The 281,707-nt window shown below is 53.5% G+C and overlaps 7 protein-coding genes and 2 long non-coding RNA genes across 28 annotated transcripts in view; 6 read left to right on the top strand and 3 right to left on the bottom strand.

The window, feature by feature from the left end:
* Positions 1 to 52,883: 52,883 nt before the first annotated feature.
* On the bottom strand, positions 52,884 to 54,371 carry LOC308490224 (uncharacterized protein; the record flags this gene model as incomplete). The annotated part of the gene is made up of 2 exons (XM_081032153.1): positions 53,900 to 54,371; positions 52,884 to 53,577 (listed from the first exon to the last, which is right to left on the bottom strand). The coding sequence occupies exons 1-2, from the start codon at positions 54,343 to 54,345 to the stop codon at positions 52,884 to 52,886; spliced, it is 1,140 nt and encodes a 379-aa protein (XP_080888279.1). The 5' UTR covers positions 54,346 to 54,371.
* On the top strand, positions 53,568 to 72,538 carry VSTM2B (V-set and transmembrane domain containing 2B). Of its 2 annotated transcripts, XM_081032154.1 has the most exons (5): positions 53,568 to 53,945; positions 54,440 to 54,624; positions 55,561 to 55,590; positions 56,787 to 57,267; positions 71,858 to 72,537. In XM_081032154.1, the coding sequence occupies exons 1-5, from the start codon at positions 53,864 to 53,866 to the stop codon at positions 71,944 to 71,946; spliced, it is 867 nt and encodes a 288-aa protein (XP_080888280.1). In that variant the 5' UTR covers positions 53,568 to 53,863; the 3' UTR covers positions 71,947 to 72,537. The 2 variants fall into 2 exon arrangements, with proteins under 2 accessions (XP_080888280.1, XP_080888281.1); XM_081032155.1 differs by lacking the exon at positions 55,561 to 55,590 and having other exon boundaries at positions 71,858 to 72,538.
* Positions 72,042 to 89,414, bottom strand: LOC308490227. 4 transcript variants are annotated; one of them, XR_013992175.1, is made up of 2 exons: positions 88,188 to 89,414; positions 72,042 to 72,267 (listed from the first exon to the last, which is right to left on the bottom strand). It is a non-coding gene; the product is annotated as an uncharacterized lncRNA (long non-coding RNA). The 4 variants fall into 4 exon arrangements; XR_013992176.1 differs by having other exon boundaries at positions 72,042 to 72,263; XR_013992177.1 differs by having other exon boundaries at positions 88,218 to 89,414.
* Positions 89,413 to 102,417, top strand: POP4 (POP4 homolog, ribonuclease P/MRP subunit). The gene is made up of 7 exons (XM_081032156.1): positions 89,413 to 89,647; positions 91,031 to 91,083; positions 92,583 to 92,806; positions 94,137 to 94,214; positions 94,337 to 94,398; positions 95,883 to 95,984; positions 96,799 to 102,417. The coding sequence occupies exons 1-7, from the start codon at positions 89,641 to 89,643 to the stop codon at positions 96,933 to 96,935; spliced, it is 663 nt and encodes a 220-aa protein (XP_080888282.1). The 5' UTR covers positions 89,413 to 89,640; the 3' UTR covers positions 96,936 to 102,417.
* A 12,068-nt stretch (positions 102,418 to 114,485) lies between these two features.
* Positions 114,486 to 123,021, top strand: PLEKHF1 (pleckstrin homology and FYVE domain containing 1). 5 transcript variants are annotated; one of them, XM_081031449.1, is made up of 3 exons: positions 115,247 to 115,368; positions 116,867 to 117,020; positions 121,322 to 123,021. In XM_081031449.1, the coding sequence occupies exon 3, from the start codon at positions 121,434 to 121,436 to the stop codon at positions 122,256 to 122,258; it is 825 nt and encodes a 274-aa protein (XP_080887575.1). In that variant the 5' UTR covers positions 115,247 to 115,368; positions 116,867 to 117,020; positions 121,322 to 121,433; the 3' UTR covers positions 122,259 to 123,021. The 5 variants fall into 5 exon arrangements, with proteins under 5 accessions (XP_080887572.1, XP_080887574.1, XP_080887575.1 ...); XM_081031450.1 differs by having other exon boundaries at positions 115,294 to 115,368; positions 121,417 to 123,021; XM_081031446.1 differs by lacking the exon at positions 116,867 to 117,020 and having other exon boundaries at positions 114,486 to 115,368.
* A 9,293-nt stretch (positions 123,022 to 132,314) lies between these two features.
* On the bottom strand, positions 132,315 to 140,856 carry LOC308490223 (protein C19orf12 homolog). Of its 4 annotated transcripts, none has more exons than XM_081032151.1 (4): positions 140,755 to 140,856; positions 137,672 to 137,841; positions 134,099 to 134,351; positions 132,315 to 133,955 (listed from the first exon to the last, which is right to left on the bottom strand). In XM_081032151.1, exons 2-4 carry the CDS (start codon positions 137,829 to 137,831, stop codon positions 133,952 to 133,954), a joined length of 417 nt encoding a protein of 138 aa, XP_080888277.1. In that variant the 5' UTR covers positions 137,832 to 137,841; positions 140,755 to 140,856; the 3' UTR covers positions 132,315 to 133,951. The 4 variants fall into 4 exon arrangements, with proteins under 4 accessions (XP_080888277.1, XP_080888278.1, XP_080888275.1 ...); XM_081032152.1 differs by lacking the exon at positions 140,755 to 140,856 and adding an exon at positions 137,980 to 138,000; XM_081032149.1 differs by having other exon boundaries at positions 133,936 to 134,351.
* On the top strand, positions 140,409 to 215,542 carry CCNE1 (cyclin E1). 6 transcript variants are annotated; one of them, XM_081032146.1, is made up of 15 exons: positions 140,438 to 140,547; positions 150,867 to 150,948; positions 159,063 to 159,154; positions 204,620 to 204,787; positions 205,234 to 205,285; positions 205,399 to 205,486; positions 205,722 to 205,790; positions 209,660 to 209,805; positions 209,888 to 210,023; positions 212,651 to 212,797; positions 213,713 to 213,808; positions 214,012 to 214,146; positions 214,252 to 214,363; positions 214,456 to 214,613; positions 214,907 to 215,542. In XM_081032146.1, the coding sequence occupies exons 5-15, from the start codon at positions 205,263 to 205,265 to the stop codon at positions 215,027 to 215,029; spliced, it is 1,233 nt and encodes a 410-aa protein (XP_080888272.1). In that variant the 5' UTR covers positions 140,438 to 140,547; positions 150,867 to 150,948; positions 159,063 to 159,154; positions 204,620 to 204,787; positions 205,234 to 205,262; the 3' UTR covers positions 215,030 to 215,542. The 6 variants fall into 6 exon arrangements, with proteins under 6 accessions (XP_080888269.1, XP_080888270.1, XP_080888271.1 ...); XM_081032144.1 differs by lacking the exon at positions 205,234 to 205,285 and having other exon boundaries at positions 140,437 to 140,547; XM_081032148.1 differs by lacking the exon at positions 204,620 to 204,787.
* Positions 215,543 to 225,171: 9,629 nt separating this feature from the next.
* Positions 225,172 to 258,351, top strand: LOC308489620. 4 transcript variants are annotated; one of them, XR_013992113.1, is made up of 4 exons: positions 225,172 to 225,315; positions 232,924 to 233,022; positions 243,234 to 243,368; positions 257,541 to 258,351. It is a non-coding gene; the product is annotated as an uncharacterized lncRNA (long non-coding RNA). The 4 variants fall into 4 exon arrangements; XR_013992116.1 differs by lacking the exon at positions 232,924 to 233,022 and having other exon boundaries at positions 243,250 to 243,368; positions 257,541 to 258,350; XR_013992114.1 differs by lacking the exon at positions 232,924 to 233,022 and having other exon boundaries at positions 225,184 to 225,315.
* Positions 258,352 to 261,686: 3,335 nt separating this feature from the next.
* The window catches only part of URI1 (URI1 prefoldin like chaperone), a 61,519-nt gene continuing 41,498 nt past the window's right edge, over positions 261,687 to 281,707 (top strand). The window contains exon 1 of the mRNA XM_081032373.1: positions 261,687 to 262,078. Within this exon, the coding sequence (XP_080888499.1) occupies positions 261,998 to 262,078 (81 nt within the window). The 5' untranslated portion in view covers positions 261,687 to 261,997. The remainder of the gene's footprint in view (positions 262,079 to 281,707) is intronic.

The raw sequence follows: 281,707 nt of genomic DNA, 5'->3' as shown, positions 1-281,707 counted from the left end.
GCCCTGGCAATGGGACTCCGGGGACACACGCGGAGCAGCCTGGTCGGCTTCCTGTGGAAATGCCGTCTGACCGAGGATCCCATTCCGCCTCTCCCCATCCATCCTGCAGTGCTGTCTGTCCCTGGACCCTGCTCCTCTCCCCCGAGCCTTGCAATGGTCCACAGCTCACAATGCATCACTCTTTCCAGCGCTTATGGTCCCATGTCTGTACCAGTGGGGACGCAGGTGGCCTTGCGGGAAGTCCACGAGCTCCAGAGCCAGGCTGCCTGGCTTGTCCCAGCATTGCCACTTACTGGGTGCGGGTGGAACACACCGCCTTCACTGGCTGTCCACACAAGGGATACCAGTGACGCCACCTGTGAGGGCTGCCACACAGACCGGCCAATTAGGCCTGCACATGTGGCTGTGTCACACCTGCGCAGGTCCTGGTCTGTGTACTCCCTGGGGACCACAGCCCTGTCCTTGGTCCCCAGCAATGAATTGTGTCTCCCTAGCGCCCAGCACAAAGCCTGGCACATGGGGGTGCTCACTTTAGAGTGAAGCATGGCCGATGTTTATTCCAACCCTTCTCCCCACACACTTCTCCCCTGGGCCAACTTCTCCTCATCCTACAAGTCCCAACTCAATGTCACCTCCTCCAAGAGGCCTTCCCAGGCTATCCACCTAACACAGCCATCCCCACGCGCTCTCTCAGTCCCATCGCTTAGTTTTATTGTTTTAATAACAGTACTTTCCACAAATGGCCACTTGTGTTTTCCTGTTTTCCACTGGCAAGGAACTCCGGGGGGAATAGTTGGCCCCTGGTGCTTGGTGCCACAGGAAACGTCACCCCTATGACGCCTACACAAGTCTGCCAGCCCTGGAACTGCTGTTTGCTTCACCACAGGATCACTCACGGGGGTACAGGTAGCACGCCAAACCTCGTCCCCAGCTCTGCTCAGTGTCAAAGAGCGCCACGCTCAGAGCCAGGGCCTCCAGCTTCCCATCTGGCCACTGCAGGAGCCCTGAGGGTCCAAGGAAGCAGGCGCTTCTCAGACCTGAGAAGAGTGGAGAAGGCCCAGCTCAGCCTAAAGTAACTCCTACGTGCACAGGCCAGGTCACCCATGGCCTTATTCACGGCGTCAGGGCCCGCTGGGATAAGCTGTAGTAACAAACGTCCCGCACATCCTCAGCACTGCACTCAACAAAGCTCATTCCTCCTTCACTGCACACCCCACGTGGTTCAGCCAGGAGGATTCTGGTCCCTGTCACACTCAGGGCTCAGGCTGGTGGAGGCCCCTCTGGACACGCGGCTCCATCACAGCAGAGGCAGGACGTGGCAAAGCAGGCGCTGGCTGTGAAGCTCCACCCAGAGGTGACTGCATAGAGCATTAATTATGAACACAAAATGGACTCTAATCATTCCCATGGCTCTGTCAGTCACAAAGCGACAGCCATGCCAGAGCATCCAGTGAAAGGCGGGCTCAGTGAACGCCCGACCCAGGTAACGCCAGACGCAGGGTGGAGTGCGACCATCCAGATGCTTTATGGGACTGGAGAGGAGCTTTATCAGACTACAGGTGGGTCCGCTGAACCCAGTCTCCAGCATAAAACAGAGCCCTCTGATGGCTCATCCCTCGCTCAGGCCTCCGCCGACGAGCTAACAGCCACACCTGCACTCATCCCAGACGGAGCCATTGAAGCCTCGCCTCCTGACCATCTCACCGGCCTGGGCTGACGCCCGACGCCATGCACCCAGTGTGAAAGGGACTTTCGCTGGACACCAGACTCTCTCGCATCCTTCTTTTGTAAGACTGTCCGCCTTGCCTAACCCTATCGCTTGCAAACCTGTGAGACCCTCTTGTGTGAAACCGCTCTCCCTCGACTATTGGAGGCTATGCTCTGGCCAGAGCCTTGGTTAATGCCCCTGGGAAACTGAGTCCATAGGATCCATGGCTTTATTCTAATACAGTCAGACATTGCAGGAAGACACACACGTGTGTGAGACTGCTCCTTGGACAGCCACGTCCTGCTCACAACAGGTGACACACGTCACCTCCACGACTCACTGTCAGCACCAATCCCATGCCCCCCCACTAGGGCTGGGAATGCATCCACCCTGTGCCCAAGGGACAGGAAACTGGGCCTGTCTGGTGACAGCTCAGATGACCAGCACCCTTCCTGTGTCACTACCTACACTCGGGGACCCGCAAAGGAGGGTGGCAGCAAGAACTACTGTTACTAAGAGTTGTGCTGTCCCAAGTACTCGGCATGCACGATGCCATCATCATCTCATGTGACAGGACCCAGTCCAGAGAGGAAGGAAGGACCTCGGCTGGCATCAAGCTGGCAATGGGCAGAAGCAGAAGCTCCCACGGTGTTCGCCCCAGGAACTTTGCTCGGCCCCTGGGTGCTGCACGCCTGAGACACTGGGGCTCTCACCCACCATCTGCCTCCAGCCACCGAGGGCCTCTGGGCACGCGGCTTACCCTCTCCGAGGGTTTCTTCCCTCATTTGTAGACTGGCTTTCATCCCTGCCTTGTCACTACCCAGCATCACCACTGCGTGTTGCAAGCTTGCACCAGGGGGTAACGGCCCCCTCAGCTCAGAGGGCTCCAGGAAAACGTCCCACCAAACACCTGTCCTCGGGGTCTGGGGAGACAGCCCTGCATGAGGACCCCAGGGAGATCCAAGCAGAAATGTGTCCCACCAACAGTGTGCACGTCAGGACTTCAGAGGGTTGGGTGGGTGGACATAAGGTTGATAGCCTTTTGTTTTGCCAAATAAACAGCGCTTTAGAATCACCATCATTTCAGTATAGGAAGGGCCATGTAAGACCAAAAGATTGGAAAAGGTATATTCTCAGAATAAGAAGAAACCTTTTAAATTGAGTGAGGACAGCTCTCGGGAGGATCACTCCAGTCTGCTCTCCTCATTTGCTGCAGGCCCGTGAGAGCCCAAGGGCCGTCTTTACACTAGATTTCTGAGGCAGGAGGCCTTGCGGCTGTGACCAAGGCGCTCCTCTCTGGCAAGTGGCCCTGTGCCACCGTGTACGACGACTGGAAGTCATGCTCTCCAGAGCCCAGTTCCACCCGCATCACTGTCCCACCAGGCACTGGGCTGGCTGTGGAATGAAAAGCACAGGTGTCTTCCCTCCCCCACACTCGTTCTCAACCCCCCTGAGAGCCCAGCCCTTGCCCCTGTGGTGGGCTCCCAGCATCTTTGAGCTTCCGGCATGAACCGTGCTCAGAGTTTTCTCCGAGGCATTTCCACAGGCTCCTGGTTTATTGGCTCTTGATTAAAAGGCCATAAAGAATTGATTTGCCAAAGACTTAATAACCAGGCGCAGTGGACACGTGTATAATTTAATGGCAGCTCCAGCCCCATCTTTCATGGCAGCAGTGGTGACAGGGCCGCTGCGTCACTGACAGAGGGGAGACAATTGAGCCTTTAAGCACGACGCTGATAGCCTCCGAGTCCGGCCTCGGGGTCCTCTCGGGCCAGGCCTGGGCCAGCGCTGCAGGGGGAGTAGCCAGGACCCTGTGGTCACACAGCAACCAGGGGAGGTCGGAGCTGGTTGCCGGGACTGGAAGGGGAGGCAGGGCTGGCCTCTAGGATTTGCGCGAGTTCCCATTCAACCAAAGCCCTTCCTGAAGGCCCCTGAACCAGTCAGCATATTTTAGTGGCGAATGACAAAGCCAAACTTGATTGGTTCCAACAAAAAGGGGGCCTTAATGAAAATAAACAGAGGCTCCTCTCAACTTCAGGGAGCCAGACACGTGCCTGCTGACTCCACTGGGGGCTTCCTTTCTCCATTTACATTAACCATTTCCCTTCGCTGACCTCATTCTCGGACGGCTGGCCCCGCACTGTGGCAAGATGCCCACCAGCGGTCCCAGCCTCTAGACGAGTGAGTCTGGCTATAAAGGAAGCTTTCCCTTTTCACCAGAAAAAGTGGGCTAGGCTTGGATTGGGGGCCCGTGGTGGTGTCCTTGTCACATGTTCTGAGGACATGGACATCCATAGGACATGCCCCCTTCTCTGGAGGAGCTCATAGCCCTGCAGGCTCGGCGAGTAGCCCGGCTCAACGACCTCCCCTGGGAGAAGCTGGGGGGTTCTCTGGGGGACAGAGGCTGTACAATGATATCCCAGTTTTCGTTCATCTACAGCACCCTCCACACCCAGACGTCCTAATGCAGCAGAGAGCTGTCCCTGCAGTCACACAGATCTGCATTTAAACCCCGGTTCTGCCAGCGCAGCTAAAGTGACTTCACCTGTCTGCCTCTGTGCGACGGGATAACAGTGGTACCCACCTAATCTGTTGTTCAAAGGATTAAATGAGACGATGCCATGGGCAGTGAGGTCCGTGCCGACACGCAATAAGCGCTGAAGAGAGGCATTTGCTTCCGTTTCTCGTCCCTGGTGGCAGTCGCCCTGGAGTGATGGGGTGTCAAGTCCTGTCTTGGGGGTGGGGGTGCTCGGAATGGACTAACCCAGCACACAAGTGGGAAAGGGCTTCACCAACCAGCACGAGGGCACAAATGGTCACCCAAGGCAAAAGGGCAGCAGAGGCTTCTCAGTGACCCATCCAGAGGTCCCAGTGATGGGGTGGGAGTCCAGGCAAACACAGGACCTGGAGGGGCCTAAAAGGGACTGAAACCCAGAGTCCCGGACTGCGGAAAGGAGGAGGGGCGACGGGAGGAGGGGGTGGGGGGAGAGTGCAAGGTGTAGGTGAGGCTACGGGAAGAAGGGGGCACACAGACCACGGTCACACTGCCAAGAGTGGCTCCCTCATGGCCTGTCCCTGAGGACTGCAGCCCACGGGAGAGGGGAAAGGACCACGGACGTCACCAAGGGCTCGAGGACACTGCAGACGCCCCGTTTACATACCCCCAGAAGCCACCCACTCCATGTCTTGAAAATTAAACCAGAACCTTGAAGAAACATGTCAGAATTCTAGTTCTGTGTGGGTAACTCACTCTCACAGTACTGTTTTCAACATAACCACTGCCAACAGGATAGTACAACTTTCTCAGTCTTCCAGCAAGGAGAGAGCCATCCTGCACGCCGGGCCTGGGGTGATTTCCTTTCCTGCCTCCAGCCTGCACCCCGGCTTCTCCATCGATCGCAGCCTGTCCCATTTCCTTATCAAAACCGTATCTGAAAGGCAGCCTCGTCCCCTGTCAGGCATTATGTGACCTTGAGCACAGCGCTCCAGGTGCCCAGAGGTCTGGCTGGCCGTGCGGCTCTCTCCCGGACCCTCCACAGGGATGGGCTCAGCCGGGCGGGCGCTCTTCCTGCCAACCCACCTCCCGCCCGCCCACAGACACACGGTGCCCCGCGTCTCCGCCCCGCGTCTCCGCCCCGGCAGGGCAGCCTTCCAGGAGCCCTCGCTCCTCCTGCTCCCAGGTGTGCGTCTTTGTCACTTTCCTGCCTTGGAGGTCCCAGTAGGTGGGCTGCTTTGCTGCCCAAGTTTCCCGCCAGCCTCAGGGCCTCCTTGCTCCAGTTTGGAGTCAGAAAAGGCGGAGGTGTGATTGGTTAACATGGCACACACAGACGCTAACGGCTCTCTTTTCTTCTCTCCATCTCTATGATGGATTTTAAACATGTCCACAGATACTTTGGCCTCCTGCCTTTGAAAGTGAAGTACAACCCGTCCGCCCAAATGTGGGCCGCACCTCACGCCTCACTTCTAACGACTAGATGGCTGGAAATGCTGCCCCACGATTTCCATGGCCTGCTCATGGAAAGGGTAGCTTCTCTCTTGGATAGCTTGCTCTGAGGGAAAGAAGCCCACCCCCAGGCCGGGAGGACACTCCGGCAGACTGTGGGGCTGGAACCATGCGGGGGAAACTGCGGCCTCCCAGCGACTCCCAGCAGAACCCAGCCCTGCCGGTGAGCCTCCCTGGAAGTATCCCGGTGACGGCAGGTCCTGAGGCCCGAGCCAGTCACACCCAGTGTCCCGGTGACGGCGGGTCCCGAGGCCCAAGCCAGTCACACCCAGTGTCCAGGTGATGGCGGCGTCCTGAGGCTCGCGCCAGTCACACTGCACAAGATGCTTCACTCCCAGAAACTCTGAGCACCGTCAGTGTGTTAAGCCGCTACCTTGGGGTAACTTGTCACGCAGCAACAGGTACCTAACACACCTGAACCCCCGTTGCAGCAAGTGTGTGCCACTCATCTCCTTCTCTGCACAGAGCGCCCTTCTGTTATGGTAAACTTGACTTTATTAGGATTCTGAACAGACAAGTCTTAACTGCACTCACAGGCCACCCTGGGACCTCATGTCTGGCCAGTACAGTGACCAGCTTTAGCCCACATGACCCAGGTACATTCACACACCGACAGCCTTTAGCTCACAGGGTCTGGTGGGGCCGGGCGGCCACCATCGTCCAGGACGTGCCCAGGATTCAGGGTCAGCACCCCATTTGGGAGGAGCACGACTGAGCCCAGAGATGCCCATGTCACCAGGTGCACAAATGCCAACGCTGAAGCGTCCCCAAGCACCTTGGTGCAAACACATCTCCCTCCAGCGCAGGGCAGAAGCCCAAGCTGTGCCCGTGCCGAGAACCACAGCAGGGTTTCGCTGGCAGCCAGGGGCCATGGCCAGTGCCCCCCACTGGCTTCCCCAGGGCGTCTGCGCCAAGCTGCGAGGCTGCCTCGCTCCCGCCTGACACAGGCTCTGGGCGCCAAGAGCCCAGGGAGAGAGAGGGCTCACACTTGTGCTGAGCCAGGTCGCTAGCCAAGAGCGCCAGTGGCAGCCGAGCCGCTTGTCCTGGACAATGACAGATCCATCACCCAGGCACTAAGCATGGCCGGGGACGCCCGCCAGCACTCGATGTGCCCTTCTGGGTCTCTCATCATAAGGGACACACATTCAGATCAATCCAGTTTAGCAAACATTGTCTGGCCACCTACTGCATGTGGGGCACGGGGCAGTGGCTGGCGGAAGGAGGATGTGGATGTGGCTCGTGCCGCCATCAGCCCCACCAGCCAGGGAGTGCAGAGAGGACGACCCCGGAGCGCTTCCTCACCAGGAATGCCCACATCAGTGTTTCAGGAGCCACGAGCACACTTGTGTTAAGCCACGGAGATCTGGGTTGTTTGCTAGGCAATCTATCTACCCATCAGCCCATGTCACAGGGCCCTGGACATGTGGCTGGAAGGGACACAGGACTGGAGTCAGGAGGGCCTGGACTGAAATAGCAACCACAGCACTTTTCAGTGGGACGACCTTGAGCAAATGGCTTTCCCTCTCTAGGCCTCCTTTTCCCCCTTTAAATGGGGATTCATAGTTCCTACCTCAAAAGAAATGCCAGCGACAAACTGTTACTGAATGAGGTGAGGTGTCTTGCTGAGCCCTGAGGGGGTGGCCCCCTTGGCCCAGAAGCTGGCAAGAGGCTTTCAGGAAGCCACAAGGTGGTCACTTGGCATGTCGAGGGTTAAGTCTTCCTGGGGGCTCAGTCTGCTGGGGTGCAGAGCAGGACGCTGTCCAGGGGGCCCGGGCCTGGGAGGGCCCACACTAAAGGAAGGGCAGGATCCTCTGTTTGGGTAGAGGGTTACCCTGTGCACATTTACTAGAGAGCTGGCAGGAACTGGGGAGGTGGCTTCTCTCCTCTCAGCTGCCACCGTCCTTGACCCCCAGGCACCCCCAAACCTGCTCAGGCCACTTGGAACGCAGCGGGGAACAGTGACTCCCAGAGCCAGAGGTGCAGATGGGCTGGGAGCTCCCAGAAGCCCAGAGATAAATGCCAGTGCAAAGAAGGGCCAGCAGCCGGGGTCTAGACGGCCAGGTGTTACTATGATGTTATTTATAATTGTTCTTTTTTTCTAAAAGACACAGAGGAAGAGACGAGATTTTCAAATCCGAGCTCTGCCACTTCCTTGCTTTGTAACATTCAGCAAGTCACTTACCTTTCTGTGCCTCAGTTTCCTCAACTATAAAATGAATACAATTGCAGTACTCTCCTCACTGGGCTTTTTGTGAGGATGAAATGAATTAATATTTGTAATGTACATAGAATTATGCCTGGATACAGTTAGGGCAAGGGTTTGTTAAATGAATAAAACAAATAGAAGGAAGTGAGGCAGAGGGACAAGACAGAAAAGGAGAGAAAAGTGGGGAGAGATTCAAGACAGAGACAGGGAGAGAAAGAGAGAGCAGTCAGATGGAGACAGATAGTCAGGCCACCAGGTGGACAGATAGACAAGTAGATAGGAAGTGACAAGCAGGAAAAAGAACCAAGCTCCTGAAAGAAAACTAGAGAAAGAGACCCAGTGAGGAAGAGGGAGGGAGACCAACACCATAACACCCAATTAAACTAGGGACACAGATGCAGCATTCCTGGCCTACGGACCAGCTCCCTAGGTGCACTTCCAACAGGCTCTCAGGTCAAAAGTGACGACCTCCGTGGAGGGGACAGCACTGCCCACATCCCTGAGCAGAGTGGGCAGTGGCCAGCATCCAGAAATGGCCCCAGCTGTGAGAGCCCAGACGCCCAGGGCAACCTACCTGGCCTGTGTGCACAGAACAATGAGCAGGTCCCAACAGGTGCCCCCCACACACACACGCACAGGCCATCCTGGTTCCACCCATGGCCTGGCCCCTAATCTCATCAAAAAGCCCAGAAAGGCTTGGGGAAAATCAGAAATTGTATTCAAATCTGTATTTCCAAATGTAGCAAATCTCTCTCTCTCAAGTTTCAGCCTGAGACTTCAAATGGCAACTTTACACACTCTCTGAAACTGCTCATTGTAATCAAGGTACCAGCAGCTCTACAGTCTAGGGGCACCGCTGGGCTGAGCAGTAATGGCCTCAGCACGTTTAGGCCGTCAGACGTAATGTCACCGGGCTGTGTCGAGGAGGGAAGAGGCAGTGATGAATGAATGTCATCTCCCACTGGTCCAGGAGCCCGCCTGCCTGGCAAGAGCTGACGGATAGATGATCAGTGCCCCCGAGTGGCGTGCCAGGCCCTCTCCCTGGGGTCTGGGTCTGCCTGGTGGGTGAGGTGGTCACGGAACCTGAGTAGAGCAGGACATGCAAAGGTACCAAGTGATGCGAAAAACACCTGTTAGTAAAATTTAGCTGAGTGAATGAATTCAACGATCTTACTCACCAGGCAAGCAGAGAGACACGCCCTGGTGTTCTACAAGATGGAAGGCTTTTATAGAAAGGACGGCGGGACAAGGAAGTCATCAGCAAAGGAAAAACGAAAGCTCACTGGAGGAAAGTAAGAGTTCAGGTGACGAGGGCTTCTCATTGGCTGAGCTGTGGCGTTTTTATTAGCTGGGCTTGTTGCTGGGCAAGAGGAAAATCTTCCTTCCGCTGGAGTTTTAAAGTATTTGCACTTACTCTTGGGGTGTGAGGGGTACCTTTCTTCCTGTTGGGGTCTGTAACTGAATTAACTGATGCTGGAATTGATGGCGACTTCCCGTTTAGTGTAACTGATGTCTTCCTGTTTGGGGTAATTGATGGCGTGTGGTGGAGCTCCAACGCTCCCTCTACAGGCCTTCCCAACTCCTACTTCAGTTGCAGTTTCCTTTCTTAATTTTCACACACCTTAGCTAAGACACGCAACAGCACTCGGCGAGCATCCAAGAAAGCCACCTGCCTGCGTTCCTAGGAAGCACTGAGGGCCCAAATGAGCCCAAAGCCCCACGCTTCTGACTGCCAATCCTGTGCTTTCCCACCGCCACACACACTCTTGATCTCATACATGATGTAGTCAGGTACACATATGGAGAGAGACGGCACCATTGTGTCCCATGCAAAGTGGGATGTTAGGAGGATGATAGGAAATAGTGGATTACAGGGACACAAGGCTCCGTGACTGACACACAGTAAGCACTCGGCAAATGTTAGCCGTTATAGCTGTTCCTCATAATTGCTGTTATTACGTACTATTACTAACAATAATAATGGCACTAATAATAGTGACACGCTCTTCCATACAGGCTGGATTCCCCAGAACCTGGGTCTGCTCCCACTTTTGTGTCTGACTCCTGACGCAACTAAAAAATGCACTCAGGGCTTGCTCCTCCCCGGCACGCCCACCAGGACAGACTCCAGACGCTCGGTGCCCTGTCGCTGAGGGGACCGAAATGGGCACGTCCAGCGACTGCCCTGCACCCGATGCTGGGCCTAACATTTGTCATGTTCAGTGTGATGAGGCATCATCAGAATCCCCATTCCACAGATGAGAAAACGGAGGCACAGAGGGCTGTGCAGGACACAGGACGCTTCTCACCTCCACTCCCCCCTCTGGCCTTTCACACGCTCCCCACTGGCAGCGTCAGGCCTCCTGCAGGTCACACGCTCCCATGGAGGTTAGGGACAGAGTTGGCTGGCAGGTGAGGGGAGATGAGCAAGGGTGAGGGGAGACAGCACACACACTGCATACACACAGGCTGGGGCACAGATACAGAGACGCAGAAGCGCACACACGTGTGTGAGTAACCCTGAATAACCCCCCAAGGATAAAAGTCCTGGAGGGGCAGCCCCGGACTCAGCCAGAGCCGCTGGCCTGTCTCCACCTCCCTCCCCACACGGCCCTGCCGCAGACCTGGGCGGGGAGCTCCCTGAGTGTCCACACACCTCCCTGCTTCCTGCAGTGCAGCTCACGTGCTCCTTGGGGCAGGGCAAGCACAGCTCCTGCGCCAGACCACAGGGATTTCTGGAACCACCTGCCGGTAGGCGCTCCCTTCAGGACATGGAACGCGTCCCTGCCTCTCTCGGAATTTCTGCAGGATGTCGCCGACAAACTCACTCACCTCCAGCCACTTAGATGCAGGAAACAGGTGGGAGCCACACTCCAGAGCCTGGACACACTAGGCACCAACCTGGGGGTGTGCTGCACTGACCTGAAGCAGGTGAGGGAGAGAAGGAAATGCCCCCCCCGGGGGTATCCTCTGCTGAGAGGCCCGGGGTCTCCCTGAGTGTTCAGACCACCGCCCAGTCAGGCAGCCGTGGCTGATGGAAGAACCGAAGGGCCCACAGGACCTCAAGCCCGCTGCCCAGACAGAATCCCCTTGTGCAACACCAGAGTTCAGTCCCTCTCGAGACTCAGTGCTGTGGTCCTTTTCTCCCTTGCTCCCTTTGGTCTAAGGACAAAGCACCCTGAGAGAGGAAAGAAGGAAGGTGGGCAGGGAAGAAGCCAGCAAGGGGAAAGAGAAGGAAAGGGAAAGACAGGGCGGGGTAAGGGGGTGCTGGCAGAATCTGTGCGGGCTCTGCCATTCTGTGAGAGGCACAGGGATCCCCTCAGTTTTTAGGAAACTACGAGCTTTGCCCTCCTCTGGGTCCCCAGGGCATGTGGCTGTTTTCCAAGCCTGCCCCAGGGGCTGAGGCCAGGACACGCATTCCGAGGAAGGGCTCCTGCTGGACGACACCGGCCACACGATTCTGTCCCCACAGCACAAGTACTGACAGCTGCTCAATCCATCTACTGGCAAATCATCCGCAGTTACTGTTCTGTTTTGAAGAATTGCTTTCCTCCTATTGATCTGCAGGCCTGAGGTCCCGCGTCCGTAATTGCGTGGGAACCCATCAGGCAGCCGGTGAGACGCCTGGCCTGTCTGAGCTCCTGGAACTTTCCCCGTGAGGCAGTCCAACAAGGCCTGCTGGAATGGGCGATTCCTTAAATTCTGTTTGAGGACAATTAGTCCAACATATGGTCTAATCACATTTCATCTTCTGATGAAGAAATACACAGAAAAGTTGGAAAGTGATGACTGACAAGGCTTTATCCGGTTTCTTTCTCTTTTTTAATAGTGTTTTTTACGAACATCAGCACATCACAGATGAAAAGGCTCTTAGCAACCATCTGGCCCACCCCCTCATCGTACTCAGGAAGAAACTGAGGCCCAACGAGGGAGAGAGACCAGCCCAAGATCCGCTGGATCTGAATCCAGACCTCAGGCATCTGCCTCTTCCTTCTCAATAACCTCAAGAGGGTTGGCTTTATGTCCCTGGGGCCCTTTGAGGACCAACATCCTAGAATTCTAATGTCTTCAGATTCTGTGCTACAAGGCCCCCATCCCAGGGGACAGAATAGGGGACAGGCGAGGGCCCCCCATTCCAGGGGACAGAGAGGGGGACAGGTGAGGGCCCCCCCATCCCAGGGACAGATAGACCACAGGTGAGGGTCCCTATGCAGGGGCCACATCAAGACGTCTGAGCCCACATTAGGAAGGTCTGGCTATGTGAGGCCAAGGAGAAGGCTCCAGACAGAGCACACAAGGTCCGAGGCCATGACCAGAGGGGAGGATCCGGCAGGGAGAGCCCGAAGGCCTGGCCCACCCTGAGGCAGGCCCTGCTCTTTCTCAGGCTGCAGACGCCCCGCTGGATGGGCAGGCAGCTGGCAGGCCCGTCACCCCCAGAAGCCCTGCCACAGACAGCCACAGGCTGAGCCTCCAGCAGACAGGACATGGCCCCAACATCACTGACCAGCTGGGGACCATGGCTCGTTAGTTTCTAATTAAGAGAAATACATGTCTTGACCTTCCTCCCTGAGTCGTCCACCCCTACAGGGCCTGACCGGTGGCGGGTTAGAACATCCAGATGCTCACGGGCTCACTGCCACAGGAGAGGACCCCCCTGGAAGGAGGTGGGTGTCTGTGCTGAGGGCAGGCGGAACACTGCAGTGGGGGAGTGGGTGGGAGTCGGGTGGTCCCTGCTGTGACAAGATGATGATCAGTGCATCTGTCCCAGGTTAGATGCTGCCAACCCTCTGAGCCTTCAGAAAGCCAAGACACAGCCTCTGACCGTGGGAGCACATACGGACGAGAAGCACAGTCCGTGCATGGGCTGTAATGCCTGGAGAAATCTGGAAGGCTTCCAAGAAGAGGTGATGCCTGACATCTGGGTCTTGAAGGATGAGTAGGAGTTTTCCTCCAAGGGCAGGATGGGAGAGAAATATTCCAGACAGAAGGAACAGCCTTTTCTGGAGTCACAGAGCTCGGAACCCTTCAAACCCAGGTCTCTCCGATTTCCAAGTCAGTTCCCTGCTCTGTAGGATGTCACGAGTAGCAGAGGGATCTCGGGCTGACTGCCTGGCCTGGGGTCTCTGAGTGCCAAAGTCTCAGGTCTGTCATGCAGAAGACAAGGCAGCCTCCTGAAGTGTAAGAACAGGAGGAGATGATCCACGTGGCTCCCTCAGCAGGAGTCTGGCAGAGCGTGAACTCCCTGAGTGTCAGCTGTCCCTCGAGGGCCCAGCTCGTAAAGTGGCGTATGTACCAGGAACAGCCACGCAGCTGCGAGAAGGTGGGAAGGAGTGCCCAAACAGCAGAGCGGCTGTGTTAGGAAAGAGGGTTTAGAGAAGTAGACAGTTTCTGTATTTCTAAGGTACTTTATAATACTGAGTGATTTGCAACCCTTTCTAGGAGTTCTGGCCACATAATCCAATGGTATTACTATCACAGCAAAGTTCTGACCTTGAATCGCTGGGTGTGGAGCTCGCACACACCAGGAACCATGTGGGAACCTCAGGGTTCCTGCCCTCCCACGGGGCAGCTCTGGGGGTTCTCTCGGCTGACAGCTTCAGGTCACACACAGTGAAAAGCCCCCGTCCGTCTCGCCACTTTGTGTCTGTTCTACCTGTCAGTCCCCAATTCAGAAAACACAGAATTCACGGGCTGTGGACTCCCCACGTGCCAGACCCCGGGTGAGCATGTGCAGTGGGCGGTGGTGCTTCATCTGCCCACACCCTCCGAGGGAGGGGTCTTGTGGCCCCACTTCCCTCCCACAGTCTGAGCACAGTGGCAGCTCCCCTGTGTGTAACCCCCACCTGCCTGGAGAGGTGAGCACACCAAGCACACACACACTGTCCCCGTTCCCTCAGAAACCCAAGCATCGGCCACCTGGGCTGTTGGGCACGAGAGGAAAGGGCAGGGGTCACCCAGAACTGGCTCTCGGGGACAGGAGACAGTGGGCAGGCTGCCTTCTGGACACGGATGTGCAGAGTTTGGGAAGATGGGGGCTAGTGGGGAGCACACAGGCAGAGGTTGGGACATGCAAAAGCATCAAGAGGAACTGGCAATTCATGCTCAGTGACTGGAGGGGACCAGCCGCAAATGTCACGCCAATGCAGGACATTATCCAGGGATGGCTGGGGACAGGATGTGACAAGAAAAGAGCTTTAAAAATGAGGAAAATTAACCTGGCCATGGTATAGTCGGAGAAATATTAGGCAGCCCAGGAAAGGTTTCTACATTCAAGTCTTGGACTCTAAGATAAAACCGATTTTCTGGGGCCGCTGAGTTAGTGGCAGCTAAGGTTCCACTCCCGGCTTCTCGGGGCTCTGGGAAAACTCTGGAAGCTGCAGAGCCCATGGAGCCACTGTTTCTTCCATCCTTCAGGCCAGGGTGTCTCTCCCCAAGTCCCAAGTTGTGTAAGTGTGGCCACAAGCTTGCAAAGACGTGAACCGGGGGCACCTGTGTGTGCGCCTACACACGCAGACACGCTCGTGTAGGAGCTTAGCAATGGTGTACCTCGTCTGCTATCAGTTGGGACAACAAAGAGACGGGTGCCATGCAGCCAGCAGATGGAAACCCACTGAAATGTCAGCCAGAAGAAATAGCCACCTCAGAGAAACGACATTCTACTTTAGCAAACTCTTTTCCTTCTGCCTCGCTCCTTGGAGAAAAATTCCCTCGGAGGTCCCTGCAACGTTGGCACTGCAAGACGAGTTATTCATGCAAGACCACCACAGCCTTGTGCATGTTAAGTACAAAGAGGAAAAATGCCTTGGATTTGGAAATGGGGTTGCAGTCACAGATGGCGCCTGAACGCGCATACATTCGGGTGCTGTGTGAGCAGATGGAAACCGGAAGGAAAAAAATAAAAACTTCAGCGTTCATCTGCCAGACCACTGCCGGGCTGGGAGGGCGAGTTTGTCATTTGACTCAGAGGGTCTTGGTCTTCCCGTCTGTGGGGTGGGGGTAAGAAATGGTCAGTCCAAGCTGGGGGAGCTCAGGTGCGTGCCTTCCTCTCTGAGCCCCCATTCCTCCTTTGAAGGGGGGATAATGAGGACGGGCTCCCAGGACTGCCATGAGAACTGAACCAAGTGACACATACAGAGCACGCATCCGTGCCTGGCACAGGGTGAAGCCCCCAGAAACGGAAGCACCACCCAGCAGGTGTGGGGGGCCCTCTTTGCCAGGTGAAACCCGAGGTAGCCTGGATGGGAAACTGAAGCACCAAAACAGGGTCCATAGTTGACCCACAGGAGAGGCTGGGAACAGGGAGAGGAAAGGTGACTCTGGCAACATCTTTCCAGAAGACTCCTGGGGTCTGGGCAAGATCTCTGAGTGAGCTAGGTCTGCAAAGCCACAAAGGTCTGTGGGCAGGTTTGCTAAGACCCTGGGAAGAAGGAGGACGTCCCCATGGAAGGTTCTGCCCCTGGTGCCCGAAGCTTCTCATCCAGGAGACAGGTCAGCCCCCAGTTCCCACCCTGCAGCGTGACTCCACCTGTGGCACACGGCTGCACAAACGGCCACAAGCCTCACCCTCCCTGCCCCCGACCCCTGGCCATGTGACCCACCAGGAGGTGAGTTCTCCTTGTCCAGCCCGCCCTTGTGACTCGCTTTGGCCAGGGGAATGCAGTGGAAGTGACAGAGTGGCCATCTAGGCCAGGCTCCCGCTCTTTGGCCCCTCTGCCTTTGCCAAGTCCAGGCTAGCCAGCTGGGGGACATGGGAGCAGAGCCAGGTGGCCCCTGGTCTCAGCTGAGGGCCCACACGTGGAAGCAGATCAAAGGTGAAGATAAGCAAAGCCATCTAGCCAACCCAAAATGACAACAGGTGACAGAGGGACCCCTGCCGAGCCCAGCTCAGGCCAGCAGAAGCACTTGGCCGGCCACTGCTGGTTGGACAAGGATATGTATGTGCAGAGGGTTGGGGGGTTTTATGCAGCAGTTTTGTGGCCGTAAACACTGACCTCCCCCCGTTCACCAGCCTCACTCCAACCCACTTCTTTGCTCTGCAGTCGGGAGAGGGGAGGATCTCGGTCCAGGTCCAGAAATGCGATTCAAAATGCAGAAACTTTCCGTTCACAGGCAAGGAGCTCCCGTCCTACTGCCCAGGTGCCAGCCCTGCAGCCAGGGACCACGTCGCCAGCCCCTGGAAGCCCCTTTGCCAGCCCAGCCACTTTCCCCGTTGATGGTGAGATGCTGCCCAGCCTCGGCATCGCTCAGGGCAGGGCTCCTGGTCCTCAGCTGCAGAGCTGGCACCGCACAGGGGGCAGCCGCAGCCCTCCAGGGACCACCTGTGAAGGGAAGCCTCAGCCTGGAGACCCTGGAGCTGGACAGGGCCCCTCCCAGCCCACCATGCTGACACTCTCCAGGGAAACCCTCCCACCGGCCTCCCCACGTGTCTCCCTGGTGGCACATGCACTGGGTGATTCTAGCTCCAAGGGCCCCGCAGGGCCCTTTCTGACAAGACAGTCTCCCCCGTGAGGCAGTGAGACACCAGCCCACAGGCACTGAAACCTCCATGTGGGGGAGGAGTTGCAGGGGGGAGAACTTTCAGTCAACCACTTCCGGAGGAGCACGTGACCTAACCTGCACCCCGGCCAGTGGACAGTCCCCTCGTCTGGCCCACCCAGACCCTGGGCTGCCCTTGCAGCCTCTCCTGACATCTCTGGTGTCCAGAGAGATGAGTCCCCAGGACACGCCAAGGTGCAGAGGGAAAAGCTGGGAGCCCCAAAACCCCCAGGGAATGGGCGCGCTCTGCACGTTTCCTGAGGCGTTAGTGTGGCCAAGGGGCAGATGCCCCAATTACTGAGACCAGCACAGGGTCACGCATACAGCAGGAGCTTAGTGTGGACGTGCTCTGTCCTCAGAGCGTGGCCTGCTGGGGCTTTTCTGGGCTCTGCCTCAGGAAGCAGCCTGGAGCCGGAGCCGCTGGCCACCCCTCTGGGAAGAGACTCAGAGGAGACAAGGCATTTTTGTTTCATTGGATTTGTACTCCTGCCTCAGCCCAAAACCAGTAAACATTTAATTCCTCATCTCACAATTACGTTAAAAGGTAGCTAAACCCCTGTAAGCCTTTGTTTGGCATTTTGGTTTCCAATCGCCCGTTATCCTCTTTCCCTTGCACATGCTCGGTTTCTGGGGAGGTCAGAAGGCCGGCGGGGAGCCTGGCCCACCTGCTGTCCCGCAGGGCCACCTCCTGCGCCTCCTGGGCCTGAGTTCTTACTGTGCCCTGCTTGCCAGGCCTCCCAGGACGCTCTGTGCTCCGCAGCTCTCCAAAGGGACACATGTAGAGCAGCTTGTCCTGGACTTCTTTGAACAAGGCCCAGCCCCCGGGGGCCAAACAAGTTGGCGGCAGGAAGCACCGTCCTGTCTGCAGCTGCAAGGGCCAATGGTATTCTGCTGTGACATCTCTGTCCTGCCCCATGAGCTGCAGAGGGGCGGTGCTGAGCCCAGCCTGAGGCCTCTGAGCAGGACAGCGTCCTTGCTGAGAACAGCCAGACCTGGGAGAAACTCAAGTCACCACGAAGGCAGGGCCACGGGCTGTGGAGTGAGGACCTCTGCTCTCTGGACCCCACTGGGGGCCTCACCAGCTGCGTGGCCATGTCCTATGGGAGCCTCAGAAGTGACGGAGCACGGAGGAAGGGGCTGTGCACATACGGAGCACAGGGCCTCCTGTCTCCCACTTTACAGATGAGGAAACCGAGGCTCAGGCTGGCTGAGAAACCTCTCCAGTCACAGAGCGATGCCAGGAGGCTAGGTCAGGGCGCTCACCTGTGCTCGCAGGGGCAGCCTCTGGCCAGACCTGCACAGGAGCCATTCACAGCCTTAGCAGCCCGGCCTGCACAAAGGGAGCGACCTGGTGGCACGTGCATCACTTTCCAGGCGCTTACAAAAGAGCCATAACTAATTTCCCAGGTGCACACAGGGCTGGGGGGAGGGGCAGACTGGGCGCTCTTCACAGACTGCGTCCGGTGCGGTTTGAAGCAGATGTGAAGCGAGTATTCTTTACTTTTCTAACTACTGCCGGTGCATTTTGGTCTTGATGATGGCATTTCCAAAGCAATTTCAGAAGCAGATTAGAGAAGTAACGTTTTTAATCTTTAGCAAAAACCCAGGATGTGAGGGATATTGTAATGGTATTTATTGGGGCGGCGGGGGGCAGTGAGCACTAGGTTTTCTAGAGTTAGGGTAAAAGCACAAAATAAAACAGCATCACACACTGTAAACAGCTACATTATCTCCAATTACTCTTCCTCAGGCTATGCCCTCCCACCCCCACCTCTAGAGAGTAATACCGGGGCACAATCCTCAGTGCAGCTGTGCTGAAGACCTCCACCTTCCCCCCCACTGGAGGACTGGGGCCTGGGAGCCCACTTCTCACGTCATGCACACACTCCCGGGGCAGCGGGCACCTTAGTGACAAACAGGCTGGGACGTGGCTTGGCAGAGGAGGAGGGTGGAGACCAGTGAGAAGCAGATCCCAGGTCTGTGTGGGAGGCACACAGCTCCTAAGTCTCCACTCCCCTGAGTGATGAGCTAATAAGAGGAGTGAGGGCTGGGGCCCCGAGGGCGCTTCAGGATGTGGAGGGGGGGGGGGCGGGCTGGTCAAGAAACACCAAGCCTTGGTTAGAGAGCTGGAAACTGAGCCTCTACCCCCCTTCCCGGTAGAGGAGACAGGTGCTGAAGATTGAGAATCACCAGTCGTGCTCGCATAATGGAGCCTCCATAGAAAGCCCTAGAGGAAGGGGTTTGGCGAGCTTCGGGGCTGGGGACACATCCGGGTGCTGGGAGGGCAGGGAAGCTGTGAGCACCCACGCCATTTCCTGGTATCTCTCCCTTCTGTCTGTTTCTGAGTTGTACCCTTTGTGATAAGTAAAGCACCTTCCTGACTTCCGTGAGCAATGCCAGCAAATTTTCAAACCCCGGTTGGGGGTGGTGGGAACTCCCAGTTTATAGCCAGTCGGCCCAAAGTGCGATGGCCCAGGACACATGATTGGCATGTGCAGTGGGGCGGCCCCTAGGGTGTGGGGGCAACACTGAGTCCAGGCACTTAGCATCAGACTTGAAAGGGATTGTGGGACACCCAGCTGGCGTCCAGAGAGTTGGGGACATTTGCCGTGAGGAGTGCTGGCTGTAAACACAGGTCACAGACACCCAGACACACCCTAAAAAGATAAAAAGGGGGCAGGGTCACAGCATCGCGGGAGGAAGGGCAGGCAGGGTGGCACAGGCTGCACAGGCGCTGGGAAGACGGGGGTGCCAGGGGAGCACGGGCAGTGGGAGACGGGAATGGAAGTGGCCAGGGACACTGTGCCATGCCCCTCATGGCGTCCACCCCGTGATGACCGATGACCACCCCTGGTCACAGGAATGTGCTAGTAGTGTCAGCAGGACAGAGCGCAAGGGTCCTGGCCTGACGTCATCCCAGGCTGCCCAGACGGGGGGGGGGGGGTAAATACCCAGCTTCCTGCCCTTCAAGCAGGGCCACTCTGAGGCGTGTCCCACGGTGGTTCCCAGAGCTGCCCACAGGAGTGACTCCACATCAGCAAGCTGCTGACGGCCCCTCCTTCACTGGCTCAGCTCTCCTCTTCCCTACCTGCACGTCCAGAGTCGAAGCCACTGTGGGGACAGAGCCAGGAGTGCAGTTTCCAGGCTCTCGGCCTCACGTGGAAAGGTGCTGGCTCAGGTAGTAAATGGCCGTCAGCTGTGATCGGATGGCCATCAGCTGTGGCTAGTTGGCCGTCAGCTGTAACCAGTGAGCCATTGGCCACTAATATAACTGCCGTGGCTACGATAGCAGAAAATGGGGGCTAGCAAGAAGATGGTGGCTGAGCTGGCAAGAGCGGATTGCAGTTAGCAGGGCAGACTGCAGCTAGCAAGTGGGGTTGGTTGGCAGAGACAGAAGTGGACGGCAGGTTGCAGGTCATATGGCTCCTGCTTCCTGCATCTCCAACCCAGCCGCCAGTGACAATATAGTGGTGCGACTCCCCTACCTATGGCTCCGTGGGTGTTCCTTTTTGGCCTCACCATGTCCTGCGTTCTTACATGGGGAGCGGGAGCAAAGACCCCTCAGGCCGCCCCGCATGACAGCCACAGCCACCTATTGCACTGAGATGCTCATGCCCAGGACCGCTCCTGGGGGGCCCGGCAGGAGACAGGCTCCCCCCTGGCCCACCTCAGGCCACACACTGCCCCTGAGCCAATCTCTGTGGCCAGGGAGGGACTGGCCACATACCCACCACCAGCCAACCCTGATGGTAGGGTCAGACCCACCCGCAACACATGGGCTGAGAGTAGAAGAGGGGGTTCCTGAGGAAAATCAGGGTCTGTTACCAGGAGGGAGAACTCGATGGTGAGCAGGCAACACAGATGTGTACGCCGGCCTTACATGAGAGGTAAGGTTCGTGTGGTAAGCACAGCAGGTACAGAAGGCATCAGGGGACCGCACAGCCTACAGGGGTCAGATGGTGAGGCACACGGGAAGGGTCAGCAGACAGTGAGCCTCCCCCCTGCCCACAAAGCTCTCGGCCCTGGGATGGAAGAGCCGCCATGGGACCCCACCCACTAGTCTACCCAGCAATGCATGAGACCCTACCCACCAAACTCCCATCCTGCCACTTCCATCCTGCTGCACCCCATCCCCTGGCTCACATGTTGTTATGTCCCAGGCTAGAATGAGGGAGCCAGAATGAGCGCCAGGGGCCGGGGCGCGAGGCCTGCCCAGGCTCAGGGCTGCGCTGCTCACCTCACCGGCCCTGCCTGACTCCAGGAACCTAAGGAAGCCTTTCCCAAAGTCTGCCTCAGAGCTCCCAGCTTGCAGGAGGTCCCACCCTGCCTGGGTGGATGGGGGGGGAGCCATTTGACTCTGCCATCAAGAACACTTGGGGAAGAGCCGCCTCAATGACTTTGGCATCAACAGCAGGACTTCTCGGGGGCTGCTGCAGGATGTATGCACGCCTCTCCAGGGAGAGCCAACACGTGGTGTTCCCCAAACGCGACGACTTGGGCTACTTCTCAGCGCGTCAGGATCCGGGTTCGGGGAAACCCACTTGGGAAGCGCTGAGCCAGCCAGGCCAGCCTCCATCCCGAGGGCCCTGGGACCCCTCCAGAGCCCACGCCACCAGCCCCACTCTGCTTGTTCCCCACACTCACCCTCCCAAATCTGACATTAAGTCAAAACTCAGCCACGCTGCAGAGGTCAGTGCAGATTTCTAAGCCACCCCAGTTGCCTAGACAGCCGAGCCTGTGTGCTGGGTCCTCGGACTTCCCAAAACACCATGTGCCAGTCATTAAGAGACTTCTGCGGCTGAGAATTCGGTCCGTCTGACCCTGCATGCATGGTAAGTCAGCAGTAAACTCCTCTTAACATTAATCGAACTGGACATCTTACTACCAGAAGCACAGTAGTCTTGTTTCCTCTCTATTCCACTATTATAAAATTGTTTTTAGCGTTTCTCTTTCTTTTTGCTCTGTGGTGGGCAGCTCAGTGTTCAATGCCTCGTCTCACCTCCCGTAGGAGTTTACACTCAGGTACTCCTTCTTCCAGGAGTGGGCTGGCTTTACACCCTTTACAGCAGGTACTGGTGACACGTGCCTACCTGTCCAGCGGTGTCGCCATAAACAGCCCGTACCTGTCGCCCCCAGGGGCACTGCTAACACTGACTGTACGTTACCGAGGTGCTGCGCTCCATACACTCCTGCAGGCACACGTCCTCACGAGAAGAGGACCGTACAAGGAGACCCCACACAGCACACTCCGCACACATCTGCCTGGCATGTCCGAATGTCACTCAGGTCCCCAAATTGGCATTCAGGACTCGTGGCCGCTTTGCCTCTTGTGAGTCAGACAAAAAAGCCTGAGTTCCGTCCCTTCAGAACCCACACGTAGGCAATCACGCAGCTTTGCAAACAAGCAGGGGGGCTCACAGTCCGTGTCTGCCAGCCCGCTCCCACCACTCATGCTTACAAGCGCGTCACCATTGGAAAAATTCTACTCGTCTCATCTTTAGCTTCATCCCCATCACGGTCTGTGGTGGGACAAGGAAGTCTATGATTCTGGGACACAGAGGAGAAACTGTGGGCCCAGGGATGGGTGGGGCGTCACTTGGGGCCTCGAGGTGGGGAGGGGGCCAGTCAGCTCTCTTCCACTTCCTCCAATGTCTGCATTACAGGCTTGCTCAGTGCCGCTGCCCAGAAGCACCTGTCATAGCCCTACAGACGCAGCAGGCATCTCCGCCCACAGCCATCCTGCCTCTGTCAATCCACATGCCACCCACCTGCCCACCACTCCCTCTGACCTGGGAGCTCTGTGGGGACAGGCTCTGTGTCTCTCTGTGGTCAGCACCTTTGCTGAGCGAGGACGCCAGGCTGGACGGCACGAAGACCTGGCCTCATGCCACGCCCATGCCCGGGCACTGCGTTGAGGACCAGAGGGCACAGAGGCAGACAGCCCTACAACCAGGCCAGGCACAGACCCAGAAGCCGGCCCACTGACGGCAGCTCCCTGCCAGAGGCTCGTGCCCTTCCTGTCACCCCAGGCTGTGGGGGGGGAGTGCGTGGCTCTGAGCTCTTGTGGCAAGGATAGGGCTTCTGTGGGGCTCTGCAAACCAGTCAGTGGTTTGCCACTCCCCCATCCCAGCAAGGGCAGCTCGGTCCCCGGGGGCCACTTGGCAGGGGGTCGGGTGCTCCGCAGCTCCTCCAGCGCCTGGACACGAGCACTGGACTGAGCGCGGGTGTGTGGAGAAGAGGGGACGTGCAATAACACACCCCCGGGGCAGAAGACACGTCGGGATGGGAGAACTGCTGGCTGGGGAGGGCGTCCTGGACCAGGCGGCTTTTAAGCTCGGCCTGGATGTCCGGCTCACGGTCAAGCGGAAGTAGAGGAACACGACACAACCAGAGAGGGCACCACACATGCAAGAGTGGAGGCGGGAAGTGACAAACGCGTGGAAACAGAGTTCGTGACACAGGCTGGTCCCAGGAAACATGCTGTTTGCCCAACCGCTGAGACTGCCGAGAAACCGGCCATGCCTCCAGGGAAGACCCTCCTCTTCGACCCAGGATGGCCCAAGACTGGCCCGCACTGTCCACGACAGTGCCAACGGCTTGTCGGTCCGAGCAGACAACCCCCAACGTGTAGATGAGAGATGTCTAATGAATAAACATTATTTAAAGGGACTGTGTAATGCCATGAATTTTTCAGTGGCAAAAACAGCCGAGGACTTATTAAAAAATGCATGAATTTCATATTTGATTGTAAGTCAAGAGCAGCCAAAAAGAGAGGGGGGTGGGAGGCAAAAGACACCAGCAGTCTTGCGGACTAGAATTAACGAGCTTGCTCCTAACCGGAAGGAGTGACACGGGGATTAGTTAATTACCATTCAGCCACCTGTAATTCAGGCACAACTGAAACTGTGTACAATGAATTCAACCAGCACATAAAACTGCTCCACAGACAGAGCTGAGGCCCTTGATGACCCATTGAGGAGTTACCACCAGGCCTACACCACTTCCCCAGGTTTCAGGGGCGTCTCCCTCCTTCTGGCAACTAGCTTGGGGAGTTGAGCTGAAGAAACAAACCCACTGCCTGGAGCAGTGTGTGCCCTGCTGCTGACTGGGGGGGTCTCTCCACGGTGGAGCCTGGCTCCGAGGAGGTTCTCAGTGAATACCGTGCAGAGAAGGGGTGCGGAGGACTGGGGAGCAGTGGCAGCAGGAAGGAGGGAGCGATGCTGGAAACGGGACAAGAGTCTGCTCGTCTCCGGGAGCCCCACCATCAGCCAGGCTCCAGGTCACCCGGCCCCCTTCTGAGACCACCACAAGCCGGGTGGGGGCTCCTGCTCTAGTCCACGCAGCAGCCAGCACGCTTTCACAAAGGCAAGTCAAACTCCGTCTCTCCGCTGCTTAAAGCCCCTGGGCATTTCTATCAGGATGGGACTGAACGGACCCTGCATGTCCTACAGGGTGCAGGGGGACCTGATCCCCACTCCGCCCCCTCCTCCTCCCCCTCTCGCGCTCAGTTACGTGCCCAGCCACACTGGTATTTCTGTGCCACGGAATGTGCAAGCTCAGTTGCAGCCGAGTCTTTGCATGTGCCTTTCTCTCTGCTTGGAACTCTCTTCCCAAGCTTTGCCCGTCAGGAGGTCTCGGCTGAAATGTCACCTGCGCAGAAAGGTGTGTCCTAACTTCCTCCCCGACCTGGCTCCCCCCACCACTGCTCTCTGCACACGAGCCCCAATTACTCCTTCACGGTAGACCCAGATATGAATCCTGTTCGTTAGGTGTGTTATCACTTGTTCGTGCCCTGGTGCCCCGGTAAGAACACAGCCTCCATGAGGGCAGGAGGTGCCTGTCCTCGCCCACGGGTAGTCAGGGCCCCAGGACTAGCGTCCAGTGAGGCACGGCCACAGGGACATGCCCGAGTTGACCAGCCCGATACACTGCAGGAATTCTGAGTGCAGCCCAGAGCCCGTCCTGCTGTCACTGGGAACGGGGCTTCCTCATGGCTCTCGGCGGCCGCCAGAGGGTGACCCCACCTGCTCCTGGGCAGTGCCTTTCGTCTCCAACCCTCTCAACACCCAGCTTCCCCAAGGAGAAGCCTGCCCATGTGATGGCTGAGGCCAGGTGGCACACGGGGACACCCCCTCCCATCGGTCCAGCAGCCCCCACTTCTATAAGATCTCTGCCACAACGGCCGCATGGCAGAGTGTACTGTGGCCCACGGTGGGACCAGGACACACACAGCTGCTTGAGTGAGTCTTTGTCTAAGAAACCAGACCTGTACTAGTACCTTCCACTTGGTCCAAGGACGGCTGTTATCCGACAGCACCGGAGTCCACGCTGCAATGTATCGTCTCTTGGGGCCGCAGTCAAGTCCCAGGTGAGCTGGCTTGTTCGATACGGTCAGAGCTCCCTGCACAGAGTGCTGACCGGCAGCTGGCACTTTCCTCTGTCACCCTGTCTCGCCAACTTCAGAAGCCCCTTGTTGGTCGTGTTCACCCACAGCTGACCCGGTGTAAATATGCTTGACCCAAGAACCTCAGCAGCCCTGCTTCAAACACACGCTGTGATGCAGGGAAAATGTAATTCAAAAAACTGTCAAATGCACAGCTGTCTTCACAAACAAAGCACATGCTGCAATGATGAAACGTGGATTAGAAGCACCAAGTGGCAGGACTCTGGTGGCTGAAGCCTTCGCGTTCCCTGAGGGCTGTGGGGACCACGGGCACCCCACATGCAGTGGGGACATGCCTGAGAGAGCCGCCGACTACAGCTGAGCCCCTCATGTAGGCGGGGTGGCCAGGCAAACGTGGGACCGACTGCTCTCAGGTCGAAGGGCGTGCAGCAGATGACCGTCTGCCTGGAGCCGGAGCACATGGAGGAAACAGCAGTGGAGAGATCGGTACAACAGGTTCGCGGCTGCGAATCGCTGTCGATGCCTCGAAGACAGATGACGGTCTCAGGTCAGCCAGGTGACTTCAATAACATTCAAATGCCAAGATGAGATTATAGAAGTACAGAATAAGATGGAAAAAGAAACTGGAAAGCTTGGGGGAAAATGAGAACCAAAAAGCATCATTAGAGGAACACCGTGGTACCATGATAAGCTAATTACTAACACAGAGAAAGGGCTTAGGGTAATAAAAGTGGGTGCGTGTACAAAAGAAATCTAAACCATTAGAGAAACACTGGCTATAAAAAAAGACCGTCTATCATAGGAATACTCCGTGCTGCTGAAGAAAAAAACCCAACAAGAAGAACAAAATATATATTTAAAGATATAATACAAGAAATTTTCCCCATATTGAAAAAAACTTACTGAGCATGTCCAAACCAAAACAAAACCAAAAAAAAGAACACAGTGTATTTCAGGAACATTTGATACAGAAATCTCAACACAAAGACAAATCTCATCCTAATTAAGTTATTAAACTTCAAAGTTAAGAGAGAAAGCTCCACACATCCAAACAGCAAGAGCAAGATCGCACACAATGGGGAAATTGGGCCAGACTCTGCAGTCACACTCAGAGCAGAAAACAGGTTCCTGTCTCAGAGCTCGGAGAGAAAGCAAAAGAATACAACACACAGCGAGTCATTCTCGTGTGAAAGCAAGCAGCAACCATCCTGAACCATTAAGGACAGCAGGAAATTTAAAGCACATGGCCCTTTTTAGGGGGGAAAAATCATTCACAATTATATCCAGCCCATTAACAGATTCATAATAATAATAGTAATAAATATAAACTCAGGAGTTAGACATCGGGTAAAAGAACAAGGGATGAGGAGAGAATCTGTCCAAATATAGAACACATCCGAAGCAACTCAGGGAATTAGATTACAGAACAAAGGGTGACATCAATCAACCTGGATAAAGTAAAAGTCACACTGTAACTGACACATCTCAGGAGACGGAGGGACACCCATCAAACTCAAAACTTTGGAAAATCTTTGAATCCTGAAACATACTTTTTAAAAATAATGACTATAAACTCCTGAAGCTTTTCAGAATCTCTTTTTATTTCTAAGGGATCTTCTAGGAAATAATTTTGTTTACGTTTCCTAAAAATATTTGAAGTTCCCAATTTCCTGTTGTACTTCTCTTACATTTTCTTCTCAGTTCTAAGTAAAACGATATGTAAAAAGATACGTAATACTTTATATTTTAAAAGAACTCCTAGAGGTAGTCATACTTTTTTATAAAGCTAAGTGACTGTTTATCCATATGTCTGCACAGATAACGGTCTAGAATTATATTTGCCTGAGGTAAGGGGGTTCAGGTGTTTTCTTTTCTTTTTTTTTTTTAATTTTCTTTATTGCACATTCCTGTCTTGTTTGAAGTCTTTATAAGAAGCATGTTTCATTTTCATAAAAATAATAGAATCATTTCCTGGAAGATAATAGGCCAAGATATTAAGTGATTAATTTCTGGTGGTGAGAATGCTGATGATTGTTTTGTCCCGTGTTTTGTAACTTTAAGCAATTTCAACTTCAACAATATGTTGAAGAAAAAATAAAGATAGTCATTTAAGAAGCAGAAATAAAATCTATGAATTCCCAACCAAGAGAGGAAAATAATAAAGGCTTTAGTAATCAAATGTAAACAGAAAGGGAGTTGGAGAGTAGAAAAGTAACACCATGGCAAAGAAAACATACAAAATAAGCTAGTAAAAATAAGTCCAAATAGATCTTTCAATATTCATACTAAATAGACTTAAGTCACTAATCAGAGGACAAAGTCTAGCCGACCACACCTTCCTTGACCCGGTGATGCGGGGCTTGCTGCAAGACACACTTATACGAACAACCCAGAAAAGCCAAAAACACAATACTGCAAAGGATAGTCCTGGCACAACAACAAAACAGGAATAGGGTATCATTCACAGATAAAATCGAACTTAAAACAAAGGCATTATCATAGATAAAGAACACTCTGTAATTATAAAAGGAAAAGACTCACCAAGCAGCTATAACAGTCGTGAACTAACTGTAGTTAGTTCACGTAGTCCCCAAAATAAATAAAGCAAAAATGACAGAATTATAAGAAGCTGACAAATCTACAGTAAGAGCGGAAGATGAGTCCTCACTGTATTGGAAGCTGGTCCTGCAGACCAAAGTGACTTAGGATGCAGAAAATGTGCACAACACTGTACCGAGCTTGAGCTAGAGGTACAGAAAGAGTCATGCCGTGAACAAATAGAAAGTATGCAGTATTTTCCAGAAAATGAGGAGCATTTACAAGGAACCAATTTTGCAGTACAACACAACAGAAGTTTCAACCAATTTCAGGGGATCAAATATCAACAAAGATCACTCCCAGATCCCAGTGGAATTAAATTAGAAATTGAACATTAGGGGCTGGCGTGATAGCTCAGGTGGTTGGAGCACCGTGCTCCTAACGCTGAGGTCGCCAGTTCGATTCCCACATGGGCCAGTTCTAGACTGAGAAACAACGTCACCCAGGATCCTAACTGTGGAATGTCAGACACCAGTCACGGGCTAAGGGGAGAAATCACTCTGGAGAGGACGCCTCAAGGCCAACGTCCTAAACCCACAGGAAGACAGCGGCCCCAAGTGCAGTGGCTGCTAGATAGAGGTCGGACTTCAGTCCTCTGATCCTGGGGGGGTGGGGGAGGCTCCCTGTAAGAGCCCGCCCCCTCCTCCCACCTCCCACGCTTAATTATCAGGCATTTAACATTAATATTCAGACGATTAAGTACCTTGGAAAGGGCTAAGTAAATGGGAATGAGAGAAACCCCAGCGTTTTCTCCCATCAGTCTTTCTAATGGCTCTTAAGTCTATTTTCAGGACAGGATCTGTCGCAGCCAAGCTCCAGACTAGTCATTTTGTACCCCGTCAGGACAAACACAGTACCTAGAGTCCAGCAGGGGCCCTCATTCGATCCAGGCAGGCAGCTATTCCCAAAAATCGGAAATGGCTCTGGGAAGTCCTGTAGGTCTCTGCATACTGGCCGGCGTCACTGCTGAGCTCCACAGAGGGAGGGGAGGACTGGAGCCTTCTGGCCCGTCTCTGATTTCCTTCCCTGGGCTCCTTGACCTGCCAGCCCCAAGCCTTGGCTCAGCTCCCATGCTGGTGACTTCATGCCCTCCCCCCATGGAGCAAGCTCCCTCTGCACGCCAAGCTATCCTGGGGTGGGAAACATGCCCACCAGACAGGAGATCATCTCAAAGCAGCAGAGACCATGGCTCATCTGCATGGGACTGGGAGCCAGCAAGGGCAGCAGGCGCCGTGGAGGGGCCAGAGGTTGCTCTCCTGTGCTCTGAGGACCCCCGGGCACAAGCGCACTGGTCTCAGCAGGGGCTGCTGCTGTGAGGGTGAAATCTGATAGATCAGCAATGTGACTAAACGTAGCCAGTTTGCAGTGTGGTCCATCCTGATATTCAGCTGTTTCCTCTGTTTCCCTTCCCACTGATTAAATGAAGACCTCTCTTCCCTTTGTCAAGGCTACCCATACCTTGTCAATTAACAAACATCCTAGCCTGAAAAGAGCATCTTCTTTGGTCCTCTGACGCCCGGACGTCGGTACCCTAGGTCAAAACTCCCTAGTAGTTTTCCCACGACAGTGAGGTGAGGCGACACTGAGGCCCCCGAACACCCCAGAAGATGACCTCACAGCAATTAGCCGCGAGGCCTGCTTTCCTTTGTCCTTTGCCATCTGCTTCACTACGAAATCTCTTCTGCATTTTGGCTCGTGAAGGTGGTTTTTCAGACATGAGTCAGCCATTTTCCCAGCTCTCAGCATCTGGAATAAAGGATGCTGTTCTCCTCACCAACCCTTGTCCCTCCGCAGTGTTGGCCTCTTCGGGAGGCTTACCGAGCTTGAGCTCAGCGACAACACCCTCAGGGCTGTCACATCACCTCGACCTAAATCCAGCTTCCCCTCCACTCCTCACTGTCTCGCGTGGACCGGGCAGTTATATACACGCATGTAACCGTGTGACTGCAGCTGGGGGTCGCAGGGTAATGGGCGCAGTCTGGAGAACACTGGCTCCTCTGACAGGATCGCCCCCCTCAGGAAATAGCAGGGTGCAGGCAACACCCAGACACCACCTGCTCCCCTAATGGTGGCATCCAGGCACCAGAAACAGGCCACGGGGAACAACAATTGGGGGCGGGGGGTCTGAGTTTGGACACGAGGATGAGGGCCTCATGTCAGAGCTTCCAATTTTTTGAGAAGCACAAACTCCCAACTTTATGTGAAAGAGCTCAAATTTTTAATAGTGGCAACTAATTTAAAATGGCCCTAAATCTCTGTGGACCAAATTAAACAAGAGTGCAGGTTGGATTTGGCCTTTGGGCTACCATTCGTCCACGTGCTGGCTGATTACAGGTCCCGGTAAGTAACAGCAGGCCTCCCTCCTGCCTCACGGTCTTACTGCCATTGATGCCAGCTGACGCCAGACCCCACCGCGGGGGCGCTGGGCATCCCTGCACCTGGCCCAGCCCAGATGTCGGGGGCGCTGCACAGCTCGTGGGCCAGCCTCCTGGCACAGCTCCAGCTCTGAACCTGCCCAGGCAGTCCTGAATTCTACCCCCAGGTCACAGAGACAAAGCCAAGGAGCACTGCAGCTCCTCAGTGTAAGCAGGAGAAACCCTGATGTCCTTCCTGGGGGAGGAATCCTGAAAGCGCAGACAGGATTTCACATCGCGGTGTTTCATCGACAGGGCTGCAGCACACAGATTTACTGTTCCAGGAAGGGCTGGAACAAGGGCCTTGAGGCACCACGGGCCGGGGCTGACCAGCAGATGTGAGTGGAGAGAGCTTTGTCATCAGGAGAGATTCGTGGAAAAGGCTCAAAAACGGGAAAAAGCCCGAGTTAGAAACATACTAGAATAATTGCTTTCTCACGGTGCTCCCTGGGGCACTCCACACGTCCTCACCAAGTCTGGAGGATGCACTCCTTTCCTGGCCCCTCAGCGTGGGGGCAGGTGGGCAGGGCCACCCGTTGGCACAGTCTTCCACGCACCTCGTCCAGCCAGGCGTAGCCCGCCGGCGCCTCCCTCCGTGAGCTCTTATTTACTACCTGCATGGACCCCGAGGGAAGCATTGCTATTCCCATTTGCCAGGTGAGAAAACTGAGGCAGAGTGGCCGATTCCCTCCCACCTGTGACCTTGGGGTCATGACTGAAGACTGCCAGTGTCCTCTTGGGGCACCCATGTTTGTGATGATGGCTCCTCTTCCAGCCGTCTAGGAACACCAGGGGACCGAGGCCAGAAGTCAGGGCTCCTGGAACCCTCCAGGAAGCCTACTATTGTGTCGAGCCTAACGTAAGGAAGTGCACAGCAAAGAATAAACTATAAAACTTCAGCAGGGCTGGAAAGACTCCACCCCACCAATAAACAAGCCCCAAAAATAAGAAGTGATGAAGGAGGGAGGAGGAGGGTAGAGGGAGGAGGGAGAGAAGGGGAGGAGGGAGAAAACAACTCAGCTCCTTACAGACCAATGGCCACCGGCGTTTCCTTTGTCAGTGTCCACCTCCAGACTTCCCAGGTCATCCCACATGATCCCCGGGGGCCCACAGCAATGATTATGATGTACGATCCTTACGGCTCCATATCTGACTATAATTAACTTTAGTTTTTAGCAGCCTTACTTAACTGTAATTTACCTATCATAAAATTCACCCGAAACTACTTTTGAAGAATGTATAATGAGCGATTAGAAGCTAAGCAAAGTTACTGGGAGAAAAGGCGCTCTGGGAAGTAGACTGGGGACCTGCACTGATGGGACCGTCCCTGAGGAGTGGCTTCCAGGGACCGGCCCCTCCACACGCTTCCTGGAAAAGAGTGAGGCCGTGTGGATTCCAGGAGGCGGACGTGAAGGTGGGTGCCCAGGAATCCCACCCGGACTTTCTTGCAGCCTGAAGAGCCCATGTCATTGCAAAAAATGAGTCCTCTGAGAGCTGCTGAAAGGGGCTGTGGGCTGCAGTTAAAGGAATGCCCCACAGGACTGCATCACCAGTGTAATTACATGCTCGTTTAGAGCCTGATGGCTCTGTGCAAGGACACAGATTCCTGAAGCCTGCGGTGCGGGGTGCAGGGAGGGCCTCCTGAGGAGCAGGGGCTTAGGAGCCCCTTTCTGATGCCAGCTGAGCCCAGAAACAGCGGATGAAGCTGAAGATCCCCACTTCCCCTCGCTCGTCCTGGACACCAGTCCACCACGGAATTGGTGGGTCATGTGAGACATCCAAGTATGACCAGGCAGGAGTTCTCGGCCAGCTCCCCTCAAACGCACCTGGAAAGGATGCTGGGTGTGGAATCTCCCGCTGCTCCGGGTGGCCCCGGAAACCCTGTGTGCCGCACACACGGCTGCCAGCACTCAACCGTTTGGAGTTTCTGAAGCATCATCCAGCTGAACATCCCGGATCATTCCTCTTTCACAGCTGAGACCGACCGCGGAACCACAGCCGGGCTCCCCGAGGAATCCTGACCTCCCATCACTTCACTCTGCCCGACAGCCTGATTTGCTCCATGTGCTGTGCTGTCCGTAACCTTGTCAGCTACCCCACACGTTTCAATGCACACTGAGAGCAGTGCCTCTTGTTGGTCCAAGTGTCCTAAATTTTGGCAGCTGTCTGTGTAAGTAGACCACAGGACCTGGAAGCCATGACGATAAATCGCATTAATTTGGGCCCGTTAATATGGGGGTGTGCTAATCCCACGGGCCAAGTGGGAGCTCAGCCTTGAAGAAAGAATTTGCTTCCTAAGCAAAGAAGGATTCAGACAAGCCACGGAGGCATTGCCCCCTTAAAAGCAGGTGTTGTTCTTAAAGAAAGCAGCGCGTGCCAAGCTATGTGGTGAGTCCCAATGGCAGGCGACGGGATGCGGGAGCCCACGGCCCTCACCCATCCTGCAAGCTGATGCTCCCTCTAATCCTGGTGAGCGAGTGGAAGTGCCCCTGGAGAGTCACTGGTCCCACAGCTTCCTTGGGGAAACTGAGGCCCGGGGGGTCGGAACCGGCCAGAGGCATGAATCCAGCACTCCCACTCGGGTAAGCCTCCAGCTCTGCCTCACACAGACCGGGGTCCTAATCTCCGCTGTGTGTACGGTGACACTTTGGACAAGCTACTTGGCCCTTGGGTCTCCCTCCGCGACGCAGATGAAGGCCCGAGCCTCCCCAGCCTCTGACTTCCCCAAGGAAGGCGGTCCTGCGGGGCAGCTGTGTGGGCTCACCCCAAAGGCACTATTGGTGAGGATAGAAAGCCCAAGGCTTCCAAGGGTCCCAGACAACGAGGGAGGGGTGCAGGGAGAGGCCCCGGCCTGCACGTCCGCCTGCGAACCTGCAGAGCCCAGCCTCCCCGAGCCGGACGTGAGGGTCTACCTCTCCCCAGGCCACCGTGACTCGGAGCGAGGAGCTGAGCATGGCTCATCTCTCAACACCCTCAGCACAGATCCCGGCCTGGCCAGAGTTCAGAACCAAATGAGCTAATGAATGAGTGAATGAATGAAGCATGGCCCGTGTGCCTGGCACTGATCTTGGCCTTGGGGGTTCCAGGAGGTAAGGGAGACAGGCCCCGGCTCAATGGCACCCACATTCTTTCAGGTCACACCTCTAAATGGGGAAAGGGGTCTTCTGGGAAGGGGTTGGGCTTTGGGGACCTCAGACCTCCTTGGGAAGTCTCTGCCCATGAGAACTGCCTGATCTTCTAACTGGCACTCAATGTCTCCTGTCCGAGCCAATTTCTTCACTGCCCTGGGTGTGGCATTTTCCGGGTTCCCTGAGCAGAAGGAAGCGGGGTAAGGAGTCTTGAGGACAGGAGCCCAGGGAAGCAAGCAGCCCTCTCCTGTCTGAGTTCCTGTGTGACAATTCAGCCTGGTCCCTAACCACCCATTTCTGAATGGGCTTTCCCATAGAGATGAGTGTCACGACCCATTTTATTGGAACCCAGAACCCATGGCTAGGGCCAAGAGTTGGTGTGACACTCCAGGTGGTGGGGGCTCCTCAGCAGGCCCTCCTCCCAGCAAGCAGTCCTGGGGCTCTGTGAGGCCTGAACAGGAGGCCCTGGGGACCCCTTCTGCGAAGCCATGGGATCCCCTCCTTCTCTATTTGCAATGATAAGGGGGCCACGTGGGCGTTCAGGGTCTAAGGAGTCCAGGGACTTTCCACATCCCCCCATAGACAGACACACAGCTGGTCAACTCTCCCCTTAAGAAATGGCAAGCTGTGCATGCGGGCGCCTGACAGGTGGCAAGGAAAGGGACCGCGCGCCCCGTTTCAGCCGTGGAGACGCGGAGGCCCAGAGAGGGAAGTGACTTGCCCGAGGTCAAGGGAGCCACTCCTGTGGGCTCTGGGCCCAGCGTTCCTCCCCGTGCTGCTGCGGGAGGTGGTCCATCTTCCCTCTCTCACCGGAGCTACCGAAACACAACTATGTTGTCAACAGCGCCAGGTGCACGAAGAAGCAAGAAGATTCTGTGCAAAAAGGAGCAACAACTTGATGATGCTCCAAAATTCTCCAGATGCTTGAAAAATACTCCCTTCTCTGAAACTTCCCCCATGCCTACCATGTCACCAAAGTCGCAGATCAAATTGTTTCTGATATTTTCAGAAGCTTCATGTCAAAGTCGGATGTTAATATTTTCTGAGAGGTAGGCACGGTGGGACAAATGCAAAATCAATGCCATCTGTCTCCAGGAACTGGCTTGAGCTTCCAGACATCAGAGAGGCCTGACACACGCCGAACTGGGAGTGACAGCCTCCACAGGAGCAGAGAAATGAACAGATCCATTTCTGGTCAAGGGAAATCCTCTTTGGATTGTGAAAACACAGAATTAGTGAGATTATGCCGTTCCTGAATGATTCTTCCTCCTTCAGTATCCCCGACCCACGTGTGCGTTTATAACACAACCATCACACTCTGCTGGAGGGTGGCACATGGTTAGATAACAAGAGAGACTTCCTTAGTAAGAGATGAGGAGCTCAGGAACAAGTCAACCGGTGAGGCTGGCCACGTGAATGTCCACTTGCCCAGACGCATTCGCCTGTCCAATGGCGGGGGACTGCGTCAGACGGCGTCCCAAGGCCCTCCGAAGCCAGGACAGCGGGTAAAGGAGCAGACGATGGCTCTGGGAACTCAGGCAAAGCGCTTCATGGACTCACCAGGCAGAGCCACGCAGGCTAGGCCATGGGCCCCAGTGGCTGCACAAGTCCAGGCCGCAGGACACATCATGACCAGCGAGTGGGCCGTCAGCAGGCCTGGGAGCGGCAGGAAAGCCTCGGGTGGCCCGTGTGGGCGGGCAGCTGTGCTTCTGGATGTGGCCGCTCCAGCTCTGAAGTCCCCGAAGACTCGAGAGCCCCCTGCACAGCACCTCTCCCTGCCTTGCACTACGGCTGCTTGAGTACATCTTGTCTCCATGGTGACCTAATCAGGACCTAAGGTCTGACGACAAGACGTGTGTGCATGGGGCACATTTGGGATCTGGAGGGTGCCGTCCCGTTGTCCTGTCGCAGCCGTGGACCCTCCCTGCAGGCAAGCCCAGCAGCTCTGGGTGCTGCAGCTCCCCTGAGCATGCGTGATGCCTGCTCGCCCAGCACACACAACATCCCCACCTGCCCTCCCCCTCCTCCCTCTGCCCAGACCAGGGTCTCTTCTCCCAGACGGTGTGAGCGGGCACCATGGAAGGTTAGCCAACAGCCCATCACACCAGCCCCTCTCACCAACCTGTGTATCCCAAGACGCTGAACCAGCGGCATCTCTCGTACCTTTTGTCTTTTCAGCCTGGTTTCCCTGAGAACCACAGTGGTCTGTTGATTGGATTGGGGGCTGCCTCAGTCAGACCCCTTGGTGACAAATGACATTCACTGAATGGCTGAATCGGAGCAGACCTCACAGGTTGTAAGGCTGCTGCAGTCAGTCGTGAGGGCTGTAATGAGTGAGGGGCCTCCATGGCTGGACAAACATGTCTTAATGTGGCCATGAGGGTGATAAGTGACAAAAACACCACCCAAGCCAGACCAGACAAAGAGGGAGCATTTGTGAGCTCATCGGCTGAACCCAGGAAGGATGGGCGTCCAGTGGGGCCTCGAGGATGCCAGGGACCCTCCAGATTCTCTCCATGTATCATGTCCGGTTCTCCCCAGGGGAGCAGACAGCTGCCAGACACGCCCGCTCTGAAGCAGCCACGGCCCCAGGCTCACAGGTTCCAGCTTCCCTCCGGGCCCTGCAGGCTCCTGCAGTGACACTTACATGCCCACCCTGCCTGTGTCTTGCTCAGCTCAGGCTGCCATGACAAATGCCTAGGACTGATGGTGCCTAATGTCCAGGATCGGGGTGCCGGTGGGGGCGGCTCCAGGCCAAGGCCTCTTCTCCTGGCCGGCAGGTGCCCGCCTTCTCTCTATGGGCTCACGTGGCCTCTATTCTGGGCCTGGGGGCGAGGGAGGAGGTCTCTCTTCCCCCTCTCTTAAGCACCCCATCTTAGCGGGTTAGAGCCCCACCATTATGACCTCACTTAAGCAGTCGGCCCGCCCCGCCCTCCAAGTTGTCCTCTGTCCTCTGGCACTCTGACCCTCCCAGGAGCAGACGTGGGGCGGGCTGAAGCTCCCAAGGTCCGACTGGGGGAGGAAGTGGGAAGGACAGTGCAGGAGGTGGCAGGGAGGCCACCGCTGTGCGCAGTCCACAGGCGCCGTGGGGGACTGTGCAGACCCACCTTAGCATTGCCCGCCCCAAAGGGGAGAAAGCTGGGGAGTGCATCAGCTCCCATCCGTCACTGCTGGGGGATCTCCAGGCACATGCACGTGGCTAGAGGGACATCCAGGCAGGGTGGCAGGTCCCCATAGGTGCCTGGCAACCGTGAGTGACACCCGGACATGGACCGCTCACCACACTCTCCAAGCAAGGACTTCTGTGGAGCTGAGAGCAGCCCCACGTGACCAGGAGGGGGCAGGCACCCCAGGAGGGCTTCTTCCCCAAGGCCAGGCCTCATTCCAAAAGGACCAAAAGCCACCAAGCGGAGCTGGTGCCTCCCTTGGGCCCTGACCGCCCACTGAGTGTGGGAAGCTGCCTGGCCAAGGTGGGTGCTCGAAGGAACATTCGCTCCGAAGAGAATTCCCCTCCCGCAGGACAGGGACAGACTCCGTCTGCCCGTTACATCGAGTCAGACACCTCCCTGTCCGCATAATTAACTTACGTTCTCCAGAGGAACACATCACCACAGAATGTTGGGGATTTTTTTTAAAGAAAAGCCATTTTCCTCACGAGTATTTTTAATGAACTAAATGGCATTAATTTCTAAATTGAAATCATAAGCAAAGCGCACGCACACACACACACACACACACACACACACAGAGCAGTGGACAACTTCCATTTTCAACAAGTGGGACTGTGAATAACATTACAGATAGCTTCCCCGGGTGGTGTGTCCTTCTGCCTACGAGCCCAAGGCCTTCAGGACTTCCAGCCTGAAGAATCAGAGCTGGCTTGCACCAGTTCATGCACCCTCGTGCCTCCCATGGCCCCTCTCTGGAAAGTACCCTGTGTTGTACCCATTTCTCAGAGTCCTGACACGTTCTGGGGCCCTCGCGGGCAAGTGGAACAGTCTGGGGGAAGAGGTTAAATTTAGACCCACTGGCTCATGACCTGAATGGAGCATCAGAGGGGCTGAGCCAGTCGCTGCCAAGAACATGAAAACATTCAAATGAGCAGCAGCAACTGGCAGGCTGCGCGCTCCTTTAAAAATAAGGCCCATTGTTCCCCCAACCGCCTATTAATAGCTTGAAAGGACATGTGTTCCTAATTTGGTCTTCTCAAATCAAGAAATCTTCCCTTCACTTTCCTCCAGGGCCAGGATGAAAGCAATCAAGCAACAAAATTTATCAAGCAGCCGGCAGATTCCAGGCCAGATCTCAGAAGCAGCTCTGCAAGCCGAGCCACTCCAGCCAAAGGCCAGTGTCTGCAGGGACCACGGACCTTTCTCCCGTACAGATGTCCTTCCACACTCAGGCCGCAGAGACCACTAAGGGAGACCCTGGGGTCAGCTAGTCCCACCCCCTTCGTACCCAGGACCCCTCTGCTCCATCCCCAGGGCTCAGCTGTGCCACCACATTTCAGACTCCAAGCACAGCTCCCCTTGGACTCTGCCAGTGATGGGCAACTCACCACCTCTCAGTGACTCTTCTCATCCCTGGGGATCTACGACGTTAAACACACGTAAAACCCTTCTGCCACAACAGGTCCGATTCTGCTCTCAGGGGCCACATTCTCTTCCTGTGAGTCCTTCAGCTGTTTGAAAAGCTTTGATGCCTGTTGTGGACCCAAGGCCCAGATAGGACAACTGAGTGTTCTGACATAAAGCCACATGGTGGCTCTCCCTCACCCCGGGAAAACTGCCAAGTGTCCACGTGTCCCCCCTCCACGCCCTCTCCCGCAGCTCACCATTCCACCATGCTCAGTCCCCCCAGGGCCTTTCCCAGCCTCCTCTGGTCCAGCATGATTTTCTCTGACTTCCAGGATTCCTGTGTAGTTTGCAGGGCACCTGGTATAAGGGTGGTTCAGAACAAACCCTCCACCTGCGGGCTACGATTAGCAGGAGAAAGTGGTGTCAGAGCAGGGCCTGCCCAGGGAACTTGCGCAGCAGAGGGGAGGTGGGGGATGTGGAGGCTTTTGCCCCCGAGACAGCACAGTGGGAGGGACTGACTGCCCAGCCTGTGGAGCCGAAGGTGGGAGAGCCCGAAAAGACGCCATGCTGAGGCCCCGACTGGCCCCGACTGCGACCCTGGCCCGGACACAGCTGTTCCCCACCCTTCTCCTTCCTGCCCTGCAAGAGCTTCAGTGGAGCCTCTGGAGCCCACTGGGGGTCCAAGCTCTGGGGAGGTGGCTAAGGAGGGAGGGACTCCACAGCTGTTTACATCTGCTGCTCACGTCCCCTGGGGGTGAGGACGCCAGAGAGAAAGGACAGCAGGGCAGGCCGGGCACTGCCCTCTGTGCAGCCTTTCAGGAGGCGCAGGGGACCCCCCTCCCTTGGCAGTGCCCGTCCCAATCTGCCAAGCTGTGAGAGAAAACCGGCTCTGGAGCCATGGGCTCTCTGGAGGCCCCACCTCCAGCCTCACAGGCCCAATGCCCCCCACAGCTCCTGGGCCGGAGCCAAGGTGCTTCCGTTGGCTCCCAATTCCCAGGACACAGCTAGGATTGTCCAGCCTGTGGCAGGCGGAGCCACAGCTGAGGGGACAAGACCCAGCTGCTCCTGGAGACAAGCGGTCAGCTTTCTTCCCACATGAAAAGGGAACCTGTGTCCCTGCGAGAGGGAAGGAGGCAGGGGAGGCCCCGGTGGGGCTGTAAGGTCCCCTCCTGGGCTCCCCACGGTGCCCTGGAGGGCGCCAGGCGGGGCTGCAAGGCGAACACTGCACAGGCGCTGCCGTGACTGCAGCCCACACCTGGCCCCTGCCGCTGACCCCTGTGCGACCCTGGGCCAGCCCCACTTCACCACTGTGGCCTCAGGTTTCCCCACTGAAAAGGAGGCAGCTGGAGAGTTCTCCCCCGTGAGCGCTGCGAGGACAGACATGGCCATGGCCTGATAAGGCGGGGCTCCCTGCTGAAGAGGAAGCAGGACATGGGACACAGCCAGGAGGCTGGGGGCCCACCCAGTGCCCGCTTGGCAGGCAGGCCAGCACAATCCAGGGAACCATGTGGGCACCACCCCCCGGTGAGGCCCCAAGAGGAGGCCCTGATGGTGGGGTAAAGGTCAGCTCTGCCCCAGAGCCGCCTCTGAAAACCACTGAAAACACCCAAGGCGGGTGTGTCGCCTCCTCCGACCTATTGGTCATCGTGCACCGTGCTCTTGGGAAGTAAGAGCCACAGGTTTCCATACCAGCCTCTGCCCCACCGCTCCCCAGGGCGCCTTGGACGTCGGCAGGTTCCAGGACTAGGTGAAAACGGATGGTTTCCAGGGGTGCCACAGGGCACCCACCCACCCGCCCAGGAAGGCCCCGTCTACCTCACAAAAGAGGGACCCACAAGATCCAACAGGGTTGGAAGACAACACCGTGAGCACATCAGCGGGGGCTTCTAGAAGGAGGGCTCATTTAAGCAGAGCCTTATTAAAAACTGCAGTGGCTCCTACCTAACGAGTGATTTTTAATCGGGGCCAAAGACCTGGACAGATACAGCTGGGCCTCTGCCAGTTGCCACTGATAGAAAACCGAGCTCCAACTGGAATGTAAAAACGAAAAAGGATACTGGCCATACAAGTGGCGAGGCTGGAGTGCACCTCCCTGCAGGCATGGCTGCGCGGGGGCCACTTATCAGGGCGCCTGTCTCTCTGTCTCAGCGCTGCCTTCTCCCCAGCAGTGCAATGAGGGCTCTGGCCGTCCTCACAGGCCGTCATTCTGGGGACCCAGGACTGCTACCTTCCTGATGCCTCTGGTCAGACGCCCCTATGACAGGGACACTGCGTCCAGCCAGGACCTTGTGCAGCCCTGGACCCAGGACTGTACAGGAGCCACTGTTCTGACGGCAAGGTGTGGGTCACCTTTCCATCTCCGAAGCTGGGGCATGGGGTCAGCCCGTCACTCAACAAGGACGTGGTGTCAGAGGAGGGGTTATCTCTATATGAGAAGAGCTACAGGCTTTTCCTTTTAAAACGTCAGCCATTCACTATAAATGTGCTCAGTATGCCAGTATCAGCCTGCCCACAGTGGGCAGGGTGGGGGAGGGTGGGGATACCACCTGCAGGAGTAGAGAGAATGAAAGAGGCTTGGGAAGCAGAACAAGATTGCCGAGTCACTTGCTGGGGTGCCTGGATGGAGCCCTGCCTGAAACCTACCCCAGCTGTGAATCAGAGATTGCTTTTCTCTGTCTTTCTTGTTTTAGACAGTGTGAATTGTTTCTCTGTCACGTGCAACCAAAATGAAGGCACGTTTAAATGCCTGTCCCTCCCAGCTAGATGCTGAGGTCCAGGAGATCAGAAAGCACATCCTCTCCAGCTCTGGACACCGCCCCCGGCACGAGATCCTGCTTGGAGGTGCCTGGGAGTGAAGGACTGCGTGCTGACAAGGACTGACAGTGAATAAGTGCCCTTTCTCTCGACCGTCTGCACACTCAGTATTTACTGGGCACGTCCAGCCCTCCACTGCACCTGCACCCACGGCATCTGCCCTCAGCATCCCAGGGACTCGGGTGGGCGGTGGGCTGGCCCCCGCTCTACAGGAAGCACGAGGGCTGAGGAAAGTGTCCCCCAGGCGCCTTTCCTTGGGGACTGTCATTTGTTGCATGTTGATTAAGACGGCTTTCAGTGGCCCTTCCGTGTAACGAGAGAGCCCCCTTTTGGACAGGTGGCGTCCATGCCTCCTCAGAGGGCGTCCCCTCTCCAGGGTCTCCTGACAGAGCTGCTGTCGCCCCCAGGCACCCACTGCAGAGCCAGGCAGCCAGAGCCTCGGACATGGCGTCCTTAGCTCCCGTTTGAATTTAACGAGCCCAATTTCATAAATAAGAGTGAATTTTCCCGGGCTATTATTTCTAATTACGCATTTGCATCACTTCACATTATGCAGTTGATGAAATGTTAACACCAAAGGCAATTTTCTGCTGACGGGCGGCACCGAGAAGAGCTTTCTCCACATTACAAGTCAATATTTTTGGAACTAATTACCCGGTTCCTCACCAGAGTGCACCGACTAACCCACGAGCAGTGTCTCCACAGCCTCCAACTTGAGACTCTAAGAGGGGAAATCCCCGGAGGGGAAAGATGATGGAGGAGACCCGGGCGCGGGGACCCTGGACAGCTCCCGCGGCGCCTCGGCTGGCGGGTGGCACAGGCGGCGCGGGCTTCACCTCAGCTCCACCTGGTAACAGAACCTCTCCTTTGATTATGTTACTAGGTTGCTCCGGTACTCAGACTTTTCATCTACAAGATGGGAATATTAGTCAGTCTGTCATGCATGCCTTCATTCATTCGTCAAGAAATATTTACTGCAGGTATCCTGTGTGTTGGGCACACAGTAGGCATTCAATAAACTGTAGTGATGATTCTAAGGGGAGGGGAAGCACTGGAGATATGACATGCCAGGCCGGTGGGTGTTTCGGGCTCTGGGTGACCACGCATCTCAGGACTCATGGAGGCCTGAGGGGAAAGAGCCAGAAGGACCAACCTTTGGCACAAGGACCCAACCACTTCTCCCGGAGCTTCTTTCATGTGGGAGTCGAGTACCCATGACAGGGCTGCAGGACACCTCCACCTGGGGACCTCAGCATGGTCCAGGAAGGGGTGACGGAGGACGGTGGGCGGTGGCTGGCCAGGGCAAGAGAAATGCATGGATCTGAGAGACATTCCAAAGGGCTAATCCCAGGTCACTGTAATGGGCTATGGCGGGCGTGGGGGTAGGAGGAGCAGGGAGAGGAAAGTGCTGTGGGTCCCTCCTGTGACGGGGGGAGGTGCTTAGCAGTGACCGAGACACAGAAGACCACCAGGTTCACGGCAAACCGGGCTGTGCAGAGGGGCCAGGCTTGTGAGGAAGCTCACAGCCTCACATGGGCATCGTGAGGTTCCTCTGTGACGTCTGCGTGGAAGCCCACGAAGACAGAGCTAGAGAAGAGGGCCTGGGACCCAGCTGCGAGGACCCCGACCCTCAGCAGTTTAGCAGGGACGAGAAGGCATGGCAGGAGCTCTCGGAGGGAAGCCAGGGAGACGGCATCTCAAAAGCCAAGGGCGCTAGTGCGTTAAGAGGAAGAGCATGCTTAAGGTCAAGGTGAGGATTAAAATGTGCCCCTTAGACCGGAGAACATCACGGCATCGAGGCAGCTCACTGGAAGCAATCGCAGTAGAAAAACGAGGTGTCCGCCAGGCTGCAAACACAGACTTGCCCCAGCGGAAGGGAAACAGGTGATGGCCCCAGTGTGCCCTACAGGGAGGCCTGGAAGTGAGACCAGCCCTCACCCACCCCAGCCTGGGACCCCCAAGCCCAGGAACAGGGACAAAGCAGCAGTGCAGGACCCACGACCAACCGAGCCTTCTTCCTCTGTGCGAGCCCGGCCTCCTGGCCTGTAAAGGGGAGAGGAGTTCTAGACGCAGGGTTGCCGTGAAGGTGAGACGGGGCATGGAACCTGCCAGGCCCCAGCCGCACGTCCCCCCCCCCCAACTGTACTGCACTGATGCCCCCTGTGGCTGGCCGCAGCCGACCTTGTCTGTGGGCTCACACACTCCATGCCAGCGCAGGAGAGACAGCAAAAACACGCCAGGTTCAGGATTAACACCTCACCTCACTTGAAATGAACTACTCAGGTGAGTCTGAAACATCCCTGGGGGCCGAAACTTGTAGGTGTCTCCAGTCTCACAGGTGTCCCCACAGCTGGCACAGGCTGCTCGCCGATCCTTTGTCAATGTCTCCACAGCTTTCAGATAAGGCTGGGAGGGGTGCCGGGGAGGGCCACACCCAGAGTGCCCTGTCCGGGCCGAAGCTGGGGCTGCTGACGTGGCAAACTGGACCACATGGGCCGAATCCAGCCTACAGACCCCACGGGCTTTACTTTTGTGTGGACCCGATATTTACAAATTAGCTTTTTCTTAAAAACCTGGATTTCTGGCTTCATCTAGAACCCTGGACCGCCATGCCACACAGGGCCTCCCTCTCCACTCTCCCCCCACCCCCAAGGGCAGCCAGGCAGAAGGACTGGTGGCTCAGAAGGAGAGGAAAGTGGGGAGGGGAGGGGGCAGGGGAGGGGGGAGGGCAGGGGGGAGGGGAGGAGGAGGGGGGAGGGGAGCCTCCTGCTTCCTGTTTGCCCATAACAGGCTCAGGGCGGCGTCTTGCCTCCTCACCTTTGGGGTACCACACGAGCCTGCACACTTGCACTCCACAGGCATGCACACCATTCGTGCACATGCTATCTCGGGTATGCACACCATTGACACACACTTATGCTGTCTGCTCACACCAGCTCTCACTGTTCCTGCGAACACGCTGCCTGCACACGCACACAGGGAGCGTGCTGTCTGTGCACACACATCATCCCTGCATACGTGCTGTCTGTGCATGAACACACTCCACACACATCCAGAACCCATGTCCTGAGGGCACCGTCCTGGGACCCTAGGAGGATGGGGCTGGCTGGCGCGTGTGCCCGCACCAAGCATCTCTGAGCAGAGAGGCAGCAGAGTGTGTGAGAGAATGCACATGAGCGAGCAACAGGGGTTGGCACAACAGGGCGGCACCTGGGGCAACCCCAGGCCCAAGACGGGAGACAGATGTGGGGAGACCTGCTTCCCTCTGTCAACCCTCCAGGTGTACTCCAGGTGCACTCTGCCACTCTCTGACTGTAAAGCACGCCTCAGCTCTGTCACCCTGAGCCGTCACCCTATGAATGTGCCATCCTCACCTGGCCACCCTGGTCTCCTCTGCCCACCCTCAGCTGGGTAGGCTCTGGAAGCCTTGGCTGCACGCCAGACCCCTCCTGCCTTGCAGTCTTCCCACACCCCCTATCCCCCACAGGGAGCTCCACAGATGGCGCCCCCAGAGCCTGCCCCCCAGAACCAAGCACTCTAGTCTAGAGGCTTGCCAAGCTGGGCTGAGTCTCTGAACATCACCTCTGTAAAGTGCCAGGGGGCAAGACCCAAACTGGACAAAATCCATGTACCCCTTCCTCACGCTTGCCAGCCTCGGGGCCTGGAATTAGCAGGATGGGGTGTTCTGCTCTCTGGAGAGAGAGGCAGCCCAACCACAGAGACGAGCAGAGGGGCACAGCCCAGGGTGGCTGCTGCCTGGGCTCTCCCCAACTCAGGCTTCTTCCCAAACACAGAATCTCATTCTACAGCTTTTCTTTTTTTTTTTTTTGGAAAGGGAAAAATGACATTTTGAAACCATTTTGAAGCATTACTGTGAACAATTAGCTTAGGTCTGAAGCATCAAAGACGTCTTGCAAACAAAACCAGGGCATTTTGCGGCTGGTGACTGCCCAGTTCAAACCCCCAGACACCTCCTCCCAGCCACAGGCCCCCCGGGGGCAGCACCACACCAACCTGAAAGTGCTGTCCTGGCAAAGGGTGCCTGGATCCAGAGCCCAGGGGAAGGGGAGAGTACCCACAGGCGTGAGAGACATGGCAGCCCTGCTCCCCAGGCGTGGTGACCTGTCGTCCACTTCGGACGGGAACACGACTCTGCCGTCACTCTGGATCAGCCTTGATTGGACCAAAATCCCATTGGAGGCGGGGGCAATAAAACTTCCAGAACTGGTATTAAAGCACTGACATTTCCCAAACGGAGCGGCACTGGCAGCTGCCAGTCTATCAGCAGGAGGGACTCTGAAGGGCGCGTCAGACGTGAAGGTCACAGAAATGCCAAGGAGCCTCTCCCAGGCGTGGGCATTAGCGCCAAAGGGGCACGGCAGAGCCCGTCCCTCTGGACCCTGTCTGTGCCCCCCGCGGGGGGAGGAGCTGACCTCCAGGGCCTCCCAGATGCTCTGTGGCTCTGAAGCCGAAGAGGATGTTAAACCCGGAGCTTGTGCCTGTCCCCGCCCCCTCAATGCCATAGCCAGGATGAAACCAGGAAAGACAGAGGTCCTTGGAGAACAACCTGGGCCTGAAGCTCCCTCGGTCTCCCGACAGCAGCACCCACTGAGCACCTGTCACACGTCAGATAGGGTATCCGGGCAGGTACACAGCACGCTTCTTTTCCTGCAGGTAAGCCCACGTGGACAGGAGCAGGGAGGCAGGTGCTGCCAGGACCCGGCCCCTCCTCCCCCCAGGCACATGTCCCTGCCAGTGACAGTGAGGGGGAACGGGGAGCCCTCCCCTGCACTCCCGGACTCAGCCAACCCCAGGCGCAGACCTACGGGTGTGCGCTGGCCTCGAGGGGGTAGCTCTGCCCAGAGCCCGGGGAGCCCAGGCTGCCACTCCAGAGGTGGCAAATCCTGCTGCTTCCCTTTCAGCCTCATGCCAATGGCACACGTCACTAATCCACGACAACCTCAGAGACTTGTCCACACTCCCGTCACCAGCACTGCACGGAGTCGGCCTGTGAGATGAAGGCAGATTGGGGCCTTCCTAAAATCAGAGCTTCACCCAGGAACAAGGGCTACTCCGGGCGTGGGGACAAAACACAAAAGCAACCCAAAGGGAAGGGAGGAAGAAACCATGAGGAAGGCTCCCTGGAGGAAGGGTCCAGCTGGCTAGAATCAGCCAGAAAAGTGAGATGGACACTCGGGTGAACAAACTCAGGGCGGGCGCAGGGCTGGTGTGACAGCACCACTGGGAGCTGTGAAATGGGGCTGCAGTCAGCGCCCCGAGCCCAGCACTGGGGCTCCTAGGTGGGGCCAGTGGTGAGCCTTCCCAGGCCTGCAGGGGCCACTCCAGCCCAGCACTGTCAGAGGTAGCAGAACCAGTGCGGCTTCTCTCGCCCCTCAGAGCCCATCCTAAGTCCTGCACCCAGTGGGGGCAGCCGAATGCCAGGGAGCCTCCCGCTGGCCCCGCCCCCATGGGGATGCTCTGGTCAGAAACCGCCAGGTGGGGGCCCAGAAAGATGTGGAAGGAGGCCAGACTTTGAGGTCCTGGAAATGGAGCCATCTGTCAAGCTGACCGCATTTCCTGAGTCGCTCCTGGGACCCAGAAATGCAGGGGACACAAGACCATAATCATGGGTATGAGTTCACCCCATGACAACCCACAAAGCTACCTCCTGGACATCAGCTCATCCGACCCCGTAGCAGCCCTGAGAAGTAGGGGTCCCGTGCCCTCTGACGTGGCTGCTGAGGCTCAGCTCGGCCCAGTGGACTCGCCAAGAGCCCCAGGCTTGGACCCCGATCGTTGCCGGCACAGCACAGAGCTCGGAGCCCAGCCGGCGCTCCGCGCTTCCTGAACAACAGGGCTGACTCCGGCAGGCTGGAGGGTCAGCCACTGGGAGGCCACCGCAGACCTCTGGCCCCTGAAGCATCTCCACTGGGACCATCAAACGGCATCTCGCCACGGGGGAGACCTCTCCGTGGGCCTGGAGGAACCATTGGAGCGAGAGCCCTGATTCCCTGGCTGACCCTGGTCGTTATTAGCCAGCACCCCCCTCCAGCCAGCCCCCCCACCCCCGTGCTTTCTAATCACCATCCTCACCATTAAGGTGCAGAAAGCACATGGGGAAATAACAGAGTTTTGTCTCAAACAGATCGATCTACTCCGATCCGTCTGGCCCCAGTCTCTTAATTCTCCATAATGTCAAAGCAATTTTTGGTTAAGTATACACAGTCTGTCCTCTACTAAATTAAACTAATAGATCTAGTGGGAAATAAAACCCCAAGTGTATTGAGGATATTAAAAATTAAAAAATAAACTCTCCATGGGTCTGTAAGATTTACTGTGGCAAATGATTAAATAAATAACACACACACACACACAGTAATAAAATCCATTAGTGGACACTCAGCTCCACTGGTCACCTCCCCCTAATAACACCACCCCTCCCAAGCCGTCAGGCTCAAGGACAGCTGGCCAGTCAACCCCCTGAAATTCTGCCTTGTACATCCTCACGACAGCAAAGCCAGCCAGGCACGCGGCTGACACGTGGCCTGCTGCTCTCAGAGCTCTACCCCAGGGGCTACCAATGTGCCATAGACACCTGATCTCAGAACCAGTCCTCCGTGCACCCTCTGCATTGGCACAGCTGGTATACCCTGCTTACAGATGCAAAAACTGAGGCGACAGAAGCTGAGGCAAGACGAAGGTCTGAACCAGAGGCCATCCGACTCCACAGCGTGACATTGCCTTGCTCTGCTTTGCTGAGTTCCCACGTAGCCCTGGCCGGAGGCAGATCTCACTCTGACGATGCCCCTCAGAGGTGGCGCCACGTCTGGAGCCCCAGAGCCTGCCCATGAGAGGTGGCGGAGACAGCGGGTATGGCAGGAACTAAAATCCCATATTGCAGTTGGGGAAACTGAAGTTCACTGCTTTCAACCAAAGCCACAGGTCCAAGGCACCTGAGGCAGGAGCGGAACCAGGAAGGGTGGGGCGAGGCACTTTGCCCCTGGGACTCAGGCACCCTGGGGCTGGTGCTGCAACCCCCCCCTTCCTAGTGCAGAGTGCGCTGCGGAGTGTCCGAGCCAGCAGAGCCAGCAGTGCGGGCAAAGGGCATGGAGAGGAGAGAAAGGCCCGAGGGGAGGACTCCCACAAGGCCCGGCCTCTGCGCTGGGTCGTGGCAACCGCCGGGCGCCTGCTCCCAGCTCCTGGCCTGGCCCACTGCGGACTGCCAGCTTGCCTGCTCCCACCCCGCCCGGCTCGTGCCGCCAGCAGGGGCAGACCGCCTCCTGGTCGCCTGCAAGACCAAAGCCTCAGCCTTTCCTGTCCCTTAACTCACCCAGTGATCCTGTCACTCGGGACTTTTCTCTTTGTCCCAGCCGCGTCCCCAGCTCTCCTGCCCCCACAGCCTCGCACAGACAGCTGCTCACTTGGGGTGCTGGTGTACCCTCACCCCGTCCCAACAAAGTCAGTCAACATTCTGCTTTTCCCTCGGGGCTGAGCCAGGAGGCCTGGCGTTCAGGAAGTCTTCCCACCTCCCCGAAGGTCCCCGCCAGGGCTGGGGTCACTGTGTGCGTTCTTGGCTTCCCACGAGGCTCTGAGCCCCGTCTCTGACGCACAGAAACCCTGACCGGGCTGCAGGCCTGGCTGGAAGCCCCTCTCACGACGCTGTGCTGCCTCCCACCCTCCGAAACCCCACCTCACCCACTCCGGGCCGTGACCTTCTGCCTGAAGCGCACTCCCTCTTCCAGGTCCTTGTCTGGCCGGACACTTCAGACCTTCTCCTGACCCCCGGACTCTCACTAGGGGCGTCGGTGTGCCTGTGCGTGCGTGTATGTACGTGATGTGCATTGCATGTATGAGCATGGCGTGTGTGTACGTGGCGTGTGCATGTGTGTGCATACGTGATACACGTGCGCATGTACGTGCATGGCGTGTGCGTGCGTTTAACTACATGGTGTGTGTGCACGTATGTGACATGCATGTGTGTGGTGTGTGCGTGGCATGTGCGTATGTGTGGCGTGTGCGGGCTGTGAGCTGCATGGCACCTCACTGGCTGAGATGAGCGGGCTTAGTCTGTTTCCTGCTTGCAGGCATGTCCCTGCCCCTTTCTGGGCAGAATGCTGCAGGTTTCCTGTGGGCAGAATGCTGCAGGGTGCCCCGCCCCAGGCACACCGTGAAGTCAGTGCCCACAGATGTCTGCCGGACAAATGTGTGGTCAGGTTCTCAGGACACGTTGGCTGAATAAATATCTGAGAGGAAACGGGCTCTGCTTGGAGGTTTCCCCTTGTTCCATTTCTGCAGACAGTCTCCAGGCCCCAGCAGTCCTGTGCCTGACAAGCAAGCTAACGGCCCCGGGATCGGGGGACCCAGCGTGGTGACACCAACACAGCAATGACAGGCCTGACAACTATGAGTCCCTAACTGCTGCCGGCCTAGCACAGCCTGACTGCAAGCCAGGTCTGCTTTGCAGGTGTACAAGGGCATGGACGGCCCCCCTCCTTGATGGCCCTGAGACAGAGGGCCCTCTCTTGTGCGATGAGGGAGGCAGGAGCCCCTCTGGCCTCCTGGCAGGCAGGGCAGAGGAGGGCAACAGGAACTCAAACTGAGGTTTTCCACTTGCTCTCCCTCAGGTCTTAGGGGCACTCAGCCATCATCCAGGGCACAGAGAGGACTATGCCTCTGCCACCCCCACCCCGACCTGGAGCCCCTGACCTATCAAGTACCCTTGGAGGGGAACCTTCCTGGGGCCAGACGTCAGGCCTTTATCCCCTGACACTGATGGCAAGTGAATGACTAAATTGGCCAAAAATAAAAGACCTCATAAATCTGGTATTTTCATTTAAGCTGTCAGGTACACAGAGTGTGCCAGGATTATTGATAGAAAAGTTTATGGATGGGTTGCGTCTTAAAATCAAAATACATTACCCAAAATCAATGTTGCTGTACGTGGTATGGGAGGACAGGAAAGGTCAGTCGAGAAAAAAATGTCGAAAGCAAAACTCCAAAAGGACCTGAGCATTACAATAAATAAATTTTGAAAGTGAGTTCCAGGAAAAACATTCACTTAGGGCTGTAATTTAAGGGTGCTTTCACGAAAGACTGGGCAGTCTTTTTAAACAGCACTTTTGGATGTGCCTTTGAGAGTTCAGTGAACCCATCCACAAAATGGTATTGACAAGCCCCGCAGACCCCGGCTTGCAGCCCCATCATGCAGCGGGCAGGAGGGAGAGGGCTGAGGATGGGCACCGCCGAATGGGTGGGTCCAGTAGATGGAGTCCGGGGGTCACAATCCAGGGGGCGTCCCCTCCAGGCCCTGTACACTGTGATCCTACAGGCATTTCAGAGCCTGGGGATGGAGAGACGGAAGGAAAAACCGTACAACCCAAGGGCGTCTGATCCACCTCCTGATGAGCGCTCAGGACTGGAGACACACAGTCTGAAGTGCTCCCACAGGCCCATCAGCAGGAAACTGGCTCCACATCATAGGACAGACATTCCCTGTAAACAGGCCATCTTTGTGGGAGCTCAAGGGACACCGGCAGCTGGTGGGGCCGAGTGGCTGTGTCCCCAGAGAGACGTCTCCCCGTGGAGAAGCAACACATATGCTCTATCACAGATGCCTGCTTCAGGGCCTCCAACTCAGCCCATGACACAGCGAGGAGGACGCCACCCTGCGGGATGGGGCCAGCCAGGCCTTGGGAGGACTGCAGCCCAGTATCAGCTCACTGGTCCTCCAACTGGCCGAAAGGCTAAGTCAAAGACGCAGAAACCCCTGCCTGCGCACCAGGAAACCCCAGCAAAGGAGAGGCAAAGTGTCCCCTCCCAACCCTCCTAGCGGTGCTCCCAGCTCCCACATTGACGGAGCCCTGAGCATGGGTCAGGCCCAGCTGGTAGGTACAGACACCGAGAAGGAAGGTGCAGCCACTGCCCTCACGTCCACCCGAGGGACAGAAGAGCGAGCAGACCCATCCCATACAGAGTTCCCGGGCACCAGCTGAACACGCAGGGAAGAAGCCACAAAGCGAGCTGAGGTCGCACAAGGCTGCCATCAGTTAAGGGCAGAGGGGACTTCCTCCCCACAGCACCTCCACATACAGGGACCAGAGTCTCTCCTGGAATAAGGAAAAATTGGGTGCTTTGGTTTAGAATTAGGACCCCAGAGTAAAACAGACCTGAGCTGAAGCCTTTACTCAGCCACTTACTCGCTGGGTCACCTTGGGCCAGTTCCTTAAGCTCTCTGAGCTTTAGCCACCTCATCTCTAAAATGGGGTAAAATCAAAGCATCTACCCCACAGCATTGCTATAGCGGATAAATGAGCTCATTCATTCCCTCCACACGCGTTTATTGAGCTCCTGTTCTATGCCAGACCCTGCCCTAGGTGCCAGAGACACATCAGGGAACAGTGCAAACAGCCCATCCACAGACAGGCTACAGAGCACAGACAAGAAGCACAACCTAAGGCTATTCTAGCCCGTGTTAAAAGACCATAGTGCTGAGGAAAGAAGGGAAAGGAGAGCAGGTGAGGGGTTGGGGTGCGGGGTGGGGGCAGAGAACAGTGTTAGAATGGTGGTCCCAGAGAGCCTTGCTGAGAAGGCGACTTCTCAACAACAATCAGAAGAGCAGGATGGAGTTGGGGAAGTGGGCATCTGGGGAGGGGCAGGCAGCCCAGGCAGGCGCTGCAGCTGGTGCACAGGCCCTGGGCTGGGGGCACACCGGGTGCCCTGCCCTGTAGGGAGGAGGCCGCTGTGGCTAGAGGAGTGTGGGCAGGGAAAGTACAGAAAACGCTAGATGAGGACAGAGTGGGTGCAGGGGAGAGCAGACGGTGACCTTGGCAGCCGTTGCAAGGCCACCAGGGTTTGTCCTGAGTGGAAGGGAGCCAGGGCAGGGTTGTGAGTAGAGGACGAATGATCTGATTTCTGTAGGAGACCGGCCGCTGGGTGGTCGTGTTGAGAACTAACACATGAAGGCTGTGGAGCCAGGTGTCCAGTATGGAAAACATGTGAAAAAGTATAGCTATCATCCATATTAATAACAACACCAACGCATGCAGTGGGCGAGGAACACCTTACCCCACAAGGTTTAGAAGAGTCACAGACCTTAAAGGGAAGTGAGGTGTGACTCCCTCTAGTGCAGGAATCCCCCTCGGTGCACCCCTGATCACTGGCCATGGGCCTTGGCTCGCATCTGCTCTCAGGCCGGCTCTTGGCATCAGAACCCTGCTTGGAACCAGTTCCCACATGAATCTGCTTTCCTTGAATCCCCCTGAGGGCCAGAATCTGGGAAGCACAGCACAAGTCCACCCCCTCCCTTCAAAAGCAGAGGACAGCAGGAGGCCAGCAGGGTCTAACATTCACAGCCCACTTCACAGCCCATGGGGGTGTCTAAAGGAAGGTGGGGTTTTTCAGGGAGAGTTCCTGGTCTAAGGGAATGAAATGACAGAAGGTAACTGGCAACTGCCTTCTTGGGGCCCCTGGAAAGAAACCACCAGAAGAGGAAGCCCTAGACATTCCTCCCTTCCAGGCCAGACAGCTGGACAAACAAGAGCTCCATAGATGGGCAACAGTGGTCTGCGGGGATGGGCCGGACTCCTTGGTCACAGATGAAAAGACTGAGAGCCAGGCCTGGGGCAGGCGGAGGGCGCTGTCCAGGGGCTCTCGCCAGTGAGGACAAAGCTTGGAAAGGGCCCGCTGCTTTTGCCCCTCCGTGGCTGCGGTGGCAGCCTGGACCAGGTGGGCTGCCTGGAAGTATCTGCCCTCCAGGCTTCCTTCTCTGCCAGCTCTCCGGGAACCCTCCGGTGGTACCTCCCGAGGCTGATGCCCAGACCTGTGAATCCGCGGGGTCTCCTCACCCCAGCCTCAGGTCAGAGCTGAGAGGTTAGGGGCAGGGAGATGAGGGGCAGAGATAGTGCAATCCACTGACTGGCGACTCTCCTGGGGAAGGGAAGCAAGAGGGACCCAAGCTGAGCTGTGGGACTTGCCCCTACTTGCCCACCAGAACCCCGAGCCCGCCCAGCACTCGTTTCCCTTTGGCCATCAGCCCGTGCTCCTGCAGACGGCTGGGGAGGGGGCAGGCTCTGGGCGAGGGCTGGGAAAGGTGCCGGTAAGCGGGGGTGAGGGGGCGGGGGGCAGGGGCTATGGACCCGACCTTGGCCTGCCGCCGCCTCGGGAATCCCCCTTACACCGGGTAACGCGGGGCCGCTGGCAGCGAAGACCGAGTGGGGAGGCAGGGGCCACCGACTGAGGTGCAGGAACCCCACCCCCGCCCGGAAACCTCCGGGCCTGAGTCGTGCCGGGCGCTCCCGACCCACCCCACCCGCGCCGCCTCTGCCGTCACTCACGGCCTCTGCTCGCTGGCTCGCTCGCGCGCTCTCCGCGCCACGGACACCTGCTTGCCCGGCGCTCTGCGCTCACTTGTCGCTCGCACACTGCGGACTCCCGGCGTCGCCGCCGTCACCCGGCCTCGCCCCCGGCCCGGCACAGCGCTCCGCCCTTCTCCCGGGCCCTAGGCGCCCACCCACCCGCCATGGCCCGGGCCTGGGACAAAGAGCAGGGCATCTCGTTGCCCAAATTCAAGTAAGGAGTTAAGGGCTGGGGTCTGCGGAGAGGGCGGCGGGACAGGAGGGGTGCGGGGATAAGCGGCCGGCTCCGGCGACGGAGCTCGGGAAGAAGCCGGGAGAGTTTGGGTGGGAGGACCCCCGCCAAAGCGGGGGCGGGGCGGGGCTGCGCTCCAGCCCGAGAGACTGTGGTTCCTGCAAGCGACCCCGCGGGGGTGTGGGGGCGCTCTGGGGCGGGGGCGGTGCGGGCTGCGCCTGGGGAGGGGAGGGCGGGGGCGGTGCGGCGGTGCGGGCGGCTCGGTACCCAGCCCCTGACCGCCCCCTCCCTTCCCTTTCCCCTCCCCCTCTCCCCGCCTCGCTCCGGCTCCGGGTCGGCCACGCCGGACCCTGTCTCCCGACGCTGCGCTGGGTCCGACGCCAGGTCTGCGCGCCGCGGCTGAGCGCCCACTCGCCTTGCGGAAAGAGCTGCGGAGAGACCGGCTGCAGACGGAGGTGGTGGCAGTCGGCAGCCAAACCAGGAGACCGGGAGGCAGACGCTCGCGGCTCCTAGGAGCGCGCTCCCTTAGCCAGGGATGGGACCTGGCGCGGCCCAGCCCCTGCCCGGCCCGCGTGGCAGACACTGAACTGCGGTTCTCCATCGTCCTGTGGACCGCGGGACAGAGGGAGGCAGGAGCGGTCGCCAGCAGCCTCCAGGCGGGACCTCGCGTTCTGCGCACCCGGCGCAGCGCCCCCCCGCCGGAGCCACGCCGGGCAAGCCGGCGAGGGAGTGGGGCTGATTGGCGGCCGCCGGCGGCCGGGGGAGGGCGCGCCGCGCGGGGCCATGGCCGGCTCGGAGGCGTCCTAGCCCGAGCGCGAGCGGGATCCGAGCCCACGCTGCCGCCGCCTCTCCGCGCCAGGGCCCCCGCCGCCGCCGCGCCCCCCGCGGGAGATGGAACAGCGGAACCGGCTCGGCGCCCTCGGATACCTGCCGCCGCTGCTGCTGCACGCCCTGCTACTCCTCGTGGCCGACGGTGAGCGCGGGGACTTTGCTGCTGCGGGGGCTCGGGGGTCCTTTCCAGGGCCGCCAGAGGAGGAGGAGAAGGGGAAGGCTTCACGGTCTCCAGCATCCGGTGCACAGCCGGGTCCCGGAGGGATGGGGGAAGAGAGCACCGGCGGCTCCCGGTCCCTCGGAGGCTGACCGGGGCTCCGGCCGCGGAGAGGCGGCTTGCGGGGCGCGGGCGTTGACGCGCCCCAGGCCAGCTCTCGTAGCGCGGCGGGCGCGGGGAAGAAGCGTAAGCGTCTCCTGCGGCCCCGCCGGACCTGGAGGGAAGCAGCCTGCTGCGGTAGCGGGTCTCTGCGGCGGCCCGGCAGCTGCCGGAGGGAACTTTGCTGGCGCCTGGGCCACGCGTGTAGCTGCAGGGTGGGAGGCATACGGCCGGCGAGCTAGGGCCGGAGCGTCTCGCCTCGGGTTGCCCCAGGCCCCCGCCCCACAGCTGGTCACGCCTCTCTCCTCCCCCGCCCCCAGCTACATTTACTGAAGTCCCTAAAGATGTGACGGTACGGGAGGGAGAGGACATCGAAATGCCCTGCGCGTTCCGGGCGAGCGGGGCCACCTCGTACTCGCTGGAGATTCAGTGGTGGTACCTCAAGGAGCCGCCCCGGGAACTGCTGCAGGAGCTGGCGCTCAGCGTGCCTGGCGCCCGGAGCAAGGTAACCGGCCGCGCGCTGCGCCAGCGCTCCCCGACTCAGGCCCAGGCGGCTGGGGTCACCCTGGCGAGGAAAGGAGGGCGCCGTCCTGCGCCGCAGCCCGTTTTGCACCCTCCCCAGCCCCATAGCATCTCCAACAACAGCAGTTGTTACCTCCAAACCCCGGTTCTTTCATTCCCTTCTCCAGAAAGCTCCCCAACTCGACTCCCAGCCCCTAAAAAGCCACACCTCTGCCAGCTCACCTGCCCTTGCTTACTGGCTGCGGGCCCAGAGTCTGATGGGTGTGGGGTGGTGAAAGAAGCCCCACTCCTTCGTCTGGGCTTTCCCTGCCCTCGGCCGCTCTGAGGTCTCCGGGGCACGAAGCCAAAGACAAACTCCTCTGGGCTGCATTCCAGAGGCTGGCAGAGCACTGTGTACAGGGAAGCCTGCAGGTCACCTCCAGCCTCTGCAGGGTCAGAGGGATGGCCTCATCGTCCCTCTGTCCCTTGGCTCCCAGTTTCTTACACACACACACACACACACACACACACACACCCCTCCCTCTACCCAGGGTCCCAGCAGGAGTTACTGCTCATGTCTCCCACTGAGTCCTGTCCAATACATGGGCCCTTGCATCCAGTTTTTCACGGGGTTTAGAACGTTCCACAGGATGGAGATGGACCCGCTTCCCACGCGTGGGCACTCCGGCCTTCCCTCTGGCCAGCGCGTGCGCTAGGGCAGCCCCTGGGTGGCCAGGCCAGGCCCCGTGCTAGCTGCAGGCCCGCTTCCTTCCGGGTCACACTCCTGCAAGTCCTGACGTCCTCCGCGCACTCAGCCGCGACCACATCCGAGTCCCAGCCCGCCTGCGAGGGTCCCCTTGCGGGAGGCGCGTCTGACTTCCCCGAGCTTGACTGGAGGCCAACAGCCTAATGTCTCCCTCTCTCCCTCTTTGCATTTTAGGTAACAAATAAGGATGCAACTAAAATCAGCGTAAGTGTGGAGCCCAGCACGGGCCGCGGGAGACCCCTTCTGGCCGCTTCGCGCCCCGCAACTTCCTCCCTTTTAGAAAGGCTCAGCGGCCGCGAGGTGTAGGGATTCCTCGCAGCCTTAAAGTGGCAGCGGCTGGGCGTCTCCGGGCGCCATCTACCGCCCATAGCGGCATCGGGCTCTCCTTTGTGTAAACCGAGGGTCCGAGCTTGAGTGTCCCTCCTCCGCTCCACGCTCACCTGTAAAAGTCTCTGTCGTCCACCGCGCGCTCCCGCGTTCCTGCTGGCATTTCTCCCGGCAATCCGGGCGCTCTGCTCACGGCCCTGGCCGCGCCCGGGGCTCCAGCGGGTGGGCCCCACCCGGTGGGCCCCACCCCCACCGCACACAGCCGGCGCCCGGGCGGCACCTTCCGCCGCAGCACTCGCCTGGGCCTGGGTTTCAGGCGGTGGGCTGGGGGGCGGAGGGCGAAGGGGGGCGGTCTTGGGCAGGCTGAGCAGGGCTGGGGTCGTGGGGGTTGTAACTCAGAGAGGAGACGCGCCCAAGCTTTCCCAGCTGTAGCAGGGGAGTACCAGGGCCTGGGAACTAGCAGGGCCTCCTCCTGCCCTTGGTTCAGAGGCCCCCGGATCCAGTGAGAGTTCGCTGGCTGCGTGATGAGGGCCCCAAAGTGGGGGGGGGGGCTTCCGGTATCTCCCCCACGCCACGGGGGTGGGGGTGCTTTGTTGGGAGTTTCAGGCTGAGCCTCCAAAGGGCAGGTTCATGAGTAGCAGGGGTCCAGCAGCAGCCTCAGAGTCCCTTGCTTCCTGGGGAGGCTGGACCTTCGTGAAGGGCTGGGGCCGGGGTGGGAAGCAGGTACAGTGCGTACTCTGAGGGCAGAGGGCCACCACCCAGGGCCTCCGGATTCTAGAATACAGGCTAGTAGGAGTACATGTGGAGGGCCGTGATTCAGATCCCACGCTGTCAGTCCACTGCGGGGACAACACGGCGACGCGAGGCGGGAACCGGAGACACGATGCGACGGGCAGGGCCACCCAGGGTCCAATCAGGGTTGGGAGCCCCATGCGGCTGGGGCGACAAGGGGTGAAAGGAAGGCAAATGGGAGTCGGACAAGTGTTGGCATGGGGACGCCTGCACCCCAGCTGCGACGGCGCGGGGAGGGCCTGCCCGGCCGGCGTCTGACCCCGGTCCCCGCTCTCTTGCAGACTGTGCGTGTCCAGGGGAACGACATCTCCCACCGGCTGCGGCTGTCAGCCGTGCGGCGGCAGGACGAGGGAGTGTACGAGTGCCGCGTGTCAGACTACAGCGACGACGACACGCAGGAGCACACAGCCCAGGCGCTGCTGCGCGTGCTCTCGCGCTTCGCGCCGCCGCACATGCAGGCAGCCGAGGCCGTGTCCCACATTCAGAGCAGCGGCCCGCGGCGTCAGGGCCCTGCCGGCGCCTCCAACGCCAACCACGTGGGCGCGCCCGGCGCCGCAGGCCGCGCCACCTCCGAGCCCGGCCGCAGCGACAAGAGCCCGCCTCCCGGGAGCCCTCCCGCCGCCCCGGGTTCCGGAGTCCCCGAGGCCGCCGCCGCCTCTGCGGTCCCCACAGCCGCCACCACCGTCGCGGCTGCAGCCGCGGCTTCCGCAGCGTCTCCGCCACCCCGCCAAGCGGTTCTTCTGCGCCAGAGGCACGGCTCCGGTAAGGGCGGGCGCCAGGAGGGGGCGCGCTGGCGCGGGGCCGGGGAGGGCCGCCCCGCTCGGGTCGCGTGTGTGGTCCGAGGTCTTGGGGACTCGGTGCCCCAGGGCGCACGGCCGACGGCCTCACTTGGCCCTCTTCCCGCTGTCTTCCCGGTGGCCGCGGGAAGCATTGGCCACGTGTATTTGTGAATGTGGGGGCTGAGCTGGGGGGGTTCTCTACACCTCAGGCTGCGTACGTGTGTCTGGATGCTGCCTGACCAGACTGAGCAAACAGACCGTCCAGGCTGGAGTGGGGGGCCGCGCTGTGCAGCCTCTGCTCCCTTGGGCGAGGTTCAGGAGGGTCCTAGCCACAGGCTGTGCTAGAAATCATCCCTGCAGCCGCTCTGGGCCCTCGGGGTGGGGGTGAGCAGTGAGGAGGGCCCTACCCTTGTTAGCGGTTGAGGTCTGCTCTCCTGTGGAGCTCAGAGGGCTGGGGAGGGGCAGGCTAGAGGGGAGGCGGAGAGCAGAAGGTCTGCAAAATCGGGGAGGGCTGGCTGCTGGGGAGAAGGGACTGCTTAGCAGTAGTGGGGATCATAGGGGTGGACACAGTACTGCCCAGTGTGTCCCTCCTCCCAGGGCGCCCCCCACGCCCTCCGCCCACTCAAAGATGGGCCTCAGAGATGTGCTCAGCTCTGTGCTCACTCCCTTGTCTGATTTCAGGCAAGCCACTCCCTCTGAACCACCCCTCACTCTTGTCTGAGGAAGGCCCCCAGGGGGCACCTTGCAGCCCTGGGAGGCTGGGCTCTGGGCAGCACTACACCTTCCTGGTGGGTGGAGCCTTGTGCCCTCTGCTCAGGGTCCTGCAAGCACAGCCCACCCTCTGCCAGCCTCAGCGGGCTCCAGGGCTCTCCTGCTGGATGGCAGGTGCTGGGCACCCTAGCCTACCTCCCGGTTGATTCTTCAGATTCAAACTGTCTGTCTTCCATTAGAGCTCAGGCGTTTCTCACTCAGGTTACACCCCGGTGGGGCCTATCCATGCAGCTCTGGCCACCGGCTGGACCTGTAGGGCTTGTCCCTCTCGGGCACCACAGCACTGCACAAGGCTTCCCCCAGGCTCCCCAGGGGGAAATGAGTCATCTGGGACTTGTGGGGGGCCTCTCCCCAACAGCACCAGGCTCCCAGCTGACTTGGAACTCTCCTCTGTATTCGTTTAAGATCACACCAGCTACTGTGACAAATAAGCCCCCACATACCAGTGGCTTAACCCAGTCCAAGTGTGTTATTCCTGGTTCACATGAAGTCCCGCTGTGCAGTTGGGGGTGGGTCTTTTCCATGCAGGCATTCAGGGACCCAGGCTCACAGACTCTGCCATCTTCACAAGTGGCTTCCACGATCACGCCCAGCATCAACATATAACCAACAGACAAGGGAAGAGAGAATGAGAAGCAGGCTTCTCAATCCAGCTCTCAGAGAGAACCACAACCCCTCTGTCAGAGGCTACATGGTATACAATGAACGGACTTCTTATGGATTCAGAAGGACACTAAGTGTCATTCTTGGAAAATTGAGATGATAGTCTGTCGAATCATTTTGGTAGGGCTTCATTCTCTCAGAGTAAAGCAGGTGTAGAGAGTGGCAAGGGAAGTTTTTAAGGGCCATGCGGAGAAGTGGTAAATATCACTTCTACCCACATTCATCGGCCAGAACTCAGTCACCTTGGCCAACATAGCTGCAAGGCAGGCTGGGAAATGCGGTTCTCAGCTTGGTGGCTGCTCCATCCTCATCTCTTCACAGTAGAGGGGGAGTGTGTGTCTTGGGGAAACTTAGTCATTCTGTCTAGGACACAGTAGGTATACCGGAAAAGTGCTTATTGACTTGTAGAGTGATTCGCTTAGTTGATGTGCTTGGTGAAGACCCTTCTGCGCCATCCCTTGGACCCCGGCAAGGAACCATGTATGTCTCAGTCTGGAACATTCCTCTGGGCAAAGCAGAGGCTTTGGAAGGCAGAAGCCCCGATGGGAGTGGTGCCTCCACCATTTACAGGCGGTGTGACTTTGGGCAACTGGATTACCATCTCTGAATGTATGTCTTCCTCTGTAAAATAGACGTGGTAATCCCTGACCTGAGAGGGAGCTCAGTATGGAAATCTCTGTATAAATGGTCATTGTTATCACCGTGGCCATTACCTGCTCTGGCTGGAAAGGAGGGAGATAAAGCTGGGTCGTTGGCTGTTGGAGGCACCAGGGACCGTGTTAAAAGCTTTAGTAGGGAAGCGCCACGGGAAAGAGATCTCTGAGCGTGAACGTGGTGGCACTCACCCAGATGCCAATGAGGCCACGGTCAGGGGCTCCTTCCTGCTGAGGCTCCCCCTCCCCAACCAAGGCTGATCTCGCTATCCCGGCATGGCTGGTCAAATCTCCACTCTCTGGGCCGGCCACAGGGCACAGCTCAGCCCCCCAGCAGGGAACCCATTTGTGGAAGGTGCCCTTCTCTCTGGAAGGTCTGTTCTGATGGCACCGTGCCCAGGGTGTCCCAGCAGGACATTGGACGTCTGCCAGCCACAGGCAGCGTATCCAGGCCCATGTAGTTCAGGGCAGCAGCCAGGCCCGGGGCTCTTCTGCCATCCCTGGAGTGGCAGGTCATGTTCATTTCCCTCCAAAAAGCATCGCCAGCGGGGCTCCCACCAGAGTGACAGGGTAGTGCTATAGGGGTGTGGTGGCCCCTAATGTCTCTGTCACCCCAAAACCCTAGCCAGCTCCCAAACATGCCAAAACCATGCAGACCCGTCTCAGAAAGAAGTTTGTCTCCAGCCCCCTCAGGAGGCCAGGAAGATGGGCCTTCAGGCAGGGGCCAGAAAGCCTGTGCCCCTTACCCTCTGGGGGGAAGCTCTTGGAAGAGTCACTGTGCTGTGGGCATCTCTGTGCCCCACTCTGGGCATGGAGAAGTGTGTTAGATGTCTTCTCATCCACAAACATACCCGAATGGCCGTGACCCCAAGGAGGGACCCATGCTGTCTTAAGTGTCCCATTTGGCCCCACCCCTGAAGGCAGCCAAGGTGGTGGGCTGTTGAAGGGTGGAGCCTGCAGGTCGTGTCCAGGTGACAAGCCCTGATAACCTTCTGTGGGGCCGTGTGGCTGAACAGTGCTCGGTCCTGCTAAGCGTCGCCTGGAGGCAGCAGGTGAGCTGATCGCCAGGAGCTGCCAGCAGCATGAGCAGAATGGGGAGCGCACAGTTCTCAGGCACTGAGGGGGGAGGGACCAGGAAGGCCCGGTGCAGTCAACAGGCAAGAGCGTTTGCAGAGTGTGGCAGTCAGGGTGCTGGCAACGCAGAGGGCACATTCAGACAGGGTCACGGAGGAGAGGCTGTAAGAGTATGTTTAAAGGTGCTGGCAAGGGCAGGGCCGCCAAGGAAGGATGTGTGCCGGTACCCAGGACTGGCAGCTGTGGGAGCCATTGGCACCCCTGGCCTAAAGGGGCAAGGGGAGGAAGCAGTCCGCAGGACCCAGACACGCTAGTGGATGGAGAGCCTGCCTGACCGGAGCTGTGGCCGTGGTCGAGGGACACAGCCGACCCGCAGGGGCCCAGCAAGGGCCTCATTTCCTCCTGCTCTCCAGTCTCCTGTCAGGGCCTCCCGTTGGCCGAGGCCTCCTGGGAGCTGAGGGCACGGGGGCCCTGGTGATACAGCCAATGGGCCCAGCGTCCAGGGGCTCCGAGCAGACTGGAGAAAAGTGGGTGGTGCGTTTGGGGGCCACAAAGGGAATAACGCAGCTCTCAGAGGGAGGAAGACGGATTCCGCCCAGGGCAAACCCAGAGCTGAGCTTTTAATTAACAAGGTCATCCCAGGCCTGGGTCACGTGGATCTCTGGCCGTTTCAGATTGGCAACTTCAGGGTGGCCCTAGCCCACATCCCCATACAGTCACCTGTTAAGCAATTGCTCCTGGAAGAAAGTCAGAAGTCCTGACAATGCTGTATTCTGTTTTTTAAGCCAGATGCTCTGGCAATGCCAGGTAGGGGGCAGGGGGTTTACACGAGTCCTCACCCTTCAGCTGCTGCACAGCCGGGCCAGGAAACCCTGTGCCCAATGCAGCCAAATACGTATTTTGCACTAAAAGTTTATGTGGAAAAACTCATTCATGTCTCATTTGTCAAGAGACATTTTGATATTTGTGCTTAAAAATAACGTGGTTGGATTAGCACCACAGAACCCGCATGGGGGACTGGGCCCCTTCTTAGCCACGTCCGTAAATCCAGCTCCTAATTAATCTGAATGCTGACCTATTTTTCATGAACACTTTGTTGCTGGTTGCTGTTTCTAGAAAGAGAGAGACAGAGAGAGAAAGACAGAGAGAGAAAACAAAACAGAATGTCTTCCAGACAAACCCTTCTAACTGGGAAAGGTGAAGCCCAGATCGGCCTCAAAAGAATACCGTTTGCCACTGAACGGCTTGTATGTTGGGAAGAGGTTCCCCTCTGCAGGGACTCAGGGATCAGATCTGTGGCGTGTGAACCTCTAATTAGCCTTGGGGCCCCGGCTCCAAGGAGAGGTGCCCTGGCCCCTACAGAGAGCCAGCTGGATGTGGCAAACAGATGCCTGGTGCCCACAGAGAACTGGCTCTCAATATTTCAATTAATAATGAGAGAAAGACAGCCAAAGCCATGGGTGTGACGGCTTTCGAGAGGCTGTTTCTGCTGGGAACCATCAAGAGGAGCATGCTCGGGTGTCACCATGGCAACCATAACCCGTGAACAAAGGGGGCTGTGGACAAGGTGAAGGCACCCTCAGTCACCCATGCTCCCGGTGATGACAGAGCTGGTGGAAATGACGCGGGTGTGACCGGGGTGACCAGGAGAATGCCCGCAGTGCGGAGGTCTCCAGCTAGGCCAGCAGGGCCAGGCGCAGTCTGTCAGAGGCTCTTCCCGTTTCCCCGGCTCCACGAGGACCCGAAAACCATTGCCTCAAATACACCGTCCACTCTTCCCTCAAGCTCTGGTGTGACATGGAGATCATAAATAAAGAGAAAATAAAATTGGCAGAAGTTGTCCCAGGGAAGAGAGATGAGGCTCTCTGAGCACCTGAAAGAGGAAAGTAAAGGATTTCCTACAGGAAATGGCCTCACAGCTGCCAAGAGATGCTGCATCCTCCCTGACAGCGGCCCACGTGGGGGATGATCAGCCACATGCCCCCCTCTCATCAGCCAGTCACGTGATTGCCACCAACGGGAACCAGGATGGCAGCCATGGAGCCAGCTCAGGGCCGTCCGGCCCCCCTGCAACTCCAGGACAAAGCCATCTGTACCAATGGGAGTCCCGAGAAGGGAAAACCCGATCCAGCTGGGGCAATCGGGAGAGGCTGCCTGGAGGTGGTGTGTGGTTTCAGGCTTGAAAATGGCACCTGGGGCTTAGTCTTGCTGCTTAAGTCAGTCCCAGGAAAGCATCTGGAGGCCCGCCTTCCCCCTCACCCTGTGCCCCATGGATTGCTCACACCAAATGGAGTGGTCAGTTGGCTACCTGCACAGCCATTCTGTCAGCAACAAGGAGACCCTAAATTAGGGATAAAACAGGCGCACTATGGATTATGAGCATGAGAAATAATAATACAGAGCTTGCCTTTTACGGAGCACTGAGTGCCGTATGCCTCACGGGTTTCCCTCCTCTCTGCTGCTCTCCGTAACTCCTCCTGCCTCACTTCATCAAACAGGCCCCTCCTGGAGCCCAGACCCCTCCCCAGCAGGGATGGAGAGCCAGCCTTTCTAAATGTCCCGGGAGCCACACCCACCAGGAGCTTCTCATCACTTCCTCCGGGTACACAGTTCAAAGCTCTGAATATTAAGCTTCCACGGCATCCGTGGGGATAAGTGAAGTCCAGCGCCTTGGCAGTGCAGTGCTGATTAGCAGGCAGGGCTTGGCTGTGGCCTGAGCCCTTGAGCTTTATGGGAGATGCTGGCTAAGTGTTAACACGCCTTTGCAGCACAGAGGGCAAAAAGTCTCATCTTTCCTGGTCCCCGGGCTTTGTTGATTACTCCCAGGCACCTGCTGGAAACTCAGACCCAAAGCAGTGACAGGCTTCCCTGTGTTATGTAGGGGCTGCTGGAAAGTTTAAGGTGACAGGCCCAGTCCTGTAATTGCCGGTCCCTACCTGTTCCTGCTCATCCATAGCTTTGGTACTCCCAGAAAGGTGTGCTGTCCACACCGAGGAAATGCCCAGGAAGTACCCAGCCACCGGACGGAGCATGAGGCCGCACTGTGCTTGGGTGCCTTCCATGAGATGGCCCTGGAAGCTTGTCCATAAGTTGCTGGTTCCGGATGAGGCAGTTTCTGGAAAGTATTGGTTGTTCTGTTGCATTATTACTGCTCTTCAGACTGAAACAACAAAGCTCTCTGGACTGGCTTCTGGTTTTCATGGTTGAAGGGGAGTGTTTAGGGGCCTGGTATCTGTACAAAATAGAGCAACAGTGGACGTTTCAAAAGCTTTCCCCTCACCCACTCACCCAGGCCCGTGGGCTCTGCTCCATGAAGCTCAGAAGCGACCATGTTGCCAGGACGCAGACCACTCAGGTCCGCGAAGGCCGACTGTAAACTGGGCACGTCCTGAGGGCACCCAGTGGGACACCGAGTGCCCCTCAGTCATCCAGGAAATGCCCACTGCAGTGGAAGAGACAAAGCCTGAACCCGAGAGGCTGAGCACAGTTGAGAAGGAAGTTTGACTCCCCGCCGTTCCTAAGCATTTCATCCTTCCTCCTGACATTTCCCACCTTCCTCACTGTTCAGCTAGCTGGCTGGGAGGCAAGCCCGGGTTTGGATACCAACAAATTCTCCGTTGCTGGCCTTAGAGCCACCCGGAATCACAGCCTGTAGCTGGTGCTCTAAAGGACAGGCCCGTGGGCTATGGGAGCTAAGAATAGGGGGGGCTTGACCAGTCAGAGAAGGGTCCCTGAGGGAGTGATGCTTGAGTCATAATCTGAAAGATGGTTAAGGTAAGGAGAGACGCTCAGTAAGGAGAGAGTTTAGGGCCTTTCAGGAGGAGGAAACAGCATGTGCAAAGATCCTATGGCAGGAGGGAGCCAGCGAGCACAAAGGCCTAACCAAAAGTAACTGGCTGGGGCGCAGGGGCATGAGTGGTAGCTCAGGAGTCGAACCCCATAAGGCCTGATGACAGGGGCAACAGGCTGGGGAACAAGTGGGTGGCAGGGCATGATGCTTTTGGCACTGGCACTGGCTGCAGTGTGGAGATTGGAGGGGTGGGGGCAGAGTGGATGAGAGGCAGCGATCCAGCCAGGAGATGAGAGAGTGCTTGGATGGATGGGTGGGTGGGACATGGGGGGTGAGCAAAGGGAAGGATGTGGGACTGGACGGCTGAGAGCACGGGGGAGGGCGGGAGGGTGGAAGGGAGGTGGGGGAGGGGCGAGCGGGGGGGATGAAGGTAGGTGGGGGAGGGGTGAGCGGGGGATGAAGGGAGGTGGTGGAGGGCGAGCGGGGATGGCACGGTGAGTGGATACGTGGCTGAAACATGAATGGGAAGGTGTGTGCATGGGGGGTGCAGGACGAGTGGCTGGGGCTGCAGACATGGGGGGCTGGCATTCCCTGTGCCTGGACACTGCATGCTCGGCCTGTAGGTTCCAAGAAGGAGGCTTCGGGGAGAAGAGTCCCAGGCAGTGGCATAGCGCAGACTGGCTTGGTGAGAATTCCAAGCCAGTCGTTTCCGCCTGCAGCCCCTGTGCCACAGGAGGGGTGGGTGGCACAGGTGGACACAGCCAGTCCCCAGCTCCCCCAGCCCCTCAGCCTTCAGATGGCACCACCCTCAGGGGACCCCTCCATCTGCACGACACTGGGCACCCTGGTGGATGCAGCCCAGCCAAGATTTGATGATTATTGTGCAAGTAAAATTAATGTAGATTTAATTTTTCAAGCATTTAAAAAATTAAATCTCCAGGTGGGCAGATGAGTAACTATTCACATTGAAAGACGAATGTAACAAAAAACACACATGGCAGTAATTCATAATGCCTTCTGGTCTGCAGGGTCATGTTTTAATGCGTGGCATATCCTGGGCAGCTCCTCTGTGCTCATTTTATTTAATGAGCACATGTTCTAGAATTTTCAGAGCACATCCCTAGGCAATTAAAATGTGTTAACCTTTCTAGTTAAATTGTGTTTCTAAAGAAAAGTCCTCAGTGTGAAACAGAAAGATGCAGGTGTCCTCAAGGCGAAAGCTAGAGGAGAGGCCGCTGTGTGTTGCATGTGGCCGCTGGCCGCGCTAGCCTCAGGGCCCACCGCCCTTCCTCCCCCGCCCTCAGGCCTCTGGTCTGCCATCCCCGCCTGTCCTCAGCTGAGCAGGGCAAGGAGGCCCAGGCCTGGCCCCACACCCTGAGCTGCCTTCCTAGAGCACTGAGTGCCCACGTTTGCTGGGCTGAGATAAACAGCAGGTCTGGGATGTGAACCCACAGTGTGACTTCTATGCACAGACAGCACCTCTCAGTGCCTCGGCCGGGCCCGAGCCCCACGCTGCTTCCTGCGATGAGACTTTATCCGTGTTTAACATGCATGACGGCTTTTTAATCTGGCCAACTTTGTTGCTAGCTCCTTCCCAGCTTTCTGTTTCTTTTGAAATGAGGTCTTGCCCCAAATGATCCTTCAATGGCATCACTTAATAAAAATGGTACACAGGCCTTTCCCTGCGGTCAGGCGGCTGGTGTGGGCAGGGCTGATGCAGCGAGCCCGGTCCCTGCGAATCTAGTCCAGGCTCCTTTGCTTGCCGGCAGCTCTTCCTGACCCCACCCTAGGAGACAGCTCTGGGAGGGCTTCTGGAAGGCAGCACTTGCTCCAGGCTTGAGGCACCGGTCAGACCTGTACGAAGGAAAAGGAGGGGTTACTGGTGTCTCCTCAAGGTGCTTGCAAGGTGCTTGAGAAAGGTGGACCAGAGCCCTGGGCTGGTGGCAGGGGGACAGCGAGGGTGCCATTGTTGGGGAAGATTCCAGAGAAGTCCAGCTGTGGCATGGCACTGAGGTGGTGGCTCTTTCTCCTGTGGGCAGAAGGAACCCATAAAGTTTTTGCACCTTAGGTGAGTTTTCCAGGTGTGTGTGAAGGAGAGAGGTGGGCGCAGGATGACAATGGGGCAGGAAAATGCGTTGGAGAGAGGCCACTGCTGAACTCAGGCCATGGCAAGGGGAGAGAGAGAGAGAGAGAGAGAATGCACAGCGAGGAATGGCTAAGAGGGACACGTGACACCCGCCCCAGCCCCCTGCTCCCCAGGGAGCATTCAGACTCCTCCCACTGGCCACTGAGGCTGCCGTGGGCATCATCACGGTGGACATACTGTCACCCGCTCGGAGGCTTGTCTTCAGACCCAGGAGCCAGCTGCCTAAGGCAGGGGCAGGCCAGGCCAGCAGGGTGGGGTCAGAACAGGACCGAGGGATCCACATCTCGTCCGTAGATTGCACTCCGTCTCCCACACTCAACTTTTCTTCCAAATATCTCTGTTTCCTTTAAAACCCAATGGCATTTGCTACTCTGAGTTTTTGTCCTAGTTACCAGCACACATTAATTCTATGGCACAAGTGAATTCTATCCAATTCTGTTAGTATTCGATGATTCCTCGCTGACTCCTTTTGAATAAATACCCACGAAGCAGCTTTAATTAAAATGCTGGCAAGGGAAGCAGCCTCCTTGCGAGGCAGCATCTTCCCAGCAGCTGCGGCTGGGCCACCTGGCCTGCCCCGCGCGGGGTCCAGAGGAGGGCAGAGAGCCAGGGCGGGGCAGGCCTGGGTGGCATCAGGAATGTGGGAGTAAGGAGACCAGCCCCCACTGTCACACAGCAGCGTCACACAGCAGTGTAGGGACAAAGGACTGGCCTCGTGGATCCCTCCCCAGGGGTGGCTCTGAAACTGCAAACTCAGCCAGCCACCGAGGGCCAGGCTGGGGAGGGTGATGAGTGGGCCGGGCAAAGGGAGGCGCCACTGCACAAGGGGCCAGGGGGTGAGTGGCAGCCACGCTGGCCAGGGTCGGGGGGAGCAGCAAGTGGGGATCTGCGCTGAGAAGAGCAGCAGACCCGGGGTGAGGGTCTTCCCTGGACGCCAATTCCGTGCTTGGATGTACAAGTCTCCCAAGTTTTATATGTCTGATTCTAATTTACGATTTGTCAGACCCTTGTGTAGACCAGACGGTCCGCTGTGTTGCCCTGGGCTCTGTAGGAGACGGTGCTGTGTCCCATGAGGCAAGGATGGGGACAGTGGGAGACGGTGAGGAAGAGCAAGGGGCCAGCCACCAGGAGTGCCCCCAGCAGTGTGCTTGGCCTGGCAGGGTGCTTCTGGACCATACCCATGCCCCCCAGATAAAAGGGTGCTGCCTGACCAAGGCTAGGGTGTTCGTAAGTGCCCTCTCTGCTTGACTCCACAAGCCCCTGCCCCCCGCCGCCCCCGAAAAGGGCCTCCTTGCACCCTGGCCCCAGGAAGCTCCAGGAGGGGGGTTTCTATGGCGCAGGCATGGCGAGGGCCAGGATGAGTGCCCGGGAGGGCCAGGGACGGGAACAGGTGGAGAGCCCGTGTTCCCAGCCGCTGCAGGCAGACAGCCCGCCGTCCCTGTGGCCAAGTGGATGTCTAAGCCCCGCCCGTGAAGGCTAGCCAAGCTCAGATTGTTGCCACCTGGGGCCGGCCCTCTCCCGTCAGGCGACCAAAGGGGAAAGAGGAACTGACCAGCGTGGTGAACTGGCTGAGCCAGGGCACTCCATCCAGACATGTCAGGGCAGCTCGAAATGCAGAACAGAGGCCAGTGGCCTTGCTGCGCTTGTCACAGAGGCGCCTGTCATCGAGCCCCTGGTCAGCGTCCTCGTGTGAGGGTAAGGATGCTTCCTGGCCCCGTGGCTTCATCCAGCCCTCTGCTACCTGCATTCACCGTGTGAATATTCTGGCACAGGGCTGGATGGGGCCAGGCCAGCTGTCCCTGTGTCAGCCTGCAGCCTGACCCTCTGACTCCCCAAGTGCCAGGTCAGCCTATACTCATGTTTGTGGCAGGGGCGGGCCTCTAGTGCATTTGAATTCTGCTTTCCTCAAACCTGAAATAAGTTTTACTTGTTACGCTATAGGGGAAAACAGTGCAGCCTCAGACTCAGGGCACTGTCGCTGGCTGCAGCTCCTAGGCCACCAGTGAGCCTGCAATGGCGAAGGAGCCAGCCAGGCCTGGGGCCCCACGCCCCCGACAGGGAGGGGCTGCGGCTGTCTCCTGTCCATGGCGCAGAGGACACAGAGTGGGGGTGGTCCCAAGTGCCACCATGCCTGTGGGAGGCCAGGCCAGAGTAGGGGTGACCAGCGGCCACCCTGCATCCCCCCAGGAACCAGACTCACAGGCTTGGCCTGCGGACGGTGTGTTCAGCGCGAGGGTCCCAGAGGATGGCCTGAAAGTGTAAGCATAGCATCCTCCTTCACTTGCGTCACCAGGCGCTGTGGCCTCAGGGCTTCTGTGCTGCTTTGTGACAGGCCATTAGAATTCTGCTCCTGCTGGATGAATGGAAAGGCAGGATTTCCCAGCAGGAAGCCACTCGGGTTGGCGCCTTTGCTGCGTGCCGTGGGACTGGGTGCACCCATAGAGTTCTTTGGGGGCCTCTCGAAAGGCCTCAGAGGGCTGCTTGTCCTGCCACCATCTTAATGGCAGCAGTTGCTCCTCGCAGAGCCAAAGCAGCCTTGATTTCTTTTAGAATGATTGGGAAAACGGGGATTCTTGTTTCATACGAGGAACGAGTGGGCAGTGCTGCCTGAGACACTTCCTTCAGCGCCCGGCAGCCACTTCTCCACTCCCTAAGGACAGATAACCATGCTCCGGGCTATTCCCGGCACCCCTCTGCAAAGAGGAAACAGAGACAGGTCATGAGCACAGCAGCCCCCCGTCCGCTGGAACACAGGTGGGAGTGAGAGGCCAGGCCAGGACGTCCGAGCTCAGCTGCGCCCAGGCAGCAGTGGGCAGTCCTGGCTTGCTCCAGGAAACAGTGGGGACTAGGACGGGGGGCCCAGCAGCCAAGTGCTAAGCCCTTGTCACTGTCCCTCCAAGGAGACAGCACAGGTGGGAGGGTGTCGAGACCACTCTCCAGGGCCAGCCTGGAAGCCAGTCTTCCTTGGTCTGTCCTGATTCACTGGGGAAAGAGAGTGTTTGGATATCTGGGAGCGATGCAACAGGAGAGTCCGAGCCCTGGGATCTTTCACCGAAGGTCCGCGGATGTCTGTGTGTTGAAAGAAATGGTTGGGGAGACAGTTTGTTCTCATTCTGTCAGGAATGTGTTCTGGGGAAGTCACCACGCTGTCCTTTTCGGTGAGACCTGTCCGCCGCGCAGATGACTCTGGGGCACTTTTGCTTACGTGCTTGGATCAGTTGGCTTTTGCTGTGAAACCCACAGCCCCAAATACAGTGGCTTTGGGTAACAGGACGGTCAGTGAGGCGGCTTTTCTGCCGGTCTCTGCCAGACTACTTCATACATCTGTGGTCAGTGGCCTTTCCCGGGGGCTGGTTGGTGTAGTGGGGCCTCAGCTAGGACACCCCCTGGCTCTTATCCTACAGCAGGCTGGCCCAGTCTCGGTCCCATGGCAGTGGGTTCCAAGAGTCTCAGAGAACGGGCAAGCCTTGACACACAAGCACTTTTCTAGCCTTTGCTCACTTCACACGTGATAACATTTGTGGGTCAAAGCAAGTCAGATGGTCAAGCCCAGCCAGGATGGGAGGGCACTGTTACACAGGGCGTGAGGCTGGGGGCACAGAGATGAGTGAGGAGGGGAGGGGGGGCCATGTTTGCAACCTCCCACCACGATCTGGCTTAATCTGGATCACAACCCGGTGACGCCACACAAATGTACATCCTCATTTTATGCAGTGTGACACAAGACCCAGAGAGGTAAATGGTGTGGTCACAGGTCACACAGCAAGCTGGCCTGGAAGCCTGTCTCTCGGGTCCCGGCCCCACACCATGGTGATGCCATACCAGGGAGCGGGTGTGGTGCCCCCCAGGAGCCAAACCCTGGCTGCCCCCACAGACACCCAGCAGCAGACACTGCAGACCCAGGCACTGGCCCGGAGGCCACCACTCCTGCCCGCCAGCCCCGGCTGCTTCTGCGCTGGCCCAGCACAGAGTGGCAAGATGGTTGTTTCCACCTACTGCCAGCCACACCCGTTTTCTGAGCTCCTGAGCCCAGGTGAGTTCTGCCCAGGCACCTGGCCATCCATCTCCTCGTCCGTCACCACATCCAGCCTCGTCCTTCCCAGTGATGAGTGACAGCGAGGAGTGGCAAAGGAGCACCCAAGTTATGGGAGCAACCACTGCACCCTGGCCCTTCATGCTCATGGTTGGCACGAGGCAGAATGTCAACTTGGGTCACACTGCAAGGAGGGCCAGCAGTGACGACTGTCTGAAAAATGAATCTCCGACGGGGAAGGTTGGCACATTCATCCTGCCCTTTGCTCCTCAGCGGCACTCAGAACCGTGTTTGGAAACCATTAACTGGGGCTGAGGCGTGCACAGAGGACGGCCTGCACCCCTTTTCACTGAGATGTCTGAGCACAGCCTTGTTTCCCAAAATGGACATCAGGAGTCCTGGAGTCCCAACGCGGAAGGGTCCCCAGGTCCAACCCCTCCTTTTACAGGGGAGATGGGCCTGGGACGTGAACCGCGTGACGAGGACAGTTACAACCAGAACAAGAATGGTTAGGGGTTGGGGAAAACGCCTTGGGTAGAAAAGACTGATCCCTCTTCCACCTGGAGACGAGGAGGTGGTGGGAGCAGGTCTGTCCGCCCGGTCAGGAGAGCCACCCCGGCCACCCCGGTACCACAGCTGCTGGACAGGAAGGGCCTCGGAGCCTCCTGTGGGCTCGAGCTCCAGCCCAGCTGGCAGGGTCAGGGGAGGGCGGAGGGGCCTCCAACAGATGAAGACCCTGGGGACAGACAGATGGAGAGATGGGCGCGCAGGCATCCCAGTGTCACACCAGGGGCCCTGCCTTAGACCCCTGCTCTGGAGGAGCAAGTGGCAGTTACCTCCCACCAGAATAGTGCGAGAGTCTCTCCTCAGGGACCCTAACCCACCCCCCCACCCCCACCAGCCAGCAGTTTCTGAGCTCCCCACTTCCGCCCAAGGGCTGGACTGGCAGTGCATGGAAAGAAGGAAAGGAGACTCGTGGAAACGTGAGGACGCCTGAGATGGTGTCTGAGTGCCAAGCTATGCAGGTCAGGCCAGAAGTAGAGGGGCTGGAGTCGTGTGCAATCTTGGAGTCTTCCTGGAGGAGGGTGGTGGTTAGGCCTTAAATGCTGAGGGCACTTTGCAGCATAGTACTGGGGGCCGGGGGTGGAGAGAGAGCATATTGTCTTTTTATTCAACTAAAATCATGACTTGGACTTGAGATCTACAGTGTAGCACAACCCTGCTTCAGTCCAGGCGCCGGCGTCTGATCACAGCCGGTTCCTGAAACCCACGGTCTGTACACAAACAGCATCAGCAAAACGCTTTATTGTTGCCCAGAAGCAGCCACCGGCACCAGCCGGTCCAGCGCCCCGGCCTGGGGAAGGCTCATGGGCCTGTCTGCGCATGGGCAGCTCCCTTGTCCTGAAGCAGGCATTAACCGCGCCCGTTTTCTCGCCCCTGCAGGCACCGGCCCCACCTACACCACAGACCCTCTGCTGTCCCTGCTCCTGTTAGCTGCACACAAGCTCCTTCGCCTGCTGGAGGGACACTGACAGAGGCCGTCCTGCGTCCTGCGCGCCTCCGGCCCAGACCGCGGGTGAGGATCCGACCGCAGACGGACACAGAGACTGAGAGAAGCATGACAAAGTCCACGTGGAAAATCAATCAATCATATTTTGGGGGAACTTACACAAGTGTAGAACACCAGAAACAATGCATCCGGTTTCCAAATCAGGTGGAGTTTGGCCCACGCAGAGCGCACGGGATGAATGATTCTCGACTTCTATGTGCTTTTCTGTTCTAAACTCGGCCTCCAGGTCTTCATTTTGCACGGTCTTTAGGGTACGATGTAAAAATGCTGGGTCACAGCCTTTCTGACAAAGCAAAATATTTTTAGTAGATTATTGTGTTAGGAATTTTTTTATTTACTTTTTCTTTGGGGGCTTACCTTTTTTAATTAAATTATTTCTTTTGAGACATTTTGATTTTAAAAAGATACATCTTATCATAATTAAACTTCACTGTCAATAATATTTATTTTTAAATAAACATTGGAAACAAGGTCCGACACTTGTTTATAAACTGTATTGTATACCGCTGAATAACAGTTGAATAAAAAACGACTTTGAAATAAGCTTTCTACAGCCCTGTGTGAATGTTAAGCCTCAGGGCCTAGTGCAGCCTGGATGCCGTGACCTCCTGCCCCCTGTGCCAGCTGCACCCTCGCCTGGGTGCCGCCCAGGACACAGCCCAGCCCAGGACACCTGGCCGAGGCCACACTCAGCAGACCGGAGGAGAGCGCTTGCCCAGCGTCCCCTGGGGACAGGGGACCCCAGGCAGCCAGGAGTGAGAGGAGCCCCCAGCCTGGGTCCTGAAGGAAAGCGGGTAGCTGGGAAGAGGTGTGATAGAAACCAATAGGCAGCCTTTTCGCTCTGGGTTTAAACTAAGTAACCAACCATTCGCCCACTTGGAGATTACACATCCAGATGTATTTGCTGTTACTGGATTCACTGCCAGTTTGAGGGGGATTTGGGGCCCAGGTGGGGCCTTCCACTCTTCCTCCATGCATTGAGCCTCTCCGTTGTTTTGAGCCTCTGAATTACATGCATTTGGGGCCGGTTAGATACATCTTAAAGAAGGGATAACACACCTTGGGGGCCGTTATGCCTCCTTCCGTGACAGGGCCGCATTAAGTAGCCAAATCCGGCCAGTTTTAAATAAGTGTGCTGGTCATTCATATTGCTCACAAATACCTCCACCTCCTCCGGGCCGCCTGTGGTCAGACTGCGCTTCCTGGCGTCGTGTGGCAGGGGCGCCGCGCAGTCAGTCCTGACAGTGAGCTGTGGGCAGAAGCAGCGTGCACGGCTTCCAGTCCCAGGCATTGCAGTGCGAGTGCAAGAGCCTCCCAAACACGTTTCCTCTGACAATGACGACTAGCAACGTTCCGGACGGTAAATAGGCGGCCAGCTCGGTCCCGCGTTTCTCCGGGGCGCGGCGCGTCCCGTGCTGGCCAGCACTGGAATTGCAGCACGACGAGGCATCAGCCTTGGAGCTGCAGGCCGCTGAGCCTGGGGTTGCTCATTATTTCCACAGAATCCAGCCCATCCCGACTTCTTGGCAAAGGCTGCGGTATTTATTGGAGGGGAAAGAGAAAAGAGAAGTGCATTTGGACGATCCCACGTGCAGAGATCCCCAGTGTAGAGCTGACGGGCTGGGCTGCCCGTGAGAAGGCCGTCTCTAGCCTGCTGTTTCTGGTGGGTGCCTTACGTTGTCTCACATTTCATTTCTATTGATCAGCGCCAATCGAGCTGTAAATTGAATCGTTTTGTCTGGTGGATAGTGCTTCTGTTCAGAAGGATCATTTCTTTTCATAGTTAACTCAATACTGCAGCAGGCTAATGTCATGTTAAATATGGGCCCTCTGTGCTTGAAAAGAACAAGGCACTTCCCAGATGCCAGGTTGAATGGAAAGGACGTGTCAATGATGGGCTGACGTTGTGCCAGATCACTCCAGGGCCCTGGAGCTGGGGAGCCATTTCCCATCACCCAAACCAGCCCCTGCAGACACGCAGTCAGCCAGGCTCCTGCCCGGAAGCCACTGGTCCGGGTGTGACGCACCCGGGAGAGGAGGCAGGTGTGCTGTGGGGAGCTGCTCCTGGGCTGCCCTGTGTTCTGCACAGAGAGCCCTACATCTCCTCCTGGGGACCAAGGATTTCCGAGAAGGCAGTAGTGGGGAGGCAGGGCCAGTTCCCTAAAGTGGGAGTTTAACCTCCAACAGAAGCAAATGGCAGTCAGACTGAGACCGAGGAGAAATCCGGGTCCAGAGGAGGCCAGAGCAAATCCGTCTGAGCCCGGGCCCTGTGGACCAGCACCCCTGGGAGAGGCGGAGGATCCATATAGCGCATCAATGGGCACCTGGGCAGGTGCTCCCTGAGGTCGCGCATGCAGCACTCCAAGGTCGGAAGACGGAGAACAGGCAGCCTGCGCTGAATTTTCTGGGATACACACAGACCAGAAGGGACAAGTACCCATCAAAAACAGAGGCTGTGGGACTGGACTCAGCACCCAAAACACCCTTTCCTTTGGATTTTGTTTCCAGCCCAAGGCAGACGGGTCGGAGGACAAGACGATTGATTTCACCTTGGACAAATGCACTGGGGGTGGCTCAGAAGCTGCGGTCCCAGCCTGTGAGGATGCCTGGTCGGCCAGAAGGGACTGTGGGTCAGCACTGCTGCCAAAATGAGGGCCAGGAGGCAGGGGTGGAGGAGGGCAAGCTCCACCCCAGCGGGGGCCTGGCAGGGGGGCGGAGGGGACAGCCCTACACTGTACCACTGTGATAGGTGCCCCCTGGTTGACAGCAACTCCTCTTGGTGACCCACGCGGGTCCTTCAGGCAGCACACGGCAGCTGTGCCCACACTTGCCTACAACCCCTACCACCTCTCCACCCGCTGTCCTGCCTCCTGCAGGTACAGTCTGTGAGCACCTGTGGGCAAATCCACGGGCATTCAGACCGCCCTCTGCGCCCGCATCCTGCCTCTGTCGCCAGCAGCCTCTCACCGCTGTGGCCGGACTGGACTTATAGGGCCACAGGCACTGAGGCCATTCAGAATGGTCCCCAAAGACGCCTAGCAAAGGAAGTTTTAGAGTTAACCAGAATCCCATTCCCAAAGCAAGTCATTGATGTTTTGAATAACATGTACCCAGTTTTCGACTGAAGAACACAGCGAAGAAGCTAAATTGCAGAAAACCTGAGTTTTCTTTTTTCTTGCAATTGTTGATTTTTCTGTGTCTTTTTTTAGTAAAGCGCAGTATACAAAATGTTCCTTCCATTTTGCTTTGGAAGGTCTGCAGCGTGCCTACAGCCCAATCTCCCAACATACTGCTACTTTAACTACATAACCCACACTGCCTGGTCAGCTGTTGGCAGCTGAAATACTCCTGCTCCCTAAATACCAAGAGGCGTGCCGTTGTTGAGCTCCCCTCCACTGACCCACTCTAAGCCCCTCAAGGGCAAAAGTCTGATCCCGCCACCACCACCTCCCACAGCTTCACCAACCTGGGTCCTAATGAACGAGTACTTTGCACTAGGGCATACCACTGTCACTTCTCAGAATGTTAATGCCCATAAAATGGAACGTCAGTGTTACAAGAAAGGATCTCCTTTATCAGCAAAATCGGAGTCCACTTGAGTGATTGTCTCTAGAACTGTGAAAGCCTTCCCGGCTGGGGGTGATGGCTGGGGAGGAGGGGCACTCCTGGGCAGGGGAAGTCAGGAGATTACAAATGCACAAATAATTAATTCAAATCAATACAGTGAGGGGCTCAGTGAGAGACATTCAATTATGTTGTTCAAAGAGAAGATGCTGATCTTCAGCTGGTCTGCTCCATGCTGCAAATAATAGAGCATTTTTAATTTGTGCAGCAGGCTTCTTCCTGTTCTGCCATGTAATCCAGTCCTTGGGGAACACCAGTAATAGGTGGCACTGACCGCAAGACTCCCTGCGAGGGCGCTCAATCAAGCCAGCCCTGGCTTCCCTGCCTGTCTCTTCATGTCAGCCTCTCAACACTCAATAGGAAATACATAGAGGCAAATGGATGATGGATGCATCATGGATGGATGGATGGATGGATGGATGGATGGATGGATGGATGGATGATGGATGGATGATGGATGAATGGATGGATGGAGGATGAATGGATGGATGGATGGATGGATGGATGGATGGATGGATGGATGGATGATGGATGGATGGATGGATGGATGATGGATGATGGATGACAGATGATAGATGGATGGATGGATGGATGGATGATGGATGGATGGATGATGGATGGATGGATGGATGGATGGATGGATGGATGGATGATGGATGGATGATGGATGGATGATGGATGATGGATGGATGATGCATGGATGGATGGATGGATGGATGGATGATGGATGGGTGGATGGATGGATGGATGATGGATGGATGGATGGATGGATGGATGGATGGATGGATGATGGATGGATGGATGGAAGGACGGATGATGGATGGATGATGGATGGATGATGGATGGATGGATGGATGGATGATGGATGGATGGATGGATGGATGGATGATGGATGATGGATGGATGGATGGATGATGGATGGATGATGGGTGGATGGTGGAAGGACGGATGATGGATGGATGATGGATGATGGATGGATGGATGGATGGATGATGGATGGATGATGGATGATGGATGATGGATGGATGGATGGATGGATGGATGGATGGATGATGGATGGATGGATGGATGATGGATGGATGGATGGATGGATGATGGATGATGGATGACGGATGATGGATGGATGGATGGATGGATGGATGGATGGATGATGGATGGATGGATGATGGATGATGGATGGATGATGGATGGATGGATGGATGGATGGATGGATGATGGATGGATGGATGGATGATGGATGGATGATGGATGGATGATGGATGGATGATGGATGATGGATGGATGATGGATGGATGGATGGATGGATGGATGGATGATGGATGGGTGGATGGATGGATGGATGATGGATGGATGGATGATGGATGGATGGATGGATGATGGATGGATGGATGGAAGGACGGATGATGGATGGATGATGGATGGATGATGGATGGATGGATGGATGGATGGATGGATGATGGATGGATGGATGGATGGATGATGGATGGATGGATGGATGATGGATGATGGATGGATGGATGGATGATGGATGGATGATGGGTGGATGGTGGAAGGACGGATGATGGGTGGATGATGGATGATGGATGGATGGATGGATGGATGATGGATGGATGATGGATGATGGATGATGGATGGATGGATGGATGGATGGATGGATGATGGATGGATGATGGCTGGCTGGATGGATGGATGGATGGATGGATGATAGATGGATGATGGATGGATGGATGGCAGATGGATGGATGGATGGATGGATGGATGGATGGATGGATGGATGGATGATGGATGGATGATGGATGGATGATGGATGGATGGTGGATGGATGATGGATGGATGGTGGAAGGACGGATGATGGATGGATGGTGGATGGATGAGTGATAAATGGATGGATGGATGGTGGATGGATGGATGATGGATGGGTGCTGGATGGATGGATGGATGGATGGATGGTGGATGGATGGGTGATGGATGATGGATGGATGGATGGATGGACGAATGAATAGATGGATGGATGCACAGATGGACGGTGGGTGGATGGATGATGCATGGATGGATGGTGGGTGGATGGATGACGGATGGGTGATGGATGAATGGATGATGGATGGATGGATGAATATGAGGCAGAGACAGAGATAGAAATTTTCAGAGATTATGAGACACATACACACCCAACCATAAGCACTTTATGACTTCCAGATTTTGCCTGAGTCGGCAGCACAAATAAATCCCAGGGGGATTACTCATATCCCAACAGGAACCACTTTGGAATTTCTGTAAGTAGCAAGCTCCTGTGGCGTGTTTACAATAGGGTTTGAATCCCAATTTTATTATACAAAGAAAGAGAAGCAGACACACACACAAATAAAGGTTTGGAAGGCTGCACCCCGAGGTGTGGGAAGCTTATGTCTCCGTGACAGGTGGAACTGTGTGTACGTTAGTGCCTGACTGTGAGGTCTGACTCGTCTGTGATGAACGTCTATTACTTCTGTAATGAGATAAAAGCAATAAAATTAAAGAATTTCATCAAAGAAAAAGGTTTCCATTCATAAACACAGAACTTCCCAAGTTTTCAGAACATTTACTCTATGAAAAGCTGCTCTCCAGGCAGCTGATGTTTTCAGACCTGTCTCCAGGGCGGCTGAGGGTGGAGGCACGGAGCAGATGACAGGCAGGGACCTTGCCCATCCGGCGTGGGTGATGTGCCATGCCCCACCACCCCAAAGTTGGATCTGTTTGGCCCAAGCACTGAATGAGTGGCAACCAGGACTCGGAAGAGGGAGGCTGTGGATGTGGGGTGTCATGGGGGCCATGGACCCCCAAGGTCTGTATAAACCTGGTCCGTAGCTACTTTTATTCATTAAACAAACACACATTGATTATTACTCTGTAAACAGCCCTCTGTAGAGGAGAGAGATGACAATGGAAGGGGCCCCTCCCCATAAAAGAGCTGGTGGTCCAGCAGGAGGGGTGGACACGCCCACAGTTGGCTGGAACTCAGATTTGACCGTGACGAGCACAGTAATGGAGGGAGAGGGACCTGGAGAACGAGTAATTGTGGCAGCGTGCAGTGGAGGGACAACAGAGGCTCATCAAATGTGTGTGGGAAAAAGTGGACGTGGCATTTGAGCTGGGCCTAGAGAGACCTCCCTCCCTCACCCTGACGCTTGTAGTCCTATTAGGCAAGACACAGGTGGATTTCCCCCCCCACAGGAGCTGCTGGTGTTTGGGCAAAACTCCATGCTTTTTCACGAGCAGCTGTCACCAGACGAAGCAGCCCCACTGCCTCTTTTTCTGAGCTGCATTGATCTGTGGAAACAAGACCCAGTGGGTCTCAAGGTGTCTGAGCAAAAGGCAGCCTGTGTGGGCATCTGAGTCCACTCGAGACGGATACATCTCGTGGGCAGCACCGTGACACCCAGCGTCAGCCCCAGGGGGTGGCGCCTGGGAGACTGTGCCGCATGAATCAGAGGGCACCTGCCAGGTGGAGATGGCGGGGGAGGGGGGAGGTAAACCCAGGCACACCACAAATCAAAAATAACAAGGAGAACTCCACTCCGATAAAACTGAGGAAACGTCAGAGCCAGGCTTCTGCACACGGACTCACGGGGACACAGAAACGGCCACAGAAACGGTCGCGCGAAGGCTTTGCAAACGACAGGCAGACCCCGGTCGAAGGAGGCGTTTGTTGACAGCATAGGAAAGTAAAATCCGTCAGGTAGATGAGAAATTTGCCATCCCCCCCACCCTAAATTTTATGAGGCAGGAACTAAGAAAACGATCTGTCAGGCAGGAAATATGTCAGCAATTGGTTTTTATTTATCAAAGAGATGTATGGCGTTTGGCCTGCTACCATGTGCTTTTTCCACACAAAAAATCATTAAAGCGGAGAGAAAATTCAGAGGCTTTGTCCTTGCTGGTTACTATACCTGAAGTTCCCACTTTGTGCCATTGGTAAAGACTGAAATGGGAATTCTTCCAGAAGCCCATTTGCAATGCCCAGGGAGCTTATTATTCAGACATTCCAATGGGGGGGGGGGGGACAGCTACATCCGGGTTACTCAGGTACGGAGATGAAGATGTCACTTGTCACGTGTCGTGACTGGAGCAGACACTGTTTGTGCCACACAGGACGTTCCCTCTGCCCTGTCTGGCTTCACAGCTGTGGATGCTGACGACACTGTACCAGGCCCTTCTCCCTCCATTTCCCAGCCTGCTTTCCTCGGAGCTGATGTGGGCTATGGGTCGTGGGCAGACCCCTCTCCTGTGGCTCCCAGCTTACACCCCACTCATCACCAACCGGGCAAAGAGACCACCTCTTTCCCTAAAGCTCCGCAAAAGTCCTGGGGTTGCCTCTCCTTGGTCTGGCTTGGGTCAGTGGCACTCTGAGAACCAGCCACAGTGGCCAGAGAGCTATGGCACTCCTGTCGGCTGGGCATGAGTCACAAGCCTGTCACTACCCTAGACTGAGGATGGGAGAAGAGTGCGCCCCAGAGGGAGTCTGAGGGACGCTGCACAGGTCCTCATAATTATTAGATACACTATGACACTAAGCAGCTGCCTGCCATGCCCAAGGAATAGCATGGCCTCTGACGTTTCTAGTGACTGGCGGGACCACACACGTGCCGTGCCCACAGTACTGAATGTCCTAGCCTGGGTGGCCCCAGGTGCAGCGCCTGTCATGAAGGTTTGAGCAAAAGCAGTTTGTTTGGGAGACTGTGAAATATCTGTAGGGGAGAGGGAAGATGGGACAGAGTGGGGAAGGCAGGCAAGACAGTGTTATCAGGCTCCTTGTCACCGGCAGGGGAGAGTGAAACCGATTCCACTGGGGAAGTCTCGGAGACTGCAAGTCACATGTCACCATTGTCCCAGCAAGGGAAGAGGGAGCTGGGGTCTTAATACATCGACCGCTGTCTGTCCTTGAGAACTGCTCCTGGAGCTGCCGATCCCCTGGGACTCTGGGTCGGGGTGCCCAGTGACAAAAGAGTCCTCAGGCAGAGATGGGGTGCTGGCTACTGAAAGTGGGGCTGCCATGTCCCACGTGGGACGGGGCCAGGATCCTGGCAGCGTCTGCCGTCACCGAAGACTAACAGCGGAACTGCACTTCAGGAGGTGCTGAAGTCACACAAGACCTTCCAGTTCCTCCCGCTCCACTAGGAACACCACCGCCGCCACCTGGAGCCCTGTGCGACAGTCACAGAGGCTTCTGACAGGCAAGGCTGAGTGAAACCACTGAAGGAGGTTTAAAGTTTGGAGAATGGTCTTCTTTTCCTCTTTGATATTATTATCCTAAGAATTGCAAAACATTTTATAAGTAACATGGTCTCTAAGCCTCTCTGAGAAGGGAAAACTGAATTTCAAGGTTTTCTTACAAAGTCAATTTCTTAAAAAAAAAAAGATCCAAACTGGTTGCATAACCTCCTAGAGACAAAGTAACTGACACATTGAGTTTTGCACTTTTAAGCCAATTGTTCTGCCTTTTGACGAGACGCCCCCAGAGCAGATATAAGATTTAGCCTCCTGAAGTGACCTCGGCCAGTTCCTGGAGCTCAGCCAGTACCCAGAGCTCGTCCCCAAATGTCGTTATCCCACAGAGATGAAAACGTGGGGTTAAAGAAGGAACGCAGAGAGCCGAGGCGGAGGAGTTGTGCATTACACATAGGAGTCAGACAAAAGGAGGCCGAGAAGCCCCCATGCGCGGGTGCCTGGTTATTTGAGGCCGTTTCACACCCGTCATCTCAGTGACCCTGTGGGATGGGAGGACATGGAGCATGAGTTCCATCCCCACAGACTAAGGCTGCGGGGAGCTAAAGACTCTAAACCCGAATAAAGGGCTTTACATGAGCCACTGGGCCCCAGATATTTGGTTTCATATGAATTAGTGAAATTATTAGGTTGAACCACCTGAAGTCGCCATTTTTATTGGTGACATAACAGCAAATTTGCCATTTTTATAGATCAAAATGGTTAAATGTCACCAATTTCACATGGTTCAACATAACACAAAGCAATTTGGGAAACTGATTTTCGTGAGCAAGACCACTGGAAAAAACCCAGCATTTCCCATAGGAAAGGCCATTTTAACCAAAAGGTAGAAGGGCTCCAGCTCGGGACGCAGGACACTGCGATTTACGCAGTACGTGCTGTGTTGTCTGTAGTTCACGCTGGAACCACGGGAGCAAGTCACGTGGGAGTGTCCAGGGCCGGCTTTCCCACACTTGACCCATCCTGGGGCCACGGTAACCCCTTGCTCCGGAGAGGGGCTTGGCCCCTGGGTCCCTCCAGCTCACAGCCTCAGCAGCAGCCTCCTGGTCCCAGAGGGGGAACAGGGTGGGACGAGGGATGAGGCAGTTGTCTTCATGTCCCCAGAATCGCATGGCTACACGTCAGAGGAGCTGCACAAGCGGCTGCGGACGTGACCTGCCTGCGGAACCAGCCCAATGCACGGCAGAGACCAGCAACGTGGAAACCACGTGGGAGACACTCCTCAGAGGCGTCTCACAGCAGAAAGCTGCAGGCAGGCTGAACAGGCGTGAGGACATAAAGTCCCCGAGTGTTCAGAGACCGATTCTTTTTCATGTAAAAAAAAAAAAAAAAAAAAAGTAGAAAATATGTATGTTTATTCTTTGTCTGCATCTTGCTCAATATTTAAATGAAGCCCTGTCTCCAGCGGCTCCACACATCATCCTCGCTGCATTAGTTCTAATTGCATTATTGCTTAATTGCTGAGCAATAGAGTGTGTAATTTCGGAGGTGTAATGCCTGGGGGGCTGGGGATGATTGAACTGCTCGTGCAAAATGGCCTGAGGACGGCAGCGTGAGTCCAGCCTCCCTCTCCAGATGCGCTCTTGGGACACCTCAGCTCTGCACATCAGTCAGGGAGGTGGTGGGAACAGTCTGCAGATCACACCTCGTGCTTCCTCGAAGCAGAACCTTGTGAAGACACGTGCTGTTCAGGAACGGCGTGTGTGCCTGTCCCGGGGCTGTGGAACATCTCCTGGCTGCAGGACAGCCATCCCAGATAGGAGAAACAGATGTGTGCACAGAGCCAGCCAGCAATGGAGACAAGCTAAGGAGGTTTCTTCCTGAAGGAAAGCTTAGAGCCGTCTCTAACAGAAAAGGTCAGATAAATAAGGAGCTAGGAGGCTGCCAAGGAGCTCGCCAGACCTTGCTTCTCTGGGGTGCAATAATTTCTTGAACAAGTGGGCTCTGAAGAAGCCAGAGTCAGAAAGGAGAGCAGGACAGAGAAGGGAAGAGGCAAATGAGGGTGTAGTTCCAGGTGACCGTTTCAGGTGGTGTCCTGGACTCAGCCAGACCCTGCGGGAAGCTTCGGAGCATAAACTATACCTCGGAGTCTGACCTGCCTCGAGGTGAAGGTGCTGGGCTTTTCTTCTCCCACAGCAGTTGGTCCTGTCTGTGGGCGGCTCGCTTGGGGGTGAACATATTCTCTTCATGTCGGGGAGGCTATGGGGCCTCCGAGCAGCCCCCCAAAGGCTGCAAGTGCGGTCTGTTAGCAGAAAGCACACGGATGCTTGTGGAGGGGCGTGTGGTGGTGATGAACATGACCCAAGACGAGCAGGGTGGGCACAGCCCTCAGTCTGTATCGTGAGGTGACCCAACTGGCAACAGCACGTGGTCGGAAGGAGGTCTGGCCATAAAATGCCAGGCACAGTTAGTCACTTACCTGCTCCCTTTCCACTGTGCACGTCCTCCAACTTTGTTCTTCCTTTTCAAAATCATTGTACCTATCTGAGGACTTGTGCACTTCTATATAAATTTTAAGATTAGCATGTCAGTTTTTACAAAAAAAAATCTTTTGGGGTTTTGATTGAGATTGTGTTCAATCTACAGATCAAGTTAAAGAAAACTGACATCTTAACAATGCTGAGTCTTCTGAGCCATGAACATGGTATATCTTATCCCATTTACTCAGGTCTCTAATTTCTCTCAGCAGTGTTTCGTAGCTTTCGGTCTATACAATTTGCACATCTTTTGCCAAATGTATCTCTAGGTATTTCACATTTTTGATGCTAGCATAAATTGCATTATTTAACATTTAACTTTGATTGTTGCAAGTATATACAAACACAATGTACTTGTACATATTAATCTTTTTCTTACAACCTTTTAAATGCATTTATAAGTTCTGTCGCTTTTATGTAGACTCCTGAGGATACTGTTAGCAAACAAAGATGGTTTTGCTATTCCTTTACCAACTGTAGGCTGTCTTATTTTTCTCGTCATGTCTTATTGCACTAACTAGCACCTCCAGCACAGACGTGACTAGAAGTGGTAACAGCAGACACCCCTGTCTTGTGACTGATCTTACGGCAAAAGCACTTCAGCTTTCACCAGTACATATGATGTCAGCAGAATAAAAACTCTTCAGCAAGATGAGAAAAGTTCTTTCTATTCTTAGTTTACTGAGGATTTTTAATCATGATTGGATGTTGGGTCTTATCAAATTATTGTTCTGCACCTATTGAGATAATTATATTAGTTTCCTTTTTAGCCTGTTAGAAATGAATTACGTTAGTTTATTTCCCAATGTTATGCTGCCTCTGCGTATCTGGAATCAACTCCACTTGGTCATGTTTTGTCGGCTCCAATCTGCTAAAATTTTGGTAAGAATATCTGAATCCATGTTCATGAGAAATCTTAACTTGCAGTCTTCTTTTCTTATAATGTCATTTTCTGGTTTTGATTAAAGGTAATGCTGGCCTCATAGAATGAATTCACAAATGTTTCCTTATTTTCAATTTTTTAGAAGAGTTTGGATAGAATTGGCTTTATTTCTTCCTTAAATGATTGGTAGAATTCCCCCCACTAAATCCACCATAGCCTGGAGTTTTCTTTGTAGAAAGGTTTTAAACTATAAATTTAATTTCTTTAGTAGATATAGGGCTATTTAGGTTATCGACTTTTTTTTCCTGAGTAAGCCTTGGTAGTTCATGTCTTTCAAGAGCTAAAGCTTAGGCACCACCTCTCCTGCCTCAGCATGAGGTGGCCCTCTCTGTGCCTTCCAGTTGCTTTCAGACATGGAGTCATTTGTGCCTTCTTTCACCAGCGCTCTCTGCGAGTCTCGTTCAAGCTCTGTGGACGCCCGCGATTCTGACAGGCAGCGCTGTAACAGCAGCGGACAGCTCACCATTCCTGCTGTCCTCCCTGCCCGCAACCTCTCTGCCACAATCACTTGCTGTCCCTTGATAAGGAGGAGGGACAACTGCAATCAAGTGGGTCTTAACCCAGATGTCAGGAATAAATGTCACCAGATAGTTTCCAACATCAAAAAATAAATAAGGCTTAATTGGTAGCAATTTGCTAAGTAACTTCAGCTCCCTTTGTCTCAATTCCTACCTCTACAAACACAGAAAAGGACATTTGTCACATGAAATTCATGAGCTCATGCCACTACATCGCTGCCGGATGTTGCATTCTTTACTCTGAAGGTATGATTGTCTCTTTCCCTGGTAATAACAAGGTCACTGAGCAGAAAATCATTTCATAGTAAAAGAAAAAACAAAGGGACCTCAAAAAACAAGCAAAGCGGACAGGAGTGGAAATCCATTCCGCACCTTCCCAGAAGCAGCCCCGCCTGTAAGAGGCCACATGTACCCACAAGTCCTGGCTCCTCTCCTTCCACCTCGTTGACAGGCCATCAATTTCTGAATGTCATCCACATCACACCTCTTCCCCAGGCTCTCATAATTTCTCTCTCCTTTTAACCTCTATCTTATTAGACCACTTGACTCTGTTAACTGTTCTTTCTGGCAGGGAAGGTGTTTATCAAAATAGAGTTACACTGTTTATAGAGAAATAACCCAGCTCCTGGATGGCCATGGTTTTCAGTACCAAGGCCTGAGAGTCTTTGAAGTGGCTGGTAAACCAGATTTTTGACAGGCTTGGATGGCAATTACTCCAGACTCTGGAAGAAGCCGCCAGCCACTGATTCAGTCCTTGTGTTAGGCTGCCACCTCGTGACAGACTCAGATATCCTACTTGACTGCGTACAGCTTTTATGGCTAACACTCCAAGACCTCCCCGGAAAAAAAAAAATAAACCAATAAATAACAAATCCCAGTGTAAGCTGACACAGTCCAAATGGCGAAATTAATATTAAAGCCAGCTCTTTTGGGGGAATCAAGGAACCTCATTACGTAGGAAAATAGGTTTCAGAGCAGACACGACCCTTGTCAAAAATCCGAAGTGTACCCTTTCATTGGCACCCCAGCCACCTCTGCCCTTACGTTCTTCCACCACTCGCCCAACCCACCCCTACCCTGTGTCAGATGGACGGCGGCCCCCCTCCTGGCTTCTATGGAGAAAGTGTGGGGGCATCCTTTCCAAAAGCAAAAGTCAACAGGCCTCCAGGTGTGTGTTAGAGATGCATGTTCCTTCCATACTCCATGGGTCCTCGGAGTCCCCCTTGAACCCAAAGACCTGAGAGAAACACAGGAGCCACTCCAAGCTCACAAGGAGCACTGCGGCCCACCCCAGGGCCTGACCGCTTTGCAGACCAGCGCTGGGTAAACGGGCCAGTCCTCCTGTTACCACACGGACAGGCAAGGGGAACCTCATAAATGAGGATGGACATGGGTCCTGAGAAGATGGAAAACGAATCGGGAACCAACCCGGCCGTGGAGCTATTCCCCGGCTGGCAACCTCCACAGCCCAGTTCTTCAGGTGCCTGAAGCCCCTGTGAGGGCTCCCAGCCACAGGAAGTGACCATCAGGACCCAAGCACACAAAGCACTCTTGCCAGGACTTGCCCCCAAGCAGTGGGCAGTGCAGGGGCCACAAGGGGGCCGGACACAGTCCCCATGCTCCCTTCATTTAACAAGCAAGACACAGGGGCCCAGAGAGGCCTCGGGGCTCGAGGGAAATAGCAGTTATCACATGATTAAAAACGAAGGGTGTGTGTGGTCTGGGCACATATTCTCAGTAGGTATGACAATGTTAAGTCTGAACATGGAGGCATCTGCCGTCACGGGAAACAGTAAGTCTTTTCCAGCTCTAGAATTCCCATGTGTCTACTGAAATTGCTCATCTTTTTACCCATTTTGTCCATCTTTTCCTCTAAGTTATTTGATGTATTTATAATAGTATTTTAAAGGCCTTGTCTTCCAGTTAAAACATGGGTCATCAATGGTCCTGTTCTAGTGACCATTTCTGGTCTGGGTTATGGGTCACAGTTCCTGCTTCTTTGTGTGTCATACATACTGGTTTTAAAATTTACCTGGATATTGCAGGTGACAGAACAGAAGAGACTGGGGAGACTGAGAGGTATCTCCATCTCCCAGCCGGGCACACCTTTTCCTGTCGGGCAGCGATGCCGAGGGCCTGACCTTTTCCCTGAATTATATTTTTCAATATGCTCAAGTCCCCATCTGGCTTCAAATATCTTGAAGGGGAGGTCTGTCCCCTGCCTCCAGAGGGGCTTTGGGAGACAAACATCACAAAACCAGGTCTCTGCTTTCCAGGCCTGTCCTAATGGCCGTGTGGGGTGATTTTCTGTCAGCTCGGTTCTCCCTCCCACTTTCCCATATCTGGGGCCATCATGCACTCAGACCTATGCAAACACACAGCAGCATGCAACCCTGCCCCATGCAGCCTGCACTGACTTCCCTGCAAAACCCTCCAGGGCCTCAGGAACTACCCCACACACCCAGGGAAGATCTCTTACGACCCCAAAAAGCCTCCATCCGGTTCATTCAGACACCCGGTCATGAAACTCAGACCAAGCTTTCCTCAGTGAGTTCAGCTCAGAGTAAAACTTTGTCAGGAAACTGGAAGCATCTATGACAGTTGAGTTTTAGACACTTGAGATCAAGACAGCCTTGAAGAGTGACTTTTGGGGGTTGAAAGACTGAGAAACCTGGATTTCAGAAACTGGCATTTGGTCACACATGCCAAGTGTCCTAGCCCCTGCTGTTCAAAATTCCAAATGGTTCTTAAACTAATGTAGAACACAGTGCTGTCTCGTGATCAGAAGGGATTGCTACGTTGTCCTCCTGTAAACATCTGTCCTTTGATTCTTGTAGCCAGAGCACCCAGTGACCCAGCAGGACAGGGCTGGCCTGGCAGGAACGTCCCATGTTAGCACTGGCACCTTACAGCCTGGTGCCTCCACTCGCTGTCAGAATGGGCAGCCTCCTGTGGCACTATTGAGCTTGAGGAATGACTGCTGGGGCCCCCGTGTGCAGTCCCCCCCCACCACCACTCCCAGTTCCCCTTCTCAATACACCACGTCGGACAATCATACAGATCAAAGGCAAAGCAGGGCCAGGGAACTTCGTAATACTGAGCCTCAGGGACTGTTTCAGCTTTGTGAGAATGCAGACAATGATGGCTAGCATCTCTCAAACCATACTGTCTGTGCCAGCCCTGTTTTAACATGGGCGTCATATCACTGGGGGCTCCACACCACCCTAGGAAGCAGGTACTAGTGTCAATCCCATGGCACAAACAAGGCCTTCCTGTCTAAAACAGCAGAACAGGGCTATCCCTCTCAAACACACCAGGTTTAACCACTTCACAAAAACACAAAAGAAAGAAAAAATTCTGTATGTATATACATACGTACACATATATACAAGATGTGATCAAAACAGACCGTGAATGCTGCTGCCGAGTGCCATCCATGGAAAGGCAGGGATCTTCAATACGGGAAGCGGCGCGTGGAACCTTAGTCACGGTGGGTGACAAGTTTCACCTTGTTTGGTGCCGTCAGTCGGGTGTGAGCTACGGTCGAGAGAAGGTGTGTTTTACAGTGTGCCGTCAATCATGGATCACGAACGACACATTAACATGAAATGGGCAAACAGTTTCATCCCCCATCATGACAACGTTCCGTGTCACACAGTGCTTCGGATGTGGTGATTTCTGTCCAATGAAAACATTACGGTGCGTCCTCCTCCGCCTTATTCACTGGATCTGGCACCGTGCGACTTCTGGCTCTTCCCCAACGTCACAGTGACCATGAGAGGTAAACGTTATGAATCGATTCAGAACATGGAAGCAGCCATGACCGTGCAACTCAAGACACAAAAGAGGACGTCCAGGACCGCGTCAGAAAGTGGCAAGAACACAAGTGTGTCCGAAAGGCGGGGAGTACTTTGCGGGGGCGAAGAGCAATGTGTCTTTTACCGTAATAAACTTTTTAAGACACTCACTGTACTTTGTGATCGCCCCTCGTACATACACACGTGTGTGCGTGTGCATGCATATGTACGTGTATATACATCTATTTTATCAAATTACATTTTACGTCATATATAAAATAACGCACCGACTGTTTTAACTTGGAGGATCACAACTTTCCCCGAAAACAGCCTCCCCTGTTCCCGTGACACAGTTGCTGGCACTGCTTCGGGATCATCTTCCATGGAGGCCGCCGGGAGGGTCCTGGTTGTCACAGACACGCGCGTGTTGCTTAGCCTCGTGGGCTGCGCACGACGGCGTCTGGGAGCGCAACCTCACAGCGCGGACGGCGTCGAGCGGCCGCCCGGGACGCCCAGCAGCGGCGGCGGGAGCTGACGGCGCACAGCCGCCCCCCGGGGCATTCCCGTCCTTCCCGTGTGCTCGAAGGTTTCCGGAGTAAACTGCTGGAGGGGGCGACTCCTCTGCCAAGACGCCAGCAAACCTCGACTTCCCCGGGGAAGTTCACGAGGAAATCACGAGCGGGAAAACATCTGTACCCGCGTTTGAAAGCTCATCACTCAGAGCCATAAAACAAGGAGAGACCAAGCACTGCGCACGCCCCGCCGCCTGCACCGCACGGGCCCCGCCGCGGAGGCCCCGCCCAGGTCGGCGCGCGTCGGTGACGTCACGGGCGGCGCCACGTCGAGGCCCGCGCGCCCGCGCCCCCAGCCCCGCGTCCGCACGGTCAGCCTGTGGGCTTGGCGCGGGGACGAGGCACGTCGCCAGCCCGGCTTGGACGAGCGAGGCTGCGGGGCCGAGCGCCGCGGACGGAGCCGGAGGGGCCGGAGGGCGCCGGGCGGGCGTCGTCATCAGGGCGCGCCGGAAGCGGCCCGGCCATGCGGAGTGAGTGGGGTCGGGGGCCGCGGCCTGGGGCAGGGGCGGAGACGGTCGGGGACTGCAGTGGCGGGGACAGGGTCGCCGCGGAGCCCCGGAGCCCCACGTCAGTGGCACGGGCCGGGCCCGGGCAGCCTGAGCGCGTCTCCGGCCGGGGCTGGTGGCCGCGGGCCCCTCTGCAAAGCACACGTGGCGGTGATGGTGCCTTGGCGCCCGCCGCTCCGGGAACGACCCTCCTGGGTGTGAAGCCCGGCAGCTGCTGCGCGGTGACACCAGTGCCGCGAGCTCGCAGCGGGGGGGACGTGGGGTGGAGGGGCGAGGGCCGCGCGCCGCGACCTGGGGTCACGCCTCCGCGCTTCCCGCCCGTCAAGTTAATAACAACTGGGTTACGGGCGGGTCAGGAGGGCCAGTGGGACGAGGCCGTGTGGCTTTCAGGGAGTCACGCGGCGCGCCCGGCCGTCACGTGTGCGTCACAGGCTTCCACGGCTAAAGCGGGCACCTGCCACGCGTGGGCGAAGCCGTCCCCGCGGCCCCAGGCCCTGCAAGTGGCTGCCCCGTCACAAGGGACAGCCAACCGCGGACACGAGCCTCGTAGCCGCCGGCTTTGCTCCGTCCCGTTCTCGGCGCTGAAAGCTGTAGTGTCGCGTGAGCCGAGTCTCCGCTCCTCCTGCCCCGCGCACCAGGCCTTCGTCCCACTCGCACCCTGTTCGCACCCGTGCTTTGTCCCCTGCCCTAGTTTTCTTCTTCAGGCAAATGACGTAGGAGAGGCGTGTGCAAGTTGTTAGAAGTTGAAACCACATGGATGAATATACACTTTGATCTTGAAGGAAGACGTGTATTTTATGAGTTTGGGACACCAATTGTAGGATACGTTCCAAATTCATAGATGGTGAAATGTGAAAAATTCTTTTAAACACCTTACACCTAACAAAAATGTAATATTCCCAACCACCTGCATCCTGGAAAGCTCTCTCACGTAACTTTTAGACGAGGTACTTTGTTAGACTAATTGAGCAACTTCCCAGGCTCCTAAACTATGGTATTTTAAATCACGGCGGCTCCAGATGGGGCCCATGACCCACAGCGACACGGAGAACTTGCTGGGAAAGCAGGGTTGGCAGTGGGGCCAGGAATCCACACTTTCCTAAGAACTCAGAGATTCTTACACACCTTGCTCGTTGAGAAGCCCTGTTTTAAAGCACCCCCTTGGGATTTCCACGATGGATATGGCCAGAGTAGGATGGACGCATCCAAGAAAGTTTTGAAACTGCTCTTTGCACCATCCCATCTTGTAGCTCTGAAGCATAATTATTTTCATAGTTAAAAGCATCTTGGCTCTTACAGCCACACCCAACAGGAGTCATTCCGTGTTTGTGTTTTTCACCCCCCCAGGTGTGATCTACCATACCTTGTCTCAGAAAGAGGCAGAAGAGTTGGATGTCCAGGTAAGGTGCGTGGCAGGAAGTCCACCTCGGTGGCTTCTAAGCCTTTAGTGCTGCTTTGGGTGTCATTTTCCAGGTCTTACTCCCCACCTTTCCAGTAGCCGTGTTAGGTTCCCTCGAGGTCTGTTATTCTGTTGGCCTGTTTCTGTATGCTGGCCTCCTTTCCCATCATGCCAAAGTCAAGCTTGGTTAACTGGGCCTTCCTGACCTTGTGTCATCACCCAGTATGTAGGGGACGCCCGGCTATGCCCACCTGAAACCTGCGCCTGTGAGCACTGTCATTTGACCTGGTCACTGTGTCCCCTTCACCCTTGAAGAGGCCAGGCCAATCACATTTCGTAAGTGGAATTTTTGCAGTATGCCTGGATGCTGCAAACATGGTGGTCAGTTTGGCACACGCTCCGCTGGTGACTCGTGATGAGGGAGGTATCGCGAAATCAAGATTGGGAAAGATGGACATACTTTTACTTGGCTTCTCCATGAAGGAGGGGCCACAGTCAAATACTTGTTTCCTTACAGAGATGATAGTGATTCTTTTCAGTTAGCACCAAAGGCACAGAGCTGCAGCCACCGCCCTCCCCCTGCGAGCTACTTTGGGGCTATATGCATCACACCTCCTTTCCCCACCCGCCACGAGGGAGCTTCATTCCTACAGACACATGAGCCTCAGGGTGTTTGCAGCCTGCTTAGTGCAGTGGGGGCCTTAGTGCAGTGGGGGTCCAGCCAAGAGGCAGGACCTCGGTGGGCGGTGCTCCCTGGGCTGTGGCAGAGCCCGGGCAGACGCTCCTGAATGACGGACAGATTGGAGGTCTCCAGCCAGAGAGGCGCCGGTGCTTGCAGTTCCTTCAAGAATTACACACGATTATGACGGCTTGCCCAGAAGTCCTCTCTGAGAGCCACGGCCACATGATGCTGTGCTGTATGTACAGTAGCGTGAGCACGGGGGTGGCAGCAGGGCCTGAGGGGTGCTGACAGTTCCTTTCCCCAAGTGATGTGGGAACAGGCTTGGAGAGTGGCCACAATTCATCCACAGAACTGGGAACCCAAGTAAAGGGGATTGCAACATGGGCACAGGGACAAAACCCCCACCCCTGGGGCTGGGCCCACCCCAGAGAACGTGGTATGCCGTTTTCCCGAGTGTAAGGATCATTTCCTTCAAGGCCATGGCTCGGTTCCACTCAGCTGGCCTCCATCTGGTCCTTACTGGGGACATATTGTTGTCACACATTTCTCAGTCTTTCCCCCCAGCCAGAGATCAGGTCAGTCCTTTCTTCCAAATACAGAGGTTTTCTTAATCCTCATCAGACTACCCTCAGAGGAGCAGGGAGGAAGTTAGAGTTGACGTGGCTGTCCTGTGACAGCCGCAGATGGGCATCCGAATGGACAGCTGTAGGTGGGGGACACTCGGCAGATGAGAGGCCGAGGGCGGCATGTCTGCCACGGAGAGCCGTGTGGGAGCGCATGGCCCGCCCTGAGCCCCCGGCCGCCTTGTCCCCACGCAGCATCCCGGCGCCCAGCGGGCCCAGGCCTTCGTGAGGGCCTTCCTCACACGCAGCATGCCCCGCGTGAGCCCGCAGGCTCTCGAGGACCAGCTGCAGCGCAAGGCTGTGGTTCTGGAGTACTTCACTCGCCGGAGGCAAAAGGAGAAGAAGAAGCGGTCCAGAGGCCTCTCTGCCCGGCAGAGGAGGGGCCTGCGGCTCTTCGACATTAGACCCGAGCAGCAGAGGTAGGTCCCGCCGTCCTGCCCTCCCTTGGCCTCCCAGGGCAGCCCCGCCCCCCCATCCCCCCCCCGCCCCCCCGCAGGAGCTAAGGGAGCCTCCCCGCGTCTGCCACCAGGGGGCAGCCTTCCTTTACCAACTGGGACTCGGCTTGGCTGTGGCTGTTAACAGCAAGGCTGAGACCCCTGGGCTTCTGGTGCGGCCATAACTACTGAGACTACCGCCATAGCGAGTCTGTTGCCCATGGCAACAGCTGTTTGCCTTCCAGCTTTCTTAGGAAAAGAGGAACTGGTATTTCCTACGTGTATCTCTTTATAGCTTTTCATAGCACTAGACAGAGTCACCCACTGGGGTTTTATTGCCAAAGAATGTGCTGCCCACATGTTTCGGAAGCTTCTGAAAGGGACACATCAGCCTGTGGGGGAGGACTCGTTCTTCCCTTGGACTTGACACTCCACCCCCTTGGCCTTGGCTCTGCGTTTGCATGTCTTAGGACTGTTTGTAGACTTTTGCTTCAAGATCTGTAGCCAGGTAACCTCCCATATCCCACTAGACAAATCAAGTCTGTCGCTTGGTCCGTGGCCCCTCTGCCAAGTAAGCTGGGCTTCGGGTGGAGGAGGGGCTGCTGCCTGCGGGGGGGGTGTGCCTTGCTGGTGTCGTCCCCCCCCCCCAGGCCCACGTTGGGTTTGAACTTGAGGTTCTCATTGCTCTAACCCACAGTGCCGTGTAACTGGATTCCCCACAAGGCGTGAGGACAAGGGACAGTGACCCCAGAGGGAAGCCTTTGGGGTCCTCTCACCTGCTCCCTCCCTTTCGTCCCACCACTTGCTCACTCTCCTTCCAGATAGACCTGTTACCTTACACGGGGTCTTGCACAGCAACTAGCTTTTCCTGTTTAATGAGGGCTTAACCTAGTTCAGCTTCCTGTAACAGAGAACCTCAGAATAGCAGAGGCTTAACCAAGATTGAAGTTGCTTATGTAATTTAGTCCGGGCTGTCCCACAGCCGCCAGACCAGGCCATGTGAGTGCGTCCTCGCTGCTCCACCATCTTCTGTGGTCTCAGGTGTCGGCTTGAGCGCCAGCTGTCCCAGGTGCATGTAGCCGGCAGGAAGGACGAGGCGCAAAGGGAGGCGTACGTCCTTCTGCTCGTGGAAACGTAGCCTCCAGGTGGTTCCACCAGGAGAAAACTGAGCTATGAGAGGTGAAAGACGTAGGGTGTGCACCCAGTCCCCAGAGACCCCAGGTCGCCCTTGGCATCGAGCCAGGCTCTGTACTGTGGACATTTTAACCCCAAGCTTTGCTGCCTAACTTTTCCCCCCTGTCTGACTTTGCCACAGATACAAGCTGTTCCTTCCTCTGCATGAGCTCTGGAAGCAGTACATACGGGACCTGTGCACTAGTCTCAAGCCAGACACGTGAGTGGCATTTCTGAAGCCTTGCCCTTTGGGGCAGAACCCAAGCCTTATGACTGCTGTCCACCCACGTCTGTAAAACTTTGTGTCATGGCATTCAGTAAGGGCTTCCGTTTGCCTCACAGGCAGCCACAGATGATCCAGGCCAAGCTGTTAAAGGCAGATCTTCACGGCGCTATTATCTCAGGTAATTTGTCTAAGAGCGCGCAGTCATTGGATGGCCAAGCCATCACTTGGGCCACCAGCCCTGTGTCAGGATGTTGGGCTTGCTCCTTGCCACGCCGATACCCCAGCTTACCAGCAGTGGGTGGAGATGACGAGCTTCTTAGCCAGGTCTGGCCACTCCTCTCTAGAAGGTCTCGGTGTGCCTTCTCCACATGGGGACCCCTGCTGGTCCCCTACAGAGCATGGCAGCTGCTAGCCCTCGCCCACAGCCCGAATGTTGCACAGAAAGCCTCTTTCATCCAGTCCCCTGGTTTTAAATGTCGGCTGTGCACTGCCAGCTCTCTGCTTGTCATCTCCAGCACAGAACTTTCCCCAGAACTCTCATGCATTCAGCTGTGCACTGAATTTAGCCACCTGGACATCCGATGAGCATTGCACACTCGACGTGTCCGAGCAGAGCTCTGGGCTCCTCTGGTCAGCCCCTCCCCTGGTGTCACAGTCCAGATATACTATTTTCCTGGTCCTTTGGGCCAAGAGCCGAGGAGGGATCCACATTTCTTTCCTAAGCTCCACCCCCAGTCCTCCAGCACGTCCCAGCATGCAAATCTAAGCCCCACCATCTCCCTGGGATTACGTAAGCTGCCTGTCCTCCCAGCTGACACACTGCTCCTCCTGACTGTGCTCGAAAGGCCCCTCCCAGTTTCCTTGGCCCCAGGTCCACCCACACACCAGGCTTGGCCTACCCCAGGGCCTTTGCATTTGCTCCTTCCCTCTGGCCAGAGAAGTTTGCGTGTTCACAGACTGACCCGTCATTGTTCAGGTCCTGCCCAGGTATCACTTCCCCTGACGGACCATCACCCAAGGTGACTACCCACCATTACCCCGTCCTTATTCCTTATTTTTATCACACCACTTCTCTCTATCAGAAAATACATCGTCTGGTTGGTACACGTTTCCCCGGCACCCCCTTAGAACATCAGCTGCCTGAGAGCAGCACCCAGGACGGTCTTGTTCACTGCCATGCCCACACCTACCTAGGAGTGCCAGGCACACAGCAGGTGCCCAGGATGCACTGGGGCCAGATCAGGGGAGGAGCCTGCTGCTTGTGGTGGCAGCTCATCTCGCTCTCTCCTGGGAAGCCTGTAACGGGATCCCACTCGGGCCAGAGTTTGGGGGGCCGTGGGAAGACATGATGGATGGCTATTCACTCAGATCTTGTGAGGAGACTTTGCCCCATCCAGGCTAGCCTGGCTGTGGGCCTCTGTGGTGCTGGACACACATGTGACCTCTTGGCTCCAGAATCCTGCCCAAACCCCATGGCTGTGGGCCCCCCAAAGGACGCCTGTCACACCGTCCCAGGGGCTCCATGGATGGGGAAGCCTGGCTTCTTAGGCAGCTAGGTCCCTGCCCTCTGGACACACCTCCTGCCCTCCGGCTCAGCCTGGTTGGCGCTGCCCACCCCCTCACCACAGACAGCCAAGTCCGAGCCGCCTTTTTCCTTTGCAGTCACCAAATCCAAATGCCCCTCCTATGTGGGTGTCACAGGAATCCTTCTACAGGAAACAAAGCACGTTTTCAAAATCATCACCAAGGAAGACCGCCTGAAAGGTACGAAGCTGTGTCCGAGGGTGATGTGGGTTCTGGTCGCCTGGCCACGTCGCCAGCCCTTTCCTTGTTCCTGCGAGGGTTTGATTTGGCCTCAAGTCAGCATACATTCCAGATACCTGCTGACCCCATGTTGACGCCTGCAGAGATTGTACCTGTCCCCTGGCCCAGCGGCAGCCTTGGCCAGTGGAGCCCAGGGCAGGAGGGCTGCACGGCCATGACTCTCGGGACCGTAGCCAGACATGCGACGGGAAGGGAGAGGCCAAGGCAGTACCTGTCCCTGGAGCTCCGAGAGTGGCCCCTCCATGGTGACCCTTGGTCCCCAGAAGCAGTGCAGGCTCATCCCCTCAGCGCGCTGGAGGTTGTGGCTGCAGCGGCCAAGCGTGAGCAGCTGCGAGTCCAGACGCGCCACAGCCATGGCTGCGTGTTCTTACTCCCCGAGTCTCTGAGCTGCGTCCCCTCCGTCCCCCTTGGAGCCTCTCCTTTGAACCCTCAGGAAGTGCTTTACATGTTGCCCCACCGAGCAGAACGCCATGAGGCCACCTGAAAGGGGGGTGGGAAGACCAATTTCTGGCAGTTTTTCTGGAGTCTGGTTCATAGCCTTTGACCCGGAAAGTCTGATGTCGGGTTATATTGACAATGGGAATAAGTTGGCCTTACGGCAGAATAACTCCCATAAGCCTGGTGCTATAGCTCAGTGCCCCCCCCATTCTCTATTAGCTTATTTCTGTACACACATCTAGGAATAATAATTCTGCATGAAAGGAAACTTCCTGCCAGGCGGTTTTCCTCATCCTTTTTCTCCTGCTTTTCTTAGTCATCCCCAAGCTAAACTGTGTGTTCACCGTGGAAACCGACGGGTTTATTTCCTACATTTATGGGAGCAAATTCCAGCTTCGGTCAAGTGAGAGGTCTGCAAAGAAGTTCAAAGCGAAGGGGACCACTGACCTGTGAGCTCCTGCTGCCTCAACAGTCACTTAGGAGAGCAGGTGTGGAGACAGCCCACATACCCGCCTCTCGGGGAAGAGAAGGCCCAGGCCATTTAACCACCTGCAGCCGGTGAAAGCCAGAGTTAAAACATGTAATCACCTGGGAAGAGACACTCCGTGCTGAGCGGGGCGGTCAGGGAGCGGTGGGGGCGGAGAAGTGGCTCGTTATGGGGGGTCTTAGTTTTTATCACTCGCATGGAGAGGAGAGGCTGGCAGAAAACACCAGATTGACACTGCTCGACTTGAACGCGGGGGCGTGGGTGGTTGTTTCCGTTTTCTGAGTGTTCTGTGGTGAGTCAGTTGTTTATGGGATAATAAAACACGTGTGCAGACTTGGGCTCCACACAGATGCCTTCCTGCAGGACAGCCAGGTGGAGGGAAGGGCCCAGGCTGCACGGCTCAGTCTCCCCCTTGGCTCTGTGGATGCTGCCATCACGTGTCGCGTGTGACAAGTTCAGCGGCACCATGTGTCTCTGACACGGTCCTCTAAGTCGCCCTTGCTCCCAAGCTGGGACCTATAAGCTTTAGTGGGGACAGAGCCAGGCATGCAGTTTCCAGGCTCTCGGCCTCACGTGGAAAGGTGCTGGCTCGGGTAGTAAATGGCCATCAACTGTGATTGGATGGCCACCAGCTGTGGCTAGTTGGCCGTCAGCTGTAACCAGGGAGCCATTGGCCACTAATATAACTGCCATGGCTAGGCTAGCAGCGGATGGTGGCTGAGCTAGCAAGCGCGGATTGCAGTTAGCACGGCGGATTACAGCTAGCAAGTGGGGTTGGTTGGTTGGCAGAGAGAGGTGGACGGAAGGTTGTAGACAGTGTGGCTCCTGCTCCCTCTGTCTCCAGCCCAGCCGCCAGCAAGACTATAGTGGTATGACTCCCCTATCTATGGCTCCGAGGGTGTTCCTTTTTGGCCTCACCATGTCCTGCATTCTTATGTGGGGAGCGGGAGCTGAGACCCCACCTGATACCCCGCACGACACATGGCGCAGCGAGCAGGGTATGGTGCCGGCCAAAGCTCCCCGAAGGGCGGTGGAGCAGTTTGTGCGTATGAACACTCAGTCTCAGGAAGACCAGGAGGAGCAGCTGCTGGAGAGCTGGACCCCGTGGAGGGGTGGGAAGATGTGGACAGTTCCCCAACCAGGACAGGCCGGAGAAAGCGAAGGTCGTTGCAGCCCTGTGGGCTGGGAAGTGCTAGCTGAGGCCCTCACCCCCAGGTTGGGGAGGACTTGGAGCCCTCGCCCTGCGGAGAGGGCACAGGTTGTGAGGCTCACAGCCCTGGTAATGACTATGCACTATGGGGAATTGCCTTCCATCCCTGATTTGATGGACCGCTTGACTGTTTGCTTGGGAACATACCACCGTGCAGTGGAACCAGTGGATGTTTGCTTCCTGTGTGTCGACCGGCCGCCATCAAGAATATGTAAGCACCTTGACTGTGAGCCGCTGTTGTTCCAGCACGGTGCCCTGAGAGGCCCAGAGAGAGTGCCCTGAGAACCCTGGCTGTGCCCAGGATATTATATTCCCCTCCAGGCTCCTCGCACAGGGCCCTTCGCGGAAGACATTTGTCGCGTAGATTGTGAGGCGAGATCCTGGAAGGGTGAAGAGTGGGGAGAGAGCCAGGAGTGCAGTTTCCAGGCTCTCGGCCTCACGTGGAAAGGTGCTGGCTCAGGTAGTAAATGGCCATCAACTGTGATTGGATGGCCATCAGCTGTGGCTAGTTGGCCGTCAGCTGTAACCAGTGAGCCATTGGTCACTAATATAACTGCTGTGGCTACGCTAACAGGAAATGGGGCCTAGCAAGAAGATGGTGGCTGAGCTGGCAAGAGCAGATTGCTGTTAGCAAGTGGGGTTGGTTGGGTTGACAGAGAAGCGGACGGCAGGTTGCAGATCGTGTGGCTCCTGCTTCCTGTGTCCCCAACCCACCCACCAGCGAGACCATAGTGGTATGACACCCCTACTTAATGGCTCCGTGGGTGTTCCTTTTTGGCCTCACCATGTCCTGCGTTCTTACGTGGGGAGCGGGACCAGAGACCCCGCATGACAGCTTTGCTTTACTGTCAGGAGGGATGGAGGTTTCTCTGTGACAGGGCTCAGTCACGCCAGGAGCTAGAAGTATGTTGGGCACGCTGGGGACAAAGGGACACGCTGGGCAGCTGTGCTTGGCAGTGGTTGTTGGCAGGGCAGGGCGCATAAGCCTGCAGCAGCTTTCCCATTCCTGGGTCAGGGGCTGCAGCTCTTGCCGAGGCCTATCCCACGAATAAGGCCAAGGTCCCCGGCAGTGTACTTGGTGGATTTCTAGTTCCATTTACAGCCGGAAGTCCTGGCTCTTCATCTGCCCCAGCTCAGTGGGGCAGTGTGTCTGTGGCCCGGTCAGACAGGCCGGGCGGGAGGATGAGGCAGGCACTGGCCTCCGGGTGTCTGGTGTCAGGGCTCCGTGGCTCCGAAGGACCTGTGGCCCTTTTCCTCTGAGAAGCGAGTGTCTGCTCACTGCTGAGGTGAGGGCAGACGCATTCCTGGCAACAAAAAGGGAGCAAGTGTCATGTGCTTTTTCTTTCACAGCAAGAGGCAGCGATGCCAAGCCTTGCTTTCCTGGTCTCCCCACTCAGACTCCACCCACGGGGGAGACGGGGAGAAGCAACACTGATTTAGAGTAGGAGAATGGCCGCCGCGCCGCCCAGAGGTACACAGCCAGGGTCACTGACCAGCCACGGCTGCTGTGCCAGCTGCCCTTGCTGACCAGGCCGGTTCTGAGCGGCTCGGGTGCACTCCCCAGTCTCGCCAGCACTGCCTGGAGTGGAGCTCATGTGCCCGCACCGCCCTGGGCTGTGGCAGCCTTGTGCCACGAGGAGACTCCACTCAGAACACTCGCTTGCCCATGGGGAGCTGGGGTGTGAACCCCACAGCCTGGCTCCAGAGCTGTGCTGTTGACAAGAAGACACTTGTAGAGCGATGTGCTCCCTTGGTGACCTGGGCCCCTGAGGAAGCCTGTCCGCCCTCCGTGTCCGGCGGCCTGCTCCTCGGCTACTCAGAAGTGCCACGTGGGTGGAGCACGCGACTGGGCAGTCCTCAGTGACACTGCCCTCGCCCGCTCTGTGATGGAAAGGCAGCCAGTGCTGGGCAAATGCACAGGTGCTTTCCAGAAAAGTTGTTGGTACCATTTGCCACGTGAAATCTGTTTCTCATTCAGTGCAGACTCAAGTTTCCGTGGGTGGCTGTTTGGGTTGCAGACTTCTGCTCCCCTCTCCCGAAGGAGACTTGGGGAGAATGTTCACCTGCCAGAAGCCGCTGCTGTGCCTGCCCGTGTGTAGGACGCCCTTGTCCCCAGGCTGTGGACCCTGTACCCAAGGAGCGCAGCACCCCTCTGGGCGGGGCAGAGGCTCTAGGAGAGCATTGCTGCTGGGGTGGCACTAACTGCTGCCTGAACCAGGCCTGAGGCCTGGGACCCGGATCAGAGCCTGGTGGGAGCGCGGTGTCCGGCAGTCCAGCCTCCCGCCTCCACTTGGACATGAAGGCCTGTGGGGGGTGCAGCGAGACCTGCCTCATGTGTGAATCTTCACGTCCCAGAGAGACCGCGAGCGGCGGGGTGCTTAACACCTCAGGCTGGGATCTGGGGGCTGAGGGGCCAGGAACCATCAGCCCAGTGACCCTTTGTTGCCCAGAATGAGGGCCTGGGGCCCTTTTCCTTCCCCAGGGCCAGCAGTGTGGAGGACATGGCCGCAGTGCGGGGCCCGCAGAGGAGAGCGATGGGGCACCTGGAGGGGCAGCTGGGGCACACGGGGTGCGGCCATGGCATCGGTGTCGGCTGCCCGTGCTGCCCGTGCGTGGCTCACACATCAGAAATTTCTTTCTTACCAGTCTGGGTCGGTGTCTGCTGCGAGTTTCTCCTCGGCCACCTTCTGCCTGGTCATTACACAGCCTCCATCTGCGCTCAGGGAAAGATCGGCTGTGTCTTCTCTTCAAGGATCCAGTCCTGTGCGATCAGGGTCCCTCCTTATGGCCTCGTCACTTTAGTTAGCTCCTTAAAGGCCCCATCTCCAAATAGAGGCTTCAGCACAGGAGTTTGGGGGGACATAGTTCAGTCCCTAACAGCATGGAGTCCCGACCCCCCGGAAAGGCTCCCATACCAGCCTGGTCCCCATTCTCAGACACTGGCTTGGCCTTCCCACATCCCCATAGGGGGTGCTCGGGCCCTTAGCCCCCTCACCCGGCCAGCCCAGATGCTGGGCTCTGAGTTCCCGTCACCACTGGCTGCCATGACCTGCTTAGACAGGAACTTAAGTCCAGCTGCTCCCTCCAGTACCAGGAACCCTGGGCTTGCCAGGTTCCCTTTCATTTCTGCAAACAACTGAACTCCCTTGCCCTCCCTTTGGGGCCAGGGACAGTCTGGTTGGGGGAGGAAATGCTCACACAGGTGGGCAGGGTGGACAGGGGAGGCTTCCTGGAGGAGGGGGCTCTGGATGCAGGCAGCTGTGAGAGGTGAAGAGTGTGGTTACAGCTGGGCTCAGGGCAGGAGCCTGCAGGGCCATTGAGGACCCAGGAAGTCAGCTGCCCACTGGGCTCAGGGCCAGCAGGAGGAGAGGTCGGAAGGGGTGGTGGGACTAGGGCTGCCAGTCCCAGACCTACAGGAGGCAGGAGGCACCTGTGGTCCTGCCCAACACAGGGAGGGGAGAGAGATCGGCAGCTGCTAAGAGTCCTAAGCCAGGGACCAGGGTGTGGAATTCTGTTGCCCGGTTCGCCCTGTACTGCAGTCTGGGGGCCTCCGTGTTACCATCCATCAAGGGGGGCCAGGAGACCAGATCGGGGTTTCCTGGAGCGGGATTCTGCACCTTCCTGCGCCACAACCAGCAGGACGCATGTGACAAGCAGCCAGGTCCTCAGTCGCCATCGGACTCCAGGGTTGCGGCACAGATGGCTTCGTGTCCCCTGAAGCCCCAGCTGGTTCCTCGGGTCACTGATGTCTGGGGATCCTGGGCTCCAGCTGGTGACAGAAGTCTTCCAGCTCTGATGTCAGGACTGTGACTTAAGATTGGGGACTCTCGGGATGGTGTGTTCTGGACACTGGAAAAGATTGTCACATGGCTCAGGTTCTGAAGAGTAAACATGAACAACCCCCCGCCATGCCATAAATTATGGCAAAAAGCTTTCTTTCTGGACAGTGGCTTCAGTTCTAATTTGGTTTGCATTTCTTAGCCTAATTAAGACATCTGGTAAATGTCTATAATATTAATTTAATAGAGGGGGTGCTGATGGAACTGTATTGGAATTGTCCATTTAATTAGCCCTATGGGCCTTTAATGGGTGTCTTAAATCGACATCATTAACAAGAGTGCTCGACAAATTCAAATTACAGTACCATTGTTGGTAATTCTCCTGAGCTGCGAAGGACGAGCTCTGCGAAGTGGACAGATGCGGATTGGCTGGAATATCGGAGCTGGCATCCCCAGCGGGCTTCCCCCACTGCGTCCTGGTTGGCTTTGCCCAGAGACGACACACGCTCCAGCCCAGGAGTGCACACCTGCCCCTCACGCACCCTCACAGCAAGTTAGACTGAGCTCCTGGGTGAGGGGTGGCGAGGAGGAGGACGGATGAGGGAACAGGCCGCGCCCACTCAGTGCCAATGGCCGTGGAGCAGGTGCGCGGGACAGACGAGGGCAGGGTGGGCACATCTGTCGCTTTTGGCCCCACCACTCTCCTCCACTGAACGGCCGTCGCTCCATCCTCCCAAGGCCAGTGGTGACTTCTCTGTCCTTACCTAAGCTGGTGTCTCATCGGCATGTGACACAGTTACTCATCCTCCCTCTGTGACCTCCCCAGCCGCCGTGCCTGACCTTCCACCCCCGGACCGGACACTCGTGGTCCTTCCACGACGCCCCCTTCCCTGAACGCCGCCCACCCCCGCTCTGCAGTGGGCTCAGGCACAAGTTCAAGTGCACTTCAGACTCCAAGTCAGGCCAGCGGCGTCACTTCCCCCCAAGCCCCGCCCCCCATACCTTGGTGCCTGCCGTCCCCACCTGGAAGGCATGCCCCTGGAGCACAGGACTTTGTCACAATGGCGGCTGTGTCCCCATTGCGCTAGGAGCACACCTGACCCTGACAAGTGCTCAGTAGGTACTGTTGAGGGAACGAGCCACTACCTGTCACCTGGACGCCTAGCGGCATCCCACGCAGAACTAGCAACTGCCCCACAAACCCACTCCCTCCTGTGTGTCCAGCTACTGCAGCCAGAAACCCAGGAGCCACCCTGTCTGCCGTCTGCGCCCCCAACCAACCTCTCATCGAGCCCGTGGTTCCCTTTCAGCTCTCGCCGTGTCCTTGGCTCCAGCTCTGATCGCCCGCCCGTCATCGCAGCCACAACCACACCCCTCGCTGCCCCCCTGCCTCCACGAGTGGCCGCCCACCACCAGGGGCTCTTCGTGAAGCGTGACTCAGGTCGTGTTGCTCTTCTGCTCGGACCCCCAGGTCGCTTCCCAGTGCACTTAGAATGACAGCCGGTCCTGACCGGGCTCATCCAGCGCGGCCTCCACCTGACGCAGACTGCGTCTGACACCGCGGCCGCCTCCCCGGGTCCGGCCTGCCCTGCTCCCCGCTGTTCCTCTCAGACCATTGGCACCTGCCACTCCTGCGTGGGCCTCTCTTCCCTTGGACTTCCAACCACGAGGCCGCCCCCTCCTCTGCATTCAGTCCCCAGAGACTGGCCCCCGTCTCGGAGGGGCCGCCCCCATCCTAGCTCAGCAGCCCCCAGCCTGGTCCCTCCATCAGACCCCGTCCTGCATTTTCTGCACCACTTCCAGTACCTAACAGCTGCGCATTTATTGTCATTTCCTTCCACTAGGACAGAAGCTCCGTGGACGCTGGGACTCGTCTGTCTCATTCACCGTTGTAGCTGTAACCTCGGTTCAGTCTAGAAAACGGCCTTGCGCATGGCAAGTGTTCAGTTAAATATTTGTTGTCTGACCAGAAAAACAGTGAGCCCAGGGTGGCCTTCATGATGGCTAAGGGTTGGCACATGGCAGCCATGACACGGGCCGTGCCCCCATTCAGCCGACCGCACCCCACGCCCACCCCCACCCCCGGGCCGCCCACGGCAGAGCAGCACTGCAGCCTCAGCCCCACGGCCAGCCGCCCTTCAGGCTGGCAGGCACCCAGGTGGCAGTCCTCAGGTGCCATTGCGGCCCGTGTCATCAGGTCCTGCCCTTCCCGGCTACTCAGCAGGATGAGCTCACACCCCACCAACAGCTGGGACCTGCGGTGTGTGGCTGGTGCTTCTCTGCCCTTTCAGTTTCATTCATTGGACGCAGGGTACAGGTGGGGGCAGTGTGGCTGGTGCCCGGTGACCCGGCCTGGATGGAGAGGCTGTGCTTCAGGAGCCCAGCATTCAGTCAGAAAACCCAAGTTCAGGGCCCGACATACTTGACCTTCAGGTTTAGCCACAAAGAATGTGAATGAAGGGAGTGTGGCACTTATGGTAGGTTCACTTACTCTACATAAGTTCAACCATGCCCCCTGCCAGAAGAGTGAGTGGGGATCACGTTGCCCGGTGCCCTGCCCCCCTTCCAGTGCCAGCCTGCCTGCAGCGCGGCGAAGGGAAGCGTCCTTAGGCCCCTTCTGCCCCCCCAGATACGTGACTAGTGTCAGGGCTGTGCTGAGGGGCTCGGCCTGCTCAGGGGAGCCCGTGTGTCTGCCGCCTGACGCACCACTCACCTTGGCAGCTTGGCCTAAGCACTCCGCGGTGGGAACGCCTAACACCACAGAAATTTCCACCGTGCTACAGAGCAAGGCTTACTCAAGGTCGTCCCGCAGCCGCCCCTGAACACAGGCAGAGGTGAGCGCCAGCCCCGTGAGCAGGACCCACCGAGGGAGGAGGTTTGTCTCGGGGGAGCCCTCCCCGGAGGAGATCGGACAGCACAAGACAGCCCAAGCATCGGCTTTGGCACGTAGGGTGTAGGTGAAGTCACAAGAAGCTGTGGCTCGGGGCCTGGGGACACAGCTACACTTGCTGGCTGACGGCTCCTAGGACTACAGGCGTGGGGGAGTGTGCTTTGTGCGCCTCAGCCTGTTGTGTGGGGCCTGACCAGCTTCTGACAGGAGAGTTAAGCGTGTTCCCCGCAGTCTTGTTTTTTAACGCTGGTGTTGGTTTACCTAACGTCTTTCCCAGGAATCATGGATTTAAAGGAAGAAAACCCAAAGTCCGAAGAAATGGGTGTGTCACCAAATTCACCATGTTACCATCTCCTCCATCTCTCAGCATCTTGGCTCTTCCTCTGCCCTGGGCCTTCGGGGACCAAGAGGTCAGCAATACTGTCACTAGGGTGTGGTTGCCACAGACCTCCTGGGCCCCGCCCACTGAGGCTCCCAATCTAGTGGGTGAGACGGAAAGTGAGCCCTGGGCCCAGGGCACCTGGGAGGTCTGAGCAGGGCGTGGGGAGCAGGCTTCCCTTGGGACCCCACCTTAAGCTGAGGCCAGAGGGCTGCGCTGAATTCCCACAGGCAGAGGGACCTCCCGCGTAAGCGCTGGAGGCCTAGAAAGGAGAGCACTGGAGGCTTCCAGCACTGGGCAGGGCAGCGAGGAGCCAGGGCGGGCAGGGCGTGAGCCAGAGGGACCAGAGCATGGCCGGTACCAGCGAGGAGGCCATGCCCTGGCTGGGGTGTCAGCATCAGGGACGCCCAGAAATAGGTTTGAGGGGTACACATAGCACCCCACAAGCTAGGCCTGGGTTCACAAGACGCTCTCACCCCCAAATCTCCACCTGAGCCTTCTCCCACAGATAGTGGCCTGTGAACACAGAGCCCGCTGGGTGAGCAGAGGTCGGCCCCAGCCAGCCAGGCTGGTAGATGGAGAGACTGGGAACAAGGCCACCGTGGGGGTCTTCTCAGAGAAGACAGGAGTGGGCAGGCGGGCGGGAAGAAGGGGCTCTTGGGCAGCCAGAAATGAGGAGGAAGAAGGCAGAGCTGGGCCAGGCGTGGAGCAGAGTGGACACACCTCATGGTGCTTTAGTGTCCTCGTCTGTAAAACAAGCGTCGTGAATGCTGTGTCACCAAACACCTGGGGAGTTCCGACAGTGTGTGGTCTCAGCTTCCAAACACGGGAGACCTGTCTCGCTCCTCAGTGCTCCCGCTTTACAGCCAGCTGTGGATGGAACCGGGGAATATCCCCCAAGAACTCGCACTGAGTGGCGGGTTCGCTGGCCGAGGACACAGGTTGATTCACCCAGGATCCCAGCAGGGGAGAATCGCAGAGCGAGCTCCCTGTGCCCCTCGGCCCAAATCAGCTGCCCTTCCAGAGCCCGAGGAAGCCTCCCTGACCCCATTACCTGCCAGGATGAGGGCAGGCCTGTTTTTGCTAGGCAGGAACCCCTGCCAGCTCCTGGCTCCTGGCAGCCTTTGCCGCAGAATTTCAAAACTGCAATAACGATTGCACATTCTATTATCCAGCTGCTAATTAATGTAAATGATAGTTAGTGTCCGCTCATTCTCGGAGGAGACCCTGCCAGCCTGGGGCCCCATTCCGGAGGTGTTTATGGGAGCAACCCCATCCTGGCTTTGTCGAATAAAAAGTAAGTCGTGGCCTTAAATAATGAAGACAGAAGGCTAATGGGCCCCTAGAAGTCAGCAGCTCGGCCGCCATCCCAAAATCAGACATGAGAGCTACCCCACTGCTGGTTCTTTCCTCAGACCCACAGGCTCAGTGGCTCCCTGGAACCCAAAGCCTTCCTGCAGGGAGACTGCTGCCTTTCTCCCCACGCAGGCCTGCATGGCCTGGCCCCGCCTCCGTCCTGCCCCATGCTCTGGGCCAGGTTTGCCACCACCCTGGTCCAAGCACCGTCCCAGGCAAACGGGGCAGTTGCTCATCGGACCCCTGCCCTACTGGGCTGGTATTTCCTGTTCACGTTCTGGCTCCTTTATGCTCCTGGGGGAAGGGGCAGACTAAATGCCACCCCAGAGAGGCCTCCCTCTCTCGAGTGCTGGGACAAAGCTGCCTTTCCATGGCCCGTCTGTCCCCATCCAGCCCTGGCAAGCAACTGCCCAGTGCCCTGCCCCCATCACAGGGTGCCCATAGGCAGGTGTGGGGCTGGCCTTTCTTAGGGAGAGCCTGTGTCCAGCTCAGCCCTGCCCAATCCAGGCCCCACAGCAGGCAGTTTTCCAGCAATACCACAGCCCAGACCTCACCCCCAAATTAAACCAGAACCCCTGGACTGGAGCCTGATCTGCATGTCTTTAATCAGTGCTAGGAAAGCTGGGCTCCGATGGGCTTCCAAGCCTGATGGCCTTGGGCAAGTCAGTCAGTGGTTGGGAGGTGGGGCTTTGCCTCTGTAAAGTAGGAGCACACACCCCATGCGTAGGAAGTGATGGGACCAGGCACAGCCTCAGCGCCTTGCGCTCGTGTGTGCGCTGCAGGAACCATTCAAGAGCCTGGCTGAAGGGCTGCGGAGATGCTGCTGCACGGCCATTTGCAGGATGCAGGCCAGGCACCAACCGCGTCTGCTGCAGAGCCAGCTCACCCTGACTCAGCCCCGCTGCACATTCTGCAACAACCAGGTGGAATCCCACACCCTGCAAGGCAACTTTCAATGTCCGGATTAATTCAGGGAGGAGTCTCAGGAAGTGGCCTCAGCTGGCGAAAGGGAAAGTCAGGGATTTGAACCCCGGATGTCTGACTGAGGCCACTGCTTCCTGCGCAAACCCCTACAAATTCAGCATGGCTATTCTAGGCCACTGCCAGGCCCTGCCAACTTCCCGGAGAAGGGAACCTGAGCAGCGGCCACTTCAGAGACCCTTGAGCAGTCTGCTTTCGCTGATGGTCACTCTCGGTTCTGTGCCCTTGGGTGGCCACTGTGATTAGAGTCAAGGTCTCCCCTGCGTGACAGCAGCTCTTTGGGGTCTCTTCTCAGGGGTGTTTTTCTGCAATGCTAACGAATGACCCTTACATTTCCCAGGAAAGGCTGCCTCTTCTTGAAGTGGCTGAGACCTCTTTTCTTGATTGCAATCTTCCCAGAGCTGATTTTGGCCACTTCGCTCTTATTTCTGAAGTGATGAAGGGGTAGGAGGAGAGGAAAGCGAGGGGAAGAAGAGCATTTGGGCCTCAGCTCTCCTATAGAAATTGCAGTCTCAGGAGGTGATTTTTAGGTAATCAGAATTATAAGGTAGAGGAAAGAACTCTGTTTTCCAGTTTGTACCCCCAGGTAGGCCACTCTCATTCTTGCATAAATCATAACTTGTCATGGAAAGAGCTGCCACTCTTTCTTGATGATTTTATTTTATCATAGGAACAAAGTTATTTCTAGAAGTCTCATCCCTAATTAAAAGAAATAAAGTCTATGGGGAAATGTGAATCAAATTGGAGAAGTCTATATACATGTAAATTTTAAGAGGACCCATACACATGCTTATCGATGTACAGACACGAAGCACTTCCAGCCACTGCCCTGAGCACGATGCATGAACTAACTGCTGCATCTCCCAGCAATCCTGATGAGGTCAATGCCGGCATTGTTCCCATCTTGCAGATGAGAAAACTGAGGTGCAGAGAGGCTAAATCAGTGACTCAAAGCAGAGCTGAGATTTGAACCCTGGCAGCTTGGCCCCAGGATATGTGCCCTTCAACGCTGCTTTCTACCCACAGATAAGCGCACTGGCAGATGCATGCCACCAGCACTCCTGCACGCATGCACACTCCTTTCTGCTGGCTCTCTCCACCTCCCCCGGTACAAAGGAGCAAGAGAATGTCTCCACACTCACAGCCTCGGCAGGGAAGCTGGGACTCTGGTGTCCTTGTTCCAAACTGTCTTTCTCGCCCCCTCCAAGAGAGGGAACCCCAGCTTCTCCAGGATCACTGTCCACTCTGATCCCCCCATTACCTTGCAAGGCAGGTGAGACCTGTCCTCTTTGTTTAGTTGGGGAAACTGAGGCCCAAAGAGAAAAAACCAAGGGGCCCAGAGTCATCCTGGGAGGAGTGGGTGGGGTGGGGCTGTGGGTGCCCAAGCCCCCATCCCCAGCCCGGCTCCCCTAGGGCACAGTCTGTCCCTTTGCAGGACCCTAGTGGGGTGCCTCCCTAGCAGCCCTCAGCAGGCAGGCAGGTTAAGGCCCCAGTTAGGGTGGTGGCGTTTTGGAGGATCTGTCGCGGCCCAGAACAGTCATCCTAACACCAGGTTCAGGGACAACGTCACATGGTGAAGCCCAGCACGCCACCCCTGTGCCTGCCTGCTGCCTCCAGGAGCCAGTAACCAGCCCCACAGGACAGTTTTCCGTTCACCATCAACCCTGAGCAGCAAGGGGCCAGCACAGCAGCCACAGCTGTAAATCTCAGCTTCCTCTCCCAGATCCTGGGCTTCTCCCTCACACTTTGTGCGGCTGGAGGTTTTATGGGAAGACAAAAAATGTAAAAAACTTAAAAACAACAACAAAAAATAAATTACTCAGGAATTTGTTTTTAATTAAGCAATAAGGCTCGATGGGGCCTGGCGGCCGCCTCATAAAGCCACTCCTGGAGTGTGGGGAGACATTTGGTCCAGATGAGTGCCTCAAATCAGCCTGGAATATGATTAGATGATTACTCCCCGGAGTTACTACGAGACGATCCTCCCCAGAGCTGTCTTATTGCTATTATAAAAGGTCTGCAGGCAGGAGGGGAGAGGAGCTGCTTTGCGGCTTGGAGAAGATGAAAGTGCCAATTCTAGCTGTCAGGGCAGGTCAGGGCCTGAGCTGCCCCCAAGCCCCCAGGAGCCGCCCACCCCGCTGAATGCATGCTAACAGCTCTAAGGGAATGGGTCGCACACACAGGGAGCAGTATGTTTTAGGGAGGGGGATGCAAGGAAATCTCACTGTGATATGTTTTCTCCTCTTGTGCCAGGAGTGACAAGCCATGGTCACTCCCAGGGCAGCTCTGGGCAGCTCGGGGATGCCACAGAGACGGAAAGCATCCACGTCTGGGAATTGTCAGCCTCCTCTCTCTCTGTCTCCAGGATTCTTGCTTTCTGGGTGGCATGCTGTCCTACCCCTTGGCTGTGCTGGGCCTGGATGATAGGAAAGGAAAAAGAAAACTCAAGACCCCAGAGGGGTACAGTTGGTCTACGTACTAAAAAGCTGAGCCGGGGAAAGAGGGAAGCAAAGAAACAGGCAGGCGGCCTTGGCTGAGTGTCAAGGAGAATTTGGAGGACAGGAGCCAGTGGGGGAGAAAGGGGGCCGGGCTGCCGTCATGTCTGCTGGGAGGATGAAATCCGCAGTGATGGAGAAGGAGGGCTTCAGACAGTTCTGAGCCTGCAGACTGCAGACCGCGTTTTCTCTCGTGGCGCTTCCTCCAGAGCTCGAGTGTGGAGTCAGGGCTCCTTTCCATCACTCTGTGGCTCTGGTTTGTTCTCTGACCACCCCAGGCCACAGACTGCGGTACTTGGGAGCCCACTGACATCTGGGTTACACGAACAAGGAGGGAGGCAGAATTGGGGAGACCTGGGAAGGGAGGAGCGTCAGGCATAGGAGTCCCAGGAGCAAGGATTTGCACTGGCTTCCATACCAAATAGACACGGATGACCATCTAGAAGGTCGCCAGACACAAGCAGAGGTCAACCCTGGGACGGCAAGGCCACACACATACACAGGGACAGCAAGTGCTCTGGGGCCCAACGGCCCTGCCTCTGGGAGCAGGTTCTGCCCCGTGCTCGCTGGGTGGCATGGGAAGTCCTTTAAACTCCCTGAGCCCCACGTTCCTCATGTGTAAAACACAGTCACACTGGGACCATCGTGGGGCTAACTGGATTGGGGTGCCGTGGGGCTGAGCATGCTGCCTAGGACACAACAAGTGCCCGACAGAGATCACTAGTGTCACCAGTGTTAACGTGAAGCTGCAGATGCCCTGAGATGATCCGGCTCAAGCACCATGTTTAAAGGGGTCAGTGTCTCCACTTGGTGCACCTATTGCCCCACAGTCCCAATGGGGGCCCAGCTGTAGGCTCCAGGCAGAGCTCCTGGGCACGCTCCCCACTCACCAAATAAGTCATGCCTACTCTGGATGGCAAAGCAGCTGGGATAATAAGGGATTATCCCACCACCAGGCGGGCAGGAGAGCAGCTCGTAAGTCCTGGGCACAGCTTGGTACCAACTTTAACAGGAAGTGGGAGCAGGCTTTACCTCTGGGGTCTAGAAAATTTTTTCACTGAAATCAAAGTAGGGCTCCTCAAGGTGGGGAGACACCCCGACATATTTTCAGACCCGACAGCAGCTATCTTTTTGCTGAATCCCTAATTAGAGCAAGGGTGGCATGACTGTTCTGTCCCCTCTCTGCCTGTGCTCCCCAGCTAGGAAAAATCAAAGCAAGGAGTCCAGGTGGTTGGTCCCCTCCCTGCCCCCCAGCAAACCCCTGGATGTGGAGGGCTGAAGAAGACTGATAAGGCCTCTGTCTCTTCCCTAGGTGGCTGAGAACCATAGTCTATTTTTATCCAATTGGAAGGTATTACCACGTCATCCCAGCAGGCGTCTGCCACTCCTCCAGTAAGCTTTACAGGTTGGAGGTGAGGGGTGAGGGCAGCCATAAGAACTAGGCTCATTTCTGAAATCTTTTTCTCTTAATTCTAGCTGCCCCTTTAGAAAGATTTTTGGTGTGCTAGTTCTCCCTGGCTTGGTAAGGCCGTTTCTAAGCCTCGATTTTGTTGTGTTCGTGTGTTTTTTTCTGGTTGTGTTTCATTTGGTATGGGAAGTTTTTATATCCTGTTCTTGTTGATGTATATCCTCGATTTGCTGATGTATTTTTACACTTCAGAGTTCCTCTTGTTAAGGTCTGGGGGATGATGGAAACTCTGACTTTTTATCTGTGTGGCTTTGGAAAAGGGTGGGGGAGTTCTGATCCCTGGCCTTCTGGTCAGGAAATAGCTAAAGAATCCCTTGGCACTGAGAACTGGACCTTTCCCTAAAGCTTAGAGGGAGCAAGTTCTGGACAATGGACGATTGTGTGGGCTTTTTCCTTCTCATTTCCTAACAATAGGCAAGTTGGAATTTTCCCAGCATGATTTCCTTTAATGCCTAGATGCCACCACACGCCAACTCCCAGCCAGTGTCAGACGCTGGGGAGAAGTGGGGACTGTGGGAAGCCCTCTGAGACACTCAAGCTCAGCTTTTTTTCCAGTGACTTTCATTGTAGTTTATTGAGATATAACGTACATGCCACACAGTGCACACATCCTAAGTGGACCGTGTCACAAATGTTTACAGACACACAGCTGCAGAATCACCAATGTGAAGATAAATAAGGTGATATAACACGTTTTTGGCACCTAATGGGCTCCTGCCTGCCCTTCCCATCCATACCAGTCCTCTCCCGAGGTGACCATGTTCTGGTTTCTGTCACTGTAGGTTAGTTTGGTTTTTTTTTGAACTTCAAATAATACAGTATGTACCCTCTGTGTCGGCTCTTTTGACTCAGCGTTAGGTGTGTGTTTCATCCCCACGACACCCACGTTCTTTTGTGCAGCAGCATTTTTCTTATCGCCAAGGAGTATTCAGTCATGTGAATATGTCACTATCACCCGTGTTCTACGGTTGAGGGACATTCGGGTTGTGCTTATTTGGGAGCTGTCATGAATCATGTTTTAATATCATTGTGCACATTTTTTTGGTGGACATGAGCCCTCGTTTCTCTTAGATGTGTACCTAGGAGTACAACTGGGGTACAGGATAGCGTTTGCTGAGCTCCGGAGGACACTGCTCAGTGGTTTTCCAAAGGAGAGGTACCCATGTCTACCCGCCAGCAGCACAGGAGAGTACGGTGGCTGTCAGGGGCCTCTGGGCTCTGCCCTGTTTGAGAGAGGAGGTGTGTCTACCTCACTGTGAAGGTCGTGTTAACATGTAACTCTTCGTTCACCCATCTGAAGCACTGTTCAAAGCCCATTGTTTCTGTTGTCACTTTTCTCGTTTTCCCCTTTGGCCCGGTCAGAGCCCCATGGGAAAACCCATGATGGGACGCAAGCAGACATGAAAAGCATGTGCAGACTTTGTTTTCTCTGTCTTGCTGGAACATTTGGTCTTGAGACTTTACCCCTCAATGCTGTGGCATCGGTCTGGGGAGGGATAAAACAACAACTGTTTAGTGCACGCTGCTTGGCATTTAGAATATAATAAACGATCCGACAAAAACTGCTGGCTTCTTCCAGCAGTGGTCGCTGGAACCCCTAACTTGAAAATCCAAAGGCTTGGAGCTGTCCTGAATCCCAATTCCCACAGGCTGGAAGCCAGCTTTTCCTCAGACAGGGCTTCTCCCCCGAGGAGCAGAAACAGCCTCAGGGAGACTTCATTTTTTCCATAACTTGTGGCTTGGCTGACTCGACTTCTGCCTTTCCCTGAGTCACGAGTTGTTCCTCTGACTTGGAGGAACATGGCCCTCCGCCCAGGTCTTCTCAGACCACGACTGGTCCCTGTGGGGAAGGGGGGTGGACCGCTGGATGACCAGAGCTTGTGCTGCCTCCAGGGATTCCCACAGCTCCACCCAGAGTGTCAGAGCTGGAAGGAAGGAGCAATGGGAAGATTGAGGCCTGAGTGGGCCCTGGACCAGCAGTGAGACAAGCGGTCTCCTGAATCCAGGAGTAACAGATGTTCATCCTCCCTCTGCTTTTCCAGAGTCATGGAAAGGTCTCCCTTTCCTAGACACCTGCTCTGTGCCAGGCACAGCATTCCATGCCAGGCCACTGCTGTGGACCAGACAGCCCTGCCTCCACAGAGCTTTCCAGCTCCCTTCCCACGGCCACCTCCCCAGAGGCAGGGCCTACCTTCCCTGAGAAAACCCCTCTTACGAGGGAGGTGGGGGATCTGGCAATGAGGCAGACGTGGAATGGGGTGTTGGAGGCTCAGCTTCTGGTCTGCCCCCACCCCCATCCCATCCCCACCCCCAGGGAACAAGTAGTATGGACACTTGGAATGGCATTTCCCAGAGTATCAATGTCCCAACCGGTTATAATTCAGCCTCTGGGATCATGGACCTTGTCCCCTCCTCTGTATGGTGCCTGGCTATCCCATCAGGACTCATAAATTCACGTGCTTCACCAACTGCAGGATGTTGTAAGTGGGTAAAGCAGGTGAGGGACACCACGGGGGAGGGTGTGCGGGGGGGGGGCACTGCAATGAATGGGAGAGCAGGTACCCCATCCAAAGGGGACGGCTCCTGTTCCTGCTGCTGTCTCTTGCCTTGCTCCGGGCCCAGCAGGCTCTGAACTGGCCTGAGCCAGCCCCTCTGCGATGTGCCAGGGTCTGCCCGACTTGGCACCAACAAATGCACCTGTGCAGCAGACATTTACTGCTGGACTCAGTTCTCAGCACTGGAGATAAAGGAGTGAACAAGATGGATACAGTCCAGCCTCCGGGCTCACAGCCTAGGTGGGGGACACAAGCCCTGAGCACATAAACAAGTGAGTCATAAGATGACTTCGGGTTGGGAGAAATGCTTTACAAAATAACAAAACAGGGTGCTGCGGCTGAGGGTGATGAGTGGGGGCGGGGAACTGCTTTGGGTGGTCAGGGACGCCTCTGAGAAGCTGACAGTTTGAGCTGAGTCTCAAATGCCAAAATGCAGACATGGGAGGATCTGGAGACAAGGGAAGTGCAAAGTCCCAGAGATGGGGACAACCTTGGGCATTTGAGGAACAGGAAGGAGTCAGTGTGGGATGAAGTGTCCGGGAGAGGCCAGGGGGAGGCCGAGACAGACCTCCTGGAGTGGTGAGGCCTGGAGTTCATTCCAGTGTCATAGGAGTCACGGGTGGGCGGGGGCAAACCTGCGGGTCATGTGGGAGCTGGGGGTGATGGGTACACGGAGTCCCTTAAACTGGGCTCTCCTTCAGCGTCTGTTTGAAAGTTTCCGTGATAAAAAGTTAAAAATATAAAATAGATAAAATGCCGCTGATTTTTAATATTCTGTTTCTCTGTGGGTTGCTGAGAGATGACTACGGCTGCTGGCAACAGGGCGGCCCCCAGAGGCAGCCACGCACAGCGATCGCACGGCCTCCCTCCATTCCCGGCCCGCAGCCCCGGCCGCGCGGCAGAGGTCGGAGGGCGCGTCTCCACCGGCCCGAGAGCAGCCGGCGCGGGAGTGCGGCGGCCAGAAAGGGACAGCGGCCGAGGGTGTGGCGCGGGACGCACCCGCCGACCAGCTGGAGGGACGCGCCGCCCACGACCGCCCGCAGCGGGCGCCCCGCCCTCCACGCAAACTCCCTCCGCTCCGCCCCCGCACATTTCTGCGGGACTCAGGCTCCGCCCCCGCCCGCGCGCCAGGGCCCCGATTGGCGGAGCGTCCGCGAGGGGCGTGTCCGACGAGAGTTGGAACGCGGCGTGGGCGGCGCGGGGCTGGGCCGCCCCCGGCGAACGAGACGTGGCGTCCTGTGTGCTGTGCGCCGGCTGCCAGGCGGGCGCGGGGCCCTGGCCAAGAGGTGAGGGTCCCCTCCGGGCGGGGGCGCGCGGAGCAGGGGAGCCCCCCGCCCTCAGCCCGCACGCTCCCCGCGCCGCCCAGTCCAGGTGGCCGCCGGCTGGGGAGAGCGGGCGCGCAGCCGGGGCCGAACTCGAGCTCGGACTCTGGCCGGGGCGGAGGCGCGCAGAAGGCGCTTAGTGCTGGCTGGCGGGGCGGGAGCCGCGGTGGAGGCTGCAGGGGCTCCGGGGAGAGCGGGGTGAGGACAGGTGAGGGCGCTCCAGGGTCGAAGCGGGGTATCCAGGGAAGCGCGAGCCGAGCGGGGACCGGAGGCGCCCGTGGGCTGGACGGATTTCAGCGCGCCCGTTGTCCCGGGATGGTTTGGAGAGTCCTGGCCTCACGCAGCCGTCGGGGCCTCACTCCTTGTTCCCAGCCCTGGAGGTCTGGAGAAGTGCGCTGGGACAACTGCCTGAACCGAGGGGCAGAAGAGGGAAGGTGGCCTTGGTCCGTGCCGGCCCCTCATTTAGGAACCGCCTGGCCCTTAAAGTGGTTGAGTTGGTGAGTTTTGGTGGGAGTTGTGAAAGGAAACAGGGCTGGCTGCCCATTTCACAGAAGAAGTCACTAAGGCAGGCCCAGAGTGGCAGTTCCTTCCCAGCCACGGAATCGCCTTGGAATCTTGACCTTTCCACTGACACCAGAAGTACTCTGCAGGGGAGAGCGGTCATCAGCCCCCTCTGCAGGTGGGAAGATGGAGGCCCCCAGTCGCTAAACCTTTATCTGCACACCCCAAGGGAAACTTGGAAATTGAACAAAGCTGTTATCTCACCTTGGGAAAGGTCAGAAGCCAGGGAGGAGGGGAGGAGCATTGCTAAGGTTTTTCTGGCACATACTCTCCAGTTAGTTTTGGGGTGTTCCTGAGCACAGAATTTCCACTGGGGTCTGTGTAGGCCAAGAGATGACTGACTTCAGCCTGTGTCACCGCACACGTCAGTGCTCGGGGTTGCCAAGAGGTGGAGATGAGGCAGCCGGGCTGAGCTAAGGGACCTGCATGCCACCCCAAGGGTCCCAGGGCCTGGGGTTGGGGGTAAAGAGCAGGCATTTGGGGAGGGACCCTGCCCTTTGCACTGGAGGGTTTCTTTTTCTGTCTTTGGTCAAGAGCAGCCTGCAGCAGCAGCTCATGGTTAGTTTGGAATTGGGCTTCCTGGTCACTCAGCCCGGAGCTTGGGCAGTGACTTTGGTGATGGGAGTGGTACCTTCCCCACTGGGGCTTTTGTGAGGATTCAGTGAGCTAATTCTTGTAACCTGCCTGGTGAGCTGTAAGCTTTGTTCTTGGCACTTCAGGTTTATTTTCCTTGTTAGGTTCTTTCCGTGGAGGAGGGCTTCCAGAAAACACAGGGCTGGACAAGCTGGCAGGGGAGCATGGCACTCCCCTCTGTGCATTTGGAGAAACACTCAAACCCTCATCTGGCCAAGGGTCCCCACCAGCCCCTTTCACCTAACCTCTTACCCTCCTCCCTCTGCAGCCTCCTGGGGTCTGCCTGAGCTGTTCACTGGGCCCAGAACATTCTTCACTCCGTCCTCGGCGTTACTGGCTCCTTCACAGTATACAGATTGGTGCCAGGTCACTTTCTCACCAGGTCTTGCCTGACCACCAGCCCATCCCAGCCCTGTCCGCAGGTCAGCCTTTTCCTTCATGGCTTTTAGAATTCAGTCAGAAATGACCTTGCTTTACTTTCGATTAAACCCCTCCCCCCAGGAAGTCTGTTACCAAAGGGCCAGGTCCCTGGCTCCTTGCTATCAATCCATTGCCTCGCCCAGGAGAACTGTGCCTGATGCATGGTGGGGTGCCAGCAGGTACTTACCTTGTTTCCCCGAAAATAAGACCTCGCTGGACATTCAGCTCTAATGCATTTTTTGGAGCAAAAATTAATATAAGACCCATTCTTGTATTACATTACATAAGACTCAGTCTTATATAATATAGTAAAATAAGATCGGGTCTTAAATTAATTTTTACTCCAAAAGACGCATTAGAGCTGATTGTCCAACTAGGTCTTATTTTCGGGGAAACATGATAGCAGGTGAAATCAGGCCGGCACGGAAGCAGGGTGGGCCTGGTTGGGGCCAGAGAGACAGACAGAAGGGCAGGTGATAACTCAGCCCCGCTCCAATCAGGGATGGGCCTGACTCCCTCCTTATGTGACGTTGTGCCGGTACCTCCCTCTCTGATAAGCAATGTCCCCAACTATAACTCTGACAGATGATGGACCTGGGGCTCCTGCCAGCTCCTACTTTCCAGGTTACCAGTGGGGTCCCAGACATATCTCTGGGATCTCAAAGGCTGTGTCTGAGTGCAGGAGAGGAGCAGGGGTTCCCTCAGGACACAGCCCTGGCAGGTGCGTTCCTGGAGGAGGGCATCATGCATCTGACAGCGCCTGGTGGTGTAGACTAGGCTCTGCAAACTTCCCTGTAAAGGGCCAGATAGTAAACATCTGCGACTTTGCAAGGCGTTCTCTGTCTCGTGTGGCTGTGTTCCAGGGAGCTGTGTTTAGGAAAGCCAGCAGTGGGTCAGACTTGGTGTAGGTCACGTGTAACCACTGTCATGCACAGAACCTGCCTACCCAGTGACACTCGGGACGTGGCTCCCAGACCCAGCTTTCACCCAGAGCGCCTTCAGTCCGGCTCAGGCAGTGGCATCACGTGTGTTCAGGGGGGCCACTCCCAGAGTTATGTTTCCACTTCCCAGAATCAACTGGTAGGAGAATTTTATCACATCTGCTGCTGCCGTTTTGAACTAAAATATTGTAGACGAAATCCTTCTTGATCCCGTTCCTGGTTACGTCCAGGCCCCGCCCCCAGGCCACTTTCTCCTGACTTTGGTTTGGAACATCTTTTCTTTTTTTTTACGCCCATCTTAACCATTTTTAAGTGTACAGCTCAGTAGTGTTAAGTGTATTCCCATTCTTGTGAAACAGATCTCCAGAAAGAGATCTTTTCCTCTTGCAAAACTGAAAGTCCGATCCTGTTAAATAACAGCTCTCCTTTATACCTTCCCAGCCCCCACCCCAGCCCTGGCAACCACCATTCTGCGCTGTTTCTAGGAATCGATCTACTTTTGACACCTCGTGAACGTGGCATCAAAAAGACCGCGATTGTCTTTTTGTGACAGCTCGTTTCACTCAGCATCATGTCCTCTGGGTCCCCCATGTGTGGCATGTTTCAGATTCCATTCCTTTTTAAGGCTGAGTAATATTCCGTGTGTGTGTTTGGCACATTTTGCGTATTCGTGGGTGCACTGATTGACACCTGGGTTTGTTCTACCTTTTGGCGTTGTGAATAACGCTGCTGTGAACATGCGGGTGCAGGTACCTCTTTGAGACCCTGTTGTCAGTTCTTTGGAAATGGGATTCCCAGATCATTGCTATTTGTAATTTTTTGAGGAACATCCACACTGTTTTCCATAGTGGCTGCACCAAATTACATTCCCACCAACAGTGCAGGAGAGTTCCAACCTCCCCACATTCCACCAACATGTGTGATTTCATGCTTTTTAAAGTAGCCATCCTTATGGGGTGAGGTCCCGTCCTACCCATTTCTATCCGTAGATAAGAGCTCTCAAACGCTTTGGAACACTGTGTCATTCCTACATATGGTGCCCACATTCCGTGCTGCAGGTTGCGTTTTCCCCTCAGCATTTGATATCTGATGTCACTCCATGTGGGCCCAGGTGGGTAGGATGCAGTCATAAGAGCAGACAGACACTGCTCCACTGTGTGAGTGGACCCGGCTATCTTACCGTCTCCTCTGCTGCTAGCATTACATGGTCTCCACTGCAGGTACTGAACCCGCGGCCCTCGCTGTGCCCCCTGGTGCGGAGTCCTCATCCAGCCCATCCCAGGGCCCAGCACTCAGCCAGGGGTCCTGGGGTGGCCTCAGGAATGCTGCCAGGTTGTCCACAGCAGGGACCCAGTGATAGTCCTACAGGACAGCCCAGGGCTGTCACCGAGAATCAGCTAGGTTTACAACACGCAGCAGAGACCAGCAACCTAAAAATAGCAGTTCATGCATGAGGTGGTGTGAACAGCCCTTCTCAGGAGGCCTGTGGTCTGAGAGAGGCAAGCGGTGCATGACTCGGGGCCGCACTCCCCTCTTGTGAAATGCATCCAGCCCCCACAATGGGCCCCCTCCGGCTTCCCACCGGAGGCCTGACAGACAGAACTGCAGAGTGGTGACCCAGAAACAGTGTGAGACCAGATCGGCCGGGGCGTGCCGTGTATGTCTGTACGTGTGTGCACATGATGGTGGTGGCAGTGGGGCCAGCTCTCGCCTGCTTCCTCTGACAGCAGAGGTGGGAGCTGAGTCATGCATGGTTGGCCCCCGGGAGTTGTGGAAAGGTCATTACTAGCCATCTATGAAGCACCTACTGTGTGCTCAGCAATGTCCAAATACTGGGGATACAGAAGTGAATAACAAAAGGCCCTGCCATCTGGGAGCTGAGATCTGAGTGAGGGAATGAAATCACGTGAGCAAATGCTGGACAGACAAGGAAACACCAGGTCCTGATATGTCCTGTGAAGAAAAAAGGAACTGGGCTGACATGCTAGAGGAGGGGCAGCAAACTTCTCTTGTAAAAGGCCAGCTAGTAAATGCCTTAGGCTTTGTGGCCATGTGGTCTGTGCCACCACTACTCGGCTCTGCCTTTGCAGCATGAAAGCAGCCACAGGCTATGATAAATGGATGAGCATCGCTGTGTGCCAATAAAACTTTATTTACAAAAGCAGGCTGTTGGCCGGGCCATGGTTTGCTGATCCTGTCCCAGGTGGGGGGAGAGGCAGCCTGAGTGGGGGTTGTCAGACCCTCTCTGAAAGGGAGTTGAGAACTGAGCCGGGTCGCAGGAAGGAGCCGCATGGATAGCCCGTTTCACGCAGGAGGTGGTGGTGCCTTCCTGTTGATTCCACGTGGAGTGCCGTGGTGTGAAGTGGACAGATGGTCCAGATGTGAGCGAGGAAAATGATGGTGTTGGTCATGGGTTGAATGTTGGGGTCACAGGAAAGAGGAGATGTAAGGATGAGTCCTAGATTTGGGGCTTGAAAGCGGGTGAATGATGGTTCCATTTACAGAAAAGAACTGGAGGGGAGAGCTGGGTTTGTGCCAGGGGTGTTGTGTTTGAGGACCTTCTGAGACCCAACGTGGGGGAGCCAGGAGGCAGGTGAATGTCCACGCCTACAGCTCAGTAGAGAAGTGAGGACTGGCGGCTTGGCCTGGGGAGCTGGCAGGAGCTGGGTGGTCTTCAGTGCCTGGTCAGAGGAGGGTGTGGGGCCGAGCAGAGGCCCGGGGTGAGCTCTGTGGCCACCCACATCTATTGCTTCGCACAGGAGGGCCGCGTGGGCCTCACCATCCATGGGGAAAGGCAGTGTAGCAGCATGGTGTACAGGGGTGCGAGCTCTGGGCCCCTGACTTGCTAGTAGAGCCTGAGTTTCCCTGCAGCCCAGAGGGGCTTCTGCCTGCAAGGCTTGTGGTAAGGGCGACATAGGGTGGCATGCTTGCCAGCAACGAAGCACTCAGAACACAGTCCCTGTACCGATGGTGGTGGTGACCGCGGGCTCCTAGGCTGAGAGAGCGGGTGCAGGGTCTTGATGGTTTGGCTGGGTGGGTGGGGGCCCAGTGATGCATTGGGCTGCAGACAGCCTGTGGCCCGGCACGCACTGTTCAGTGTATCCGCCTGGGGCAGGCCCAAGGAGCTGGGGAGCCGCTGCCCTGCCGCCATTTGGGGCTCACTGTCCTTTCCCTTTGGGTGGACAGCTTTGAGGCGTGGTCTGCCCTGTGTTCCAAGGCCCCCCAGGAGGTTTGGCCCTGCCACCCGCAGTGCCACCCTGCTGTGTCACACATCTTGACTGCTGCCTTCCCATCCCTGGCCGGCTCCACACACGCCCCTTCCTGGGGACCCCCCTTCACCTCCCATAACTCCTCGTCCACAGGTCGGCTTCTGGGGACCGGCGGGGCCCCCGGCTTGGTGGCCCGGGGGGTGGGCAGTGCCGGCCGCTGACGCCTGTGCGCCCCCCCCCCCCCACAGCGAGCCGCGGCGGCAGGATGGTGGACTATCTGGCCAACACGGAGATCAACAGCCAGCGCATCGCCGCGGTGGAGAGCTGCTTCGGGGCCTCGGGGCAGCCGCTGGCCCTGCCGGGCCGCGTGCTGCTGGGCGAGGGCGTGCTGACCAAGGAGTGCCGCAAGAGGGCGCAGCCGCGCGTCTTCTTCCTCTTCAACGACATCCTCGTGTACGGCAGCATCGTGCTGCGCAGGCGCAAGTACCGCGCGCAGCGCATCATCCCGCTGGAGGAGGTGACGCTGGAGCCGCTGCCCGAGACGCTGCAGGCCAAGAACCGCTGGATGATCAGGACCGCCAAGAAGTCCTTCGTGGTGTCGGCCGCCTCCGCCACGGAGCGCCAGGAGTGGGTCAGCCACATCGAGGAGTGCGTGCGGCGGCAGCTGCTGGCCACGGGCCGCCCGCCCAGCACGGAGCACGCGGCGCCCTGGATCCCCGACAAGGCCACGGACATCTGCATGCGCTGCACGCAGACGCGCTTCTCGGCGCTCACGCGGCGCCACCACTGCCGCAAGTGCGGCTTCGTCGTGTGCGCCGAGTGCTCCCGCGCGCGCTTCCTGCTGCCGCGCCTGTCGCCCAAGCCCCTGCGCGTGTGCAGCCTCTGCTACCGCGAGCTGGCCGCGCAGAAGCGCAAGGAGGACGGCGAGGAGGGGGGGCAGGGCGCGGGGTCCCCGGCCCTCTGCGGAGCGTCCAGCGGGGACGAGGAGGAGGACTCCGACGACGACAGGGAGGGCGGCGGGGAGGGCGACTGGCCCGGCCGCGTGCGGTTCTACGCCTCCGGGGTCTCCTGGTCGTCCTTCCACAGCTGACCCCCGGCGGCACGTGTCGGGCCAGGCGCCCCAATCATTCTGCAGACTCCGCTGGTCAGGCTCCTGAGAGCAGAGTCCCCGAAGCTGCCCAGCACCCCCCAGGACTGTACCCCACGGGTGGCGGGGGCAGTGGGAGTGGCTCTCGCTCTCTGGACCCCCAGTGCTTACACTTCAGGTAATTAATTGTCTTTCCATTTAGAAAACCAGCACGCTTAGGCCTCTCGGGAGCAAATGCCATCTGTCCGCCCTGTGAGCTCCAGGGGACCCCCTGAGTTACACGACTCCCAGGACCTTTAGGGACCAGAGGGCAGTAGGACTGGAGCGAGGTCACTTGTCCCGGAGGCCTTGAACCACAGCACCAGATCCCCGACACGCACACCCCACGGAAGACTGTCGGTCCTGGGAGGTCCAGGAAACCAAGGCTGCCCGCCCAGCCACCGTGCGGACGCCCACCTGCCTGGTCAGCTGGGCCTTGGCAAGCCCAGCGTGGGGGCTCTCCCAGCGCCAGGCGGGAGACTGCCACGCTGTGGGTGCCCACCAGGCCTGGGACGGCGGCCTGCGCTCCACATGGACCAGTGCGGTCTGCTACGGCCTCGGCCCGTCTCTCCGCTTCCCAGGCGTCTAGATGTCTGACCCTCTGTCAGTGCTCAGCTCTCCGTGTGGCTGGGGAAAGCAGTGTGCTCTGTTAGGACTCTAATTTCAAGTAACAGAAACCCTGTCCAGACTGACTTCATAATAAAAAGTGTATTGACTGGTGTGGCTGAAAAGCCCAGGTCTTCTCCTTCAGATGCTGCTCCATCAGGGGCAGATGTCCACGACTGGCCACCAAGCTGGGCGTTCCTGGGGTTCGGGCAGCACAGTGGGGCCAGACGTTCGCACCGCCTGGTGGCTGGTTCCCGAGAACATAGCCCCGTTGGTCTGGAGCTATGACCATGCCCAGTGTCTGTCCACTGGCTGTGGGTCCTCTCCGAGGACAGAGTGAGTAAAGGAGGCAAGGAGCCGCTTGTCTAGCTCTGCCTAGTCCCCCCAGGCCCAGCGCTCTGCCGTATGCACGGCCTCCTGCCGGGGCCCGCCCCTGGGCTTAATGCAGTTGGGTGGGAAAGCCCTACATGCAGCCACTGGCTTTGCTCAGAGCAAGTGTGTGTTTGGGCTGGAGCTTGAATGGCTGGCCCACAGCCTGGCCGGCCTTGGCCAAAGCCTGTGGTAGAGTGGGGTCACTACCAGCTAGAAGGGGTGACTTTGGGTCCAGGAACACTTACCCCAGCCCAGTGGGACAGTGCCTGAAACCCCAGCATTGGGGCTACAGTCCCAGGGCAATGACTTGTCCTCTCTGGCCAGTTCTCACACGTCTCGTTAGACTCTGACTCTGATTGAGCGGGTTGGGCCTGGCTCCCAGGGGTGGCTGGGCTCCCGCCTGCTGTTGACAGGTAGCCACCCCCGTGAGGGAGAGCGGGAGGGGCAATGGAGGAGGCACCCAGGGTCTGCCTGAGGCCTTCCTCACTCGGCAGAGGGGCAGGTGAGAGGGTCACAGGTGTGTCCAAGAATGGCTTGTTGGTTTACACGTCCTTGGCCTGCCAGAGCCACTCAAACTGGTTCAGGCTAGTTCTGCCTGGGCAGAGAGCGCAGGGCAGGAAAGGTCACAGGGTGAGCGGTAACTTCCTGGAGACAGATCAGGTGCCCTCTCAGAAACCCAGGCCAGGCAGTCCATCCGCTCACCCCAGGGTGGTAAGGGGCAGGATGTGCCCAGCTCCAGCCACTAGACTCTTGGTTAGAGCCCCAGTCCCTGGAGCCATCCTTGCTTGGCCAAGGGGAGTAGAAGCACCCGGGCAGCAGTGTCCCTTTGGGCAAAGATAGGGGCTGTCCGCAGCTGATCCCGGGCACAGGTGCTGGCAAAGGACCCCAGTGGGCAGGGCAGCTTGGCTGAGGGCCATGCCCTTCTCGCCTGGCTGGGCACATGCTGGCTCAGCCCTCAGCTGGGACCCTTAAACCTGCTCCCCTTGTGCCCCGCTGTACCCCAACGCTGAGACAGGGCTGCTGCATCTCTGAGCCCCAAAGTGTTAGGGCCTGCAAGGACCTAAGAGTACAAGTGCCTGACAACCTTTGGAGGGCCACCATGCCTGCAGACCACCGTATGCCAGGCTGGTGCTGGAGACACAGCCAGGAGTGAGGCGCACGAGGTCCCAACTCTAAGGAGAAACAGGCAGGCACGGGACAGGGGGTGTTGGTCCTGCTGTGTGCTGGGATGGGGTACAGACTGAGGCGTGATGGGGTGGGGGCAGGTGGAGGGCAGCACCCCACAGCGGGGAGCTCACCCCGATGGTGAGGAGGATGGCCCTCCACACACACGGCGCAGCAGGTGCAAAGGTCCTGGGGAGGAGAGTTCTGTGCTGGGGAGCAGCTCGGCAGCACTGAGGTGCCGGCAGCAGAGCAGCATGTCTGTGCTGGTTGTCAGAGCGCGTCCTGACCCTGTGTGCAGAGACCCAGGCGGGAACCTGTGCCTGGGATCCCCAAGGGACACCTGGCTCCATTAAGACCCCATCTGCCTGTGGAAGGCAAGCCCTGGCTGTCCTCAGCTCCTCCTGAAGGACTGGCTGTCCCTGTTCGGCAGATATCCCCATGACATCAGAGTGCGCTAGGAACCATAACAAATGCCCTGGGGCTATATGTGTGTGTGGGGGGGGCATAGGAGTGACAATCCCTGCCCCCACAGGAATCAGGACCTCAGTGAACTGATGTGAGCGGGCAAAGAAGTCACCTGGAGGCCCCATCTGACTCGTTACAGGTCAGTTTTCCCGCAGGGACCTCGTCAGCCTGGCTTGGGTCCTGCCTCCCCCCCCACCAGGCTTTTCTCGGAGGGGCTGGCTTCATTGGTCCCCCCAGCAGGTGCTGTCATCCAGGCTCTGGAGTGGGCCTGACTCAAGGCCACCATGCCGCCCCTGTGTCTGGAGGAGGCCCGGCGTTCTCACCTGCATCTCTGTGGGTCCCCTTGTTTCACAGGAAGCTGAGGGCTGGCCGCAGGGCTCGGTCCTCCGGGTCCGAGTCCAGACCCTCACACTCCCGCCTGGGACTTTGCTTGCAAGCCCTGGCGAGGACACAGGAGTCAACTGTCCTGCCAGCCAAGTGCTGCCGTCCCCGCCCAGGACTCTTTCCTCCCAGCTGCTCATAGAGCCCATGTCCCTGCAGAGGCTGGTCCTTCTACTGGCTCTGGGTCACTGGGAGGGGCCTGCTTTGGCCCTCGGGGGGGCGATGCCCGGGCAAGGGGAGGGTCTGAGGACCTGCGGGCCCCTGCATCTGAGGGGCGCTGGAGCCCCCATCTCCTCAGCATTGCCAGAAGCGCCCTTGCTGGAATCAGCCCAGTCGGAAGTCCCTCCAGCATTTTGGGACTGACTGACAGGCAGGCCTCCCCTGGGAAAGGGTGCAGTGTTCCCGCAGGACTTGGGTGCTAAGGGACGTCTTCAGGCGGGCGGAGTTTGCCAGCCAGTGCCCCACCTGTGAGTTTTGGCTGTTGGGATCATTAGATGGTGAGTTTTTGTAAGTAGGAGTTACCTGTATGGGTGCCGGTACCATTCGGGTGCTGTATGCCAGAGCTAGGGAGCCAGGCAAGGGGTTCATAGGATCTGAGGAATCTTATCCCTTCTTGATGATGATGGAGGGGAGGGGTCTGGACTGATGCTGATGGTGGCAGTGGCTGCCACTTACTGAGACCCGTCTGTGCGCTGGTCCTGGGGAGGCAGAGCCAGGTCACACGAGGCCATCCTAAGACTGAAGGAACTGAGTGAGGCCAGAACCCTCAGTGAGGAATAGACAAAGCCAGTGGATGAAGCACCCAGAACAGCTGTGTGATCAGGGAGGGCTTCCTGGAGGAGATGTTTGGTTGAGCCCGTCTACTACCAGAGAGGATGGTAGTCTCCATGAGGACTGGGACTCTGGGTCTTTTTCTTAACTGTCCCCTCCTGTCCCTGGCACTAAATGTTTGTAGATTGTATAAGTGAACCAAGTAAGAAATGGGGCTGGGGGCATCGGGGCCATGATAATGAAGGGGGATGATAATGAAGTGGCATTTGAGCCTCATTCCTGGAGCTTCTAGTTGATGATGGATGAGAGCCTGTGGCCCTGAACTCTTTCTGGAGGGTTGGGGGCCAGCCACTCCCCGCAGGCACTGGCTGTTACCCCTCAGACAGGGAAAGGCAGTGCCCACCCACCCCCACCCAGGCAGAGCTGTCTGGAGACAGGACGTCAGACCCGTGTGCAGGGCCCAGGGCTTCCTTGGGCACGTCACCCAAGTTGGCGTCAGTTGATTTCTGCCGTCCTGGCCTGTCCCCTGCCCCAGCCTGTTCTTTGGGACTCAGTCAGAAAGAGGCTGCAGGGAAGTCCAGGCCACTCCTGCTCAGCCACCAGGCAGGGAGGGCGTGACTACACAGCTGACCCCATTCTCAGCCGGGACCCGGCTGTCTCAGGCTACACTCCCGAGCCATGGCTGCCCCTGTGCTGGCCTGTCTCTGACCCCACCTGCAGGAAGTGACCCTCCTGGGGCTTTGGGCAGGGAGAGGCCGCCTCTGAGTCTGGAACTTTCTACCTGGCGCCAGCAGGCACTGGGCTGCCGAAAGCTTCCTGCCTGGTTCCCTGCCTCTCTCTGCGCCAGGCTCTTACCTGTGAGGGGGCGATGCCCTCCACACCTGTGCTCGGCCTCAGCCCTGAGCCGACTCCATGGGACCTGTGCCCAGAGGCCAGAACATGGTGGGGGAGGGGCAGGGGCCAGAGGAGAGGGGTCTGCCTCTCTAAGCCCAGCAGAGCTGGACTCTGGGCATCTGGGTTGTTTGCTGGCTGCCATGGACTTTGGCTCCCCCTATGGACCCCAGTGCAGCTGTCACCTCCACTCTGCAGCCCTCCTGGTTTGCCCCAGGCAGCACGGCTGTCCCATCTGTGCTCCCAGAGCACCTTAGCCCCTGCTCCAACTCCTCCACCCTCCATCTCCCATGAGGTGCCTGAGTGGGCCAGTGCCCATCGAAGCTGGCCTTCACGTCTGAGCTGCTCAAGGGCTCCCACAGCTCGAGCCTAGGGCCCTGCACCACTGACCGTCCCATAGATGCGTGTCTTCGCAGGTGGCCTTCTGACATCCCCCTAGCTCCTGTGGGACGTTGGCAAGATGCTGAGGTCACAGGCACCTCAAAGCTACCGTGTCCAAACCCGACCCCATTGGTCCTTCTGAACCTGCTTGTCAGACCTCCATTGGCGCCGGCACCCAGGCCTTCCAACCAGACGCTGGGGTGTCTCCTGACCCTCCCCTTGCCTGTCCCCCCCCACCCCAACACTTCCTGGCAACTCAGACCCGAACCGAGGGAGTGGGCCGTGCTCTGAGGCCCTGGAGGAGCGTCCACAGAGGAAGCAGTCCCAGCAAGGCCTCAGCGGGGTGTGGGCCAGACTGTGCCCACCCTGCCAGGGGGATCCTTATCCCTGCGGGGAGCGAGCCCGTGTATGCGCGTGCGCACACACACAGGCACACACACACACACACCCCTTAAGCCTCTCTCAGCCTGCCTCCTTTCCCCTCCTGGTCCCCCCATGTCAAAGCCCCAGACTGGCCAATGGATCAGTCTAGAAGGGATGACTACAGACAGAACAGGGAGGTCACACCCAGGAGAGGAGAGTGTAAACCCAAGGAGCTCCCTGGGGCCCCTCCCCATCCCTCACTGAGTTGGGAGCCTGGCCCAGGAGCAGGCACAGCCCTGACACTCCTGGGTCGGGGTCAGTATGACATGAGAAGGGGGCAAGGGCACTGTCCTCAGTCCCTCCCAGGGTCCCGTCTCCTGCTGGCTCCCTCACCACCCCCAGGAGCCAGCTCTGAACACTGGAATGTTCCAGTGCTGACAACAGAAAGCCAGGCAGGCAGGGAGGGAGAAGACAGGGGTTTGGCAGACTGAGGCAGACATTTCTGGGCAAAAACAAGGGGAAATTTCAAGCCCTGGAGTGTCACTTAGGGGCCCGGCCAGATGTCCTGATCTAAAGAGCAGGCTTTCGGGAGAACGGGTCCTGCCGCCAGCCGGTTCCCAAGCTGGAGGGAGGGGAATGGGGCTGGGCCAGTTGCCTGTCCTGCCCACACTTGGTCAGCACAGACCTGCTTCACATGGCCCTAGCTGCCCACAGCAATTCCCCGTATGCAGTTTATAAATTACCAACATTCTTAAAATGCCAACATGCTTTCCTTTCTCTCTCAACTCAGCCTCCTGGGGTCCCCACCCCTGACCCAGGAAGTACAGGGACCTTTTCAGCCCTGGACCAAGCCAGCCACTTGCTGAGAATTCTTTCCCCAAGGCCTGAGCTGGAGCTGGTCCCAGAGAGCAGGAGTGAAGCAGAGACGCTTGGTGACAGAGATGGGTGGGAGGTGCCACAGGGAGCAGGTTTGCACAGGTGGCCCAGCCCTAGGCGGGGGCCAGGCCAGGTCATCTCCCCACACAGGCCCAGGCTCCCCATCCTTTCTGTTCTGCACTCACACTGCGTCCTCACCTTGAAACGCCAGTTTGCACAAGTCCCTGCCCCTGCTGTTGGAATGAGTTTGGGGGTGCTGGGCATACCCTGGTGTTCCGGGTGGGAAATAGTACAAATACTACCTGTTGGTCTGTGCCCCCATTCCTGGCACAGAGCTCCTAAACCCTTGGAATTTCCTGGGTGACAGGAGTACCTTTCGTTCTAATGAGCCAGCAGGACACTCAGTGGGCTCCAGGAAGACCAAGCCATGGTTAGAAACTGGATCTTTCAGCCCCATCCCCATCGTCCAGAAAGGGAGTGTGGCTGGGGTGGAGTTAATGATCAGTCAGAAGGAAGGCTCTGTTAACCAAACACACACACACACACAAAAGTTTACGCTGGACTAAAGAATAAGAAAAGCATCAATCTGAGCAGAGAGATGCAATCTGGGCAGAGCTTCAAGTAACAACCCGAACTGTGCTCCGAAGGGAACTGAGAAAGACAGGGTCTGTAGGGCAAAGCCGCAGAGCTGTTCTCACTGCGGTCCTCCATGTAGATGAAGGGTGTTGGCCGGGTCGGCTGGGATCCGTCGGGCCCATTACGGAAACGGAGGTGCCAAGTGTCCAGTGCACCGGTTCCTTTCACGGTGAAGTTTGCAGAGAGGCCGGTCACTGAGAGGAGGAGGAAGTAAGCCCACGTGTGTCCAAGCAGGGTCCTGGACCTGGGATGTTGGTGGTTCGGCCTTGGGCTGAGCTCAGCCACAGGTCAGCACCTCACCGTCGTTCCCAGAGCGGAGCCGGGAGCCGTGCGCAGGTCCTAGGTCCTCCAGCCTGACTCTTTTACAAGTGGCTCTCTGAGCGATGCTTATTATCCCATTTCATTTTCTCTGTGATCAGCTCCGTAAAAGCCCCACTGGTACTGGGCTCAGAGAACAGGGGTGGCACATCTGGAGAGGCCGTGGAGACCCCACCTCTTTCCCACACGCCTTGCCCTGTGCGTGTCTTCACGTGGCTGTCCATCTGTTTCCTTTGTCATATTCTAGAATGAACCAGTGAAAGTAAGTGCCTACGTTCTGTGAGCTGACCTAGCAAATTGTCAAACCCGAGGAGGGGGTCATGGACAACCTGAGTCGTGGCTGGCCAGTCAGAAGTACAGCTGACATCCGGGACTTGCCATTGGCATCTGAAATGGGGGCAGTCTTGTGGGACCGAGCCCTTAACCTGGGAGTCTGCACAAACTCCAGTTAGTGTCAGAATGGAAGTGAATCGTAGGACATCCAGCTGGCATCGCAGAGGTTTGCCTGGTGTGGGAAAAACTCCACAGACCTGGTGTCAGGACGTGAGTGTGTTAGAGGCGTGAGAGGGAAGGAAAGCGCAGGAGTGTTTCTCACAGCCCCTTGGGGAGCCCTCTTCCTTATCTTCAGCCCCCTGCTTTGGTACTGCTGGCTCATCACATCCTGGCTCTGGAAATAGGCACTGATACGGGACCTAGTGAGGGCTGCAGGGTCCACAGCCATTTCACCCACCTGCGCGGGGCAGGGAGTGGTCCTGAGTCACGTGACAGGGTAGCCCACCTCTCAGGAGAGTCCAGGGAAAGGGACCAGGTGAAGGACTTGGGGCCCAGATTCACCCATATGTGGAGTTTCCACTGAATTCCGTACACCCACCCGTTTGCTACTTACGGACACTGGTTACGCGTAGCCCGTGACACGGCCACATACCCACTTTGTCTCCCTGCGTCCAACCTCGGAATTGCTCCCCTTTTCCTGCCATCATGCACAGCTGTGCTGCGGATGTCTATCTTTTTTCCATTTGAATTATTTTATTGTAATGTTTTCCCTGAAGTGAAGTTTGTTGACTGGAAAGTATATACAATTTTATGGTTCCTGTGACGTTTTTCCTTCAAATCACTCTCCCAAAGAACTCTATTTCCAGTGGTGTGTGTGTGTGTGTGTGTGTCACGTGTGTGTATGTGTGTGTATGTCGTTTTCCCACAACCCTGCTACTTCTGGGTTTGATCATTTGTACTTATTTTTACTAATTTAATTATTTTCACTAATTACCTGGTGTGTAGCATGTATCTCCTAGGTAGTATCCTTGCATTTGCTTAATTGCAAATGAGAATGATTGAAGTCCTTCCCTCAAACCCACAAAAATGAAACAGATAGCTGTAACCCCAGTTTAGAAAAGCTCTGCCAGCTCCCTGCCGTTCCCAGCATCTGGGGTCCCCCGACTGCCCGAGGCTGCGATCAGCCGCCAGGGGCCAGGCCCGAGCCTCACCTCCTGACCAGGTGTCGCTATGTCTGACGGACACTCCAGCCAGTACAGCCATTTATCTTCTCCCCACAAAGCCGGTCCCTGTTCCTGGTCGGCCTCCATGAGGCCTAGCATTTCGTAGCTGCCGTGTGTTCATCATTCAGGATGAACAGACATTCTGGTTTGGAGGCGAAAGGGTTACAGAGACACGGCTAAGGTTTTGCCCAATGCCCAAGAAAACCTCAGGGAGGCCCAGGCAGGTATGGGGGAACTCATCAAACAACCTCCTTGGGGAGCCCCCTCCTGGCCTGGCTGGTGACTCGGGAAAGCACTGTGGGCTGGGAGGGACGAGGAGAAAGGGTGCCGCCACAGTGCCCACTAGATGGCACCTCCCGGTAAGGAATGGGAGAGGCCTGCTTCCTGCCCATCCTGGGCCTGTCCTCCAGCCTGCCGCATGGCAGCACACCCCAGTCATGTTTACTTCCAAGCCAGACAGCTCAAAAACAGAAAAATAAAGTTCACTCTGGCTAGAAATACACCATCTGCCCGTGAAAAATCTCACTCGCGCGCCTTCATGCCACACCGAAGGAGGTTCATAACCTGCCCGGAGGAGATGGTCCCTCTACTTGCTGGGACCCCCACGAAGCCTTCCTCCCCAGCTGCCTCCTCACCCGCTGGCAGCCTGCCACCCCCACCACCCCGCCACAGGTGGGGTCAGCCCTCTGCTCAGGCCACAGGGACCTGGGGACCCTCAGCACTGTCTGGGCAGGTGGCTGCCAGGGGGTCACCCTAACCTGGTCAACCCCACTCATAATGCAAAGAAGAACAAATAAAACCAAGATGTCAGTAATCACCCTCAAGTATAAAAAGGTTTAAGACATTATCATTCTATTTCTCGCTGACGATACAGTGAGATGCCCCCAGACACTGTTGTTGGGAGAGCAAATTACTGACAGTACCACCTCTCTGGAGAGAATTTGACCAAATTGAACAAAACAGCCTTAAAAAGGATTGCATGCTTTTTAACCCAGCAATTGCACTTTGTGGAACCTGTCCTAAAGACCATTTATCATAACCCCAAATATGAACAGAGTATTAACACAAAAATGTTCACCCAGCATTATAATAAAAACCTACAAAGGAAATCACACCAGGGTACAAGTCGTGCAATGGATATTATACAACCATCACACGTGCACGAGAATTTTAAGTTACGTCACTAATGTTCATTGCTAAGTGTTCCAGGAGGTCTAAACAGCACAATCCAAATACGTTAGAAACAGACACACATAGCATTAAAAGATTTCCACAGAATACACCAAATTTGGTAACTGTATTCTGAATGGTAGAATTTGTAGTGCTTTTTATTTCATTATGCTTTTTTGGATTTTTCTAAGTTTTCAGCAATAAACATTGACAAATAAAAGGAAATGAATCATTTTCAACGACTATTTAAAACAGTTAATGCACAAGAAGTTGATTCCTGGCTGTGTCTGGGGAGGGGGTTGGGGGAGGTGTCAGTGTGAGAGAAAGCCTTCCTTTTACGTTTGTCCCTTTTCAGTTTTATACCAGGCTGGTATGGCCTATTCAAAAATAAATTAGTAAAGATTTTTACAAATAAATACTAAGTACAATTACTAAAACCACAGGAGCTGAGGGAGAGCCTGAGAGGAAACCAGGAATGTGCCTTCAGCTCCTGAAGGAGGGGGGACCTGAGGTCTGGGTGGCCCTCTTGTGCCCAAAGCTGACCACAAGTCACCCTAGGACTGGCTAGGCAAGGGTGACTTTGCTCAGCAAGGCATGTGCATCTGACCCCCACCTGGTCAGGAGTGGGACCATCCCTTCCCAGGGGTGCTTTCCCAGGGGTAAAGGCAGGTGGCTGGGGACGGGCTTCAGTGGACATTGGTGTGGGACCTCTGAGCTGGGACCACCTGTGTCCCCTGGGCTTCGCAGGAGACGGCCCAACACCTGAGTAATGAATGGGGACCTCCCCAAACCCCTGGTCAACTTCTCTGAGTTAGGAGAATCATCTAAAGGACCCCACCTGCCCCCATCACTCACACAGCACACAAATGATCCAGGCAGCGACCTAGCTCCAGGAGCGTGGCTGGAGAGCAATTTCTCTGAAACAAACACAAAAGCTCACTCATTCCTTAAGCGCCATGCGTTCTAATTCATCCCGAAGTTTTCTTTACGCACATGAGCTCTGACTCTCCTGGGCAGGAGTGCCTACCCCCCCACCACACCTCCAGGGAGGCAGCACTGCTGCTGCCCCAAGTCCGCGCCCTGGCGCTGTGGTTGCTAGAGGAGGCTGGGGACAGTGCACCCTGGCAGCACCGGGCAGCCGGGTCAAAGCAGCCTGGAAACGCAGGTCTGGGCACTGGAGTGGGCGCTGGGGGTGGCACTGGGATCGGTGCTGTCTTTCATTGTTTAAAGTCACACAGCAGGTACCTTCCCTTCCCTTTGTCCCTAACATTGGGAGGGAACGACTACCAATTTCTGAAATGCTTCAAGGAAATACGTGGGAGAAGGACCGTTCAGAAAACTGTATTGCACTTTGATGACAGGCCCACTGTGGCTGAGAAAGCAGCGGCTGCAGTGTTCGGGAAGCTTTGGGGTGGGAACCGGCCACTTCAGAAGCAGCACTGCCCGTTACTGAAAGTGGTGCATTTGAAAAGCAGAACTCAGATGGGGAGGGAAAAGACTGGGTGCCCCGACCTTGTCCCTCGTGAGGCCACTGGGAAGGGACTGAGAGGCAAACATGATTCCAGGCGGCTCGGCTCCCTGGTCCTGAGACCCTGGGCCCAGAGGGGGGCCGGTCACCAGGGGTCAGGACAGAAGGCATGTTCACGGATGAGAAGCTGACACCGGGACCTTCCTCCACGTTCCATGCAGGAGGGCAGACTCGGAAAACTGGTACCACATGGGCAACGGGCCGCCTTTGCTCCTCACCAGCTTCCCACTCCCAGGTCTTCACCTACAATTTCCAGAACGTGACACAGGGCAGCGGCAGCCTGTCCCGCAGGAGCTCTCACTCCAGCCTACGGGAGTTCACGGTGCTTGGCAGCCCCGGCTCCCGGCGCCTCCCAGAGCCCTTCCCGGGCGGCCTAGTCATCGTACCGCACTTCGGCCCGCAGCTCCTTGGTGACGTAACCCACCAGCATGGCCAATAGCTGCTGCTGGAGGACCTCATTGGCCATGACCAGCGCGGTCAGCTGCACGGCGTCCGTCCACTCCACGTGCCTGAGGATGTTGGTGACCTCGTCAAACAGCTTCTGCTTCTCACAGGGTGGCAGCTCCACGAGGATCTGCGGGATGGGCTTGAACTGCCCACTTGTCATCCAGGCACCTAGCAGACCCCCAACGGCGCCCCCTGGGGGACAAGGAAGGCTTCAATTAGTGTGACCGCGTCATAAACGACCCCTGGGTGCCCGCCCACAGCACGTCCCCATGGTGACAAGTGGGTATTCAGAGCATGTCACAGCAGGCGCAGCTTCGAGCCCACTCGGCCAGACAGCACAGGGGACAAAGGTGGATGTGGCCTTCCGACCATTGTGTTCAGATAACTGACCCCCCGACATGCCTGGCCTGGAGCCCACACTCACGGAGGCAGCATGAAGCATGTCCCCGCCCTGAGCCACGCTAACGAAAACCCCCTGCATGGGCTGCAGATGTTTCCCACCAACATCTCTCTGCTCACAAAGGACAAGGCTGAGAAGCCAGTGCACGGCCGGTACCCTCTCAGGGGGGGACCGAGTTTCCTCCACCGGTTGCCTAATATGCTGTTTGTCCCTGAATTGTGGAAATTTCCAGTGAACTCACGTGGTTAAAGGACCCTGGGGACAGGCAAGGAGACCTCTTCTCGTGCAGCAAGGTTTTTCATACAACCCATCCAAAGTCGTATGAGGATAACGAAGCAATTTAATGTGTTCACCTATGTCTCTTTCTGCTACCCTCAAAGGGCACAAACGTTATTGCAAATGTAAATTTGTCACCACAGTTAAGCCACAGCTGTGGGACTGGAAGACCTCGAGTCAGCGGAAAGTGCCTCATGCCCAGGTCAGAGGCAGGTCTGCACCAGGAAGTGCCCAGGGCCGGGGCTCCAACTCAAGTGCCTTCTGAGGCCAGGAGGTAACTGAAAGGGGTGACACGAGCTGAGCAGGCCTGTGGGGACCTGGAGAGCGCGGTCACTGTCTAAAAGGGCAGCAGCTACCCCATGCCAGCCAATTGCTGCCACACAGAATACGAGTTTGTCTCTTTTATGCGTCTCATGATTTTCAAATATTGACGATCACATATTTAAAAGACGCAGCCTGGCTGGACTTCCTGACTCTCTTGGAAAGAAAGAACGTATACAAAGTTGTCACAGTAACTCTATGGTGCAGAACCCGGCAAACACGACCTTACCCAGGTGGTCAAGGTCAGCATCACCAGGGAGGGCCTGTGGGTGTCATGTGTCCCTGAAACGCTGCGAGGGGAGGGGCACTTCACCTCCGCGGTGTTCTTCCCAAACCCATAACCCCGTCTATGAGGAGAAAGGGTCAGGCGAACCCAGACCGAGAGGCATTCCACAGAACACCCTCCCGCACTCTGCAAATCTATCACGGCCATGAAAAACCTGCAAGGTCCCAGACTGTCACAGACCAGGGACTAAGGAGACGACGATTAAATGCGACGAGGTAGCTTGAGCTGGACCCTGAAGCACAAAACGATCAGTAATGCAAAGGCTGGTACAACCCAAGTAAAGTCTGCAGAAGGGGGACAGTATTACAGTGTGTCAGCCTTGGATTCTTAGTGTCCACAAAGGTACCTGGAATGTAAGATGTTAATGTCAGAGGAACTGAAACTGGTGAGGGCTAGACGGGAATTCTGTGCATTGTCTGCAACTCTCTGTAAATCGCATACTGTTCAACAATAACTTTAACTAAAAGAACAGCACCCAGCCAGAGAGAAGCCGTGAGCAGGCAGGACTCTGAGCAGTCACCCTGTAGCCCCTCGGGAAGCTGAGGTGAGGCTCCTGGACACACACCCCTCCTCTGCGGGGAACGCCTGCATCTCACATCCTGGAGGCTGTCACTGCCCCAGGACAGGCTCCCGTCTGCCCTAAAGAAACGAGCATCCCGGGGAGGAAAACCAGGGATTTACAAGTTTCCGACCCTTTTCCCCACGACTCTAGAGCCGACAGGAGTTGCATTGCTCTGCGCTGACCCTTCATGACACATCCGTATTTGATTTAGAGAAGCACCTGTATCCTAACGTCACCAGGAAGCCTGACCAGCAAATTATTAGCTGTCTGGAGAAGAGAAAATTCCTTTGTCTTCTGGGTAAGATGAGCTCCTGCCCACGAAGGGGGCGGGGTGGGGGGGCAGCGGCCAGTCCCTGGGTCCCTTGCAGATACCCTGTGCCATCCAGCTTCCCCTGAGTCTGAGTAAAATATGTGCTCCCCAAATGGCATCCAGGCCTGGCGACGTGACCAGTGATGCCAGCGAGCTGTCCTCTGAGCACAAGGGAGCGCGGGACAGAGACCATCTCTGGGGAAGGAGGCCCAGCCTGTCTCCTCCCTCACTGGCTGCTTCCTGGATGGCAAGAACTGCAGTCACTAGTTCAGGGGCTGGAAAGGGAATGCAGAGATGGGACGTCTGAATCCGCCCACATGCAGCCTCTGCTTTCTTCCCGATGTGGCCTCAGCTAATTGCAATGTCCTTGAACTTCCATCAGTCCTGCTCCTGAAGGAAGAACAGAGCAGGAAGCCTTGCCAGTCAGCTGCAAACAGAGGCCGGCCACAGCAGAAAACGGTCGTTTCTCCAGCAGGCACAGGGGCTTTCTACCAGACTGAGTGCCCCGCGGCCCCTGCCCCTGGAACAGGCTGCCCGGCATCACGGAGGCCTTCCTGGAGGCCGCTGACCGGATGTGGCAGGCCACGCCTTCAGCAGAGGCCACGCCTTCAGCAGGCGCCCTGGGGTTGTAGGGTCCATTGCAGGGACCTCGAGGGAGGCCTCATCGACCCTCCCCAAGTCAGGCCTGACTGGCCAGCTCTCCAACGCCATCCTACCCCCTAGTCTGGGCCATAGTTCGTGGTATGGGCCACACCGCAATTCTCCCTGCTCTTAGTCCAAAGGAAGCAACTGCATCCTAGCTGCAAAGAACCATGGGAAAATCAGCCAAACTTCATTCTTTGCCAGAAGTCAGTTCCCGCACAGAAACAAGTGGTCAAACAAGGGGGTCGGGTGACCAATCTACGAGTTAGTTTTTCCCATTTCCTGCATTGGACAGTTTGCTTCCGGAATGGGGACACACTCAGAATGAGCTGATGTAAAATTACCAGACAGCATCTCTAGTTGGTGCCCAGCTTCCTCACCTCCCAGGTTGTCTCTTTCGGTGACCTGTAATGACCACAGACAAGGGGGACTACCCAAGGGTCACTCTGAGGTCTGTAGACTCTAGGACACATCCCGGGGGCACAGGTGTCCAGAGCTGCATGACACGGTACCATTTCAAGACGCCCTGTATCTGAGATATTCACACAGGAGCTTGTGTTGTTAATGAGACAAGTTATGGACACAAAGATCATGTCACAGGAGCAAACTTAACAACTCCTCACACAGGACAGAGACTTCTGTGTGGTCTCTGTGGGCGGGAGTCCTTCATCTGACACCCAGGAGGCTGGCTGCCCCACGAGGCACTGGCACTTACCCACAGCTAGTCCGGGTGGCCCACCGACCAAGCCACCAACGAAGGCCACAGCCCCTGTAACCAGGGCGCCCTTCCCTGAGTGCTTGACAGCTGCCTTCATTTTCCTCTGCTCAGAAATGGAGCAGAGCAGCTTCATGACGTCTTCCACCACAACGGGCATCCTGGCACGCCTGGAAGGAAGAATTTCGAAGGGTGAGTTTTAATGAGTCAGAGTGTTTCCACCCAAAGGTTACTCTTCCGAGAGTTTTGAGGACAGGTCCCCCTTTGCAGGAGAGAAGTGTAGCTCTGCTATGTACACAAGACAGTACCCAATCACGTGGCAAGTTTTGTGTCACAGAGAAAGCAGGGCTGCGTTTCGTTAATAAGCAAACAGAATCCACCGAGTGGATGAAAGGTCTTCCTTGCCCTCTGATTAACTTCCTATCTGTGACAGAGTAAAGTGACCACGTGCTGCAGTAGCTCACCACAGCTATGGCAAGTCTGACCTCTGGCATCAGTGGCCAGCCTCTTGGCCCTGGCTCCGCCAACCCCATGTGCGAAGCCTGGCAGAGTGCATAAGCCCCAGCCTCGTGACAGGGCATCTGCGCTCAGGCCAAGCCAGACAGGGGAGGGCACAGGGCTGTCACTGCACTGGCCTCCTTGCCCCTCCTGTGACCCTGAGCAGAGTGTCGGCTTCCTCACCTGTATGGTGGAGACAAACCACCTCCAGGCTGGATTCTGGAGAGGGGTGAGTGGAACGGGTACAAAGTGCCTGGCGAGTCTGGAACCCTGCAGACTCTCAGACATGATGGCTCTAGGTGACCATCCTGTTACCAACACACACACTGGCTTCTAAAAGCAACCACTCCAAAAATCAACCCAGTACTCCTGGAACCGGATGAAGCAGTAACGTGAAACCATCAGAGAATAGAAGAAATGGGAGAATTCCGGGAAGTCATGTACATGTGGATAGACTGACAGGAGAGCACTCGACCTTTGGAACAATGATGTCAGAACAACCTCTGGAGTCAGGACGCTGTTTGCCACGCTGGCAGATAATGGCAGGCAGTGGGGTGGGGCAGCCCTGCCCAGGGTGGGCATGGAGTGCCCCCACCTGGCAGGGTTGAGAAGTAAACTCAAAGTGGCAGCAAGGAAGGAAGGCTAGGCTGGTACTTCTTGTTCCAGTACTCCCTGTACATTCAAGGGTGACACATGCAAACAGTTGCTAAAGGAACATGACTGAGACAGTTTGGGGCAGACTCTATTGCTCCATATCTTTTGGTTACATGAGGTTGTTTTGACCCAACTGTAACCTAATGTACATCTGCCCTCCAGTCCTGGGAGAAAAGTCTGAGTTCTGAGAACAAATCTGTTATCCTCCGTCTCCCCGCAGTCAGACTTCTGGGCAGTCCCAGGAGAGTGAAGAGGAGGCTGTGCCCCAGCACCTGACACTCCCCCTCTTTTCCTTTCGACATCTTGGGATCGGTGATTCCCCACAGGGCACAGGAGTCACTGAAGGTCTTGGTCGCATGGGCTGGGGAGACTCGGATATCACCACCAGCCCCCAGGAGGTCGGACCTCACTCTGGATACCAAGACTCTGAAAGAGCATGACCCAGGACATTTGACATCTGTTCCTCGAGCTCAGAAATGGCCAAAAGAAGTCCCTCAGATGTGTCTGTTTGCCAAGTGGGGTATGAAAAGCAATGGGCTGCCCAAGGGCCTGGAGGAGAAGTCAGATGTGCCAGTCCTGGCTTCTTCTCCGCGGTGTCCTGGATCTGCAAACCTCTCCTGGCTTTCCGGCCCCTCTGCTCACCAGTGGTGACCACGTACAGACAGAGCACATGCCCCTCCCCCTTCCCAGAAGAGAGCCGCTTCCACTCTTCCAGAGGTCAAGGCTGATCCACACACAAATGTCATTATAACAGCGAAGGGACTGCCCATGGCAGAAGCCACTCAGAAATGGAGAAAGGAGGGCAGAACCTGATTTTCCCAGAAGCCATGGTCCTGTGAGGCTAAGCAAAGAAAATGAGTGCAACCTGGTTTCCCAAAGAGCTGTTTGCCAAGTAACAAGAAAGCAGTTATGATGGCTACCGGACTGAAGATTTAAAACCTTGTTTAGAAGTAATAGTCACCATGTTACGTTATCTGACCCATAGAAATGCCTCCCTGCTCATAAACACCCACTACCTTTGTCTCCTAATTGGAACACACTATATGGATTTCTGCCTGAATCAGTGTGTCCCAAAAAGCTCTTCTTAGTGATGGTAAATAAATGCTTGTTGCCACTCACTTTGAACGGCCTTTATTTTTAGGTTAACAGTTGCTGGTACTTAAAAATCAGGAGATCTCACATATACCTCAGATTCTACTCTTGGAAAATCGGAAGAGCAAGGCCCACTGGACCTGCCTTCTGGCCGCGACGGAGACCAGAGCTGAGCAGGGCCGCCGTCTCTGCCACTGGCCCCAGCAGAGTCCTCCCTACCTACTACCTACCTGGCAGGTCACTCCGCACCTGTCAAAGTATCCCTGTTTCTTTTTTAAAGGCTAAAGGAGCTACCAGCCCCCACCAGGGCTACTGTCCCTTCCTAAATTGTTCCCATCCCTTCCCCATCATGTCTGCACTAGCACCCACGCCGTCCTTTCGCCGCGCGAAGCCAGGTGTGCGGACTGGAGCAGGTACCCGCTAGGACTCCACCTGGCGCAGAAACCCCCGCCACGCATGCGCGCACGCGGGTTCCCGCGGGAGGTCACACGGTACCGGCGTTACTGAGGGAGGGGACACCCCCACACAGCCGGTTACTGTAAGAAGTGACACACAGGCAGGGCACGTTAGTGCGGGAGGTCACACACACACCCCCCCAGGTTACGGCTGGAGGTGACAGACCCAGACACCAGGTGAGTACGGGAGCCCGCTGGGCGCGGGGCCCTGGATCCGGCGCCCCCCCCCGGCTCTGCGCGTCCGCCGGTGTCCTTCCGGCCGCGTTCCACTCGGGGGCCCGCGTCCTCACCCGGAGCCCACGCGCAGCCGCAGCCCGGCCCCCCCGCGCCCGCCGGCAGCCCCCCCGCGGCGCGCGCCCCCCCTGCCGCCGGCGCGCCCCCCACCTGCTGCAGCTCCGCCGGGGACACTGAGGCCTCCCCGCCCAGCCGAGGGGCTTCCGGACCCGGGGGCCGCCCCGCGCGCAGGCCCCGCCCTCCCGTCTTCCGGCTCGTGGCGCGGGGACCTTCCGGGTCGCCACCCCCCGGGCTCGGTGGGACCCAGCCCTGAGGGCACTGCCACCGCCGCGTTTGGGCCTGGCTGCCCAGCCGGCGAGAGGACCCTGGGCGGGGCGCTGCGCGAGGCCCCCTGACGGACCGCAGCTCCCGGGAGGCGTGGAGGGGCGGCCCCGAGGCCCCGAGGCCGCTCACCCCACCCCCACCCCCGTGGGAAACCCTCTCTCGCCTTGGCCCTGAATTTGGGATCTCGGACTTCCCCAGTCCCCCGCGGGGGCCAGCACAGGGCCTTGGGCAGCGGAGGGGCTGAATTACTGTTTGGTGACTGCTGAAGCCACAAACAGCAACCAGGGACCTTTGGGGCTGGGAGGGTGGAGGGTTGCAAGGGACAGGCGCAGGCTTTACTCCTAGGTTTCCAGGACAAAGCTGAGGTTGGGGAGACTCTTGGGAGGGCGCAAAGGACGTGAGGGGGTGAGGTCACACGTCACCACCCCATACCTAGGTCCCCAAATGGCTGATGCTCAAGTCCCTTATGTCAGATGGGTAGTATTTGCATATAACCTACCGCACATCGGTAAACTTTCAATCAATCTCTAGATTGCTTATAATACTGGATACAATGTAAATGCTGTGTAAATAGTTGTTACACTGTATATATTGTTACACTGATCACTCATTTCAAGAATGTTTAGGGAATAATGACAAGAAAAATGGTCTGTACCTGTTCACTTTAGAGGCCAGTTTAGACCTACCTACACAGCAGACGTCAGCAGCAACATTTTTGAAACAATATTTCCGGTTTCTGGTTGGTTGACTGTGTGGATAGGACCCTGCAGAGGAGGGTCCCCTGTAGTTAGAGGGGCATATGGAGAAGTCCTGCCCCCATCTCCCCCCCCATCAGACTCACACAAAGGCTGGTCTTGAACCGTCTCAGATCTGAAAAAGGCTTCTGGGGGCTTTCCATGGACTATCCCCCTTAACCCTAACAGCAATCCTGCAAGGTTAGCGTGGTAGTCACTGCCATGTTACAGGAGAGCGGAGGCACCAAGGTCTGCCCGAGACCACCCAGGTAGGCAGGGTTAGGGGCCAGACTCCAGCCCAGGGCCACCTGGCTCCAAAGCCCGAGCTCCGGCCCGCACTCTGCGCTGCTTTCCTGGGTGCTGAGAGCACCCTGCGAACGGGCCTTTTTCACATTGCCGCAGTCACTTTGCTTCTTTTTCCTTTTCTGCTGTTTGAATGGAAAAGCACTTTGGAGATATACGCACAGTCAGGTGCATATTTGACTGTGGTCCCACAAGAGTGTAATGGAGTAGAAATACTCCTGTCACCCAGTGCCGTCGCAGTCATTGTAAATCTGTACCTGTTGCGAGTGTCTGTAAGGGCAATCGCCACATTTCAGTCTCTTCCTGAAAGTCAAGGGGACATTAACCCCTCCACAGGGCCCTACGTCCCTGCGTGGTACTCGTGACGTGAGTCGGGAACAAAGTCCCGGCACACAGGTTCAGTTAGAGTAACAGCTTTATTTGGGAGCCAATGTCCCTCCAGAGACCAAAGCTCTGATAAGCACAGAAGGTTACACATAATAGAATTTAATAATGAACCAAGTCCCAGAGTCAATCGAGGTGGTGAAGGTCCTGGTCCGGGAGAGATGACTGGGCCCACGACGGGTCTGAGAGCTGGTCTTGCAAGTAAGAGCTTTGGAGATCCCAGAGTATCGCGGCTTGCCCCTCGCAGAGGGGCTTAGCCGGAGCGCCCAGTCAGACCACTCACAGCATTGCTCTGGAGTTCTGCTTTTATCCTCTTTTCTTGGACTTGTTTACCTCTAGGTGATAACCTCTAGTGGTTTGCCAGGAGTTGTTTACCTCTTAGGTGATAACCAGAAGTTGTTTGGTGAATGTGTTTATCATTCAATTTTGTTATGCTCAGTTTCACACAAAAACATGTTTTTACTTCACTCTTATCAGTCTCACACATATGCGGCCATATTCCTGTCGCTAGTAAACAACTTGTTTTGCAAACCTCAATCCAACATATATAATACATTTTATATTTTCTATACATGCCATCCCCTGATTTCTCAAATGTTACAAAGAAAACATTGAGGAAATTTCAATTATTGTGTTTTAGCAAAAAGTTTACCTGTGCAACAGGTGCATATTATATATTTCAGCGAATAGCATCCAAAGATAACACATATCATAAAAAGCAAAATTTATTTAAGTCCACCCCAAACATGTCCAATGATAGAATTCCAGGTATTGCAAAAAAAAAAAATACACAGGGTTATATGTGCTCCACAAGCCAGAACAAGTGTGTAGGTGCAGGGATCTCTTAATGAGTCCCCAAAAGGGACAAGGTGTACTTAATTCAATGGTCATGCCTTCCTCAGATGACCCTGCTTTTGTGGTATAAACCAATGCCTCTATTTTGGTTGTATGTGCCTCCAATGCATGGAGGTGTTTAGTGGTGTCATCATGAGTGGTCTTTAGCACGTCCCGATTTTGATGAATAGCTTCCTTGACTGTAGTGGAATTAATCCAAGGAATTGGTTTGCTAGTATCTGCCATCGTGGTGGAAGGAAACGGCATGAGAAATGTGTATTAGTAGAGGTCGTGTAACTATGACCATTAAAAGTAAAGTTCAAAACATGAATGCAAGCTGTAAAGGTTAACTTGTTATTTGACATGGCTATACGATTAAAATAGAATAACTGAGATATGTTTTGTGTACACAAAATCCAGGCGCCATCAGCCAAGCTCTTTACAAGTGTGGGGGTTTCCATTTGTACCATAGGAATATAGAAAAGGTAACTTCCACAGGTTGCACAGTGAAGTAAGTAGATGAAGTGAATGGATGAACAAGATCTCTAGAAAGGTAATAGCTTTGCAGATAAAAGGGGCTTTCAAGGGGAACAGAGGTCAGTCCCTGAATTGTGACAGGTGTAGCATAAGTGTCATAGAAAAGTACTGAAGCTGTATCTGTTAGTTCTATTAGATTCACCTGACATTCACCATTGGCCGTACAGCCAGATGGCCTGGAGTAATCCATTCCTAACAGAGAAGAAGTGCTCCAAGAATTAGCAGATGCAATTCAATAATTAAGGGGTCTCTGGATGTCAGCATAAGCAAGCTGCAACAAGGTGTACATTTTATCACAGCGTGCTCTTAGCTGGTTTTCTAAGTATTGGGATCTAAGAAAGAAGAAATTTTGTTCTAACTGCTCATGTGGTTCTTGTTGTAGTTGTTGAGTTTTCATAAGTACATGGATAAGTGTGCCATGTGTATGTAGTAAAGAATTAATTCGCCTGTAGAAGCAGAAAGTTCGTGTACAATGTCCTGAGTCTGCTTGAAAAAAGTCGTCTGCTTACTTTTTCCTCCAATAGTTTCCCTCTTATCTCCTGTATCTCAGCTGCTTGTACTCCAGCAATGATGAAATTAGTAATGAGTCCAGCTGCTAACGGTACCTGTAACGGTTTCCGAACCTTAAAGTCACCCAATGGTTTCATCGTGCCTAAATTAATTGTTGCACGATATCTAGGATCGGTGTATCCCTTACATTCAGGGAGTAGACACCTTGAAATCATCTAAATTAAAAGTAATGTGTACCCTTCTAGGTATAGGTCTGGGTAGCAGGCGTTTAGGCTGCAACATAATAGGTAATGGTGTGAATGTGGTGCTGATTACTGGAGGTGGTTTCACCAGTCCTGATGTCCATTCTGGTTTATCATGTTCAGCTCCCAGGCACTGTGTCACGCAGGGGACCCTGCTCGCTGCGCCATTTGTTGTGCAGGGTCTCAGCTCCACTCCCCACCCAAGAACGCAAGACACAGTAAGGCCAAAAAGGAACACCCACGGAGCCATAGATAGGGGAGTCAAACCAATATATTCTCGCTGGCGGCTGGGCTGGAGACACAGGAAGCAGGATCTACATAATCTGCCTAACAGCAGTCCGCGCCTGCCAGCCACCATCTTCTTGCTAGCCCCCATTCCTTTCTGCTAGCATAGCCACAGCCGTTATATTAGTGGCCAATGGCCTACGGGTTACAGCTGACGGCCAACTAGCCACAGCTGCTGGCCATCTGATCACAGTTGATGGCCATTTGCTACCCGAGCCAGCACCTTTCTATGTGAGGCCGAGAGCCTGGAAACTGTTTTTGGGGGGCTTTGTCCCCACACACTGTGTTGCCCTGAAGTTACCTCTCTCTATGGTACATGGTCCTGGCACATACTCAGGAACATGGCATTTCTTCCATGTCATTATTGCTAGAAAAAGGTTCTGTTCAGTGTTGATGAAGGTGGTGTTTCTAATTCCTTCAGCTGGTACGTGAGAAACGAAGGTGGCATACTTCCAGCTGCCTTGCGTTGGAAGCAACATCGGAAAAGAACAAGGATCTAGTAGCGTACTTTCTCTTGGCAAGTCTGGTAAAGAACCTCCCAAGGTTTCCCACCACTCAGGTGAGCGTCCTTGGAGGAGTGCAGAACATTGGGTGGAAAAAAAAAAAGAAGATCTGAAAAGGCGTGCGGTTGACAGAAAGCGAAAGTTGGAGACCGTCTCTGTAGAATATCTGCTCGCGCAGATGCAGTAATAGACATTACCCTGACATTCGTGTCATTATAATGTTTGGTAATGCTATGGGAAAAGGAAGTGTTGTGGAATAAATGTGTCCAAATGTCAGCAATATTGCTTTTAGTCCCTAAAGGAAAATTGGGCCTGCAGCTATGGGTGAATAGTGCTGCATAGCGGTTACCATCTCCGGCTTGTGTGAGCAGGAAAGAAAAATAGAGTAGCCAACAGTTTTTTTGAATAGCTGGCCAATGACCATCCCACCACGTGTCTGCAAAAACTGGTATTTGAACTTTTTCTTTGTAAGGTTGTTGTAAAGGGTAGCCATAATCTGTGAGGTTAAAAGGCAGCTTCCGTACTGGGGCGGTAGCAGGGAGGAAAGGGATCCAAAGAACATACTTCTCCCAGCCAGTGGCTTTGTGTGTTTTCAATGTTACATTAAACCATGTAACGTTAGCTTTTTCTCTAAAGATGTATCCCCCCATGTCTGATGTATCATTAATATATGTAAAGTTCCTAAGTGGATGTACCCGGGTGGTCTTTAGAATCTTGTGCTATAAAGCAGGTTAGAGTGAGTAAGCATAGGATTAGGCGTGTTCTGACAAGGGTTGGTTCCATTTTTACATATGACATAAGAAGATATGCTGGTCCTTAAGCTTCTACCTGTATTGGGTATGAACGGTATAGCACGAGATTGTTTCTATACCTACATGGTTCCAAGTTCTCTGTGTGGTAGTTGCATTTACAAGGAAGCAAAGAAAAAGTTTTTGAGTTTTTAACCAAGTACTGTTCTTTAGAGGTATTGTAGTATAATTAGCTCTGTATCCAATTACACAGATGTGTTCCAATTTGGGGCATGCCTCTATTGTTTCCTGGTCCAAACCTCTCTGAGGGTCTTCCAATGGTCTATTAAGATTGACTGATGTGGATGTAAGAATTGTAACCGGTGGATGAGTGATCCAATCCACTTGTGCTGGTGAAAGGGTAGTTTTGGTTTTGTTAAAAAAAAATTTGAAGGAGATAAAAAATTGTCCAAAGGGTTATACCAAATATCAAATAATCGGTTTCCCACACATTTATGGATACAAAAATTTCCAAAGACTGGGAAATTCAGAAAATCTGTCCATTTATATGTATAGCAGATTCTACCACCTTTTTCTGTGGAAGTCATATCCCAATCTTCCTGTTACAGGTGTTTTGCTAGGCGAGCAGCGGAAAGGACGATAGAATTAGGGTGAGGGTAGACGGCTGAGCTGTAGTTCCCGCTGTAGTTCCAGTGCTGTAGGGGCCGTGTGTGCAGCTCTGCGGTCGGGTGAAGTGCTGTTCTTAGGTGTCAGTTATTGCTCTCCTCCTCGTAACCCTCGTCACCCTCATCATCCCCATCATCAAACATCCTCCTCCTCTTCTCCATGTACCCACCAAAAGTTATAGACTGAATTGCTGTGGCCCTTGTAAGAGTCTAGTATTCATCAGAAGCTAGTATCAACGTCCAGGCCAAAGGTGTGTCATTACACGGTATGGAGCCTTTATGAAGGTTTAAAGTTTCTGCACCCTCTAGGTCTCGTAAGGATACTGAAAAGGGTGGTGTCATGTTATTAAAATCCTGAGTTAATGTGTAGTAAGCTGACTGTGTGCATTCTATCTGCGTATTCCTGCATGTTTGGACATCTTGTTTTGTGGTTTTGGTGTGTAAATCCCCTCCATCCCCTGGCTGTCTGCAGTCTTTGCAATGTAACCTGCGGGCATGTGTTCTGTGTCTGGTACAGAGAGCAATAGGGTTGCACCTTGAGCCATGACAGAGTTCATGCTCCCCTGGTAAAAAAGGTACTCAAAAGCCTAGGAGTGTTGTATAGAACGTATTCAGGAATATGTTCCTCTAATCCTGGTGCCGGAAGGAGAGTGGCACCTGTGTGTATCTTACATGTTGCTCTAGCAGGTGGTGATAAAGTAATAGGAGACGGAGCTTCAGTGGGATTTGTAGCAGAGTTTGTGTTATTAATAGGGTCTCTACCTGCCAGTACAAGGAGGGCGGATAGGAGAAGTTTCTGGAAGCATGGATCCAATAATGGGACTGCGTAATGACTGGGGGTAGGTAATTCAGGTCTAGCAAGCAAGATTTCAGTTCTGTTCTCTCTGACACTTGTGAAGCAACGGACAAATACAGTGTACCATGGATACGAAAAGCCGAGCAAATCCTGTATTTCCTATATTCAGTGTGCTGTCTAGCCAAAAGCCGTGTGCTTGAACAAACGTGTATCAGTAAGTCCTTCTGCTCTTGCATTAAGGTCCCATTCCTCACAGGCGTGAGAAGATCAAATCTATGTATCCAGAAAGCATCTTCTTGCGGTTCCCATCTAGAGCCACAATGTTTCCAGAAGACACAGGTATAATTGGTAAACTTGACAGCCAGACCCTGCAGTGGTGTTATCCCGAGAGCAATTTCTAGTCCCACAAATGGTATGGTGTCCGGGCAAAAATATGTTCATGTAGATTAAGATGAAATAAACAAGAAAGCTGATAACCGTGCAAGTGAAGCTGGAAGGCGACATCCTCTGTGACAGGGGGAAAGTTACTGCGGGTCTCATTTGGGAATCTTGTAAAATCCCCTTCTGATTGCCCTATGATTTGGTCTTCTACCCCAAATGCAGATTCTCAGATTCCTAGCTATAATGTCATCTTCTGTCCAGTGTTTTGGTTCTAACAGTCCAATGCATGGTCTCGTTTGGGCATTCCTATGCATGTTAAAAAATTGAATCCTCCTACTTAAATATTTCTTTGTCTCTGTAAAGGTGTATAATAGTTGTCTAATGACAATAGTTTGCGGTGAGATTGGGTTACGTGATTTTCTAAAGTTTAAAGCAGTTTGTAGATCATATTTGTACCACGTTATCTGTTCTTCAGGTTTTCCATACGTGTAATCCAAGTATCCAGGCATTCTACAGCAGAGAATATGCTTCACTTAGCATAACAAAGACCAAAAAGCTGGTTGTTGGACTTTCTCAAATTCCATTGGCCTCATGTGTCTGTTAGGTAGACTTCCTGCTATGTAAGTGCATGTGAAGCACTCTCTATTGCGTAGCCTGTGTCCTAAGTTATACAGGCGGGATATCCGCTCCTGAGGCCCCATGACCTGGTGATGGTTTGGAGCTTGGCCAGAGGGTGTTGTGAAGGCACATGCCATCCCCTCCGGTAGGCATATTCACAAAGGAAAAAGGTGATAAATAAAATAGAGAAAGTAAGGGCTGGTCATACTGCCAAGTGAAGGTATGTTGGAGAACAGAGATAAATAAGAATAATATACACAGGTTCAAGAAGTGAAAGCACTAATAAAATACCTACCGTGTTTCCCCAAAAAAAGACCTGGTCTTATTTTACTATAATATAAGACCAGGTCTATAATGTAATTTATAATATAATATAATTATAATATAATATAATACAATACCGGGTCTTATATTAATTTTTGCTCCAAAAGATGCATTAGCACTGATTGTCCGTCTAGGTCTTACTTTCGGGGAAACAGGGTAGTAAAAAATAGCAAGAATACTTAAAAGTTTGGGGGATTTGGTTGGCTCTGTAACTGTCCACTTCCTCCTGAAGCCCAATAAATACTCCCTCCTCCACCAGCAACTACGTCCTGTGGGGAGAGTTTATTTTTATGATCCGTAATGGAGACATTATAAGGAAATTGACCTGGTTTGTTGTCATGGCAAATCGACAATGTCTGGTGAGGGATTTACACACTAGGAGTGAGGTGGCTCACGACCAAGCCTTTCCCTTTGATTTAAGGGAAACATGCGACATCCACTGCCGATTGAAAAGAAGAATGTTGCTCTGGTAATTTTAGTTCCGTTTTTAAAAGTCCAATGAATCTTTCAATATTGCCTGAAGCAGTGGGATTATGAGGCAAATGATATAGCCACTGGATTTCCAAAAGTTGTGCCAGTTTTTAGTTGCTGTGGAGGTAAAATGCGGTCCTTGATCACTTTCAACAACCTTAGGTGGCCCATAGAAACAGCTCCATGGAAGAATCGCTCGGGCTGCCCTCGATGAGGGTTTGTGACAGGCTAATGCAACTCCGACGCCAGAGTATTTCTCCACCAAGGTGCACGTAGATTTTTGGGTGTATGAGTGTGTTAAGGGTCCAACAAAATCAATTTGACAAAGAAAATAAATGTGTGTATAGATGTAGTATCTGGTGGTTCTTTGTATCTATATCTGTCACTAAACGTTTTGCAGTCAACGCATGTAGAAATAATATGCTTAATGCATTGCCATGGAATTTGTAAACCTCTTTCAGTCAGCCAATTATAAAGGGAATGTGCTCCTAAGTTACTATGGATCTGTTTAATAGTATCATCAACTATAATAGGTTTTTGTTCTGTAACTTGTGTTGCGTGAATGACATTGTCCTTTAGATGAGCTGGAGGCTGACACTCCCTCTGTGGTCTATGTGGATGTGTTTTGGGGTCTAAGGGTTGTGTTTTGTCCGGTTCATTAGGAACCTTAAATGCTCCAGTTGTATCACAGTCTTGATATTTAATAGAAAATTTGATTTGTCTCTTTGGCCTAGATAGTGAGACCTTAGAGTCTAGCCTTACCCCTGATTCTTTGGTGAGAGAGCCTACAGTGTTATTATAGTATTCGTCTGGTGTTTCTCCCTTTCTATGCGCTGATACGAGTGTAACTAAGATCTTAATCTGTTCAGCCAATAGGCTTAATTCTTTCCAGTAACCCGTGGACCACACCTCACTGCCATTAATTTTGAAACTGTCTTTTTCCATCTTTGTGACCAAATTGTAATTCCATTAGCAACTGCCCAGGACTCAGTAAAAATTCTGACCATAGGTTGCTTTTCCTGTACTGAGCGTCTCACTGCCAACACCACAGCTATGAGCTCTGCATGTTGAGCAGACCGCTCTCACCTTGTTCTCTGATAACCACCGCGTCCTCTGGCCTGAAAGCTGCTGCTGTCAACGTAGTCACGCCCTTAGTTACCACTGCTGAGCCGTCTGTGAACCAGACGTCCCGTGAGACAGGAGACCACCAGAATGAGCCCCATTTTCCTACTGGGATGTGGATTTGCTCAGCCCTCGGACAAAAGTCCGGCAAGTCTATCTGTCCCTTGTGAATGTCCTCCGTGAGAAGACTAGGTTGCCCCTTCATGGCAATATCCCCGCCTTGGATGTACCATTTCCATGTTAGCAACCACTGGTCACATTGGACGCCCACTGGTGTCAGCTTAGTCCAGTGTAGGACAGGGACTGTGGTTCCAACAGTGAGCTTGGTGTTGCCTGTGAGAGGCTCCGTTGATTTTAAAGCCTCATACAAGAGCCAGACTGATTGCTCAAATGTAGCATGTGTATTAGGAGAGCATGGAAATCGCTTGGTCCAGAAACCACATGGTCTGACCAGTTTATCCCCTTCTTTCTGGTCCACAGACACCATGTGCCATGATCGCCTGTCTGTCCTAGTTCCAAGCCCAAGTCATCACCTTGTGCTGGATATACGAGGGTTTGAAAGGTAAGAATATAGTCTTTCAACTGCTGAAAAGATTTTTCCTGTTCTGAGTCCCAAGCAAAATGTTCCTCCTTCCTAGTTATTTTGTGCAATGGTGCCAGCAATGCTCCCATGTAAGGAACGCGTTGTCTCCAATGGCCAGATAACCCTATCAGCCTCTGAGCCTGTACCTTATCCTTGTGCTCTTAGAGCTTTCATTTCGTCAATTGCTGATTGTGATATTGTCTGCTTGTGAATTCCATGTTATACCTAAAAATTTAACAGTTGTGGGACCCGAGGTCTTTTCCTCGTTTATGGTCCATCCTTTTGATCTTAAGTCCTGTATCAATTTTTGTTTTTCCTGTTCCAATATGTGTTCCTCATCATGTATCATAATGATATCATCACTGTAGGAGATAAGAGTATTTGGAGTTGTCAATTTGTGATGCCAAAATGGAATGTGCAATGACTGGGCTATTCAAGTCTCCCCGTGTAACCTATTGAATCGATATCATGCACCTTCCCATGGAAAGGGGGTATAATATTCTTTGCTGCCCTACGTAATCAGAATGGCAACGAACATATTTGACATGTCAATTGTCACATAAAATTTGCTGTTTCTCTGGGTAGTTTTATTAATTACCTCTTCAGGGTCAGGCAATGCTCCTGGCATTTTGGAACTATTTTTATTAATATTCCCATAGTCAATAGTCAATCTGTATTGCCCATTTGGTTTTAAAACTGGCCACACTGGGCTATTAAATCTGTGAGAGCGACCTTTAGAGATTATGCCCTCAGTCACCATTTCCTGAATTTTAGCAGTGATTTTCCTGTGTCCCGCCTTAAGGGGGTACCAGCTAGTAAAGCATTGTCCAATAGGTTTTGGTAATTTTACTGGATCCATCTGGATGGTGCTTAATTACATGTGAAGCCCACTACATTATTTTTTTAAGGTCCTGAGTGGAATAAAGAAAGAAAATAAAGTATATCCCCGGGATGTTTTCTAAATTTGGTCCCATATAGTCATAGGAGTTAATTGGATTTCTATCATAATTATGTATAATGATAGGAATTTTATATGCTTTGGACAGTGTACCCCCAAGCCCTTCAATATTGCAGGATGGGAATGTTCCCAAATTTCTATCTGTTTGATTCAACAGAGTAACCTGTGAGCCTGTATCAATTAAGAATTCTACCACCTGAAGACGTGAAAACATTTCTCTCTATAACTTTATATAAGGTCTATTATCCCCGGGTCGATCATGGATGTTAGCTGTGTCCACCCGGGGATTTACCTGTTTTTTAAAAAGAATTTTTGAGTATATTGTACCTGTGATTGTTGGTCATCTCCAGGATTCCATCTAGGATTCCTGTTAAGAGGTCGTCTTAGGAGTTGTGTATTTCCCCTGACTTATTTTGAAAATTAGGGCTCCTGTAGGAATTACCCTGAAAATTGGAATTCCACTGTGGGTTTTCTGAGAAGTTATTCACCTGTTGATTTCTTGGAGTCCAGTTTCTTGGAGACCATCCCCTGAGCATATTAATAAAGGGTCCTAGTTTTTGGAAAAATCTGCAATTCCAGGGCCTGTTAAATGTCTGCCTAGGGTTTTCCTATTTCCTGGTTCGTTGCTGCGGCATAAAGCCTCTGCTGGGATTCCTGATTTGTGCATTGAATGTAAATTTTGGAATGCCATGGGGTTCCTCGGCCAGTCTGAAGATCTTAATTATGTCTTCTATTATCCCTGCCTGTGCTATTGAATTCAGATCTGACATTTTTAGGTGTGGCGGGGCTCCTCTGAGTATGGCTTTCTTTATTGAATTTGAAGCAGTCACCTGCATGGGAGTGTTAATATTTTTGTCACATATCATCGCCAGAATTGCCAGTTTTCTAGTGACTTTGATGGCTTGGGCTGTGTCCTTCCAGTGTAAACCATCCCCCAGGGAAGGTAGGTCCTCTGTAGGGTATGTGGCTCGCCAGGCCTCTGCGACCCAATCCCACAGTGTCAGGATCCATCGGGGACGCCTGAGTTATAGCCAATAGCTGTGCATTCAACTGAGATGGCTCAGTCACGGCTGCTATTTGCCTCGTCTCCGTTCCTGTAAGCATGATAGTCTTTGCTCCTTTATCCCAAATACGGAGAAGCCATTCTGTTTCTGCCAGATCTCTTTGTGAGAAATCAGTCCTCACGGTCTGGAGTTCTGCTCTAGTGAATCCTCTTCCTTCCCTAGGTATTGTGGTGTTCCCTGCCCGTGGTTATAATCTGTAACCTGTTTCTAGTTATTACCGGCCTAGCCTGGGAGACTTCCTCTGGGGCCCACAGGTTAGTATAATCTCCTGGATCGTCCAGGTGCAAATCCCTTGGTTTCCATCTTCGTCAGTTTTAAACCTAACTTTTAGGTTTTCTGCAGATCTGCTCAAACCGTTCCTGGCCAGTGTCTTTCCTTTATTTCTGTCCTTCTCGACCTGCGAGAGGCTTGTAAGCAAACTCGCAGGAATTTCCTGCGTGGGCGCCCTTGAAATGAAAGGATTCACATTTTTAGGATTTTTGAGGTCCATCCTCACATCCTCGGGGTTTGTACGGGAAGCTGTTTCCTGACGTCTACCTCTGTCTCATACCATGGGTCCTCCTTATTAAGCACAGTATTTGGACGTCTCCTAACACTAAGCTGCTTTTCTAGGGATTTAGCTAGTGTCCACATCCTATGGAGAGAGAGAGAGAGAGAGAGAGAGAGAGAGAGAGAGAGAGAGAGAGAGAGAGAGAGAGAATTTAGGAGAAACGGAAAATAAGCTATAGAAGTTTGGATGCAAGAGAATATAAGCAATTGTTTTCCAAACCAAAACTTTCCATTTCACAGTTCCAGCTGTTAACAAATTCTGTCTAAATTTTTCCTCACACAGTTCAGCTCTTTCATAAATTATTTTGGCTATGCAATGTGCCATACATTGTTACCCACTGTCATCGAGCACCACATAGATTTTAAGAAAAAATTCTCAAAGTCATTCATTGCTGACTACACCAATTTAAAGCCAATTACACCAGTTTAAACCCCGACTACGCCTGTTTATGTTGCGAGCGCCTGTAAGAGCAGTCACCACATTTCAGTCTCTTCCTGAAAGTCAAGGGGACATTAATCCCTCCACCTGGCCCTACGTCCCTGCGTGGTACTTGTGATGTGAGTAGGGAACAAAGTTCCAACACACAGGTTCAGATAGAGCGACTAATACAGCTTTATTTGGGAGCCAATGTCCCTCCAGAGGCCAATGCCCTGGTGAGCACAGAAGGTTATACAGAATAGAATAGAATTTAATAAGGAACCAAGTCCCAGAGTCAGTCGAGGTGGTGAAGGTCCTGGTCCGGGAGAGGTGACTGGGCCCACGACGGGTCTGAGGTGAGCTGGTCTTGCAGGGAAGAGCTTCGTTCGGGGAGTCCCGGTATCGCGGCTTGCCCTTCATGGCCCAGTCAGACCACTCACAGCATTGCTCGGGAGTTCTGCTTTTATCCTCTTTTCCTTGGACTTGTTTACTTCTTAGGTGATAACCAGAGGTTGTTTGGTAAATGTGTTTATCACTCAAGTTTGTTATGCTCAGTTTCACACAAAAACATGTTTTTACTTCACTCTTTTCAGTCTCACACGTGTGTGGCCATAGTCCTGTCCCTAGTAAACAACTTGTTTGCAAACATCAGTCCACATGTATAATACATTTTGTACGTTCTGTACAGTACCCCAATGCATTACTCACCCTTTGTGGCAATTGGGCGTCCAGTGTCTATCAAGCCTGCGGTGGTGTGCGGTCACCCCTGGGCCTTCACCTCCACTCACACTCACTTGCTGACTCCCCCGAGCCACTTCCAGTCCTGCAGGCTCCACTCACCAGAAGTTCCCTCTGAAGTGGACCATGGTTTACCTTTGCCACCGTGTTTTTACTGCACCTTTTCTGTGTTTATATGTTTAGATGCACACGTACTTCCCACTGTATTACACTTGCCTACAGGACTCAGTACTGTGACATGCTGCACAGGCTTTTAGCCCAGGTGTGCAGTGGGCCGGACCGTGTGGCCCAGGTGTGCAGTGGGCCGGACCGTGTGGCCCAGGTGTGCAGTGGGCCGGACCGTGTGGCCCAGGTGTGCAGTGGGCCGGCCCAGGTGGCCCAGGTGTGCAGTGGGCCGGCCCAGGTGGCCCAGGGGTGCAGTGGGCCGGCCCAGGTGGCCCAGGGGTGCAGTGGGCCGGCCCAGGTGGCCCAGGGGTGCAGTGGGCCGGCCCAGGTGGCCCAGGGGTGCAGTGGGCCGGCCCAGGTGGCCCAGGGGTGCAGTGGGCCGGCCCAGGTGGCCCAGGGGTGCAGTGGGCCGGCCCAGGTGGCCCAGGGGTGCAGTGGGCCGGCCCAGGTGGCCCAGGGGTGCAGTGGGCCGGCCCAGGTGGCCCAGGTGTGCAGTGGGCCGGACCGTGTGGCCCAGGTGTGCAGTGGGCCGGCCCAGGGGTGCAGTGGGCCGGCCCAGGTGGCCCAGGTGTGCAGTGGGCCGGACCAGGTGGCCCAGGGGTGCAGTGGGCCGGACCGTGTGGCCCAGGTGTGCAGTGGGCCGGCCCAGGTGTGCAGTGGGCCGGCCCAGGTGGCCCAGGTGTGCAGTGGGCCGGCCCAGGTGGCCCAGGTGTGCAGTGGGCCGGCCCAGGTGGCCCAGGGGTGCAGTGGGCCGGCCCAGGTGGCCCAGGTGTGCAGTGGGCCGGCCCAGGTGGCCCAGGTGTGCAGTGGGCCGGCCCAGGTGGCCCAGGTGTGTAGTGGGCCGGACCATCCAGGTGTGTGTGACTGTGCTCTGTGATGTTCACACAACCACAAAGTTGCCTAACAACGCGTTTCTCAGATCGTGTCTCTATCATTAAGTGACACATGACTGTGCATATGTAGATTTCTAAACCACTTTATTGAGGTCTGATTGACACAAAAAGCTGTGCATGTTTGATGTATACAACTTGATGAAATGGAGGTATGCTCACACCTGTGAAGCCATCACCATCGTCAGGGCCGTACATCTATCACCTCTGGGTAGCTCCTCCTGCCTCTTTTATTATATGATTGTGAGAATGATTGTGTATGTGAGAGTGCGGGTGTGTGCGTGAGTGTTTGTGTAAGAACGTGAAACATAAGATCTACCCGCTTAGTAAACTTTCGTGTAAAATGCAGTGTCAGCTGCAGGCACTTTGTGTGTGGATCTCTAGAACTTACTCATCTCTCATCACTGAAACTTTGTCTCCTTGTCATCACTCTGATGCTTCTGTCCCCTCTGTCCCCCTGTGAGAAAGGGCCCAAAGCATTAACCAGGGCTCCCCTGCCACAGTGAAGGCCCCATTCTTTCCTGAGCAGGAGTTTTGCTTGAGCCTGGAGGACTCTCAGGAGTGCCAGTTCACCGAGGTGAAGAAGAGCCCCGCTCCCGGGGGTGTCCCCAGGCCTGGACCCCAGAGAGGAGCCAGTTCCTCTGCAGACAGCTCCCCCTGGCGACATATTAAGTAAGGGCCTGCTCACTCCTTCCCCAGAGACAGAGGAGAGCATCGTGAGGACAGAAAGATGCTGGAAGGGAAAGAAACGTGACAGTCAAGCCCCCCCAGAGAAGGTTAGCTGTAAGAAGTCCACAGACTTGCAACCGGTCAGCAACCTGGGCGCTTCATTCTGATCTGAGGGAAGTTGTGAAACGCACGCACAGAAGCCCGTCCATGTAGGACCCGTTACCACCTCCTTATGGTGGCACCTGGCCTCCTGCAAAGGGGTTCCTGTGAACGAGGTGCCTGGGGGGCCCCCACCGTGGTGTGGTGACCGCACGGGCCCAGCATGCAGTGCGTTCATGACGCTCAGAGCCAGGTCTGGCTTGTGACCTTGGACAGTCACTCAGTGGCCCTGTGCCTCAGTTTCCTCATTCGGGGAACAACAATAATAATAGTGGGTGTCTCAGGATTGTTCTGCAGGTTAAAGGAGATAATGTGTAGGACTCAAAGTTAATCTTGTGTACGTGGTTGGGTATTAAAATGAAGAGCACCCGTAAGTCTCACATGTGAGCCTCACGTCCCCAGAGGGGCAGGACACCCTACCTCCATCCTTCACCATGCACCTCGCTCCCTACGGACCCAAGGATCCCCTGAGTGCTAGGCTGTGTTCACGGAGCCAGCTGGAGCCAGAACTTCGATGGGGTTCCCTGAGGCCAGCAACCCTACCCCCCTTTTCCAGAGGCCGAGTAAGCCACTCCTGCCCACCCACACCGCAGGCTGGACAGTCCAGGCGCAGGCCACACACATATAAACCCCTGCAACCTCTCAGCAAGAGCACACAAGTAAACTTGATGTCATTTTGAAACTGACATGTTATGCTCAGTGTTCTCTTCATTTTAAATTACCTCTGAGGGGGCACTAAAGTCACTTTGGTGCTGAGAGATACCCAGGAAACATGACCTGGTCTCGCAGCCAGTCACTTGCCCCGAGGCACCCAAGAGCCAGGGTCTGGGGTTGGGAGAGGACCCCAGTTCACGAGCTGGGCCCAGGACACACTTCCTGAGGGTCTCTGAGTCCTGAGCCCTGAGGTGGAGGAGGTCCCCCCCCCAGCCTCCCCCCAGGACGCACACCATTCATTTAGTCTGTCAAGTGTACACTTTGGGGTATTAGTTGGCTGGGGTCCTGTATCAAAGCACCATAGATGGGTGGCTTAAGACGGAAATGTGCTGTCTCCCAGTGGTGAACTAGAAGTCCAAGGTGTCAGAGGGCTGTGCCCCTCTGCACATGTAAGGAAGAATCCTTCTTGCCTCTTTCAGCTTCTGGTGGCGGCAGCATGCCTGCCTGGTCATCACGTGCTGCCCTCCCCGTGTGTCTGTCTTTGCCCGAAGTGCCCTCTTCTTATAAAGACACAGTCACCCTGGGTCAGGGCCCACCCCAGTGAACTCATCTTAACTCGCTGCATCTGCAGAGACCTATTTCCAAGTAAGGTCGTGTTTACAAGTACCGGGGGATAGGACATGAAGACATCGTTTTGGGCAAAACAGTCCAATCCGTAGCACCAGGTTCCACAAATGCCGCTGTGGTGACTGGTACCCGCTCAGGCACGGGGTACGAGCAGACACCATGAACAGAGCGGCCATGCCTGTGGCTTGGGTCAAAGTGTGTCCAGGGACCATCCCGCCGCCCGCCATCAGTCCTGGAGAGCTTGCTTCTGAAAAGGGACAAGGTGGCTTTCGGACGGGTAATGAGCTCATCCTGAACTTCATCCCTGTTCTCCTAAATTATTAATTCATCTTCTTCCTGTGCTATTTGCATGCTTCAAATATTGGTAGCAGGTTATCCTGTCCCTTAGTCGTCACTTAGCCCACTGTACATGTTTGTGGTGGCGCTGGAGTGTGTCCTCCTCATCCCCATAATAATAATTATTGTTACTATTATTATTACTGTTTCTTCTCAGTGTACTCCCTTAGCCCCTCAGCCGCCATCATAGCTGTGTGAATTTTCTCTATGTTCCCGGCCTTTCAAGTGCCAAGGTCCCCAGGATGGAGCCTTAGAAGTCAGTGGTGACAGGGATGGCTCACAGACCCCCTGCTCCCCCTACTCTGTCATTTTCATCAGTTTCTCCAAAGCCACGTCAAATGACTAGAAAAGTAGTGCACTTACAGTGTACATGCAGGTTCCTGACCCTCTCCCCCCCCACAATCCTGTCTCCCCCCCACACAATCCTGTCTCCTCAGCTACAAAATGAGGACGAGCGCCCTCCCTCCCCTCTATCCACCCGTGACCTCGAGATCCACGAGGAGGACTGGCTGGGGAAATGCTGGGGGGCTACGGGGGGCGGGGGGCGTCAGCACCAGCAATGCTGACATGAGATTGGACCGCTGCAGAATGTTCTGGGGTCAGCTGTTTGAAAACGCTAGAAATTCTAACTTAGAATTTACAAAAAGAACTCGATAGAACTGAGATTCACCCTAAAATCTGTTGGTTGAAAGAATGTAGAGATGCCCTCCTCCAAAATCTGTTGGATTTTAGAATTCCCAAGAAAGTGTGCAACTCAGAGCCAGTGGGGCCCCGGAGACAAGTTGCAAGAGGCCCCGAGGGGGCTTTGCAGGGCTGCGCTACGACAAATGACTCTTTTTTGAAATCTACCTCGTTTTCCATTTAAGATCTCGCTGAAGATTTCTTCTGTACCCGGAAAACGTATTTTCAGTCTGAGAAGAATGATTTTCAATGGTTCTGTTGAACATGCAATTCTCACGCAAGTATTTCTATAATTATGCCTTTTCAGTTATAACACAGTTTCTGGAACAATAGGACTTTTATTGTATTGCCATATCTGTTATAATAGATGTTTTATTACGGAAAATTATGGGAGAGTCACTATTATGATTCTGAAGTTTTTATTTCAAATCGTTCATAGGATGGAAATTCTTTCTCCCAAGTCATTTTTACTTTCTGCTGCTTTGGTTTTTGTTTTTTTTCGGGGGTGGGGGTTGAACTTTGTTCTGTTTGGGGTTTGTTTGATGATGGAATGTTTCCTTTTGCTGCAGTACAGAGCTGCCCCTGGTGTGTGTGTGTTTGTTGTTAGCAGGTGGTGCACACAATTTTTTAAAAATGTCATCTAGATTGTTCTATCTGTATCTGCATGCGTCAGTCTGCTCGGGTGCCATTACAGACACCACTGATTGGAGGTCCAACAACAGAAATTTGTTTCTCGCGGTTCTGGAGGCTGGAAGCTCAGCATCAAGGTGCCAGCAAGGTTGGCTTCATGCTGAGGCCTCTTTTCTTGGCCTGCAGGCGGCCCCCACCTTGCTGTGGGCTCACGTGGCCTCTCTGCACGTGCGGGGAGAAGTTGAAGTCGGGGCTTCAGCATATGAAGTCCATAGCACCGCGTAACTTTGATTGTTTTTGCTGAAGGAGTCTCCAGAGCACTTGTATTAAATGAAGTTGATAACCTTTATTTTAAGAAGGAATAAATAATATTAGTGAGTCACAATAGAGAACTTGAAACTTCAAGCACAGTAGACTGGGTAATATCCTATTTCAGATGTAGCCCCACTGGGGGGAGAAAAGTAGAGAGGGCTTGGGGTTGGGCTGGAGCTTCGCTTGGTTAATTCGCTGGTCTCGGGCCCCAGCTGGTGGGGTCTAGAAGAATGTTTGACTCTAATACAATGGTTTAGGAAGGTTCTACCTCTGGAGAAAGGATGATCCTCAAATCTCGGACATCAGGTCTAGCTTTATTAGGCCCGTTGACCTTTCCACACTGGAAGGATTTAAGGGCTAGGAAAAGTCCCCAAATGACTGCCCACAGCAGCCCAGGGCCATCAGAGCCCACCTCTGAGGTTAGCCCTCGTTTCCACGTGTCCCTGGTGAAACACCCCCGTGGCTTAGAGTCCTCAGCCACTGATGGAGGGCAAAGTCCTGTGCCCCGGGAAGAAGTGAGTCTCCCAGTCACAGCCTCTACGGAGACAGAGCTCAAATCATCCGGGCCCCCGGTTTCCAGAGGATTTCTTAGGCTCCCCAAGACATAGAGGGAGGAAGGGACTTCCCCCGTCATACTGTCAGTGACAGAATCAGAGCAGAACTCCAAGCCTCCTGGTCTCTGTTCTGCCCAGAGCAGACTCTTGGCAGGGAGGGGACGGGGCCTGGAGGGTACTGTGGTGGGGTGCTGCCTGCCTTTGGAGGGCGGTAAACACACACTCACACTCACTCACACTCACACACTCTCACACACACACATACACACACTCACTCATACACACACTCACACACTCAGTTACACACTCACACTCACAAACGCACTCACACACTCACACACACACTCACACTCATACACTCACACCCACACTCACACTCACACACTCACACATACACACACTCACTCATACACACACTCACACACACTCACACTGACACACACATAGTAAATCCAGAAAACCAGAGAGGAGAATGTTCAGGGAATCTTCCAAATGGAGAACAGTGAGACAGTTGGAAGCTCCCAGAACAGAGGCACACTGGAAATCCCAGTGCACAGGGAGCTGGGGTGTCTGGGGTGCCACCTTCCCCACCCTCATGCCCACCCCACAGCACAGCTGTCCACTGGAAACTTCTCCTGCTTTGGGGAGCACACTCTTGATGGGAACCAGTAGGGACAGGGTCCAAAGTGGACCCATAATCCTTTTTCAGGCCCCTTTGCTGGGCCACCTTTCCGTTAGTGAAGCAGAGACTTGCCTCCTGTCCCCATCAGTTCTTCCCCCCTGGGGACCTCAGGTAAATAATGCTCCATTCACCTCAGTGTTCAGGCCTGGATAAGGGAAGCTTTGGGGTGATGCTCTGGGAGATAAGCACCCAAAGCACGCAAGACAAAGGCACAGCCCCGCCTGCTACACGTGGGGAAATAACTGAGCATGAAGGGAATCGTGTGTGTGGATTTGACCCGACTATGAAGCATTCCTCTCAGCGCCCCTTGCTTTCACTGGCTGCTTTCTGCTAAGTTTCGTCAAGTAATTTGCAGGCCATTCAACAATTAGATGAATTACAGTCAAGTGTTTTTTTTATGAACATAGAATAAAGTCTTCCTTTCCTTTGTTATGGAGAGTATGGCCTCTGGGCAGGGTGCAGGGGGTGGTGGGTGAGCACACTCTTTGTCTCTCCTGATGGGGACCCTGGAGCCTGACTCCTCCTTCCTCTCCCAGCTGCCCCCCTCAGCTCCTGCATCAGCCTTCCTCTCTCTGCTCCGCTGGCCTGGCCCCAATGAACGAGGAAGTGCAGATCACCTGGGGACTTCCCCAAAGCGTCTCTAACCCAGGTGCTTGGTGCCACAGACTTTGACTGAACGGTTTGCAGAGGCCAGAGAGGGTTCCATTAACAGCATGACCCATCGAGTGCCTGAGAGGGAATACCGAGACATCCTGGTTCTCGAAACTTACTGGGCCCCGGTTGGGCTCACCCCACTTTATTGGGTCTCTCCCTCCTGTCTTCCCGATGGGCCAGCCTCAGCTCCGCCCTCGCTCTCGCACGCCTGCCCTTCCCACAGCCGGTGTCAGTAGGTGCTCGTCTACTCCAGGTGTCAGCAGATGGGGTCCAGAGCACTGATGTAGTGGCCACATTCAGCCGTGTGCCCAGCCTCCTACCTGGAGGAAAGCAGTGTGTGTAAGGGTTTGCTCTAGTTACTCTGTTTCCCTAGTGAATTACACAACACCCGCTTTCGTTTGACTAGGGTGCTCGTACATTTTCTGCTTTTTTAAAAATAGCAAGTTTTATTCCTGCCACATATATAGATATACAGACATGCCCACAAGACTGCAGGTTAAAGAAAAGAAAATACCATCTTGAGGAGACAAATCTTGAGTAAGTCTCTTCCCAGTTCTGTTGGTGTGATACACTATTACTTTCCAGAACACTTTACTGCCTCAGCAGGGACGCTGGGGCTTTCTGAGATTGTCTGTTCTCAAAAGACTACTTCTCAGAGGGCAATGGCATGTGTCCCAGCCATGTGGTGACAGGTGGACAGAGGGAGACATTCAGAGAGTGTTCTGGAGTGATTTGCAGAGTCTCAGACAGAAATACATCTTTCATCCTCTGCAGAGTCTAGAGCTAAATTCGCACCCTTTTCCCTCTCTTCCCATCACTTAAAATCAAATTCTCGCCCTTAATACTTCCTTTCCGAACTGCACCAAAAAGTGAAGCCTTCTCATGCATATGAAGTACCGGACATGTATGAGCATTACCCCACCAGGGTGTGCTAAAGCCTTAACTTAGCTAAAGGTAAAGCTGCTGGGCCCTGATCGAGGCCCAGAATGTTTTCATTTGAGGAGACGCTCGGGACAGTGCACTCCACACTCGGGACAGTGCACTCCACGCTGCACAGACGCCCTGAAATTGACCACGGGGCAATCTGTAAGAGAGCATGTGCTCACGTGTCTGTTCTGAGCTGGGCGGGACGATGAACTCTGCTGGGGGCCTGAGGCAAACGGGGCCCCTGTCTCCCTGCACACACCTGTTTGGAGACTGGTCTGACATCGTTCTTCCCTGTTCATCTGTGCAGATCAGTGTATGTTCGCTGGAAACCTCATGCTGAAACATGGTGTGTTCGACAGGCCATACGACACTCAACAATTATTTACTGGAGGAACAAATGAGCATAAAAATAATACTTTATTCCAAACACAGAGGTGGCACAGATTTAGCCTCCAAACACTCAAACTCCTGATGACTTCTCCTTGGAGAAAAAGCAATCGAAGGAACCTCTCCTGTAACAAATTTCCACTAACCATGGATTTTGCCAAAGAGGAACTTGAGGTTTTACTGCTGAGCTCAGGACATGAATTGACGATACCACTAGGGGGTGCTAGAGGTCAGGAAATGCGGGAACCATTGAAGGGGGAGCTCAGGATGTTAGTCCATGCATTTCACTTTGTGAGATGTGTGCACTGAAATTTCCCTACGTCTTCACTGTTTCTGGTATGATAACATTGCTCTACAGATGCGCAGTTTGAAACTTTTATGTCCCCTGTGACGACATGCAATTTCAAGACTGGCTACAGGTGACAGAACCCAGGTCTGTCTGCCTAAAACCAAGTAGCTTCAGTACTTTGTGTTCTTATCGTTTGTAGGCTGACACAGGCAGAAATCCCGCTCGTGTACTCGTCCTTCTCCCGGGGAAGTCGGAGTTTGGAGACACTGTCTTAACCTGGGTCCTTCCCAAATGCAGAGCCTGAGAAAAGGGCTTGGGCAAAGGCGCTATTTGAGAGGTGGTCCCAGGAACAGGGGTGAGGACGCAGAGAAAGTGACACGGGAGGAGGAAAGGCCAATACAAGGCTGTCGCATGAAGGCTGGTGGGTTGTTATCAAGGCCCCAGGCTCAGTCCCTGGGTGGCTTCTGAGCAGGATATGGACGGCCCCTCAGAATTCCCCGCCTACCCCCTGGCTGAGGTTCCCACATGTGGGGGGCATGTTGAATGGGCTCTATCTGCCATCCCAAGCCAAGGCATCAGGGAAACCCTGGGGCCAATGGCAGAAAATACACTGAAGGCATGGTGCCGACGATGGCCCATAGCCTGGCCTTTGTCACCACAGCCACACCATTCGTGGTGTCACCCAAGCCATGGGGTGGCTGATGCTGGCTTCCATCCATGGGGTGACTCGTCTTGTCCACTGAGCTGCTGGGGGAGCCCCTCCAGCACCCCCCTGAAGGGGTTGGCTGTTGGGGTCTGAGGGGGGATGAGGAGGAAGGACTGGGGCCTCCTTTATTCATTTCTTCAACAAACATGTATTATTACCGCTGTGTGACATGTATGGTTATCACTACGTGACAGTAGCAAGTCCCTCAAACACTTTGTGCCTCCGTCTCCTGAGGGGTAGGGGGAGACAGGAGCAGCTGGGCTGGAGCGCAGGCCCAGGCCTGCAGGACCTTCTGGGCCCACGAGGCCTAGGGGTTTGTCCTAAATGCTATGGGAAGCCACTTGGGGGTAGGGTTGGTGGGGGACAGGGTAAGGCCTATAGGAAAACTAATCCAAATGACTTTTAAAATACAGCCCAGCTGTGAGGACCAGGGATGGGGGAGGAAAGCACACTGCAGCAGGTCGTGTGGCCTGAACGAATGTGAGTGTTTCCCAAAATTCATGTGTGAAGCCCTAATGCTCAGCGTGATGGTATTGGGGTGGTTGAGAGGTCAGATGAGGTCACGAGGGCAGAGCCACAGGACGGGGTTAGTACCCTTATAAGGAAAGGAAGGGACACCAGAGGCCCCAGCACGCATTGCTGTAGCCGCCGAGCGGACTGGCCTGTGGTCCAGGCCCGGGAGGAATGAGGGCCAATGGAGCACAGTGTGGAGGGTGGACGGGGCATGGGGTGAGTCACACTCTGTAGGCTGGACCCGCCTGCTGAGGGTTGGGATGTGGGGTGAAGGAAAGGGGCGTCAGGAGCGCTCCCAGGTCTGAGCTCCACCGCAAGGGGGATGGAGAAGCCAGTTCTGGGAGGGCAGTGAGTGGGGTGCAGTTTTATCGCGTGGGGTCCAGCTCTGGAGCGCTCTTGCCATTAGTCTGTTTAAGGAGGCGTCCAAGAGGTGGGGCGGGGGGTGGGCTGCCAGGAGGGTGGGGTGTCGCTGAGGCGGAGCAGGGGGATCTCCAGATGAAGGCAGCGGTCAGGTGCGTGATAAGGTGGTGCCTTCACAGCCTCTTTGTTCAAAACATTTACGCCCAACCTCGCCTCCCCATGACCCACGCTGCCTCTTAGCACTGTGAACCCGGGAGCAAGGACCCTCCAGGTGTCCAAGACTGTGAGGAGGACCCCTCCGCAACCCCCCACCACCCGACTTGGCAGATTCATGCTGAGTCCACCCCCTCAGTTCCCCAGTTGTTTTCTCCAAAGCCCCCCCCTCCGCCTGTCCCCCTCTGCTGCCAGGCACAAGAGCCGAGTGTATTTTGCCTGTTTCCCCAGGAGGGGAGCTCATCACTCGCACAGCTCATGCCCTCTCCTCCTGTGAATCGTGGGCTCTGAGCAAAGGGTCAGGCTCCTGGTAAACAAGCGAGGGAGGGTTGGTGAATGGCGACCTGAATGCATGGCATCAGCACAGGATTTGGCAGGTTGGGTTCCGTCACTCGGAGCCTCCCGACAGTCAGAGCAGCCCAGCCATGCAGTGCATTCATTCTGCCTTAGGAGGCCGTGGGCAGCCTGTCCCTAGAAGAGCCCAGGAAGCCATGCACCACCCTTTTCAGGGAAATGGGTAAGGCGTTTCCTGCAACGGGGAAGGTCAGGTGTCCCAGCCCCTCAGGACAGTGCCGCTCGGGGGCCTAACCACGTAAGAACAAGGCAAGAAGAAGGAGCATGGAAAGCGGAAGGATTCACTGTTGTCATTCCAAGCTTTGGCACTTAGCTTCATCTGAAAATATTTGCCAGCCTCTTGTGAAGAACCATATTTGCAGCTTACAGTGCTGCCCTCGCACTACGGCGTATGAAAAGAAGCTTGCTCCCAGACCAAGGGTCCTCACTGCTCTCAGGGCAGGTTCCACAGGGAGCCCCCCAGCCTCACTGTCGGCATCTCCGTCACACCTGCCTCCCCTGGGGCCCCTGTGTGAACGTGCTGGCAAATCCAGTGGGTGCGGGCGGGTGAGGGAGTTCACAGGCCCGAGGGCTCTGGGCCCGGGTGATGTGGCGTTTCTAGCCTCCCCAACTTCCCCTCACCCCATTTCCATTGTCACGGGGTGTCTAGACTGTTTCCGTCGGCACATCTGTGGTTCTCAGGGACATAGTCACAGCCATGCCCAGAGTCTGGCAGGGCCCTGTGGGAACGTGATCAAGGCCATTGGCTCAAACGGGTGACCGAGGCCCCCAGAGTTCTCCAGCACTGAGAGTCACCACACACCATGGAATGGCCCCACGGCCACGCTGAGCTGTGTCCACAGGGGAGGATCTGCACAGAGCACAGAGTGGGGACAGCGCGTATGCAGGACTTTCCGGTCACTGTGGCGCAACTCGCATCGCACGCTGGTTAGTTAAGCACAGAAGGAAGCTGGTTGTCAGGACAGAAAAGCTCACGGCTGGGCCTGCTTCAGGCTGGCTCAGTTCAAGGCCTCCCTTCGTCAGTGTGGGCACCGTGGCTCCCACTCATGCCCCCAACACCCGGGATGGCTCATCCTTCCTCCCACACCCCTCCCCGGCCCAAATCGTGCCTCCTCTGACACTTCACTGTGGCCAGGCGTGTAGAATGACACGTGGACCCACTGTAAGGGCAAGGTTCAAGAAGGAGACAGATGACTTTCAAAAGGAAAGGGGGGGTGCTCTTACAGGAGACAGAGGAGTGGACACTGGCAGGAGATGGGTTCCACTGGGGGGAGGAGAAGGAAAGAGAAGAGACAGGTGTGGGCGCCACCACAGACAAAGCAGGAAAGAGACCCGAACAGCTCTGGTCTGTCCTCAGAGGTCCAGAAAATGGGAGAATTAAGGCAACCACAATGAAAATAAGTTCTGAAAACCACCCCCCACCGATCGCTTAGACCTCAGTTAACTAGCTGTTTTCAGGGAGGAGTCAGAATAATTCAGGACAAGCATCTCTGCAGTCAGGACGGGGTGTGTGTGGATGGTCCTGTGTCCAGTCCCAGGTCCCACGTCTCGGCCACGTGCTCAGCAAGACCGAGCTCGGCAGGGAGTCTTTCCTTCATTGTCCTTCATCCACAGGCGTCCACAGGGTTCCTGGCATGGGCGCAGGGCTGAGTTCTCACGGCTCATCTGAGCAGTAACTACAGAGAAAGGTCCCCGCACTCACGGAGCCCACGTTCTGCTTGACAGAGGCGGCTGACGAGATCAAGAAGGTAATGAGATAACGACAGAAGAACAGAAGCAAAGAAAAGAAGGTGATATGACAGTGAGAAGCCAGGAAAGCAGGGCACTTTGGAGCAGGCAGTCTGGGAAGGCCTCCCTGAGGAGATGACAGCTGTACCAAGCACCAAAGGATGGGAAGGAGCCGTGACAGGATCTGGGGAAGAGGGTCCTGCAGGGAATAGCCAGAGCAAAGGCGCAGAGGATGGAGGCGCTTGCCCAGGAGGTGGGCCATTCTGGCCGGCCTGGCCCCCTGCAGACGCTCTCTTGAGGGGCTCTCTGGCCCTCCATTGGCCACCCCTGACGGGGGCTTCCTGAGCAGATGGGGCACCCTGACCCCCCACACTGGGAACCAGAGGCAGAGACAGGGACCAAAATGATGTCTTCTTTCTTATTATCAGTATGTATAGCCTGCCTGGTGTTTGGGTGCACACGTTTACAGAACAAAACCTGTCGAAAAGCTTTGAAGCACAACATGACTCCTGAGGTGGGGTGGGGAGAGAAATGATAAATGTTAGAGAGATGACAGAGATAGAGATTTAGAAATGGGACTTTGTCTTCTGAAAACGTAGAGGCTTCCACCACTCTGGTCCCATGATGGTGGCGCAGCCCCAGAGCGTGAAACTTGAAGACATGAGCGGGCAGGCGGGGAAGGGCCAGGAGTCACAGAGCCTTGTCCAGGGCCCTGGCGTCCACAGCCAGGCCCCCTCGCTTTCCTCTCAACACTGGCGGTCGCGCCCACTTACCTGCCTCAGACTCCTGCTGCGCAGAGGGCGTGGGCTGTGTTCCCAGGGCACTCAGCGTGTGCCACTCAGCGTGTGAACAGGAAGCCAGCCGTTCTGTAGCCTAACAAGTCATCAAGGAAGAGAGAAGATGCAGGGGACACCGCAGGCCACCGAGCCTCGTCCCAGGAGGAGATGTGGAGCCTGGCCCCGGCCAGCAGCACCTGCGGTCCCCAGGGCAGGGCCTGCAGCTGGCTGGGGCACCATGCAGGCGGTGCTACCCATCCCTTACCTGCCCCATTGGCACATCTGTGGAGGGGTCGCCCCTCTGCACCCCTCCTGCCTTTCTGGGTCTGTCACTACCATTCAACAAAGACCTTTGGAATACCGGCCATGGGCCCAACCTCGCTGTCGTAGGAGAAAAGGGTGGCTGAACTCTTCTATGTGCTCTGGCCTCACAGAGCTGGCTGTCACACAGATGTCCCCGCCCTGTCACGGTCAGTCTGTTCGTGTCCCCCAGGACGTGGAGCCCACGTTGAGGGCAGGGACTGAGCACCTTTGAAAAAGGTGTGTCACCCTCAAAGCCAGCACATGCTTCAATAGTTCTGTCTTTTATGAATGATGGGCCAGTATCACGGGAACATGAAGGTGTTGGGCGCCGACCTGCTTTGTTTTCCCTGGGGAGACCCCACGGGGGGCTCTGGACTAAATGGAAGCTCTGATGCTTCCCAGTTCTGCCTAAACTGATGGGCTCACCTCCGATCACCAGCCTCAGGGCCTCACAGGTCTTTTCAGAGTCCAGAGATTCTCTGGGACTCACCCCTCCTTGCCTCTGGAGAAAGGCCCAGCCCTGACCATTCCCTCCGGGACAAGCTCCAAGGCCATGGCCCACTTCACGCTCTCAGCCCATCCCCCATAGACCAGGCCAAGCTCCCAGTTCCTCGAAGGTTACTGCTCTCCGGCCTCCAGACCAGGGTCACTGCCCCTCAGCAAGGACGGAGTGGGTCAGGCTGCCCCTGCGCCCACCTCCAGGAGGCTGTGGGGGCCTGGCTGGGGGGCAGTGAGCTCACCTGGCCCACCTGTGCCAGGTGGGATGGTCCTGCATGGCACAGTTTGGTCAGGGGGCTTCAGACTCGTGTATTTTCACATTCTGATTGTTTCAGCATGTACGGCCTTCTGACGGACTCATTTACTGGGAAGCTAAAGATACCCTTAAATGCCTAAAAATAAACCTGAACTGCTAAAAATTCAGCATTTCTCTCCCTCGCCTCCACCAGCTGGGCCTGTCTGCTTTCGCTCCGACACCATCAGGAGTTACAAACAAGATTTACAAAAGCAAACAGGTTTACACCGGCCTGATTAACTGATTCTCTTTTATCTGCAATTTGCCAAAACATTTTGGGGATGTTATTATTGAGACACTCCTTTCTTACTTTCCTTCCTCCCTCCTTCCTTCTCTTTCTCCCTCCCTCCCTCCCACTCTCCCTCCCTCCCTCCTTTCCTCCTTTCCTTCCTTCCTTCCTCCTTCCTTCCTTCCTCCCTCCCTTCCTTCCTTTTCTAATCCCTTCAGTTTTGTGACATATGCCCCTTTATTTTAGGATTTAGAAAAAGTTTTGTCCAAATGCAGGCTTCCAAAATGTCCTCCCTCTGGCCAGCTGCCGCTCCTTTGATTATTTGAAGAGACTCTCCTGGTTCCTGTGAATACCAGGCAGACTGCCTGAAGGACAGTTTAGAGGAAACCTGCTAAACCAATAAATCACATTCACCCTCAGTTCCAGAGGAACCTTTTACATAAATATCTGCCATAGAAATAAATCAGATAAATTAGTAAGAACTCCCTCCTCCCCCAAACGAAACTGAACAGTAATGGTTATCAGACCAGTTAAAAGAATAAACCTATTAAATAAATAAATTTGCTCTACACCAATTTATGTCACCACTGTACTTAAGGGGAAACCTTTTAAAAGAGTAGATTTACACACACACAGACCTCCACTGGGTGTGTGTAATTATGCATAAGGAAAGGCATTACTTTTAAAGTGGATGAATGGGCGATACTTTTTTGATTTACTGTTAGAAACAGAAAAATGGTAATGGCATGAAATAAGCGTTTGCAAACCCATTTCAGAAGACAGGAAATGCTTGATTTACCTAGGGCACCCATCATGTTCTGTATTTCAGATCGAAAGAGATAAATGGCAAGGCAAATGGATATTTGGGGGGAAATCTATAGCCTTTCTGTCAACTCTGCAAGTTAAATGTTTGGAATAAAAACGCAGAGAGTGTCTGTGTATGAGGAAGAAGCCGTGATTTATCAGCAATCTGGCAAATGGAAGTGGGCAGTGCTTACCTGGGAAGGTGAGGACCTCACACACATGAGGGGCCCAGGCCCTTTCTTTCCAGGACTCCCAATGTCCTTAGCTGTGAAATCTGGTGTTCACCCAGCCCAGCCCCGCACCCCCAGCCACCTAGATGCTGTCCTAATACCATTCTTCTTCTGACCTCGTTCTTGCCCTTAAAAACCCTGCTGCCCACCAGCCCAATGGGAGAAGAGATGGACGCCCTATCAGGCGGTTGGGCCTTGTTGTCACGGAGGCCACTTGTAGCTCTGGGCCTTGCTGTCACTCACTAAGCCATCCCAGTACAAGTCTTTATTGAATGCCAGCTGTATATGAGGTGTAATTAAAACATACAGTGAAGGCTGCTGCTGAGTGCCGTCCAGCGGAAAGGCAGGCATCTTCATTACAGGAAGCGGTACAACGAACCTTAGTCACAGTGGGTGACAAGTTTCAATTTGTTCGGTGCAGTCAGTCGGGTGTGAGCTACGGTTGAGAGAAGGTGTGCTTTACAGTGTGCTGTAATTAATCACACTCCATCGTGACAACCCTCAGTGTCACACCTCGCTTCTGGTATATGGCAGTTTCTGTCAAATGAAAACATTACGCTGTGTCCTCATCCACATTATTTACTGGACCTGGCACCGTGTGACTTCTGGCTCTTCCCCAAAGTCAAAATGATTCAGGAGATCAAGGCAGCCATGACAGCTCAACTAAAGACACTCACAGAAGAGGGCTTCCAGAACTGCTTCTGAAAGTGGAAAGAACAATGGGACAAGTGTGCTGAAGTATTTTGAGGGGGATAAATGGCAATGTGCCTTTGACTGTAATAATTTTTTTAAATTTAGACTTTCACCGTATTTTTGTGATCACACCTCGTACATGCACTATGTCAGCTGCTGCTCACAGCCACCCACCAAGTTTCTGCATTTCACACAACTCAGTGTTTCCCAAGGCAGAAATCTATTATCTAGAAATTGGCCGTAATCTCAGGAGCCATGTCTACACTCAAATAGAGGATTGAAACTGGAGCCCAAACCCTGTTTTCCAAATAGCAGTGCTGCCTTCCTGAATCGCCTGAGTCATTTCAGGAGCTAGTCCCTCGGCTTCGCCCTTGCACAGAGCCGGAGTGAACTGTTGGGTGGACAGGGCTGGGGCCCAGACGTCAGTCCTCGCTCTGCTCCTCACGGGCTGGGTCACTCAGTCTCTCTGAGCCTCTGTCCCTGCACCTCCAGAATGAGTATACCCGTCCCGCGGCCCTGATGGTTAAATGAGATCGTGATGAAAGGAGCTTGCCGTGCTGGATAGTCAGCAAACAGTGACAAGTACTGCTTCGCTGGTTTTCATCATCAGGGAAACAAGAAAAAAAATTGACCAGGTGACAGGCTGTATGCCCAGCTCCATCCGAGGTGCTCTGAGGACCGAGAGATCTGTGTCGAGATGTTGTGTGTTCTCGTACGCGACAAAGGGAACATTTGGTGGTGTCAGTACTGCTGTGGCAGCTCAGGGAGGGGGCTGTGAGCTGAGTGACTTGGAAATGGAGTCAAGACAGACGGAGACAGGAGGCATTTGAGGCCGTGGGCCTAGCCCAGCAGGGTCGGGAGACGCAGGCATGTGTCTGGAGGTGAAGCCCGTGGGGGACTGTCAGCGGGGCCCTCTCGGCCACCATGCAGCCTGGTTTCTGCCACCGTGCTGCAGGCCCCTGGAGTCCTCGGCCCCACGGGCCCAGGGCCGCTGTGTGAAGGTTGTCCCTGGGCCACCCACTCAGCCCCCGGCAACTGCCCCACTGTGGCTCAGGGCGGCCAGCCTGGCCACAGCGTCCTGCTTGCTGGTGCCCAGGCGGCAATTCAGGAGCTGGCAGATTTACATAGTGAGACGCACTAATATCTTTTGACTGGCCCCACAAATTGTCATTTTTATGGGTATTTACAACCAAGGCACTTTGTAAACCTAAGAACTGATATTTCCCTGAGGAAACCTGCTTCTCAATTCTTGATAAATTCTTGGAAATTCAAAGCAGCCCCAGCCCAGGGGTTTCTCTCTCTATTTTGGGGCCTGGAGTTAGGCTTACCTGGGGCAGAATCACAGGACGGCCTGAGCGGCCTCAAGGTGCTTCAATCAAATGGTAATCCCAGCAGCGATCATCAGAAGAGCAACTGCCCTTCCCGAGTGTAACTCATCTAATCATCACAGCCCCTCAGGTACAAGCACTGTGGGGTCCCACGTCACAGATGAGGAAACTGAGGCAGAGGATCGCCGTGAGAGGCGGGTAAAACACATCTGGAGGGTAAATGGGAAGGTGGCCCCAGTTTTCTGGGACAAGTTAGAAAGCCCAAATGAAACCAACATTGAAGCAAAAGAAGAAACTATTAGCTCATGTAAACATAAAGTGCAGAGGAAGTGATGGCTTCAGGCAAATGCTGTGCAGGGCTCCATCCGTGTCACCCGGTTTCCTGACAATGCCGGACTTCCCTCTGCTTGCCTGTCCATTGTCACACTGGCTCGCCCGTCTTGCTGCCGGGGCCCCAGACTAAAATCCCCTCCTTCTCAGATCAAACAGAACAGAGACGTGAGGGCCCCATCGTGTGAGGGTGGCACACACCCTGGGGCTGTCCACACCAGTGAATGTCCCATTTATGAAGACAAAGACAAAGGAGCCAGAGTGGAGTCACCCTCTCAGGAGGCCTGCCACCGTCCCAGCAGTTGTGTCGCCTTCTAGCAAAGGGACAGGACCTGGATGTGTGACCCCCGCAGGTCTGGCCCTTTCCCCAGTTCAGGGGCCCTCAGCCAGCCCAGCCTCGGCTCCCCATCTCTTAAGAGCAAGGAGGACCATGCCCCACCCGGCTTCTGGGGCGTCAGGGATGACACTCCTGAGGCCATGACACTCCCAGCACCCAGCATGCCCCATACCACTCACGGAAGGAGTTGGTAGACGGCTGGCCAGGCAGGAAGCAGTGGCTCCTCAGCTCTGCAGCTGCCCTGGCCCTGTGACCTTGAGCATAAATTATCAGCAGATTCCTCTTGTTCTCAACTCTCTTCCACCCCTCACCATGTTGACATCAGATGCATTTTATGATCAATGGGTGCGTGGTTTTATTTCTTTTATTCTCCCAGACCTAGTGCTGTCGATGACCTGCTTTAGAGCTGATGACACAGTGTCACATAAGTCCAGGTACCACTCAGAGCCCCCAGAAGGGTGAGGGGACATCCCTGGATCGGCCTGCGCCTGCAGGAGATGGGGGAGTCTGAAGGGAAACAGTGCCCAGCTCAGCTCAGCCCCACACAGGGCAGCCTAGTCACGAGGCCCAGATGGAAAGGCCAGTTCAGGGCTGGAGGGTGGGGGCCATGCTTCAGGCACCAGGTTCCTCAAGCTGGCTGTTTGCCACCCCGGGGAGCCCTGGCCGGCCGCTGCTCACTGCCCACCATTCCTGCTGCACAGAACAGTCATTTCTGCCCCCTTCCACATTGTTCCAGAGAGCAACAATCCAAAACAAGCATCGCAACTCAGCAAATGTTCTTTTTTGACAGCTTGAACATTAAAAAAAGAAAAAACATTGCATGGAAGTAACGCCCTCTCCCCATGGTGCTCAGTGTGGGGCTCCCTCGGTCACCGGTGGGGGCTGTGGGAGGACGGAGGCCCCGCCTGCCCGCCCTGGGGCAGCCCCAGCCTGGATCCCGGGGGCATCTGACGCCCGGGTCCCAGCCATCCAGGTGGGTCTGCAGCCCTGACAAGCGCCCCTGGTTCCCAGGGGCCTGCGACAGGTCCAGATGTGACTTAGAAGGCGACCCCCATGGACCCAGGGGCCGAGTGGGTGTGGGGGATGCTGCCCAGGGCTCCGGGGACAGAAACATGACAGGAGCAAATGCAGGGGAGGAGGGACTGGTCCCTCCTAGTGATGGCGACACACTGAGGGGCCAGCCCACGTTCAGGGTGACACGGCTGGGGGAGGGGGGCTGAGGCAGCATGACAACACTTAGTGGGACCTGAGCAGGCCTCGGGCCCTTGGACCCCTAGGCCAGTGCTTCTCAAGGGAGTGGGAGCATGATTTCACCCCCTGGGGGACATTTGGCAATGTCTGGAGCCGTGCTCAGTTTTCACAAGGGGGGACAGGGTTCTGTTGGCATCCAGCGGGTAGGCTGACGGTTGGGGGTGCTCACATCCTACCCGCCACAGGATGGCCCTGCAGCGAAGAAGTACTATAGTGTCCAGGTGGGGAAGCTCTGCCAGGTCCTGGGAACGGCTGTTTGTGGGACTGAGGGTCAGCATGCGGACAGGCAGCCTGGGGTGTCCTCGCAGATAACTGGGACAACGCAGGGTGGAGGGTGGGTGGGTGACAGCCTGGGGCAATCCGGCTCCCAGGCACCACGTGGAACTGCAGAGCCTGAGATTCTAGAATGGAGCCGAGCCTTCGAGGTCTGTCGGGCCTTATATCCACCATGGTGGGGAGAACAAGTTTTATTGCAGCGTTTTCAGCGCCGTTTATAGAGTAAACATTTAGGCACGCGCCCTGCGGCCTCTGCCTATACTCTTATCCAGGGGAGGGCCACTCAGTCAACCAGGCCTGGGATGGATGAGGTGTGGGCCCTGCAGGGGGCCCGTGGGCCGTGTGGGCAGGGCTCAGCTGGGTGACTTTTGAGGTTCATTGTTCACTCAGCCACTATTTGCTGAAGCCCTACTGTGTGCGGGCAACTTGCTTGGTGCAGCGATGCTTACAATTGTGGATGATAAAAGGGGTTATAAGGCAGGTGGCCTCACGGGGTGATTGATCATAAATTCCCACCTGGGCAGCTCAGGGTGGGCGGTCACACCCCAGGCCTGGAACTTCTTCAGTGAAAGGCTTAAGCCAGGCCTGTGCGTGTAGGCTCACACACCTTTGAAATGCCAGAAGTAACCCCTCCTAACGGGGGACTGACCCTCAGGAGCGCACATAATCTTGTCAGCTGCCCTGTGACCCACCCCTGCCTTGCTCTCTCCAATCTTCCTTAGTTCTCTCCTTCATCTCAAATGCATAAAAGAAGCTGCAAAACTCTCATTCTCTGGAGCATCTGAGATCTTCCCCCCAGGTATTGCTGTCAGTTTGGCTCAAATAAACTCATAAAAATTCTCTACAGGTTTGACGGTTCTTAACAAACACAGTCTAGGACAAGAGGCCAGTTGGACAAAACCCACCAACGCTGACTGTCATGGGGCATGCAAGGGAGACGGCGGGTGCTGTGAGATCCCAGGGCTGGGGCGCAGGGCCCGGGGAGGCTCTGGGGAGCCGCAGGCTGCCACCTGTGAGTCCTTACCCTGTGGCACAGGGGCCCCCGTGGGCCCCCTCTGCCCTCCTGTGCCCACAGGTGAAGTCTCTCCCTCAGGCCAGCCTGGCCCTCTTCCAGGTCCACTCCAAGGAGAAGTGTCCACTGGAATGTCAGTCCCGGCACACAAAGCAGAGACCTCTGAGATCACCAGTGTGCCCAATACACAGATAAGAAAACCGATGCTCAAATTTGCATAGGCTGTGCCTGGAGGGGGTGGCAGAAACCTGGCTTAGCCAGATTAGCCAGTTCCCTTAACACTCTGCCGCCTGCCAGGCGCCCTTCCCACCCTGGCTGCCCCCGGGGAGTGGGTGGGGAGGGCTTTCACAATTACCAGTTCTGTAATCTCCAAGCTGTGGTCCTGATTCCACTTCACTAAACTAGAAAGCCACCCTTAGGGTACCCCCTGTCCTAACCTGGCCTGTTATGAGCCACCACTGGTCATGACCCACAGAGGGCATGGGGGATGAGCTCATCAGGGGCCTGACTCTTCAGTGGGCAGCCCAGGGTAACCACGAGTAAGGGGAAGTGCCCACCTCTCCGCCTGGCCCTCCTCTCCCCACTGGAAGGTCCTTCTTGACCTGGCGCGTGCCCCAGTTCCCCCTTTCGCGGAGCCTTCTGCCCCACATTGGCTGCGCTGCCGCCACGGATCTTGAGAGGGTGCCTGGTCCAGAGTCTTCTATGCACAGCACTGGCCAGGAGATGACTCAGGGAGGTCCATATCCCAGGGAGCCTGCCCAAAGCATCTTTAAGAAGAAAACAGCCAGGACTGGACCCCAGACCTCTGGGCAGCCCCCTCCCACACACCCACTCAATGGTCTGATGGGGAGCGGTCAGTTCTGTTCGTCAGCCTTTCTGTAATCACTGTTATATGTTAAACCTCTCTGACTAGGTCTTCGCCTTGTGCCCCATTTTGCAAAAATTATAATTAGATCCCTCACAGAGTCCCATTTCAACCCATGAAGTCTCACAGAAGCCCGATTCTGTCCCTAGACTGAGGCTGGGAGTAATGGAAGAGATCAGAGAGGCACTCCCTGCGCAGTATAAGAACATGAGCTAATACAGCATGTCTGGGGGAGCCCAGAGAAGGGGGTGTCTTGTTGGCTGGGGTGTGAGAGGTTGGGGTGGGGGGAGTGGCCAAGCTTTGCGGTAAGAGTTAGAGACTGACTCTGGACCCCCTCTGCCAGGACTCAAACCCCACTTCCCAGCTGTGTGGGCTGAGCAGGTTATTTAACCTCTCCATGCCTCAGTTTCCCCTTCTGTAAAATGGGGGTAATTGAAGTGGCTCTCGTTGGATTCAGCAGGACCGAAGAGGGAAGTGCTGAGCGTCATATGACGTCAGTGTGTAATAAATCTTAGCTCTCATCGTCTCTATACTTGGGTGTATATATATTCATATATCCTTGTATTTGGACTGAGTCTTAATAAAAGGGGACAGAATCTGCCAGCCAGAAGGAAGGAGGCTTGGAGGGAGGCTGAGGATCTCATAGCTAAAGGGCAAAGGCGTTGGAGCTGCAGAAGGGGCTGCGTTTCAGAACTCTGGACTCTCTCAGGCCTCTGGGGCCAGAGGAGACGGTAGGGGGCTGCCCAGCACCCCCACCCCCAGTACTGGCCCTAAACAGGCTGCTTCTCTTTCTTCTTTTTTAGAACGAACTCATCTTGCCACAGTATGCGGCAGCCAGTAAAACACGTTCCTCTTTAACGTGTTAGCAAAACAGCCTCCAATTTGAATATTGGCTCTTTCTCCCATCTGTGGCAGTTTGCACAGATTTTTTTAGAGTGGCAGAATGCCTCATCTACACGCCAGCCGGCTGCAGGCACCCCGTGCTGCTACAGAGTCGTTGTCCCCACCCCCCCACCCCCGCCGTTGGTGAGGACCCCCCATCCCAGATCTCACCCCAGCCCCAGCCCCGCCCCTACAGAGTGTGGAATCTGGCAGGGGGCTCAGCTTCCCCCCACCAGCTTTGCACAAGTGGGCCCCAGATTTGTGGATTTTGCAAACCAGTAAAACTACCCCCTCAAAAACCAACTGGAGAACTTATGATTTTGCCAAGGAAAGCTAATCTAGAGGGAAAAATCCTATCACCCACGGGTCTCCTTCAATTCGCTACAGAAAGGAGATTTTGACATCAAAAAGTGAAGAAGGACAGAATTAAAGGTCTTCAAGCTGGGCAAATTTAGCTTTAGGGGACCCATCATATTGTCTTTGTTTTCCTCCTTTGGGGTTTTTCCTCCGTCAGGGGTTAAACATAACCCTGAGGAATCTGCAGATCTACACCAAGGGGCTCATGAATTGTGTGCCCTCGGAGTGCCCAGCTGGACCCTGTCCTGAGCTACTCTGGGCTCACCTGTCCCCAGGCAACACACTTAGTCCTCGGGAGACATGCGCCACCACTGTGGAGCGTGTCAAGTGGCAAAGAACCAAGGAAGGAATAAATAGCAATATTTTAAAGTTTTGAAGTGCTATTTTAACACAAATACCAGAGCAACTATAGCATAAATCAACAGAGACACCCCAAAGTGTGTTTGTACAAGAAATGTAATAAGCTGGTATGAAAAACAGTGTCAACTGGTGCAGATGGCAGAAAAAGTCAGCATTCAAATGTGTGCTGTTTTACTAACACGTTAAAGATCAACATTTTGCTATCCGCTGTTCATGATAGCGGGATTAAAAAACACACAACACACACTTATCCTCGCGCGCCATAGTCTAACCCAGAGAATGAAAGATTCTTAAGGAAATTGTCACGCACTTTCTATCCTTCATCTGGTGGCTTTAAAGCTTCCGTGCTTCAGAGGAAAATGTGCTTTCCGCCCTGTGCCTGATGTCTGAGCAAATTAGGAAAGGAGGAGGAGGAGGTGCCATTGTTTCTGCCCTACCAGGCCTCCTGGGTTTGTAACTGGCAGGGGGTTGGGGGCACAGAACCGCACTAAGTGCACACTGCGGGCACCTCCCTCTCTGTGCACAGCACAGGGCTATTTCCAGGGCGCTTTCTCTGGCACCGCAGCTCCAGGGCCCCCGAAGAGCACTGTTAGGTAGGCAGGATGGGAGCAGTGGCCCACTCCACTGATGGGCAAACTGAGGCTCGGAGGTGGTCAGCGCCAGCCAGGGTGGCAGAGCCTAAAGGAGGTGGATTTGGGATGCAGATTAAGCACGTAAGCCAGCCAGGAAGTTGCCAAGGAATTGTCAGCAGCCTCGCGCCTTTCGCTCTTAAACCCACCAGCTTGTAGTCAACCCCCGGCCCCGCCAGACCTGACCTTGGATAGGTGGTGACCTGACCTCTGAGAACCACAGCTTAGGCTGAGGGATGAGAAGGACACGAGCCTCCTGCAGGGTTGGCATGACGTCCGCATGAGATGTGGAGGAAAGTGCTCAGTGAGGGCTGAGCCTGACCCGTGAGCAGGAGCAGTGAAGGCTCCGTCCAGAACGAACAGGGCAACCCGTGGGCCTGGGAGACAGAGCTGGCCCATGCGTGGTTTATTTGGTGTGTTCAAAAAGTTCCGAGGCCATGTATGAAAAACTAGAGATTTCACTTAAAGATCTAGAGTGCTCCTTGCCCTGAGAGCCCCATTCAGAAGCTCTGGAAACGAACAGCCAAATGCCCACCTGGAAGCAAGCAGCAGGTCCGGCTGCCTGGCCCACGGTCCCTGTGGACTGTGGCCGCTGGGCCAGCTAGGAAGCGCGCTGAGGGTGGGGCTGGGCCCCCCGGGCCCCACTGTGCCCGAGCACATGGCAGGGCAGGCTTCCCTGCCCTCGAAGGTGCCGCATGGATTGAATCATGGCATCCCCAAAAGAGAGGGCCACATCCCAGAACCGGTGACCTTGTTTGTTTAACGGGTCTTGGCAGGTGTAATAAGTGAAGGCTCTTGAGATGAGGCTGGATTACTCTGCCGAGCCCTAAATCCAATGGCAGTTGTCTGTATGAGTGACAGAAGATGGAATGACAGCACGACCTGGAGAGAAGGCCACGTGAAGACAGAGGCAGACACTAGGCAGTGCAGCCACAAGGCAGGAGCCACTGGGAGCTGGAAGAGGCAAAAAAGAAGCCTCTCCTGGGCCTGCAGAGCGAGCACAGCCCTGCTGACACTTGGATGGCTGGCTTCCAGCCTCCAGAACTGAGATGATACATTTCTGCTGTTTTAGGCCACCCAGCTCGTGGTCGTTTGTTAGGCAGCCTCAGGAAACCCATGGGGGCATGGCCAGCTGGGCTCTGGGCGGTGAGTGGCCCTGACAACCCCCGTCTGGCTTTGTGGGCACCTCACCCTCTGGGTTCAGACTTCTCAGAGGCTCCCTTGTTCCCCAGCACAGCCTGCAAGGCACGTCGGGACCTCGGTTTCCCTGCACTCATGCTCCCAAGCTCCCAAAGCTTCAGCTGGTTGTAACACCCCACCCCCTGCCAGCCCTGGCACGCCTGCTCCCTCTGCCCACCCCCACCTCCTGGGGGAGTGAGCCTGTATGCTGAACCCTTCTGGTAGAAACTGCATTTGCCCTCTTGATGTCAGCCCAGAACCCAGGAGAGAGCCTGAAATATGTAGGAGGTGCTCAACTAGTGTAGATGACACATGCAAACAGGTCAACGTGCGCATTCCCGGGAAGCAGAAGAGGGAGGGACAATGTGATACCATGCTTTACCCGTTACCCATGACAACAATGTAAAAGTACGATAACATCAAGTGTTGGAGAGGATGTGGGAAAATACTCTCATAAGTCAATCAATGGTGGGAGTAGAAATTGTTACCTCTTTGATGTGATTTGTGGTATATTTAAACATTTTTAAGCACAAGTACTCCAGAACCCAGCAGTTCCATTCTTCTGTTTAACCTGGAGAAATCTTGAACGGAGACCTAGGCAGTAAGTTTCACTGCAGCCTTGCAATAACAGTGAACAATTGGAAATAACCTCAATGACAACAGAGGGCTGGTTGAACGCCCAGCGAGGGATCTGTGCCGGGAAATCGCACTTAAGGAGGCACAGCTGCCAGTAAGACACACACACAGGGTGGAAAACAGTTAAGGACAGACGGGCACGTTACAGAGTGTATTTTTGTTTTGCTTTAAGAAACCACCCCACAAAGTAACGCTACCAGTCACCTGGGCAGTTGTTCTGTGTTACTGTGACTTATAATAAGAAATGTATGTTTGGTGTGTGCCCCATTCTGGCAAAGAGCTCCTAAAACCCCTGGAATTTCCTCAGTGATGAAAGCGATAAAGGTGTCAGTTTTTCTGTTAATGAATGACTTTTGGAAAGCTCCCAGGTAACCTAGGGATGTGGGCTGGTCACCAGAAGAACCAACCCTGTGATTGGAGACTTGGAGCTTCCAGCCCATCCCCTGACCTCTGGCGAGGGCACAGGGGCTGGAGGTTGAAGGGATCACCAATGGCAGATGATTTAATCAGCCGTGCCTATGTAATGAAGCTGCTATAAAAACCCAACAGGACTGGGTTTGGAGAGCTTCCGGGTTGGTGAATATGGGGAGGTTTGAGGAGAGTGGCACATTCTGAGAGAGCAGCGAGCTCCACACCTTTTCCCCATACTCCGCCCTGTGCAAGCCTTCCATCTGTTCCTGAGTGATATCCCTTTATAATAAACCCATCGTCTAGTGAGTAAAATGTTTCCCTGAGTTCTGTGAGCCGCTCTGGCAGACTAATCGAACCCAAGGACGGGGTCCTGGGAATCTCTGATTTATAGGCAGTTGTCAGAAGCATACCTGACAACCCCGACTTTCAATTGGCGTCTGAATTGGCAGGAGGGGTGGGGGGCGGTCTTGTAGGTCCGAGTCCTTAACCTGTGGGGTTGGTGCTTTCTCCAGGTAGAGAGGGTCAGACTGGAGTTGAATGGTGTTGGAGGACTGCTTGGGTCCTCCACCCCCACACGCCAGAACTTGGGTGCAGCAGAACCTTTCAGGGTCTCAACAGGGAGTGATTGTACCCTCCAAGGGACATGTGACAATGTCTGGAGATAGTTTTGGTTGTCACAACTAGGCCGGAGGTACTCCTGGCACCTAGCAGTAGAGGCTGGGGGTGAGGAGAAGTGCCCTGCAAAGTACAGCATGGCCCCCGCGACAGTCACCCAGCCCCAAATCCCAGGGGTTCCAAGGATGAGAGACCCTGCTCTGAGCACAGGAAAATACCTGGAAGAACGCAAGTCACATTGATAACACCCTCGAGGGAGTTTGGGTGCTGGCAAAAAGAACTTGAATCCCATGGGTAATGCTTCCGCTTTGTTTTCTATAATAACATTGAATGCTGTTGTGTAACTAGACAGAGACGGAAGGACAGGAGACAGTCAGGCTGGACCAGGAGACCTGGGCCTGTCCTGTGTCCCCACCTCCACGCTGTGTCCAGGGCAGTGGAGGGGGAGGGGGCAGGGGGACCGGAGGCTCATTTGGATCACTGCTGTCCTCACACTGCAGTCTCAAGGGCCTTGCTTGGGGCAGGCTGGAAGCCGCCTCCTCGTCCCCTGCCGTGACACTTCCAGAAGTGCCAGTACTGCAACAACACTCGTAACACATTAGGTTCCCACTTTCCCGTAATGGATGTGACTTTTAGCAACTTTGCGGCATGTTTTTAAAAACAGCCTCTTTCACCAAAGCATCAGTACCAGCAAGTTTGTTACAGTCTCCGAAGCCACTCCATCCCGTCCCCTGCAGCTCACGGTGACAAAGCGTCTCCATCCTCACCGACGTCTCCAGAACCCTCCAGACAATTAACCCAGAAGGAGCGACATTGGTGTGCCTTTCAAGCAGAGCTCGGTGCTAGCTTCCAGCAGGAACCAAGACCTGGTGAAAAAGACGGGGCCTTCCCCCCAGGACAGGTTTGTATGCGCACCAACCCCCTCACCAGACCTCTCTGCCATGCATCTGGGGCCCAGGAGTTCACAGTGGGTGACCTGGACCTCAGGACTGTTTCTGGACCCTCAGGATGAGACAAAAGAAGGGAGCAACTTAAGCTGAAGTCGCCCGTAGCAGGTGGAGGCTATGCTTTTTCTTTTAAGTTACTTGTAAACATAGTCTCCAGGTAGACACGTAAACACATCACAGGTGAGGCTGAAGGCCCTCGTCCTGATGCTGGTACCTGTGGGTGTCTGTCCCAGCCCTGTGGGCCTCCATACACATGCGTGTGCCCACAGGAAACGTCCACGGACACACGCGTCCACTCACTCCTACATCCTGCTGTCCTCACGCGCTCCAGGCCAGGAGGCGTGGGCCTGGGGCTTCCCACCCCGCAGTGAGGGGCCCGGAGCCTGTGCCTGCCCGGCATTACCCAAGGGCATGAACCTGCTAGTTCTCCTCCCCGGGTGCCCAGAGGGCAACGCTGCCTCCCAGCTACAGGCGTCTTCAGTGTCAGTGGATTCAGCTCAGTCAGGTTTCAGCGGCAGTAAAGGCTTCTCTCAGTAAACTGTGGGGGCTCCACTCCCTCCCCAGACCTCAGGGAAGGTTTCTGGATGGGGAATGTTGTGGCTTGAACCGTATCCCCCAAAAGACGTGCTGCAGCCCTCACTACCAACACCTGTGGATGTGGGTTGCTTGGAAAAAGGGTCTTTGCAGGGGTCATCATATGAAGCCGGATTATACTGGATTAGGACGGGCCCCCAATCCAGTGCCTGGTGTCCTTAAAACGAGAGACACAGATGCACAGGGAAGACGCCGCGTGAAGACACAGGCAGAGACTGGAGTGCTGCTGCCACCAGCCCAGGACTGTGGGGACCCAGAGAAGCAGGAGGAGGAGGAGGAAGGAGCCTCCCCCAGAGCCTGCAGAGAGAGCATGGCCCTGCCCACACCGCGTTTTGAACAGATCAGCTCCAGAAGTGTGAGGGAACAGAGTTCTGTTGTTTTAAGGCCACCGAGTTTGTGGTCATTTGTCACTGCCGGCCTCGGGAACTCACACAGGGGACGTATGGCAGCCGTCTCACCCCACTGCTGTAAGCACGGCCTAATCCGCTCTCCTCGTAGCCCAGATGAAACACCCTTGCACCCCGGGCTCTGAGCAGTTCTCAGCTCAAGGATTCTGGCAAGCGACTGAAAGCCACCCAGGGGCGAGGTCCATGTGAGCCTGGTTAAGTACCCAGGGGTGGCCTCTCTGCTCAGGCTCCCACAGGGCGTGCCATCTGCCCCTGGCAGCCTTTCCCGCCTGGCAGGCCCTCCCACGGGCAGCCCCGCCTTCCCCCAGGTCAGTACAATCTCAGCACCACGGTTCCCTTCCATGGCTCTTCCTATCCTCCTCTCCCATTTTAGGAAAAATTTAATTCACCTAGACCTACATTTCAGCCCCGGGCTGTTCGGGCCTGAGTAAGGATGGCCTGGGAGGTGGGATCACTTCCTCCTTTGATGGGTGTGGGAGCCACCCTGAGGCGTGTGGGGTGTGGAATGGTGGAGCATGTCTGCAGTGGGAGGACGAACTCGTGTCCGCACTCCGCCAGGGGCCCTGCTCCCAGAACCGCCCTGGAGAGCCCAGCTGGCTGGCACCTTTCACTCCGGTGTCTGTAAGAGGGGAGGTGGCTGAGATCCGAAAGGGTTGAGAGGCTCAGGAAGGCAGGAGGGGCCTTTTGGTCAGTGGTCATGGAGGGTGGTCAGGGCTCCTAGAAAAACCTTGAGAAAGCATTTCAGCTCTTGCTCCCTGGCACATGTCATCAGTTTGGCTTAAATGAACTGTTATAAAAAATTTTTTTTTAAAAACCCTCAGGGCCAGACGGTCTTGGCCCACCTCCTAGTCTAAGAGATGGACCAGGAGATGGTCCATACTGCTCTTTAGTTTCTAGAATGTGCACACATCTGCCACTGGGCCTTTGCGTGGGCTGAATCACTGTTGTCTGAATCCTCTCTACTTCTCTTCCCTTCTCCTAAGTAATTCCTGTGCGTCTTCCATTCTCAGCTCAAAGCTCACTTCAAAGGGAGCCCTCCCCTGACACATCCCCTTTACCCCCGAGCAGCTCAGATCTCGCTTTAGGAGCTGTCACCACACCCACCCTTCTCCACAGCAACACTATTACTAGGGCAGTTACATGCTGATGGTGCCAATAAGAGCTCTGTCACCTTACCTTGCATCAGAGTGCATCCTCACAGCTGGGGAAGGGAACCTCTGATTGGCTGGGCCTACACCGCAGTATCAACTTGAAACTGGGGAGGGCCATGGGCACAGCCCCATTTGAACCACTTGGATTAAAAGTGGGAAGGGTGTTCCGCAAATGGAAATTACCTGAGGACAGGCAATAGCTATGGGAAGGGCAAAAGCAACTCCCCGCAGTGAGGGGCAAGTGTCCTGCAGGGCTGCTCAGGCCCGAGCTGGACACCACATGGGCTCCACCGGTAGGAGCCAGCCAGCCGTACAGGAAGCAATAGAGGCTATGGGCTGCCTGTGACCTCTCAGAGGGACCAGCGTGTCCCTGGCTGGGGCTGGGGCAGCTGAGGCTTGGTCCCACACCATTCAGTGCACAGCTACTGAGCTGGGGGGAGAGGGGGTCTGAGGGAGCACCAGCCCTGCTGTCATGGAGGCTGCGTCCGCTGCAAGGGTGCAGACCGCACAGAAATAAAGCAGGGAGGCAGGTTAACAGAGTAGCCTGATGAAAACAGAGCAGGGTGGGTCACGGGGGCGGGGGGGGGGGGGGCAGGTATCAGGAAGGGCTCTTAGGGCTAGAGATGTAGGGACCAGCCCCCCTGACAGGAACGGCAAGTGCAAAGGCCCTTGGTAGAGATGAGTGAGTTGTGTTCTGGAAGGCAGAAGAAGGTTTGTGTGGCTGCAGCAGGAGGGAAAGGCGGCAGGAGCCCTGGGGAGGAGCAGTGAGAAGCCCTTGGGAGACATCCGGTGGGGAGAAAGGACTGAGCGCTGGGAGGGGCGTGTCTGCTGGGAAGGCGCACAGTTGCAAGGGGCTGGGCTCCTCCTGGCTCCCACTGCCACAGAGCAGAGTCCTGGCACCCCCACCCCGACCCCCACCCCACTTGTGAGGCAATGGAGACATCTGCTACATTGCAGATACAATTGGACACTTTTCAACATATTGCTCAGCCTATAATTTCCTAAGGCTCCATCCAATTCAGCCTGCACAGGGCCGGCGGGGCCCGGGGTGCTGGGGCGGCTTCGGCAGCAGAAGCAGGAGGAGGAGCCATGTCTCCAGATCCTCCAACAACGGCTCCTAGGTACAGGCAGGTGCCCCGATGGCTCCTAGGTACAGGCAGGTGCCCAGTTTCAGAGCAGCTGACACTCCTCCGGGGCTGCCTGACCAGTAACTCAAGCCCCCAGCTCTGTGCCTTGGGGCCTTTCCTTGGTTAAGAGGAGGGGTCCATGGGTGTGAACAGACAAAGCTGCAAGGACAGCGCCTGTCTTCTGAAGGAGGGACAGGTGTCCCTCCTGAGGGGCTGCCACTCTCCCACGTCAGCTCCTTTCATCCTGATGGAACCTCACCCCTACCCTGTTGTCCGGGGACCTGGAGGCTTGGAGAGGGAAGAGACTTGCATGAGTTCTAAGTGGCGGAGCCATCACTGACCCCGCCATGGCACCCGCCGCCGCCCGGCTCTTGAGGGCCTGAGCCTGCCCCCCTCAGCTTCTCGGTCATTCCCTGGGCACCTACAGGGCGGGCGTCACCATGTCCGTGGCCCAGAGTGCTGCTCCTGTCACACCTTCCCCAGAAAGAGAGCAGAGAGGCTGAGGGCCCACTGGCCCCACGGGTCCCTGTGTCAGAAGCATGGGGACCAGCCCCCATGTCCCCAGTGGGCAAACCTGACAGGCTCACAGCCACAGCCCCGCCGGCCCTGCCCACATGGCTTGCTGCGGCCGGCCCCTTGGATGGATGGTTGAGCGAAGAGCTGACGACTGGTCCTGGAAAGTCTCAGGAAGACTCTGTGGGCTTTCCCCGGTGGTTTGTTGTCTCTCCTGTGCCCATCTGAAGGGGCAGGAGAGAAAGCTGGGGCCTACAGTGAGCTGTGTGGGTGGGAGAGGAGGGGCTGTGCCTCTGCGCCCCCCCTGCTACATCTCTGTACCCCGGCCAGGACCCGGCTGCCCACAGTTCTCAGAGAAGCATACCTCTCAGCCACATTCTCGACCGCAGCCTGGGTCAGCAACAGGACCTCGCTGAGGAGGGATTTGCAGGCTGGGGACCAGCACTGCCTGGCCAATTGTCTGTGCCTTTCCCTCCTCAGGCCCTCACTTCTCCTTCCAGCTGCCACCTCAGAATAGCCCAGAGCCCAGTCTCCGTGCCCCATCCAGGACGAGTCAACTCCTGCTGGGGTGGCGTCTGCCAGACTCATGGGGCCATAGTGAGGAGAAGCAATGCCCCCAAAGAGCATGTGTGTGTGGTGGGGTACTGTCTCCAGACGAAGACGGTGCAACGGGCAAAGCTTAGCAGGAAGAGCTTGGGGTGGCAGGGAGAGGCCTCTGCATGGGCTTTAAGGGTGAGCCCTGCTCAGACACAGAGAGGAGAGGGGCCGCGCTCAGGATGGCATGTTTGTGGCAGGGGTCCGCAGGGTGTGGCTGCTGTGTGGCCAGGGGTCAGATCCCCAGGACCAGGTCTCTGCTAGTCTCTGCTGCACTTCGGAAAAGGTGTCCTGCTGGGGGAGCACAGCCCCGGAGGCGCATGGCCTGGGGAATGGCAGGCGCAGAGGTTTTGCCAGACTGCACAACACGCACAGCTGGGCAGCACGCCGAACCAGACGTCAGGACGGGACTGGGAGACCTGGCAGCCCACAGATGGGCCTCTTCTCCGCAGTAAACAGTGTGTGTCCCACAGTGCCTGCCCGGGACCCAGCCTCCTGCAGCAACAAGATGCAAAGCGGATCCCGGGCGGCGGCCCCCAGCTGCCAGGCAGAGGCCGAGAGCGAGGCAGGCCGCCCTGCGAGTCCCCTGGACACCCCGCCTGCTCGGCTGCTGGGAGTGAGCACTGCTCCACAACGTCAGGAAGCAACCCGTCAGCCGCGTGGGCCTGCGTGGAGCCCCCGCCGCCCAGTGGACGGGCCTCTGATCCCCCAGCACACCCAGAGGCCAGAGGTAGCACCATGCGCCAATTAGAGGAGCCAATCAAGTCGCGCTGCACAGGGCTATTTCCTCTTACTGCACAGAACCGAGGGGCATAAATCCCGGTTCCCCTTCTGTGGCCTGAGCCTGTTGTCCGTGAGCTCATATCATTTAATAACTCCTGCCACGGCCCAAGGGCCAGATCTGCGGGGGATCCAGGGGCCTGCGGGGAGATTCCCGTCAACAATCTGGCTGCTTACACTTCCGTTTCCCTTCTGAGCCTCCCAGAAGTTTCCATAAAAACAGATGTAGGTAATCAAAGACTTCCCAGTCCTGAATAGCTCTGCTCCTGGAGACTTCGGCAAGCCTGTTTCCTCTGCGGGGTTTGTGGCTCCAAAAGTCTCTTAAACCTGCCATCGACTCTTCCTTCCCAGGAAGGAAGGCCCCCCGGAATCATTTACCGACTATTTTATGGTCAGTAATAATGCTAATAACACCTTAGCTGCCCCGTTCCTCTTCCAATTATGCTCAGAGCACATGGCACGGGAGCACCTGGGTCTCAGGTGGCTGAGCAGTGAGCTATCTCATTCCCATTTTGCAGATAGAAAGGAGGAGGCACTATGATGAAGGGACCAGCCTAAGTGCCATCTGCCCCAGATTCCAAACATTCCAGGAGAAAGGTGGGAGTGGCCTGTCCCCTTCCTTGTCACAGGCCTGCTGCTGGCCTTGTCCCACATTCCTTCTGCAGTACACCTTTGTCAACTGACCAGGAGGTACCCCTCAGCTGGCCCAGAGCTTAGCGGTGGGGTGGGATGGGGCCAGGACCTCAGCTTCCACAAGCACGCTCCCTGCAGCTCACCACGTTAGTGCCAGCGTGAGCCGGGCGGTGGGTGAGAAAATGACTTCTGAACCACACAGCCCACACTGCACGTGTGTGGGGCTGGATTCCAGTCTCTCCTGTTCCTCGTGCCTCTTGCTGCCCCTTCACGCTGTGGAGACCACGTGGGCTCAGACCGGATCCCACACACACCTGGTCTCCCTAGATGGCAGGGGTGACAGCTGGGCTCAGCTGATCACAAGCCTGCTCCCAGGGCTGCGAGTCTTGAGCGAGAGAGCCAATGAGGAAAGGAGCGCTTGTCTGGGAAGTCAGATTTCCCCAGGGATGCTCTTGTCGTTTGAGATGGCTGGAGTCGGTTCCCGTCACCTGTAACCAAACCCTGCTGACCAGCGTGGCCCCATGACCAGAGTACATGATGCGACCACAGCTCACATGTGTGGAGCCCCTGCTATGTGCCACACACCCTCAGTGTGACCTCACTTACTCTTCACAATAGCCCTAGTGTTATTATGCCCACTTCACTGATGGGGCTACTGAGGCACAGAGAGGTGAAGGAACCTGTCCAAGGTCACACAGCCAACAACTCGGGCCACCTGTCACCAGAGCCTGCCTCCTTGATGAGCATGCTGGTTGGACTCAACACAGCACAATGGCTTCTTGGTATCTGAGAGGAAGAAGTAGGATGGGGTGTATGCTGTAATGGGGAGGTGGGGAAGTGAAACCCTGCGTGTGAAGCCCCCTCTGCTATGGGAGTGTGAGGGCCTTGGCTGGATATTGGCCCCAGATGGAGCAGGAGCATGTCCTGTTTCCAGGGCTCGCCACCCCAGGCAGGGTGTGTATGCTGTGCCCAGGGGCTGCTCCGGCCAAGGGCCACAGCACGCTGAGGGGGCTGGGGAAGGTCTGTAGCATCACCAGCGGAAGGAGCCAGAATAGACAAGTGGACCATTGGCTGAGGCAGGGGCTGCAGGTGTGGTCTCCAGGTTTCCCGAGGAACGCTGTCAGGGGCTACCTGCCAAGTCCGAGGGGAGCAGGCCAGTGAGCAGAAGGGGCACCCACAACTCCAGCCAAAGCAGCCCTTGGTCATTTACCTCTTGGACTTCTACAAGGAATGTCATTTGAGCAAAGGCCTCCCCTCACTTGGGGACCATCTGCCTGAGAATGGGGCCAACATAGAGGAAAGCAGAGACAAAGAAAGATTCCTGTCAATATCGGCTCACCCCAGATCCAGCCATGCCTGAAGCCATGGGCCTTTTAATAGGAAGAGCCAATACTTTGTTGATATTCTTTCAGGTTTGACTTGAGCCTACGACTCCAGTTTCTGTCACTTTCATCTGAATGAATCTTGACAAATGGGGATCCGTACTGGAATAAGCTCCAGCTTCCTCCCGCCGCTGCAATAGAGAGCAGCTTTAACACCTCTGGAGGAGTGGCCTCCTGGAGTTCCATCAGGAGAAGTTGGAACGGGCACAAAGCCACCCACACCCCTGAGGGTGCCCTGGAGGCGAGGGTCACAGAACCGACATCCAGGGAGCTTTGAACAGAAGCCAGTTGCGTCTCGCCCATGCTCAGAACTGTCCAGTGCCTTCTCACGCCTCAGACCGTGCCAAGCCCGCCACTGTGGCCCCAGCCCGTCCCCCTCCTCCCTGGGAGGCAGGCTCTCTGGCCGTCTTATCTAGACCGGGTAGGGCTGGCTTCCCCTGCAGGCCCCACACGAGCACAATGGGAATGCGCCCCCCATGGCTGGCCCTTCCCAGCTGTCTCCTCTTCATGTTGCTCCTGCACCAAAGTCACCTCCACTCAGGCCCTCCTGGTGGCCCCTTCCAGTCACAGTGATTTCCCTCCTTTGCAGTAAGGACTGAGGATGGCTGCTCCCCTTGGTTGTTGCTTCGTTCTCCCCACTGGGACAGAAGACCTTATATGCCTATTGGACACTCACTAAACCCTGGTGAATGAATGAATGAATGAATGAATGAATGAATGAATGAATGGTGAACACAGCCTCCAAGGCCTTGCCAACCACCTCCCACCTCTCCTGACTCCCTGCATCTCCTTTTTCACACACACACACACACACACACACACACACACAAGCACCCTCATTTTCCACCTTTCTTCTAAGGAACGCCCAGCACCCATGACCAGGGGTCTTTCCTCACCCAAAGCCCTCTGGCCCACCCATGGCAGGCTGGCTCCCTGGTCCCTGCTGTTGTGCCTCTGGCCTCAGCCCCCCTGGTGTCCCCGAGGGAAGGAGGCCCCAGCAGCCTGTGTTCCAGGGAGCAGTGGCTCAGGATAGGGGTGGGTTGCTTTTGTTTTTTCCATATGAGGAAAAAATTAGCCTTCCTTACCAGACAAGAATGACAATTTACAGAAAATTATACTCTGAATTCATCGTCTGGAATGAGCGGAAGTGGAATTCTATGGAAACCCGTCCCAACTGACTGGCTATTGTACATGCACCTGCTAACATTTGTTAAGCTGGGACTTTATGGGAAGGACATTTTGATCGCTTCCAAAGTTTGCTGAGCGATTCCCCTCTCTCTCAGGCACACGGTCTTTGTGCTGGAAATTTCCCTCGTGGCTCCTGTGAGCGCTGGCAGACGGGCACGTGGGCTCGCGGGCGGCGGCACACAGCAGCGGTCCCTCTCGTCCGCGTGACTCTAATATGGAGCTTTGCAGGTGCCAAGCGTGGAAATGGAAGCTGGGAGACTGAAATAATAGTTGGCACCTGTGCCGAGCTTGCCCGAGGAGCTGCAAACCATGGTGCTGGGTGAAGGGAGGAGCAGAGGACAGCAGGGGTGCAGGGCTTGGGCTGGGCGGCCCCTGGGTCGTGCAGGGGTCCAGTATCAGGATGCAGAGGAGCTGGGCGGGATGGGCAGATGGTCATTCACCGCCTCACATGCCTGGTCTCTGAGGTTCTACAGAGGTCTCATTCCAGGCCACCATTCTGGGGGCTGGCAGCCACCGCTCCCCTCCCCACTCCAGTCCTTAACCTTGGGACTGCAGCCCAGCACCTACACAAACTTGTAGTGGCCTGGGAGCCCCAGGAGCAGGGACGAGGTGGCCATCGTGTCTCGGAGCCATGTGCTGGGCCTGTGCATGCTGGGTACTCGGGAAGTACTTCCAGGCTGAGGACCCCTCCCCTGACACTTCACACTGACACTCGGCCTGTCCGGCCTCCTGGATCTCCAAGGCTTGTTCTTCTGGGACCTCACTGACACTGAGGATCAGAGGGCAGGCAGGCTGTAGGCAGGGGCCTCTTCCATTGGCACCGTCATGCCAGTCCAAGAACCGGCGATGACCTGCGGACTCGTGGAAGTGGACATAAGAATGTTTGCTGAAGCTTTCTCTGTGGGAACAAATGTTTAGGAACGTCATACATTGACAGCAGGAGGGGCGTGCTAACAGAAGCGGTGGCATCTTGGGCTCCAACAGCAGCAGGGGAAAAGCATGAGATGTGCTCTCGTGTGGAGAGAGTGCCAGGAAATGTGGTTATTCCTGAAAAAGAAAGTAAGTTTAACAGAAAGTTTATAAAAACAATGCCAAATATTGTGATCAGACACATATACACAGAGACACACACACAAATATGTCAAATATGCAGAGAAGCCTCCACACCATCAACTATGTCCACCTCTGGAATGACGCGGGGTCTGGAGCTGGAGACAGTGGGCCGGTGGCCTTATCTGTACTGTTTGCATTCTTCCCCTTCCCCTGAGGTTGTATTCATGCACGCTTCTGTAACTCAAAATTAATAATTCTTCTAAAAGAAAGGAAAAGCAAAGCAGGCTGGTTTCTGCTCTCAGCCTTTCTGATCGCAGTCTGAGATGGGGCAGTCCACACAAGCCAACCATTACAAAGCCCAGCTTGTCCCATTCATTCATTCATTCATTCATGCATTCATTCAATATGACCCGTTCTCTTCTCATGTTCATTCAAATGATGGGAAAGGTTGGGAGGGAGCATCTCTATCTCTTTCCCAATAAGAGGAAAATGTTATAAATCCAATCAGCCAATGATAGCTGCTGTGCACCTACTGTGTGCCATTTGCTGTGCAGTGGCTGGGGAAGATGATGGCAGAAAGGGGAGAAGCCAGGAAGGAGGGCAGAGCAGGGAAAGGGGAGGAAAAAAAGAAGGGGAGGCCCAAGGCTATCCAGACAGGATGGTGAGGCCAGGGGGGCCTGTGGGCAGCCTGGAAAGTCAGCTAAGGGAGGGCAGGGTCCGGATGCCCCGTTCCTTCCACTGCCCCCTGCAGGTTCTTCTGCTCTGGCATTACTACTGGGTTTGCTGAGAACCGGGTCCTGAAATGCCCAACCTGGAATGAGTCATTTCTTCTCTCTCTGGAACAGCCTTTGCCACCCAAAGTCCTGGGCTCTGGAATAGAAAGGGCCCCCGGGGGAGAGGATTACCAACCCTATAGAACTTTCCCCAGTTTGGTACCAACCACCAGAACCTGGGACCATGAAAATTCTTCCCAAAGTGGGTCAAAGGGGGAGAGTCCTGGAGTTCACTCATTTAATGAATGTTTACTGGGCCCCTTTGGTGTGGGCAATGTGCCAACCTGGGAAGGCAGGTCATGAGAGATGCCCACATGGAACTCATGGTCATGGGTGCGGGGAGGTGGGAGAGAGACAACAAGTGAACAAGCAGAGGAAATGATTAAACATCGAATTCCCATAGGACCCAGCAATTCCACTCCTAGGTATATACCCAACAGAAATGAAAATGTATGTCCCCATCAAAACTCGTTCCCAAATGCTTATAGGAGCATTATTCGTACTAACAAACTGTGGAAACCTCCCAAATGTCCACCGATGGACAAATGATGAACAGAATGTGGTGTGTCCAGACAATGAACTATTATTCAACCAGAGAAAGGAATGCTACCTGGACTCTCCATGGGGCAGTCAGTCACAGAAGACTGCAAATACGTGATTCCATTCATATGACAACCCAGGCTAGGAAAGTCTGAAGAGACAGGGAAGGGAATGAGCTTAGGGCTGGAAAGGGCAGCTCAGTGGGTAAGAGGTAACAGGTTTCTTTCTTAGGTGATGCAAATGTTTTAAAGGGACCGTGGTGATGAATGCACATATCTGTGAATATACTAAAAGCTGTTGAACGGCTCACTTTAAGTGGGTGAACTGTCGGTATGTGAATTATGTCTCAATAAAGCTGTTACCAAAACAAAGAGCAAAAGAATTGCCACTATCAGACAAATCCAGAGTGGACGATGTCCTACCAGTCAACTGGCCTGGACTTGTCCAAAAACCAAAGTCATGGGAAAGAGGAGCGGGGGGTGGCACTGCTCTGGATTGAAACAGACCAAAGAACAGACCCGACAACCAACACCAAGGTCTTTGGTTTGCTCCTGTTGAAAAAAATCTAGGGACAACTGGGGGCATTTGACACGGCTTAGATGTCAGTGATACTATGGGATTGTTGTTCATATGCTTAGATGCAAAACTGCCTTTGTGTTTATTGAAGAGAATGTCCTTATTCTTAGGGGACACATATTTAGGGGTGAAATGCTGTGATGTGTGCACTTGGACAGGAAAAAATGTGTGTGTGTGTGTGTGTGTGTGTGTGTGTAAAGGGTGAGAGATAGCAAACACAGCAAACTAGGAACAACTGGTGATTCTCAGTGAACACCTGTTAACAGGTGTTCATGATACTATTCTTTCAATATCTTGATATATAAAAGGCAGAGAAAAAAATGTCACTTTGCCTTTGTGCCACTTCTCAAGACCTTGTAAAACCCTGGGTTTTCTGCCCCATGAAAGGTGTTATCAGAGCGCAGTTGCCGGCCAGAAAGTCGGGTCTCCGACCCCGCCCAGGGCCTCGTTGCCCACTGCTGAGTTAGCCTTACTCAAAGCAGCACCGAGGCCAGCCCCTGCCTGCCAGGCCCTGCCGTGCCGGGCCCTGGCTGCCACCCTCTCCCTATGATGCTGGAAGCCTCCAGCACCTGGCTCCCCTGAAGCCCGTTCTCCACGTGGCACATAGACACGACAGACAGACCTCTGATCACCTCCTGTGGCGCTATGCAGGACGGCAGCGTTCACAGCATGCTGCTGGGTGTGGTCACGTGACTGGTGTCTCCCCACCCCACGGGCCTGTGCACTCCACGAGGGCAGGACAGCAGAGTTCCCTGCTCACTGGGCACTGGGCATTCTGCACAAACAGATGTGCAGTGTGTGTTTGCACAGAATATAAGAGACACCGAGTTAGGTCAACACAGGGCTGTTGAAATGGAGGAGAAGGGGTCCTTTTTTTTGCCCCTTCAGCTGTTAGCATGTAAATGGGACTCCCACCAAGTCTCAGACCTGCCCACTGGTGGCCTCGGACCTCAGGCCATGCCCGTTTTAGGAAAGGGAAGTTATGACTTCAGCACAACCCCAACTGCTGCTTTACAGCCGGTCATGTTTGCGTTAGTGAAATGGGATGGACATGGAGGAACCCCCAGGCCCCCCTGAAGAAGACCCCATCGCCTCAGTCCCTCCGGGATTGTCTCAGCTGCAAAACTGGCCTGCTGGTGGCCGTCTGCCATGCCCGAGGGCGGCGGCGACACGCAAGCTTGCCACTCGGCCCTGGATGCGGCTGCCCTGTGGGCATCTCAGTGCCAGAGCCCTCTGCCCACTCCTGCTTCTATGGCCTCTGGTCCCCAGGTGTTCATCGCAGGGCACCCCCCAACACACGTTCCGCACAGCAAACTGCTTCCGGAGAACCCAAACTGCCACAGGCCTGTGGCCTCTGTTCCAGGGGAAGGCAGAGGAGCAGGCCGAGCAAACACTGCTGTCCTAGCTGCCGCGATAGGGCCCCTCCCCCCTTGCTAGCTGGGGAGCAGAACAACCATGCAGGCCCGGGGCGGTGTCCTGCAGTCTCTGGAAAAGGGTCCTCTCCTCTGGAGGTGCCCTTATCACTGTGTGCACTTAGGTGGTGACTCCCTCTCCGCAGACTTCCACCTGGCAGAAGAAAGGCATGTCACTATGACGTCCTCACGCTCATGACCACGGAAGTGAGGGAACAGGAAAGAACCTAGGCTTCCCTGAGAAGTGCCCCAGGCGGGGCACCTGGCTGCAGGGAGCTGGGGACGTGTGTTTGCACATTATGCTCAGCCCAGCCGCCCCTGCCTGGGCTCTCTCAGCCCCCAAGGGTCCCAGTCCTGTGGGGGCAGCCAGACCTCACCTGGTTGCAAACGTATCTGAGCACTGGGTCTACTCCGCGTTGCCCCAACTTTGGCCAAGCTGCCATGCTGCAGGCGTGGGCCACTGGTCTCTCTGCCTGCGGGCTATGCCCAGTCCCCGCCTCCGCAGCCTGCGAGACCCTCAGGAGCTGAGTGATTCGTAAGCAAGGAAATCGCATCAGTCACTCTCCTACTTAAAACCCTTCAACTCAAGGGCTTCTAATAGCATTAGAGGAAGATTCAAACTCCCTGCCACAGCCTGCGAGACCCCAGGCGGGCACCTCTGCCTCTGCCCACCCTATCTCAAGCCCGTCCTCCCCGACGGCACTGCAGCCTCCCTGCAGGGTCTGCGGACACACTCATTTGCTTGCCTCTCTGGGCCTGGGCATATCCTGTTCCCTGGGCCTGGGACACTTTTGTGCTGGATTTTTGTCATGCTTCAGGTCTTTCAGGCTCAGACGTCTGCTGAGAAAGGCCTTCGCGAGCCAGCTTATCTGAAGTGATAAGACTGTGCTCTGCTCATTCTTGTCACATCACCCAGATACTTTCTCAAGAGTTCTTACAAGTACCGAGAACCATCGTATCTTTGTCCTATGCTAGGTCACTCGCTTACACCCTGACCCCTCTCCCACCCCGGGGGCAGGTCTCCTCCCACCCTGGTTCCCTGTGTCCCGGTGAGGGAACGGTCCTGGGCATGTGCCAGCTCAGTGAAAACCGCACGACCAATGACCAGACGAAGGCAGGCAAGCTGGCTGTCCTCGGCAGGGCGGGAGGAGCGGTGGTCCTCGCTGGCTGGCCGAGGGATCCCTGATGAAGGCAGACGGGGCGTCTCTGCCTTCTTCCATCACATGTTTACACCATATGGCTGCTCGTACCAGGCTGATCTGCAGACGCTCTAACTTGGAGCTTTCTTGCTTTTGTGTGTTACTAACATAAAGATGGATGGAACATAGCTTTCCCCACATTCTGTGTTTGCTAACTATCTATGTGTATATAAAACAGACGTCGGTGGTACTAGCCAACCCACTTGTGAAGTGGGAGGAAAACACCAATTAGAGAGAGGGAGGGAGGTACTGGCTGAGAAGGAGGCCAAGTCTCCGGACTGCCTGAGCTTTCTGGGGAGCAGGCTACATTCAGGAGGTCATAGGGTGGTACACAGGTCTTGCGGCCCCCATGCCCCCAGCGTGGAGTCCAGCTCCCCCAGGAAGCAGGCACATAGGGTACTTCTCTGGGCTCCTGCCCCTGGGGCCTCAGCACTGCCCTGCCCACCTCACGCGCATCAGCCCCAGACACACTGACAGCTGTTGCCTCCTGTGCCAGCCTCCGAGTCTGGTCCCAAACTCTCCTCTGCCCACCCCCACCTCTGACACGGCCTGCTGGACACCCCCACCCCGCCTTAATTCCTGAATCTCCCCCTCCAGTGTCTGAACACTGAGCACCTCCCATGTGCCTTTGTGCAGATTCCTTCTGAAGGAAGAAGGGCCCCAAACAAGTAAACAAACAGGCAATTACAAAATGTCTCCAGCGTTAGGCAGAATAAAAATATGGGGCTTAATTAAAAGGGGAGAACTAAGCATTTATTCCACCATATGAGCTGTATTTCAGGGCAACCAAATAGCTCTAATTGACATGGAAAATTTCTTTACAGAAGACTCCAGTGAATAAATTCGGAACAGTGGAGTACCCCGGTGGGGGCGGGGGGCAGGGGCTGTCTGCCCAGCGAGAGCCGTGTTCCATCACTGACACAGTTTGGAATGGCAAGGGCATGGTAAGGAGAAAAGCTGAGGACTTCTACTTTTTTTTTTATTATTTTTAAGTTATTTTCAGACAGTGCCCCCACCGTCCCCCTCCGCCCATTGCCTGCATCAGGCAATCCCACACACCGTCCGTCCCCCTGGCATGCCTCTAATTGGGAAGAAATGAAGGAAACAGAAAAATCACCATTTTGCAAACCCCAATCAAAAACTGATTCAGTAAACAATTATCAATGGATGAAGCTATTAGGTGAGGAGTGGCTAGGGAAGTTACGTTGGAAGGACGGGCTGTCACCACCTGAGCCTGCCGGCCCATCTTAGCATCATGAGAGGGGACAGCCAGGCCCCGTGGGTCTCTGGAGGTAATGACACGTGAAGCACACCTGCGGATATGAACTAATCACTTATGAGAACTGGTTTCTGTCTACCAGGAACACGGGGAGACAGGAACGGGTTAAATGACTCCGTGGAGAAGCAAACAGACAATTCCAGAATGTGCAATGATGGCAGGACCCTGGCTTCTGCAGCAAGTGTGGGAAAGACAGGGCTGCCTGAGAGTGAAAAGAGCAAATGACACAGCAACCAGCCCAGCCTATGGGTCCTATTTAGACCATGATCCTATTTAAAAAGCATATTTGGGGTGGGTGATGAGGGTAAAGGGGATCAAATATATGGTGATGGAAGGAGAACTGACTCTGGGTGGTGATCACACAATGGGATTTATAGACGATGTAATACAGAATTGTACACCTGAAATCTATGTAAATTTACTAACAATTGTCACCCCAATAAAATTAATTAAAAAAAAAAAAAGCATATTCAAGGCAACTAGGAAACTTGATTTTAGACTGATGTTAAATGATACCAAGGACGGTCTGTTTTGTCAGGCGTGTTACTGGCATTGTGGGTAAGAAAATGCCATACTTTTTAGAGATGCCTACTTAAGTATGTAAAAGTGAAATGAGATTATGTTTGGAATTCGCCTTAAAATACCTCAGCAAAGGGGAAAAAAAAGCCATGGGCTCGAGGAAGCGAATGTGACAAAAATCTGAATTGTTAAATCTGTAGGCTAACTACATGAGGCTTCATTGTAGTATCCTCTTTCTACTGGTGTGCATGTTGGAAATTTTGTAATGAAAAATACAAAAACAAAACAGAGAAAATTGGTGAGAGGTGAAAGAGAATAGTCCTGAGATGCAGACAACGTAATTCAGATTGTGTGGCACGTCAGAGAAATGGATGGAGTCCGCAGGCTGGAGCAGAGGGAGAAGTGGGAGAGGAGTCGGGTGCTGTGTGACATCAGGTTCCCCTGCAATCCTGGGAAGCTGTCAATGGTCTTAAAGAGGGGCAGGCTTGATTGGATTTACAGAAGGAATCTAGCCGTCAGGGGACAAAGGTATTTCAGTGGGGAAGAGGCAGTGTAGCCGTCCAGGCAGCAGAGAGTGGCTCCCTCCAGGACCTGGCAGAGAAGGGCAGAGGTAGACAGGTTGGAGATACCTGGGGGGCAGAAAGCCACTGTGGCTTGCTGATGCCTGCAATGCAGAGGGTGAGAGAAGGGAACAGTACGGAGGAATAGCAGGTTTGGGGCCTGAGGGATAGAGTGAGTGGTGGAACCAGGTGGAACCAGGTGGGATGGGTGGGGGGGAACCCTGAGGTCACATTCAGGCATCTTACACTGAGGCCTGGGAGCCGGCAAATGGGCAGGGCAGAGGTGTGGGCCGGCGATGTAAGACCCCCTGGGGAGGGAGCATTTGGAGAATCACTCCTTGCTCACCTGGAGGAGGAGGGGGAGGAAGAGAGCGCACTTCTCAGGAAGACGGGATGGGCTGCCATGCCCAGCACTCCTGAGAGGGCTGTGCCAGGAAGCCTGGACGATGCCCTTTGCAGTGGGTGAGATGGCGGGCATTGGTGGCCTTGACAAAGACAGTTTCAGTGACCCCCCTTCCTGCCCCTCCCCGCCCCCCGTTGGATCTGGTCCCTTCCCCCCAGGCATTCCTCTTGCTGTTTTGTGATGACCCACAGGTGGGCTGCTGTTCTCCTCCAAAGGGCAGAGCGTCGGGGTGCAGGGTGCTTGGTTCAGCCTTCACGCCCCAGAACTCATCCCTGTGGCCCGCCAGCCCGTTCCTCTGCACATCCCTTTCCTGACTCTGACCAGTTTCATCGATTCATTTAAATAATAGCAGGTCACACAGTGAGTCGTTCCCTTTCAATTCTCTTTCACAGACTCTGCTTTGTCAAGGAGGAAGTCTCTGCCGCTGAGATGGCTTTGACACCCCCTCTAATGTTTGCTCCCCTCCTTTTCCAAAAAACTGTGGTAAAATAGTACACATGACCTAACATTTGCCGCCTTAACCATAGTAAGTACCCAGTTCAGTGGCATTTTGTACGTTAACATTGTTGCGCAACCATCACCACCATCCATGTACTGAACTCTTTCATTTGGCACAAGTGAAGCCCTGTCCCCTGAAACCCTGACCCCCACCCACCGCCCCAACCCCGGCCCCGGGGACCACACCTCCACTTTCTGTCTCCATGAATCTGACGACCCAGGCGGCTCCCAAAGTGGAATCGCAGGGTCACCCCCTGCTTTGAACAGAGCTGGGCCTGGGCGGGACCGCCCCACATTGTCGCCGGCCGGGTGGTTCAGAGCACGTTGCCGCCTCCCTTCTCCTTGTGGCTGTGACGCCGGCTTTCCATGGGGGGGGGTAGTACGTTTTCCTTTTCAAACAGACTGAAGTGGGAAATGTTATTCCTGGTGAAAGGCTGAAGGTACAGAGGCTGTCGGGTGGGGAGGAGCGAGGGTGGGACGCCCCGGCCTCGCCCTTCGAGGCTCCTCGCTGAGCCCCGGAGCCCCGAGGCCAGCGCCCTGCGCGCCTCGGCAGAAGAGTGCGCCGCGCTCCGTGCCCCCGCCTCCCAGCTTCCTGCGCCCGTCACCTTCGCCCGGGCATCCACGCGCCCACCTCGCCCTGCAAAGCGCGGCCCAGACCCTGCGCCGGGCGCCGGGCAACCCGGGCCTGCAGGCCTGGGGTCCTCCCTCCGTCCTTCCCGCGGGGCTAACGCCGCGCTGCGGACTCCGAGCCGCTTCTGAATGCCGGGCAGGCCGCTCCCCGCGTGGGGCCCACGGCGGCCACGAGCCCGCAGCGCGAACCGGCCACCGCGCGGCTGCCCCGCCGAGCCCTCCGGCCGCCGGCCTGTGTGCGCCCCCGGCCCCAGGCCACCGGCCGCCAGCACGTGACTGCGGCCTCGAGGCCGCCACGCCGAGGGCGGGAGGAGCGCGGCGGCCACGGCGGGCGGAGGAGCGCGGCCGCGGGCCTGGGTCCTGGGTCCTGGGCAGCCGAGCCGGCCGGGGCGATGCCTGACTCCACACCAGAGACTCGGGGGCGCAGACGCACAGCCTCACGGCTCCTCACCCTGCCCCTCACCCACGCCACCCACGACGCTCGGGTCCCACGTGATGAGAAAGCCAACCCCAACAGGCCACATGAACATGGGAAAAGATATAATTGGCTCCAGCGTCCAGAAAGTTCCCAGTAATCTGGTCCTGAGCTTGATTGGATCCAGGAACTCAGCGAATCAGAAGCCTGCTTCCCCTCACCTTTGGCTCTGCTCCCCCAAGGACTTCCCTCCAAGGAAGGTCACCCCGAGTGGCAAGATGGCCTCCTGGGCCGAGGCCCACTTCCTGGCAGCTTAGCAACACCAAAGGATTTTCATTGGCCCAGCTTGGGTCATGTGCCTACCCCTGAACCAATCACGTGGTCAGGAATGTGGTACTCTGATTGGCCAGGACCCCCACTCCATCAAAGTGCAGAGGGTGGTGCTTCAAGGAAAATGTGAGTCCCTGACCAGAAGGAGCATACCGAGGCCTTCTCTCTCCAAGCCATCCCCGCACCCCACCCTCTAAGTCTTGCAGCTGTGCCTGTCTTCAGAAAACCCAAAATGAGATTTAAGTGAAAGCTGGGGATGTGGTGGTCAGACATAGATCAATGCCCTCCTGTGTCTTAGCCCACGCTGTGGGGGTAGCTTATTGCTCCACAACTGCCCCCCCAACCTGGTCACACACCCCCACTCCTTGAAGTGCCTTCAAATTAGTCTCTGTTTCTGGCAACCCTGGCCTTAGCATAGAATCCATAAATGTCAGCTCATGGCTCTATCAGACACTAAGTTCAAAGGTCAAGTTTAATTTTCACTGGAGTGTTTTAACCGATCACAGTCTCTGTCTAAAGAAGTATTCACTGGACTTACTCTCCAGTGTAAAAGGGGTTAGGTCAGGGAGGGAGCACCCATTGGTTAGCCAGTCTCTCCACCTTGGAGTCCACAGCAGTAAGCTTGATCTGAATGGCGCTAAAGACTTGGGGAGCATAGATTGGGGTCCTTGACTCCCGCTGCCCTGGCGGGCCTGTGCACACAGATTCCCAGGGCTGAGGGAGGACAGGAGCCCTGCCTCGGGGGCCTTCCCACACTCAGGGCTCACCTCGCCTGGCCCCCACCAACAGCTCTCACTGGTGCAGCCAGTCTGGCCCCTCTTCTTCTGGTATTGCAGTCGGTAGCCGCACAAGGGCCCCTCCTTTGGCCCAGCCAGGCAGGTACGGTTGTCTAGCTCTGCCTGACAGCACGGCCCCTGCCAGTTCCACAGCCTACGCCTTCCCTAACCAACCTTCTCCAGCAGCAGTGCTCCTTACCTTGCTGTTAGGTGTCTTTAAGGAGCTGGTAAAAGTTATGCATCAGCTGCCCAGGAAAGGGCACACAATGGGCTGGCACTCTCTGCGAGCAGTTTCCTGGGCCCCTGAAAACTGTCTGGGGGCCCCAGGTTAAGGGATCCTACCTGGGAACCCCCCATGTGCTCACTTCTCCTTAACCCTGGTATCCTGGCTCCTGTCCTAACCGTCCCACCATCATTGGTGCTAAACCTAAATTTCTTTATGGATAATAATTAAAAATCCTAGTGAGCACTTACTACTGGCTAGATACTGTTGCAAATGCATTATGGGCATTAATACAGGAATCCTGGAGGTTGGGATAATTTGAATCACCCCATTTTACAGATGAGGAAATTGAGGCACCAAGAAGCGGTTAAGGCTCTTTCCCAAAGCTGCTGCCTTCCCCACACAGCAGCTGGTTTACCACCTCTAGTCCCATCCACAGTCTCCCTCAAGGCTGAGCCCATGCATGGACACTCTGAACCTGGTGCAGGTGCATCATGAAATGAACCCAAACAGCCAAAGGTGAGCTGCCCCAGACGAGTGGCCATCCGTAACTTCGAAAGTCTCCAAGCCTTTGTGCAGGCTGTTTCCTCTGCTTCAGACATTTCTTTTCTATTGCCAAACTCATTCATCCTTCCCGCTTACATGCTGCTTCCTCCATGCAGCCTTCTCGGAAACCAAGAGGAGGTTGGATGCTCCCGCCCCCCTTCTCCACGTGAAGTCTTATCCCCCAGGATTTTCCTTATCAGTCTGTACTGCCGCTGACTTCCTCCCTTCCAGACTGTAAGCTCCCAAGTAAGCAGGGATTATTCAAGTCTTGCTTTGTTTTAATTCTTTTTTGAAAAAAATTGAATTGTTTATTAAAGTATAACAGTAAAGTACACAGATCGTAAGGGTATAGCTCGAGCCCACCTGAGCCAACTTGAGCAAGTCACCTCAGCAGCCTTGACCTCAGAGCCCCTGAAAGGTCAACAATCTGCTAGGAGTGTCTTTGTGGAGGTGACACAGCTTACACTCTTCAATAAGACCCAGGCTCTAACATGAAGAAGACAATCATGAGGGAGTGGGGGTCAGAGAGCAAAACTGAGACTGTACAGCAGGGAAGACCTGGGAGTGCTTCGAGCCGTCTGCTACAGGCTTCTAGAGGTTGAGAACAGAAGGCGCTTTTAAGTTACTTTATTCTATACCTGCCTGTCTCACGAGCCCGCAAGCTCTACAAGTTTGGGTCCATGTATGGTTTTCAGTCATTCATTCACAAATAGGATTGAAGTGTCTCCTTTCCTCCAGCCACTATGCGATACCTGGGGCATACAGCTGGGAATGAGACAGACAAGGTAGGGAGAGGGACACCGAACCGGGCAAAAACCAAGGAGCAAGAGACACGTGGTGGCAAGTGCTGAGAAGGACCCGCAGCAGGGCGATGGGATGGAGAGAAGCTCCTGGGGAGAGCCGAGCGCGGGGTTAAATGGTCACTGCAGACCTCGAAGTCCTCAGCAAGGAGGAGCAGCCCAGGGGGGCCAGAGCAGGGGACAACAGGCTCCAAGTCCCCGAGGTGAGAAAGGACAGAGGGTGGCCTGAGCTGTGAGGGGCGGGGGTGAAGGGGAGGGGTGAGGGGCTGAGGGCCAGTTCATGTGGTGCCCTGGAGGTCAAGGCAGGGGCTGTGGATTTGAGCCTCAGGCTGATGGCGAACACTCAGAAGGCTTGAAGCTCGAGAGGGCCCGTGGAGTCCCGGAGTCACAGAGGTCGTCTGAGGCTCACATAGGTTTGCGGGGCAGGGGCACGCGTGGAAGGGGCTTGACTGTTAGTCGAATGGAGGAATGAATGCATGCGTGCAGGCAGGCATACGCGCACGGAGAGGTGGAGGGACGTGCGCCCAAGAATAACAGCTGTTCCACAGGGCGCCCCAGGCCCGGCGCCCGCTGGAGGCCCTGGTTCTAGGCCCAGCGAGCGGCCGGCGCTGTGACCTTGGGCACATCCGGGCCCGACTCAGGGCCCAGAGCCCTGCGTCTCAGGGCGGAGAGACGTGCAAGGAGGGACAGTGCGCGCGCACGGCAGGAGGACGAACGGTGGGACCGCGGCCCCAACCCTGGTCCGACCAGGCCGGACCGCGGCCGGGCCCGAACCCTCGCCGCCAGCCGTGTTTACATCCGCCCGGCGCGCGCCACGCGGCTTTTTGCCGCCCCAGCGCGGCCGGGCCCCGCCCCCGGGCCCGCCCTCCGCCCTGCTCGCGCCAGACCTCCTCCGCGTCCGCCCTGCGCGGCCCCGCCCCCGCCGCGCGCGCCGGCCGGCTCCCCGCGCCCCGCCCCGCCCCCCCGCGCAGGTCCTGTCACCAGGCCCCGCCCCGGCCACGCCCCGCCCCGCGCAGGCCCTGTCACCGGGCCCCGCCCCGCCCGGCCCCGCCCCGCGCAGGCCCTGTCACCCGGCCCCGCCCCGGCCCCGCCCCGCCCCGCGGCCACGCCCCGCCCCGCGGCCCGGCGCCTCTGCCGGCCTGCGCGGGGCGGGCGGTCCTGAGGGCGGCGGCGGGGCGGGCCCGGAGCCGGCGGGGCGGGGCGGAGGGTGGCGGGAGGGCGCGAGGGCGGGCCGGGGGCCGGTTCCGCGCGCAGAGATTTTTAAATGTCCCGCTCTTCGCCGGGCGCAGGAGCAGCCGGCTCGACCGCCAGCGCTGTGTAGGGGGCAGGCGCGGATCCCGCCACCGCCGCGCGCTCGCCCGCCGCCGCCTCCCGCCGCCCGGCTTCCCGCTCGCCCCTGCCGCCCGCCTGCCTCCGCCTCGGCGCGTGCCGCTCGCCTGTCGCGGACACGGCTTCGGGTAAGGGCCGCCACGGCCGCGGACGGCGCGGCGCGCGAGGACTCCCGGGGCGCCCGGGCCGCGCCGGGTGAGGTGGGGGTGGGGCGAGGCGGGGTCGCCGGGTGCCCCGAGGCGTCGCGCGGGTGCCCGGGCGGGGCGGCTCCGAGACGGGCGAGGAGGGCTGTGGAGGGGAGACCGAGGCAGCGCGGGCGCCGGGGGCGGCGATGGGCCGGCCGGGGTGTGCGGGCCGTCCGGGCCCCCCCGCCCCGGGTTCGGGCCCGGTATCGCGGGCTGCTGGCGGCGCCGCGGGTGACAAGCCACCCGGGCCCATCGGCCATTTTCCCGACCGGCCCGGGAGGCTCCCGCCGCCGCCCGCGCGGGAGGGGGAGGGGTGCCCGGGGCGCGCCGGCGGGCTCGGGCCCCTCCGCCGGCCGTCCTCACCCCGGCGCCTGCTCCGTGCCCCCCAGGCCCGAGGTGGGATTCCGCGCCCCGCGCCATGCCGAGGGAGCGGAGGGAGAGGTGAGTGGCCCGGCCACTGCGGGCAAGGGAAGGAAGGCTGTGCGGCGGGGGGAAGGGCGGGCCCTTCTCTGGGGACACCGCACCCTGAACCTCGGGGCCACCTGGCTTTGCAGGGATGCCAAGGAGCCGGGCACCATGAAGGAGGAAAGCTGCCCCGATGTCTCTGTGCGCTCCAGGAAGAGGAAGGCGAACGTGGCCGTTGTGAGTACAAAGGAGACAGGTGGGGGAGGATTGCCCCCCACCTTCCCTAGGTACCAGGCTGGGCTCTGCCCACATTTACTGATGGAGGGACACGTGGAGGGGTGGTCCGGTTTGCAGAAATAGCCCTCCCCTCACCAATTTGCCCATTCCCTGACCAACTTTCTTTTTCTTCTCTCTTTTGTGTTTTTGTCTTTGGGTTGTTTGGTGTGTTTCCTTGGGGATGGTTTTATGTTAGTTTTTGCAAGATCCTGATGAAGAAATTGCCAAAATTGACAGGACTGTGAGAAGCCAGTGTGGCAGCCAGGTAGGTTCACTTGCTGACTGGGACTCAGGAGAGGGCCTCCTGCCTCTCCCGGGCCAGTTGGGTCTCATATTGCCTTGCCTCTTGGGGAAGGGGTTTTCCCTATGGCTGAGCACCGTGCCTGTCACTGGGCACTGACCTCTGCCAGTCTTGGGATTCCAGGAAGGTCCTGTGTTCCAAATGTGTGCTGTCTGGAAGAACCAGAATGCACATCTAATAACTCAGTTCTCCCCTTTTGCCCTTGAGGAAACTGAGACTCAGGAAGAAGTTAACCCAGAGCCCTGTGCAAAGCAGGGGTGCGTCTATCCTGCAGCCTCATCTCTATTCTGGCAAAGGGGGGATGGGATGGGGGAGGGCTCCTGACACAGCTCTGTGGGTAACTGTGATAATGGGGGTTGGTGTGTGTTCATAAGAACGGCTTCTCCCCCACCCACACTCGTGTTTTTTCCTACTGGTGCTCAAGGATCTCCCTGACCCCTCCTACTGCCTTTAGGTCAGGTTTAAACCCGCCCCGCTCCCCCCCCACCCTTCTGGAAGTTTTTCCAGCCCCTCCAGCAATTACCTACAGTGTGGTCACTGCTGTCTGGGGCTCAACCTGGCCTCCGTCAGAGTATTAGTGGAACATTCTGTATAATGATATGTGTGTTTCAACACTTTTTTGTTGACTATCTCATTTCTCCTGCCCCTCCTTCACGGACTTCCCGCCAAATTTCCTGCATGCTCATGATATCATTATAATATCAGAAGTTCCTGGCAGAAAAAGCTTGTATTATCTGTCTACCTCCAGAAATGGCTGGAGACTGTAGTTACGGCTCCAGCAGGGAAAGCAGCCTCTCCAAACCAGCCGATTAGGCCTTCTGACCCGAGCACAGATAAAAGCTGAGCAGGAACAGAGCCTGGCCTGAACGCAGTGGTCCTGACCAGGGGGGCAGTGGATGTGCACAGCCATGGCAGCTGAGCGGGGAGAGGGAAGGGCTTCGAAGTACTGGGCCACACTGTGTGCAGTAAGTGCCACTGCATGGAAGACCCTAGTAATTAGCATTTCTGGGGCGGTTCCATTGCATGATTTCCTTCTCTCTTAGAAGAAAAAATACGTCACTTTCAAACCAAGCAAGTTGATTTTTGTGGGTATGATAAAATGGACCTCTACTTTGTGAAATGCAAGATTGGTTATTTGCCCAGCTGTGTTTTGAATTGAAATTTCCAACTGAGGCGAAGCAAAACTGTCCATATTGAGTTCTTGGCGCTTTAGGTAGTTTCTGTTCTGACAGATCTCCCGAATGGCACCTGGGCTGCTAAGACGGAGCTGTGGCCCTGTCCCTGGCCTGTGGAAAGGTGACAGTCGTGATATGTGAATAGCCAGATTATTTTCCACTGGAAGGCGTCTTCATGGTTGTCCAGAGATTAATGACAACAGGTTTCTGCACGTTTTGTAGAGTAGATAGCTTAAAAATTATCCACCCATTTATGGAGCAGTCATCTTGATGCAGACTCATGAAGCCAGAAGTTTGGGGTAACACAGAGCCTTTCTGCCTGTTAACTACACAGAATGGCACCATTACCATAGGTCAGCCCAGTACAGCAGGCTTCAGTGACTCGTAGCCATCATGCCAAGCTCCATGTAACTGCTTCGTCAAGACCACAGGGAACCTTTGAGTCTTACCCTGGACCTGACTTAATGAAAAGAATACCCTTTTGTCTCAAGTCCACTTCATATATCCATTTTTTGCATGAGACGCAACTTTTTGTATTGAAGTGGAATCCTGAACTTTCTGTTAGTTACTTCTCAGAACATAATTTCGCATAAGGCACTTGTATTAATTAAAAGTGGCATCAGGAGTCGGGGCAGTTAGGAATCGTTGTGATTGGTCCCTTGCTATTATCTCACTCCTCCCTAAAGTCTGATCTTGCTTCCTTTGAAACATGTTCACACTCCAAGTTACAGGACACAGACTTAGTCACTGGCTCCTGAACAGGCCAACTTTGGGAACCATGTGTCTGCTTGTGGGTCCCTCAGTTTGTGAGCTGCAGGCTGGAAACTGCTACCAGTTCATCTCCAAAGGCCTGCTCTCAGCTATCCAGCCGTCCAGCTGTAGAGGGTGGCACCCAGCTTCTGCCTTCAGAGCTAGAATTCATTCTTGAATGAAGAGCAACTAAAGCAGTTGTAACGTGACCCTTTTGGAGTCGAGGAAATGCTCCCAGCGCACTGTGCTGGGACTGGAAGAGGAGGCTGCCCTCCAGCAGCTGTTGGCAAAGCTGTCGTGGTTAATTTGCATGCCCAGTTCTGTGCAGGACGCTGGAGAAGGGCTCGGTCCTGCTTTGCTCTTCTCAGGACCCTGAAAGTGCTGTGGCTTCCTCTGAAAGGGCCAGTGTGCTGTGACAGCCATCCTGTACCATGTTTTTCAGATAGATTCAGAGCCAAGTTTCCGTGATCATTTATAGTCATCTCACTTGTCTCTTCTCTAGTGAACATTAATGATTTCTCTGCTTTCAGAAAAAAAAAAACTGCCACGAGTGTCAGACTTTCAAAGTGCTTCCACGCTGGCAGGATTATTATCAGCCATATCTTCAACAAAAACAGTATTTTATAATTTAAAAAATCGATCATATACAGACAACAGAAAAGTGGTCACTAGGGGGGCGAGGGGGATAAAGGAAAAGGGGGTCAGATCCACGGAGACGGAAGGAGACTGGACTTTGGGTGGGGAGCACACAATGGCGTATTCAGATGTATTATAAAACTGTACACCTGAAATTTATATGAAGTTATTAACAAATGTCACCCCGATACATTTAGTAAAAATAAATCAATCATAGGCTTCTTTTTACACTAGGACAATAAACAGAGTAGTTTTAAAAAGAAAATTTCCTAAATGGCAAAATGACCTTGGTATTTTCAGATACTGAAAGTTGAATAAAAGTAAATACCTGGAATTTTTAAAAGAAAAGCCTTTTGGTTTATAAAGATGGTGTATTCACTTAAAGTTGAGTCTTATTCAGGTGTAGGTCTTCAGGGGTATCTAAGCTCTGTCTCCAAAGCCGTCTTAGTATTCGGTTGGTGCAAAAGTAATTGCGGTTTTTGCAATTTTTTTTTTTTTTTTAAACTTTTTAAACTGCAATTACTTTTGTACCAACCTGACAGAACCTGTGACCATTAGTTGATCTGGTTTTAACGGGGCAGATGTTCTTTTGTCTTGTTTTAAGTTAAGGAAAATAAACAGTCCCAATTATTTAATGTATTTGGCTAGTTCTGCAACCAAAGGAAGATGTCACATTTTGTTTTAAAATGGGGAGACTTTAATTATAGGTGGCAATTTACATTTTTGATCTTCTATACTTATCAATGTGGAGTGCTTGTGTAAATACTCCTGTTGGGAATTCTACCCACTTTCAAAAAATTTTTATTTGTACTTGATAAAAAACAAGTCTTTGAGTTGTGGCTACGTAATCGCACAATACACTTCAGTAGTCATTCCCAGTGTCTTACTGAGCTGCAAATGTATTTGTGTGTATATATATTTTTTGGTAATGTAAAAGCTGTTTGCGTTTCATCTTACCCCTCGTGCACCCATTTTGCTGCTCAAGCACCACATATGAGAATGCTAGGTGAATGATAAAATGCTACTGACTTTGTAGTTTTCTTAGCTATTTCCTCCATGGGTTCCTAAGCTGTGACAGAAGTGAGTGAAAGCTTGGGGCCATTACTGTGTCCCTTACTCATCCATGCCATCACCATCTTAATTTAGGCCAGAATATCTATTCAGGCCTGGGACTTGCTCTCCAGTGTGAAAACGTTTTGAATTACTGGCTGCTCTACAAATCAGTGAATGTAGAAAGAACTGCTTTGCGTCAAACGTGTTTCTCCTTTCCAGCCTTGGGACAGTGATCCAGTGTGTGAAAGCCCCTGCTCCCTGATTCCCACACCTGACAAAGAAGAGGACGAGCTGGTGTACCCGAACTCCACGCGCCAGCCTCACAGCGGCAGGCCTGCCCGAGCCTCTCCCCTGCCCGTGCTAAAGTACGCTGCTGCCCAGTGCCGCCCATGCCCCCGTGGTCGCCGCTATGTGTGGCTGCACCTGACCCCTCTTTTGTTCTTGTAGCTGGGCAAATCGAGAGGAGGTCTGGAAAATCATGGTAAACAAGGAAAGGACGTACTTAAGGGACAAGCACTTTTTACAGCGGCACCCTCTCCTGCAGCCGAAAATGCGGGCCATTCTTCTGGACTGGCTGATGGAGGTGAGCCACTCTCCCTATTAGTGGGAAGCGCTGACCCTTTCCAGAATCTTTTGTGTTGTCACGACCTCCTCGTGGGTTTGATCCCATTGGCACATTCTGAGTCTCGGAAGCTGTGGTACATATACTAGCATGATTGAACATGGCTTGCATTTGTCCTTCAAAGAATTTCTGGAGTTTCTTTGGCCCTTAGATATTTTTAAATTGGCATCTAGTGTTTTTCATCAGAGTTTCAACAGTTGCAAAGGTCTTTTCCAATTAACTGTAAAAATTGATATTTGATCTTTGTTGATTAAATTGCTTTTAGACACACCCAGCGGAATGCAGGTAACAGCTTTTCAGTAGCCAATATTATAAGTTTTAAAAGTATATGAACAACAAATAGAAGAAAAAAAAAACAAAAAACAAGCTTACCTTTAACAGAAATTGTACATTGTTCCTTTTTAACTAACAAAATGTATCAGTCAAACCTTTTATTGACCACCGTCACTCTTCTCTGAAATAATTGGTCAAAAGAACAAGTATTACAAATTGTGTTCGATAACTGTTAATCATAGAAAAGTACTGTTGTGTGGGTCGTGCACCTCTTTCAGGGGGCACTTGGGGGGACTCAGCAGTGCCTTGCTTAGGGACACTTCCCAGACACCTGTAAGCCATGGGTGAATGAGAAAGGGGCTTTCTTTTGTGACATGGAAGTTCATCTCACCAGGTGGGTTTTACGAAGGAGTCCACGTGGAAGATGAATCTGCATCCCCTATTAAGCCAGTTGTGTTGTGCTCATGCTAGAATCAGGTCCCCTCTGCCACTTGCCATCTGTGTGCCTTAGACCAGTCACTCAGCCGTGAGCCTTGGTTTTCTCATCTGTACCATTTTCTAGTGGTATTTTCCCTGCAGAGTTTTTGTGTGGATGACAAATAGTATATATGAAGTGCCGCTTCCGTAGTAGGCACGGAAAGGTAGCTGTTTTTATCATTCTTACTTGGCTTTTCTTCACTGATCCCTGGAAATGTCAGCGTCAGCGCTTTCTGTGCTGGAATCCTCGGTAGGCCTGTGAGGGCGGCAGCCCTAGCGGTCATCCAGCACAGGCCCGGTGGCACGTGGCCCTTCTGCACCCTTTGGGGCAGTGAGTCCTCGCAGCACCAGAAGTAGTATGATTCAGTCTCCAGCTCCAGCCCACAAGGCCCAGGGATCGAGAGGTTCTATTTTACGTAACGCAGAGGGTACTGTCGACTTTGGACAAATGCGTCTCTGAAAGTTGATCAAAACTGTCAGTAATAGCACTGAAAGGCTAAGAAAGAAGGCTGACCTTTATGTCGGCGAAGGGCTGACTGGAGTCCACAGCTCGCAGGCAGGCTTGTGTGCAGCGACGTTAAGACGTAAGTTCCTCGGCCCCCAGCCCACCAGGACGTCCACACGGAAACAGTGACACCCTGGCTGTACACCTGCTGGGAGCTGGGAGCGGGGCTGAGATTGTTCCTCAGAGAACAGGTCTAGTTTCACTACTAATCGGACTATCGTCGTGTTACTTTGTAAACACGACTCTAAATATGGTTCCACTGGGACTTTACAATCTGGTTGACCCTTGGACAATGCGGGTGTTGGGGCGCCTCCACCCCACACAGTCGAAATGCATATATAACTTCTGACTCCCCCCAAAATTTAACTAATAGCCCACTGCTGACTGGGAGCCTTACTGCTTAACACGTTTAGTATATCTGTTATATACTGTGTTCTTACAGTAAAGTACACTGAGAAAAAGTGTGACTAAGACATTCATAAGGAAGAGAAAACACCCTTACAGTACTGTACGTATTTATTGGGAAATAATCTGTGTATAAGTGGACCCGTGCAATTCAAACCCATGTTGTCAAGAGTCCACTGTACTCTTCGGCGACTGATGGAATTTTCTAGTAATGTCCCATTTGTCCTGGGTGCCTTCTCTACTTGTTAGCCTGTGAACTGCACTGTTCCGGGATGTCTTGTTTAGGAATGGCAGGTTTATATGTGCAGTGTGCTGATGAGTTGAAGTCTGATATTTCCTTGGTCTTTCCTAACTCCACCATGTACACTGTTTCGCCTTTCCTCCAATGACCCTGCGAGGTGGGCAAGGCAGGGGTTGTCCTAATTTTGACATTGAGGTAATCTGAGATAAATGGGTGTGTCCACGCGAGAGCCTAAACTAGGACCTGGGTCTCCGAGGTTTTTGTTTAATGACTCCTAAAAAAGCTTTCACCTCTTGTGATTAATAGTGTTCGTGATAGGTTAATCTTTAAATAAATGTGTATTCCAGCTTTTAAACTTTTACTGATATTGCCTAGTTGTGAAGAAATATGTTAGTTCTTTCCTCAAGTCATAATGAAACTTATAACGGGGGCATCACTCTTTGAGAAAATTCCTGGTTTTTCTCTGAAAATGCTGCTTTCCCCAGGCTGTCAACATTTGCTCTTAAGCAGTCCTTACGTCCGAGTCCCCGTTTGTCACTGCATGTGCCTAGGGACAAGCAAGGTAACCACCCTTTCAGGAGAGCAAGTTCTCTCGGTTCGTTAATACCGTCTAGAACCAAAACTCTGGGTTTTTGTCTTTCCTTTTTTCTCAAGTAACTGTTCTAAACTTACTAAATGTTTTTTCAGGTGTGTGAAGTCTACAAACTTCACAGAGAGACGTTCTACCTGGCACAGGATTTCTTTGATCGATATATGGCCACACAACAAGACGTAGTAAAAACACTTTTACAGCTTATTGGGATTTCGTCTTTATTTATTGCTGCCAAACTTGAGGTAAATGATTGTCAAATATCTGCTATGTAGCGTGTGCTGTTCCTTGCGCTCCACTGAGAGTAGGGGATGAGGTCAACTATTTGTCTACTATAATGCATATCCTAAATTGCATGTTTCCCCGAAAATAACACCTCGCCGGACAATCAGCTTTAATGCGCATTTTGGAGCAAAAATTACTGTAAGACCCAGTCTTATATTACATAAGACCTGATATTATATTATATTTATTATATTTATTATGTTATGTTTTGTTTTGTTGTTATGTTATATTATATATATTATGTTAATTATATTTATTATGTTATGTTATATTATATTATATAAGACCCGGTCTTATGTTATAGTAAAATAAGACCGGGTCTTATATTAATTTTTGCTCCAAAAGACGCATTAGAACTGATGGTCCGGCTAGGTCTTATTTTCGAGGAAACATGGTTGTTCTCATTTGACGCCTTTTAAAGTTCAGACACATGCAAAAAATGCTAGAAATCAACCAAGGAGAGAGAAGCAGTGAATGTATAAAATGCTTAGGTTGATGTTACTTTCAGTAAAAAACATTAAACTCTGACCTAAGAGGGTTAAAATTTTGATGTGATTGGAAAAGTGGATGGGCCCAACTTTCAAACATGTTCCCAAAGGTATTGAAAAGGTGAAAATTTCAAGAATATTCCCAGAGTGAAAGTTTGACTGATCGAGCGATGGGTGAGGGTGGATGTGACACTTTTCACAGCCAATGCAGTCTGGAGCACAGGGTGGCCCTGCATTTATCCCATCGACGCGCCCTCCCCTCCCCTCCCCTTCCTTGCCTTCCCCTCCCCTTCCCACATACTAAGAGGAACAGTTTGGACGTTCATTACAAGTGTAGACTGAGAGCTTGGCTTTTTGCTAGCAGTGTCTTCCTTCTGTCTCCTTTAGGAAATCTACCCTCCCAAGCTGCACCAGTTTGCATACGTTACAGACGGGGCTTGTTCAGGAGATGACATTCTTACCATGGAATTAATCATCATGAAGGTAGGTTGCAAGTTAGTTTGCCAGTCCTTTTTGAAATGCATACGTCACGTCTCCCATGTTCAGTGTGAGAGTGGCTGGGTGTTTTCCAGCTGGACACTGCGGTGTGGATCACGGCTGCCTTTGAGCCCCTTGAGAGGACAGAGGGGAGCAGAACGTCGTCGTCTTTTCTGAACCACTGGTCTCTGTTCTCTGTTCTCCCTCAGGCTCTGAAGTGGCATTTAAGTCCCCTGACCATTGTGTCCTGGCTGAACGTCTACTTGCAGGTCGCCTACCTAAATGACATGTATGAAGTCCTCCTCCCGCGATACCCGCAGCAGGTCTTCGTCCAGATCGCAGAGGCAAGTGGCCCCCGCCCGCTGGGGCGCCTGCTCTGCCAGTGGGCCCAGCATCTCCAGAAGGGCTGTGTGTTGCTGCCGGTTTCAGTGTTCTGTTCTTTTCTGTAGCTTTTAGATCTCTGTGTCCTGGATGTTGGCTGCCTAGAATTTTCCTATGGCGTACTTGCTGCTTCCGCCTTGTATCATTTCTCTTCATCTGAACTGATGCAGAAGGTTTCAGGTACGTTTGCTGTCTGGTCCATTCCCAGGCGTGTTTACCTTACAAACCACTTGTTGGCCTCGGGTTGAGCCTAAGGTTTGCTTTCATTGCAGGGTACCAGTGGTGTGACATAGAGAAGTGTGTCAAGTGGATGGTTCCATTTGCCATGGTTATAAGGGAGACAGGAAGTTCAAAACTGAAGCAGTTCCGGGGAGTCCCGGCTGAAGACGCCCACAACATCCAGACCCACCTGAACAGCTTGGACCTGCTGGTCAGTACTTGTCTTGTGCCCCCACGGATTCTAAAAGCTGCCTGAATTCCTCTGCACTTTCCTTCAGGCAGGCCCCTGATAGCCCAGCAAGACTGATTCTTTAAGTTCCTTGAAAAAGAAAAGTGGTGGTCAACAGATGCTGTGTCCAAGCATTGTGTAGAGCAGAGCTTTCTACATTGTTCTTTGCTGTTTTTCACCTCACTCACCTTCCTAGAAAAAAAGTACTCAGTATGTTAAGCCAAAAGCACACGCTGTTCCCTTTTAACACTCCTCACTTTCATCCTTATCAACAGGAAAAAGCCCAAGCAAAGAAAGCCATCTTGTCTGAACAGAACAGGGTATCTCCTGTGCCCACTGGGGTCCTCACCCCGCCACCCAGCGGTAAGAAGCAGAGTGGTGGGCAGGGAACAGCGTGACGCCAGCCTTCTCCAGAGACAGTCGTGCGAAGTGCCTGCTCCAGGTCTCGTCCGTCGGCCCATCGGCTGCAGCGGAGGCCGCGGTAGCTTTCATAGACATTTCACGGAGGTGTGTGTTTTGTGGGTGACATTGGACAGGGAGGAGTGTTCCGTCAAGTGCTCAGAGGTGCTCTCAGTGGGTCAAGTGCACCAGCCGCCTCCAGAACACCGACGAGTGCTCCAAATGCTGCTAAGGTCGGTGCCACTTGACTCGACTGACTCCACACCAGTGACCAGGCTGGATGCCGCAGCGCCCACGTCAGGGGGCCTCCCCATCGTTCCGGGCTGGTTGTGTTCCTGCACGTGTATGGGAGGGTCTCCTGGGAGGGTCTGGTGTGGCGCCTGCAACCAGCTGTGCTGGGGCTGCCCTTCCACGTTCACAGTTGACAATGTACAATGCCTTTTATGAACTGTTCTTTTGTAAGTGCTGCTATGCCTATCCATTTTTTAATAAAGTTAACACTGTCTGAGACAGCTGGTTTGGTGAGCTATGCCTGGTCATTTAAGTTAGACGTCAACCTAGAGTGCAGCTATGTCGGGTTCCTGTTTTGAACTTCATGCTTCCTGAAGCTCAAGTCTTTCAGCAATTATATTTAAAAGAAAACTTTGGAAATGAGCGTCAGGGTCAGCCTGAGCTGGGACTGAGACTTCGAGTGGGCATTTCTCCCCCAGGGTCCTGCACGGTGCCTTACACAACTCAACCTAAAGATTCTTCTTTGGGCCAGCCCGGTGGCTCAGGTGGTTGAAACGCTGTGCCCCTAACGCCAGGGTCACCGGTTCGATTCCCACATGGGCCAGTGAGCTACGCCCTCTACAGCTAAGATTGTGAACAACAGCTCTCCCTGGAGCTGGGCTGGCCTGAGCTGCCGCAGGCTGCTCTGTGTGGCCGTGGGCTGCTGTGAGTGGCCGGCAGCCTGTGTAAGCGACCAGCAGCCAATGAGAGCTGCTGTGAACCGCAGACCCATGACCGGCAACCAACTGCCTCGGCGGGGGGGTGGGGAGCGCAAGGCTCACAATACCAGCCTGGGCCAGGGAGCTGTGTCCTACACAACTAGACTGAGAAACAACGGCTTGAACTGGAGTGGGGGTGGGGGGTGGCAGAAGAAAGGGGAGAAAAAAAGATTCTTGTTTGGAGGACTCGTTGACATAGAAGTACTTTGAAGAAGGCGATGCAAAGCCAGTTGGAGCAGCCACGGCCATGACGCTGACATGTGGACGAGCCCTGACTGGATGGCATCACTGAGAATCCTGCTGATGGAGGCGGTCACTGCCCAGGTCAGGCCTCACGTCTGCAGTTCACGTGGCATTCTGTTGAACATTCTCAAAGTGGTGGCCTTGTCAGGTCTTGTGTTTCACTTTGTCACGATGCTTTGGTGGGTGTCTGGGTTCATAAAAGGGAGGGTGAACGAGCAAATAAATATCACTTGTTTTTAACTGGGTATTTTACCTCATTTTGTAAAAAGTCTGTTGGGAATAGAAAGAAAACAGCCAATTTACATCTCATATTTACATGAGGTTGGAGAGCGACCATACTTTTTCACGTTGTGATGTAATTCTGACCAGTTTTAATCCAGTTTCCTAAGAAATGCATTGTCCATGCACATGTAATGGTATTTAGTCAAATGATACTCCTAGCTAATTACGTCCATCTCAGGCAGTGAGGCTCTCCCTTAGAAAGTGAATTTTTAATGGTGATCATTTGCAAGCGACTTGCAAAACTCCTAAAATTTATTCACATTTGGTATTTTCTACGCAAAAATAGGGCACTAACAACGTTTATCTTCAGAGTTCTATTATAAGTTTGAGAGCTTGACAAACGTGAGGTCACACTGAGAAGCATGTTTGAGGTAAATATTAATTTATAGATCATTTGGCAAGCCATCATGCTGCAGCGTTACTGGCTATGGGGAAAGGCGACCGCCTCACATTTACAATTGTTGGAATGCTGCATTTCTGGAAGTCGGTGTGTTTTCAAATGGCAGTGTTACCACAGGCAGCTCAAACATCTGTGCTAATAGAGGATGAGTCCCGAAGGGTAAGTGACATTTATAGTAATATTTTCTGTGCCTCTGCCAGGAACCCAAAAACCACTGGTAAGTAAAATCAAGTCTTCCCTTCTAAGGAACTTCATTTGCCAGTAGTCAGCGCAGACTTTGGCTGTGTCTACCCATTTTCCAGGTCATTTGTGTTCTGCAATTCAGCTGGAACCAGCTGAGGCCAGGTGACAGCAAAAGACCCCTGGGGTGAAAATGGCAGAGCTGGTGAAGCTGGGTAGACAAATGCAGAGATGCGTGAGCAGGAAGGACCCAGAGGAGGGATGTGGCCGCAGTCTAACTTTTCATATTGGAGATGGAGACACTGAGAGCGACTTAACCAAGCACCCATGAAGACCTGTGTGACTGTGGCAGACACCTCACATCGTCGCACACCCCAGCTCACAGGCTTCTCCCCCCAGACCTCAGCACAGCTGCTGACATGTGTGCCCCAGTGCCTGAGAAAGAACATGTCTCCAGGCAGGGCAGCTGAAGGGTTTCTCCCACACCATTTCCCTGTGTGGAACACGGACAACTTCCGGCCTCAGAGAGGCCACGGAGGTCCTTTCATACCAGGTGGGGAATGAATGATGCTGAGGTTCGTGCTGAGCTGACCGTAAGGACTAGAGGCAAGGAAGTCACATCGTGCAGCTGTTTAAGGCCTGGAGCCTAGAGCGAGAGACTCTGCTACTCTCCACCTCAGACACAATGAGATTGGAGTTTATTCCGGCAAAATTAGGCTCCAGCTCAGAGCCAGGATGGGAAGAAATCAAATCTGATCATGTCTAGTCTTATTTATCCAACTGTGCATTTTCCTACCACATTTTGAAATTCCAATCACATCTATACCTTGGACATTGTTAGAAGACTATTTTTATCCCTGCTGTAATCATCTAATTTGCTGATTATGGGTCTCAAATTGCCACAGAGAACTCAATTTTTGAAAGAATTGTCCTGTTTGATCAAATATGTTATTCAAGCAAGGCAGTCATTTGTTCCACAAGGTTACCTGCCAGGCAGAGCTAACCAGGAGTAATGGCATTAGGAGCCTCGGCTGCCACTCGCGCATTAGCTAATCTGCCTGTGACAATAGGGTCTTAAATATAATTGGCCACACATTCTCCAGTTCCTGTGCTGACAGACAATTGCATTTCGTATTCAATGAGCATAGCTATTTCCTCCCTCATCCCGAGTCCCAATTTACCTCCAGAAGCCTCCAATGTGCTGTTTCACAGGCTTACCTGATGCTTGTCCTCCTGAGCCTGGGACAGGAGAGCAGTGGAGTCCTCTATGGAATAAACACTCCCTTTGCCTCACGTTTAAATCACTTTCCTGACCAACGCCAGCACCGCAAGTCCTGTGACATCCCACGGTGCTCAGGCTCAAGTTTCCCAAGCACAGATGCCTGAGGAGCCTCCCTTGAGCCACTGCCAAGTGCTGGGGGCTGTCAGTGCTGGAGACCAAGGCGCCCAGGTCAGTGGGCACGCTCAGGTGAGCCAGGGAGGTGGGCGAAGTGGAGCCCTGGGAGGGCAGTGCCACTGCCAGGCTAGTTTACGGGGACTGAGTCCTCCCTGTGGCCAGCGAAAGTGGTCACCGATGGCATGGAGGAAGGAGGACGATGAGGCCATTTCACAAAGGGCCTTGGCCTGCAGTCCCAGCAGTGGGGCCGTGTTTGTGAAGAGGGCAGTGATGGCTCAGAGGTAACTGCAGACCGCGGAAACAAGGCCAGGTTGCCCTTGGTGCCACAGGAAATGCCTGTGCAGTCTGTGGGGGCAGGATGGAAGGCAAAGGGGCAGCAATAAAAATGTGCTGCATGCAAAATCACCTCTCCAGGGCCGTCCCGTCCTGAGTGGCTGGCCTGCGTCTCTCCTCAGTCCGCGGTGACTCAGGCCCCTGCACCTTGGCCTGTCATCCTCCCACGGCAGCTGGGAACTCGCCTCCTGCAGACACCACGCTGTTCGTGGCCCACATGATGTCCTTTCCTCCTTGGGCACCAAAGGCAGTCACCTGGAGGGGGACCTGCTCTGCCACTTCCCTGGGCACTGTGCTAAACTTCTCTAAGCCTTGTGACTGCTGTAAAAGGGGATGGCACTATCAGTGTACGTAGTCCCGCCCATGCTGCCCACCACATTTCCAGTGTATTTTTCGCCACAAACAGACCTGCCATCAACATGTCATGCACATGTATGCCACATGTATGATTCCTCTTGGGTACATTCCAACATGGACCTGCCTTGTCCAAGGGCACGCGCTTTGGCAGCTCCGCTAGATGTGATCAGTGACTTCCCCAAACGATACCAACCTCCGGGGAGTCCCTGCCTCCCACACCCGCTCTGCACTTGGCATGGCCGACCTTGCTGCTCATTAAAATCGCTATTACTGGGCGGCTGGTTAGCTCAGTTGGTTAGAGCGCGAGCTCTGAACAACAGGGTTGCTGGTTCGATCCCCACATGGGCCTCTGTGAGCTGCGCCCTCCACAACTAGATTGAAACAACTACTTGACTTGGAGCTGATGGGTCCTGGAAAAACACACTTAAATAAATAAACGTTAAAACATCGCTATTATTTAACTTGACTGTTTTCCGTCTGATTGTGAAAGTGAGCGCGTTTGTTACAAGAAGTTAGAACACTATGAACGTTACAGCATAGAAACCGAACCGCCCTGGAGATGCCATTCTTAGCAGCGTGGGCGATAAACTTAGTGTAGGTTACTTCACAATTTTTTCTTTGCACACACTAAATATGAATGAAAAGATTTGGTATTTTCCACAGGCCTGTTTCACGCATCTGTACCACATGTAAGTAGTTTGAAATGCACATGCACACAAAAGCTCACTCCCTTGTTGTTTTCCAGTGACTGCCTACCGGTCGATTTCATCGCTTAGCGCGTCATTTCAGGGCCTGGCATGTAACAGGGGCTCGTAGAAGATTTGCCCTACGAATGAACAGGTGGGTGGGCTGGGTCTACATGTATAGTCACCTTCGTTAAGCTTCTGACTCTTCCATGCCCAGGATGTAGGCTGTCTTCCACTTGTGAAAAATCACCATTAAGATGGAAAAGCAAGACGCTAACAGGAATGGGTCCGGTCCGGTCTCTGTTCTAGTGCTTTTCTGAGGAAGAAAGCCATACACCATTGAATGCCAGTGGCTGACACTGGACTGAGCCCAGACTCCGAGCTACACAGACAATCCATTCCGTCAGGACTGGGACGGACCAGCCTAGTAGGGCCATCCCTTCCTTAAAAGAAAACAAAAAAAAATCCAAAGTTGACATATTCCAGCAGTCACAGCCTGAGTCATCTAGAAAGTTCTCTGTGTCCCTCGATGTGCGATGATGACTTGGTCAGAAGAGCTTTCTTGAAGTTCTCCGTCCTCCATCCATCCGGCCCCCAGGCTGTCGGTGGTGATGGTGGTGGTGGTCCCTGAGACAGTCAGGACCAAGTACAGGCTGCTCATCGGGATTGCAGGTCCGGTGCTATCATGGGGTTTCCTTGTGTTTGGGCACCAAAGGGGTTTTCAAACACTTGACTCAACTCTTCAAACACACACACACACACACACACACAGGGCCCGCTCTGAGCAGGGTGGGTTAGCCACACCCTGCAGAGCAGCACGTCCGGCCTCGCCCCACCTCTGTCTTGGCGCCCGGGCTGGTGCTCTTCACCCACGTGCTGCCGAACTTCTTGAGAAGGAGTTTCCAGGTATTTCCTCTACTGGGGATCTTAAAGCGAGAACACTCTATAGATCAAGAAAGACTGTTTTAAGGAAAGTGGCAGGGGGAGCACATTTCTTCCCGGACGCACAGAATATCTGAACGTGTTGAATCCCCGGGACAAAGCTCTGTGCCCTTTAGCCACCTGGCTCCTGCATTTATGGGCGAGTCTGTGGGGCTTTCAGACCATCACTTACCTACTCTGGGCCTCAGTTTCCTCATCTGCCCAGTGGGCAGGTGGGCCGCAGTGTGCTGTGTTAGCATGCTTCCAGATGAGTCCAGCTTCTCAGGGTGAAGAGCTTCTTTCTGTTTCTCTTCAAACTCTTGTCTTCCAGGTGGTGATGAAAGACGAGTTTGGGGTTTTTAGGTTTGCAATCACTCTTTAGGGAACTGCTCTGCTTCCTGTCATGCAAAGGAGGTTTCATTTCTCTAGACATCAGGAAGGACAGGGGGAGGAGGGTGAAGTCAGACTGGCAGGCAGGTGGGCTGGAAGCCTGCAAGGGGCTGAGAGCTGCCCCCCACCCTTCCCAGTCTTCCAGGCCTCCCAGTGCCCCTCGTCCTCAGGGTGACCTGTGACCCTCAGCCCCTCAAGGGCAAGTCAAGGCCAGAGGTGGGCAGTGTGACTTCAGGGCTACTGCTGGAAAAGGGTCCCCCACCCAAAGGCTGGTTCCTGGCCCTGCCAGGTGACCCTGCACATGGTTCTGGGTGGCAGGGACCCTGGGCTCCCTCAGAGCCTCATCCTGGGGACAGGCTTTGTTCTTCCTTGAATGGACCCCTACACTGTGCTGCTGGAAACCCTCTCCCCAATTCTGTCCCATTAGTGAAGGAAATAGAGGCATCAGAAGACAAATTGCACCTGAAAATGACGAGTTTCCAGACTGCGGGAGCGGTTTTCTGCGCTGCTAGTTTCAGCGGTGTCCAGGGCACCGGAGCGATGGCGCATCTGCCGCAAGACAGGTGACGCAGACGCCAGTAAAGCATGCACGGGCCACAAAAGGCGGGCGGGCGGTTTTATGAATGACATTTCTCTTATCCTCATAGCAGTGGCGTGTCAGTCATCGACACTGAATGTGCCCATTGATGCTAATGATTTCATCCTTTTGTTTCTAGTTTTAAAAAAAGGCCTGCCCAACCTGGTCAGCACCAGTGTGAGCCTGGAACCCAGCAAGGCCCTGGCAGCCCTCATCTTGCAGCCCCTCCCTGTCCTCTTTGTACCCTGGCTGTCCCTGGAAATGCCAGCAGCAGTCATGCCTGGCAGTGGCCGTTCGCTGGGGCCCCAAGCCCTGCGCCCACCCTCCTCCATTCTGCTTTGGAGTAATCCCAGGTAAGGGACTCTGACATGGGTAATGCATCCTCTGTTTGGGGGGTAACAGGCCATGTGTGGGAGCGTGCATATGTGTGTGTGCGTGTGTGTGCGTGTATATGTGTGTGTGTGTGTGTATGTAGCAGTATTTCAGAGCCTAGGACCCCTCTTGGTGTACATTCCTTACCTGAGGGTTGTTTTTGAAGAAAGAAAAGAAAATTAGGTTCTGGGCTGCTTTCTTCCCACATCCCTGTCTGCTAATTTTAGATTTTATTATTTGGCATAAGTTAGACAAGGGTATGTGTGTTGGGGGGCATGCGTCTGCAGGAGTCACGGATCATTTGCCCACATCTGTCATCCTCCTCCCATCCCAGAACCCAGCAGAATATATTAGGAATGGCACCAGAGTTCCCAAACTTAAATGTGCCAACCGTCAGTGTCCTCTGCTCCCCTCCCTGCTCCCCCACCAGGGCAGCTCCACATCTGACCCAGGGGAGGGGCCCAAGGAAAGCCTCCAGCGACCAACAGTGTTCCTGGTACAAGTGGCCGAGACGAATGTGCACTCCTGACACGCTGCAGTTGGAACACAATCTTCATCAGCACGCCATATGTCGGGGGCACACAAGCTGGGGACAGCCATCAGTCAACATGCAAGTCCCATGCAGGACAGTCACCTGGGACACCCCAGAAAGGCCTTTCCGATGGGGTTTCCAGGACCCTTGTGCCCCACTTCACACTGACACGCAACCCCCACCCAGGTAGCCCTGCTGTGTGGGAAGATCCCAGAGAGGTTCAGCTCAGACAGGGATGTTCTAGAATTTCTATGCAGGGGCCTTGAGAGTAACCTGCAGCTGAAAGCGGGGGCCAACGGCACATCTGAGGATGGGCTGCGCCTGCTAGTTTGTCACGGTAGTTTGGGAGGAACCGATGGTGATGATGGAGGGGTCTGAACTGCTCCCACACTCACTCTCTGGCACTGCCAACCCCCCGCCCCACCTCGGCTTCTACCCTCCAGCTCTCCTGCTCCCGGGCAGTGGGGGCCAATTTGAACAGCTGGTGGTCCAGGCCCTTTCTGGCGCCCTTGGTGGAGCCAGGGCTGAGAAGACCATTGGTGAGGAGCTGGACGAGGCTCTGGCAGGAGGCCCCGTGTGCTCACTCGCCCTGAACAGCTGCTAGCCCCTGGCATACTCTGCTGCTCCTAAAGTACCAGAACGGCCGCCCCAGCTCCTGGAGAAAGTCTCAGCCTGACAGCCTGCACAGTAATCTCACATTTGAATTTCATCTACAGTAGATTCTGGTTTCCTCCAGACAAGCGCCAACCTGCACAGATGGCCCCTCACAACACCAAGTAAAAATACCAAAGCTTGCGGTTCTGGGCCTCCCTTTTCCTCCGGGCAGATGTGCTGCTGCATTTCGGGAAGCGCTCTGCCTGTGTCCTCTCCTCCTGCACATTCTCACCCCTGCTGGCGTGCTGGCGGGGGCAACCATGCCCTCAGGGGGTGTTCTTGATAGTGTTTTCGGGGTGCCTGGGCCTTTGGAGTGTGTGTGGGGGTCCAGAGGGGGAGTTAGAGTGAAAACTCCTCCTTCCCTTGACCAAGACTGGCCATGTTGTCACCCCGAGATGGTCCTGGGGAAGGGTTGAGGGGTGGGGCAAGTCCTCAGGGAAGATAATCAGCAGAAGTGGGGCAAGAGGCTGTGTGCATGTCAAGGGCAGGTGGCAGGTGGGACAGAGGGAGCTCTGGGGGCCTCTGGCTTTTTTGACCCCTCCCCAAACCCCAATCATCCACAGGAGCTTCAATGACCCGATAATCTTTCCATTAGTGTTTGCTGAGAGCCTCTATGCCAGGCCTTGGGAATATAGTTCTGCACAAGACAGGCCCAGAGAACACGCAATCAAGATCATCTGTGGTCTGGGAAGGCCATTGCAGGGGCCAGGAGAGAGGCCAGAGGAGGCAGGAGTCCCCTTCCAGAGATACTTGTAGGCCAGGCCCACCTCTAATGAGCCATGTGACCAGGAGCCCCAAGTATGAGAACAGCCCACCACACAGGTCAGCCGCACCCCAAACTCCCCAGGTTTCCTCTCTGGTGTCTCCTCGGTCTCCCTGTGTTCTGGCTTCCATCGTTCTTTTCCTTAGACCAGCAGCTGTGATCCCCCAGTCTGTTCTGAAGGAAAAAGACAGAGATTGGGAGGGTCCTCAGTAGCCAAAGCCCCAGGCCTGGGCCTCTGTTTGTCACCCAGAAGGCCACTCTGGGGTAGTCTTGCTCTCTTCAGCAGAATAAGAGTCCAACACCACACTGCAGCTCAGGGAGGCTCCCCACAGGTGTGTCCACTGGTCCCGGGGTGGGGGTGGGGCAAAGGAAGCGGCATCATCAGAGACAGACGTGCTGAGGCTGGCTAGTAGGTAAGTGAGCTGGGAGAAGGCTAAGAAGAGTGTTCAGCTTCCGGCCACCACACAGGCTAGTGTTACTGCCCTGACCTGTCTCAGTGAATGCATCTGGATAAGTCCCTGTTTGAAGGTACCCGCATGGAAAATTCCATAAAACAGATCTTGAGGGAAGAACTGGGGTCAGGGGGGGACTGGGTTCAGACTGCCAGAAGGTGCGGTTCGCAGCCCCTGCGTGCGCTCACCTGCAGTGCATGGCACTGTCATCCAGTTCTTGGTCTAGTCATTTAATTCGCTCACAACCCCATTTCAGAGAAGAGGAAACTGAGACACAAAGAGCTTCAGAAACTTGCACGTGGGCAGGAGTGGGCTGGCTTCAGGGCCCGTGGACATAGTGCATGAGAAGCCCAAGCTTGGTTAACGCCATCAACCAGCTCCCATGAACCTCAAAACCCAACTGAGGTTCGGGGCCCAGGTACCCACTCTGCCCAGGACTGCGGTGCTAGGGCAGCCCGGGCAGCGTGGGCATGGAAAGGGCGCTGCTCACCGCCTGGAGCCGGGCAGCTCAGCTCGTGCCCGAAACGCCTCTTGGCGTGAATCCTGAGCACTCGCCCTACCCTGCCGCCACCGCGCAAACTCCGCGTGGGGCGCCTCCAGGTCACGCGGCGGGCGGAGGAGGGAGGGAGGAGGAAGGGAGGAGGAGCGAGGAGGCAGCGCGGCCTGGGGAGCAGTCGGCCCAGAGAAGGAGCCCGAAGTGCCTGGGGCGCCGCCCGCTGCAGGGTTCGCGGGTGAAACGGGGCTCCGCGGAGAAGCAGGTGGGTCCCGGCGGAGGGGCCATCGGGAGAGCGGCCGGGGGTGGGGGTGGGGTCACAGGCCTCCGGGTCCGGCCCCGCCACGCTCGGGCGGAAGCTACTGCGACGACTGGGCGAGCGCCGCCTCCGAGCTCCTCTGGAGGCGGTCACCACTGTCGCCCTGTCGTACAGTCGGGCGACACGCGCCTCACTGCTTGACCCGGGGCAGGACCAACGCCGAGCGGCGGGCGCGGGACCAGGAGCAGGACCGCGGCGCAGTACGCGGCCAGACCTGCCGAGTCCGGACCCTGAGCGCGGCACTTTCTGGCCACGTGGCTCTGGGCACGTTCCCTAGCGTCCCGGCTCCGCTTTCCCCGTCTGTGAAATGGGCTAATGCGCACACCATCGGCTCCTCACAGTTTATTAGGTCCCTGAGGGCTGAGCCCGACCTGTGTTGGCCCACGGCTAGGAGGATTTGAGCAGCTGGGGAAACTGAGGCTCCGCGGGGTCACGCGGCCCGGGCGCGGTCGCTGCCTCCCAGCCCACAGGCCTCCGGCCTCCCGGGCGGGCGCGGGCGGAGCGCAGCTGCCCTCCGCTCGCCGGGAGCCGGCGCCGCCCTCCGCGCTCAGCCTCAGCTCCACGTGCGCGTGTTTACCCACGTGACGCGGCCCCGCCCGCCGTCCCCGGCCCCGCCTCCGCCCCTCGCAGAGCGCGCCCGCGGAAGGGGCGGGGCCGGGTTGTGGGCGGGGCCTCCCTGCGCAGGCGCTCGCGGGGCGCGGGCGCGGCGGGACCTGCGTGGTCCCGGCTGCCAGGCCCGCCGCCCTGAGGCCGCAGAGTCAGGCGGGCGGGTCGCGTGCGCTGGCGCTGCCCCAGGAGACGGCCGGACAGGCCCGGACGCCCGCGCGAGGGCGCAGTCTCGCCAGGTCCTCTGCCGTCTCGGCGGAGCGTCCCCTTCCCGTTGGGCCCGGCCCCCGGACACCCTCGGCCGCCCCTCCTGCCGTGTGCCCGCGGCCTCCTGCCCCTCGGGCCTGCTGTCGCCCGCGGCTCGGCCCGGGGCTCTCGGCCACTCCCGCGTTCTAACGGCAGCTGCCCCCCGTGTGCCGGGCACTTTTCCAAGGGCTTTGTGAGCGTCGCTGTACCACGCAGGACTCTGCTCCTCCATCCTTATCCCTTGGCGCACACCGCTGTCCTGACTGCCCATCTGCCCACCACATGCCCGCTGGACCCCTCGCTGGACGCAGACGCGTGTCTGCCGTGGACCCCGCCTGCCTTCCTTCCCCGCATCTGTTCCCCCCGCAGGGGACAGGCCTCGCCGTCTCCCCAGCCAGCCAGCCCACCCCCAAACAGGGCTTCCGCCTTCGCTGCTCACGCCCGGATGGGATGCTCCCCCGAGTCCCATCTGTTGTTCCCCCGTCTCTCGGCCACACTCGTGTGTGGAGCCCCATTGGGACGCCGTCACCTCCACCTCGTTGACCGCCGCTGCACTAGACGAGCCCTCGTCTGTCCCACTCCCCCCATCCCGTCTTCCCGGCGGCGCCGGGAACCTTCCTCCAGCGCGAGCTCCCAATAATTGCGAACACCTGCTGTCAGCACGCAGCTAAAACCCAAACCTCCTCTTCCTTTTCAAAACTCAGAGACAAGGCAGGGATGTTCTTTGGCCCTGCCACTATTCAGCGTGGTACTTGGCAGTCCTGGCAATACAACGTGAGAAAACTGAGTGAATTGTAGGACTGGAAGCAAAGAGACAACACAGCTATTCTCAAATGAGCATCATCCTAGGAAACAAGAGTCAACAGACAGATTAACCTAAGAAGAGTTGAACAAGGATACCTCATATGAGACCAGAATATCAAGTCTGTAATGGGTTCCCCTGCAATAATAATCAATTACTTGAAAATGTAATAAAAATAAGATAGTCTGCATAATACTGAAACATGTAGGAATTAACCTAATGAAAACCCGCACAAGATCTTTAAGGAGGTAAATCTAAAACTCAAAAATATAGATGTTTTTAAAAAGACCTGAATACACAGATAAATAATGGAATAACATCTTAACCTTGAAAGAACACATTCCCCACCAAATGCTTTCTATATTCAATGTGATTCCAGTAAAAATTTCAGCCCAGTTGTTTTGGAACTTGGGAAACTGATTCTGCAAGGTATGTGGAAGAGTAAAAGTCCTTGGTCTGTTAAGACAATTTTGAAAAAGAAGAACAAACAGGAGGTCTTGCTTTACAGGCATTAAATCAGATTACAAAACCATAGTAATTAAAATAATGTGATATTTGTACAGACATGATTAACTTGGTATGTGAGAGAGATAAAATAATTAGTGACTAGAGAAAGGCTAGATTATTTAGTAAGTGGCATTGGGAATATTGACTTTCTGTAACAGAGAAAAAAATAAAATTGGATCCCTACCTCATACCATATACATAAACTCCAACTAGATTAAATACCTAATTATTAAATGTTTAAAAATAGAGCTGATAAATTAAAAAGTGGGATAATATCTCTGTGAGAGGAAAGGATTTATCATGACCTCCAAAGCTTAATCCACAAAGAGGGAAACGATGGATTTCGCTGCACCAAAATGGAAGATGTTGCTTTACTACAGATGGAATTAACATGTTAGGTGATAAGCTGGAAGAGGGTATTCTCCATGTCTTAAACCAACAGAAGGCTGTAACTAGGATAATCAACTTCTGAAAATCTGTCTAGAAAAGAAAGGAAATATAATTACAAAAATAATAATGGGCAAAGGATATGTGGAGGCCATTCCCGGAGGAGAAATCAAAATAGCTGAGGTGTAGGCAAAGGCTCGTGCTCACTGGTGATCAGACAAAGGTAAAGGTAAGGGATGAGGTGCCACGTTACCCAGCGAAGGGACACAGCCCAGCAGGTCGGCTGATAGGAAGTGCTGGTGTGGCTGCACGGGGCCACATGTGCGTTCCAGTGCTGCTTAGAATGCAGAGTTGTAGTGTCTCCTGTGAGGGAACTGGACACGTGGTATGTGGTAAATGAAGCTAATGACCGTCATGCTGGACACGACTGCTCAGTGCTTGGCCTCTGAGGCGGAGGGTGGAAACCTGGTGAATAAAGCTGAGCGTGAAATGAAAGGACTTCTGTCCACCTTCCCACAGTAAGTCAAGTCCAGTGAAGACGTCTGCGTCTGTCTGGGGCTGCTTTGTAGGTTTCCAAACCTTCGTCATGGATCCTCCTGCCATCCCCTCAGGAGGTGTATTTGGACTTGGCCAGGGAGAAAGTTGTGAAGGATTAGGTATGTTTCCACTGTTAAATAAGGGCACAGAGGTCAGAGGGTTCGAGATCTTGCCCCAGTGTCAAGGCAGAAAGGATTTAGAGGGCCGAGCTTGGACTTTGGAGTGCACACACCTGGATTCTAATCCCTTCTCTACTTTTTAGAGACATGAACTTGGGCGGGAAACCCAACCACAGTGCACCTTGGTTTTCTTCCCAGTGAGAGGGGAATAAAAATAAGGCCTAACTTAGAGCTGTCGTCAGGAGTCAAAGGAGAGAAGGTACCTGAAACCAGTTTCTCTCTCTCCCCGTCTTTTCCTCTCTCTCTCCCCCAAACAGCACAGACAAATGGGGCTTCCGTTCTTTGGGGGGTCTTCACATACTTTCCTGATCACCACAAGGCAGTCTGGATGCCTTTTAGGAGAAGCTCGGAGCCAGGGAATGCCCCACATAAGTGTCACATGAAGTCATCCGTCAGGGTCTGGTCATTCAGGTCCCTACCCCTGCTCAGGCATGGGGTGGTGCTTTGAAGCAGGACAATTTTGGATGCTGCCCAGCTCTGGAAGCTTTTGGTAAGCCGTCTGTGGGAGGTGCAAGTAACTCTTCTTGCCCGCCCACAATTCTGACAGCTCTCATCCACGCATCAATACTGTACTCTCTTTTTTTTTTTTTAAGATTTTATTGGGGAAGGGGAACAGGACTTTATTGGGGAACAGTGTGTACTTCCAGGCCTTTTTTTCCAAGTCGATTTGTTGTCCTTTCAATCTTAGTTGTGGAGGACACAGCTCAGCTCCAGGTCCAGTTGCCATTGCCTTGTGGTTGAGAGGACGCGCTCCAACCAACTGAGCCATCTGGGAGCTCAGCAGCAGCTCAGCTCAAGGTGCCGTGTTCAATCTTAGTTGCAGGGGGCAGAGCCCACCATCCCTTGGGGGACTTGAGGAGTTGAACTGGCAAACTTGTGGTTGAGAGCCCACTGGCCCATGTGGGAATCGTCGGAGTTAGGAGCACGGAGCTAACCGCCTGAGCCGCCGGGCCGGCCCTCGATACCACACTCTTGACTCGTACAGCTGTGTAAGAAATCTTGAAATCAGGTAGTGAAACTCCTCCAATTTATCTTTTTAAGTTGCTGTGGCCATTTTAAGTCTTTTGCATTTCTGTATAAAATTTAAGATCAACTTGTTACACAAAAGCCCACTGGAATATAAATTGGGATTGCATTGAATCTACAGATTGATTCGGGAAGACCCAATCTTAGCAGTATCAGTCTTCCAATCCGTGAACACGGTGTATATCTCCATTTACTTGGGTGTTCCTTAGTTTTTTTCAACAAGGCTTTATGTATATCAGCAGGCAAACCTTAAACATATTTGGTTGGATTCATCCCTAAGTATTTCATTTTTAATGCCATTTTAAATAGTATTGATTATAAAATCATAAAGTTTCTGTCTTTTTTTTTTTGTGTATGTTCTTAGGGATTTCCTACTTGGACAATCATGTCTTCTGTGAATAAAGTTAGTTTTAATAAATAAAGTTAGTCTGTAAATAAAGTTAGTCTTCTGTGAATAAAGTTACTTTGCAATTTGTGTGCCTTTTATTCCCCCCTCCCGGCTTATTTCGTTGCTCAGATGTCCGGTACAGAGTTGAACATGAGTAGTGAGGAGACCTCTCTGCCTTTTTCCTGATCTCAGAAGGAGAACATTGATTCTTTTCCAGTAAGGACAATGTTAGACCCAGGCTTTTATCAGATTGAAAGATGCTTTTATCAGATTGAAGAACTTCCCTTCTAGCTCTTGTTTGTGGAATCTGTCTCTTTTAAAAGTATGAAGAAATATTGAATTTTTTAAATGCATTTCCTGCCTCCACTGGGATGATCATGTGGTGTGTCTCCTCTTTCAATTATAATGGTGAGTCCATTGATTTTTGAATTTTAAACACACCTAGAATTCCTGAGATAAAGCCCATTTTTATATATTTCTAGATTCAATTTGCTGAAATTTTGTTACGGGGTTTGCATCAGTGTTCGGACGGATGTTGGTTTGTGGGGTATGTTTGTGAGTGTGTGTGTATCCTTTGGCCCCAGATTTTGTGGGTCTCAGTCACGTTTTTCTGTGCCCAAAAAAGGGGGAAGATGTTTCTCAAAAAAGGACTTATAATAGACTTGATTCTGGAAGAGGAGGATGACGGGCTCGGATGGCCTAATAACTGGATTAGATGGACAAACGGCTTTCTCAGCTGATACAGCAAGTGTAAATGTCTGAATGATAACCAGGGTTTCTTTCCACGCATAGGATGGTCACAGCAGTTTGTTGTGGTTGTTGTTTCTTATAGCTTCTATTTTTCTCCTGGGAATATTTGTCTTTGTATTTATTATGATCATATTTTCCTTTATGTTCATTGCATACTTATAATAGCTGCCTTAAAATGATTGCTAATTCCAGCATCTAAGGTCACAATGTGTTTGCTGTCCATTGATTGTCTTTTCTCTAGGGTTTGGGTCATTGTTTTCTTGTATCTTCATCTGTCAGATATCTTTGGATTCTGTCCTGGTCATTGGGATGTTCCAGAGACTCTGGATTGTTAAAGTTCCCTGAAGAATGTTGATTTTTATTTAAGCAGGCAATTAACTTGGTTGAACGCAAACTGTAAACTCTCTTTCCCCTGCAGATGGTGGTAGCTGAAATCTCAGTGAAGAATTTTTAGCTTTAGCTGGGCTACTTGGTGACCGCCTCACTCATGTGTGGTTCTGGAGTTGCCCAGAGATTTGGGCATTTTATACACAGATTTGAGGAGTCCCCTTCTATGGCATCCACTTTTTTTGAATTTCCCCAGTCACTTTTTATGTGCTCTAATTGCCCTGGCCCCTGGTTCTTCAAGCCAGTGTGACTTTTCTACCCATGTTTTAGTTGCCCTCCATAGGGCAGACTGGAGCCTACCTTCAAGTTTAAACCCATGAAAATGGGAAACTTTTCCAGAGCTGTTCGCTGCTTCTGAGAAGTGACTCTCCCCCAGGGTCTGCCTTTTGGTCCCTCTCAGTGCCTTCAGGCAGTATTAGGATTTGTGGTGGTTACCACAGAAGGCTTGGGCAGTAGGTGTCATTTGGCTCTGAGCAGAGGAGAACCTCTGAGGAATGACTGGGTGGCAGAGCTGAGCTTCCTTCCTGCCAGGGTCAGTGTCTGGACTCTTAGCCCCTGACACTCCGAAGGAGAAGAGGGTGGAGAGCAAAGTCTACACTGACAGCTTAAATCTGAATTCACTGAACAAAGCACCAGGTGTCTGAGAAAACCTGGAACTCACTCGATTAAGTTTTCTGCCCCCATGTAAAATGGAGGTTCAGTTCTCACCTATAAAATATTAGGGAGAATTACATCTTCCCATGTACACCTGTGGCCAGAAAATATCTTCCCTCCGACACACCTGGAGGGGAAGACTTGAAGGGGGCACATACGGGGTAGGGGAGGCTGAATGCACCATAGTTATTGTCTTGCTGCCGCGCAGATATTTTATCCGGAAAATGGTGGCGGCAGGGGAGGGCTGGAATCTCAGTGTTCATGTTTTGGCACCTGTGCTACGTGCTTTTGATGAATTTCTGAGGCCATACACTGTTTCCTTGACAGAGTCCCCTCCAGTGAAAAAGGGAGTGGAGGGTTCAGAGCTGCAAGCCCCTCCTCGCTGCTCCTGAGGCCCCACCCTCCCAGGTCCTGGCTCCCATTGCCTCACTGATGCCCCTGTCCCAGGAGACTTGGGACTGCAGGCAGCGCCTGAGGGGCGGCAGGGTGGGGCTGCCTGGCGTTCTTAGCAGCTCTTTCCTTTCTAGATTGATCAAGCTTGCGATTTTGTTAAGACAGGACAGTCAGATCCTTGGGCCACTGAACCTGACCAGCTTGCTTACTCGATCTTATTTTTCCATTAACTAATTAATTAATCTTAGGAATTTCAATTTCTGCCTCTGCTCAGGAGAGGTGAGTTGTCCTTTGGAGAGAGTCCACATCTGCCCTAGACTCTACCATTGCTAGGTTTTGCCCAAGACTGGGTTGGCGGTGTACTCCAAACTCCCAGCCTAGCAAGTCCTTTGGGAAAAGAGCCTCTTTCCCAGTAATTCCAGCAAATGTCTCAGGCCTGAGCCTCATTGGTCTGTCTTGGGTAATGTGACCGTCGGAAGCAGTCACTCAGGCCAGGGAGGCAGGGCTCTGATTGGCCAGTGGCCACCCTCGTATAGTCAGGGGTGGAGTTAAGTCCACCCCAATCACTGGACTGAGAGACAGGAAAGGGGCTTCCCCAGGGGAGAAACGGGCTGCTCCCAAGAGAAGGGGCTGCGGTGCTAGATAAGGATGTAATCGACAGGCTTCTACAGTAAGTTTTCTCCAAATCCCAGGTCCAGGACTCTTCAAGGCAGGGCTGCTGCTTGTCCTGTGCTGTCGATTTCTCGTTCTATCCTCCCAGAGCGAGCCCTGCGTGATCAGCGCCGCTCCAGGTAAGGGCACTGCGGTGCAGCCACACGAGGTACCTGCAGGTGAGCAGGCCGGCCGAGGTTTGCACTTCCTGCCTCCCGAGGACCGGCCTGGGGCTGCCCTTCACCGTCTTAGACCCCCACTCCTTCCCCTCTGCCTGCAGTCCTGACACCAAAGAGGCTGTTCTTGTTTCCGAAAAGAAAAACTTGGCAATAGCCATGAGTTGAGACGACCTGATAAAATATTTCTTGTTTTCTCAAGTTTACATAGACCAAGTTTTCACTGTTGCTATGGGGTGGGCTGGCAGAGAGATGAAAATAAATCTGTGTAATTTATTTTTTTGTATGTGTCAAGTATATTTCCGCTTGACGCACACACGCGCACACACGCCCGCACATATAGGCTTTAATAAAATACTTCAACCCCTTTAATGCTCTCTGTGGAAGGAATAAATATGTACTGTACTTTCAACTTCTGTTCTTGGAAATACCATATGGTCTGCACTGTGTGCTTAAAATACTCTGGTGAGCTGATGCTTTCATGAAGTAGATAGCTAGGTGGAACGTTCCCCACCAATCTCACAAGGTTAATTAATCCTTTAAAATACCGGGTGGAGGGCCCCCTTCGCCTGGAGTGGGCGCTGTCAGAGGAGGTGACCACTGGCCCTCAGTGGGGCTGAGAAGGGGGTGCAGAGGTGGAGAAGGGGGTGCAGAAGCTGAGAAGGGGGTATAGGGGCGGAGAAGGGGGTACAGGGACTGCTCGATGGCGCCTTTGATGCTGCCCTCAGTCACTCAGATCCTCACAGTTTGCGTCCTGCATAATCAGGAGTCACAGGCTGATGGTTTGCATGAATAACTAAGTTTGTCATTGTGGTTAATTTTCCTTCAGAAGAGAGGCCCCCATCTCTCTGGGCCAATGCATATTTATAAAGGGCAGGGAAATAAGGCTGACTAGGCTGGACAGCAGGGCGCCCCGGAGGTGGGAGGGGTGGCTGGACCCTGAGACCAAAGAGACCAGGCTCAGGCCAGGGCGGCAGCTTGAGGAGGGAGCAGAACTCCGTGCATCCGGGAGGAAGGGCCAGCCTGGTTTGCCAGGCCCATCTGGGCTCGCCTCTTCCCTGCCCCACCTGCCGCAGTTTTCCATCTACACAGGGGCATGTGAGCCCCTTGAGCTCAGGGCCCCAAAGGACTGCTACCTCCAAAGGAGGTTGCAATTAGAGGCAGAGGCGGGAGAGAGGCTGATGTCCATCCAAGACCTCCATGAGCAAATAGTTTTCACATCCCTTCTTTAATTTTCTTCTGAAAAACATAGTTGCATTATGTTGAATATATTTTGGTATTAAAAAGTGCTAGATTGTTCATTGTGAACATTTTAAATAGGCTATGGCTCTTGTAACCTTGTTTGGGCATTTCTTTCGGACTCTTTTCAAAGAAGGTGCCTTCGGTCTCTGATCTGGCCCCCTGGCTTCCCATGCCTCCCAGGGGAGCCAGGTCCCGGAGGGCGGGCTCAGGAACCCTGATAATCAGCTGTTTCTTGGCAGCTCCCAGGCCTTCTCTCTTCAGTGGCCAGTAGGTGGCAGTCCTGAGCCTTCCTCCTGCCCAGGGTCCCCAGGTGCCTGGAGGGAGGTGCTGGCGTCCAGACCCTGGGCTATGCTAGGAAGCTAGGTGGGCTGGCCTAGCCCTGTCCGGCTGTCCCTGCCTGGGACTGCCCACCCAACCCTCCCGTGCCTGGGGCCCTGCTCAAGGCAAGTGGGCTTCCTGGAGGAGCTGACATCTTAGGTGAGTCCTGAGACAGGGAAGGATTTTGGGCAGAGCGAACAGGATATGCCAAGATCCAGAGGCACAGGCCCTGGTTTCTTTAGGAACCCATAGGAGGCTGGTGCAGCCAGAATGTAGACTGTTGGGATGGGGACAGGGGAGTCAAGGTGACCTTGACACTGGTGGGGGCAGCAGGGCAAGGGCAGCCTGACTGAGCAGTCTGAACTTTATCTTGAGGGCAGTGGGGAATTCCCTAGTCCCCCCCGCCCCCAAACCATCAGATTTTGCCTTTTGGGAACCCACTGTGGCTACAGCTACCTGACATCTCATGGTAAGCCCCGGCCCAGGACACTCACACACCTGCCTTCCCACCTCACCTGGGCAGGACAGAGCTGCACACCCCCAACCCCCGGATTCCTAGGAGCTCACCTGCCTGTCAGGGGAGCCAGAAAGCTGTCTTCAGGGTGCCCTCCCAGCCTAGCTCCTGTGGCTTGTGGGTGAGTGCTTCTGGGGTCCCTGAGCAGGACACAGAGGGGAGCTGAAGGTCACCACGCTTCCTGCCTGGCTGTTTGGAGGAGCACTTTCCCCCTTTTGAGGCGGCCAGTGAGGAGCTCCCAAACACAGGATAAAGGCAGATCAAGGGGAGGGAACATGGCCTGAAACCAAGGAAGCAATCCCTAATGGTGGGATTTGGGGCACTGGGGCTGTTTAGAAGAGGTAGCGGGTATGTGTTGGTGTGTATGTAGTTCACGGTAGATTTTGCCTGTTCCACCTCCCTGGGACCCAGCCGGAGAGAACCCCACCTGGGTGACACATGACATTCTGAAACAGCAAAGTGCAGCTGCAGGTACTAAGTACTGAGTGACGCTTCCCAAGTACCCTCCTCTGCAGGGGAGGGGAGGCCGGGGCTGCACAGGCTCCGTTCTGAGGGCTGGTGAATGGCTAATGGCTATTGAGACATAATGTCCACTAAGTCACATCGGATTCCGTATTTAACGTTTAAATATTTAATTAATTAACTGTGGCAAATATTTAATTAAACACCATCAAAGCCACCGTGACACTCCACTCTGCATAATTCAAAGGCAAGCCAGCTTTCTCTAGGGCTCCCGACCCTCTTCCTAAAACTGCCATCAGTCCCCCTGCCTGGTGGAAAAGATCCCCAGTCTGGAACCCAATTCTGAGACTCAGGTCACCCCATGTCCTGGGCACTGCTGTTTGATGAGGCATTAGGCTGGCTCGGCAGTAGACAGAGAGTCTTCCCACCTTCACCCAAGGGTTCCCCGCCCTGCCATTCCCGCCGCCCCTCCCTCCCTGCTTGTCTCCTCCCCTGCCCTCTATGTGGACACAGTTAAGACTGATTACCGGGCTCCCCTGGAGGCCTTTGGGCACCAGTCTTCCTGCCTGTGCTAACAGCTTCTGACCTTGGCCACGTGGATGGATAGAGGGATGGATGAGGGATCTAGGCTGGCCAATCAGAACCTTCCCCAGGACTTTTCTAACTGGAGTCGGAGAGGAAAGACTGTTGTCTCTGGCTGGAAGGCTCTGAGCAGGTCAGCTGGGCACTGTGTGAGGCCGGTCCCTGACAGCCAGAGAAAGCCGACCTGTAGGAGAATGAATGTGGATGCAAAGAGAAAAGGCGGAGCTGAGACAGTGGGACCCTGTGCTAGTCCCTGGGTCCAGCTGTTCCTGAAGGCAGAACCACCCTGTTCTTTCTGTGCGAGGACCGGTGGCCAGTCAGTACCTCATTGGTGTAAGGCAATTGAAGGAATTTTCCTGTCACTCAAACCAGTGCCCTCCCCCAGCTCATCTTCCTCATGCCTGCTGCTCACAGATAAAATGACTGTCGGTGTGTCACCATAAATGACACTTGTTTGCAGCTCAGATACCTGCCAGCAAAGTATGTTGGGCTCCCCTGCATCTGCCCTTGGCTCTCAGGATGAGGGAGGCATCCGCGCCCGAAAGGGTGAGTCCCTGGCGGTGTTGTTCCTGCCAGAGCCAGCAAGCAGGGGCTCCGAGGCTGTCACCTCCTGCCCTGTCCGTGTCTCGGTCTGACTGTGTCTCTCTGCTTTGCCTCCTACCCGCTGGCTCCATTCTCCAGCTGCCCAGCTTCCAGGCTGGCACTGGCCTCACCAAGGGAAACCCCAGTGGAAGAGGCTCTCTTTCTTCCTGACAGAGGCACAGAAGTTCCGCGATCAGCTCTGAGCCAGTGGGCTTTGGTTTCGTGCCCTCTGGAACCAATCACTGGCCACGGTTAGATACTCTAATATGCTCTACCGAGCAATGTGCCTACCCTGGAAGTGGGGATGGAATCAGAAGGACCCAGAGGGAGGATGGGTCCCCTCAAAAGTCACAGTGCTGTTACCAAAGGAAGACTGAGTGGGTGTGGGGGGTGAGGAGAGGCAGGAGGTGACTAGACTAGAGTGACACACTGCCTGGGGACCTTACCCTGCAGAAACTGGGTGACCCTCACTATTGCTCCCCCTGGTGGAGAGGACGGGTCTGGGGGGTGCTCACAGTGTGGGTGAGAGTTGATGGAGGCTTCTGACAGAGCCTGACGAAGGCATCGCATCGAGAAAGCACCTACTGTGTCCCAGACACTTGGAGAGATTTGGGGTGGGTCTGGGGTCTGTGCTGCTGACCACGCCCAGAGACGGGGAGCAGGGTCGGGGGGTGAATACGGGTGTTTATCCCTTCGAGAAGGAAGGAGGGTATTCATGGACCTGAGGCCAAGGAATTGGGAGTCAGTGATAACTGAGAATAAATGCCATGATTGATAATGAATAACATTTGTTATGCTTATTGTTTATGATCTGTCTCCCCTCCTGTTTCAGTTATCTAGTGGTGCGGCAACCCCATAAATTAGTGGCTTAAGGCAACAGCAATTTATATTTCTAATGATTCTGGCTGGCTGGGCTCAGTGGGCAGGTCTGCTCTGCGTGGTGTTGGCTGGTGTTGGTCAGCTGCGCTCAGCTGGGAGCCTGGCTGGAGCTGGAGCACACGCATGTGTGTCTGGTGCGTCCCCGGGTGTGGCTGCGGTGGCCAGGCGTGGCTGGGCTCCTTTCTGGGCAGGATGGTTGGACTTCTTACATCTGACTCTGGCTCCAAGAGACCCAAATCAAAGACTGCCAGCTTTCTTAACAGCTAGCCCCAGAAGGGGCACAGCTCACTACTGCTACGTTCTGTGGGTCAGAGCAGAGTGCCAGCCCAGGTGCAGGGGGAGGGGAATCGACCCTCCTGATTTTAGGAGGAGCTGGGGAGCTGCCCTCCTTGAGTATTCACCACGTTCCACAGGTGGGCATGGGAACCGTTCCAGGCACAGAGCAGATTTCAACAAATATTTCCTGAGTGAATTGGACTCCATTTGCCAATATTCACTTTACGCCCCGACCCGTTTCTGGAACACAGGCCCAGCACAAAGCAGAGTTTGCCTGTGGGGAGAGGACCGTGCTTCACAGCCGGGGGCGTGACAGGCTGTGTGCCACTCTCTTCACACAGGTACAGAGACCCAGAAGCAATCCAAAGTAACCCACGCAGAGTGTGTATGTGTGGGGGCGGGGCTGGGGAGCTTGGCTTTCACCCAGCCCGGGTTCTTGGCTGGGTGAAATTCAGGGTGTCCCCGTTCCCCCCAGGGACCTTGGCCTCTCTCTGTGTGCAGTGTGGTCCTGGGGCATGTAGACTAAATGGGCTTGAGGGGCCTCCTAGTGCTGCGATTTTATGATCAAAAACACAGATTTCTTTATTCACTTACTGATTGGTGCTGAGTCCCAAGCTCTGTGCTGGGACACAGAAAGGATAAGACACAGTGACTTCACAGACGTGTAAATAGACAGGTAAATGTGACCGGTGTGTTAGGAGAGGGTGGACACACCACACTCCAGATGTGGGTAAGGTTGCTTCTGTTCAGGGCTGTCCAGCAGAAGTCACCCTCGCAGAGTCGTTAAAATGCTGAGGCTGAAGCCCCACCCCTAGAGATCTGACTGAGCAGGTCTGAGGTGCATCTTGGCCTTGAGTGTACGTTAGAAGCCCCCGGGGCAATTCCAATATGCCCCAGGCCCTCTCGTTCAGATTTCCAGCTGGTTTCCTGGTCTCCTAAGGGCTGCACCCCAGCACCCACTCCAAGGCAGGGCCCAGCCCTTTCGCCTTGATTTCCCTCCCAAACACCCCTCTTTCCATCCTTGGAAGTGGCGCCCTGAGGATCTGCGGTACAGCCTGCCACTTCAGGGAGCCTCTCCCTGTCTCCCCTGCCTTCAGTCCCTCCCCTCCCGTGAATGGGAACTTGGTCCATGCTTGTCCGCTGGCCTCCGGAAACCTGGCGGGCTGGTACCTGTGCAGCCCGAGAGGGCACTGCCAGCGCTGGCTGCATAGGTGGGAAGGTTCCCATTCCCACAGAGCTGCCCACAAGGGCTGACATGTTATATGCGGACATTTTCAGTAGAGTCTGGAGAGTACAGGGCTGGGTCAAGAAGACATCCATGCTGGAGATGGGACCTTTGCTGCACAAGAGAGGAAAAATGTCTTGCTGCTAAAACTCGATTTCAGTTTCATGTAGGCAACTAATCTTAGATAATGTGGGAATCCTGTCCTGGGGCTCAGTCTAAGTCTGGGTCCTCGCAAATGTACAGGCATTGGGGTGCGGTGGGAATGTGTGCCCCTCCGTCACGGGTCCCTTCCCGTGTCAGTGACATCATGGGCTCGTAGACTCTTTGGTCCAAGCAGCTCCCTGACCTGGTTCTGTGTCATGGGCCGTGGGGTTGGGGTGGGATACCCAGGGGCCTTGTCACCCTACTGTGTTTCCCCCCAAATGACACCTAACCGGAAAATAAGCCGTAGCATAATTTTTCAGGATGGGCTCGTATTATAAAATAAGCCCTAATGTGTCTTTTGGGGCAAAAATTAATGTAAGACCGGTCTTATTTTGGGGGAAATACCGTAGGACTTATTTTATATTACGAGCATCCTGAAAAATCATGCTAGGGCTTATTTTCCAGTTAGGTCTTATTTTTGGGGAAACACAGCACTAACATGCCCCAGCGTCTCAGGGGAGGGCCTGCTCCCCACAGGAAGGCCCAATGCCCTGGCTCTTGTCATGTCTTCTGCCATTTTCTGTGTCCCAATGAAGGCCACCCAGTGGGACCCCAGCCCAGAGAAACCCTTTCTGAAGGACAGGGTGGAGGGCGGGAAGGAGAGCGCCTTCTCCTTAAATCCCTTCCTAGTGTTTCTCCACATGTTCTCCTTGGGCCCGTATCTTCTCCATTTACTTAAGGCCTTGAGTTTAGGAAACGAAGCTGTAAAAATACTTGCAGACTTCGCCCTCCCACTTCTGTCTTGAGATAGTGAGCAAAGAATGGCTCAGCTGCCTGCACTGGATGGGGGTGGAGGAGGAGGACAAGGGTTGGCCGGGGAGGGAAGGGTTAACAGGTAAAGAGAAATAAAGTGGGATAGTGTGCAACAAGCTGCCACGAACACCGTACCTTTGTAACAGGTAATGCACAGCTGAAAACATGTAGTGAGTCACCTCCCACCGGTAATGACCTCTATGGGTGCCTGCTTCCCTCTAACCTCACCAGCTGCAAATTCTCTTGTTCTTTGGAATTTTTGTCACCTTGTGTCCTACTTCTTTGCATGTTTTCTATTGGGTCGTGTGCCTTTTCTTGTTAATTTGTAGGGGCCTGGGAAGTGAGGTGGCCCATGTGAGTAGGCTGAGCTGTTGGGTTCTCCCCAAGGGGCAGATGGCCTGAGAGAATGATCCAAGGGCTCAGGTGCCCCCCTCCCCCACTCCCCACATGGACAGCACTGTGGAGAGGAGTGTGGGTGCGCCAGCATTGTGATAGACAAAGAAAGTAAAAACACTGACATAAGTAAGACAATACCTTACCAAACAGCACAAATGAAGTGCGAAGAGAAAACAAGAGGCAGTGCTGCCGCGGGTAACACCCTGCTGGGTCTGAGACCCTGCGGCAATGTGGGGTCCTGACACCTCCACAATGCACACCCTCATCCCGGCATCCTTTAACGCCCACAGCAGTGCTGCGAGTGCGTGATTATTCCCATTTCGTGGGCCGTCCGGGAGCCCCACGATGGTGAAGCACAGTGCCCCAGCGCAGAGGAAGTGGGTGATGGGGCCAGGAACCGGACTTGAGGCTATTGGTCGCACTCCACATCCCTGTCTGTTAAAGGTTGTACTTTCTTATTTCCATTCATTGTATTTTATTTTACTTCATTGTTTCTAGTCTTTATTTTTCTAAAGACTCCCAAATAAATGTGTGAATCAGCAATGTAGGTTCCAGAGACTCTCCTGGCTGCTCATTGCAACCCCAGTTTAGTCCCCGTGCCTGACCGGTGGCGGGATGTGGCCTGAGCCGGGACAGCCCGAGGCCAGCGGGGCCCCCTGGCATCGCTGCGCAGGCTCAGGGGCTGCGGAGGGCAGTGAGGGCTGGGCCAAGTGCCCACGGCCAGGTGCGTTTTTTATGGCGTGGCCGAGGAGGTCATTCTTATTAGAGGCTTTTACAAAGTTCCCCCTGAGACATTTTATTTCTAGTTGCTTAAAGGCGTCTGCAGGAGTCAACCTCAGGGCTTTCTCTGGGCTCCCCCCCCACCCCTCCGACACGCACCCCTCCGAAGGGAGGGCCTCTGGGCTTCTGCAGAGTGCGGGGTTGAGCTAGGGGGTCCCTGGCGCCCCGACGTGGCCCCCTTCCCGGGCACAGAGGACGCTGGCTGCTGGGTCATCGCCGCCTTGACCGAGCCAGCCTACAGCCCCTTCTGCCCTGCTCCAACCGCGCGCTGCTCGGATAGCAAACTCTCCCCGACTGCTCGGAGGTGGGAGTCCGCCCCCTCCCGCACAGCACCCCACCTCCGTCCAGCTCAGAAAGTGCCCAGGACTTGTCCACGGCCCCGCACCCACTCTTGGCCGAGCGCATCATTTCCAGCCCTCCAGCCAGGCTCTGGGCGCCACCGAGGGCAAGGCTCTGCCTGAGCCTTGGGGCGGGGAGACCCCGCGCAGGGTCCCGCCGGCCGTCCACCATCGGCGCGTTCTCAGCAAGGCCCTGGACCGGTCCGGTCCACTTTCCTCGCGAGTGCAGTGGGGTGACAGCGCCCTCCCACGGGGTCAGGGCGGCAGCGAAGCGAGAGGCGTGAGAGTGGGCGGGCTCCAGGGCGAGCCCCGGGGGCGGCTGTCCGAGCGGCCCCGCCCTCCTCCGGCAGCCCCCTCCCGCCGGTCGCCAGTCTGCGGGGGTTGGTTGCTCGTCCAGCTTTCCCGGCCTCCCCCAAGCCAATCAGCACGCGTGCGCCGGGAGCTGCGCGAGGCGGCGGCTGGAGGCCCGGCGGGCGGTCCCGGCCGACCCCCCGCGGCCTGAGCTACCTGCGGGGATGGCGCAGGCCGGGCGGACGGCGGGAGGAGGCGGCCCCTCTCCGGGGGCGCGCCGCAGGTGGGCGACTGGGGCCGGTGCTGCGGCCCTGCCGCGCCTCCCGCCCCGCGGCGCGATGGCAAAGCGTCTGCTGCCATCTGGTGGCCGCACGCAGGCAGGTGCGGCGCAGCGCGGGGGGCCGAGCCGGGGGCGCGGGGCCGGGGGCGCACATCCCGCCCCTGGGACGCTCGGCCCCGCGCCACACGGCCGGGGAGCCCCCACGCTTCGGCGCTCTGGCGCTGCCCCGATGCCCCTGGCAGAGTGGGCCTCGCAGAGCGGCCGTGGTGCGTGGTCGGCGCCTGAGCTCGGCGCCAGGCTCGCCCCTCCCCGCTGAGTGATGAGCCGCAGAGCCCACCCCTCTCTGAGCCCCACGTTCTCGGCTCTAAAGGAGGCTTCGGAAGCGCGTGCCGGGCGGAGCTTCTGCAAGGATGGTCTGGGCAGACGCCTGGAGAGCGCCAGGCCCACGGCAAGAGCATGCCACACATTAGCTGTTGCTCTTGTCGAGTCCCGGCGCGCTTCTCAGACTCTCACTGTATCTGGCTGCAGTGTGCGGAGGTGGCCCGCTCGTGGATTTCCTGTTTCTCCATCTGTAAACTGGCGACGCCCAGGCCGGGCCTCCAGCGCAGCGTCAAGTTGGCTCCGCCTCTCGGTGCACAGGTGGCCCTGGCTGGCCTCACTGGTTCAGAGGTGAATATTCTGCCAGAGCAAAAAGACGCTCCCAGCTGCTGCCCAAACTGGGGCTCTTGCCGGCGTTGGCTAGACCCGGCCTCGGACCCGGCCGCATAGACGGGGCCTCCTTTCTGAGCTAAGGGGGGTCTGGGTGGCTTTCCTGCAAATCCCATCCCCAGGGTCACAGACCAGGGGGTGCAAATTACAGGTCATGCTCCCTAAACCCTTCCCCCAAATGCCACACTGGGGCAGATGGCTCATCCCTTTAACAATATGGTGGACTATTTAAGGAAAATAAATTTTCTTTAAGAAAGAAAAAGCTGTTTGGATCCACTCATGCAGCCGGCACTGTCCCCAAGACTGGGGACTGGTGTATGTGATGCTGTGTCTTCCATCCAACAGCTGTTTTAATTCCCAGCATGCAGCAAGAGGGGGCCTCCAGAACCAGGAGTGACAGCCCGGTATACAAGCAAGGAGGGGGACGTCTCCAGCAGCTGCTGCCACTCCACCTGTGAAAACGCCGGCTCCAATTCAAAGGTATTAAATATTTGCCTAGCTGTTCAACAATTCTTCAAATAATTTACTTGCAGCTAATTCATATCTAGACTCAATGTCTTCATCTCTCCGAGGCCTCCGTCCTGGATTAGCCTGTCTTGTCTATTCTGGGAGAAAGTTATCCTACATTCTGAAAATAGGGCCGGGAGTGCGGACACTGGCGTGCAGTCAGTGGAGGGCTGTCCTCTGGGGACAGCTGCAACCGTCCAGACACACATTCAGGAAAACAGCCAGCCGTGAGTGCCCGGGCGCATGCGGGAGGCGGTGCCCTGCCCAGCCGGGCTTTGACCTCTGAGGGGATACAAGCCTCCCACATCAGAGGCCAGGGCCTTTCTTCCCCACACTGTCCTTTTCCCCTCAAAGTTAGAAGCCAGGCAAGGAGCAGGTGGCGCGACTTTTGAGTTTAATAAAGGGACTTTTCTACAAAGGGGCATCTATGGGGGAGGGGCTGCACTGTGGGTCCAGTGGCAGTGAACTGTTCCCATACCTGGGGCTGCAGGGTGCAGGGAGGTGAAGCTGCCTCCATCTGGGGACCAAGGTGGCTGTGTGGAGAGGGCCAGTGGCCTCGGGGGGAGGAGCCTGGGGACTGGCCACCAGCACCTCTTGTTCACGTCCAGTCTCCTGCTGGGGTTCCCAAGGCAGAGCACTGTGTCGGTGTGGGGAGCCTGTGGGGAGGCACATGGCGGGGGGAAGGGACGTGTTCAGCTCCCTGTCCCCTTCCTGGGGTCTGTCCACCGCTATAGCCTCCTTCTGTCCCTCCTCATGCTGGCCACCACCTCCCTCTCACTGTTCACCTTTTGTGTCTTTCACTGACTCACCTCTTTGTTTCCCTCTAGACATATCCTCCCCACTTCTGTGCCCTGAAGGAAGCCGGGGGTGGGGGGTGGGGACCGTGCACCTTTCCCAAGTGATCCATTTGCAGTGGGGCCAACAGCCCTCCCCACTGTCACCCCATCGCTAGAGGAGGGCGAGTGCCAGGCCCTGGAGATGGGCTTCAAGTGATTCTGGGCTCTTCCTGCTCTGAACTGCTCTAAACGTGGCCATGAGCCCGACGGTCACTTTCTGGCTCAAGGACGTCCTCATCCCCTTCCTTTCATCCTCCTTGCGCTTTGGCTGGAATTAGGAGGCCTTTTCCACTCCTCCCAGCACCTCTGGCCACCTCCGAGCCCCTGCTGGGACCTCCTACTGTGTGCCCAGCCTGCAGGAGTGATGTGGTGCCAGCCGGCACCCAGAGCGCATGGCCTGGTGGGCAGGCCCCCAGCACCCCCTCCCTCAGTTACTGACAGGGCCCCCGGGCCCCCACTCGTGGGCTCTGGGCCAGACCCGAGCTGGATATACGGCCATGGAGGACTTGGTGTCTGCTCTTGACAGAACACACAGGGAGGTGGGGGAGCGCCGGGGAGAAGCCCGGGTGAGTCACGGGTCCCTCTTCTCTCAAGCACAGGTGACAGTCCCTACCTCCCCAGCTCACTTAGGGGTGCTGTGAGATCACAGAGAGTTATTATTAAGTGGCAGGGACTTCTGCCCCCTCCAGACACATAAAAGATATAATCTCGAAGGGGAGGGGGGCCTCGCAGGTGGGGGCTGAGGGTGCAGATCTCAGACAGGGAGGCACAGGAGGGACAAATGTGACCAAGCGTCCAACTTCAGCTCTGCTTCACGTGGAACAAAATCTTCCCCGGAATGATGACCCCGTCTTTGAGGCCCGTCTCCTGGTGAGGGCGCCCCTAGTGCCATCTCACTACAGCTCAGAGAAAACCCCACTCCCTCATCTGGGGATGGCGTATCCAGCCAGCTAATGCAAATGCATTCTGGTGTTATTTTTGCTTAGTTTGAAGTCCGTCGGGCGCATCATGGCCGGTCGCCATTCTGACATTTGTCTTCCCTCATTAAGAAAGATGCCCCTGGTGAGTTACCTGTGCCGGGCAGGCCCCGAGCAGAAAATAAATATCACTGGCACCGCTTTGCTGAGCTCTCTGGGTGTAATTAAGGAAAAGGCCCCTGCAGGAGAGAGAAAAAACAGGGCGGGAAATGGTCCTCAAAGACTACCCCGTCTTCAGAGCTGTCTAAACGGCAGCCCTCCCATGGCATCCCTCTGGACCCGCCGGGGCCTCCCCACCCTTGCACCCTAACTCTTCCCCGAAGACTTTGCCTTTCTTTCCGTTGTGCTTTGTTTTTCTCCCTTGGCGTGCCTCTGGTCCGTGCTGTGGTACACAGCCTCACCTTCCCTGTCCAGGCGCCTGCTTTGCCTGTGGGGACCCCCTGAGAGTCTAACCTGTGGGGGAGTTGGGGGAGCCAAGCCGGGATCATCAGCCCTAGGCTCAGGACGTGGCAGGAACAGCTTCAGGAGAAAGTGTCCTGCTGAGGCTCGGCCTGGGGCCATCACGGGGGGAGAGCCTGGCCTGGGAAAGAGACCACCTCAGAGGACAGCCGAGCCTCTCGCGGGAACTTGGGCCCTGGCGTCCTGTTTGAGCCCTGTGTCCAGGCAGCCTTGTCCCTTTCCAGGTATCCTCCAGGCAAGCTGGGACCCTCCCACCTGGCCTCACCCCCCCTGTGCCCCGCCTCTGCCTGTGCTGAGGGAGCTCGGGCTCCAGAGGGGGCACAGCCAGCGCTGGGGCCAGCAGCCTGCCTGATGCTGTGCTCTCGGGGCCAGGCCAGGGGCGTAGTGACTGCACCCCAGGGCCTCTTGTAAGGCCCCGGTTTCATGTTTTATCCCCAGACGTGGTCTGTAAACAGCACAGAGGTTTCAGTGACCTGAGCCCTCACTTCCTGCTGGTCTCATGTCCCCACCTTTGTGTCAGCAGCAGTTCACAGTTGGGCTGGACCACATTTGTCACCTTCACACAGGCCTCTTGTCCTTGAACTTTGGAGTGGGCTTTGAATACTGAGTGCCAGGCCCTCTCCTTCTGCTCTGAGCCCTCTGCCCCACTCTGGGCCCCTTGCTTCTCTCTTGACTTGTTCCATTGCTTTCAAATATATTCATCAAACTGTGAGCGTCTATTGGGCACGTGGCGTGCGCGCTGCGAGTAGTGGCTTTTCTGACACCTGACTTCCTGGCACTGTTAGTTTCTACTGTTCTTCTCTCCCAGATCCTTTTCCTTCATAGCAATTATCACCCTTTAGCTTTCTTCGTGTTTTTTTTGTTTACTGGATGTGGTGCTGTCTTTTCAGAAATCTGTCAGCTCTCAGAAGACAGAAACTGACTGTTCTTCCCCTTAAGATGCCAGCACCTAACTCAGGGGTTGGCACACAGTGGGCCTTCAAGAAGCATCTGGTATGACCGGGTGGGTGGGCATGCGTGGGCCAGGCCCTGGCCCTTGTGCTGGAGGGCAGCCGAGTGGAGCTGGGTGCAAGCTGCTCCCACGAGGCTCAGCCTCCAGTGAAGTGGGTGGGGTGGGTCCAGACCTCCTGGGGTGACGTGTCCCAAGTCAGACCTATGCAGAGCCCAGAGCTGGGAGGAAGCGTAAAGCCTGCTGCAGGGGCGGGAGAGGGTGCCCTGGGTAACCTGCAGTGGCTGAAACGCAGGGGATGTAAGAGGAGGGTAGAAACAAGAGTGGGGAGTTCTGTCCTGCTTGGTCTCCTGCTCTGCTCCCCGCTCCTGACTTTCCAAGCACAAATCAGCTCCCTGCGCAGAGCTGGGCTGTGATGTTTCTGCCTGGCCCACCGGGGCTGGGCTACATGGCAGTTGACATACTGTGTTCATTGTCACCCACAGGGATGGCTGTAGCGTATTTAGGCAGTGTCTACGTAATGGCCAATGTCCCATGTGGAAGGGCCAGCCTCCGGGCTGGGGTGTGTGATGTGGGCAGGGCTGCCCAATGGAGTGTTTGGCACCAACACCATCCAACAAAGGAATGACGCTTTCATCCAGAGTCCACCTCAGTTGTCCTTGTGTGGTTCTGGCTAGAGGAGAGGCATAGGGCATGAGCATTGGGTCGGCTCCCAGCTCTACCCCTTAATGCTGAGCGGCGGGCAGGTCCCTTCCCCTCCCCCAGGCTTGCTTCCTGCATGGAAAACTTAAAGGAGCTGGAGGATTAGGCCACACCTGGGCCTGTAATGGAGAATAGTCTGTCACAGTGAGGCCTCCGCACAGCTGCCCAAACCCTGGGCAGAGGGCTGCCCTGCTGCCCGCAGTTCCTGGCCTTGAGGAAAGCAGGCGGCAGCTTCCTCAGGCCGTCAGCTGGCACAGCTCTCTGCCTCCTGCCCAGTCATGCTTCCTGGAGGCCGGGAACATGGCCTACTGCCTGTGTCCCCATTGAGGGCTCAGCCCTGGGCCTTGTGTCTTCTTGGTGCTCAGAAAGATATTTGCGGAATGGTGTGTGCAGGTCTAACAGGAACTCACTCGACGTGTAGAAATAGCAAGCCATTTTGCTAACTTCCCCCAACCCCTACCACCTCTTCTCTGGCAGCACTTGCCCTGGCTGCAGGGAGAAGGGCCAGCCACTGATGCAGCACTAATGCCCTCCTACAGTGGGCCCTCGCAGTAGAGGGGGGCCCTCCTTCAGTGGAGGCCAAGACTGCAGGGGCTCCCCGCTGCCCCAGTGCTGGCCAGTACACGGGAAGTTAGTGATTCAGAGGCGCAGATCCTCTCCTGCCGACGTGGGGCTGGTGCTCGGAATTCCAGATGCCGGATAAAGGCTTGGCTGCTGCCAGGGAGCAGGTCTCTTCCCCTCCCAGGAGCCTGGTACCCATCTCAGCCAGGCCCCGGCTCTGAGAGGCGCAGTTCTGATTCTGATGATGGCCTAGTCCCGTCACCCCGAGATAAATGGATGCAGTCTGCCATCTGTGCAGATATAGTCTGAATTCTCAATGTCCAGACACTGACATTTGGGGTTTCTTTTTTTTTTTTTTTTTTTTAAAGATTTTATTGGGGAAGGGGAACAGAACTTTATTGGGGAACAGTGTGTACTTCCAGGACTTTTTTCCAAGTCAAGTTGTTGTCCTTTCAATCTTAGTTGTGGAGGGCGCAGCTCAGCTCCAGGTTCAGTTGCCGTTGCTAGTTGCAGGGGGCGCAGCCCACCATCCCTTGCGGGAGTCGAACCACCAGCCTTGTGGTTGAGAGGACGCGCTCCAACCAACTGAGCCATCTGGGAGGCAGCTCAGCTCAAGGTGCCGTGTTCAATCTTAGTTGCAGGGGGCGGAGCCCACCATCCCTTACGGGACTCGAGGAATTGAACTGACAACCTTATGGTTGAGAGCCCACTGGCCCATGTGGGAATCGAACCGGCAGACTTCAGAGTTAGGAGCATAGAGCTCTAACCGCCTGAGCCACCGGGCCGGCCCTGGGGTTTCTTGACATGGTTTTCCTACAGGAAAACAGCTACCCATGGCCACTCATGCGCCACAGCTCCACGGAGCCCCGGTTTTTTAAATGCTCACAGCCCCTCCTGAGTTTGCCCGAGAGGTGCTGTCATCAGACTGTGCTCCTGGTGAGTTTTAGAGAGTTTTCTTTTTATAAAAAACGACACTGTCAGTTTGTCTCCTGTCTTCTTCCCAACAGCAGGGGACTGTGGCCCCGGCATGTGTATGGGCCTCTGCTGTGTGCTGGAAAAGGAGGCGTCTGTGTTTACAGCGCCCGCGCGGAGGCCGGACAGCCCAAGGCCGGACAGCTGCCCAGGCCCTCCCCGTCACTTACTAAGGGACACTGGGACGGCTCTTTACCTAGTGCGGTTTGCTCCTCAGTAAGCTGGGGACATGGGCCCTTCCCTGCTTGCCAGTGTGAAAAGTGTCCATGGGCTGGACACACAGAGGGTGTTGCTGTGACGGTGGAGGTGGGAGAGCAGCGAACAGCCCAGGCCCTGTCTGTGGGCTCTGGAACCGGGGTGACCTGGGTGGAGCCTCTTAGCCCCTTAGTGCCTCTGTTTCGTCATCTGTAAAATGGGGACAAGATGAGTAGCCCGGACCTCATTGGGTCTTTGTGAGGACCAGGTCAGATCACGTGAGTTGGGTGATCCACGCAGAGCAGAGCCGTGCAGAGCCTGGAGCCACGTGACCCCGGGCTTGGCCAGGGCCTCCTCCTGGACACTCAGGGTCCTCTTTTTCCCCAGAGTCTTCTCCAGGTGCGGAAGTGGCCAGAGCAGCCACAGCCTTGGGCCTTGTTGCTAGACTGGGTCCTTGGGAAACGTCCTGTCCTGTGCAATGGCCCCGGGGTTGTCCAGGAGCCTGTGGAGGGGGCTTTGAGGTGACATGCAGCTTAAGTGACTCTGAAAGTCTCAACTGTCAGTGTGTCCCCAGGTTCCCCGAGACTCAGTGGAAGGAGTTCAGTTTACAGCTCTAGGCAACGTGCAGCTCCCCTTGTGACAGGAAGCTCCCTGCTTGGCTCTCTCCTCAGCTTCTGGGCCTGGGCGATCCTTCGTCTGTGGGACCTCCTCCTGGCAGGCAGGCCCAGAGCCTGGGTCTCGCCCTTGGCTCCTAAGCCTGGCCGTGCATGGCTGTCACCTGGGGAGTGTCTTCAGAATGCGGCCCCTACCCCTTCCCCGACCCCCAGAACAATGGCAGCACCAGTCAATGCCCTGGCCCAGGTCCACCACTGAACCTGAACCCAGGACAGGCTGCTCCCTGAGGGGTCCCAGAAGGTAGCTCTCCTGTGCAGCCACCACAGAAATACCAGCTTGGGAAGACAGGTAGCAGGGACCCGAGATCCTCTCCAGAACTTTCTACATAGCAGTGAGGTTATAGGTGAGCTAGAGCAAGATTTCACTCCAAATCCAGCTGCTTTAACCAAGTACAGCTGCAGGCCAGGCCCCTGCTGGGGCACTGGCATTATACCCTCCCCCCAGCATGCGGTCTTTTCAGTGGGTGGGGCCAGAAGGGCGGTGTGTTAGAGCGGGGAGCACCCAGCTGGCAGGAACAGCCTGCCCTTCCACATCTCAGGGTCCCTGTTCATGCCCACGGAACTGCTCGCTAAGCAGAGTGGTCTGAAGGCCCCGACGGCCGTAGTGCCGCATGGAGATGCTCAAACTCCAGCCCAGGTAGGATTGGGTTCGGAGCTGTGAGCTAAAGCATGCCTGCTGGTGCCTGGGCGGATCAAGGAGCTTGCAGGGTAACTGTGCGTGTGGAGTGCTCCTCGGGGACTCTGAGGGGCAGGCAGGGCTGGAGCCACCTCAGTGACCTGGTCCCAGGCTTCCTTGTCAACATCACCACCACTCCTCTCCCCTCGCTCCCTGCTTTCTGGCCAGAGACTTCCTCTCGACCCTCACACACCAAACTCATTCCTGCTTTGGCCCTGGCTCTCCTCCATGCCTGCAAAGTTCTCCCAGATCTTTATACAGCAGGTTGCTTCTCACCCTTCAAGTCTCAGCTCACAGTCCCCTCCTCTGAGAAGCCCTCCCTGACTACCCGTCCCACATTGCACTTCCCTCACCCGGCACATTCATGTCAGTCTCCTGCCGCTAGAATGCAAGAGACCAAAGTTGGGGACCTGGTCAGTCTGTTCACAGCCCAGGGCTGGTTCCGGATAAGCATTTGTTGTCCTGGATGCTGCTTTTGGACAGGTGCTCCAGGAGCTAAGAATGACTTTAGGAGAGCGGGCAGGACTGCCACTTGAGCACAGGATACTCTGTGGGAGGTGCCAGGGACACCCAGGCCTGCCCTGCCCCCTCAGCAGGTATCATTCCTTTACCCGCAGCTGAGCAAGTGCCAGCAGAGCAGCTTGGGGACCAGCTCTGGCCGCCGGAGCCGGCTCTGCCTGTGTGCAGGACAGGTGCGGAGTGCCAGGAGTTCAGGCCGCGGGGAACAGGCTCAGTCAGTGCCAAGAGAAGTTGTTGATGAACAGCCCAGGCCTTGCCCTTGGGATGGGCCGAGGCCAGGTCTGCACTGGGTCCCAGGTTGCAGCTGTGAGACTGCCTGCAGCAGGATCTGCTCATCACCCAGTCGGGACTGGCTTTCTTCCCTTCCCTGCCTCACGATGCCGACCTGCTCCCCCAACCCCGACCCCACTGCAGGACTTGGAGGAACCATCCCTTTGCTCAGGCTGTCCAGCTGCCTTTCAACGATGAATCCATGGTTCGCAAAGGAGGTACCCCAGGTCCTAACTACTGGATGAGGTGACCTGCCCCAAGGAGATGGGAGGATGCTGCTGGTGGCCTTGAGCCCTGGTTGTAGGTCTCGGGGTCCTGTGGTTCCCTGGCTCCTGCCCCACAGACGCATTAAACTGAACAACGTGACAAAAGTTGCCATTTGGGAAAGTCTGCGGCCAAAGCCTGCAGGTGGACTGGGGTGTGGGAGAGAGGGGGGAGGCAGGGAGGTGAGAAGCCTGGAGAAGCCAGCGCCCGGGGACCAGCTCCACCCAGAACAAACTGTGCACAGCCAGGGCACAGCGGGCCCCCAGTGGGAGCGGAGAAAGTTTCCTACTCCTCGTCCCGTAGGTATTTCTGGGAGCTTTATTTTTCTTGCCAGTTTGGCTAAGAAGCAAAGAGGAACAATAGATTCAAAGTGAAATAATTTGCATTTATGATGAACACAAGGAATATCTATCTACCTTGCATTTTCCTAAAAAAGAAAAATTAAACCCGTTTTTAATTAACTGATAAACTATTAATCAAATTTTTGCAATGTTAGGTGACACATTATTCATTTAGATAGAATGACTGTGAACTTAAACTAATCAAATCTGATTTGCCCACATAGGCTTGATTGAAATACATTTTAACTAGCATATACAAAGAGAAAATCTTGGGTTTCTTACCTAATCTTCAGAGTATACTGCTGAGTTAATAAGGGCAGTTTTTTTTAAATGAGACCACCATTTCTTCATCTGCATATCAAAATCAAGAGGAACTTAATTGCAAAACACATATTCCTGAAATCTAATCATTACACTGCTTTAGGGTATTTTATTGAAGCATGTTAAATTATGGACAGAATATTAATGATGGAGCTAATCAAACCCAATTAGTCACTTCTAACAATAGTCACATAAATATACAAGTCAGGTACTAAAGTACTGTAGATCTGATGTAAAAAGGTGAAAATAGTAAACGTATGGGATATTTATGAAGTAGTCATGTAGAATTGAAAGCCAAAAATGACTGGGTAAGTCACTTGAAAGCAAACAAGTTAGGCAGTGCTCTACAATATTTGACAGGAATCCACAAGTTTCCCCAATTCTCCAGGTACATTCAAATCTAGATTTGAAGTTTCTAATCAATCAATCAGCAAATTCTAATAAGATGACTTACCATATTCATGACCCATTGTATCATTCTTGCATCCAAAGACTTTCTTTGGTCTTTTGTTTTCTGACTTTTTCAAGGCCTGGCAGAAAGGTAGGCCTGGGGTCTCTGGGCCTGGGAGAAGCTGATGGAGGGGTGGGTGTGGAGCGTTCTGGGTCTGGGGGTTTGTCCCTGGTGTCTCCCTCCCCGCCCCAGGGGCAGAGCTAAGCGGGACAAGACTGGGAAGCTGCTGCCTCATGCATCTTCTCCTCCTCTCAGAGCTGAGGCTCCAGGAAAGGGAGCTGAAGGGCCGGGGCGTCCCTGCCTGGCTGAGGGGTGTTGGTGGAAGACTGCAGGCCTCAGAGCAGGGCCTAAGTAGGTAGGTGCTGGATCTGGAAATTCACCCTGCAGAAACCTCCCCATGCTTCTTTCCTAGCCTGGCTGTGTGGTCAGTCCCATTCTGGGGCTCACATGCCGGGACGGCAGTTTCAGCACGAGGCCCCCTTAATCAGGGAGGCTGTCGGGCCCCACGATTCCCTTTACTGGCCCTTGTCTTTTTCTGGTGTCCAGTCCAGACCCCATCTCTCCCTTCTCCTGCCCTCTTTCTGGGATACCGCACTCCTGCCACTCATGCCAGAACCTCAGCTCCAGGGAGGGAGGACGCGCAGCACTTGGCCCGCTTCCCAAACATCTCATGTGGAGTGCCAGAGGAAGTAGTTGGCACTGTCCCACCCACTGTCCGATTAACTCTTCCCCATGGGACTTTGTCCCACCAGTGCTGGACTCCTTAAGCTTGGGGCGCATGGAAACCAGGCAAAGATCCTGTCGCTTTTCCCTGTTCGGCTCCATCCTCCTGCTTTAGATAATGGAGCCTGCATTTTCCTGTGCTCCCACTTCAGTCCCTAAGGTTTGGGGGCTGCTCCACCCCCTGATTCATGAACATGTGACCCAGGCCTGCCAACAGTGTACCCTGTTCCCTGGGACTGGCTGACAGGCAGGAACGTGACCAGGGAACAGTCTGGTGGTTCTTGCTGAGCGTATAAGGAAAGAGGACCCTTTTCTGCTGGGGTGTTTTGGAGGAGGGGTCAAGCCACCCCAGGGAAATAGCTACCTGCCACTGAAGCCAGCACAATGGCTGAGCTCCCGAATCCAGCTATGCCTGAGCCAAGAAGTCTCTCCACTTTTCTGCTTTTTTCCATTTAGCCAGTTTGAACTGTTTTCTGTCGCTTGCAACCAAAAGAGTCCTAGCTAGTAGATAGAGGAGAGAAATGGGAGACATCCAATCTAGACTCACCCATGGGGAATGACTGTAATTTCATGAGGAAGTTTTTCTAGGAACATAGTAGGTCTTTGTGTGTGTGTGTGTGCTGGGGACAGTCTAAGCACCATGGTTGTTACCTGGTCCGTGAGGATTTGGTAAGTTTGCCCATGCAGTAACCTGGGCCGGGAGCCAGGAGGAAGGGTTGGGTGGTGGCCTGAGGGGCAAGTGTGCTTTCACTGTTAGTGACAACGGAGGTGTTTGAATTCAGGACCAGTTATTCCCAGTCACCATTTATGAATTGCCTCTAGGTGAGTGATCTCCATTCAGTGTTAGACCGTGAGCCCCACGCACAGTTGAGCCCTGTGCGTGGGCCCAGGAGGTGGGCCCTGCAGAAGGAAATGACAAAGCCATGGAGAATTCTAGAGGGTGGGAAAGGCAACTGGGACACGAGCAAGTTGAAGGGTGCAGCTGGGGCGGGAAGTAACATTTATAAGCACAGACCTTCTAGCGCATGCTGTAGATGGCCACGCATATCTCCTTGGCCTGTCTGATTTCCCCACCAGTTGTGGTGGACGCTTCCCACACAAGTGACAGCTTCTCACCACCAGCGGTGGCTCCCCTCTGCATCTCAGACGATGGCTTCCCCAGCCCCTGGGAAGCCTGCTTAGCTGACCTGCGGGCAGCCTGACGGTGTCCAGGAGTTAATGTCCAGGGGCAGCTCTCAACCTGGGAAGGAAAGGGAGGGATTGAGGGAGGGATGGAGGGAGGACAGCGTCCCTGGCCTCTGTGGGAGCCAGGGAAGTCCTCATTTCCACACCCCCTCTCTCCCTCCCCCACTCCCTCCCTCCTGCCTCCCCAAATCACCCCCCAAATAAATCACCTACACCCAAGTCCCTGTCTCAGGGTCTACTGGGTACTAGGGTATTATTTCACTGTGTTTGTCATAAAGCGTATATAAACACATTTTAAAAGGATAAGATAGAGATAAAATAAACAATATTTAAAGTAACTTATTTATTAACAACACAATCGTTTTGCTCTCACCCAAATATTAATTATGAGATTCCTCGTGAGTGGCAGTGTGATTAAATGTGTTTCATTATGTTTGGAAATCTTGATTAACACTTTGTGATGCAGCAATTCAGAAGTCTGGTTCTGGGTTCATTTCCTCTTCATCCTTAGCTTCATGGCTTTGATAACAGATGCTTCAGAAAGCTACCTGGGTCCCAGTGAAGAACCGGCGTCACTAGCCAGTGCCCTCCACCAATGAGGCAAAGTTTTGGTCCGATGTGGCCTGCAAATGCTGACCTTCGCTGGTGGCTGGTAGCGTTCTACTCACTGATCAGAAAGAGTTGCAGCGTTCTGTTCTCTGGAAGGCTTATTTCTAGAATTGCAGCATCAAAGGGTTTGCACGTTTAAACATTTTCAATAATATTCCTAGATTACGCTCTCAAAGGCTATGCTGGCATTCCCACCAGAACTTGGTAAGCATCTCTTTTTCCTCGCAGTTTGAAGCACTAGAGGTTAAAATATTTTCATCGATCTAATAAGTAAAATAAAATAAAATAAAATATAATATCTGTTTAAATTTGCATTTCCCTGAGCATTAGAGAGGTTTAATCCTTCTTCACATGTGCACTGGCCACTTGTAGTCCCTCTTCTCTGAATTGCCCCATTCATATTCTTTGTTCACTTTTATAATAAGCATGTTGTCTTTCCCTGATAATTTGTAGAAGATTCTTGTGTATTCTGCATATGAATATCTGTTAAATACGTTGCAAATATTTTCATTCTGAGGCTTCTGTTTAAACTTTGTAATATCTTTGTAGAGAGAAGTTTGATGCATAGTTAAAACTGTTAATTTTATCCTTATATTTACTAGATTTGCCCCAGAATGCTTTCCCCATCCAAAAAGTAATTAGAAATTCTATCATATTTTCTTCTATTATGTTTATAATACTTTTTATTGTTTTGAGTCTTTAAATCATCTGGCATTAGTCTTGGGTTATTATTTTGAGTTAGGTAGAAGATTCTCTTTCAAAACAATGCAAAATTATTCCCGTGGTGTTTACGAGATACTCCATTACTCCCGCCTCTTTAATTTGAAATGCCAAATTAAAACAAAATTTTATATAGGAGTAGTTTCTAGAGTTTCTGTTCTATTCCACTGATCTCTCAGAGTCCTATGTCAATACTGGTTGTTTGACTGCTGATGTCTTAAACTGCATTTTGGTATTTGCAGGCAAAGTGTTCCCAGTTGCTCTTCATACACATTTTTGATTCTTGGCATTTACACTTCCAGATGAACGAGAATATTAACAAGTTCATCACAAGATCTGTGTGGACTTTGTTTGGGGCTGCATCAAATAGAGAGACTAATTTGTAGAGAGTCACAGCCTGACATACTGAGTCATTGCACATGATTTCTATCTTGAGTTTTAGAAATCCTTATTCTAATGATCTTTAGTACAAATGATTTGGTGTTCTTCATGGAGGTTTCGCACGGTTCTTACTAGGTTGAGTTCTAGAATTTGTTTTGTTGTTCTGAAATGAACCTATTGACATGAAAATGTCTTTCTGATATATTAGTCCAAAAGTCAGGTGAATGGCATTTGTGACGTGATCCCATTTTTCTGTAAAAAATACACCTGCACGTGTGGATATCTGTATATACAGAAAATCTGAGTATATTCACTTGTTTAGTTCTCTGTCTCCTGGGCAGGGGGCTCTTCTGATGACTTTGTATCTAATATCTGGCACATATTAGCAGTTCAAAACACTTCTGCAAAATGAATGAATGAATGAATGAATGAAATAAAGGTATATTGAAGAGCCTACAGACAGAGGACAAGTATTTCTTCCTAGTGTGTGGAATTACAGATTTCCTTAAGTTCTTCCTGCTTCACTGTATTTTCTGATTTTTCTTTTGTGATCATGTATTATCTTGTACTTTAAAAAAGAAAGATGATTGTCACTTGGAAAAAGGGGAAAACCAGAACGAAAGAAAGAGTACCATAGGGTGTGCTCATATACTCCTTGTAAATTTAAAAATGGCTAGGGAGGGAGGTGGTTCACTTCTCTGGGTGACTGCTTGTCCCCATATCAGAGACTTGGTTTTGCCATCTGTAAAATGGGATTCTTCCTGCCAGGCCTTTACCTCCCTTTGACTCTCCCAGGCCGTGGGAGCACCTGTCTGCCTGAGCTGTGCCAAGCTCCAGCCCTCAGCAAAAGCCCCGCGTATCAAGAGGAATTAGAGGGCAGCTGGAGAAGGTCCTTCTTCAGTCCCAGAGGTGGTTTTTACATTGTGATGATGTATGGTGTATGTGGCTACAATGCCTGGGACGCTACAGGAAGGGCAGACAGACCACGAGACCCTTTGGGCTGCAAGGGCCACCAGGTCAATAATACATACAGCTGGCAAATGACAGCATGGACCTCGCTCCCTCCAGAGAGCATATGACTATCCCCCCGGAGCCTGGTTTGCGTGTAAATAATGAGCTGCCGTACTGCGTGGCCACTTGTATCATCGAGGAGAGAATGAAACAAGAACCAGAAAGACAAATTAGAAAAATATGAGGGCACCACTTATAGACCTGTGCAAGGAAGTGTAATTCATCAGGTTAATTTTGCTCGCTCTTGAAGGGAGCACAGTCTTGGTATGTTTCTATATCTGACGTAAAAAAAAAAATTCTTGGTATGATTATTATCAAGTAATGAAAAAACTACTAACATGTTTTTTAGGAGGAAGAGAGATGCAGGAAGTATCGCAGTTGGCGATGGAGCCCATTCCACCCAACGAAGCACTGAGCTCTTGCCCCAGATGGTCTGACGCCGCTGGAGACGCCGTGGAAGGGGGCTGAGGCCGTGCGATTCCGGCCATGGCAGGCTGTCTTTGTACACTGGTTACAGGCAGTAGCCTCAGGCCTGCTGAGTCCAAAAGCTCCTGCTTGGCTTTGCAAATGTTTTTCTTACAGGCAGAGAGCCCTCACTCTACATGCACCATATCTCCCATGCACCCCCGTTTTTTTAATTAAGAAAGTATTTTAGAGCATTTTGAGGTTCACAGCTGAATTGAGGGGAAGGTACAGCGAGTTCCCATATGCCCCGATTCCCCTCATAGCCTCCCCCGTTATCAAGACCCCCCCCCCCAGATGGGACATTCATTACAATGATGAGCCTGTGTTAACACGCCATCGTCACCCAAAGTCCATAGTTTCCTTTAGGGCTCACTGTTGGTGTTGGTCCTGTGGGTTTGGACACGTGTAGTGACACGTGTCCACCATTAGAGTGTCATACAGAGTATTTTCACTGCACTAAAACCTCTGTGCCCAGCCTGTGCCTTCTTCACCCGGCCCCCTAAGACTCCTGGCAACCACTGATCTACTGTCTCCATAGTTTTTCATGTCTTTTCATGGTTTGAAACTCATTTTTCACACTGAATAATATTCCATCATCTGGATGGACCACAGTTTACTTATTCATTTACCCGCTGAAGCACATCTTAGTTACTTCCAAGTTTTGGCGATTATGAATAAAGCTACTATAACCATCTATGTGCATGTTTTTGTGTGGATGTAAGTTTTCAGCTCCTTTGGGTAAATATTAAGGAGCGTGATTGCTGGATTGTATGGTAAGAGTATGTTTAGTTTTGTAAGAAACTGCCAAACTGTCCTCAAAGTGGCTGCACCATTTGCACTCCCACCAGCAGTGAATGAGGGTTCCTGTTGCTCCACATCCTCACCAGTGTTTGGTGGTGTCAGTTTCTACACTTTAGACATTCTGATAGGTGTGTAGTGGTTTCTCATTGTTGCTTTACCTTCCACTTTTTTATTACGGAAAATTTAAGCACGTACCAGAGAAGATGGAATTGTATAATACCCTCTTCCCATGCCCACCCCCCCAGCTTCAACTATGATCACTTCATAGCCAATTTGCTTTATCTCTACATGGACCTCCTCTTCTTTACATGTCCATGGGTTGGGGAGCCAGGAGCTTTAGGGAGAAATCCAGCCCTGTGCAGGATTCCAGGGCAGAGAGCCAGGCCTGCACCTCAATAAGACCGTGACCTTGTCAAGGTCAGGGGAAAAGAGGATACCAGGCTGGAGAAGGAAAAACTTGAGGCCACAAGAACCAGCTTCAGATTTTGACAAGACAATTCAGAAACAGGAAACACACAGAAAAGCTTGGGAACTCTAGGGAGACAAATTTGGGGCACAGCTTAAGGGAAAATGAAAGCACAGAAAATGGTATAGAAAGATACTAACCAAACCGTGATAGTTCTGGGGATTGGGGGTGGGGCCAGCATTGGGGGTTGTGGTCCAAGGACACTGCAACCTTCTCTCCAATGTTTTAATTATTTCAAAGGAAAATATATTCAAGTTTTGCCTCTACTCAGAGCAAAACAATTTTAAAGGAAGGTATTTCCTACAATGATGACTGTCTCCTAATGGAAGTTCCCTATCACTGGAGATGTGTCCAGCTGAAGCTGCTGGATGTGGCAGGTTACCTATGGAAGAACCACCCCAGAGTTTGTTGAAACAGAGATCATGATTCAGCAGGCCTGGGGGTGGGGTGGGGTGGGGGGGGGCGGAAGCAGGAGCTTTTTTTCCCTTTTAAGTTCCACAAAATTTGAAACTTGACTGGATATTGGATGATATTAAGGAATTATTTATGTCCAACAGAGGAAAAGGTGCTCAAATCTGATAATCATGGAAATGCAAATTAAAGCCACAATAAATACAACCTCACACCTGTTAGGATGAGTTGTAAAAAACAAAAGATAACAAGTGTCAATAAGGATGTGGAGAAATGAGAACCCTCGTGTGCTGCTGGCAGAGGTGTAAAATGGTGCAGCCACTCTGGAAAACAGTATGGCACCTCCTCAGAAGATTACAGATAGAACTACCATGTGATCCAGCAGTTCCACTTCTGGGTATTTATCCCAAAGAATTGCAATTGGGATCTCAAGGAGATACCTGCACTCCTGTGATCATTATTACCAACAGCCAAGATATGTGAACAACCTGAGTCCACTGATGGATGACTGGGTAAAGAACTTGTGGCGTATACATACAATGAAATACTCATTTTAAAAAATAAAGGAAATCCTGCCATGTCAGGAAAGCCTCCTTATTTGCAGAGGCCTGAGTGATGGAAAGGAGTTGACTATGCAAAGATCTGGAAGAAGGACTGGCTGGTGTGAAGATCCTGAGGCAGGAGTTCGTCTGAAGTGTCTGAAGAAGAGAGAAGCCTCTATGGTTGGTGTGAGTGGCACGGTGCTTGCAAGGAGGTGGAAAGGTGGGTCAGGTAATGCAGAATTCCGGTAGGGTATCTGGGTTTCCTTCTGGTTGCAGTGAGAAGTCAGGGAGGGCTCGACAGGGGAGAATGGTATGATCTGGTTACTTTTCAAAAAGCTCACTCAGGCTGTTGAGCTGCGAGGAGATTGGGAGTGTGTGTATCGGGTGTCTTGGGCTGCCAGTGATGGAAGTCCTGATGCAAACTGCCGGAATCAGTCAGGAAATTCAGTGACCTCTGTAACTGGAAGTCCAGAGGTAATGCAGGCTTCCTTCCGTGTTGGTGGCTTCAGCCCTGAAACAGAGCTGTGGCGTAGTCCAGGACTCAGGCTCCGCGGGCTACAGATTTCATTCGGAGTCTCGGAGGTGTCTGGATGGCCTTCCGAGACCTGAGGCTAACACACAAGGCTACGTGCCTCGTAAGTCCTCGCCAAGGGACGGACAGATTCCTTATGGAAGCACCTTCAAAAAGTGAGGAAGAACTTTCTCAGAAGCCTCCAGAAAACGGCTATTTGTGGGGTGTCACATGGTCCTGGAACCAACCACTTTCGGGGAAAATGCATCCCCCTTAGACGGGAGCTGGGGCAGGTCAGCTCCCATAGGCACGGGAGCTACGTGGGCTAGGGCTGACCATGAGAATGAAGGGTGTGGGGTGGCAGGTGTGCAGTGGCCAGTGTCCATTACAGGGGGCACAGGTGAAAGCAGGGTGACCAGCGAAAAGCTATGATGGTGGTGGTGCTAGAGAAGGTGCTCAGAGCCGTCAGTCTGGCTGTTTCAGAGGTGCTGAGGTTGGATATACAGTGAGGAAACGAGAGGAATTCACATTTACCGTTTGCCCAAGTTGTCCTCCCTGTTTCCCTGGAGCAAATGGAGAAGGGTGTGTACAGACAGAGCTGGGGGGGCCAGGAGAAGCCGAGCCAGCGGGCACCTCCCGGCCTGCTTCCGTCTGCGTTAGGATGGGGAAGGAACGGGCCCCATCCCTACTGGTAGGGCCTGGAGCAGAGATGACTGTCAGGGCAAGGCCACGTCCATTCAGTAAGCAGTAATTGGGCCCCTAAGGTGTACAGTGGCTACATGAGAAAGAGGGCACAGGAATTCTAAAACAGAAAACGTGTGGGCAAAGTTCCTCATCTGTCTTCAGTGGTCCACACACAGCGATATGTTAACGTAAGTACCAGAGCGTTACACCAGGAAAAGTTAGCACGTGTGCAGCAATTAATACACACGCAAAACATAATTGCATTTTTAATTCATTAGACAGGCCCAGTAAAGATTTAAATTTGCTAAAATTAAGTGGCCTAAGAAGCAGCTTTAGTGCATGGATTAAGTCTTCCCGCCAGGCGCGGCACTAGACGACCTGGGGGGACGTGAGCCACAGGCTGGCCCAGCGCTCAGCTCCGTGAACCCCCACCGCCGGGACGCCGGTTAGAACGGAAGCCTCGGGAAGGCTCCGACCGGCTGCAGCCTCCGCGCAGGCCAGCCCCCGCCGCGCCGCTCGGGCGCCACGTGACCGCAGGGGCGGGGCGAGGGCGGGGCCGCGCGCTTCCCGGCGTGCCGCGCGGGGCGGGGCGAGGGGCGGAGCCTACGGGGAGGCGCGGCCGGCACGGGACGCCTGGTGCGGCGGGCCCCGCGGACGGCACCTCGCGCTCTCACCGGCCGGCCTGCTGCTCCGAGTCGGCGGCGGCGGCGGGCGGCGGCGGCATGCGCGTGTGAGATGCGGCCGCGGGCAGTCCGGACGCGAGCAGCGGCCGCCGGGGCAGCGGAGGAGGCAGGCGCGGCCTCCCGGGCGCGGGGCGCGCGGTGCATGAGGGCGAGCGCGCGGGCGCTGGGCAGCTGCCGGCCACGCCGCCCGCATAAACACTTGTTTAGGACTCGTTCGCCCCGCTGAGGCCCGGGCGCGCCGCCATGGAGGCCCCGCCCGACCCCGGGCCCCACGCCTCGGCCTCGGCCGCGGAGGTGGCGCGGCTCCGCGAGGAGCAGGAAAAGGTAACAGGCCGCGGCCGGCCCCGCGCTTCCGCCGGTGGTCTCGCGAGGCCCGCTCCGGCCCGGGCGCCCCACGGGGCCCACGCCCCCGCGAGCCCCCGCTGCCCTGTTTGGGCCGCGGCCCCGCCTCCAGGCCACGAGAGAAAGTGTCGGGAGAAACTTTCGTCACGTGTTTTTGTTGTCTTTTGTCGGGAGCCCTTTGACCTTGGAGGGGAGGGGAGGGGTGGGGAGAGGGGTGACAGCCTAACCCGTGTCCCACGCGGGGAGCCGGCGGGGCGATTTCTTTTCGGTGGGACGTGTTCACCGGATTAGCTGCTGCTGAGCGTTGCTAACGTGTGTGCTCTTTGTGGCCCTTTATCGCTGCACTTAACGTTTTATTAGGTTTGTAAGCGCACCCTTAATGTGCGTTCCCTCTTCGGTTCTTCAGTATTTGTCAAAACAGAGTGCTATTGCAGTAAATTGAAACTCAAATGCAAGTTAAAACTTCAGTCGTATAATAGAGTTTTAATATACCGATTAAGAGGGAAGGAAGTTTTGTATTTCCTATTGGCGTTGTAAATGAGCAGAATACCCAACTTTAGAAATACAGTGTTACTGTTTAACCTGAGGTTTTCTCCCCTTTGCGTTTTGTAGCATTTAAGGTTAACACTGTCTCCTGAAAGTTGGCAATTTTTACTTTAAAAAGCAACATTTACTTAAAATGTCCTATGTCGTGTTGGGGAAGAGTATCTTGCTTAAAACGATTAGCAGGCGGTTTCAAACCGTCAACAGTGAGAATCCCAGGTTTCTTCTATTGAACATCCTGTGTAAAAATGACTACTGACATAGGTGTGCAAATATATGCACTCAGTTCAGCCACATGAGGGGATTCTCGTAGAACCTAAAAAATCCTGCTTCGCTGGCAAAGCACCTGTTGTGGGAATCTTTCCCGCTTTGTGCTGGTTGGCCTAAATTATTCTGTGCGTTGGATTTCCTTTTCCGAGAGCCATTTTTCTCTAATACTATATACAACTGTTGGGTTTTTTAATTGGCCTTTTTCAAGATGACAGTTTAAAAATTCAACAAGTTTGGCATGCTCAAATTATATGATATTAACGGATCTTAATTTTTTTTGAAGGGAAAACAGAAAGAAAAGACAGTTCTTTATGAAACCAGTTTGTTCATTTTGGCAAAACTATTTACAGTTTTTGTTGTTTTAGAAAATGTGAAGCAGACGCTCAGAAGATGGTGTCCCCATTGGCCTTAGTCTGTCCTGTGGAGGAATGACTCTCCTCCTTCGTCGTATGAGTGTGCAAATGCTGACTCGAAATGTTCAAAAGAGATTCTGGTTTTATTCTGATGTCGGTGTGGCTGAAATACAAAGGATACATGGGGGTGCTCTGAACAGCTTTCTGATATGGTACCCGGTTACTGCCTGTTCCGGTCGTTCCTAGGGGACCCTGAACAACTGTTTTCAGTAGACATTGACTTTGTTACCAGATTGCTTTGCCTTTGTTTTGTTAATGCTTTTGGGGCACGTAAAAGAAGCATGTGCATGTCTGTCACGTGTATGTACAACTCTTCCCAGTTCGTGGTAAGGCCTCTCAGTGAATACCAGTGGACTAGACTAGGCTTTAAAGGCCCTGCTTCAGTGGACAGGAGACTCAAAACATACTGGTTAGCTAGCTATACTTTAATTATATTAATTCAGTTTAGTGTAGGGAGACTAGACATTTTTGTGAGGGACTTTACTTAGGCTTGAAAACCAGCCCAACTGTAGGAGTGTTGTAAACTCTAGTGCAGAAGTGGAGGGACAGTGTTGGGATGGAAAAGGGAAGATGGCACAATAGCTTTCTACGAGGTCGGACAATGAAGTTCACGAACTCATCCTGGAAAAATGCTCCATCCCTCATTGCTGAATATCACTGTGGTCACCTTCGAAGTCCTCCCCTTGGGAAGCTATGCACCGACGCCAGCGCCTAGTCCACCCTTCAAAGCAATTTTGGAACTTTTTTTCTGGAATGGCCATCAGAGCTGTTGTCGTATTACCCTTGATGTCCTGAATGTCATCAAAATGTCTTCCTTTCAATGTTTCCTTTATCTTTGGGTAAAGAAAAAAGTCATTGGGGGCCAGATCAGGTGAATAAGGAGGGTGTGCCAATGAAGTTATTTGTTTACTGGCTAAAAACTCCCTCACAGACAGTGCCGTGTGAGCTGGTGCATTGTCGTGATGCCACAGCCATGAATTGTTGGTGAAAAGTTCAGGTCGTCTAACTTTTTCATGCAGCCTTTCAGCACTGCCAACAAGTAAACTTGGTTAAGGTTTGTCCAGTTGGTACAAATTCATAATGAATAATCCCTCTGATATCAAAAAAGGTTAGCAACATTGTTGCAACAAGTTCACAAACTTAATTGTTAGACCTGGTATTATTTGGCACTTAATGTTCCTTTATAGAAGACGAATTAAATGTGCTCCCAGACTTGGCCTTTCCCTACCATGTGAGAATGATTGCAACGACTGGTTTTTCGTTTTCCTCCAGGATGGACCTTGTACCTAGCCAGTGGGCTCTAGATGCCTAGGAGAGATGTGGATTCATTGTGTACGATGGGTACCTTAGTTTTAGGATATTCTTTTCTCTGGGAACCTTGGTGGAGAAGGACTGCTAGGTAATGTGGCGAATTTAAGTGTTGCTCATCAGTTTATTGTTTTTTATTTTTTAATTCAGCTAAGGAGTGTAACAGGTTTTTCCTTGGTCCCTCTCTGTTTTTCCTTGTTTTATCCTTTGGAGCAGTGAATAACAAGGACCAAAAATTAGTAACCTGAGGAAAAAAGACAGAGGGGCATGAATGAACCACGACCCCAAAACTGACAATCTCCATAGTGAATGGACAGTATCAGATATTGTAACGTTTTCTCTTATAACACCAGTGCTGAAACTTTTGCTTATTCCTTTTTGATCGAACAAAAAGACATGCACAGAAAGGTTCCTTGCAACTTTGTTTATAATAATAAAATGAAAACTCAACATTAGGGGATTGGTTAAATAAATCACAATACATATGAGGAGCTTTTCTGCAGGCATTAGAAATTGTACAACAGTATGTATTAGTGGTTACAGTTACGTCTGCATGGATGGAAATATTCACACACTTTATATAGAAAAACACCATCCACCCAGTGTTTCAAAAGCACACAATTTCATTTCTTATTTTACCTAAAAAGTGAATGAAATTGGATAGAATGATAGTTTTTTCAATAAAGGATGTTGATAAAACTCATTTTATTAGTTTTAATGAAAACTGGGATTTTTTTTTTTTTTAGTTGTTAAATACTTTCTGGGCCTGAAAAATAGCTCTTGGCTGGTGTGAACACCAGTTAGGTCGGTTTATTTCTTGGTTACTCCAGAGCTGATAGATATAATTTATTCAAACAATCATCCCCCATTTGGTTTCCTTTTTTTTTTTTTTCCTTGGAGGTTTTATTTACGCTTTAATTCTCTGTCAAAACATACAGGGACAAGGGGAAACTTGGACTAACTTATTTTTTCTTTTTTTTTTTTTCTAACTTATTTTTTCTTATAACCAAATCTGTATTTACCAACAGCAGTAAAATATTCGGTGGGAAAACGTAAGCTACTTTGGAGCCTCTCTAGACTGACCTTGCCATAAAATTTATGATCCAGGACTGTAGTGGAGTGTCTTGGGCTATTATAGGGAAGTTTCATTGAAGTTTTGGTTTCTTGGCTAAGGTGATATTTCTGTGACATCTGTGTTTTATATCTCCATATACAGTAACTTTTAGAATTACTGAGATTTTATTGTAATGCGAAAAAAGTACTCTATAGTATTATTTTTATAAGTTTATTTGTAGGATAATAGTAACTTTGGAAAATTCCTGCAGATAGTATTTATTATTTTATTACTACTGAGTAGCTCATGTAATTCTCACTTAGAATTTTGGAATTACTTATACTTTGTTGCTATAGAACCTGGGGTGTTCAATGCATTAAGAGTAAGTTTTCATAAAACAGAACAACTTAGTTAATGAAGGGTTATCTTATTTTTCTCGTGATAAACTAAATTGCACATAGTTTAAGAAACTGCCACGTTCCCCATACAACTGTTCTTCTCTCAAGCCCAAGACATAGAATTTTCATTAGATGTTTAGTGAGTACCTCTTACATGCCAGATGTGTTCTGCTGAGGGCAGTAGTGCATAAGAAGGAGAAAGTCCTTGCTTTCATGGAGATTGCATTCTAGTGGTCGAGACATGGAATAAGCACATTAAAAATGTCCAGTGGTGTGTGATATACCTATCGGGCTAGGTAGAAAAAGAAAGTAAGGAGTCATCCCAATAAATTTAATAAGAGAAAAGAAAGTAAGGTAAAGGAATTATAGCGAGTGTGTGGGTGTGAGTGGAGGGACTTTTGATGTAAGGAAGGTGGTCAGGGAAATCTTGTCTGTTATGGTTTCTTTTGAGCAGAACCCTAAAATCAGTGGAGCGCGAGAAGCACGGATGGCTATTTGGAGGATATTTTGGAGAAGAGCTTTCTAGTCCCAGCAGACTTGTCAGGATGAGTCAGGGCGAGAGCTGTTTCCGAACAGTATAAGGATTTGGGTTTTTACTTTTGATAGATGAGAAGGCATTGGAATGTGTTTTGAGATTCATACTAATCTTAAATTATAAGCTTCCATTTGTCACGCGTGAAGAAAGGGAAGCATGGGATTGCATTATCTAGAGTGAATTCTGTGTGTGCTAGATGTTTACAAATTTGGTGTTAGAATCCTTATTAACTCTTAATTAATTTTCCAGGTGAATGATTTGGGCTGCTTCTGGTCTTTGCCCTGAACTTTCTCATGGTGTATTTACTTGTATATTTAATTTTCCTTATGCATGTTTTCCAAAGTTGACACTCCTGTGAGCAGTGGATGACAGTTCTAGCTACTCTTTGTCCTTATCACCAGTTGGTACTGTCTGTCTTTTTCACATTTGCTAGCCATTCTAGTAATGACTAATGAAGTTGATCACCTTTTCAGATATTTACTAGCTGTTTGCATTGCCTTTGGTAAAATTCCTGCTCATCTCTTGTCCATGTTCTATTGGGATGTTTGCCACATTCTAATTGACTCATAGTAATTTTTTATGTACTTTTGTTATGAGTCTTTTTCAGGAATGCTTTGTAAATTTCTTCCCTAGTCTGTGGCTTAACTTTACACTCCATAATGGTGTCCTTTGATGGGCAGAAATTCTTAATTTTAATAAGCATTTCCTTTATGGTGAATGTCTTCTCTTGTTTTTGTGAAGTCTTTGCTGCCCTAACGTTTGAAGATGTTCCCTTACGTTATCTTCTAGAAGCTTTATTGTTTTGCCTTCATGTTTAGATTTATACTCTACCTGGAATTGATTTTGTGTATAATGGGGGGTTGCGGTCAGGTTTTATTTTTTACTACATAGCTATCTAGTTGCCCTATTGCCATTTATTGGAAATAGTGTCCTCTTTCCACTGTATTGCCATCTTTGTCATAAATTGGATGACTATATGTGTGGATCTGTTTCTTGACTCTGTTCCATTGGCCTATTTGTCTTAAACCAAACGTGCACTAATTATTACAGCTTTCTAAGTCATCTTGAAACTTGGTAGTGTATGTTTTGTTGTGAGTCCTCAAGATTCCTTTATTTTTTTCTTACCAATCCTTATGCTGTTTATTTCTGTTTCTTGTCTTTTGCACTGTGTCAAATTCCTAGTGCAACAGAAATGGTGACAGTGGGTGTTAGTGGTATACTTATTATAAAAGAACTCACCATCAAGTATGATGTGTACTGTGGATAATTTTTGTATTTACTTTTATCAGATTAAGGAAATTTCCTTATTAGCTCATTCCTAGTTAGCTAATAGTTTTTCTAAATGGGTGTTGAAGTTTGGAAAATGTTTTTTCTAAATTGAGTAATTATAAGTAATTTATTGAAGAAAATGTATTTGATCTTTCTAGTGTTGAAGTTTTATTTCTTTTTTTTAAATAAGAACAGTAAAGTTGTAGGAATAAGTTTGCTTTATCTTATTGCTTATAAGATACATTTTGTAAGGAGATGAAATTTCAGATCTTATTACCTGTGAGTTTTATTTTAGAACAATTTTGTTGTTAGCACTTACTATCGTGCCAGTCATGTGCCATGAAAAAAAACAACTTTGGTTTTAGTTGTTTGGAAATTACTAATGAACATTATAATACAGTGTTTCAAGAGGGACTAGACTCCGTTTTCATTGTGTTAGGCCTCTGCCCATTGGAGTGAAATACAAGAGCAGCCCCAAAACGCAGGCGGGGAGAGGGCGAAGGGCCTGTGCAGAGTTTCGGATTTGTCCAGGACCGCTTCATTTTCTTCTCCCGTCTGACGTTTGCAATTAAGAATCTTTGCGCTTATATCATTCTTGCCTTCATCTCCAGATTGACGAGTCTCAATCATTTTAGTCTGTCCTAAGGTAGTTTTTTTTTAAAGCTAGGACTGTTTATCTTGAAAAACTGAAACAACAGAAAAGTTGAAAGAATAGTTTAGTGTCATCAATAATATTTTGTTCCGTTTGCTTTTTCTTTCTTTATATTCCTTATTACTTCCTTGTTGAATCACTTGAAAGTAACTTGCAGACACCATCCCATCCCTAATACTGAAGCACGTATCATTTCAGAACCAGGTTATTCTACATAGTCACAATATCTTCTCTGGCACACAAGAAATGAACATGGACACACAATAATAGTATGAGCATATTCAAATTTCCTCATTTTTTCTAAAGATGGCCTTTCTAATTCTCTTTTTTAATCCACAGTCCAATCAAAGACTGATTTGGCTGTCTTATCTTTTTAGTCTTCTTTCATCTAACCAATCCCCCTGCCTTTTTGTGTCTTTCTGAAATTGGCATTTGAAGAGTTTACGACAGTTTTCTTATAGAATGCCCCATGATTTGGAGAGGTCTGATGAATGTAATGGAGAAACAAAGGTAAACATTTTTGGCAAGAGTATCATGTAGATGATGATGACTTCCTATTGCATCACCTCAGGAAACGCATGTTACTTTGTCCTGTTACTGGTGTTGCTAATTACCTTGTTAAGCTGGTACCTGCCAGAACGCTGCACTATCAGGGTCCCTCTTCCCGGTGTAAGGAATAGTTCTTTAAGTGGGAATAATGCCCGAAGACAGTGTACATATCCTTTTCCCCACCACCCTTTACCGTGCGTGACCCTTGCCTAAGTCAGTGACTGTATTGGTGTTTGCAGTTAGTGATTTTCTAGCATCTATTTATAGCTGGTATTTTTCTGTAACGAAGAGCGTCTATCGTCCTTTTACTGTTACTGTAAGCTCCTGTTTTTGTTTTTGTTTTCTCAGTTCAGCGTGTTGTAACTTGTCATTATTCCTTTTGGCGCTCAGATTGTTCTGAATGTGGCCGGTGGGAGCCCCTTCCAGCTGGCTCCTGCGTCCTTCTGGCACATCCCATCATTCTGTGATGATCACCTTGCTTTTGGGTACAACGTGTCCCTGGCTTACCTTGTACTAGTTTGCTTGCCTTAGTCCTGAAATACACTATTTCTTCAAAGAGCTTTGGTTCTTTTTAATGAGAAATGCTCGGAAATAAGATCTGGACCCATTGCCACTGGGATGGTATTGCATCGAGGCCCTTGCTTTGTGGACAGTGCTGAGGAAACATACTCACTTTAGTAGCCAGGAGAAATAGTGCCCACCACTTACCACTTGACTCCTTTACTTTTTAAGTAATTTTTACAAATATTTACAGAAGTAAGAATGAGGGATAGTGAGAAACAACTTTATTGGATATTTTAATAAGAGTGTAAACATAGCGGTCCTCTTTGTGTTAAGTCAATTTTGTGCACAAATGTTGTCAGAGATGTAAGGGTACTGCCACATGTCCTTCCAGAAGAACAGGGCAGTCCAGGCTCTTGTCGCCGGCTCTTACCGGATGCAGGTCTGGTTGAATGACTGACTGGATGGGAATAACTCTATTTCCTTTTGGTTCTTAGAAGTATGTTGTTCATTCATTGATACTTTCCCCTCATTCAAGTCAGTCACCCTTTAGTCAACATCCACTGTATTCAGATGTATAGAGTTCTCTTTCCAGCTGGCATGGTTTGTTCTAGGACTTAGGCAAGTACAAAGGTAAACCACTTCATAATTCCTACCTTTAAAACTCATTTCTAGCTCTCAGCGTCATCCACCCCACTGCTAATCTCTGACCTGAAGAAACTTAAAAACTTGTAGGAGTGGGAAAAGCAATAGAACTTAGAGATCTTTTATTCCAGCAATCTTATTTATTGTGATAAAATATTTATAAAGTAAAATTTACCATTTTAACCATTTTTAAGTGGAATTAATTACATTTGTTATTATGCAACCATCACCACTGTTTCAAAAACTTTTTCATCACCCCAAACAGATGGTCTGTAGCCATTAAGGACTAGCTCTCCCATTTTCCCCTCTCTTGAGGCCCTGGTAACCTCTGATCTACTTTTTGTCTCTCTGAGTTTGCCAATTCTTGATAGTTCATAGAAGTGGAATCATACAATATTTGTCCTTTTTTGACTGGCTTATTTCATGTCGCATAAGGTTCATCCATGTTATGGCTATTAGTTGTTGTATTAATAGTCATAGTCTTACAACTAAGAAGGTGGTGCATTACAACTTGGTTCCTTTTTAAGGCTGAATAATATTCCATTGTATGCATACGTCACATTTTGTTTATCCACTCATCTGTTTATGGACACCTGGGTGGTTTCTACCTTTTGCTGTTGTGAATAATGCTGCTATGATCATTGTTGTGCATGTATTTGTTTGAGTCCCTGTTTTCAGTTCTTTGGGGTACATACCTAAGAGTGGAATTGCCAAGTCATACGGTAATTCTATGTTTAACTTTTTGAGGAACTGCCAGACTGTTCACCACAGCATTTGTACAATTCTGTATTCCTCCCAGCAATGGTGAGGTTTTCAACATCTGCATATCCTTGCCTACACATATTTTCCACGTTTTTGATAACTATCCTAATAGGTGTTTGGAGGTATCTCATTGTGGTTTTGATTTGCATTTCCTTAATGACTAGAATGTTGACCCTCTTTTCATGTGTTTATTGGCCATTTGTTTATCTTCTTTGGAGAGCTGTCTATTCCTTTGCACATTTTAAAATTGAATTATCTTTTTGTTGTTGAGTTATAGTTCTTCATATGTTGTAGATGTTAAGCTCTTATCCGATATATGTTTTGCAGATATTTTCTCCTATTCTATAAGTTATTTTTTCACTTTCTTGATGCACAACAGTTTTTAATTTTGATGAAATCCAGTTTATGTAATTTTTCTTTTCTTCATGCTTTTAGTGTTATCTCTAAGAACCCAATTGCCAAATGCAAAGTCATTAAGATTTACACTTGGGTTTTCTTCTAAGAGTTTTATGTGGTTTTCTTTTTTAGCTCTTATATTTAGGTCATTGGTCCATTTTGAGTTAATTTTCTATATTGCTCATTGATTGTTGAATTTGAGGAAATTTATCTAGGATATTGTCATCTGAAGACTCATAATCTGAGGGTAAATTTATATTATCACTTTCACTATCTTCATTGTGCTATCCAATATGGTGGCTACTAACCACATGTGGCTATTACATTTAAATAAGCTCAAATTAATTAAAATGAATTAAAATTAAGATTTTGTTTGCACATTTCAAGCACTGAGTAGCCACATGTGGCTGTTGGCTGTTGCATTGGACAGTGTTGATTTGGGAGAGTTTCATCATCAAAGAAAATTCTACTGGCCAGTGGGGATCAACAGTTATATTCTGACTTGTTTTATAATTTCAAAGTGTCTTCCTCTGTCATTTTTCTTTTCCTTGTCATTATGGGCCAAAAGTGACAATTTCTGAATTGTCAACTGTTTGAAAGCTAAAAACAGACTACAAAGATGGTTGTCTTCAGTCTTTTACACATTTTCGAAAAATGATGCAGTACTCTGGGCAATACAGTAGGAAAACTGAAGGATGATTTTTCACTATTGATTGTATTATCCTTCTAGGTGATTCCATAATTCTTCCGTTTCTTATATAGTTTTTTTTTTAAGCAGTTAGGAATAATAGATGAGTAATCATCTGGGGTGATGAAATAACAAGATGTAGGAAAAATATAATCATTAGGATTCCCGTACAGTAGCTTAGCCTTACAGAAAGGTTTACTGTGCTCATATAGTAATTAACTTGATAAAATGAACTTCATTCTTTTTTAAATAAGTGAATTTTCTCCTTAATCTTTGCAAGACATCTAAAAAAGAAGTCTTGAAATGCCAGTCCTTGCAAATAGTTAGAACCACTCAAAAAAGAAATTGAAAAGCTCCAATTGGGTTCAGTGGATTCTGATACTTTGCATTCAGATCCATCACACAGCGTTCTTCCTTAGCTTCTCCCCAATCTACATTTGAATCTCCCTTCTTCTATAGTGAAAACGTTGGTTTTTCTATATTTATTCATTGGCTCTGTCCTACATTATACACCAAATAGTTCCAGAATTACTACATGAATACACTGCCAACAGCAAACCTGTGAAGCAAAGTTCCAAGATTCTTTGCACTTTCATTTGTTTTTATAAAATCAACTGCCTTGGGGTGTGCAGTTAGGGTACTGATCTCAAAAGTTAACTTGAATTACTAGGTGGTTTTTTTTTCCCCTCCACGGTTATATCTTGGATTTGATATACAGTTGCATTCAGTTTTAGTGTTTGCTTTTTAAAGTTAGTTTGATGACTTAATTTTAGTTTTTGAATACATAAAACATTTACATGATTAAAATCACAACTACAGAGGTATCAAAAAAATGTATAGACATTTTAAAAAAGGGAAGGAATGTATTAAAATTGTGATACTCAATGTATACCGATAACAAAAGGTGAATACAGGTCATGTGTATACATTTTTTTGGCACCCCTGATATATCAAAAGGTATGCTGAGGTAATTCATTCCCATCCCTGCTCCTGCCTGCCCCCATTGATAACCATTTTCATTAATTTCTAGTTTATGCCCCTTGTGTTTCTTCTTCAAAAATAAGTTCTAAAATATGCCACTTTATCCCCTTCCCACCTTCTTATACAAAATGTAGCATACTACCGTGTTTCCCCCCAAAAAAGACCTCACCGGATAATCAGCTCTATGCGTCATTTGGAGCAAAAATTAATATAAGACCAGGTCTTATTTTACTATAATTATAGTATAATGTAATATAATACCAGGTCTTATATTAACTTTTGCTCCAAACGATGCATTAGAGATTGTCCAGTGAGGTCTTCTTTTCGGGGAAACGGTGTATCTTGCCCCTTGTTTTTCTCATTAAGTGATTTACCTGGGAATCACTCTGGTTCAGAGAGCTTCCTTCTCCTGTTCTCCAGTTGCATAGCACACCGTTGTGTGGGTATGTTATTAGATATTCAGCTAGCATCTTACTGATGGGCACTTGGTGACTTTCAGTCTCTCTCTCTTTTTTTTTTAATTCACAATTCAATATTACAATTTTTGCACTAACCGGTCAGATAATTTTTTAAGAAATTTTATTGGGGAATATTGGGGAACAGTGTTTCTCCAGGGCCCATCAGTTCCAAGTCGTTGTCCTTTAATCTAGTTGTGGAGGACGCAGCTCAGCTCCAAGTCCCGTTGCCATTTTCAGTCTTTAGTTGCAGGGGGCGCAGCCCACCATCCCATGCGGGAATTGAACCGGCAACCTTGTTGTTGAGAGCTCGCGCTCTAACCAGCTGAGCCATCCAGCTGCTCTTGGATTTCAGTCTCTTAGATGCACAAATAATGCTTCAGTGAGTTGCTCTGCATAGGTTTCTCATTTGTGAAGCGACTTCAGGTGAACTAGAGGTGGGATTCCTGGGTCAAAGGGTGAATTGATTTAGCTTTATAAGCCATATTTATGATTACTTTCTCAAAGAACGGTAACTCAATTTAATTTACAATAAATAAATTGATAAATAAAGAGGTAAGAAGGCTAGAAGAATAGGATGTTCAAAGGCTAGACAGCAGTGTGTTGAGTTGCTTGAATTGCTGTTTTTTGGGGATCTCCACTGACATTTTCAAGTTCTCATTTCTTACCTGGAGGCACTAATTCCTGGCTGCTCTTTAGGGTTCCACTCTTGCTCCCTTTCTACCTTTTTTCCAGAGCTATTTTTTTAAACAATGTAAATCAAATTATGTCATATTGTCACTCTCCTCTCATAATCCTTTGGTGGCTTCCTATTGTACGTAGAATAAAATTCAGGGGCATTAAAATATGATATGAGACCCTTGTGTATTGTCTGACTTGTCTCTTTCCAGGTTCATTTCTGGCTATTCCTCACTTATTCACTGTAACTTAAGATAATGCCATAGTTTTTTGGGGGCCGAATACCCTAAATATGTTTCTGTTGAAAATACTATGCTTGTTTTTAAAGAGATCCTAATATAGTATAGCAAAATCATCCCATTTAATCTCTGGGTTTGTCTGTTCCTAATCCTCTGATTTCTTGATATTATAAATTGAGTAATATTAAAGTTACTGCAAATGGATGCTTTCCCAAAGAACAAAAAGACAACACTGAATTACATGCCAGGCACTGTCCTAAATTGTAGACTGTGATACACAGGCTATCTTTTCTGCCTGAAGGGACTTACAGATTTGTAAGGAAACATGTTAACGGTAAACACACCCTGTTACCCCAAAAATAAGACTTAGCCAGACAGTCAGCTCTAATGTCTTTTGGAGCAAAAATTAATATAAGACCCAGTATTGTATTATATTGTACTGTACTGCATTATATTATATTATTATATTAAAGACCTGATCTTATAGTAAAATAAGACTGGGTCTTATATTAATTTTTGCTCCAAAAGATGCATTAGAGCTGATTGAAAAGCAACACGGTATGCTTTTTTCTGGTGTTTCTACCACTTTCTCTGTTCCTACTTAGTCTCTTTAGTTTCTTCATCTCATCTTTAAACGTTGGTAATCTCTGTACTTTCCATTTTGGGCTGTCGTCTCTTTTCACTCTTCAAGTTCTCTCTCTTCTACTCCTTTATGCCCTCTGCTCTCGCCCAGAGCCCAGGCATGTTGTCTGTTCGGCAGGCGCCTTTGCTTGGATGGCCCACACGCAGCTCAATCTCATTTACTAAAAGTGAGTTGATCATCTTTGTCCCTAATCTACGTGTTACACATCCTCATCCTGATACTGGCCAGCTCTATTCAAACTGGAATGTTTTCAGCCTGCCCTGAATCGTCTCATACCACTAGTTTACTAAATCTTGTCAATTCTTTCCATATGATACATACCTTCTGTCCTAAGGGACCACTAGTTTGTTTCAGTAGGCTCTTACTTGAAAAATAATGTGTCAGATTTTTCAGTTAAATGTTACTTTTAACTGTTAGCATTCTGATGTTACCTCATTGTGCTTTTATTTTTGCAGTTTTAATCTGTGAGCATGTTATATCTGTTTATTAGTTCTAAATGTTCTCATCCGTTACTTAGTTGGGGTTTAACTCTACCCGTCTTGCCATATGTCTTCCAGTTGTCAAATTTGTTTTTATTTCTTTATTTCTCTTTCCTTTGTGCTAATAAATGTTTTATATTCTATTTTAAGCTCTCAGCAATATAGTTATATGGTTTTTATTTTCCTTTTAGTTATTGCCTTAGAGATTACAATATGGATTCTTATTACAGTCTACCTTAAATTAGTAGGAAAGTATACACTGCTCTTCTGATATTTTGTCACTGATAAAATTATTCAAATCATCTTTTGCTAGTTTAATTTCATTAACTAACCCTCCCTCATTTGTGCTATTGTCATATATTTTACCTCTATATGTGTTTTTAACCCCTAAAACATTAGGTTATTATTTTAAACATTAACTTTTATTTAATTCTAAGCTGGTAGTTCTTATTTCCCAACACTTTAAAGATGCCATTCCATTATCTTTTGACTTTCTTCATTTCTGTTAGTTTTTCTTCAGTCTTATTGTTTTCTTCCCTGAAGAATTTGAATGTATTTCCCCTTCTATCTGCTTTTGGATGTTTCTCTTCATCTTTGGTTTTTAGGCAATTGATTATTATGTGCCTAGATGTGATTTTCTTTGTGTGGAGCCTGCTTTGAATATGTAGTTTCTTGAATCTGTAATTTAATGATTTTCGTCAGTTTAGAAAATTCTTATACACTCCTCAAGTATTGGCTTTATGTCATTGTCTCTGTCCTCTATTTTTGGTACTCTGAATGTACATATATTAGACATTTTTACTGTCTCATATCTCTTACTCTCTCTCCTGTATTTGCTAACCTCCTTTTACTCTGTATGCCAATTTGGATACCTTCTATTGACCTGTATTCCTGTTCACTAATCCTTGGTTCTTCTTTCTAGTCTACTAGTAAACCCATCTACTAAATGCTTAATCTCAGTTATTTTATTTTTTAGCTTTAGAATTTATGGTTTGATATTTTAAATGGATTCTGACCCTCTATTGACATCTCTAACCTTCCCTCTATTTTTATGAATGTTTTAATAATAAAATATCTGTAGGTGTACAAATCAAATGAGGGTCTGTTTTTGTTTATTTTATTTCCTCTGGGTTTGTCATAAGCTGCTTATTTTCATAGACTGCTTTGTAATTTTTTTATTAGATGCCAGACATTGTAATGAAAAATTGTAGAGACTCTAGATGATGTTACCTTCATTGAAAGAGGGGTTAAGTTTTCTTTTAGCAGCCGAGTACCAGTGGATCAGTGTAACTCAGGTAGAGTTGGTTTTGGGTTTTGTTAGGGCTGGTCTGTTTGAATTTTGCTCACATTCCTAGCACGCAAGCCTTGCTCCGAAGGCGTCTCTAATTCCATGTATAGAATGTCTTTCTCATAAAGTTGTGTGATCTCATATGTATACTTCTGTTTCTCTCCTGTTTTGGTGTATTATTTGCCTATATTTGTACCAATACCACACTTTCTTATGAGGTTTTGATACCTAGTAGTAAAAGTCCTCTGGTTTTGTTCTTTTTCAAGATTGACTTTAATGTTCTTGACCCTTTGCTTTTTCATGCATATTTTAGAATCAGCTTTTCAATATTCACAAATAACCTGCTGGGGTTTTGCTTGGAGTGCATTGAATCTAAAGATCAATTTGGGGAAAATTGACATGTTTACAATATTAAATTTTCCAATCCATCACCATGATATATCATTTTATTTATTCAGTTTTTTCATAACTTCTTTTTTGTATTGGCTTTTTTTAGTATGTGCATCTTACACATGTTTTAGATTTATCCCTAGATATTTATTTTTATTGCATTTTATAATTTATTTGCTGTTTTATCTTTTGTTGGCATGTAGTCATATAATTGATTTTTTGTGTATTGACTGTTAAATTTATTTGAATTCAAATTGCTTGTCTGTATATGCTGATAGTATGTGTATAGTTATGTACAGTCGTGTTGTCTGCACTGAGGTCGGCCCCTCAGTGCAGCTTTTCCCTGAAGCGCAGAGAGCATGAGAGGCTGCTGTTTAGCAGTCACTACTAGACTATAAATTTGAGCCCAGTTAGCCACCGGAAGTCCTTCTTAACAGGCACATTAATTTTTGGGGCTGACAGTGTCATAAGGGATATTGGTCTGTAATTTTCCTTCCTTATAATGCCCATGTTAAGTCTTGGTTTCAGGGTTATGCTGGCCTCATAAAACAACTCACATTTTTTTGTATTTTATAAAAATGTTTGTGTACTGTTGGTATTGTTTCTAACTTAAATGTCTGGAATAATTCATCAGTGAAGCTGTCTGGGTCTAGTATTTTCCTTGTTTGGGTATTTCAAAATATGGACTCAATTTCAGTTAAAGGACTGTTTAGATTTTCTATTTCTATTTGTGTCAGTTTTGGAAATGTGCTTTTCAAGGAATTTTCATTTTTAATCTAAGTTTTCAAATTTATTGGCCTTGAGTTATTCATACTAGCTCCTTATCTCTTTAATATCTGTAGGTTTGATGGTGACGTCCTCCTTTTAATGTCTGTTATTTGCAATTCGTATGTGTTTCCCCCCCTTAATTTGTTTTCCTAGTGGTTTATCAATCTTAGTGATCTGTTTAAAAAAAGAACCAGTTTTTGACTTTGATTTTTCTTTGTAAGTTGGCTTTCTACTTTGATTTCTGCTTTTATCTTTTTATTCCTTTAAAAAATTCCCTGTTGGCTGTGATTTTTTTCTTTCCCTAGCTTCTTGAGACGAAAGCTACTAGAGAAGAAGAAGCCACATATTTTTACCATTCTTATAATATATATATATATAATATATATTTTAAAATATATATATTTCTTTAAAATACACACACACACACACACACACACACACATATATTGAGTTTTACATTTTCTTTAATCATTACCTTAGGTAACCCACACTTTTTATATGTTATTTGTATTAGTCAGTTAAAGTATTTTCTAATTTCTGTTGTGATTTGTTTATTGACCCACAGTTATTTAGAAATATGTTCCTTAATTTGCAAAATTGAGTATTTTCTGCTTTTCTATTGTCATATTCCATTCTGGTCAGAGAACACATTTTGCAAAACAAATTTAAGACTAGCCTGATGGCCTAGTATAAGATCAATTTTTGTCAATGTTCCATAATTTACTTGGAAGGAATATAAATTCTGCAGCTTTTGAGTTCCATATACGTTTGTTAGCCCAAGTTGATTGAATGTGGTATTGAAGTATCTGATATCCTTGTTGAGTTTTGTTTGTTTGTTTTCTAATTCTACCAGTTAAGAGATTTAGAATCTCCACGGTGGGTTTGTATTTATCTTTTTCTCTATTTTTCCAACCTTTTATGCATTTTGAAGTTATGTCATTTGGTGCATATAGATTTAGGACTGTAATAATGGTCAATTGACATGTTTATCATTCTGAATTTTTTTATCTGTAGTGGTGCTTCTTGCCTTTAGGTCTCCTTGTCAAATAATAATATGGTTGTATCAGCTTATTTTGTTTTGCTTCTTTTCACAATATATCTTTTTCTATCATTTAGTTTCAATCCTTTTGTGTTCTCGTTTTGTGTTCAAAGTGTGTCTCTTAGAAACAGCATATAATCTATAGCAATTTAGGGCGAACCAACATCTTAACAATATTGTTATCTGCCATCTCTCCATTAATTTAGATCTTTGATTTCAGCAATGTTTTATAGCTTTTACTATAAAGGTCTTGCAAACATCTTGTTAAATTTAGCTTTAAGTACTTCATGGGTTTAGATGCTACTTTAAATGGATTTCTTTCAATTTCCAATTGTTTGTTGCTAGTATATAAAAATAGAGCAGAGCTTTTAATATTAACCATGTAACTTTCAAACTTGTTAAACTCACTTGTAGCAGTTTGGTGGATTCCTTAGGATGGTTTACATTGATCATGTCATCTGAGAATAAAGACAGTTTCATTGTTCTTTCCTAAAAAAAAAAAAAAACAACACCACAAAAAGCAACAACAAAAAGAAACAGCATATAGTCATGGTTTTAAAAATTCAGTCTGGACAACTGTTTATTTTATCTAGGATATTTAGTCAATTTCTGTTTAATGGAATTGGAATTAATTCCATTGGAATTAATGGAATTATGGATATATTTAGTTTCACTCTGTCGTCTTTCTACTTGACTTTTTACTTTTTATTTAAAAATTGTAATAAAATATGCACAACACAAAATTTATCATTTTAATAATTTTGAAGTGTATATTTCAGTGGCATTAAGTATATTCACATTGTTATGCAACCATCACCACTATCCATCTCCAGAACTTTTTCTTATCTTGCTAAACTGAAACTGCTCATTAAACAATAACTCCGCATTCTACCTTCCCCATTCCTCCAGCAAGTACCATTTTACTTTCTGTCTCTATGAATGTGACTACTCTAGATATCTCATATAAGTGGCCTCATACAGTATTTGACTTTTTGTGACTTGGCTTATTTCACTTAGTATAATGTCTTCAAGGTTTATTCATTTTATAGAATATATCAGAATTGCCTCTCCATAGTACTGTGTTTCCCCGAAAATAAGACCTAGCCAGACAATCAGCTCTAATGCGTCTTTTGGAGCAAAAATTAGTATAAGACCTGGCCTTATATAATACCATGTTGCCCTGAAAATAAGACCTTGCTGGACCAGACCATCAGCTCTAATGCATCCTTTGGAGCAAAAATTAATGTAAGACCCGATCTTCTTACATTAATTTTTGCTCCAAAAGACGCATTAGAGCTGATGGTCCGGCTAGGTTTTATTTTTGGGGAAACACGGTATAAGACCCGGTCTTATATAATATTATTATAAGACCCGGTCTTAGATTATATTATATAAGATCCGTTCTTATGGTAAAATAAGACCGGGTCTTATATTAATTTTTGCTCCAAAAGATGCATTAGAGCTGATGGTCTGGCCAGGTCTTATTTTCGGGGAAATACGGTATGTATATACCACATATTGGTATTCATCCATTGATGGACACGGATGGGTTACTTTCATTTCACCTTTTGCCTATTGTGAATAATGCTGCTGTGAACATGCTTTCAATTCTTTGGGGTATATATCCAGAAGTAGAACTGCTGGGTCATATGGGAATTCTGTGTTTAATTTTGGAGGAACCACCATGCTGTTTTCACAGTGGCTGCACCATTTTACATTTCACAACAGTATACAAGAGTTCAAATTTTTCCACATCCTCATCAACACTTGTTAATATATTTTCTTTCTTTTTTTTTTAAATTAATTTTATTGGGGTGACAATTGTTAGTAAATTTACATAGATTTCAGGTGTACAATTCTGTATTACATCGTCTATAAATCCCATTGTGTGTTCACCACCCAGAGTCAGTTCTCCTTCCATCACCATATATTTGATCCCCTTTACCCTCATCACCCACCCCCCACTCCCTTACCCTCTGGTAACCACTAAATTATTGTCTGTGTCTATGAGTTTTTGTTTCTCATTTGTTTGTCTTGTTCTTTTTGGTTTATATACCACATATCAGTGAAATCATAGGGTTCTCTGCTTTTTCTGTCTGACTTATTTCACTTAGCATTATTCTCTCGAGATCCATCCATGTTGTCACAAATGCTCCTATATCATCTTTCCTTAACGCCGAATAGTATTCCATTGTGAATATGTACCACAACTTCTTTATCCATTCATCTATCGAAGGACATTTTGGTTGTTTCCATGTCTTGGCCACCGTAAACAAAGCTGCAATGAACATTGGCGTAATATTTTCTTAACTAGCCATACTAGTGGGTGTGAAATGATACCTCATTGTGGGTCTATTTGACCTACCTTTATGTTCTTTTTTCTCTGCTTTTTGGGGGGCCTTCCTTTGACTTAATCAAATACACCTTATTGTATTTTCTTCCTTCTATTGTTCATTATACATTGTTTTTTACTGTGGTACTTTAGTACCATACTTTATATATTTGTTAGCACTAAATATACTATATATTTATACTGTATTTTTTATGCTATTCTTTCTACTCGGGAAATTTTTCCTGGAGATCACAACATGCATTCATTTATCCATCCTACCGCTTGCCTTGCTGCTTTCATGCTTTTAATCCTGTGTGTTTTGAATGCCACAGCATT

The sequence above is a fragment of the Rhinolophus hipposideros genome (assembly GCF_964194185.1).
Source record: "Rhinolophus hipposideros genome assembly, chromosome: 21".
Lineage (NCBI taxonomy): Eukaryota > Metazoa > Chordata > Mammalia > Chiroptera > Rhinolophidae > Rhinolophus > Rhinolophus hipposideros.
The sequence above is the reverse complement of the archived record's forward strand: the minus strand, read 5'-3'. Positions and strand labels throughout refer to the sequence as shown.

What these genes read in the sequence shown, in the direction of transcription:
- VSTM2B (XM_081032154.1), top strand. Translation starts at nt 53,864, where the DNA reads ATGGAACAGCGGAACCGGCTCGGCGCCCTCGGATACCTGCCGCCGCTG. An exon ending in TGCCTGGCGCCCGGAGCAAG is followed by an intron (nt 54,625 to 55,560) that starts GTAACCGGCCGC and finishes TTTGCATTTTAG; the next exon opens with GTAACAAATAAGGATGCAAC. An exon ending in AGGATGCAACTAAAATCAGC is followed by an intron (nt 55,591 to 56,786) that starts GTAAGTGTGGAG and finishes GCTCTCTTGCAG; the next exon opens with ACTGTGCGTGTCCAGGGGAA.
- POP4 (XM_081032156.1), top strand. An exon ending in ACTAGTCTCAAGCCAGACAC is followed by an intron (nt 94,215 to 94,336) that starts GTGAGTGGCATT and finishes TTTGCCTCACAG; the next exon opens with GCAGCCACAGATGATCCAGG. An exon ending in TCACGGCGCTATTATCTCAG is followed by an intron (nt 94,399 to 95,882) that starts GTAATTTGTCTA and finishes TTTCCTTTGCAG; the next exon opens with TCACCAAATCCAAATGCCCC.
- PLEKHF1 (XM_081031446.1), top strand. Translation starts at nt 114,836, where the DNA reads ATGCCGCTGATTTTTAATATTCTGTTTCTCTGTGGGTTGCTGAGAGAT. An exon ending in CGCGGGGCCCTGGCCAAGAG is followed by an intron (nt 115,369 to 121,321) that starts GTGAGGGTCCCC and finishes CCTCGTCCACAG; the next exon opens with GTCGGCTTCTGGGGACCGGC.
- LOC308490223 (XM_081032149.1), bottom strand. Translation starts at nt 137,831, where the DNA reads ATGCCCGTTGTGGTGGAAGACGTCATGAAGCTGCTCTGCTCCATTTCT. An exon ending in GCCACCCGGACTAGCTGTGG is followed by an intron (nt 134,352 to 137,671) that starts GTAAGTGCCAGT and finishes CTTGTCCCCCAG; the next exon opens with GGGGCGCCGTTGGGGGTCTG.
- CCNE1 (XM_081032143.1), top strand. Translation starts at nt 150,872, where the DNA reads ATGTGCCATGATCGCCTGTCTGTCCTAGTTCCAAGCCCAAGTCATCAC. An exon ending in TCTCCCCTGCCCGTGCTAAA is followed by an intron (nt 209,806 to 209,887) that starts GTACGCTGCTGC and finishes TTGTTCTTGTAG; the next exon opens with CTGGGCAAATCGAGAGGAGG. An exon ending in TCTTCGTCCAGATCGCAGAG is followed by an intron (nt 214,147 to 214,251) that starts GCAAGTGGCCCC and finishes TCTTTTCTGTAG; the next exon opens with CTTTTAGATCTCTGTGTCCT.